Source organism: Anticarsia gemmatalis, chromosome 2 (genome assembly GCF_050436995.1).
Source record: "Anticarsia gemmatalis isolate Benzon Research Colony breed Stoneville strain chromosome 2, ilAntGemm2 primary, whole genome shotgun sequence".
In the NCBI taxonomy this organism is placed as follows: Eukaryota; Metazoa; Arthropoda; class Insecta; order Lepidoptera; family Erebidae; genus Anticarsia; species Anticarsia gemmatalis.
Window position 1 is genome coordinate 344,841 of NC_134746.1, and position 288,358 is coordinate 633,198.

Consider the following 288,358-nt stretch of genomic DNA (forward strand, 5'->3'; position numbering starts at 1 on the left):
TAGTCGAGTCGTATAAGCTAGCACCCCTCACGCAAGTGGTTGATGGTTCAAAGCCGAGGCAATACGCCAATGACTGAATGAATTTTCGGAGTTATGTGTGTATTAGAAATAATTATCACTAGCTCTAAATGAACTACGAAAACATGGTGATGAAACTCGCGTGCCAAAAATTAGAAAAAAAAATGTTTGTCCAATAAAATTAATCATCTTCTGCTAAAAATCATAGCAATTTGTTCAGTCATTCTCGTAGAAAATGATTGCTTTAACTCAATGAGCATTAACAATCATTAATTTTCAACATGAGCTAGCAAGGCCTAAGCGGAGTCAACGACCTTCGCACATGAAAGAGTTTCCATTGACCCTAACAAATAAAGTCTGTTTTGACTGCAAGTTGAAATAAATAATCTTTTAATACATATGAGTGGCAGTTCAATTAGTTACATATGTAGTACAGTTGATAATATACTGTAGAGTATACGACTACAGAACGCGGGGTCTCATGTTCGATTCCCGGGTCGACAAAGCGCTATTGGACTTTTTGCAGCTCGGAGTTTGGTATCATGCCCGGCTTGTGGCAATAGTCTTGCCTCTTATAACATGGTACTAAAATTGTAAATAACGAAACGTGGGTGTATTTGATACATCTTCGGTGAAAGCCGGCGTAATTTTGAAAAGTAAAATATTTCTTAAACCATTGTTATACAATTGTCGAGCAATGATCTGCTCCCTGAATGTGAAATGATAGGTATTATAAATATAAAAACTTATACTTCATAAAAATAATCATTTTTTTATTTGTACTTATGTATTGAGTGATAGTTCAATTATTAGAATATGTGGTACAGTTGATAATTATCCAGGCTGAAGATAAAGAGTTGTATCTTCATTATGTACGAACACAGTATGTGACGCAGAGATGCAAATTGTGTACCGCGGTCAAGGTTTCTATGACGACACTTGAGTTTTCTTACGAGAACAAGCTTGTATCATTCGGAAAAGGAGGCTATATGCTACCAGCATTGTTGATGACCAAATGTAGGAGTATTTTAGACACTTATGCATTTGCATAATATAAAATAAATGAATAAACACCGTATTTTTTTTTTATATTTTCTTTTGTCATGTGAGGGGATTTCAGGGGATATTTAATAGGTATTTTAGTTAATGAGAAAAAAAACGATCGGATTTTTTTTCACTTTTCCGCAGTTTTGCACGTTCATTGCGACAATTACTTGACAATACTATAATTTATTGTGGCTTGCGGAATTTTTATGCAATCATAACTGTCAACATCTTAATTTATTGCAATTCAGTTGAAATTTACTTTTACCTGATCGCGTCCGCAAAAGACTACTATTGTGATAGTAAGTTATCTAGAATATAAAGTTACCTTTCCGTGGCTATCCGTCTGTTCGCTATAAACTCAAAATTAACTGTACCTACAGTGATATATTTTAATGCGGTTTTCCCCAAAAGATATCACAATTTCCGAGAAAGGTATTCGGGGATAAATTGTAAAGGTTTTGCCTTATATACGTTTTTATACTTGGTGAAGACGGGGCTAGTTAAGCAGAAATGACAGAGAGTTTCGTGCCGCCATGTTTGTATCGCGAATGTTCTAAGCTTGCCATCTGTACAACATTTTCCCCCGGGGTCAAGGTTTACAAGACAATATTATTGTGTACTGAGATGTACTGACAAATAACTGCGATGAATAAATCTTATTATTTCTGGTAAGTCTCTTTTGATTGCTGTCTCTTTGGTAGGGAATGGAATTGATTCGTTTTCATTTGTGTATTTACAGTAGTTATAGTTCGTTTGTTTCTATGTAAGTGTTGATGTAGTACAATTGTATGGGTTGGTCTGTTATGTAGTGAAACTATGTATTATTTTTATCAGATTCATGGCTTCATCTGTATACCAATTACCGTTGTGAATAGTTTCTTTCTTCTGTATTTGATACAAAAGAGCATAAGGGTCGTGGTTTCTGGCAGGGCCGGAGTGCTGAATGCGCCTGCACTTTGTAACGTGATAGCTAGGTTTTTTGGTGTAAGACTTTTTGGAACTATTGAGTACTGCTTAGATATAAAAACTTACACTTTTGTTTTAGTAACTTGTCACTAGTAAGCCTTACCGAAGATTTGCAGAATTAAATAATTAGTTCACACATAACTGAAAACAAAAGCAAGTTAAATCTCTTGCCATAGATATAATCTAACATATCACACTGCAGCCAATAACACGTTTTCAATTTCACCAAAACACTTCTACATTATAGCCTCAGTCAAAACGTAATATGTTGAAACAATTCCACGAACTCCAAACATGTACAGAATCAATCTACACGGAACATTTCGTGTGTGACTTCAAACATGAAGAAAACGTGAGCGACACGTTACTGGAAACATTACCGGTACTTTTCTCCAATACATTCAGTGTTTGTATGATTACGGCAGATATTCCTAAAGGTGTTGTAAAGAAAATTGATGAATCTCCCCATTCAAACGAGTTCCTGGGGTTTTTAACGTAATAATTCTACAAACATACCTACATATTATGATGAATTTTATAATCTGCCCTTAGATGTCACGTTTCACCATTAACAGTCACATATAATAGAAGTTTTACCATTAACCGGGCACTTAACCAAACTCCGTACAACTATGGAAGAATAAATAAAAATATAAATTACTAAGAAATTTAATTAAACTTTAGTTTTTAAATCTGCAATATCTTAACAAATTGGCTTTGCTGTTTTGACGAAAAATAGACATGCATAATTTCTTTTACTGATAAAGTATCTACCTATATAATATGTTTTTAATATAATAACACAGCTATATTAAATAAAATCACTACAGCTGTTTGGACATGAAAGTAGGACAAATAAACACACATACTACATGGACACGAAAATATTTTTACACGTGTCACTAGAACTACAATAAGTTTCTCATCAAGCACTTATATAGGGTTAATAGCCCCTAAAACAGCCATAACATGGCGTTACATTCGCTATTAATTGTGTGTTACGAGGCCGTTAATGTCTACGTTTTATTAGTTTTAATTAGAAAGTACTTACAGAGAACAGTACCGACAAAGAGGTGAACTTTAAGGGCTAATTGTAATTACTTATTGTCTGTCAAAGTACAAAGCATTTTAAATAATGAAGGTCATTTTGCTAATTGTTTTGGCTTTGCCAAGGCAACTATTTAAAATAATAAAATCGGTTGTAATTTTCTAGCAGCGATTTAATTCCGCCTGCAGCTATGAATTTCAAAAAATCCTCTCTAAGTGCTCCTCTACACTTCCTAAGGAATCTTCATACTAAATTTCAACTTTCTACGCTCGGTAGTTTCGGCTGTGCGTTCAATCAGTCAGTCACTCAGTTACGGAAGAGTTTTATAAATTATATTAATTGCAGATCTAAAAAAAACAATTATCAACTGTCCACCATAATTTATTTAAAAACTGTATGTTGACGTTTTAGTAATCTTTAAATCTTCACAAGCTGCCACGTGTAACCTAAAATTAGCGAGTGATTATTATATTTTTGTTAGATATAATTTTGTAACTAATAACACCGGTTTAAAATAGTCTATAAATAAATTGACGTTATAAATTAAATTTACCCGCCATAACTTACACATGAAGTCATCACGAACATAATTTTAATTATTATACGTAGAGATACATACATAATTATATGTTATGTTAACTTATAAACACATTACGCATGGGTCAGACATTTTTGACAAAAAAACATTATTTTTTTACAACCACGGGTTAGTAACATCTTAGAAAAAATAAGTTAATCTCAATAAAAAATATTACTAATGAAAATAATGATGGGAATATCTTGCTCATTTGTACGTAATTTTGATAATTAATCACTGTTAGGAAAGTTCGAGAACTTGATTTATAAATGAATACAAATTAATGTGGTCATTTTTATAGTGTGTAATTAAAGGTAGATCGTAAATTTACAAAAATATCTTGTACGAGTAAATAACTTAGTCAGAGTTTAACATAGGTACTTGGGGTTGATTTAATCTTGGTTCCTTTTAGTTACTTCAAGTGGCTTCTAATACAAACATTCTGTCAATACTATACAATACTATTCTATATTTACAAACACACTTAAAATCACGCCTTTCTCCCATAGAGGAAGGCAGAGACAAGAGAACGCCACTTGGTACGATCCATACAAACTTCCTTTGCTTCAGTCACATCCATACAGGAGTTATTATACTTATATCATTTTATATTTACGTTAAAGAAAAAATTAAACCTTAAACCTTACAAGAAGAAAAGAGATTTTTTTAAAAGTTAAAAACTTATTGTTATTATACAAATAAAACAAATAACACCAAATAAGAAATCTGCAGAAAGCAGCTCTACCCTGTCTTAAAACCTCACTCCATAAAAACACAAATGAACAAACCAACCAGAAATAACTTAAAGGAAGCTCTCACGTCGTCTCCTCACACATGTCACAAGACAGACAGTTTACATAACTGTATCATTATAGCCACGCGGAACTGCCGCCAAGCCGTGCCCTATCGCTGCACCACTCACTGATTTATATAACACTATCATGCCAACGTGTGGTGAGTTTAGAAGGTCAAGGAGAAAAATGTGATAAAGAACAAAAACTATAGTAAATCTCTAAAATAAACATATAAAGAATGATGATCAATGTGAATGAAGCAAGGGAAGTTTGTAAGGATCATACCAAGCGGCGTTCTTTGGTCTCTGCTTACCCCTATGGAGAAAATGGCGTGGTAATGGCGTATGTTAAAGAATGATTGTTCTGTAATTGCAACTGTACTTCAACGTATATTAAAAAAATATGTTAGTGTAATCGGTTCGGCCGTTCTTGAGTTTAGAAACAGATTAGGCGATTCATTTATATATATGTACGTACGATGAGAGCTGACTTCTTAAAAACAGCAGCAAGCAGCAATATACTTTACCAAGTAAGCTGATATGGAGAGTATAGGTTACCACTGCACTTCAAAGTGTTTAAAAAGCAGGAGGTATTAGATTGAAGAGGCATCCCAAAATATCCGAATTCAGTTGATTATCTACTCAACTAAATGGAATCGGTTCGATTTAAAACATTACGAAGAAAATGGTTCGGTTTTTATCATATTGATCTCTTGATGTTTTTTGGAATATCTTGATTAAAAATCGCAACGGTTACCGAAAAGTGTTCAAGTCGAACGAGAAAAGATATATGAAGTGTTTCTACCTAACTTTATGTCTAAAATATGAGCTACTTTTTATAGACAATATTTTCAGAACTAGTAGCGCTCTTCGCATCGTTGTGATACTTGCTTGAAATACGCTTGTATTAAATATGAATTTAATCTTCATACAACACAAATAAAATCAGCGAATTAAAAAAATATAATATAGACAATGAAATTATCGCACTTCATAAAATCACGCCTTGTTCGATAGGCAGAGACCAAAGAACGCCTCTTGGTACGATCCTTACAAACTTTCCTTGCTTCACTTTCATTCATACATCTTGTCACACAGGACTACCGGTTACAGCTACTAAGCATACCAAAAAGCAGCTGTGATAAGTGTGATACAAATTCGTCTTAGGTGCTGTTTCTAGTACCGTGTGTTACACGACCTCAAAATGTCACTCATGTATACACAGGTCACGTAGAATGTCTTAACAAAGCACTTTGAAGAAAACAATCTCGCCCTTGACGACAGTCAACTTGAACATTACATACTAAGGTAATCGACGGCACTTAAAAGCATCTCAGAGGCCTAGCACATCTTCAAACGGGAGAACTTAGGCAGAGAGTAGACCTTAGTTAGGGCTTACGTTAGACTTTTATCATTTATTGAAGTAAGGGTTTATTAGTGCTGATAAAACTATAGCCACTTTCTGATTGACACACATATATAAAAAAAAATATCCTTTTTCCTACAAGAGTAGAGACCAAAGAACGCCACTTGGTACTATCTTTATAAACTTCCTTTGCTTCATTCACAGCCATATGTTTTGTTATGACGTACACAATATAAACATAATTAATAATAACAACTTAACTTAAAGTCTTAATAACTTCAACTTCAACTTTAAAAAGAGGATAGACAGAATCACATTCTAGTCTCATCCAACAAAGGTAAGCCCTGAATTGTTCAGACACACATTTTTAAACGTGTATATATTTCAAACAAAATGTCTGAAATAGAAATACTGTTTGATACAAGAACAGACAGATTTACTATGTGAGACAAGAGAAGCTGCACTCAGCCTTAAACAAAATTACTTTAAAATGACTCCACACATACTCTTTAGTGAATACTTAGTACACTGGCAGTCTATAAAAAATGTACATCGTGTATGTCATTATTGACAAAAAGTCGCCATTTTTCTACTGGATGATATTTTTTTGTGTATTTTTTGTTGTCGAGTGTGTGAATGTTGGAGATGTTGCAAATAGATGATCCGATAATATGTTGATGTGTTTGCCGTGTTTCCTTCACCGGAGACGTGTTTTGGGATGACAGTGTCACGTTGCCGATGTTGAAGGTAAAACTGTATTTTAGGATTTTTTATTTTAGCTTTTATCAATCTATTGCGGGTCGTAAACCCCTTCACAGTGTCACTCGCAAGCTTCTCAATTTAATTGAATAAAAAAAATGAGTTCAGCAGTCTGTAGAAGTATTGTTGTGAGGCATTTGGATTCTACCTCTACTAAAAACAATAAAATCGTTAGTTTTTCGATGGTTCGATCAATAAATATAAAATATACCGTTCATCTTGTAGGGGTGTTAACGGTTAAAGATGATATTTGCTCTGAGACTGCATAGAAGGCAAAGTGAAATTGTTTAGGGATAAAGCTAGTGTACAATTCATTTAATAGAAATGTATGAAATTATGTAATTAAGAATTAAACGAAAAAACTGAATAAGTTTCCTAGGCTCCAAATATTTCGTTAAATAAATTTAAATCAGTTAACAACAGGGTGAAGCCTTGATCAAAACTGTCTACTCAACTCACAATAAACAAGAAATAAAAGTACCACAGAAAGGCAAACCAGTTGATCGTGAACAAACAGATGTTACATAACACGAATTACGTGACGTCACACAAAATAATCATTTGTTGTTCTACTGAGACCTGTTTTGAAATTCTTTTTTGATACTAGATGAATGTTTTACGGTCCCGTATAGCAAGTGTCTGTAACTGGGTGTCAAAGAAGGAGATGAAGTTTGTAAAGATCGTATCAAGTGCGTACCAAACAAGTGGTGTCTCTGCTTACCCCTATGAGAAGAAAAGCGTGATTTTATGTATGTGTGAATGATTTTGTAAATATTCCATTCATTTTTAGTTACAAAGAGTGTTTGCAATTTGTTTAGGAGAGCATTTAAATGGTCTGAAATAAATGCGTACAAGCCAATAATGACAAAAACTTCATAAAAATTGTAAGTGAATCTGGATTATGTATGTAGAGTTGTAATAAAAAGTAAATGAGTATGGGACCTCTATAAGAATTATGCTGCATAGTTCCATAAAACATCAATTCTTAATAAGTCTTAGGATACAATAAGTAATATTCTCTATTTATTTATTTATTTGGGACATAAAACAGTTACAAGTTCAAACTTAACACTATAGTAATAATCATACCAATTATGTAAACGTGTAACCCACACCAATGTCCACGGGTAATACATGTGATGTTGTCATCAAAATGATGGAAACAGAAATACTCTATGGACTCTTACCAAAAAATAACGAAAATTTTTAGGGAAAAACAACTGACAAAAATTATCATAATTATATTAAAGGAGGGCCATTATAAAGATAATCTACAAGACTTTCTTATAATATTAGCTGGTAGAGGCAGTAATATTGTCTCATTAATCCTCAGTTTTTATATCCCACAGCTGGGTTCTGAGGAAATTAAGAAAGTGTAATAAATACCATCCCACATTGTTTAAGACTTCAAGAGATTAGAATAGCTCTATCTTTGTTAAGACCTAAGTATAAAGACAATATTCTTTTTAAGAAAAAACAGTTTTTTAAAACTGTCACAATGTAGTGCAATAAATAATGGTGCTTGACGTGAATTTACTCGTGAGTTTTGAATTCGATTTCCACTCAAAAAGACTCTGCTCCTAGGTTCGCTGATAGTTGTTTCAGATATTTTTATGTCCAAGACTTAACTATTCGTTAATTTCTCAACACCTCTAATGTGAATGGGTCCTATATGTGATTGATATGTTAGGGTTTACAGCTTATTAGATACCTGTCGCGGTCATGGGCAGAATAAACATACAAAATAACATTAAATAAACCACAATTTATTTAAAAGAAAGTCTACAAAGTTTACATCTATATTTAGCTAAATAAATAAAAAAGCGCAACGATTGCCAAACGACATGTTTTGAAATAGAGTCATTGTAAACAAGAGTGCATTGACTGCACCGTCTGACGGCGAAATTTGATCAGCAAGTACTTAACAATAGAACCTCGTAATGGTTTAATTAATTGTCAACAGCGCCGCACCTGTTTCACTAATTAATACCACGACTTCAATAAACGCTTGTTGTGATGTCACTGCTATTGTTCTTGCAAAGAACTTATTTCTACTCGAAGTAGGTGATAGTGAAGTAAGCGATGATCGTTATTGATGGGTGACCGCTAAGAGGACATTACTTAAGAAATGGTTTTGTGTGTAGCTTCAATAACTTCGACTCTACATTTATAATTTACTAGCTGACCCGCGCAACTTCGCTTGCGTCACATAAGAAAATCATAATTTTCCCCGTTTTTGTAACATTTTTCACTGGTACTCTGCTCCTATTAGTCGTAGCGTGATGATATATACCCTATAACCTTCCTCGATAAATGGGCTATCTAACACTGAAATAATTTTTCAAATCGGACCAGTAGTTCCCGAGATTAGCGCGTTCAAACAAACAAACAAACAAACAAACTCTTCAGCTTTATAATATTATAGTATATAGTATTATATAGTATATATATATATAGTATAATAGTATATAGTATATAGTATAGATTTCAGTTTTCAGCATATTCAGGGTTTAAAAGATAAATGTACAGTGATAAACCGAATGCACTACAATTGTACATTTCTGTTTTAAAAGCGAATTGTACACAATCACTACATATACGCTATTTATAGGGACGCTGCCCGTACCGTGCCGCAATACTAATATCGTGATATCTCCTAAACTATATGTCTAAATAACACACTGTAAACTGCAAAAATAATCTATATTAAATGCTCGTGATGATGAACTTACTTATTTTGATAAGGATATATGTATTATTGGTTATATCACCAGTTAAACATCACCCAACGAATTAAATGTTTTTTTAATACAGAAAAGTAGTTTTTGTGACTTAAATAAAAAAGCTGGATATATGTCATCGCGGACTTTTTTGTAGAACTAATAAAGACCAATGTTTTTGCTATACATTGTTCTTACTTGTATCCAACGGTATAAGCGGCGCACGCACAAATGCAATCTTCAATTAGATTTTTTTTCTGCCTTCTTGGACATAAATCGCTATAACTCAGCTAATATAGTTTCAATGTATTTCAATTATATATAAAAACCTGTCGGAGAAAATACTCTTTCTATTAGTGAAAACCGCATCAAAATCCGTTGCGTAGTTTTAAAGTTTTATGCATACGAAGGGACTACAGACAAAATGGGCGACTTTGTTTTATACTATGTAGTGATAATTTAATTTAAAAGACTTTATAATTTGTACGACTTATTTGTATTCACAAAGAGTAAGATGACGCGATAATTCCTCTCATATTCTTATTTATATTGTTCCAGGAGGTGCGGACAGCGATGCGTTAGCGCAACAAGTAGTCGGATCATTAAAATCAAAGTTGGGATCGAGTGGCCGGTGCCTGCGCCCGCGCCGCGCCCGCTCGCCGCGCGCCGCCATTCCACCGCGTCGAGCCAGCGCACGCGCACGCGCCGCGACACCCGCTGCCGTTACGTACTCTCGATAAATACCACTAGTGACTGATCAGTGTTACTAACATCATCGTATACTTACAACTAAATTATCTAAATTCAGTGAAATCATTCGTACTATAACTGATACGCGATTTAGTAACGTTTTCTCTTATAAACGGACAAGTGCATTGAGTAAGTGGAGAAGGCTACATTCCAAACCGGTGTCGTTCTTTAATGGACGAGGTGTGTACTACTCTGTGTGTGTTTTAGTAGTTATCGAGGGAGGTGACTGGTTCGGTTTCGGTGTACGCAGCTTTTCCCGTTCAGACAGTGATATACGTTCAGATAACTGGAACTGGCCAACTTTGGTGTTGAACTTCAGTCATAATGTAATAGTGCCCACAAAAAGTGAGACGTATTCAAAAGAAAAATGGCTCGCGGAACGCTGAGTGAAAACGAGCGTCATTGCTTAGAGGCGGGCGCAAAAAATCAATCAGAACGTCTCCAAGAGTCCGAAAAAACGCTCAGCGATTGTAAATCCAACGGACTGAGAGTTCGCTTCCTGGACGAGGAAGGCAAAACGGAAAGGATGGTCAGCGCCGACGAGGTCGACTGCGCCGTCACGCGGGTCAAAAAAATACACATTCTTAAGAACAGAAGCTCGAGCGAGACCAGCTTAATGCTCAGGAACCCTTCTCTGATGAAGAGGCGCTGCAGCTCCGAGCGGTTCAGTGACGGACTCTCAGAACATCTCATCAACAACAACAACCTGAATGAGAACCTCAACGGCTGGATAAAGACGAGCGAGTTCGACAAATCTGATAAGACTGATGACGCAGATCAAACCAAAGAAGTAAACGGCCAGAGCTTTAAGAAAAACTGTAACGTATACAGTGTGAACCAGGCGAAGACGTTGACTCCGGAGAAGAAGAAGTCTTTGCCGCTCACGATGCCGCGTCTGATCGCACACAAGATACAGGAGAACGGTCAGACCAAGTCGATCCTGCCTGGTGAAGTGTGCCTGGCGGATGGTGCATCTGGCAAAGACTTCACGGCTCGTGCGATTGGTCGGCTGTCCAGGGGTCTAGGGAAACTGCTACGTCGCACCAACAGCGTGCGCATCAGTGATCCTGACCCGGTGTACAAAGTGGCGTATCTCGGAAATGTACTCACCGGCTGGGCTAGAGGTAAGTTTTATGTATTTTATTACACGATCTACAACTGTCCGTAACGTAACGATGATGTAAATATGAAAGCTGCGAAACTTACATAAAAAGTGAATTTTGATGTTACCGCTCATAAATTTGAGAAGTGAGACGGTTACCCTAGGTTCGGGCAACCGTCGAATCTCGTCACGCTCTGTCTGTCGCAAGACGGTACAACGCCCTGTTAAATAATATTATCACTTACGATATCTTCTGAAAGTAGTTTTTGTTGCTCAACAAATTGATTTTATCGGGAGAATTTAGGTCGGCGATAGGAAATTTCGTAAAACGTAGAAAAAGTAGCGGCCCTAAGCGGCAGGTCCCTGCGAAACACCGGACCGTTGCTACATTCCAATAAGCGGATTGATTATGTATCGAGTTGTTTCAACACTAGTGCACGTACAAATTACAATAGCGTACCTGTGTTTAGCAACGTAATTATGCTCCTTGTAAAAAGATTAGTCGAGGAGGAAGTTATCGAGCTAACGATCAATTTAATCTCAGAATCATTTATTAATTCATCATTAGCTGTTATGTACTGATTTATTACTTTTAATACAATAGAGATGTTTAGAGTGACTGCTTTTACAGAATCAGAAGATTGTAGTGTTTAAAATGTTTGTAGTGTGTCAATAGAATCGTCGGTAAGCGCTGTTGCGTAAGTGGTCCAAGGCAAATCATCCGAGCAAAACGATCGGATCTCCAAATTAGTAGATTATATCCAAAAAACGAACATTAAACATTCATTAACGCACAGTTTCGAGTCATTTAAAACATCGGAGCATCGATAACATGCACGATGTTGTACAATTGATGCTACTTATTGATTGTATGAACGTTTGTATGAAAACGAATTATAATAGGTATATTATTTGCCCATAAGCTATCAATAGGCCCAAATATAATCATCCTAAATATAATTATCCTGTTGTTTTTGTATTTATTTACATTATAACAATATTCGCTTATAATATATTAGTATTCATTATTTTAAACATACCCATTAAATTGTAAGTCGAACAAAAACAAGGATATTATTATTGGTAACTAAGTAGGCAAAATAACGATATTTGATGTTTTCAAAAATAAATCAAGTAAACCCAACGCCAAAGTAACTGCTTGAGAAACAGTAGACGTTTGTGTTTGAATAACAATGTAAAATTATGCGGCCACTGAAAGGAATGTTAAAGAAGATGTAAATGTATCAATTTAAATAAATACATTGACAAAGCGAAAGGAATGTCGATGGTAAATAGTGAAACTTTCGTTTAAGATGCATCTGTCATGCGCCGGTGTGTTCAGTAATCGCTGGAGGTTCAAAACGAATAGAGCGAAACCTCTTATCATTTTATGATTGCCTGGTACTTTTTACACGTCGAAAGGTTTTAGAGAGAAAAAGTAGTAGCAAAAAAGCCAAATATGCAAATTTTATGCCTTATTTCATTAAAATCTGTTCAGTAAGTAATTTTTGCTTGAATGATTAACAAACTATATCCAAAGAGAGTTTTGTAATATCCGAAAAATATTCGTAAGATATTTTTTTTCTTACTCTCCTAAAGTTATAGATCTCAAAGTTGTTCAAACTTCTCGAAGGCCTTTAACTTGACCTAGCAACAGAATTGTTGATTTAATTGGTAAAAACGAAGACCGGCTTTTTATGTGTTCTCCGAAAACCGAGACGTTTAACTCAAATACTTATAATCATCTATCCATCTGCCTATCTACAGATAGTTTCGGCTTACCAGAGTTTGCTTTACAGTACTAACTCAGTTCGCATGTAATATGAGTGATAAAAAAAATATTTTGAAGAAACAAGTAGCCTTTAGTCTTTTATTTATTTCCACGCTCAATTTTATCAAAATATATGCAGTGGTTTAGTTTTAAAAGTGTAAGAGACAGGTAGACTCTCGCATTATAATATTTGTTTGGATGTTGTTGAGTGCATCTAGTTATCAATTTGATGAAACATCGCACTTTATTTGATGATTGATAAAATAATAAGTTCTTGAAAAAAGTGGGTGAAGATCACGTCTTATGTAAATGATTTGCCAGTGTTTTTTGTGTTTGACAGTTTATAATGTTTTGCGCATGTTTTTGCGCCAAGTTCCAAGTTTATGACGAAATAATTGTGATTGATTACGCTTTTTATGCGACAGTTTTGTTCTACAAAGTTGCTATTACATTTCTTATTAGCGTTATGTATTTTTCTTTTTGTTATTTTGATTTCTGCTTTCAGATTATTATTTTTAAATAATTTATTGTTTATAATAGATTAGGCCCAGGTTGCTTTTTGTTGAAAAAGTACATATAATCTTCTCATCTTATATCAGCTGTATCATTTATTATTCTGTTGAATTTTATCGAAATCGGTTCAGTCGTTATGGCGAACAAACATAATAATAATATAAAGACGCGTCCAAAATAAATCGTGCTAGATTAAAATTCTACTATCTCAATAATATATCCCCAGTTTAAAATTAGTTATTCCCTAAACTAGGTATAGTATTCAAAATGTTGTTCAAATTAACGTAAATTCTGCATACATTCGTATAGTTTTTTACAGCGAATGATACCATCAGTTAGACCTTCGAATTAGTGTTTCGCCGTGATGTCGTAATTTCCTCTATACACAACTAGTTTCGTGTATCCTGTTTTTTTGCGTAACGACTTTTCATTTGTGTTGTTTAGGCTCATTTTTGCTTGGCATTACCTACTTCAGATTTTGAGATACCAACGGCTTTTTGGAGTCTTTCTTATTGGATTCAAGTTAGACTTTTATATTCATTCATTGCTTTATTCTATGCGAACTTTTTGTTAGGCTATATTATCCTGGTGCTGTACAAATACTTCCTCATATTTTTCAAGCTGTTTCTTTTGTCTTGTTTTACACGTTCAATTCCTACCGTAAAGTATAGATTTTTTATCAAAGGTTGTAAAATTACAATTAATTTTGAATCAAATTAATGCAGTGATTATTGTTTATTACCCATCAAGGTTTCAATTAAGTTTCCAATATTTTAGTTCATAAATCATATTTGTTCCAACCGCTCATTAGGAACAATAAAGTACATGAACAATTAATTAGTTTGATAATTACACGCAATACTCATTGCCGATAGAACACGTATAGATAGTATTTTAATTTATATAAGTTAGTATTTTAATTTATTTACTTGTGACAAAGTTTGGTCTAACTTGTTACCTTTTTCTTTTGACTTGTTAAAATCCTAGGTAACAACGAAGATTGACTTTTAATCGACCGAAACGTTTAACATAAATACTATAGAGTCATCCATCTTTAGAATGACCGCAGCATAACTGATCGTTACTAGTTAAGCGAAATTAGCAACGATCTACACTTATGTATACTATAAATGCGAAAGTATGTTTGTGTGTTACGCTTTGAACCGATTTCGATGTATTTTGTAACGGCGATAGCTCAAGATACAACATAGGCTTATTTTCTGACATCCGCGTGAAGAAAGACGCAAGTACAACTAGTATACAATGAAAGAAAGTAAGGAAAGCTGTAGAATTAGTTGAAGTGTTGGTACATAGTGTGCGTACGAGATTGTGATCAGAATCGATGTCAGGCTGGACTTCCGCCGCGAGTGAAAGTCACAGCATCTGCACTGCGCATCCTAATGTACTCACTTGATACTTTTACTTCATCTGCGTACAGGAACTTAACTTTGTTCTACCTAGTTAGTTATGTAGAATATATTTTATATGGTCATAATTTTTTATTATATTTTTTTTTTGGGAGAAAAAAAAAACATCTTTGTCTATTACTGATAAATCGTTATGTAACTTGTTAACTAGTGTGCTTAAATGTCATAGGATTAAATAAATTGATTACAAATTGTTGTACTACTATATTATCCAGTAATATTTTCATTAGTTTTCTTAAAGTCCCATATACCATTTAATAAGATGTGATTTCAAGACTGAAACATAAAAAAAGTAATTTTCACTAGTCGCTAATACAGAGAGCAACAGCGCAGTTCAATAAATAATTCCATGAAACCGATACTTCGTTAATAAACAAACACAATAACATTAGCGGCGATAAAGTGACGTTTTCTCAAGATTACCTCAACTGCGTAGAATGTTAAGTTCACGGCTTTATAATTATATTGTTAGTTGTTATACGAGTTTCATGTGACTTAGGCTAGAGATACACTAGAGGAGTAGGGGACAATTTAATGTCCTGCAACACGTATGGGCTGCCACGTTGGGTAAAATGACGCGACGTTGCCGGACTTTAAGCGTCAATTCGGACATAATTCACGAAGCCATATCAAGTTACATTGCACGGTTTCATTATGTATGGATGTACCGCCAACGTGTTGTCCGAAAACTTAGTTGAAGAGAAAATTCAATTAATAATTTTGTTAAGTTTCAAAATGAAGTGCCTGTATCAACTATATCATAATCAAATGCAGGGTCTCTGATGCTAGAAATTATAAATTTTGTACACATGCACCAGCCTCCTTACAGCATACAAGATTCTCTGCTAAGTTCTCAGACTTAGGCGTCGTGGGATGTCTGTCTCTAGTGTACCCCTATCCTTAATGTGTTAATTGGACAAACTTGATTTTATACATATTTTTTTATAAACTTGTCATCAACGTCATGACAAAGTTATTGATTTGACGTGAATTATTGAACTGTTAATTTTTATATTAACATATTTTTTTGTTTGTTAACTAGAATTTTCCATGTTATTCGCAATAACCTGTCTGACTGAGGATTGTCTCTTAATGAGTAAAGTATGGATTTTTCTATAATAATACAATTACTTTACGCGATAGATATTCCTTGCTGAATATTGATTTATTATTTCCAAAAGGTCACAACTCACAGTACGCCATACATGTGTTTCGAACTTACATATTGAAATATATATTTTACACTTTTTATAAAGCACTCCAAAATAGTATGAAATGAGAGTTTGTATGACACTTCTACGTTCAGACAAACACGATTCACATTTGAAACTTTTCTATGAATCAAAATATTTACTACGCCGCAAAACTGATTGTGTAACAAAACAATCTACTTTCAAAGTAATTCGGCATAATGGAAGGCATTACAGAATGTATTGGACATAATTTCAAGTTTTCTAATTCAATAGGTTATAAGTGTTGATGGAAATGGTCGAAAGCCTTGCTCCTTTCACCAATTACTGTGTTTGAACAGGTCTTGGCGGTCATTGGTTGTAGCAACAACGCTATATTACTATGCAAGTGGGAAAGGGCTTTTAGTAGGAAATGAAGTAGAATAGGCATTTCTAGAAGGTGTATCGAAGTTTAGTTTAGAGTAATAAAATACTAATATTGCAATTTATGATCTAATTATTATTAGATCTATATCTATTATATTAATGTGTTAAGTCGCGTTGTATTTGGAAATTACCGGTTCCAATTGGAAAATTATTTTACTATAATCCAATTATATTATTCCTGAGGAGTCGGCTCAATCATTTATATTTTTACAATATTAATGTCAATTATATATTTTTTTATTTTACGTAATTACAAAATCAGTTGGAAAAAAAATATTGCTACTACTTCTAATTATGTTTTTTTCTTTAGTTCGAAACCATTCCATACAGCAATAATGGTATCATAATTGACTCATTACTATTTTATTGCTAAGATTTTCTTTATACTTACACCACATTTCATAACATTGTTTAAGTGCAAGTTTTCCTTTGAGAATTGTTTGAGGAACACTCATATGTGCAGGTCTTTTCACGATATTTTCCTTCACTGCCATACTAAGTGACGATTATTTTGATAACTTTGAAAGGTTAAAGTGTGTGTCCTGGACTCGAACCGGGTACCTTACTGCTTCTTTCCATTTGTTTGTGGTATAGTGTGTATGGAAGAGAAAACCCAGAAACTACAGCACGAGAGGTCTAAGATTCGATTCCTTCATAGAATAAAATATTTACGTAATCTACAAGTCGCAGTCTGGTAATTATATATCATGTACTATTGTATGTTTGCAAGCATGCAAAAAGATTCCCTCTAAGTGCGAAGAGCTTTTAACTGAAGCCACATAAGTCGCGTTCTTTTGTTAAAAATAGCTTATGTTGTTCCTTAGAATATACTCTATCACTATGCTAATTTTTTACCGAAATCATTTCCGTCATTTCGTCGTAAAAACCGAAACATACAAACAAACATTTTATATTAGTAGGAATAATGTTTGTTTACAATACGTCACATATTATTATTATACTTTGAAAGCGTTGAACTTGTTCAATGTTAGTCAAGGTCGTTATTTGCTGGTAGAGATGCAAAAACAAGCGTCCGTAAATTACTGACTATTGTGTTTCCACTGTGATTAGTTAAAATATCATTTTATTATGAGCTTTGTACTCACAATTTCGCGCAATTAGATATCCTAGGTTGATATAATATATTATTATTTATTTAGTACGTTTTAATTTGTAGTATTTGTTGTAGTACGTTGTATCTTGGGACTACAGAGTCCCGGACATTTGGAAGGCGAGAAGGCACCACATGGAGATCTCTTAACCCCAGTTTCTGAGGTACATTTAGCGGTAGTTTAGCTATTGAGATTTAAACTCATATAAAAAAAACGCTATTGAATAGATAAACTACCGCTAAATGTACCTCAGTAACCGGGGGTTAGACGGCTTTAATATTTCAATAATACACAATACACATATGTGGTGATTGTTGGTCACTCCAATGTGTTTACTCCTATTAGAAATATTTTTTATAGTAATGAATGGGTAGAAATCTGTCAAAAATATTGCTGAATTAAAGTTAGTTCCTAGAACTTAATAAAGATTTTGTTGTTTTTCAAAATCCTGTTTTTGAGTTCTCATCATTGTATTGTTACTCAATTTTGGTACTCTTTTTTACAGAATGAAGTAGCTTTAGTTAACTTATTGATTTTATATTTGAGTTTTATAATTAAATTACAAGTTACTTAATCTTAACTTATAATTCAACTCCAACTGCTCAATCGGAATGTTTATTTATGTTCATTCGTGTTATCTTATCAATGACTTTAACCTACAAAACGACACGGCTCGGCTCGTTAATTGCTTTGAGCATAAAAATGTATGCGTCATATAACTTGGATATTAGTTTCGTAGCAGTATTTGTAGGGAAGAAATACATAGAGGTGTCGGTTAATTTATTACGAGGAATTTTGACAGCTGTTTCATACTTTATCTATCGGATAGGTTATCTGTCATTTATTTACGAGTATAACTTGTGAAGCTGGCCCCTAATATTCTGAAGTTCTTGATTTCATAAAAGATTTATATTTTGTATGTATTTCTCATGTATTAATATAATGAACTTAACATGTTGCTGTCCCAGTACTGGGCACGAGTTTACTCACGGATTTAGAGAGGAGCTGGGTCCTAAGTCCACTACGCGGGCTATAAGTAAAAGTTGAGGCCTTAGCATTCCTTCAAGAACTGCTTTAAAGTACTCTCATACATGCAAGGTTTCGTCACAATGCATGCACGTTAAAAGTATGTATGAGGGTAAAATATAACATGCATATGTTATTCCTCAGTTAAAATATCATAAGATCTATCTCAGGATACAGTCTACGTGTTTATCAATTTTCTCTTAAGTAATTCACTCGATATTGCTCGATTGAGTAACAAAACTCCATCTATCGAAACATTGTTACAAGCTTGCACATTTTGTTCGTAGAATGTGTTCAGATGTTAGAAATGTGCAAATAATTTCAACAGTTATTTAAGAAACTTGTGATTTATGATAATACGATAGTATCTTTGGCATGTAAAAGTTTGGCAATTCGTTTCAAGGTTGAAAATTAAGGATTTATCTTAGATTTGATTTAATTTAATGATTAATAGCATTGACTGGTTCAAATTTAAGTGGTAGTGTAAGCGACAGCTGATCACGAGGTCTCGAGTTTTGTTCTCGAATCAGGCATTGTTATATCAATCAAGTCTTTCCAATTTTGGCTGAAGTACATAATAGCCTTTAGTTAAGAAAAGGGTTCCGAATGAGATATTTTAAGATTTGTATATTAGATGGTACAGATATTTTTGTTAATAAGCAGTATCAATAAAAAAGATACAAGTTTTAAAAGTGCCTTCAAAATATAATCAACTGAATCTGTTTTTTAAAATGTCAACTCAATAGTTAGTATGCTTATTTACCATACATTAAGCACCATTATAAATAAAAAATATCGAATCGAGAACCTTCTCCTTTTGAGGTCGGTTAAAAACCCGGCCGTGTATTTTGAATACAATTTGAACCCTTAACATCAGCGGTAATGTGTGTGACGTCATTGTAAAGTTAATTGATTGAATGAAACAGGCTTTTACTTCCATCCACATTGTAATGTAATGTGACATCTTGACGTGTGCTCTAATGTTAACGAATCTGATTATACACAGCTTCCTGTTGTATTAGCGTTGTATGAGTATATCTTTATTTAATTGTATTACTCTTATTTTGTTTAAAAAGGTAAAATTAGATCAATCAAATAAGATTTAGGTCATGTTTTTGTCAATTTGGTGGCAAAGTTACTACAATTGATAAGAAACTCATTTCTACTCGTCTCTTAACTAATTTTCCTCATTCAAATAAACGGATTAGCTATTTGGACGCAAAAGAATTACAAACAAACACATTAAATTTACTAAGAATTTCTAAATAAGACATACCAATTAAACCATAGTTCATTACTTAATTGATTAGGCCACCGCTTGAACCACAAAGGTATCTTATCTATACTTATAATTGCACTTGATACAACCATGGGTTACAAACACCTGATACTGTCACAGGACCCCATACAGACAGCGGAAGCCCATTCTCTTTCACACACACTATTGCCATCTCGCTCGCACATTTTTTTTCGTATCGCATTCCAAGCATCATTGTTTGGACGGTCGCTCCCGCAGACACGCTCGGCGGCGTCTACTAAGCTAACCACATTAGATTTACTATCAACATCTACCTTAATACTTAATAAATAAAGTTCATTTTCATTTGTTTTTCTTTTGAAAATGTTTGTTCAAATGTTTGACCAACATTATTGTATTTGCGGTTTATGTAGTCCTTATTAGATTGTAATAAGGTGTGTTTTGCTTTGTTTTGACATTAAGTTGTTGGTCCCAAGTCTGGTGGTTTGTTAACGCTATTCTTCATTATGAATGTGTTGGTGTAATAGTAAATCGTATGAAACACACAGTTCCTTTGCTTTGATGTTTATGCGTGCTCACAGTGATTACCATTTATCTTGCTTTACGGAGTAATTTTTATAAGAAAGTGTAACTTTAGGGGCTGGTTTTGTAATCAAATTTTTATAACATCTCGTCGAATACGCAAATTTGCTTAATGAATCATAAATGATTATTAGTAATTTATTTTTGCTAGTTTTTCTCATTAGCTTTACCATCCGAAATGGTGATAAATTATCTCATATAGTAACTTTGACGAGCTAAGTGTCAGTATTTAAATATTAGTTGTCTTCATCAATTCACTCTCAGTAATTTTACCTTAGTTTGAATTTTATTTTCTATAGTAATGTGCTATATGTGCCATTGTACATTATCTATACATTCCATTATAGACAGTGTCGATGTGTTTATTTCTGCTTCACAAAGCCATTGGCTACATCTTCCGCAATCTTTGTCCATATCCACTTAAGGCTTTAGTTATTTATAGGCACAAGGTATTGTCTTCATGCCTACAATACTGACTATAGTCTTATAGTTGGTATCTTTTACACAACCACTAACAAGACTTGAGGATACTTTCACTGATTATTGAGAAGTGTCGTATAACGTATCCGAAAGATAAAAGGGTAGATAAGAGAAACAGCTGTCAAAATTCCAATTAATAAATTAACTGATAGTACTTTAGAAAAAGTTAAACTGAGGCTCCTCCAATTTGTTAATCATAAAATCCTTAAATCAGAATAAGGTTGATGATGTAGAGATGACCTAGGTCACTTCAAAGACAGCATAGACACCTAGAAATATCTATAGTAACGCTTACAAATATCGTTGAAACAAAGTACAATCAGCAATGAAATAGTAATCAGACGAGCTTATATTTTTTGCGGGAATAAACTTTAACCATTGCGTCACGTAGGTACAGATAATTTAGAGGATTAAAGATCATACTTCAAGACCTTTGATCGAACATGACTCAAATCTACAATTACAATTAAAACTAACACTTATTAAGTATATTTTTCCCCAAAAATTAACTTCGGTTTTCCCATAATTATTCCTTGATTGCATTATCTACTTTTTTGATATATACTTAAAACCGCAATAACAATACATTTTCGAACAATCTCATCATTATTTGGTATGTAAATTACGCGTCAAAGTGCCGTCGTTAAGAATTTTTTCGCCCGAATAATTAAAAGCAATTATGAAAGCAAATTTATAATTTGATTGGATGTAATTTGGTTTGATCAGACGGTGAAAAAGTGACAATGTAATAACGCGAGGTGGAATTAACTTCGCGTGTAGGTAGAGATAAGAACGATTTAACAAAACCACAGTTAACTAAAACACCAATTTCATAAAGAAGGCGACACTAGCACGTTTATTGAACACATTTCTTATTTTTTCAAATAAAATTGCTAGCAGTTCTTAGACCTAGGAATTAAAGCTGGGACTTGTGATCAGTTACAGTACATGATGATTCAGTTACAGTATACCAAACTAATGGATCCCTGCATGTTTGATTTTTTGGCAAAAATTGAAAAATAAATGCGTTGGTTGCAATCATGGATGAACTTGCGACCTCGGTGAGTGCTAATCTTACTTAATCTTATAGTCATGAAACTTGATTTTGGGATTAATGCACTTGTGTCCCAAAAGGGACCTCAAGTTAAAAAATAGGTCAAAAGTATAATGAAAACGACATAACTGTCGGCGTTTGCAGTGGTGCTAAAAAAGGGCCTTGAGCTGCCCTTCCGACGACCCGTGTCGAGCCTTCACTCGCCCTTAAGAGCCCGCCCTTGAGTTTCTTTTAGCTTGGGTTAGTTTCTTCGAAAATGATAAAGTAAAAGCACTTTTTGTGGTTTCCTAGAAGGTTTTTACTTGCACCGATAAAATATTTACCTATTTTTTTCTCTGGATAATAATATTATCAACTCTTCTAGCGAACTCGCAATACTCTGCTTGAATGACATATGAAAACAAATGCACAATGGACGATCCCGGGTTTTCTTCAATTACTGTTAAAATTGGTTTAGTCGTGAAAGCGTAACAGACAGACTTTTGTATTTTCAATATAAGTATAGATATAAACTATTTGATGTGTGAACTTGAAAGTACACTAGTTTACATAAGGATTCCTTTCTAAGAAAATTCCTTCACGCCTTGAATCTAAAGCAGGATAAGCAGGTTGTGTATATACCTTATGTAAATAATATTATTTGGTATTCAACGTCACTATTTCTATTGGCGTTATGCAGGTCATTGACCCTGGTACATGGGTCGTATATATTTGTTGTGGATAATATGTGGATAGTGGATGTACAGTGTAATTGGATGCGTGATTGATGTGAATGCTTTTATTAGATTGACGTGTTTGGTTCAGGTGGATAATGTGGATGGATAAGGATTTTTCGGCATTTCTTTTCGTATTTGTGTATTAAATAAAAACATTATTATTACCATATAAAAGAAACAGGGATTTGAAATTATTCTTCGTTTTGCATTATGAAGAAAAATAAATCGCTAGCTAGAAGTAGCTAAACATTTAATCGCAGATAGGTTTTGAATTTCCATGATCGAGTTAAACTGAAGAGTTACTAAAACTACCACTAGTTTAGGAAAACCGCTTTAATAATTTATTTACTAAGGTACCCAGGCTTGAAGTTTGACAATCAGTCTTTTCAATCGTCAATGTATTTAGTCTGCAATTACTTGTAAATCGCAACAAATGAAAAACACGTAAATTACCATTAATAGAGGAAAACAAAGCTATTTATAAAAAAAGTTTATCGCTATTACTGATCTTTGCTGACATTTCGTTGAACCAAATTATAACAAACCGCGATTGATAACGGTGACGTAACAGATAAGGCATTTTGACAGACAATTTAGCTCTCGAAGTCACAACAAAGTTTAGGACATGTTTATATCTGATGGGAAATGCGCCGCGTATTATCGGTCGCATAACGTTAGACTATAGAAATATGTAGATAATGTTAATACGTTTAGCTTTATACGTGAACGGACCTTTTGCGAGTTTAACGAAGTCATTAGTGGGCTAGTACCGCTCGCGGTGGAAGCCGGGCTTTAATCTACCCCCGGCGCATCTTCCGTCAGATGTGAACCGACCCTTAGCAAATTATCTGCGTTTTTAACAGTCGTATTTACATAATAATCAAAGCAATTACTTGTATTCATCATACTTAACTGAGGATAAAAAGTGCTTAGATATTTTTGCTTGGTCATTAGTGGTTTTGGTAAAAAATATCAGGTTTATAGTTGCAAAGGTGGTTATATGACCTCTTATGTTTGTTTACGGATACATTCAGAATTACTGATGGCTTACATACAAACATAAATGCATTCATAAAATGACGCATACTTCCCATGAGTGTAGGTAGACTAAGGAGTATCTAATGTGACTGAAAACTCTGAAATCTACTTTTGCTTTATTCATACCTATATCGTGTCACCGCCAGTTATAAGTACTACCTAACCTTACTGATGTTTAAAAGCACATAACTAAAGAGTATATGGTATATTTGCTATATAAAGATATTCAAATACATGCAATTACTACCTATGTGATAAATGTATGAAAGTGCTATTATTTTATTAGAGAAAAAACTTTAGCGGTCAAATATTTCCGATAATTTTCTAACAACACCGTGACTAATTTCAATAGTAAGAGATGTCAATTAAACAATTTTTTGTTGTATTTTCGGCTCCATGGAGTTCCGTCGCCTTGGCCAAAATGTTCGCTTAATACCTTAGTTTTTATAATAATAAACCTTGAATTACACGTTGAAATATGCGAAATATTGGTGCTGACCTACTTTTTGAGAAACATACACATTTTGTTAAAGTAAATAATGTACTTATTTACATTGACACGGTTTTCCTCAACACTTTATGTAGTGTTTTTGCGAATTTTGACACTAATGCCTAAAACAAAAAGGAAAATAAATAAACAGAAATGTTGCACAATTGTCTCTAGATGGGTTTCATTCTTTATTTATGGAAAGAACTCTTATAATAAAGACATTTTGAGTCAAGTAATATTACTTAAATTCTAAGCGAATTACGATGAAGCCTGGAACATAATCAATTTATGATCTACTTTAATGGTAGGGTAGGTTTAACATATAAATGAAGCACTTTCGATAAATGCACAAGAATGTTTCATGCAAACATGCGTCATTGTAAGAAAACCAAACTAATATACTGATACAAATGCAAGCAAAACAATCTTAGTAGTAGTAATATTTAACTTACTAACACGTTTACTAAGCTTTCGTTTGGGAACGGTAAGTTCATAATCGTTGCCCAAATATAGAATTTTTGGGGTTTTTTTGTTAGCGTATATTGTCATACTACTGTGCAAAGGTATGCTCCATTTCTTTCCAAGTAATCAAAACATTTAAAGTAGAGTTCCAATCTAGTCTTAATCTAGTTAAAGCCTCGGTTTGACCATTTGGAAATAACACAGGAAGACTTTTACCTTACAGTCACTTTATCCTACGGATAGATTATCAGACAATTTTACCATGGGCCGTGAAACGAGCCCTAAAGCTCCTAGTATGACAAAATATTTTTTACCAATCAATCTCAGGTCCACATTTCATTAAAAATTTTTTACTGCCAATAACTGCTACAATTAAATGTCCCATATGTTGCTAGACTTTATCCAAAAGAACTATTTAGACAACTGTCAGTCTTAATTAAGAATAAATATAGAACTCTCGTTTTTATATCATTTAGTTAACATGCATATAAGTCATTATTATTTCAGTCGTTTACCTTGAACACTTTACTGTATCTCTACTTTTTGTGTCAAATAGTCAGCTGTTGCGCATTTATTTGTATTCGTTAATACCTAACTGAGTGGCTTAACTGCATTTTTTACAACTATTTCTTGTACTAACTGAATTAAAGTTCAAAAACCTAGGTGCTTGTATTTTTGAAGCCACGTAGTTATTCTATTCACATCTTATTTGAAGGCTGTTATTTCATTTCTAAAGTGATAACAAATACTTGAGATTTTTCTCGTTATTTTTATAATATATTCTAGAACCACATACTATAAGAAAGTGATGTTCTCTGATCTTTGCCTACCTCTATGGGAAGAAGTTGTGATTCTATGTATGTATGTATTTTATAAGGATACTGACTAGCTAACATTTTCATACACTAATTGCAGTCTCTCAGCCTCTGAGGCAACCAATCCAGCCGACTAAAACATAAAACTAAGCTCTTCAAAACCAAAATTAGTTCTAAACAAAATTATGAACGAGATTCACACTATTTATCATAAAATGCGTGACCCAAAAACGTACTCCATGCGCACCCTCGCCCTTCTTGGAGGAACTCAGAGCCGTGACCGTTCTGCATCAGAGGTTACAAGTGACAAGTACTTTCTATACACAGGTGTGTATCTAAATGATTAAAGAACTTCTAACTTTTGAATCTACCTGGACAGTATTTATGGAGGTTTCGAGTGTCAATGACCTGACCTTTTGAATTTCTCCGATTGAATATTTTAAAACGTGTTTTATGGTAGTGGGCCTCCTTTGAAGAAAGATGTCCTTTAGATTAAAGACTTGCTACCAATGAATACCAACTTATGTTTCTGTTTGCGTGCATGTGTAACCACTTGATAAAACAATTATATATCGAAATCCATTCATATCCAATTTTGATATTTAACTCTATGCAAGGAGGAGTCTGTGATGAGATATTCTCGATATAATAAGACCACCAATCCAAATTTTTTGATGACATGTCTTGGTTGTAAGGATCTAGGAATATAGTGTGCAAGTTGTTTAAGTTTCCTAAACCACTACTACTTCTTTCTCTCTGTCTACATTTAAATACCCTGGACTTTCCCTTTTATCCTCCTAGCACTCTCCCTTTAACTCCCGCAAGCTAATACCACTACATCGTCCACTGTAGTCTCCAATCTTGGCCAAAATATTTGTCTTTACAAAATCATTAACATCTTTCGTATGCTCAGTTTGTCTTTTCAAAATCATCATGAACATGTTTCGTATGCTCACCACGTGCAGTGTCGGCGGCAGGAGTGCAGCGTTGCCTCAGCCGACCTTCACGCTACACTTTCTATCCGAGAGCAGCCACGCGTGACATACACATAAGTGACTAGTGTTTTATAAGATTGTACGTTTAATATGTAATTTATGCATTCAATTCTAAGAGATGATTGTTTGGTTTATTTATCATGTTTTACAATTGTATATAATACATGTTCTATATTATAAATGCGAAAGTTTGTTAGGATGGATATATGTATGTATGAATGTTGCTCTTGTTTAAAAGAATTGCTGAACGGATTTGAATAAAATTAGATTAACACTCGGGACAGTCTTTACCACAGGGAATCGTTTCATGCTGACCAAGTCGCGGGCAGAAGTTAGTAGAAAGTAAGAGAATGGTTATGATTTATTTACAGATATGAAAAATTCAATAGTCGTAGGCTTATAGTAAACTTTCTTATCTGACCGTCCTGTAGTTTGAACGTCTCACTGCCGGGCAAAGTCCTTCCCTTTTTTTTCACATGACGCAATCGGCAGCGGGGATTTTAACCAGTTTCAGGTAGGATTCTTTTTTCCTTAACGTGATTGAGAATCCCAATGCAGATGCGAAGGCGTTTTTCCTCCCTTTTCAAACCACACTACCGGCCCGTGCTACCAGTCATTCTGAAATGCACGTCACCTGGACATTTCCACTCGGGTTTTGTGCGTCTGCGCTGACCATCCTTTTGCACCCAGTGACTGTAGCTACACTATGAAGATACTTCAGACTATATTGCATTCGGTTGAGGGAAATATCGACGATGAAGTACCAATACCTGTTAACTACAAAATCACCATTTTACGGGAGGAGAAAAAAACGCGTCGCGTAGTTAGGAGATTTTGGCATCAAAAATTTCGTTAAGTAATTTAGAAGCTTTTTACACTTGAATTTAGAATGTAATGTCAGCAGGTCTTGCTAAATGAATGCATACATTGACTTAGCAGCTATTTCTATTAGCATTTTCTCTCAAAACTATCAACATATTTAGTTAGGTGTCTTGACGAGTACACGCAAAATGCAATTATATGTCCAACGCATTAAAAATCAAAAAAACGACAAAATGTCAGTTAGGAGGTATTGGCACTTCATCGTCGATATGATGTTTGCAATACTTTATGAAAACTGGAAGTACTAAGACCTGTAAAAGTCGTATATTTTCTTTATTATTTTCCGAAAGATCTCACGTGTGGGTGTGTTAGAATAACGTGAGTGCAAAACGTATGTAAATGTGATATTACAGCTCGTTTACATCTAAATAGCTGGCATTAGAGGTCTTTATGTAAATAAATAATGCGGTCAAAGTCACCGAGGATCACGGAATGTAGAGAATGCCACTCTTATAATAACAAACTAGTTGCATCTCTTTCCAATTCTTCTCATAAGAAAGAGACGGATAGCATTTGGAATACGAAATTTGAAAATCAATTTGCATTGGCTTTTGCTTCTCTTTTTAACAAACGATAAGAATAGGTTAGAGACTTTAAAATACAGGTTTCTTTGGGAGTTATACCTTTTTTAAGCCAATAATAATACTGAAAAATGGTCCTTTGCCCAGCAGGACAGCGGGACAGTACAGGCTAGCAAATAAAAATACTGATAAAGACAATATGACTTCAAATGTCATTATTGGTTACTATACTTTGCTTTAGCTTGGTGTTAAGTCATTCAGGCCCTTGAATGGCCTATAAAGTATTGCCACTTGATAATCAAATATGAAATCTAATTTAAAAAGAAACTCACTTTTAATATAACATTAATGTTTACTTTCATGTTGCTTAAAAAAATTACTTTTACGTATTTTTTACATACATATCTACATACATAAAATCACGCCTTCTTTCCAAAACCTTAGACCAGAGATGACCACAGTACGTATTTAATTATAACTTTAAATATTATAAGTTACTTCTCACAATAAAATTTGTTTTCCCTAATATAAAAGACATTAATATTTACAGTCGTAAATCTTGAGACAATGGAGAACATACCGACCTCACAGAAACAATGTTTCAGGAAAACATTGTTTCGTTTCACCTAAATACATTGTTTTAAGCTTATAAATCGATTATTTCCTTATTATCTCGTGAACGAAACACGTTAAAAACATTTATAACCAAACACGTTTTCGCGATTTTGCACACACATGTTGCGTAGTTTATCGCACACACACATTTGCACACACTTGGCATAAACACATGTGCTTAGATTATAACGATTCAAGTTTTAATGTGTAAAAAGGATAGCACTATAGGGCTTGTATAGCATCGTCCCTTTCTAACGACTGAACTTTAATCGAAAAATCTCTGTATTTTGACTTAACGTGCGATAATAAACTGGTTGTCAACTAATTACTGCAATTTGCTTATGTTTGTTAGTTTTACAATTTGTATAGAAAAGTCTTTTTATTTTCGATTGTTTTTAAATTAACGTTGTATTGATAATTTTATTAGATAGTGTATAAATTTTACATCCACATGATAAAAATTATGTCATCAATGGTAAATTTATTGCCCTCTTTTGTTTAGTAAGGTTTTGGTCCTTCTCATCTACATAATAATATTTTATTCATACATGCAAAAACAAAAAAAAAAATGCTTAATCATTTCAGATAAAAATTAACGGCGTCATATCTTTCATTTCGGAGAATATCAATAACTGCTGGATTATGACAAAAAACAAATCTCACACAAAAAAAATATAATATTCAGCATCATTTGGATATCAAATTGGGCACATATTTAACAACTATTACATGAAGCAGACCCACATCAAACTGACACACACAAAAGTACACAAGAACACACACACATCTGCGCGCATGCCCATTCTCTACACAAAAAAGTTCAAATTACGCACGAGCACTTATTTCATAAAACAAAACTCAACTAAAGAAAGTAGTTGTAAAAAAAAACAAACTTTGAAAGTGAAATTCTATTACGGCCAGTTATTAGTTGTAACGTAACAAAAATACTATGGCCAAATTGAACCAACCGCTGCGCTTGCAAAACTCAGTAAACAAGGACGTAATGTTGGTATAACGGCGAGTTCCAATATCTTACTTTCAGAAAGATAGATAGGTTAAGTGGGTTAAGTAATGTTGAATATTTTATGGATTATGACATTGTGAAGTTGAAAGACATATTTATACAGATCACATGAGATTATTATTGGTAACATAATCTTTCTTAAGGATCATCTGTTATTGCTGCCTAGATAGGCTAAATAGCTGTCTCATGATATTGTACTGGAACTGTCGTAAGCTTAGTTTAAAAATAAGTTGATTGAAATTCGGATCAGAGACTTGAACATCAAATTATTATTATTTTATTGCCTCTTACAGATTTAAAAATCAATGAATCAAACATCAATATCGATTGAGCTGCTTGATCATGAAAACATAACATAGTTTTTTTGTAAACACATTTGCATGGAATTATGTATGCGTGTATGCGAATATGCAAGCATGCTGACATGCGAGAGTAATGAGCATGCAAGTAGGTTAACTGCGAAGTACCGATAACCAATATTAACTGCGTTGAGTTACATACATATTTATGTACATCTTCAAATTTATTCCCTTGCATTCATAGCTATATCTCCTAAATTACTGAACCGATTTTAATAAAGTATATACTAAATGAAAGCTGAGAGTATAAGATTTTTAACAAAGTAAGTTTCATCTAGTTATGTTAAGCAGTTTCTAAGATACAATCATGCCAACAATCAGACATGCAGCTGAAGTTTGAAGTTAACCACCACGTTAACAAATATATGAGAGGAGTTTTTGCAAAACAGACTCGACGTGTGTATTTTATAACTAATAAGTTATTCTATGTATGTGTAAATATTTGAAAACCTGTTTTTGTACAATTCTTAGAATGTTAGGGAAACTGGATATTATTGCGTTTAACACGGTTTGTGTTTTAAATTAAGTTTACCTGTTCTATTTGTTAATCAGTTTAGTTTTAAGTTCAAACGGTCCATGTATTTGCTTGTATTTTACCTTAATCTTGTTAGTTTAAATAAGTATTAAAATGATAACTTGGTTAATTCTAGAATACTACAATTCTTTGAATAAAAATGGCGATAGGTCATAGTTTGTAATGGTTTTAATCAATTTAGCAACCTATGGTACAGATATCAGTAATAATGCTAGGATTATAATAAAATCATGAAAATGGAGCTTATAAATGTACATTAATTTAAAATCAATTTTTATGTACGATGCTGGATATTTTCCATTTTTTCAACTGTAACGGAATTGTTTTAAATCACAATATAAGTCTTAAGTTTCTTAAACAAGTTAAACCTGATAACTTAATAAATCAAATCAAGTAAAACTTGATTATAATCAAATATCTACTCGTTTCTACCTAAATATTTAAATTTTATCGCGAAATCTAATTAATTTGATACGATAATGCCCTCGGCCTTGAGTAAAGGTCTCAGGTTCAAATCTTATCCCGTTGACCTATAACCAAGTTGTATAATAACTTTATCTTGTTATGAGTCGTGACGTACTTGCGACTAGTCGATCGCGACTTAAAAGCGACCATCAAACGCTTAAATAGTCGCTGGTTGTTTGGGTGACTGACTGACTAATTTTAAGTCACTCGCTGAAGGACTTTTTTAATATAATGGTTCTAAGTTACGATTGTTTTTAATTTTCATATTTAACGAACCGATGCAATAAAGTTCAATAACCTTTAAGTAAAATAAAACAACTAATCGGAATACATTAGGAATACAAATTAAGTTCTTAATTGATTAAAAAAAATGCATTAATAAAGTTACCTACAAAATAAATTATAAGAATCGGACACAAAGGTATTGAAAATAAACAATCATTTATACATTAATCTTGATTATAATCACCAAAGCCTTATATTATTCCATACTAATTGTACAAAAATAAAAAGAAAAACAATTTTTTATTTAAAAAAAATAACGTCACACGACCACAGTTGGCAGAGTCACGTGCAGCTATAAAAAAAAGTAAAAATAAAAAAGAAACATTTTGACAGATGTCAAGTGCATTTTTATTGTCGTGTTGTATGTTTGTGTATGTATTGTGTTATGAGTATTGTGACCCAATACAAGGACATTTAATTATAACTAGTTAGGTGCTTCGGATTCGCATGCGAGCGCATGTGATCGTTTGATCAATTTATTTTTTTGTGGTTAGGATTGATTCATACTAGCGTTTGAAACTTTCGCTTTTTGATCAACATGGTAACAAATGGGAAAAATATAATAATGAAGACAACATTAAAAACTTTGTACTTTAGAAGATATCTCATTTTCGTTATTTTATGGACATAAAGCTGTCCCTAATATTTATACAAGCTAATACGTGCGGCTTCGCTTGCGTACAAAATTTATTCCCATTCTTATCTTCTTAGGGGTTTATTTTCAAAAAAGTAAAGCTAGTGATCTTGATCTATAACTGTTATAAATTTCAACAAAGTCGGTTTAGCGGTTTCGGAATACGTCACAGTTAGAGAAACTACAATATTATAAAGGATACGTAGTTTAAACAATATACACTAAAAATAGTAGCAATTTTCATCGACCACTATCACCAAACTTCAATTCTTATCACTCGTCACCCGTATTAATGTACAAATGAACCACATCGCTAATTTCGTTTCATGTTTACATTAAACTCGCATAGCTAGTCTGTCTGAGCACTTACGATACAAATACATTGAGTTATACCCACGCGTCTGTAGTGTGATACAAACATGGTGATACAGTGATTTGTAAACGATGTTCTCATGTATCAATTGCAAATCAATCATTTTATTATATCAATCTGTGAACGGAGATGTATTAAGTACAGCTACTGATTTTAATGGAGCACAAGCCTATTGATTTTCATACTTATTTGTCTGTCTGTCTGTCTGTTTGTTGTACACTTCTTCAGCTAAAACTAAATCAATTTTGCATTGAGATAGCTGAAAGTTTGGGAGGATTATAGGCTATATTTTTATGTTATCTAAATAGCTTGAGTGCAGCTCAGCTAATTACTTACATATTAATATTTCAACGTAGTTTTGGAAAAATGAGCAATAAGCATTCTACGTGGACAGGGAATCAAACTTGTGACCTAGTGGCTGACGGGCACATACATAACACTTGGGTACCATCTTTTACATTAAATCAACTTAATGTACCGGATAATATCTTTTTGGTCGTTTTAGGAAGGTGTTTCTTACGAAAAGGGTCATATTCATATGAATAGGGTGTCATGGCTGAGCAATCGCGCGGTTTAACGGTACACAGCTGTTGCTGACGACGCAACGGATTCATATACAACTGATCTTATGGAAATAAGTATTCTACATATTTCGAAACTCTTCATTTTATTGATTAAAGAAAGAATACGGAGTCAGTCTTTTTTTATCTGAAATTAAATAGCTTTTACAGCTCCACTTGCATATGGTTTCGCTCTCACGGCTTTCAAGTCAAACTAAATATCATTTATGTGTTTGAGCCGTGCTAGCGTTAGCGTTAGCGTTATAATATTAGTACAATTTTATTATTTGTACTAACTAACAGTCACGTGATTGCGAGAAGGTATATTATTAGGTCGAACTTAATTATATTATATTTGTTAAACGTTCTTTTTACTAATGAGGAAGGCAAACCCCGTGACACCTCCAGTGTATTAGTACTCAAGTAATTACTTAAAATATTTATTGCCCTACACTCGTTATTAGATCATTGACACGTAATTAAAAATAAAATTTAATAAGGTTGTTAAAATCATAATTATTATACATTTTTATTACACACAAATTACAATTTTATTTGTTTACTGCTAGTTTATTTTTGACAATAAACACAACATTATTTACTTACTCATTCGACAACAAAATAACAAAAAAGTCTCTTAAGTATGAAGTGCATGAGTGACATTTACAAAAGGTTTTACTAGGCTATTCACACTTGGCAGGTAGTCAAGGCTCGACCACTGCCTCCCAGCGATTTATTTTTACATTTTAACAAGCCATTTTTTATATAAAAGTATAAATATAAACATCCGTTGTGTTATTCTTAAAATAAAGTAAATTGACCATTTTTAGGCTATTGACACTGCGTCGATGTTTTTTTTGTTTTACCCATAATATGCTCAGGAAAATATATGAAATCATTATGTTAAAATGCTGTACCACTAAATAAGGTGCAATAAAGTGACAAACTTTAAATAATAAATTTTACTTATCCGACTAATATTAAAAATGCGAAAGTTTGTAAGTAAGTTTGTATGTATGTATGGATGTTTGTTACTCTTTCACGCAAATACCACTGATTGATTACGATGAAATTTGGTACATAGGTAGCTGAAGACCCAGAATAACACATTTTATTTTTTATCCCGGAGTTCCCGAGTGAACGTGATTTACACGGGAAGAGTTTCCACGCGGACAAAGTCACGGGTGGCCTCTAGTTTTTAATAATAGGATAAATATAAAAAACTAACACAGTTATTCATTATTCATCAATTAAGTACCAAAAAGTCATCATCTGTCAAAACACTAAATGACATTGCAGCATGCCCAGTAGCAACATAGCATTAGACGTCTACCGAGCGTGAAACGTTCTTACATTTCAACAATGCAGTATTGGCTCAGTGATCGTTGACAAATAACGAGACTGTTGCGACAACTCATGTGAAACTTGCCGAGTATGCAAGTTTCTTTTTTAAATTAGATGGTTTTTCTTTTTGATTGTCTGGACGGTGTTATTAGTGAATTAAATGAGATACCTCTAAAATTGTCTTTTTTGTGTATTCTCCGTGGTGGTTTTTGATGGCCGCCTGACCACTACCGCAAAGTCGTGTGGTTGTGAATTTGACACCCACTCGGAACAATTTTTTGCACTATTCACAATTTTTTCTGGACTGGATGTACGTTATATTAAGTTCGTTGTTTGTTTATTTGTAAAGTCTCTTGTGGCAGATAAATACAAAATAAAATGTTTTGTTCCTTGATATCTTCGCTCTCTTAAGGAGATTTTTTGGATTTTGGCTGTACTTCCAGATGCAGACCAAAAATTTCGATGGGGAGAAAATTTGATTTTTTTCATGCATAATTAATTCACATTGTTTTTTTGCATCAAAATAGAGGTCCTGTAGTAGTTGTAATCAATAATAATTATCATTAAATGGAAATAAGTCTTGCTACAAACATGCAATATAAATACCGAGAATATCTGTACAGTATTTAATTTCCTTAAGTGTACAGGTTTTACGTAATTCCTATTAGTATCATAACGAATCCATTTATCACAGTAGAAACTAATATCAAACTACAAAGTCTGGTAAGTGAGTTCTGATAAAAAAATCATTATGAATAGTTTTTGCATGAAAATTTTTATTGAGCAATTTCGGGAGATAAAGAATATTGCCGAGTTAAATTTTTTCGATTTTTTTTATCGTACTTTTGTAATCAAGATTTCTACAAACATACAAACAACGAACACAAATTACAACCAGACCCAAATACATGCACGACTTCATACATCACGCGAATAAATAATCTAAACAGTTTACTAAAAGTTACAAAAGTATTACTACTTTTACAAGTAAAGTTTACATGTACTAAAAACATTAAAAAATCCAGGCTAAACAAACTAACAGTTTAGTCAACAGCTTCTCACTGCATAATCATAAACTTGCACCTCATAGTCCCGCGTAGTGCAACCATTGACAACGAATGTTCACACGCAACACAATATGGACGGGGAAAAAATGTACCACTGAGAAATACAAATGCTGTTCTATTATACTTGTGTATTTGTTTCTTGGGATACTAGTTTATGTGTGTGTTTGTCTGTATAATTGGAAAATATATTTTCAATACACAGTATACTTTTCTGTGTATTTACCTTTTGTTAAGAATTTTTATTTTTTTATTTTAGAATTTTGTTTGTTTTTGTTGATACTTCAACTGGTTTATTTAACGGAGGCTGTATTTTTTTAAATACACCGAATACATTCAAACATAAAATCACGTCTTTTTCCCGTAGGGGTAGGCAAAGACTAAAATACACCACTTGGTACGATCTTTACAAACTTCTCTTGCCTCATTGACATCCATAACCGAATCAACTTTCATTAAAATAATTTCATTATTATACAATTTTATGAATATCCAAAACTGACGTAGGCAAAGTCACGGCCATAAGCACGTTCCGTTGTCTTTCTGTTGTCTGTCTGTCAATCAGTATTTATATACACACTAGTTGTTCATAGTCCACAGCGTTGTGCAATATAATTGAGCTTATGATTGTCCTACGGCAACCGGGAAAACGTTGTGCAAGATGCATCGAAGAATGAAGGAAAACTTGGCTGTAATTACTACCATGCGTTATTTGTACTACTGAGCTATGAGGAAGTTGCCCTTTGTTTATATCTGTAACGATCTGTTAAAGTAACTGTTGTTTTTTATAATTATATGGTATTGCGTTTGTATGTGATGTATAGAAATATATCTAAGAAAAAAACTTGTAACTTTTATGTCAATACACAGTATAAGTTACTTGCTTTACGAAGTGAAAATTTTTACAGAATGTACTTACTGTCAGCATTTTATTTTAACTATACAAATTATACATCCGAAAGGACTAAACTTCTTACCTCTCTTTTAATAGGAAAATCCGTTAATAGGAAACCCATGCCCAGGAGTGACACGGTCAGAGGTAAAAAGGACTGTAGAAATAATTAAATTTGAAATGTTTTTAATTTGTAGAATAGCGGAACGCGGAAGACAATGCATTTATTATACTATCGTTTATTAATGCTATAACATGATCACACTCTATAAGATATCTAGGACGTAAATCAACCCCTCACAGGAGGCATATTATCAACTAGAACATACTAAAATTGTCGCAACGCTCTTTTCACTAAAAAATACTACAACTAACTCTACTGCTTTCGCTTAATTCACATAATATCACCCAATTCAAAACACACCCACCGGTACTTTAACACGAATTCATTGTATAATTTCCTCCGTTTAGTAACAAAAATGTTATGAAACGTACATTTTCAACGTACTTGCAATATAAAATTGATGTAATTATAGATCGATAACGCCCGACATGTAATAACGATTTGTAACAGTTTACATAATAATGTGTAACATTAACATAATTATTTATCTGTTTTAAAACAATGTTGCAACACACATTAATAGTGGTAGTGCTTGTATTATATACGAGTATTAGTAAATAGACTAACACTTCAAACAACTGTGCTTATAAAAAATGGTCAGTTTTCAAAAGGGTTGGTCTTTATAAAGTTAGTTCCATCATTGTTTAGTTTCTGAGTTCTCATTCCACTATGTTCAAACAAGATAATTCTTTGAATATGGCTTTAATATTTGTTGAGAGATACATTTGTGTATTCTAACACAGTACTTTTATTGATTTCGATAGACTTGTTTCCGAGTGCATTTTATGTACCTACGTGAATTCTTTGTTCTTACATCCCTCAGCATAACTATTTAGCAATTATGCCTATTTTTTTAATAAATAAATAAGATAATATATTAATGAAGTCTAAAAATACAAAATATGTAAATATGCATAATTTTCTTTACAAATATGGGATTTCCCGAAACAGTGAAGTATATACCTATTGTTTTTGTTGAACGAAACAGGGAAAATACAGCATCAGATACCTAAGATGAGTACTTAAATGCTTTGAGGATAGCGTTTTTGTATGATTATAGAACGGTTATACCCGGGGAAATCCATACGAGTTATTTTAGGTTGGAAATAGCATTATTATTAAGTACTAATCATTTACGTAATATTTGTTTATTTATTGTATATTATTATAAGTTCCCAACCGAACTGTCTCTCGCCCAGCAGTAGGACATTGATAGTTTTAATTTGTTCATTTGGGAAATGTAATATTTTTTTTATATTAAATAATAATAATAAACGGCACAATGTATCGGTGTGTACGTATAACAGAAGCTATTAACATTTTACGGGTCGATAAATTGTGTAACAGGGTTTTTTACCGCGGTAGCCTAGTTTTTTTTCTAGTTAATAGGAAAACATATATAAATAATAATTTTTCATAATGCCTACTTACCATATCATTATATTTTAGTAAGTGCGAGAGTTACTTCGTTTAGTAAAGATTAACTGTACTCAGATCCATAGTGATAAAGGTTTATAGTTGGTAGAGGTTGATATTAAGAAAGTTTCATACAATATTGCCTGTAGACTGTAGTTATGCAATATATTTGAATTTAGGCGTCTTCGTACTCGTAACTAAGCGCCCATAACCAGTTGCGCTCACCGCTCGTTAAACGATCTGTGGGTTAAGTAAACCTTAGCGCGGTCATTCCAGAGATGGGTGACCGCATTGTGGTATTTGATCTGAGCGTATTTAACTTAAATACCAATATGCACTGCAGTATCAAATTGCGCGAACTTTACTCTCCTTGTGCAAATAAGAGAGTTATCTGAGCAAACTATGAACTGCATGTAGCACACCGTCCTAAGTAGTACAATGTACTGATAATTCGTACTAGCTGTTTGTAAAAGATTATGTATTCAGGTAATAAAGAGATTAAAATGCACTATGTTAATACGCTTTATTGAAATTGTAGTATTTGAAAACTAGAGCCGTATTTTGAAATTCAGTTATTGTATAATACGTATTATAGGTATATACATATAGTTAGTGGTTAATAATATTCGTTGTTTTCTGTTATTTTCTAATAATTGTTTTAATTTTTGTTTCAGGTATGTACTGAATTATCAATTTCATCGCCTTTGGTATCTACATTGAAGCACCCTTGGTATGTTTGTCATTCAATGCTTAATCTCATTCTTTGAAAGTTTTTGCTGAGATAATCTATTTCCGTAACCGCTAAATGCATAAACTAATCGAATTTAAATTATTTCGGAAGCTAGCTTGTTATGGTCGACATCCATCCAGAAACTATTATAATTAATCATAGAGACTTCAATCATCTCCCACATATTTTTTTAAATCTGAGTTTCAACATTTATACCATCACGCTTGTTGTACACCGATATTATAGGTAGATGGGTATGATTTGTTTGTTTGTGAAAACATCCGTGTGACATCAGTAGTACTTTAAACGGAAATTATGTTTAAAAAGGAAACCTATTGCTGCGTACCGAATTTAACCAGCCTCCAATCTGCTATTGAGATGGTTCTAATAAAAAAATACTGCCCGATCCGGGAATCTAAACCCGGATCAACACAATCAACAGTCGCATACACTACCGTTCGGTCAGTCTTGATAAGTTTTCACCAAGTTCCGTTATATAATTAGCTATAATCTGTGAGAAGCGGTAAACTGAGATTGTGAAGCCTTCAGTTAATCGATTACACGGTGTGGCTTGCAGTTTCATTAACTGATAACAATGAGGAATGCGACCGAGTGCGTATCACTAGTACTTGGTGTTTTAACTGTTTCATTGTGATTGGGTATAATGCTGTGGGCTTATTTTTAGGTAGTAAGTTATAACGTGGCCTTTGCTCAGTAGTGGGACGGGATAAGTAAATAAACAAAAATAGTGGAAGTAATTATTTTGGTATGAAGAAACCGGCTTTTTGGAGACCGTTTTGAACCGCGGAATGATGTTAATAGGGTCGATTTTCGAAGGACATTCAGTTTGGTCAAAAAAGGCAGTTAGAAAAAAAATACATTTTAGGTTTTAAGAGTAATAAAAAACATACAAACTTACATAAACTCACGCCTTTTTTACAGCAGGGGTAGGCAAAAACCAAAAAAAAGGGCCAAAATATAATAATATTTTTCATTTTGTTTACAAACATAAAGTATTTACTGCTTAAGTCTTCAATGAGAGGAAGTACATAAAGATATTACATACCTACGTATATAAGTTCCGTGTTCCTCAGCACTTTTTATACGAGTCCTTCATAAATACCTACAGTTTTTTTCCTCTTTTATATAATCTTATAGTAATGACTAAATAATATAATAACACAGCAGGTAATGTTTACCTGTTCACAGATAATTGAAAACAGATTTTATGTCTTTAATCCGTTTTGAATTATATTTCATAAATATCACTTTATTTTGTACTGAGAATTAAGTGCGGAAGTGCAATGGCCAAGATTTAACATATTTTTTAAGTAATAAACACTTTTACGGCCATACATTTTTGTGAGAATTTTGTAAACATACAAATAATGTAATTATATTAGAATAGTTTTGAAAATGTTTTTTTGAATTATATGGAATACCGATAATTCGACTCGAAAGATGCAGTTATTTATCTGAAATGTTATGGCAAAGTGCCCAATATTCTAGTACACTACGCGTGCAGTCATGTGTTCAAAATAATGTTTAACGTATGAAATATTGTACTAGAATATAGTTTTGCGTAGAAATTATCGAAAATATGGTATCACTTGGCAGATTTTTAACATTTTTGCATCAAATATTACAGATAATCTAAAAGAATTATGAATATTTTTGTTGTTTTGAAAGATAATATAACAATAGTTTTACAGTTCTTTCACCTGTCGTTATGTATGAAGAATAGTACAACGGTGCCAAATGTCTGAATTATGTCTGTCCGTCGGTAATTTAAATACAAAAGGATCTCACGATTTTGAAGCTATTTTGAAACGATTATACCGTCTCTTGGAAGCGTCTAAAAATAATATTGCTGATAGATTTTTTGAATGCTTTAATTTTTCGGTTAAATTGGTTTGAGCTTAAATTGTTGATTTAATGGTGGTGTTTGGTTATATTTTTTTTCTATATTGTTTCGCAAAATTAAAGAAAACTTGGCGTGTTTTACATTTTTAAGACTTGTCAATTTCTATACAGTATAATTTTAAATACAAAATATACATTAAATAAATATTTTCTAACCGAAATACTCAATGCATACCAACTCGTAAAGTATGCTCTTGAAAATTTCCTCTATTATTTCGCCAAAAAAATTATAAATAATTAGAGATTACAATGTGATTTACAATGTCATCTGTTTGTTTATGTTTACATGTTATAATCTATTAAGATAAGCTATCTATATAAATATTGCATCACCTGTTGAACACAAAACGTGATGATTTCAAACTTTGATAAAAAAAAAGTAATAAAATTCATTGCTTTGTGTGTTTGTTTACTATGTGGAACAAAAGTAATTATTAACGTTGCCTATGTTTTTTAATTTTTTCAAAAGATAGCTATTTTTCTTAATTTTTTTGCTTAGTAAAGTCCTACTCCTAAGTTCTACCAAAACGATCATAGAAGAAGCGAGTATTATTATTTCACATAATGTCAGAAACCCTCAAAAGGAACACACCTATTTTATATTAAAATAAAATAAACTAAACGGGATTTTGATCCAAGCAGTTTACCTTGATAATGATCAAAAATTAACCTGAACACATTCAAAAACATACCTTAATTAATTCTAATAAGATACAATTTTGCGCGAAGGAATTTTCGCCTAGGTTTCGACCGGCAAAACAGGTTGTACGACGATTTGTTCAAACAAGTTTGTTTGAACCTGTTTTATTTAGAAATTAAGTGTTTAAGTCACTGATTTGAAAATGATAGACATTTTTTACTTGGTTTTTGAAGATTTTTCGCAAAAACACGTAATGTCTTTATAGCTTATTTTTGTGTAATCATTCGAATATTCAAGTACACTTGAAGTAGTTATATTTTTTATTATGATGTTTTTATTGTGAAGGAAAATGTGGTGAGGAAACGTGTCTGAGTGCTGTTCAAACAGTTGTTGACAGAATCAACATGCACTTGTAATTTTTTCTTATGTCAGTGAGGTAATGATGCTGCAACTATTTATCGTACAATGGTGGTTCGGAAAATTGTAATCACCGATTTATATTATCATACAAATCGGCAAAAATAAGGTTTATGTTTTTTATAAAAGCTTAATAGTATATGAATGTAATTCAAAACTGTCTTCGGTTATTAAGTAAATGTTTTTCGGTTTTTATTAAATAAATACTAACGTTTTGTTATAACTTTAAGTTAGTTACAAGAGTACAATGTTATCGTATTGTAAGAATTATTTTATAAACTGTCAGCGATTCATGTTGACGTATTGCAAGAACTATATACATATACTCAGAAATTGGTTGACAGTGCAAATCAGTATTTCCATGAAAATTTATCAACCAAATGATTTTACGCGAAAAATGCAGTAAATAACGATACGATCAAATTTACAATGCCCACACAGGTCAGTAAACAATACAAAGTTAAGCAACTATGATACATACAACCTATAGATGGGTAGCCGCTACATGAGCATCAGCTAAAAATCTTATCTCAGCAACTGATTATGTAACGCAGACAGTTTCAGTTCACATAATTATATATTTTTAAAGATATTGAAGTAAAAGTCCTGCATTAGAAGATCCTGTCTTACTTTTGACCTCAAACTCGAGAAAACTTGATCATCTAGACTCTACACGGGTTAATCCACTATCACCATTCAGCTCATGGTTCCTTGGTTACAGGCCAGTAAAGAATGTACGAGTGCCTTAACAGTGTGTTGTTTACTTTGTACCGTGTAACACGTGAGGTGAGGACGATTAACTGATGAACTCTTAAGGTGATGTTTGAAGTCATGCACACGGAATAATCTCACTCTGTTTGTGATAATCAATTTGTAAGCTGAATAACAGCTGTTTAAATGTGTTCATGAAAATTACATTCTACATATTTTTGTGGCGAGTAATCAGTTAAACTTAAATATTTTAACACAAATTTCCTAATGAAGGGAAACAGTCGCAATGTCCAATTTTCGTCGCGGATAAAAACGCAGCTAAAAATAAGTCCATATATTGTTTTTATAGTTTTAGTAGTTCTTTACTTTATATCCTAATTAATAATGCAGACTTAACTTTGCGCAAATAAAAAAAATGGGAGCCGAACCGCGAGTCAAAGAAAGCAAACAAATTCACATTCACATTTCGTGATTAAATTTAAAAATAACTTCACCTTGCACTGACTCACTGATAACGTTATTGCCCTATATTCATGTTTACAAACAAACATACAAATGCTCACGGCCGGTAGGATTGTGTTGTGACAATATTTAATGATGATACTCGGAAATACTAGGTATTGTGGACCTTGGAGCTTGTGGTATTTGTGATACTATCTTAGCACGTAGTGCGGTTTGCGCTTGAATGTCTAGTGTTGTGAAGCTGATCAATTTCCTGATGGAGTACGAACCGTTTATCTTTGCGTGCCTGAATTACTCCGGTCAATTTAGACATTTGACCCACGACAAATTCAGGGGAAGCTGAAAATTCTTAAAATTGTTTAAATTATAATTATAAACATTGTCTTAAAAGTCCCAACCGATCCCATGTAAGGAAAAAATTTTAGCGGGGTAATAAGGTCCAAAAATGAGTTTTTCGCGATTTTCTTGAAAACGGTAAGTTTTATCGCAAAATTACCCCAGACATAATTTGTAGATCAGGGAATTTCCTATAAAAAAGGTATCAATAATTTTTTCCCTAAAAGCCACCGCTTCTGAGATATAACGATGCAAAAAATTGCGAGCGTCATAATACACTCATACACTACTTCAACTTGCTTTAGCAATTATAATATTAAAAGAAGTTGAAATCGATGACATCATGGATGCTGATTTAATAATTAATATCGAAAATATAGTAGATAAAATTTTTTCATACAATGATATTGAAAATGATGAAATATCTGGAGCTTTACTTAATAAACTGAATCAAAAACTTAAGGCGAAAAATACATACTCCGGCACAATTAGGGAACGCAAAATAAATGTGTCCCTTACTTATATAAGTTTACAAAGCTCAAATAGAGTGAAAAATATGCATAAAAAGCCAGCAATTTTAAAATTAGCAGTTTTTGTTGTGTTCCCCTTATTGTGCCGGTACATGTAGATATCGCGTATTGTCTTGTTACTAGATTCACAAACAAAAAGTTAAGCGGTGTTTAATAGGAAGCAGATATTCTATAGTGAATATATAATTATTTATATTTATGCTCTTCTTCAAATATAAGTGAAACGATATTTTCTTCACAATTTCTAACTTTTATTATTTACTATTTCTGCATTTTAAAATGCACAAACAACGTTTGTTAGTACAAAGTTAACAAGCCGTGTTCGTTGCGAGCAGCTATTTCAATTTCAGCTGGTGACGTCACGAGCCTTTGAGCTCCAGTTTTAATCAACTCTCAATACGACTGCTGCTCAATAGGAAATGTGCATGAAAATAATTATGTTCCACGTTTCAATATTCTAGGAATATAAAGTAATGAAAATATAAACAGTTTCTATTTTATTTGACTAGAAGAATATTTTTAACTTATATTATTTACAATGTTATTCAAAGTATGCTAAAACTTCTGTATTTAAAATAGATAAGAAAAAACAACTCATATTAACTTACATAAAATCACGCCTTCCCATAAAGGCTGAGAACACTTGCTACGATTCTTACAAACTTCTTTCACTTCATTCACATCCATACATCGTGTACATATACAATCATACTGTTAATAAAAAATATGTTTATTATATTTACTTATTATATTTATATTAAATAAAATACAGATTTCGTATTTGATTGCGTTGTATTTGAACATTCACTAAATTGCTCGGATCCAAGTTCGATTAAATTTGCTCGATAGAAACCAATTAGTCGCTTGGGTTTAAGCTAATAGAGACAGTGTTGATTCGTTTGATTTCTCTTTTGTGAACTTTGACCTGTCCGCTAATAAAGATCTATCAAATTTAAAGAATATAATGTTACTACTCTAATCAACCTAACATGTTTGACATTAAATCTATAAAATAATGCTTTAAAGTTCCTTTATTGAAACACCCAAAGTATAGTTTAGGTGTAATTTTTGAATTAACTATATGTCCACCTACAACGACCTACATATTTCTTGAGGGTATGCAACAAAATCCCCAACCCGCACTTTGACAACGTGATCGACTCAAGGCCCAATCTCTTCCATCATTTTGGAGCAGACCTTTGCCCAGCAGTGGGATAGTAACGGATTAAAAAAAATGAATTCCTTTACGTCAATTTCCTTGTCATGCCAGTAGCCCATACTATCGTAACTCGATCTGATCGTGACGCAATCACTTTTATTGCAGTACTTAGTTACACGTGAGTGCGATAGTGACAGAGTTCACGCGAGCATGTGTGACTAATAACATTTTGAATTCGAAAACAAATGGTTGTGGTTTTGCACACGGGTTTCAAGAAATGACTCTAACGTTTCGTTTATAGAGTAATCTGTATTGTGGGCACAACTATGGCATGCTTTATTAAAACAACATATTATTATATCACAATCAGAGCGTTATTTGTTAAACAATTCAAATTGTTATAGTAACACTTACAATTGATTCTTTTACAATAAAAGAATCAAAGTGTTGCATTAATTTGAAGAGACAACTTACGAGCAAAGAAAAAATAAAACGTGATATTTTGACAGTTTGAGTACTATTTTCCACGTTTTTTCACACAATAAATGTAACACTATTTAACTGGAAGTTAATTGTCTTAAAGAAAAATAGCTGGCATGTCTGGAACAGCCGTAAAAGATGATGAAAATTAAAATAATTGTAGTTTTTCATCTCACATATGATTTATCAGACTGTTATTAAGTGAATGCATCATGCGATCAAAGTGCGTGTATCGCCGAGTATAATGGACATTAGACGCATGTTTCTGTCTCATAACACACATGAGTGCAGGGCGCACGCTCATGTCGCACGTGATGAGCTGCTTTACATAACTAGGCGTTAGATATGGTGGCTTATGGTGCTCTTACAATGGTGCTCTTGAATATATGTCGTTATGTAGAAACTGTAGGTAACGTCCGCAGTTTCCGTCGCGAAATAAAATGACCAATAATCTATCAATATTGTACTCTAAAAAAAGAACCGAGGGTACAATGTTTGGTTGGAGTAATTATTTGGTATTAAAAAAAAACTAATAATATATCCTCGCTCAGCTCTACATACGCCGATATTATGAGCTTGAAAAAAATTATTCTTGTCGGTCCAACAGTCGTCGTCGACCAATATTTTATATTTAGAGAAACTGCAAAGCCTTAGACCGGTGTACGGCTTACAGCTATACACAATTTATTAAACATTTCTTAAACAAAATATTCAGAAACCTTATTCTTCTAAACACCAGTGTGGGGCTACCTTTGGAAACAGCACGCTAGGTTGCGGGGTACCCATTATGTTGACAAGCAGATATAATTAGTTATCGTGTGGTAATGGGTGCGTACGTGAGCATGTTAATATAGTCTTTTGAATTTAGGTGTTATTGAAAACTACAGTGAATGAATACGGTCGTGACGTCATACAAATCAGTGACATTCGCGTTGTTACGAGGAGTCAGGACCTTCGAGTAGGTTAGCAATCAATTAGCCTTTCTTCCAACTATGTTGGAGTCGGCTTCTAGTTCCACTGAATACAGTTGAATATGAGTATTATACATGGAGCGACTGCCTATCAGACTTCTACAAGCCGCTTATCTAGGTTAAAACGCGATACCCTTCGGTAAGTATGTTATCATCAATCCTAGAAAAGTCTTACTATAAAAACCACCATCACTCTGACTAGGTGCCTAAGTTCATAAAATTTCCTTACGATTCTTGTTTTTAAGGGAACTAAAGAATCAGACTGGCAGCATTAAAGGTTGCTTACCTCCCTAAACGACTGCAAAGAACATCTTCATTCCCAGTTCACTCTAAGGTTCATACACTAATAGAATTTTATTTTGCAACAATAAACGTGAACCTTCTTAACCCCATATAACCGTAAACGTAACCTTCCATTTAGTCTCGTATCTTGTATGGCAGTAATATCTGTTTTATGTACTATCAGCTTTTATATGCTCCTATGTTCCTATGACGTTGAACTGGGGTCACTTTGATAATCCGAGCGCGTGGCGGTTCAATGCTCGGGTGATGCACTTCGTATGAGACTGATAGGAACTATCAACTGTTATAAATAAGATTTACTATCGATAGATAGTTTTGGTTAAGATTATTTAACGAAATATTTAGTAACAGTACAAAAGAGTATAAATAAATAAATAAACAGCAAAAATTGCAAAAATCATTTCGCATTTTTAGCCGACACTGTTAACCATCTCGGTAATCCCCTCATAGGGTAAAAGATAAAATATGTTATTTATATATTATGGGGAAAACAGTATGTGGCTAATGAGATAGGTTTTACTAAACTATCAGTAAAACCTATAGAAATTAGAACATCATATCTATGGTAAACCCAGTAACAATTATTATGCCTAATGTAGGAATCAAACAAAGAACTTTGTCATCCTCAGTCACATAAATAATAGAATTACATAAGCTCAGTCTTTTATTAATCAAAAATACTGTAACAAAAATCTCGAACAAAACAACCAAAAATTTAATTTATCAAAATATCAACAAATAAAATCATATCGGTCCGTCTGTCAAGCGTGATTGTGTTAGACCTAAGAGTATGATGGAATTAATTTGACGGCTTATCCCTTTGACCCAATTCCAGCGATATCGGCCGGGGGCTTAGATTAGTCCACATTGTGGTGGTCTAATGGTTGGACAAACAGACCGCCTTTCACGAATTCGGGTTTAGAAATGTTTGATGTTGAATTTCATGTATTTGTATTGATGTATTTGCTTTGACTGTCCAAGGATTACACTATGTATCTATGTAGGAGAATTTAGTGGATTTTATTTGATTTTGTCGGTGGGGGCTGGTAGCTCTACAATATTGCCTGGTGAAATCAGGGTCTTACTCCACATATAGGGCTCTTGGTGAAATATGAGTTTATAGTTACATTTCTAAATCTCTACGAGACCATTCGTCTTTATTAAAAAAGGAAATCTTGGAAGGACAAACAATAAACTGAATCTAATATTTAACCGACCGGTATTTGTAAGATACCTGGTCTATTTAAGTATGTAGACTAACAGTATGTCCTCGCATATGGCCAGTATTCCGCACCTGATTTTTTTCATAGTCACTCACGATATTGTTCGTGTTTGTTAGGGCGCACCCTTCCGTATTTGCATTTGAATTCGTACTAAATCTACACTTATCTAGCTTCCGTTAAAAGATACGCTAACGTTGTAAATATAGTGTATTTTTAGCTTTCGACCTATCTGTATATTAAGGACTCAATGGAATACGATAAGAATTGTACACAATGTCAAAATATGACACCATTAACTACACATTTCCTACGTAGTTTATTGATTTGTTTATTATATTAAGTTATTAATGGCAATGTTTTGCAAAAAGGTCAGGTGTGTAGTACGCGTACACGGCGGTCTGTATGGCAAGATATATGGATGTGAATGAGGCAGGAGAAGTTTTTTAAGATCGTACCAAGTAGCATTCTTTAATCTCTACCCATCCCTAAAATGGCGTGATTTGATGTATGTATGTTATTTCCTAATCAAGGCAACGAATCCAAAATTTGTAAATTATTTTTTCAATTTTATTTTCATTCATGAGACAATTAAGTTAAACCCAATAAATTACTATTCGCTCTGTAAAATGTCGTAAAAATAAAAACAAATCGTAAAGGGTCTGCCACGCTGCCGGCATCGAAACGAGGGACTCTACAGGTAATGTGTATTAGTATTCATCTCTCGTCACCTCATTACAGGGCCGGCCGCGGAAGATAGGCGCCTGGCGCGACGTCGTTTAAATACCTATAGGGACTAACTTTAAAGATATTCGTAGGTAGATATTTTAGACGACTATTTGGTATTCATTTTATTCGTATATGTAACAGTTTCTTAGGATTTCTAATGACCGTGAAGTAATTATTTGCTATTTTGGTATTTATTTTAGAATACTAATACACATTACCATATCATTTCATGCCCCTTCTGTTATATATTTTTAAGGTTTACACTGATTGTGGTCGTAACACTATGTAGTACTGTATGTAACTTGTATTTAAACATGATATTACGAATACCATTTAGGCCTACTGCAAAATTGTTAGTTTAACTTACTTTTGCTGTGTGTCTAAAACATAATATTATATTTGTAAAATTTTACTAAATTTACACCAACGCTCGGACTTCAAAGGCAATTATTATCAAAATCTAAGCAGGTATTTTTATGTACAGTTATTTATTTGAGAAAAAGTTCTATTGTTAGACATGTCAACGTGTTTCTTTCACAATATTTTTGTATAAAACAATAGAAATAGTTACAAAGGTCGTTGTGATAATGATCAAAATCCCACATATTTGTGATATGCACTATTCGTTAGTAAATTATTATCGATCGTGACTCGTGATATCGATGTATCTAATTCATTTGCGATTATTTAATGAGCAATCTTATGAATAATTTTATGTATTTACAGATTATTTGTAGTACATTTGTACTAGTTTTAGGTGTAGTTCTTATGTCCTAGATTTTTGTGGAAATTTTATGATTGAACTAAATGTCGTTATTTACGACGTTAGTTTAACGTTATATTAATAATTTGATCTTTTTATAGATAAGCTAATAATATGTTGCGATTATTACATTAATCTCATTTAAAAATTTAGGCGTTAGGCATCTCATACAAAAAGCTACACATTTTATAACTAAAATTTTTACAAATTATTATATTACCACTAACAAACAAAAACCATCACTGGACTTGTCCCTCTATTTTTTTTAAGGTGTAAATATTATACTCATATACAAATCCATGAAATAAGAAGTTTATTTTTCGTTCTTGCCATAAAAAGCAAAACGTCTTTATCCAACTTACTGATGACATATTCTGCCCATAAAAACTAACTCCGTTACACCATCTTTTTAGGCAAGTACATAAATTCTTTTCGGAAACATAAATTATGATTACTTATATTTTTTGTATGAAATTAATGATTAGGCGAACAAAGTTCTTGATGATCGGTTTGGTAATGTCAAAATAATTGTGTGGAAGGAAAAAATATCTAATTTTGTACTTGGTAATGGTTAAGACAAATTGACAAAACGTATGACTATTGTTTCAATTGTACACGATCATTTGGTAGATTGATGGGACATAAGACCTTATAGAACTTATGATAAATATTTTGACCATTCACATTGTGACACTGAAGTCCGTAGGATGAGACTGGTCTGAGCTTGAAAGCACGGTTTTTAGAACCTATTACGGTATGTTAAACATTAATACTCATCTATAAATACTCACTTCAGATTTCCTTCCTTTGTATGGTTGGTGTTCAACCTTATGTTAAAGTTGTTAAAGCTGCCTAATGTATAGGACTAATAATAAAATTGCTTCAGAAACCGTAGGTCTATCTATACAGAGAGAACAAATAGTGCCTGTAAACTAAAACGTAAATTATAAGTTTAGCCCTTGATATAGGCATTATTGCACTTCGTGGAATGATTTTAATTGCCTTTCGAAGACTAAAATGCACAGCTTGAATACAGAATCAATAACGTCATAATGTAGCTTACTATGTTTAAGTGCCTTGCTAATTGAAATATTAATGCACACTAATACATTGTACACGTTAAATATGAGCGTAAAACAGATTAGTATTTTTCTTTTATTCTCCTACGCAGTATTGCACAATATATTGACCCTATAAGGTTTCTGCAAAACGTTTGAATTTCGATGTATGGTGACATTTTACATGCATAAATAACACTTTACATTCATTCATAAATTCAAGCCATCTTTCCATAAGGGTTGGCAGAGACCAGAGATGTCACTTGGTATGGTCCTGACAAACTTTCCTTGCCTCATTCACATACATACATCGTGTTATACATCTCACATTAACTAAAATTGTTTAAAATGCTATTGCAGGTATAGTGATACCTTAATGAGATGTGCGTCTTCTGGAAGCATTTTCTTCAGATCCTTGACCGCCAAACTAAATATAAACTTGACGAGATAGTATCTTTAACATGTACAGAATTATTTTTTTACGACGCTCATTACATTTTATTTTTATCTCCCATTGTTCGTATCTCACGTTTAAAAGGAACAAATTTCTGATAATAAAGACGACATTTTGTAAAAAATACGAATACCCCATTGTTTTATGGTAAATGTGAGATCTTCATAATTATGGTGGCTATATACTTATACCTACTTGTCTATTATTACTTTAATCCGTAGTTATGTGATTGCAAGTCATGTAAAAAGTTTGATTTATTACCTAATTTCTTGGTTTCCTGTTTGCAGATATTTTTTGTAAACTGGTTTGTAATATAATGGTGGTGGTGACGCCCCATTGAATAATACGTTACTTATAGACTCTAGGCTTATACTTAGATATTTTATAATTTATATTCGATAGACTGGGATGTAAAAAATGGTCTGGACAGGATTTTACAACGGTATAAGTGAGGCTTATGATTAGTTGGACTGTCTGTTGCTGACCCACGGCTTAACTACTGAACCGAATTTAATAGTATTTAGCATGTAAATAGTTGAAAGCCCGGAGTCGAATTTATTTAGCACAAATAAAGACATAGGGTTCTTTTCAAAATGGTATACTAAGGGGCTAAGCATAGGATAAAACTTTGACCGCGAGCAAATCCGGTAAATATAAGTAAGGGGCAAATCACTTGCTAGTACATTTATCACGTCTGTAATACACGTAATGTTTTATTAATACCATCAATTTCCACTCACCATAGCAACAGATTGACGGCTATGGTGGAAAATCTCCATGAAACCAAAGTTCAATATTATTTTAAAATAAAAAAGTAAGATTTATGTGACTGTTACGATATGTGCGTAGATTATCCTCTCATAATTTATTACTACAGCCAACCGACATGAGACTGTCCATTTGTGAAGAATATTCTCGAATTTACTAATGGTTCTATGGTTTTTATTTATATATGCTATGATAAAAAGATGGCAATAATTAATTTGGGATATCATATTCCTTAGCTATGGTAAAGGAAAATCACTATTAACAATGCCTAATGATACATTTAATAGTTGAAAACAATCTATTGGTAAGGACCGCGTAAAAATCCGTTTCTTATAATTTGTGCTTATCGCGAACAGTAAGACAAACAGACGCGGCTAGGCTCTATTTAATAATATGCTGTATTAAAAAATATTTGAGAATCTCAGCCTTTTTTCGTAAATTGGTTAATAACCCAGTAAAAATTCGGTTCATTGTCAAAAAATATTAACTAACGCGTAACAACAATGACGGAACAGTGACTTAATTTGTTTATCATTATGAAATAAAATTAATATAAAACACTGAATCATAGTGACATATCGTTATAAACTAACCGGTTTTAAGACTTAAATCTTTAGTACACAAGCACTAAAACTACTCATCACTTTGTCTAGAAAGGATTATGTTAGGTTTATCTTAAAACCATGTTTGATCATAGCTTTGTTCTCTGACGGTGCATGAATTATGAATCATATAACACATTGTTCTAATACAAATTATGTTGAAGTGGAAAATTATAGCACCTATTGCATTATTTTTTAGAGCTACGTAGTTCAAAAGAAACTCTTCATCTTTCGCCTTGTTTATGTGTATTAAAATAATATGTCTATGTTCAAACTCTTTATATTAAAAGTTAGGTTATGTTATGGTACAATCCTTGCATATTATTTTGGCTGCAATGAATGTTTTAATATAAATAAAAAGTTTTTAATATTAATATGCATATTATTTAATGTAATAAGAATGACATCACAAGTTTTTATTGATCAAGATTTTGTTGACGTAAGACATCGTCATTGGAGCGTATGTTTTAAATTAAATTGTGACGTCATATCATTGTTTAGTAATTTTATAAGATGTTCGTTTCCTTATTGCCACTTGTGATATGAAGGTCTTGGGTCAATGGTGACGAAAAACGACTATGTCATTGACCACATTACAGATATACGAATGACGTAGGTTTGAAGCAATCCTTTGACGATGAAGAGTAACCCTTATTATTGCCCAAGACTCCCCGTCTCCATTCCCGACACCTTCTAAAAATTATATTGTTTTTAGTTATTGCTTATGATTGGGATTCAAACCCGGTGTTAAATTTATTTTTTATTAGGATTAAATTATTAACCAATCTACGATACAGGCCTTCCTATGTCTTCGTCATTGAAAGTTTGTTATCGTATCATGAAAAGGTAAATAGTATAAGGATTCGGAAATAATATATCGATTCCATTATATGATTTGTAATTTCCTGTGAGATAAAATACTTTCGTAATATCTTGTTTGTTATTATCTAAATTCCAATTTTTTATTGTTATTTACTACACGCTATTATATTATATTACAATGTTATAGCCACGGGTACTATGTTCTGTTTGTACTAAGCTTTCGTGCTTGAAAGGCACGTCAGGCTGTATATCATTTCGAATTGTATATAAGTTCAAACTACTTGGAGGCCTCCTACAACTTGAAACTGTAAACACATAAATATCCACGAAATTCAGACCAAATAAGTTCAAAGGAGTTACCACACATCTAGATTACAATTTTTGTAGCAAAATAGACTTAAATTGCCTTTAATATCATAATTTCTTCCACGTGTAAGAAACTCAATTTTTGCACGGAATTTGAAGCAAAAAAAACACTGTGTTCTTTTGTCCAGATGTGATGAGAAATTTTCCCAGTGTGCACTTTTTTGTGTTAAACTGAAACATTGGTTATTCTGATTGTATTTTAATTTTCGGTTTGTTTCTTGTGCTATAATAATGTGTTATTATATATAAATGTATGCTGGAACTAAAAAGACAAAAACTATTTTGAGTGTTTCTGTGCTTTGCTCTAAAACATGGTACTTTTTAACTTGAGACATAAGTGAAGTAATAACCAGTCTATTTTTTTCACTATTATAATATTATGTCACATGTTATTTAAAAGCAAGTCTTGTATACTGCAAATTTGAAGGCAAAATAAAATCTACATATGAGATATAGGTAGATTCTGAGAGAAGATGTTTATTAGAATAGAAAAAAGTGGAATTTATCACAAATTCACCTTTTCCTTCTAAATTATATTATTCACTTCTGAAAACCAATAAAACTAGACTTACTATTAATCTCTTTACAGATTACGATAAGTGTCTATCACTTCTATTGAATGTTTGTTTATCAAATTAAACAGAAATCGCAATACGAATTCGTGAATTATTATTCATCAGTTATCAGCAAAGATTGGTCATAATCAGACAGATAATAATATAATCTATGTGGGTTTTCACAACCTTGTGGATGTAGATCAATTATTCTTGTTATAGCAGCACACTTACAGCAAAATCTGATTACTTGTCATTAATAAATATTAAGCCTCTTTACGTTTACTAGAAGAGATAGCTTCTGAAATATCTATAGTTACATACTAATATTGAATATGCAAATGTCTGTAGGCTGTTTTGGCTAAATCACTAAAGTCATTTTGATTTAAAAAACATGTAGGTAGTTGAAAACCCGAGATCTAACATAAAGTAGACTTAACAAATACTTGAAGTGGCTGAAATAGGGGAGAATAGTTTGTAAGCAAGCGAAGCCGAGCAGGTCTAGTTCTCTGTGTAGTGTAGAGGTAAAATGCATCGTTTCTTTTAAAAAGACATTCTTTATAAGCATTTAAAAGAAGAAAAAAAATATTACTCACATAATTATTGTATCATTCATTAATCTCCCGGTAAACATAAATTATTCGTCGAAACTTTTTCACAGAAACTTTCCATGACAGTTCCACAGTCAACTTCATCCGGGGAATTTTACCTAAAGGTCACACATATAAGGAAGACTGAAGGAGTATTATCTCAAAATAAATGATGCCCTTTCGAATGTGTTCGTCTCACGGCTATCGAGTGCTCAGTGAAAGTAGATGCACTTGTAAACTGTTGACTGGCTGCATTCCAGGCGCTTTTAGTGAAAGGTTTAGTTGGCACTTAGTCAAATATGCGAAAAAAGTATTATTTGAAGGAATATGGAACCTTAAAAATGACCGCTTTTGTCACCTTGCCTAAAACGTGCGAAGAAGTAATGTTTTGAAGAATACAGAACTTCAAAAATGATTGTGTTTTTGAAGCAAAAAGGGCCACTCTTTGCTTCAAAAATTGGTGGTGAAATTGAAGGCTGTATGAAGCTTTACTTTATGCAGTCTGTATTGATGTATTAAAAGGCTTAAAGGTGGGATTTAAAAGGAACTAATCTAGGCAAGTTTTTTCACTTATAGGCGGCTTTTTGTTCCATAATTAAAGCGAGTAAAACTATACAGATTAGTGATACTTTGATCAGCTTTGAAGTTTAAAGAACTTTTCACATCCAGCGGTTGTCCTCAAGTAAAAAGAGTGGGCAAAAAGGATTAAATTAGTAAAGCCTCAGCAGTTTAAGTAAGCAACTTAAATAATTCTATCAATAATATAGTAAAGTTAACGAATATACCAGTATTAAAATGATAAACGCATACCAGAATAGTGCTACATAATTGCTAAGATTCTCGTTAGCAACCCACGTAGGCAATAATAAAACATTCTCACTATTTATTACATAATAATCATTAAAGCATAAATTGTGATAAAGATGATTGAATTATTGAATAGTTGACTTTTGATATATCATTAAGTTTTTACCACTCAAGCACTAATAATAATATGATTTCATATAAGAATATTTATTTTATTTCTAACATTACGTCTGTCATAACCGAAGGTGTTGGCAAAAGTTCATGAAATATACCTAATACCCACGTTTCGCGTTTAACTAGATAGTCCCCCATAATAGCAGCTGAGGCATTTCCATATACCAGGTTCATATTCATTACCAAACTTTGTGCTATGATTGAGAATTAAAAATGCCTAATATCACCTTGCCCGACCTGGGAATCCAATCCGGTACCTCGCGATCAGCATTCGTATAAACGTTTACTCAGACTTGCTGAACCATAGTTTTTACAGCTCTAATAATCATGATTTCAAACGAGAAATTATATGCTTTTTGTGAACAAATTCCGTTAGAACAAAAACTACGCGATTAATTTGATTGTTCGTTTTAATTTATACTAATTGAGGTTTCAACTTTAATTAACATTTAGGTAATAATTTTGGCTTTTTTGTATAATATAATAAGTTATTGTTTGATATATCACTCTCACGGGTACTTATATGAGCTGTGAGCAAGAAAAGTAACTCGTCATACACAATACACATATGTATAAAATCACCCCTTTTTTCCCATGGAGGTAGACAGAGATCAGAAGAACACCATCAGCTACGATTCGTCAAAACTTTTCTTGCCTCGAATATGTCATACTGCCGGTTACGATTACTACGTAACCTGACCTTTTTTAAACATATTATCGTTTTGATCAACCATCATAATATCATCAGTCAAACATCAAAACAATTCTAGCTCACAATTTCTTATTGGAACAAATAGATTCACAGATCTTTGTAGTCGCTAGAAGCTTAATCTTTTAGTGTTCTACCTTAGGTATATTGTACTGCCAAGAAATCTTCCTTATTTTTTCTTTTACTCTAAGAAATTACTCTACCACTAAGAAATTAAACTGCTGCGGGAACTTTAACAAACATACATACAAAGTACAACCTAACCAGGCAGCTATACAAGGAGCATACTTTTTTCGGAATCGAACCCACGACACCAAGCATAGTTACATAAACATACAGACCAATTTAACTACTACGTTATAGTATCCTTCTCACATCATACCAATCAAACCCAAGACCGCGAGTTTTGAAAACATTTGCTAACAAACATAATGTTATTTATACACGCCATTGTAAATGTTGTTTAGTGTACGATTAATCAAGATAAAACAATAATTATCTAAAAGATATCAGATAGATAATGTTTTGCTCCCACGAGGCTCACGAACAAACAATTGTTATGTGCGTTTATTTTGTATAACGCTGATAAAGTGATACATAATAAACTGCTAAGTAAACGGTCTGTTAGTATATAATAATGTCAGTGATAATGTCTTCTGTTTTACTACACTTTACTTTACAAAGAATTTTACGTCGTCTGTCGGTCACCGACTCCAAAACTACTAATCAGATTTTCAGTCGAGTTCACTTGCATAAATTGCTACTTAGTTGAAAAAATCTAGTTTGAAATTTAAAAGTTGTTCCGGGATTAAAGGTTAAAAGTTGATACAAATTTGGAGTGCCTTAGTCATGATTAAAAATCGATAAAAATACCCTCTACCGTAATAAAAAATATTACCGCAGAACATACTTTAAACTTCTTCTGGCTACTACTACTACTAGAAAAAAAACTTTAGACGCACGTAAAATCACGCAACAAAATCTAGTGTTCAATAAAACACACTCGCATTAACCATATTAAAAGTGTCTGTGAAAGAATAATGCATCACAGCACGTCACTACACCTCGCTGATTTAATACCACTAATGGACTTAATACCACTGATGGGATATACTACAACAACTTAGTAGACAGCCTTAGCAGCTGAAATTTTTCAAGATTATAATTTAGGGACTTCGGTGATGTCTTACAAAAAGGTCTGTTGCGTAGTACTCGGAACCGGCGGTCCTGTATGACACTATGTATGGATGTAAATGAGGCAAGGGGAATTTCTAAGGTTTGCACTAAGTGGCGTTCTTTGGTTTCTGCCTACTGTTATGGGAAAAAGATGCGATATTATGTATATTCAAAAGTGGTATCTGCCTATGAGAGCAAGACGTGATTTTATGAACATATGTTTTAATAATTAAGAATTTTGTGCAGTTTAAATAAAAAAGAAGCTGTATTAGACGGGCCACCGTCAACTGCATAAGCCTGTAGATCTCTGATGTTGATATAGAGCCAGCCAGGAACCTTGCATATAATGCTGTCTACTAAATTGTCAAACTATAGTAAGTTCCATATCCAGTTCTGTCTCAAGAGTTCAACTATTGAGGAGTAACCTTCGGCTATTTGTAGTTGATTAAGTCTCTAGGGGTTGGTCAAGGTGAAGGGTTAATTTTAAAGCTTCATTCTTGGAATACTCAATGTCATTGGTGTTGCTATTTTGCTTCTAATTTTGGGATACAGTCACGATAGCAACGTTATTTGAAAGTAGCTGATTCTTTCATTCTTTTATGAAACTTTGTGGTTTTTTTTATAAATTGGCCTTGTATATTAAGTTAACGGGCAATTTTCCAACAAAATACATAAATGTCTATTTTATATTTTGTTTTACAGCAGACCATTTAATGATTATGACGGTTCGCTTCTACAGGTTGTTGTTTTTTATTTTGACTCAGAACAAATGTCCCAGTGGTAAAATTAATGATTCCCACTCAAAAATTCCGATGCTCTATAGAAATAGTTATTTTGTTCCTATTATCCTGTCAACATGTACTTTGTATTGTTTAAAAACTAAACTTTTCAGCGTCAAAGCAATTCTTTACAAACACATCACAAGTTATTATTCCCGACCACAATAATAATTATTATCAATACAGACCGTCGTCACGCTTATCTCTTCTGTCACAATAATAGCTACTCCAACACAAACTACAGCACTATGACGTCACAACACACTAAACACCCGTCACCCGTCTGTCGCTGTGACAGCTTGTGACGTACGTAGGTGTTCAAAGTTTAAAGTTAGTGTGAAATAGCAATATGTTTTGCCTTTTGAGTCATTGTGTACGGGGAAAGACCTGTTCAGGAACATTTTCATTATATATTTGTGTGAATAATAAGCTTGTAAAATGTCCTGTCTATTTACTAAAGACTACACAATGCAGATTTTGAATAACACACTAAATACTTTACTTAGCGGTGGTCTTAACGCCATGGATTCGAATTCAAAACTAGAGTATTTTTTCGTAAATTGTAGTAAGATGTTTGCTTTCGCTGTTAAATCAATTAATTTTGCAATCTGTGCTGCGGTTATACTATACATAGTGTTATTTAACCTGTATGTATGTATTGTGCATGCTATGAGGGCAGTCAAAAGTCAGTCGTCCCATTTGTAGTCAATTAAGATAACAGTTGTTAAACTATGTCAAGGCTTAGCAGGTGGCTAAACTCAGACATCAGATTTTAGTGGCCAACCTAGTGTATAAGTTATCCATACTAAAGAAAGATCAAAACAAATTTAAAGTTGCACTGTATTTAAAATTAATTTCTCAGCAAGCCGAGTTCATCATCCACAAAACTTTACATTCACATAGTGGTAGTATAAGTAGGTGAGTATGGGAGTTGAGACCGTTACGCTTAGCGGGAGGCGACGCCCTTTGTGCGCATGCGACGATAGCCATGCCCATGATTTAAATATGAGAATACTCTTTATGTGGTTTTTATATGCTGGTCAGTGGAATTTAATGCTTTACGGTTTCTGTAGTACAAACCTTTGCTTTCGGGCAAAGTCATCTTTAAAAAACCCTTCTTAAGTTTTGAATACGAATAAGTAATGAATGTTGCTGTAGTGATGAATTTTAATTGAAGTAAGTAAGTATCTAAGTGTTGGAAGGCAAACGATTCTCATAAGTTTGTAAAATAATAGTGAAGACTCATAAACACTCATATTCAAAATTCTTCTAATAAACTGTCTACGCTGTGAGCCACAGCTACTCACAATGTTATCTAGTTACATAATGTTAATAGTTAAAGCTATTTGTGCGTGTTAATGACCACACATCATCCACGCACTCTCATTACCGAGTGACGACGTAACTCACGTAACTCGCGGTAACAACAACACCTTCTATTTGAAACATTACGACGTATTTTTGTGGGTAGAAAGTTATCAAAATGAGTTCGTGAATTGCGAGAATATAAACGACAAAATTTTGGTTGTTTTTTTAGCTCATGACTGTTTTAATGGCAAGGGTCTTATTCCGAACGAGGCAGAGAGACACTGGGACCACACTGGCCATGTGTGGGTTGTGTTAGATTATTATTTATTTTTCTTATTAAATCTATTTCTGTGACCCATTGCTGAGCAAAATCCTCTCCCTTGAATTTCCAGTCCCCTCGCTCGATGGCTGATAAATTGTTGTCTGATTAATATTGTGACATTAGATGAAAGGTTAAAGATTTTGGCAAAAGAACTATTTATATCAAAATCGGTTAATTGCTAGGTGTTAGAGCTGGACGAACTTTTTAAAATATAATATTAGTTGGAAAGTAAGGATAGTATGAATAGCCTGTTTTCAACGTTAATAAACTACCCGATAAATGTTCGGACTGTAGCGGGCAAAAGCAGTATTAAAATACACAGTTAATGTCTGAGAAATTCTCACGAACTCACCGTATCTGCGTTCAAGTAACAAAATGTTAGTAGATTGGAATCTTATCTAACTAAGTAGGCTTCCAAACAAACGAGGTAAACATCGCCAAGTGCCAAGCTTTCTATAGTTTCCCATGACATTGCATGCCAAAACGTTCATCATGGTATTAAATGCGCGAGTAGTAAGGACGTATGTATGTTTGTTACTCAGTTACGGCAAAATTGCGGAATCGATTTATGATGAAATTTAGTAAAGAGATAAATTAAGACGAAATAGTCTACGAATTTGTTTTTCCAAAAATCGACTCTTAAATTACATAAGCAAGGGTTGAAAATATATGTATACGCTGGCGCAGACGAACTGAAACGAATAACTGAATCAATTTTGATTAAATTTTGCACGGAGATAATTTAATACGTAGGCTACTAACTAAGCCACTTACTTTTTCACAAAAATCAACCTTTTAGTGGCCAGTAAAACTTTGTAATCGTACGGAGCCGCGCGTGTCCACTTGTATTTTTATAATCAATGCAACACACGAACACTTTGTCTTGATATCTGCCAAGAATTGCCTGCGTTTGATATGGGGAGCGTCCGTCTAACGCACGTGGCGTTCCGACGTCATTGCACTGACAATATCCATAATGGAGTATTCTTTTAGTTTTATTTTCAGATTTAAAAGGTTATAACGGGGTCTTTTGTTCTTGTCACGTGTATTATAAGATAAACTAGCTATTGCGTGCGACATTTCTTGAATAGGCAATTTTATTGGCCATTTCATTGAATGGGATGAAGTTTGATTATAATTGTCATAAGATTAAATTTTTTTGGAATACGGAACGCGCGGGTCCGTTGAATCATAATTTATTTTATTGATTAAGATTTCGTTTAACATTTACAGTCTGCTTCTTATTCTGGTTTAATTTTATCAGTCGATATTAATATTAAACTAAAGAAAAATATGTTTTTTAAGATTAATATTAGTAATAGTACTTAACAAGTTTCACATGAAAATTTTAAATATATTTTTTGCGTAAAAATAATTCGTTTTAAGAAGTGAAAGTTCAAAATTGCACATTTTTTTGGAGAATCGAGGAATCAGCTATATTTTCTAACGTCTATTTTTGGAACTAACAGACCAGTTATTATATTAATTTTAATTGAATTTTATTTATTTCCGATTGCATATCAACAGTGGTCCGAATTGATTGCTATTTTGATATGTAAATAAATGCATTAAGTGGAACTAGTATAACTCGTTTTACAGTTTTGAATTTTAAAAGATCAAAATACTGGTTCTATGATAATAATTTTGTATTGCATGTTATTACTATTTATTAGGTTAGTTTTTTTTGGAAAAGTTTGTATCTGATGTGCTGACCTTTGGAATTTGTTTTTCTTTGACTAATACTTTCGATAGTACTGCAGGTACTAAAATAGTATAAAAGATGATTTAATAATATTTAAGACGTTTAAAAAAAAACATGTAACGGCTCTTTACCTTCATTTTTCATGTATTTATTAGTAAAAGAATGAAACAAATCAACTATGTCATGATAAAATTATTTCATAACGATGTCATAGTTCTCAACAGCGCGAGCGGTTCATTCGAAACCATTTGAATAAGCAAACTTCTCTTTGAACATACACCATAAACTAAGTAACAAAATACTAATACTACTGATATTCTCAAAAAGCTCCATAGAAACAGAACTTAATACCCTATTTAAAACTTCTTATATACAAACATACTGAAGGTCGGTATACTGTGATACTTTCCAATCACTCACCTACTCCCTCGTTGTTTATTTCTTTTGTAAACAAGGCTTGGCTTTTATTATCCGCTATATAACGTTTTAACACTAAACCTCATTAGTCAATCGACGTACCTACTGAATTGTGGTAATGAGGGAGTGACGTCACACACACACACGCGTGGTCTTACTAATATTTAATTGTAAAGGCAATGTATTTTTCTGTAAGCACAAAAACCCGTACAAAACACATTGTTTGCCAGTTTTCTCTGGTCTATGGCTCTTCAAGCTACTTGGTCTTCAAAGGAAGATAAAACCAAGAAGCTTCAAAGGAAACTAAAAACTTCAAAGGAAAGCAGTGGTTTGACCCGTCTTTGATAGTTTAGGTTTTACTAGTAGTTTTTACTAGTAGTCAGAAGTTTGAAAGCCTTAAAACCAGGAGAGGTCCGATACGCAGTCACTTCATGTAAAATACTGGTATTCAGCTATGTGCCGAGACTGATGATGAATTAGTTGCTTCAGTTGGCCGAAATGGAAGTCCTACTTATTAAGACGTTATGGCTCTGAATTATGTATTAAAACTTGTTAAAGTACATGAGCTATGTTCAATCATAATAGACGATGATTAAAAACAAACACATCCACATACTTACCTAAGAGTTTGAGGTACCTTTCAGTAAATAATAAGATTATAATGAGCATCAACAAAAACGTATTCAAGTGTTTACGAAATTATTAAAAGGGAATTTTTTGTTCTCCGATTCAATGATTTTGTTTTGACGAAATATTATGTGGAGTATGAAAATACCTACTTAATAAGTGTTTTACGTAATGTTTAAATAATACTTAACATTTTTTCAAGTGATTTAAAAGTTGTCTTACTTTTGTCTTTTAGTTTATTATCTAAAACTAGCACATTCTCGCATCTCCGCTTGAGTTGTACAAAAAATGTGATGCAACCTTTTCTCCCTGAGAGGTATTTATTATATTTCTTGAAGGTATGCAAAGTCCCCAACCCGCACTTAGCCAGTGTAAGGCCTAATTCTAATTCCTCCCTCATTACGGGAAAAGACTCTTGCCCAGCAGTGGGACAGCAATAGGTTAAATTTTATTTCATTAATTTCTAACCTACTTGACTATTAACTAACCTACCTTGTTATATCTGTTGATAATGTTTCACCTTCTATCCTTCCGGCAATTGTGTGGAATTTGACAGGCCATTCAGAAACAGTACATAATGTACATAGGTACATACAGTGTCAATAAAAGCCGATATCACACGGCTCTTCCTTTTTCCTCCATCACTTTATACCGTGAAGGTGAACGGGTCGTGTTGATTGACTTGTCAGTCTATTGATTTATGAGTACTTGCATTTTATTGGGCGACTAAAAGACTGGTAGTTTTTGACAGCAGATATACTGAAGTACATATGTTGTGTATATAAAAAGTTACTGCTTATGTCTTTTGTAGGAGATATTTATAAGCTGCTGTTTCTCCATTTTTCGTATTCACTTCTAAGTTAGGAATAGGAAAAATCACACAGACAAACAAAACTTTTGCTTTCATGTAACTTTGATGCATTGATTGATTGTATGAATATGAAATTATTTCATTCATATATTGACGGCGGAAAGGTTTTTTGTAAATCGGAACATCTGATTACGCAATTTTTTTTCTTTGATCACTCAATCTCATTGCTCTGCAAGTCCGTGACGATAGCCCGAATTTTTTTCCCTTTTTTCATAAAAGATTTACGTATTCCGGTAAAGGCTATTTACAATTATAACTCAGCTTTATCTCTGTCTAATTCTTTAGAGTTGAGATTAGAGTGACATAAGCTTATTACTAAATAACCTTAGACGCACAAAAAACTGCTAACGTGTTTTTTGATAAATGATAGACCAAAACTATTTTATTTTTCTATAATATACGTTATGGTGTGTCGTTGACTTGACCTTAGGCTTCAGAGTCACATTGTTGGGTAATATTTCTTTGAGCTAGGGGTCAATGCACTTGATCGTCTTTCTAGATTGTTCTGTGATTAAAGCTGCGTGTTTTTCTAGTTATTTCTACGGATTCAACTTTTATTTAATTTTCAAAGGTATTGAATTAAGTCTTAAGTAATATTTTGACTTTACTTTGTGATTTGTAGGACAGTTTTGAAGTAAATTCTAGCTGGGGTCATTAGACACTTATTAAACTATAAATATTTTTTAATTTTTATTCGGATGAAAGGCCGAAATCACTTCTTCATAATTCAAAAAATTATGAACCACTAACTTTTTTTAAATTTTCTTTATTTATTTAGATTAATTTATTTATTGTTAAAGAGTGATATCGATTTCGTTACGAGATCATAACCATAAATTACGAAAACAAGATATTTAACTTTCCTTTCCTTCATTAACACTGCTCGTAGTTCAGTTTACTCGTAGTTTATTCGCACAAGCATTAGTTATTCATAAGAAAACATTGTTATTTTCCATCCTAATCAGTTTGTTTGGTCACCGTGTGGTCAAAAATAGCCGCAACCAGCTTTACAGTGAACTGGTCTCGTAATTGTCGAACCGGATTGTAATTCATATGTACTTTTGTCGGCTTACTCTTCGTTCTGTCATAAACACTTTCAATGGGATTATTTACCTGCTGAGATTTTAAAACATAACTCAATTTTGAGACCCTCAAAAGGCCTTTTTTTACTTTAATATACATCAAAATACAGAAACGGTAAGAGATTTAAGCGTTACTTTAATTCGTGATATGTCTGTCCGTTTAAAGTGTAATTAATGAGTGGTTCGTGTGACAACGGTTAAGTGAGCTCCTCTTCTCTTATATTGTGTATAGTGTTCGATTCCTGTATACAATATCATAAATATTTTCAGTGACTAGATGTTTGTAATCGAAAGCTGTCGTTAAGACATGGCTAATCCATTAAAATATGAAATTGTTGCATATAATGGATATAGCTTCGAACCCACTACCCCTCAAGTAGAGGTAAACACGACAGCAGCACCGGTAACAACATTTCATTATAAAGTTGCAACAGTTTCAATCTTCACATCCCAATAATATCTATGATATAACGAGCATCAATCGGCGATATCCTGTTGGCTCCCTACTCCCTAACCACCGGCCTACTTGCGACTAACAGTAACCTAACGCCGGTATGCAGTGCTTTGAATCTATTGCTCGGACCGTTACATTGATGTACTGTGGTATGGGATTAATTATATCATGGTACAACTGCGTTAGGGTGTGCTTGGATAAGAGGTTTAAGCCGGCCTTACATTCACGACCTTCATAAGTTGAAAAATCGGTTTTGAAGTTCTTGCCAGCTCTTTTCCAAAAGAAAATCTAAAGCTTTGGTAGTTTCTAACTTTGTTTTGAAAATCTCTAACGTTAATATTTAACATAAATTAAAAGAAGTTTGTCGGGATGAATAGACTACCTAAAGGTGCTTTTTGCCCTTGCCCACCCCGACGGAGTGATTGTAAATAAATGATTAGATTTTGAAGAAGTCAACTTGTATTTGTAATATGCAATATAATAATAAATATTACATTTGAAGTATGAAGAAACGCGACTTTATTATTACGTTTAAGTCAAGTCAACATCAGATTATGTAACTAATGGTGGATCACACATGTGGCGCAAGATGCGAAGACATAACTTTGTTAATTACTTTGCACTAACTAATCCGATCAGTATGTAAGACGGATGATTGAATATCTACTTGTCTAAGATGACTGACCTTATGTGTATGGTCGTATACCTATACCTAGAGTATACATACATTAGGACCATTACAAACGTGCGAACTACGTGATGTCATTTTATCAGTCGCTTTCGCTTGCACTTACACACTGTCACATTCTTTTTGATTATGACGTAGTTCGTACGTTTAAAATAGCCCGTATATACATAGATATGAAAAAACTTAAAATACAAGAATGCACTTATTTTCTAAGAACAAAGTTTAATTACTAAGTTCTAAATATAACTGTTTGTTTACACAAAACAATTCATTACTCACTCTAAAAAGATTCTCATAACATGACGTAATGTATTTTCTTCGAGCGCAACCTTGCCCCGGTCAAGAGAGGTACAGATCTAGAACTGAATGTAGAGCTATGTGTAGACTTGTAGAGTTTGCTGTAGAGAGCTAGATATATAGATAGATCTAGTTTTAACTCTACATCATACAATATTCATAGGCTCGGTTTCACAACTTCTATATTGAATATCTATTATTTCTATTTTGACAGTTAATTTTTATAAATTCAATTAGCAGATAGGCAATCTAACACCTATTCATAAACAATGAAACTGGCTCTTAGTTTTTTTAATATCTACATTGCATAATGTAAAGCTTTACCTAAACATGTAGAGCTTATGTATATTGATGTAAAGCTGAATGTAGAGACGTATCTATATACATCGCTCTGTATCTACATTCATCTGTACAGATGTAGAGCTAAATCGCGGCCAAAGTAAGCGCATCTGGCGGCTGCAGATTGCAACCACTTGTTATTGTAGAGACACCATGAGTTTATAACTATTGAAGACATCTCATATTTGCGTGAACTACTGTGAAAGTTATAGCCATGATAAATGTTATTTTTATGTTTAAAATATTCATAATTCGACATGGAAATTGGTGCAATAGTCAATATCGACACGCAAACATATATGTTGTTGAATGTCGTAGGACCCATTCCCAAACGAAAATTCTAGATTTGCTAGTAATGATTCGCCTTTTATAATCACTTCACTGCAGTCACAGAAATCCTGCACTCAGAATTAAGGCCGGTTTAACTTAAAAAATGAAACGAAAATTGCTTACAATGTTATGTGACGAAATCAATCATCACATTTCACACATGACAAATACTTGACACAGTTCTTTGCTTTGTTGATATCATTGAGTTAAATTCGGATGCAATGCACTATTTACATAAAGAATGCGGAATTTAAACCACCTTGTTGCCGGTTCGCCTTGATATTTTACATCTAGGTTTTGTTTATTGCAATAGGTTTATGTTTGGCAAAAAGTGTCTAATTGGTCTAAAATTTAAGGAAGTCATATTAAGTACTATACTCGCGCCGTTACAAATGCTAACTTTGTTATAATGTAACTAATCATAGTAATTTGACAAAAAGTAAGTGGGAGTAAAAAGAGTCCTATAAAATAACATGACGTAGTTCGCACGTTTGTAATGGTACAAACAGCTTTCAAGTCCATACTAGATATTATTATTATTAATGTTTAAGTATATCTGTTTCCCTTTACGGCTCAACTGCTGAACCTATCTTGATATAATTTAAAGACTATTATCAGCTCTAAAGACTTTGATAGAGGCTGTAATTTATAAAACGTTATCTGACTTTTGTTTAAAATGTTTATCGAAAGGTTTTTTTTACTAATAATTTCTACTGTTTTGTTACAGGTATGTATCCTGAAATTTTCTCTACAAATGATGGTGCGCCAACGACCCATATTCTATAGTAAACACCACTGGGATATTCTTTATCGGCTTTGAACTTCAACAAATACTATACATTTTGTATGAAATGTTAAGGTAAAATATACATACTCTTTTACTAAAGTAGGTTAAGTAAGTAAAGACACGCACACTGCATTTTTTTATAACTGTTCATGTGTATTTATTAAATCTTGAATACCTTATGTGTTGGGATCGACTGCTAATCTATGCAAATTGATTTTATACATACATATTTAGAACATAGGATAGTAATGAAAATTGCTGTTTTGCCTGTAAATTATGCTCTTGACAGTATTGCTGTAACAATGTAGTGTGACAGCTCGTTTTACTATAAACTACATAGAATACTTTTCATCAAATATATTTTTCAAACATTGGAAACTAAAGACAAACTTCAACATTATATTGATAAATGTACATCATTTTATAATTTTACTTGACTAAGCGTTCATTATGACAGTTTTTGCTAAATCTACGTCCACAATTATTAATCCATAGATGAGCCGGTTCTTTCCCGACTCAAACACTAGAATGTTCCATTAATATTATAATCTTAAATGACATCATGCGTTATTATGAAAGCTTTTTACGTAAGTCTTGATGAACAAATAATTACTTAACCTCTAAATATAAGAGTTTGTTGACTGGCCAGAGTAAACACTTAAGAAATTTACGCGAACTTTAAATTTTTCTTGGGATTTTGATCTTTCTGATAAATCGTATTAGTTAGTTTCATTAGTTTGGATGACATATTACTACACATCGCCTTTTCTAACTTTGTATATAACTTTGTCAAAATAGCAGAACGTATTTGAATAAAATTTGACAGGATGATAAATCATCTAAAAGAAATCCTAGTTTTAAGGCTTGAAACAAGGAAAACACAAAACACATATCACTGCTGTTATAAATAGTAATATTCTGTCAAGCAAAAGTATATACCAAAAATATAATCTTAGTAATTTCCATGAACCCGTTTCCACTTAAAAAACTATTTGGGCTCATAATTTACTAAATTATGCAACTTAATACCTAATATTAGGCTTGCTAGCTAAAGTGCCTCTACAAAAAAATCTTAAAATCTTGTTACTTATATAACATCTTAAAAATGCCGAGCCTATATCAAATTCCAATGTTTTAGGCTTTTAAATAATGCTAATTAATTAATATATTAGTTTAATAGACCTATCTAGAAATATTTTATTAGAACCGGTATAATGGTTCGTAGTCAACAGCCTTTGGAAATATTTTCTTTTTGGCCTTGAGGCTTTAGAAAACAAATTAAAGTGGAATTTTATGTTGTTTTCGATTATGAGCAATAAAATTAGTACAATTTTATTCAGCTTAGCTTAGATTTTGAACTTCGGTAATAAAGCTTTACCTTAAGTAATCACACACGATAATCCCTTACGCCCTAGAAAAAAAAAGTAGCTTGGAGTTGGGATAAAGGTGTCCCTTATTAGTCAATTTACACTTAGCAGAGCTTGTGCTTTAGCAAATAAACTATTTATATACACCCATATATGTGATGTATGCATATATGGGTGTATATAAATAGTTTATTACTCCTCTACTCACCGGTATACACCAAAACGTAGGCACAGGTGTATGAAAAACACCCGCGTTTCGTCTTTACAGTGTTAGTCCAATATCACGGCGGAGAAACAAGCCTATTGCCATTTTATACTTTCAAATAGTTATAATTCCACACACACACCACCCACTCTTATAATCATCATCATCAATCCTAAAACTGATAGATAATGTAAGTTAACCGAAAACGAATCTTCACAGTTCACTCTTTTAACCCAGTTTGTTGCTCAGCCTATTAAGCTTGGAACTATTCCAAACTGCTTAGAACCTTTTTCAAGCCAAAAAAGCTGGTATTTAAGCCGTACTTAGTAGGCTTAAAACCTCTAAAACTTGTTATTCTTGTTGTTTACTAAATATTTTGCCTTAATATGAATATTAGAGCACTTATTGCGCGCCAATTTTAGAGTAAGGGTCAAGAAGTTACCATTACATGGAAAAGGGTTATTGGAAAATTTACTAAACAAACAACTATTTTGAATTAATAAAATCTGATTATAAAAGAGCTGATCATGAATGTAAGTAAAATTTTCATATTTTAGGCGGCTAACTAACTTGTAACTCATTTATTGTTATTAAGAACTTTAGCGAAAGGACTTTTATTCAGGTCGAAATTCAAGCATTCCGGCCGAGACAATTATTTTTACGATTATTTGAAAATTATTCTTTTTTGTGTTTATCTGACAATCTGCATTAGAAAACTATACTATAAGGCTATATACTTCAAAAAACGGCCAACAGAGTATCATGCCAAGAATTCAACACCATTTTCCTTAACGCGAAATCTCAAGCTTAATAAAAAAACATATTAATGAGTCTTTTAACGTTACAAACTGAACTATCTGGTTATCACAGTAGATAATTAAACAACGATCGGTAGATAAGCCGTGACGTCAACAAACTCGTTCCTACGAGCTCTCAAACAAGTTCACATGTAAATTGTCGAATTATTCCATAAAATGGAATTTAACAGTAAACATACAAGTATCACTCTATTTTAAAATAAAATTTGTAGATAATAGGATTAAAAACGAGTCTTGATTGAAAATTTGAAATTTCATTACTATTTTTTTTGTGGCGCAGTTGGGTAAAAAGACTTGTGCTTTGTTTGTATGTTGGTCATGCATAGCAGATACGTGAAAGAACTGCGGAAACAAAAATCTTTTCCCTCAGTCAAATTCGTTCGGTAGATTTTGCATGAAAGAGTACTTAACAAACTTTCATACATCTATCGTATCAAAGTTTCGCGTTCATACACACATAGTATTAGGTTATTTCCATACGTAATAATAATGACAGAAAACGTGAGAAGAATTAAAATAATATCACCATAACAATGGCTTAAATGTGAACATTTAAGTTATAAATATAAATGTCTCGCATTCTAGAACAACGTGGTTTTAAAAAATGTGATAATTATATTAAAGTCACGTGTTTTCATACATTGAATTGTATATTATACACTAGTAAAGCGACTTTAGTGGCTTAAAATAAAGGATTTACAGAAAAAAAATTGTTAAGCCTAATTATAATTTCTTGTCTATATATAAATATTAATGAAGATGATGATTTTTTTACTCGAATACGTTATTTTCAGTAGCTGTTGGTGAGATTAGAAAAAATCTTTTGTAAACTATCTAATAGTGTGAAGTTATCGTTTCTCGTATAAAGAAAACGTTGCTGAATCCTACATATAGAAAAACCATCCATTTGATAAAATCGTATGAAAATCAGTTCAGTAGTTCTGGAGTTTACACTCACAAAGACAGACGCATTCGATGTACTTTGTTTTATAACAATAAAGTGATGTAGGATTTCCGTAAGAGGCGTGTTCGCTACACCTACGTAGGTACACTCTCATTACAAATTTAAACTGTACCAAGTTCCGCATCAACAAAAAACGCGTACATATTTTAAAACATTTTGAATATATTTCCGTAAATCGGAATCACGAGACGTAGACATTACTCATTCTAATACATATTCATAAAATAAAGGCATTTTTGGAACAAAGTATTTATTGTTCAAAGTAGAATGCTCCAAAGGAAATACAATAATACATACTATTCTAAACAATCTCAGCGATTTACTTAAATAGCCAGCAAAACTATATGTTTTGACGTAAATAAGCATACATTAAATGAGACATTTTTTCACATACACGCAATTTGCTACGCTATTTGTTATGTTACAGTCTCTTCACAATGTCACTTGCACAACTAGTTGCGTCATGTGACCACACTAGCGGGACCACAGTGTGGTCATCGAGCAAAAACACAAACTTTTTGCTATAAATCTTATGCTCCATACTTACATATATACAGTTTTACTCGATCGGTGGATAGATTTATTTAAGTTGATGGCTATATCAAGTAAAAATCTTAACGAGGTTGTCATCAAATTTTAAAATGTGTGGTCCACATTTTTTGTCATGTTAGAGTAAAACTATCGCGAAATACAGTATGCGTATGAGTGTGCGAGTACAAGACATTACATTAATTTTACGCAAAAAGTAATTTGTTTGAAAAAAGTGAATTCATTTACTTATATTAATCCGGGGTCGATTGAAGTTCAAAAGGTTTTTTTGTGGTCGATAAGTGTATATTGTATGGTCGATTAAAGTGAACGATTGAAGCACTGTTTTGAACAGCGACTGTCCGTGACTCGTGGCAAGGTCGTAGGTAGATTTGGCAGTGACAAACAATAAAGCCATTAAGCAGTTCACAGGTTAATTGTGATACGCAGATTTTTTTCTATAAGAGATGCGTAGATACATACATTATACCGGTATTATTTACGACTTGAGTAGGTCAGAAATATGTCACGAGAATTCTATTACGTTTAATTAATGGAGATATTTTTTTTTAATACAAGATGAGTTATAATAGGTAACATTATTAGTTATTGAGAACACTTCTCAAAGATTAAAAAGCATGTATGATTATGTGGAAACCTAAATGGTTAAAACTTTATTCATAAATACTTCCGCAAAATAGCGAAGGTCATATAACAGACAGTCTACAGGAAACTTAAACATATGTAGCCAAATCTGATTAACCTAAAACACGACTATAAGTCTTAAATATTACGATTAATATATTTAACAGTAAAGTTCATCACCTCTAAATATGTAATAAATTGCTTATGAGATGATATTTTGACAGTTGTTTTCATACACCTATTTTCTCACTCTAGTTAATTGTTATTCTAGTTATGTGTCCTTTTTAAGCTATGTAGTTTTTAAAGGTTACCTAACACTTAGTTATAAAACGTGAAACGGCTCTTACTAAGTAAATACATAAAAAATAATATAACAAACTAATTCTTTAACAAAACATGAACACAGTCCCTTTCTCTTCATAATTCCAAAGTCATATCCCATTAGTAAATTCTCATTAAATTCCCTTAGCTTTCCCATCAATCTTGTGTAATAGTGTGGTGGCACACGTCTCGTGGTGGTCACCGGTGGTCGGGCGGAAGAGGCGGCGCCGTCCAACGCGTGACTTCCGCAGCCTTTCAACTGACAGTAATTGTACTTGTCAACATGCACCGAGATAGCAAATATTGATGGACGTCGAGATATTTTGAGATCGGAACTAAGTAGTGACTGAATATTGACAGGGTACATTATTTTAAGTAACGATTATATCTACACCACGTGATATTGCATTTTTATGGTGGAAATAATTGTGTTTTTTAACACCATTTTTTTTCTCAAAAAAAAACACTAAAATGATACTGTTTTGGCAGCAATTTTCATCGTTGTAGTATTATAGAAGACAAAAATAACATCATAAATTAATAAAAAATAATTTCATGGAATCAAAAAATGTCTTTGATTATTATTATAAAGTTGAATTGATCAATATTTATAAATGAAAATAAAATGTGCATATTTAGATAAACTTTTTTTTTTTTTTTTTTTTTTTTTTTTTTTTTTTTTTTTTTTTTTTTTTTTTTTTTTTTTTTTTTAAAAAGGACAACTCCCGCACTAAGAATTGCTCTTGTGTCGCGGGGACTTTTACAAACATACAAACAACGGACACAAAGCACAACCAGACCCGGAGCAATTATTTGTGGATCGCACAAATAATTGCTCCGTGTGGGAATCGAACCCACGACCTCCCGTTGCAGTGGTATCGGCGTGGCGACCTAAACCACTGCGCCACGGAGGCAGTCTTCGAAACTTCGAATTAATATAAATAAAACTGACCTAAATAGCGCAAAGAATCTAGTTCACATTTTTTTCACTCGGGGATTTTGTGGTCATTGCGGACTTTTCCTTTTATTGCACGGTAAACCGCAAAATGTAGTTTTTTTTTAATTACTTACCTAACTAGATACTACAAGAATGCATAGTAGTTAATTTAATGGTATTTTTATACAAATAAATAATCATAGTAAATAATTATTGACCTAACATAACTGTCATAATTGACCACAATACGTGTGGTCATTTGATCAGCTCGTAGAGACGTGATACATTATAAATGATTCACGCATGCAAAGTTATTGAAAATTGTTATTATTATTCGACGAATAATAATTATTTTATGGCGAGTAAAATAATAGACGACCATTATTGCGTTTTGCATATTCATATCAACGTAGAGGCCATTATATTTAGATCCTATAAAATCTATTACCATTCAGATATCATCGACCACGATTCCGGTTCCGTTAATTAAATAAAAGATAATTCCGTAAGGTATTTTACGTAACTTATTCTAAGTTATAATTTAGTACTTATCGCTACAGAAAATATCGTGCCTAAACCTGTTTCTTCAAAATTAATATAAAAAAAATATTTAACATTCTACTCGATAAAAAATATAATTATTACGATGGCTTTATCACTTTGTATGGTCACTGGGCGAATTGAAGTTGAACCCGTGATTTGTCGGCTACTATAGACTGCGGTTATATCTACTGACTGTTATGTGGTTAAAAACTATAATTAATTAGTCATCACTACAGAATAAAAAATAATTAAATCACTAATACATAAAAAACACCTACACAAAACTGTGGTCGGCAACCACACTTTTTATGTGGTCATCATTTCCCATTGTCAATATACTTCCAATCCGGAAACGTATATCAATAAAAATCAGCACACGCTTTAAACTACTCTAAAGTATTAAAAATAAGAGTCAATTTTCAATGATGACTTGTAAGGAAGATAAGTTGTTACGTCACGAAAAAATATGGTTTCCTGAATACGTAACGTATCTTCGTAAATACTCTTAAATGTCATATTTTTAAAGCCTCTTTACTGTAATTGGTTTTCGAGAAGTACCGACGTATGTTTTATTGTATTGTGCAATATTGTAATGCATTAACAGACATGTGTTAAGTGAGTCCGACTGTAAAATAACTGCTAATGGGATTTCAGTTTGCAATTTTCGTTTCGGTAAAATTATTCGCGAATATTTTGGTTGGTTGTAAAATTTGAGATATCGATCATTCTGCTTTGATGCCGATCTGATGATAAATAAGCAAATTATAGATTAACGTAAGTAATATTAATTTAATTAACTAACCCATTAGTGGATTCTCGAAATTTCCGACATTAAAATTGTCAGTTTCGAGAAAATTCTGGTTACAGCTAGCTTGCGTGACGCTGCTGGACAATCTTAAATATCCACATTTTTCCGATGTTTTTCCATCATAGCTCATACAGTGTTCTCCCAATCATGCTGGAGTTGGCTTTTAGTCCCACCGGATGCAACTGAATACCAGTATTTTCCATGGAGCGACTGTCTATCGGACCTCCACAACCTAGTTTCATAACAAATTAAAATAGCCACTAATTAAAAATTTATTTAACTTCCAAGAAAGCAACAGCTCTACTTCTATTAATACCCAATAGTCAGTAATCATGACTTATAAAACACAAACGCGACGTTCCACGAACTAAGCCGATGGAAGGTTTCATAGAAAACAATTTATATAATTTCACGTATTACGTAATACGGTCAAACTGTCGTTTAGTTCCTTCTTAAGGTATAAAGCCTTATTGAGTTGTGTAAGAGGCTTTGTGTTATGAGGTTTTTGTGTGATGTTGAATGTCACCGTGAATCGGATATTTGTATGTAATCAGCCTACTTTTATTGTGAAAGTAATTACTTGTCCTCTTGGTAATATAATTCTGTGATGTGTCTTATATTTGGATCTATATGTCGTCTTTGATCAGGATTTGTATTCTAAAGTTTATAAAACGACTTTAAGATTATACGATTTAGGAGTGTTTTCGTTTGAGTGTTGTTATTAAAATGATTCACTAAACTTAATTCTAGTACTTCCTGCAGTAGCTTGACTTGCAAAAACTAGGTAGTCTAATAACGCCTACGTATTGATTATATTCTATAGTCACCTGACTGTTCAGTTCGAGGTTACTCTCATGACCTATGTTTTTTAGATCATCGATCAGGTGCATTTATTGAACCGTAAACAAAACAACGAAAAGAAAATCGCGACGAATAAAGAACCTCAAGCTTTTTTAAGACAATTAACAATATAAAACATATAATACAACTATAATATCACGATTTTTTTCCGTGGTACTTAAAAGCATCAGTCAATGTCGATCTAATTTGCAACAGTAAAATTATTTGACACCACTACTACCGTACTTCCGACTTTAAAAATGCGTGTTAAAAACCTACTCACGAATAAAATTTGACATTTTATTTTAAACTTAACCGAATAACCCTTTAGTAGACATCTTAACCGAATGACTCAACATTATAAAAATAAACGTCGAAGCCTCTCCGTGACCTATTGCGACACTTGACGGCCGCAATACACTTATATAACACAAATAATTGTTCAAAGCCGTCCAACACGGCTTACGACGGCTTCCACATAATTTGACTGATTGATATTGAGGAAAATGTGTAGAGAAATTATAATTTATTTATATTTCCTTTGAGGACTTCATATTTTTACATATTTTCAGATTTTTATTAGTTTGAAGTAGCAAAGTGCTTATTAGAAGTCGTTACATTGATATTAATTTTCTTTAAAGCACTTTTGCAGATATCACTTAGATTGCTTTAGTAGTAGTAACTGATTTTTAACATCTTGAGAGATTTGTTGTTACATAAGACATTAGATAGAAATGTAGAATAACAGACCCATTTATCTATAAATATTTGATAAACATAAATTAAAGCAAAAATGTGCTCAAAAACCCCCAAATTTTGTTACTCCAGATCTATATTTGTGAACTAAACCCAATACCACAGTAACATAATATCAATGAAAAGGGTCATACAAACATAACAGCGCGAGATGTCGCAACGGCGGTGGATCGCGTAAAACTCGTCGCTCGTAGAAAGTGGCGCGGTCGCAACGAGGCCACGTGGTGTGCGCATTCACTCACCGGCTTGATTAAATTATTATTGATTTTATTTGGATTTTTATTTAAGATTGTAGTTTGTTATGTAAGTGAGTTTAATCCTAACAATAAACAGCTGCGGCTTTCATGATTTTATACGATTTTATCTAGACAAAGTGGAGATAGTCGTTAGTGACGCTCTAATCTATTTTTTCTATCATTACTCAATGGGTACAAAAATAAATATGATGAATGTGAATTTTGTAGATTTGTTTAGGTTCTGTTTTATACTCTCCCAATGCTTAATGGCAAAGCATGATAAAATTTATGTAAAGTGTGAATATGCAGAGATATTTTTTTCATAGGACATTCTACTATACAAATAATAAATTACAAAAAATTATTTCAATGCTAATGCAAATTGGCATAACGAACGATTTTTTTAATTTTTGTCAACTATATTTTCTACAAACGTATATTTTTAAATTTTATAACAGGAACTAACTTAGAAAAATATCTGTTATGATCATATACCTCTAATCAAACAATAGCTTCCACACATAACAGTTTAAACAATCACATTACCTCGTGTTATCGATCAATCACGCCGTACTGTACGCATTACTAATTAGTTACATATTAGCAACGTAATCAGTGTAATCACTTACATACTGTTACTGTTACATTCGTTTATAGGCTTTAATTATATTCATATGGCGTTTATGTTTTTATAGACAGAGCAAAAAATAGTATAAAAAGTACTCTAAGATTTAGAATGAATATTGTAACGCGTAGGACTTTAAAAAATTAGAATGATGGACCCAAAATATCTGAAGACATTAAAATACCTAAAGAACTTATGTATTTCTAACATGACTTATGTTTGACAGGAAACTGCCCATTTGTTACGCTTTTGAAGTATGAATCTTTGAATCGATTTTCATACATTTTGCGTAGAATTAGCTATAGACGCGGGGTCCAACGAAGCCTATTTTTTCAATCAAAGCTTCAGCAATTGAAGTCAGCCATTTTAAAATAATTGTGTTATTTATTACTAAAGAAAAACAAATACTTATAAACGTTAACTATGATTATTAAAATTATCATTGTTAAAAGTTCTTTAATGGATAATACCTCACAATGTTTCTAATTTTATTTCTACGTGCTGTTTTGGTCATAAACCTTTCTTTAAAACCAAGAGTCGCAATACTGTCTTGCTGTATACAGGTTTGAAGAGTTCACATACTTAGCAGAAACCAGAAATTTTAATATATTTATACACCTTTCAAAACATGATTTGACTTTTTTTTACAACCAGTTTAGTTGTGTTTATTGATTCGGTTTTTGTATGGCCCCTCACGCGTTGCCAAGTTGAGTCGGGTTGGTATCGTATGGACTTATTATACACAATATTACTTTGATTTATCCCAGTTCTACTTAAATATTTTTGCGTAAAATGTTAGATGTACATACATACACACATAACAACATAATATCAAGCCTTTTCCTCATATGGGTAGACAGAGAACGCCAAGTAGTACGAACCCTAAAAACTTCCCTTACCTCATTCACATCCATATAAATATCTTGTCATAAATAACCGCCGGTTATGAGTGTTAGATGTATTTGTTAGAGAATGTTGTGTTGTAAAATAACATAAACATTTTTCTGCTCTATAGGTACATTGTGGTTGTTTATCCTTAAAAGTTAGGTAGAGACCTTTTTTATTCATATGGACACATTTTGCGAATTATTGCTGGTCCTGAGTGCATATGAGAACTTTATTTAATTCTAAGTTATGATATTTTATACCACTGAAATTATATTTTATAATGTTTTTGGGATAAACGATGTTTTAATACAAATCATTTAAAACATGTAGAGGAAAATAACATATATTCAGAATAATTTATATGTTATTCAAATTTATATAGCATTATTATAATTAAAACGGATTTAAACTATTCCATAGTTTAAATAATATAATGATGTCATATTATATTTATATAAAACAAACATTATTTGTACTAAAACCCTTAGTAACAAAACGTCATAAGTGCCTTTGTAAAGTTAACCATTTATGCTGTTTTTCCTCTGAGTGTTCGCCTGATCTCATAAGACTTATTTGGGCATGTATTACGTCTATCAAGTGTCATTTTAATATTCATTCCCTTCTGATGTGATGGAAATAAATATTATTATGTTTGTTTAGCCTTGAATTTACTCAAGGGATTAACAAACAAAACTGTGAGTAACAAATGTTTTGGATTGGAAATAACTTTGCTGCTGCCTATGATTTAGAGTAAATTTAAGGAAAAAAATGTTTAACAAGATAACGGGGTTGGCTTTGAAAAATAGGATATGATTAATGTTAGGATGATAGTTCATTGACTCCGATATATTTTAATTTAGACAATTATCGTTCTTCCGTATGAGTGATCAATCTAGAGTCAAAGTTCTGAGGATTTTGATAACACTAAGTGATAATTTCCTAAAGTAAACCATATAGACCTTATTATATTTAGTTTTTAGGGACTGCAATTTTCTCAACTTGCACTTGGCCTTGGATTGAAGGCCTAGCCCCACCCTTTTTTGGGAAGAGACCCTTGCCTAGCAGCAAAACAGTAGCCTGCATTTTCCTGTCCCACTGCTGGTATTTGCTGTCTCGTTCTTTCTAACTACCATATAAAAATAGTGTCTCATTCCATTCCGATGTATATCTTAAGACGCGTATTATCATAAAGCCTACGTGTATATCTACACGTCGTCTTTAACGAAACGTTCAAGATAATCGACTTCATACCTTTTACCGTTACCGAGAATAATTAGTGCAAAAAATATACAACGATTAATACAGCAAAGTTATAAATGAATAATATTCAAATTATTTTTTTTATGTACAGATATGATTGCTTGATTTAACTTGATGTGTTGACTATAGTTTTTTGGTTAATTATTTATTGAATTAGGTACCTATAGCTTCATGTCATATCACACTTTGTATTCATGGGGTGAGGCGCTAAATAACGCCATTTATTCCTTTCCAAACATCTTCAGGTCTGCGATTTTTACTAGATTTTCCCGGCGACATCGTCCGTGTGAAAAGATATTCCGATGTTAAAAGTATCCTATAATAATATGTTAATTAAAGATATTTGTGTTAATGTAAGTAAGAGAACCAATGGTGAAAACCTATTCAGCAGCATAAATGGATGACAGATACCGAAACAATTTTTCGCATTTATAAAATTAGTAGGGCCTTACACCGGGCCGATAATAAGCAAGAAAATACAGGAATATAAAATACTCATTACACATAAAACAGGTGTACCAATTAACCTATATACTATGTCAAATGAACAATACACAATCAATTAAAACAAGCCCTTAACACTAATAAACAATGACCAACAGGACAAATTGTAAATATTTATTTATACTCACTTCCTTCTACCGAACACTGTGCTACTATGCAACTGTGCGTTTCCTCGTGTCAATAATATTAGTAATACTAATTAATTTATACTTCCTCTTGTTTTATTAGCTTTATGACTGTTATTTGAACTTGTGAAAATTTATTGATTTGTTGTTACATACTTATATAGAACCACGCCTTGTTCCCAAATGGGTAGGCAGAGACCAGAGAACGCTACTTGGTACGATTATTGCAAACTTCCCTAGCTTCATTCACATCCATACATTGTGTCATCTTGTTGGTTTTTTGGTTTGTTGTTTTGTTGGTCACAGTAAGTGGAACCAGTTTCGGTGACGGGATTCTAAAAATGTACCGCGCAAGTTACATTTTTGCATAGTGAAAGGTTTTTTCTTGCAATTATTGTATTTGGTTTTAAATAAGAGTGATCCTATCAGAAACATGAATGTCGAAGGCTTAGCCAAAGCAGGTGGATACCTTTATCAACAAAAGAGCTGACTTAAACTAAGTGCCAAATCCACTAGTCGTCTAAAAATTTTGGGTCGACATGCTACCGTGGGTTTAGGTAAATTAGGTAGTAAGTAATAAAATAAAAAGGTGTAATGTTTGCATTATAAATTAATTTGCAAGGTAGTAAAAATATGTTGTTTTATTCTAATTTATGACTACAATAAAAAACTTGACAAAACATCACAAACTACGACTATTTGCAACTCATATTTTTTTACAAAATACGATTAATAAACAAAATTCTTGTGATGCCAATAACCTTACGCGTCGAAGCCTCGCAACTGCGCAGTAAGGACCGCGAACATTATGTCACATGTAAACGCGCATGTGCGCGTGCGCGTATATTTGCGCGTTTGTATGTATTCTGCGCGCTTTACTGGGCCACGACCTCTCTTAAGTTATGTTCTCGCACACGATATTATTGAAAATTGACGATGTTTTTAAAATTGTTGTTCAATGTTGACCTACATGCGTTTTTGTGAAACAGAAAATTGTGTTCTGATGTTCATGGACTTTTTATTTTTTATTAAATAGCTTTGTGGGCAGAAACCAGAGAACACCACTCGGAAAAATCCTTACAAACCTTCTTTGGTTCATTCACATCCATACATCTTGTCACACAGGACTCCCGGTTACGAGTACGTCGAGTACTACCCAATATTAATTCTTCACATTACGACGTTTCCAATATTAGTTAATAAAAAAAAGAATAGTTAGTAGTAGTGTCTGTTGAACTATTGTTTTTCCACAATAATATGATACAAAAAGGTTATGTGATGTTTGTTATGTTTTCAATTTATGTTTCCATTTTCCTATAGATACATATAATTCCATCAGACATTAATTCCACCGTTGTTCTGAGAACACAAATTACGTAACTTTATACTAATTAATCGCAAACAATATTCAATTATACCGACCTAACAACAAGACACCTCGGTATCAAGTAACAAACATACATACATACTAGCTTCTACCCGCGACTTCGACCGCATGGAAAGCTTTCCTGGCAAAAAGGATATACATCCTACGTGTTAGTTCAGGTTATACTTAAACTATATCTGTGCTAAATGTCATAAAAAAATCTAAGTAATTAGTAGGTTTTGCACAAAAAAGTAGAAGGCATTCACATATCCATGCCATTATAGCAAACTTTCGTCCCCTAAACTACATACATAGAGCTTATCTATTAAAGCTTCAAAGTTTGTTTTACAAAAAAGCATATATTTTACTTTGCGTTTCAATTATAACCATGTAAAATTTAACCAAAATGAATCCAGTAGTTCTTGCGTGCTACAGTAAAAAACATACATACAACCACATCTTCGCATTAATAATATTAGTAGCATATTAACATGCTCATCACACACGGTACACAAGTCCGTCACGACGTTTTAATGAATCGTAATGAGTGTCGTGTCGGATAAACCGTGACGGCACGATTATAATCACGTTGGACACTAGCCACTATGTGGGACACTTGATTCCTTGAATGAACTGTATAGTTTTGAATAAAGATTGTTCTGGTTAAAAGGGTTTTTACTAATGTATAGATGTAGGTAAAGGTTTAGGGGTAAAGGTTAAAACTTTGGACTTTGTTATGGAGTAGTGATGTGTTGAAATATTTACAACAAATTTTGCTGTTGTTACTGTCGAAAAGGAAAATTATTTACAAGAAACATGTATCATTAATGTAATGAAAAACAAATATGTTTTTCAGGTCATATGTATTAGAAATCCAATTGTCATACTTCTGATGATTACTGTCTTTCAGGTCTGTTAAAAGATTACTGAGTATCTTACCTCAGTCTTTCGGTGCAGTAAATACCACATGCTACCACTGAAACCACATTAGCGTTATTCTTATTCAACAACGAATATCGTATTTATAACATCTAAGCACCTAAACTAAACGATTAAAGTCTAGTAATTGCACATTGCTACCTATCAACCGAAAAACAAAACAAAATATACTTAATAATATTTTTTATTATAATTAATATTATGTACTTATGTATCATCTTAAAAAATAGCAATGATTTACTTCTCACTAAATTGACGTAACGAGATACATCATTCGGGATTACTGCACATAGTATTATTACTCAGTTTTCGGAAACAAACAATGACTGGATTTGTTTAAACAAAACAATCTGGGTAAACAAACAATGTTGTTCTAACTGTAGAGACTAAGTTACACGTGGTTGTAATTAAATCTGTATTAGTATTCGTCATGGAAATAATAAATAACATTTTAGCTAGCTAGTAGCTGCAGAATTTTATAATAAGCGTCAAAATAATAATACTTTGAAAGTGTATGAAAATTTTGAAATGTATTACCAGTCTTTGGTCAGTCATTTTGTTGTTGGTTCACAGGCTTCTACATCCATATGTATAACAGTTTACATAGAAGAGGGAGAAGCTAATGTCCAAGTTATAACTCTGGCTTCAATTATATGGGGCAGATAAATTAACTCATCACACAAAGATTTGTCCCGGGTGGGATTCGAATTCGAACACCACACGCGAAGCTACGGTTATTGTGGCGAGGTGACCACTTTTACCACTGCGCCAAACGTGCAGTTAAATTCATAGTGCTTACTCTATATTACCAGCTTACGATGTGGCGTGACACCGCAGCCTTGTATTCCACTCCTAATCTTCTCTTAACGGATAAAGCATCTCTACCGCATTACATTACTCTAATTCTCACTCCAGGTCAACACTTGCGTGTAAACCTTAATAAACCGTCTAGGTCTGGCTAATCCACTTGTGTTTGAACAATGTCTCGTGTACTTTGACCTTGCGCTTCATGTCCTCTTATTAACCTTTTAATTCGTTTACTGCCAATTAAACGTAATCAGTATGATTCATGCAGAGGAACATTCCGCGCGAATTGTGATGAGTGACACTGTGTAGAATATTACAAGTTATAGTCAAGTGTAGGATATAATGTTATGAAAATATAGAATGAAAAAAAAACATAAAAAATAGTCTTTAGAAAAATACTATCAATACCAAACAAGCTTTTACTACAAACTGTTTACATAATTCTCTATTTCAAAAGTATTTTGTTAGTAATTATGATCACTTGCAATAATGATAAAGAATACAAACTAAAAAAAGCAGTGTAAACCTGGGGATTTTATAAACATGTCTAAAAGGGAATCAAAGTCACATCGCAATTAGCCAGTCTGTACGATAGGCTAAATAAAGGCTAAACCCTTTTCTAGATTCGAAATAAGTAAGCATAGCTTAAGCAATTTAATCTTTGATTCCGGTATTAGGTTCGAAGCATTTATATTTATTCTTTTGTATTTATATATCATATTGAAAATGGTGATAAGTTGCAAATATGTAATAAAAGTTCAAAATAAATCCTAATATCACTCATCATTTTACAAAACAAAACCTTCAAACAATTTCCCCTCATTACTTAAATTTCTGTCACTGTTTAAAGCCTGTACTGAATAAAACAATGGTATACAATTATATAACGACAATGTGTGGCCTACTAGTGATAATAACACTAAATACTTGTTTGTATGTTTGTATGTAGGTTACTGTAGCAGTTGGTCAGTGTTAGACTCATTACATGTGGTACAAGGAATTGGTAATAGAATTATTTACTTAATTATTTCAAAAAGGTTAGTCAATAAATCTTCTTGCCTTGGTTTTTTTTTACCCTATCTGCGTGTAAATAAGCATTAGAAATATAGTTTAAGTTTTTGACTTCATTCGCGCGTAATAGTTGTTAAAAATAGACTATTTTTATCTTGATCCAGCGGTATAACTAGAATATTAATAGAAAATTAGCAATAAGACATAATTACGCAGAGATAGACAATATCGCTTTTGCCATAGCTTGTCCCACAGTAACACCCTTACAGGTGAGTTTAAACACTACCAAAAGTACTATAATCTATAAACTAAGTACCTAAGTCTACAAAACACGCAAGTAATTTCAAAGAGTATGAATCTGTGTTTTCATTGCTTAGTTTAAACAGAACTGTAAGTTAATGCGATAAAGCACGCACTCCAAAGGTTTGCTTTACCGTGAATAAACACTCAAACGTAACGAATAACAAGTATATTATTTATTTAATACTAGTATTACGATTCCTTTAAAATTTTAACATAAATAGGCAGTGTTTTTACTAAAATAGGTAATATTTTCCATGTATCTCCTTTAATTCTATAATCTCCTTGATAATCATGTAAGTACCTAACAAGGTAATCATTTTGGTCCAAATCGGCTTAGTCGTTAAGGCGTAAAATGGAATAACATACACATTTTATTTGCTGATGATACGTCGCTTATATTTAAAGTAGATCGTAAGAAAACTGATTTTGACGATGTAAATGGTGCTCTTACACAGGTTCTCGATTGGTTTACAGCCAACAATTTATTGTTAAATTCTAAGAAAACGAAATGCATTAGGTTTACCATGCCCAACGCTAGGAATCTAGGTACGAATGTAGTTCTAAATGGTGAGGTGTTAGACATGGTCAACTCCGCAACCTTCCTAGGTGTAGACTTAGATAATAAGCTTCAATGGGGCACCCAAATAACAAAGCTCGCGGGCAGGCTCAGCTCCGCAGCCTATGCGATAAGAAAAGTAAGACAGTTTGCGGGTGTAGATGCGGCAAGACTGGTTTACTTTGGTTATTTTCACAGCGTTTTGTCCTACGGTATTCTACTTTGGGGCCGAGCTGCTGATATAGACACAATTTTCGTTATTCAAAAAAGAGCAATTCGTGCTATTTACGGCTTAGGAGCGCGGGACTCTCTGCGGGAGGTATTTGGGAAAATAGGTATACTGACGGTGGCATCACAGTATATTTTTGCGAATTTGATGTTCGTCAAACAAAACATAAATTCGTTTACTAAGAATAGTGACATTCATAACATTAATACCAGAAATAAGCACAAATTAGTAGGTCCCTGCAATAGATTGCAAAAAGTACACAACTCATTTGCAGGTCTTGGTGTTCGGTTGTATAACAAACTTCCCAGCAGTGTTATGGATTTACCCCAACAAAAATTCAAATTAGTTGTTAAAGATCATCTTATTAAAAGGGGTTATTATAAGATCGACGATTATATAATGGACAAGAAATCATGGGATTAGTTGCGCGTTCTACACAAATCAAGATTAAATATCTATATATGTATATATTCATCTTTGCATTGTATAAATATTAATCAGTAGTATTTTAACTCTGTAACAGAGAGGTATCACACGAGCCTCAGTGGCACTCGTTTTCTTTTCTTGATAGATATGGTGGGCTCCCACATGCCAAGGTTCGTCATGCTCACTAAAATGTCATTGCTTGCGGCGGCGTCGTGTGCCGGGTCACCCCCTTCCCTCTAATATGTGCGAAGGGGGTGATGGCTGGTCCATGCGTCATACTCGTGAACGGGTGCTGCTTGGGGTGACTGGTCGTCCTGGTTGTGGTGAATTTGCCAAATATTTTTTATATTTTTTTTTTTTTTAAGTAAATAAGTATTAATCGATATAATTCCTTGTGCCATAGTATGCTCTTGAGATGCCTCTTATGACTGCAATACCATCATGATCTAGGTAGATGCTCCCATCATGCTTCCAATACACTTGTTATGTTATTAGCACCTTTATATTGATTTAATTTATTTATATTATACCTATGTGTGTTCGGTAGTGTTGGTAGCAGCTGCTTATATCATCAAAAATTTATACCTAATAGAAAGATTGTTAAAATTAATTGGCGATTAAAAAGAGTGGCCTGGAGTTTCTTGCCAGCTCTTCTCATTGGCCCTACCTTCCGAACTGGCGGTAAATTCACTCTCTGTATCATTGACGATCATAAGTGTCAACATTTGACCTATATGAATAAATGATTTGATTTTGATTTTGATTTCATTTTGGCATTTACAACAACAAACGGGGATTTATTAATCCTTGCTAGTTATTATAAATATTTCAAGAAACCAAAGTTCATTGACACTTAGATATACGAATAATATAAAATAAACTATAAAATATTGTATTTAATTACAAATTTCATAGAACATGCGGATTGCACGGTGCATTTTATAGGAAGTTTATCAGTACAGTACTGAGTCAGTGCCGCGGCTATGTGAGTCAACACACTTAATTGTAACTGCTTATACTATGTTGCGGGTAATTAGTGGGAATTAGACGTTTGGTGAAGTTCCTAGGGTTAATTGTAGTGTGTGTGTTTCAGGTTAAAATTGAAGTATGTTTTGATGCATTGTCATAGCATCACGCAAAATGATAGCGGCAGTTTTAAGATAATGTTAAACAGTGCTATTTGTCTGTGTAGAAATGATTTTTTCATTTATTTATTTTCTATCTACGTCATCTACGTCATTTATTTACAATTCAGTACTAAAATAGTGCGCAGTTGATTATTGATTGCAATTCATGCTAGTGGTGTTATTTGTTCAATATCAAATAGATCGAAAATGTTTATGAAAATTTTGGCTGTATTTTGAGGCTATTATTATGTATGTGATATACTTGTAAAGTCACTTATAAAAGAGAATAGAAACAAATAACATTATATCATACTGTATAATTTCCCTCCAACTCGCATACATATTTATCATACAATTACAATTTAATAAGCTAAGTACTACGGCTCTCAATTAGTTTCAATGCACCATTCACCCAATTAGGCACTCCATTAAATAGCCACAAAATTAGTCTAACACACACATCAGTCCATAAAACTGATTAGAACTAACTAATGAATCTATTATTTGTCACTCAGTGAACAAACATTGATGTCATGTTCAAAAATATAATGTTAATAAATAACATACAAATAGTAATACAGTGTAGAGACTGTCTGTCGGTCTGTTGTACTTCTACGGGTTAATAAAACTTACAAAAATAAATGTATTTAATGCAAACGTGTGTCCACTTGTAACGCTTTCGTAGCTAAACTAAATATTTAAATAGGTTTGAAGATCTGGGTTAATTTTGTTAATTTTTTCAGTGTCCTACTGCTGGGCAAGTACCATAGACTTCTAGACCTCTTAATCGCTTGGGTTCAATCAGATTTAGGCAACATTTTTCATAAAATAACTTCAAGCGGCTAATTAAATAACTTACATACTTACTTTACTTAGTTACCTGACGAAGCAGCGTGTGCCAACTAGTGTAATATAAATAACCATAATTTATTATATTTACCCACTTCTATAGGGTTTTATAGAATAAAATAATAATAAATGTATTGCTCAATAACTTTGTCATTGAATGTGGCTCGACACTTGAGTCAATTCTAATATTTATTGACATTTTGTAGTCGGTAGGCATAGTTTAAAATATACTTATTAACAATTCAAACTACACTACAACTACTATTTTTAAAACCAACGAATGATTGAGGAAAACAATTCCTTGAAATCTTTATAGTAATACATTGGTTAAGGTTTTTTCAATGCAACTTTCTGCATTTTAAACACATTGATCAAATCAAATTTTAGTAAAACGTGCCAAAAATCCCAGTCATTTAATCAAAATTCCTATTTTCCACAGCACATGCGCATGCGCATTGAGCCGGCACGAAACGTTATCGCGTGCTCAGCGCCTTGTAACGTTTGCATTTGAAATTACGACGCGGCATAAACCGGGACGCGCTGTGCTAACAAGATATGTATAACTATGTCTAATTGTTTCATAAAACCAACCTATGTACTTTGAGTAATTAATTCTGTATTCAGTATGGAAAGGGATAAGGATTATTATCCGTTGTTTTTAGGTGGAAAAACTGTAGTTTTTTGTTGAGAATCTCTTTCCTATGACTTTTTTGTGAAGGCAATTTTTTATAAAAAAAATGTCTGAAATAGTATTCTGTTATGATGCCAATCGAGTTCAAATCTCATCAGAAGTATGGGAATGTAAGATTGATCTCATTAAAATGTAGCACACGCATAGTAGATAAATCGAACAGAGTTAAGAAATCCTAAGCATAAGTTAGCCTTTCGTTTCAAGAGTGACCATCATCTTTGTAGTTAAAATTTTATCAAACCCGAAAATTAATAAAAAATATTTTAAAAATCCATCTGGAGATATCTTAAAACAAACATCAAAAAACAATCATTCGAACAACACCTCCTTTTTGTAGTCGGTAAAAAGTAGGTGAAGATTGATAACTCTTCTTTTTACGTAACAACTGCTAATAAAATAACAATTAAATGTAACATTATAAAAGTTATGAAATGATCTTCTTCCGAATAAAGAAAAAGCGGGTCAAGTGTCAAAGCCTTTGTTTTGTATAAAAACCTACACACGCATGTATATATGGTGAAAAACATCAATTATACATTCTTTTCGGACTAGAAAAGCCTTAATTTGTAACTAATTTATTCAAAACGAGTGTAGAAATGCCTTATATAGGTATTATATGGTGCCTTTAAAATGTCTATGAGAGTTGCATAATGTTTTCTTTTTTGATAATTCTAAAGTAAGGCTTAACACATATAGTATGGTTCGGCATATTCTATTCGGCAGTGTTAATCAAACAATAAAACCGACTCGAAGCAATTACTGCACATGTTCTGATTGTGCCGATTGGGTAGTTCCTTGGGGTCTGTAACGTAACTATTCTGTTTAATCATTCAGGTGCGGCGATGTCGAGCGGCATTTTTTCCGAGTATTCATCTACACGAATACGGTTTTACTGCCTGGCTAAGCCGATTAATGCCGAACCGAATACGTGTAGCAAGCCTTACTGTTTTTTTGTATTTCAAGGTCTCAAAAATATCGCTTTTGGTTTCAACCTTGCACTCAAATATAAAGATATAATGGACAAAGATACAAATAAATAAATTTTAGCTACAAAAGAGCAGTGCGATTTTGCAATGATCAAACAATGAGAGAAAAAAGTTTTAGCACAAATCTTTGAAATAATTTATTTTTGATTTTATACGGAGGGTAAACAAACTGAATAAGTGAAGTGACATTGTACTAAAATACTAAATAGAAACTAGTAGAGCAAGTCAATTATGTGACCATAATTGTGTAGAAAATTGGTAACAATTACCCATTCTCGCTTAAGGCGTTCGAATAAGTGTTTGGTCTAAGCTTGGTATTCAATACTGAATAGTTTTGCTCGTAAATAAATAAAAAATATGTTTTACTCTATTAACCAAAGTCTCAGTAATCCAAAATATTATTATGTAATACGTAATGTATAGCAATTATCGCGTACTGAAGTGATGTACATGGCTTGACGTTTCGGCACAGTAGCACGTTTTTCTACTGTCAGCTACTATCGACTATGAACCTTTTGCCATTTAAAATAACTCTCAATACCAAATACCTTCTGGCGATAGGAACTGATTAAATTTTCATACGAAATGGTCGACGGTGGATAAGTTGTAGTTTTAATGATTATGTCTGTTTTCTGTCTCTGCGATTACAGGAACCTCATTGCAATTTGTCAAGCATATTCCCCTCTACAATGAGTTTCACATCAAGAATCAAAGTACAAAGGAACACTAATGAATAATAAACGTAGTTAATTATATTCTCTTTGGTAACGCAACGCCAGTTGTTTGAGCACTAATTATGAGTTCGCAGGAAGTCTTCATATTTATTATTTCTTAGGTTTGTGCCTTATTTTGGCCTGCTTTGCAGTGTTGATAACTGTTGCTTAGTCAATTAGTTTCAAATGTTTTGTTTACTTTTGTAAAATAACTTTACTTTTTTATGTTAACGCTCTGGTATAAAGGTATTTGCACAAATTATGAAAACAACATTTACTGTACTCTTAACATTTGTTCTGCTCAGGCACACTATTTATAGCAATGGTAGCGATGAGACAATCGCTTTTACATCTGCACCTTTTATGTCATTACTTCCTTTAAAATAAACTAAGAATCAAACTCTTAACACAACGATCGGCACATCCTTCCCACTACTGAGCAATAAATTTTTCTTTGTTGACACATACAACGTGACTATAGTTTAAAATTATTTTTCTATTTTCCTTTAAACTTGAATTTCTTATAACACCTTCTTAATACAATATTCAATAACCTCTAGTTATAACAACAAAAGCAGTTAACCAGTTTATTGAACCGTAGGAATTGAACCCGCTACCGTCGGTAACGATCTAATTAAGTAATAAGCGTTAGACGTTGTATTCCTCCATTTCCTTCTAAGCGGTGATTACACGTAATTGTTTCGCCTAGAATTGTATAATTATACTAGGTGCTGTTTGCAACTCCTTGTGTGGAGATAATTTTAGGAATAAATAGTATTTTATGTGTTAATACAGGTCATAATATCTTTCTACCTCCACATAGGTACATACTCGTATTAGTAAAACGAATTTCGTAAGGATTTTTATTAGTGTTTCCTTCAAAAAGTACCGAATGGATTTTATTGCGCACGTAGATTGATTAATAATCTGCAATAACTCTTAAACACGCTGAATATTTGTTTGTTAAAATTTTTTCCCCAAAACCTATAAATTGTTGTGTTAAATTTCATTAAAATCCGCTCAGTATTTCTAATACTTATCTTCCAATAGACAGTTACCCATATTTGAACGGCCTATATTATAGCAAATGTATTGAAATTGATTATCTTATAAGTTATTTTTATACTTTATTATTTCTAAGATTATTATCTGTAAATCGTATACCTACTCATTTTATTTTCTTTCTTGTTCACAGGTAAGGACCAGTTGATTGGCAGTCGTGTTAAGTAATTTAACGTAGTTTTTATTTAAATATTTATCTTGCTAAGGTCGTATTGATATCTAGTTATTGAAGAGTTCAATGAACTTGTAGCTTAATAGGTTAATAAGTACGACAAAGGCTTTTAAACTATTACTGTAATAAATATCTGCCTTGCTGCATAATTATTTCTGCGATAGTTTAATTTTACCTTGAATTTTAGCTTGACGTTTTGGCATAAGAAGCTTGAAAATAGTATCAGGTAATACTACGAGGGTTGATCCAAAAGTAATGGTAACGAAGGTGATACACGATTATTACAGTAAAAAAAATGATTTCATTTTTTACATAGTCTCATAATAAGTAAATAAAATGAATCGATCTCTTTTCTAATCCCAATATTCCCATAGAAATACCCTATCTTTCAAAACTCTACCAAAATGCCCCAAAATCACTAGTCACTTCGCTATCGTCACCAAATTTCTTGCCTGTAAAGTGTTTTTTAAGAAATTGCAATTGATAAGAGTAGCTAAGAGATGGATCTAGCAAATAAAATGGGTGACCAAGCAATCCGAAAGCGGTTTCTTGAATGGCAGGCACCGCAACTGCGACCTTGTGAGCCCGAGCTGGTCTTGGTAAAACAGCACTCCAGCGCACACTTTCCCGTGTTATTTTTTCATGATAACTTCCCGTAATCTTCCTGTTTGGTATTTGTAATAAAAGCCTATTATAATGGCTCTCTTTTTCAATTATTTTACTGAAGTGATTCTTTCAGTGTTTTGAAAAAAACACGCGGGAATCAAACGTCGACCTTGACACCTTGAATTTCTCCTTTGTTGGTGAGAAGGCTTTTTTCCAAGTCATGGATGGTTGTTTGGTTTTGGGACCAAAATGGTGAGTTTTCGACTAGTCCAACGTCAAATAACGTGACAAAAAAGTCCTTGATCCGTTTGGAACTTTCCAAGATTCACCCTCAAAATGTCGACACGTTTTCGCTTTCGTTCGCCTTTTGACATTTTCGGTACCTAACGCGCGGAAACGATTTTCATGAGGAACTTGTTAGAGAAGACCCTTAAAATGCTACCTTATGAGAAGCCTATGGATCTAAGCTACATGTTTAATGGCCATTGTTTCATCTGCTAATACAATATCTCTAACATTTTTGACGTTATCTTCAGTAAGGGCGGTGGAGGGCGTTTTTCGCGATGTTCATCTTCAATTGAAGTTCTTCCAATCTAGAACTCCTTTCTCCGACGTGTAACTATAAGAAATAGAAAAAAAAAGTCCCCTGATGACAACAACAAGTCGCAATGTACTCCTTTAGTAGATTTTTTTTTCAGTCGAGGGCATTGACTGACTGCTCTAATGTCGTTTTTTTACATTTTAATGTTTTCTCTGCGACAGCTCCTATTCAAGTGAGTGTATTTACCAAATTACTGGGACTATTGATATGATTTTTTTACCACGAGGTAATGGATCTATAAGGAAGCCAAAAAAATGGTTTTTGTATATTTGCGACGACTAGAAGTAGCCGATTATCATTACTTTTGGATCGACCCTAGTATTATTCATTTAATCGCTCTCAGTACAATAATTAATAGTAATTTTAAACCTATAATCAACACAGCCAAAATAAGTGTCTGACCGGAAATCGAACACCGTTACTTAAACTTCGATATTGATGAACACCGAAATGCATCACTCAATTAAGTATAATAAGTAAATAAAGCAAAAGTAAATAATCATTAAGACAAGAAGAGGCTCCGTATCTTAAAATTCCAGTTTGTGAATCATTATTTGTGTGCGAAACCCTTTTTTTTAAGAGGTTGATGTTATATGAGAGCTTTATTTCTGAGAAAGGTTTAGCAGTAATTTCAAAACACAATAAGTAAGTAGATATTTTAAACGAAAAATTATATGTCCAAGAGAATTCTAAGTTCTTAGACTTCTTAGTTATTTCGCCATTCCATCAGATAAAACACCCATAAAAACATTTTTAGATTAAAGTCTAAGTTTTCCGGTCAAGACCTTTGAACAAGGCCCTATTTTAAAGGACCGGAGAATTTCAGAGCTATGCAGTTCAGAAAATGCTGATATGATGAAGTGATGACTATTGATATGAAGAAATAATATTCTTTAAAAAGAATATCGTATCCAGATAATACTCAAAAAACAAGCCAACTTCGTATACCTACAAGATTCAGAGTGTTTATTAATCCTGTATATTTACTAAACACTAAACACAGTAGGTAGTATTTATAACATAGAAACACGACACTCGACATGAAACAATCAAGTCATTTAGTAACAGATACACTCCATAAACACAGTTTACACAGATGGTAAACACTTGATGTTTATACAATGTTCTAAAAACAACGAGAATTTCGCGAATTTTACTACTTTGATTCTGTTACTTTTTGTTTTAGTGATTTGCTTTTGAAGTTGAGATAGTGTATTTCATCACGTACCTATGGTGTTCTTGCAACTTTTAACGAACGATTGTACACAAACACATATTTTAATAATAGAGTCTTACCTCTCTTATTCTAGAAGGAGATCCATTCAGAGCAATGGAACAGTATTGGATTACTTTAATTTTTATTCTTCAAATCTTAGTTTCGAGTACTTAGTACGGTCGTGGTAGTGAGAGTAACTATGAATGCTTGCCAAAAAGCTTGCCATTCAATTACAAGAAGCTATAAGAATCATAAATTATAATATTATAATCAACCTTATCTTTCCCTTTGTTGAGATACATACGTGATATATCTTTATCTATTCAATAGTATAACAGAATAAGGAAAACAAAATATTTAAAGGAAGAGTCCTAGAAAAACAAAGTCTTAATCGATAGCCAAAATACGATTACAGAACAATAAAACAAAACATATGACAAGTGCATGCGAATATCAAGGCGAAACCAGTATTGGTATGTATGAATGGACGGTAGACTAACAATAACACTATCACCAACACAAACAAAAATATACCTTAATTATACTAAGTTAGTCTTAATCCCTTTGATACTATTCTATAAATATATGACTAGATTATAAGTTAGGAATACTAAAGAAATTAAACTTTAAGTGGTGGTGTTAAGGTGGTTTTTTGTGTGTGTGGCTGTTATTCTAAGTTGCCAGTTATTACGTGGTCATTGTACCCTTATAAAGCACGCGATCTGCGAGCTTGTGGTGTTAAGGTGTCTATACACTGGTGATGCAAGACGATGCATGGAACTTGCAAGGATTGTGACTTATAATAATATGCAAGAGTACTTTTCCAAAGCTTACTGCAGAGCCGTAGAAAAAGTGCAAATGTGTTTGTGTGGGTGTTATCTCTAAAGAATTCAAATCATTAATCGTTTTTAAAAATAGGTTTAGGCTACAAACATACCCGAACAACGAAGGCATCATATGTAAATCAGAGAACTATCAGAATTCATTTCGTGTATAAAATCGAATCCGTGAACCCTCGGCTCAATGATAATGATCACATACCCATATGATCATATGAAACACTGTGCAATGTCTTTACTTAGTTCATAAAAAAGCAACATCTTTTGTTGCTCAAGTAGTCATTTACAGTAAACTAAAGTCACTTTTATCTCAATTCTTGCATAGCTTCTCGTCTTGCTCAACAGTGTAACACCAACCTTACCCAGCCGCCTGCACGCGATCTTCTCAGGAATTAGGCGGGTTGTTATTGGTTAAATAAATCATGCGAATGGCATAGTTAGCAAGGCCTTTGTCTCGAGCCTATGTCTGTTACATTTTAAAATTTCAATATGTAGGCGTAAATGTTAGTGTTTTACATAATTATTATGGGTTTCTTTAGTTAAAGACTTGAGAATAGTTTTGTATTCTAGAATGTGGTTTGGTAAAGGAATTAGCCAGACAGACATGTTCAAACAGGTCTCGGGAAATTAATGTGATAAAGATTTAAATTGTCGGTTTTATACCAACAGGATATGAACTATACTTATTCGTAATGCGTGTCTAATTCATCCTGTAGAGGGTTTCACCACTGTATTATTAATTAAATCATTTTAAAATAGAACTTAAATTATTATTTTAATTATTGCGATGCTACCTTTTTAATACAAATCAATAGGAAATCACAATTACGTGTACTATTTAGTAACTATCTACTATTTATGTCAACACAAACCGATTTCTAACGAGCCATATAAAATACTACAGAAATCAGCTCGATTACGCGGTCACCCATCTTTAGGCAGACATCGTTTAAAGTTGCTCACTTTTATATTCTTATCGACGAGATTCATTTTTTGTATTTTCGGTTACTTTCATAACTTTACATAATAATTGTTCATAAATTGTCATTATAGTATAACAAGGTTATCTCCATATACGTTAGCCTTCAGGCTCGGTTGCAAATTGAAGGGAATTATCCCATTTACCGTGACCTTTCCCGACCTTCATCCCTCACGCAAATTGACTCAAATCCTTCCCTGCATACGTTAACAAATATAAATAAATTCTAATCTCGGTACTAATGTCGTAACACTTTTTGTGGCGAGATTTTTTTGTACAGTACTTTGTTTTTTTTGTTTGTATTATCACATTGTTTCATATGCCTTATAGAACTCTATTTTGTTTAAGTAGTGCTTTACATACCTCAAAAAAATATCATTTATTAATTAGAGTCTAATTCCAATACTTAAGATTATGACACTGTTTCGTTCAATGTGCCGCCAGTTTGGAAGTTATACCCAGATATTTAAAATCAGCCAATAAGTAGTTGCCTTGTTGCTTTTTATAACCTCTTATTGTCCCACTGCTGGGCAGGGGTCTCCTCCCAAACGAGGAAGGGGTGTCATATGAGAATAATAACATTGTTGGTGTAGGGATTAATAACTAAAAATGACAAGGCAACCATACCACAGCTTATTGCTAATAGCGTTTTTGAGGAAGTTCGTATTCAATAGAGTATTTTTAAGAATGCATCAATGCTGCAGCTTTTCTAAGAGTAACTTAATACTTAACAAGAGAAAATATTTATGCAAATGAAACCCTAGTCGCAAAGTTTAAGTTCTAAGCACTTGTTGACTATAAAATCTTACTGCAAACGCTTAGTACCTGTATCTTTTACAGAAAACTGTCTAAACGAGTAACCGAACCCGCTACCAGATAGTATCAGCTGAACATTAAATATTATGAACACAAAATGTCATTGACATCACTCGGCTCACGATACGTCGAGTGGGCGTGGGAGAGCAGTTTTGTAACGCGGTTCACTAATCTGAGATTAGCCGCCGGCGTCTCCTTGTACGATGGTAAAACAAGTATAATACATTATACTGATGTAATACTGGTTTTTGGCAATACAGGGTGTTAAATACCTGTTGTGTAAATCATAAACCTATACTTCTATACTTACTGTCTTACTAATAAACTTTATGCGAGCTTTAATATATTATTTGACCGTGTTTTGTCGTACACAGACAGAAGTTTTAGCGTGATATGAAGGCATGTGAGTGTGTCAAAGATAGGGCGAAGTGGAGGAAGAGTATAAGGAAGGCTGACCCCACTACCTTATGGGACAAATAGCCAGGAAGAGAGAAAGAGTGTTTTGTCATACACAGTTTCCAAATAATTGTAAGCGACAAAACTCTGTACAAAATCAGAGCTTGCACGACGTTTGTTAGTAAGACATTCAGTAACTAATATCATAAATACGAAATTCTGTCTATCTTTCCTTACAACTGATTTTGACGTTGGCATAGATATAGTTAAAAACCCTGGAGCGGACGTATTTAAAAAAAAAAAATCTCTAAATGGCTGGAATAGTAACTTATATTTTAAACGCGAATAGAGCCGCGGTGTCACACTTGTACTCCACATGTGGAAACTGTTTTTCAAGTGTTTCCTCGAAATAATTATTTGTTCAATATTCATTTGAAAGGCTTATTGTATTTGAAACATTGCTGCGGCATCCTATTTAGTACGTTCGCCGAATTTCGTTCATTATTGACCATGATACTGATACCAATATGTATGGTAATAACATAAATTCGTAGAACTTGTGTAATTAGCTTTTGCTTAGCGAATGTGGATATGCATCAAAATAGGAGGTTTGCCATAAGAGTAGGCAGAGATCAAAGAACGCCACTAGGTACGATCCTTACAAATTTCCCCTGCCTCATTCACATCCGGCCGGCCAGCCGGTAACTAGTACTACGCACCTTACCTTTTTGCAAGACATTGCCGGTGTGATCTGCGTAAGTATGTCTTTCTAGGGCGTCCCTTACCGGTGTTTCTGCTAATGTATTAAAATATGATAGTTTAATCCTTCTTTAGCATTAAATGTAACGTTAATGCTTATTCGGATTTCCCGCGACTTATTCCGCTTAATTTTTTTTTTGTGTTAAGAAGATACGCTAAATTCCAGCATAATACATTCAGTAGTTTATGAAAGAGTAACAAACAATTACAAAATCAGTAGTACGTAAAAACTGCTACTACAACAATAGAAACAATTGTTTTCTTAACAAAATCAAATCTAACTCGAAACCCGTACCTATTGTTTGATTAAAAACAATTATCTCAGATTAGTTCAATCACCGCCACTGATTGTTCTATCAAGAGTAATCCACGTGACGTAGTTGTGACGTCACTGTACACGTAACAGTGTTAAAGTCGGATACCGTGGTTATCGGCCACTTGACAATAGAAAATAGGTGATTATCTTCTAGAACAGGGATTGTCAAAGTAAACTTGCCTTCAATTAGTGTGTATACATTCAATCAATGTTAATAATATTATTAAAAGGAAAAGTAATGGATTCATGACTCAGCCCAATCGTGACTGCACCCGCGGGTCCAGATGTCCACAATTTATAAAATGTATCAGGACTCTTATTTCATAATTGCTTAGTTTATTTATATTTATATAATTTAGCAAAGCGCATAATTTGTAAGTGTTTAGCGGGAAAATTATGACCTTTTGACTATGTTTGTGTTTCTAAAACACAGGTCAAAAAAGTTTGAGAACATCTGTCCTTATCGAGTATTAATGACAACGGTCCAATGTCTAATGCTTTGATTGATGATAGAAGTTTTAACTCTAAGAATTAGTTGTTTAGAGGAAAACGTTATATTTAAATACATGTAGAGTTTGAACGCGTGACTCCGCTTTTATAAACTACGTAGTTAAGCTCTATGGTAAATCACTTGATCTTACCTGTGTTCTAAATATCATCGAAATCCGTTCCGCTTGTGCTTGATTGAGCAACTGACTTTATCATTATAGTATGAATAGAATTTATTATTACACAAAGAAAGTGTTATACTAATATTACCTTGTACTTGAACCTATCCATTAATCTTAAATTTCCTATTACCATTCTTGTTTCGTGTGGAAATCGAACCTACGACCGTCCGACGCAATGGTAGCGGCGTGGTAACCTGAACCGCCACTGGGGCAGTATTTCTTAAACAATATTAAGTGTATGACGATTGTAAAATCACTCTTTTGCCTGTAATAAATAACTTCATAAGTCACATTCCTTTAGAATTTTCCACACGGATATGACACTTATTAAGTAACAATGATCTCGCGAGATGAATGCCGGGATTACAGCCGCCGCGGGGCTAAACATCTTATGAGATCAAATTAAATCTTCATGATGTAACGGCTTATATGATGGCTTGAGCACAGTGTTAGCGGCTTAGTGAAGATTAAGGCATTGATCATTTTTTGCGTAATATTATGAAATTTTGACGTATGGGTAATGTGTATGGTAGAAACTGAAAACTTTAAAGAGTTAAATCGAGGATTTTAATAGTTTTATAGTTAGATACTGTTTCAGCCAAAATAATATGTTTTTAGTAATGAGGGCTTTCTTTAACCTGCTTTTAATTTTGCATATTTTTAAATTATTGCAAAAGTTTTTCGTCAAAAGAAACACATTTTTTTTTTTTTTTTTTAATAACCCATATCTGTCCCACTGCAGGGCAAGGGTCTCCTCCCGAACGAGAGGGAGGGGTTAGGCCTTGAGTCCACCACGCTGGCCAAGTGCGGGTTGGGGACTTTGCATGCCCTCAATAAATGTATTAAACAAATTTTAGGCATGCAAGGTTTCCTCACGATGTTTTCCTTCACCGTTAGAGCAAGTGATAATTATTTCTAATACACACATAACTTCGAAAAGTCATTGGTGTGTTGCCTCGGATTCGAACCTGCGACCACTTGCGTGGGAGGTGCCAATTTAAACCACTCGGCTATCACTGCGATATACATTTTTTACGGACGGAAAAATAAAGTTGTTCGTCACAAAAAATATTAATTAATAACGTAATTACCAAACTAACATTTAATTAAAATTCTGCTCCACAAAAAACCTAGACAGCTAGTCATAACAGCGATAGCATAAACCTGCACGCGGGCTACCTATGAGCGGTATCGATTCAAATAGGTGACACAATAACTGGGTTACTGTGTCGAGTCTGTAACACAGTTACTGTTTGTGATGGCTGCGGCCACCGTGTTGTCGTAGGCAAAGGTTCAAGTAGGAAGTGGAGTTTAGCTATTGTTTAAGATGGTTTAGATTATGTTATTATACAACTACGTTGATGTAGGTAGTGAGTAAATAAAAGCCATGTTTTCGGAAAATGTGGACGGGGCATGGTTTATCGTTTCGGGGAAAACTGTGTACACGCAAAACTTGAAAAAAAACTGGTTTTGCTTACAAGAGTTGGGAGAAATGTGTGTTTATACGAATGCGGGATAAATCTGGTAGTATTTGTAGTAAATATTTAGTCACTCACTTTCCAAACAACAGTAATTTACTGGATTCATTTGTAGTAAATAATAAGGCACTTTAAATCTCGGTCAAGTGCAATGACTCAATTGTGTTTTTCCAATGATACGAAAACAAATACTAAGCGTATTGATGTTAATATAACCTAACCTTTGAAACCTCTCCTTTTAGGAGAATTGAACGTTAATCTCCAGGCAAAGCAAACTTCTCTTATTTCAACACAGACTTTGAAACATAAACAAGGTAACTAATAAAGCACTTACAAACGTACTACACTGACAGAATTACTACTTGTAGTTTTTAAAATAGACGTTGTATACGAGCAGAGTAATGTATTTTACACAAATAACACCTTTTTGAGCTAACAGGTGTTCTCTAATGGATTGTGAGAAACTTTCCAGTGTTTACTACACGCGAATCTTTTGAGAGTTTAAATAAATTGTACGAAGCACTAGATAACCAATTAAAATAACAATATACTTCAAAAGTTTCGATAAGTAGGGTAGAGAAACACTTCCGAAATACGGTTTTCGATTAAGTTTTATGAAATTAACAGAGAAAAAAATACCTGTTAATACAATTTTATTAAAATCTTATTGAATTCTCACACGATGCCTTTATTTCAAATATTTATTTGGATTTGATCTTAATCTACTTACCCGCAGAAGATTAAAAAAAACATACTTTCATGATTTATCCACCCACCTTCCTTTACAATTATATTACTGGCAATCATTGGAAATTATACAGGTAAGAATCAATTCCTGAAAATATTTTTCAATACTCCCTACAAAGCTAACTAGAGCACCTTATAAAAATATCAACAAATAAGTCTAAATGTTTCGCGGAAAATTTCCACAGAAAAATTCTGTTATAAATATCTCATCATACGTACATACATGTTGATTCATTGCGTATGTTCGGTAGAATTTTGCGAATGTTTTCACAGATGGGATTTATTTTGACTCGGGCTCAGTTATGAATGGTTATCATACTTGGATCACTGCCAGCGGTGGCCGGATTAGATTATTATCGCGTTTAGTATAGATGTGCAGTTTTATTGTTGTTTATTAAATGGGGATTTTAATATATTGGCAAATAGGCTTCCTTTATATGCGACTTATAAATACTGAAAACGTATTTTGTAAACCTCTGCCTACACTTTTATAGGTATAACTGTCGTGGTAGGGTATTAATTTTCAGATACATATAATCAGTATAGCTTTGGATTTATTCTACGCTAACATAAAATACGTTAAGATTAATTAATTTTAATCAAAAATCGCTTTTATTTTACAACCGCTGGCATTGAAATGGCAATTTTTAAGGGCACTTATACCTAACCAACTTTTGATCGGCACTTAAAAACTCATTGACAATTCAGAATTTTGCCCTTAAAACCCAAGAGATGTTATAAATATTAATATTTGTAATAATAGGCATCAAAGCGGAAAACTTAATAGAATTAGGTACCTACCCTCGTTTATTGTTTGTTAAATAAACGGTACAAAGAATAGAAAGATCTAAAGCTACTACAAAAACACTACCAATAAAAAACTTTCAATATATTTTCAAACATTTTCTTCGCAAAAAACACACGAATTTTCCGCAAATAAATCGTAAAGCCAAGCGACGCAGAAGGCTGTTAAAATGATTGCCTGCGAGCGTATTGCTTACAGCACAAACAGAAGTTACTCGTTCGTGTAAACACATTAGCGACGATTGACTGCCCTGCACTTCGCTCAATACAGATCTAATAGATTTAGTTGAAAAGTTCCGATTGTTTTATCTTTTCTAATGGGACATCTTCGGATTTTCTTGAGATTTATTAAGCTACGCTTTTCCTATTCGTTTACCTGGCATCACAAGAATTGTCTTAAATAGATGGCGAAGGCAATGATGAAGATCATTTGGCTATAAGTATAATTATTATTTAACTTTGTGTCTAAAAGCAACAAGTTTAAAGGCGAAAAATACAAAGGCAAGACATGTGGGGATGATGATGTTTGTGTGTATGATTTAGTAATGTTGTTTCATATACGTACAGAATGAACCGTGAGATTATTGAATAGCTTCTGATTTCCAATAATAATTACGTGAAAAATAGAGAATTTGAAGCTACTGACTTACTTTCGATACCTTGTTTTTCAAAGCAATTCTTTCACTAGTTGTTTTTCTTCTGCGCGCAAAGGCGCAAAGTCATTAGAAATGAATGAGATTAATTGTGAAGTTTGTTTACTAATGCAATTTTGAAAGCTGTATATCAGAATTAGTCTTCACAACAGCAAAAATACTTCCAGAGTTAATTGGAAAAAGGTTATATTACTTTCCTAATTTACGTGGCTACGATTAATCACTATTTTTATTATTACAGTAATCTCAAGTCTCTTCTTTTAAGACAGAACTACTAAACTTCACAATAAGAACAAAACAAATTACGTAAAATAAAACCAACACTGAATAAACAAAGATTGATTGTAAATCTTTAAAAACAATATTCTTTTATAACTCATCGTGATAAATGTCCGATTGTACTATTCCATCATTGTTTGAGACAGATTGTTACGGTATTCAATTACAATTAGCCTGAGAATAAGAGCATAATGCTTCTGTTATGGGATTATCTTTATTTACATTCTCTTGTAGAAGAGACGATTGTTTAATGAACTCGATATATGATGGATTGAATTTATAACATTACTTGTAGCAGATAATAGTTTGTGACGCTTGTGGGTAAAAATCCTCAATACACCCCTTATAATTTTTATTTAAATACAACTTTTGTATTAACAAGTAACGAAATTTAAGTACAATAAACTATCCATAAAAGAGATTAATATGGCTCAGTGGTTAATGTGCCACGTCCCTTCTACCCCGCCGGGAGGCCTAAGGTTCGTTTCCCACACGAAAATTTATTGTTGTATGATCCGCTAACAAAAATTTCGAGCTTGGTTGTACTGTACTTCGTGTTCGTGGTTTGTAATATCATATTGTGAATGTTTTATGCAATTTTAAAAGAATCAGTGACGATAATAAATTCGCCATTTTCCTGTAAAAAATCCCACAATACAATAGATGTTTAGTAAGCAAAATTATGTTAGAATTAAAAAGATAATTTTACTAATTTGATAACGTAATCTTATAATTCGTTACGCAGAGATTAAATTAGATAAATAATATTGCCCTATCATTACAACACGTGCTATGTGCGAATAGTTTTGATAAATAAACTAACATTTTGTATCATTAGAATTTGATCATCACTTCACAGTGGTAAAGGAAAGCTTAGAGAGGAAACCTGTCATGCTTAGAAGTTCTTTAAACAGTTTTTGTAGAAACACAAAGTCCCCAACCCAGCGTAATAGACGCAAGGGCTATTTTCTCTCTCATTACAGGAGAAGCCCTTGCTAAGCAGTAAATTTACTTCTGCACGAAATAATTCTTATGTTACACAAAGTTTCTTTAAGAATACAGTTTCACGTTAACTCATTACTAGTTGCCCATTTATTGTTCGATTTAAAAAACGTAATCTCTCTCTCTCTCTCTTCCTGGCTATTCGTCCCATATGGTTGTGGGGTCAGCCTTCCTTACACCTTTCCTCCACTTCGCCCTATCCTTGACATCGTCTTCCTCAACCTCACATGCCTTCATGTCTCGCCACAACACTTCTGTCCACGTGATCTTGGGTCTCCCTCTTTTAAAAAACGTAATAGAAAACGTAAAAATATGTTCATCATTATTCTAACGTTAAAAAGTATGTTTTTTGACTTAAACATTTTGAAGGTCAAAATTTTGACCGCTAGATGGCAATGAACCCGAGAAAAACATTGCATCTGTAAATCTGTACATATCTTAATTATAAATGGCGTGATGTTGTTTCTTTTGGACAGCTATCCAATTAATACATGCATACAAAATATGAGATTCCTTATACATTTTTGTTTTGTTAAAAAATAATGTGAGTAATGTTTTAGTATTTTCTCATTAGCGCATTTTTAAGACATTTTTGAATATTTTCTTTGAAACCTAGTTTTTAAGTGTTAATTATGTAAGTATGACATAATTGTTTACTATTATGTATTATTTATTTTTTAGGCTTTGTTTAGAAGATAGTAAAAACATCTTACCTAGTTATTTCTAGTGACTCTCTTAGTTTCGATGGTTACAGTCAAAATATGAATATTATTTGAATTGATTGTATACTATTCATATGATTTATTTGTCAGTTAATAAAGATTAACGTGACAGCATAACATACAAACAGATATGCTTTTGCATTTATAATACGTAAACAAATATTGGATGCTTCGTTCGTTCGGTCGACCTATAGTATTATCTAGATTTAATAAAATGGCCTAATATTGCTTTAGACAAAACATAATTACTTTATTTTTATAGATTTTTTCTTTCAAGGCCTTTATTTCTTCAAGGGCTCTACATAAAGGTATTAGTCATTATTCATATTCAGTTGAACGATTACAAAAGCTTTTTAGATAAAGTAATAGTCTAGATCTTGTGAATATGTAATAAGCACTAGAAAGTTGTGAAAGATCTGTCTGTGTTAGGTCTTATGGTAATCTAAGTACTTAAGTGTTCAATGTTATTATGTCTTGAAAATGTGTACTAACTTTGAAGTAGGTAAGTAGTTTTAACGTAGATACGTGATGTGTTGTAAATTTACTGAAATAAGGCCCTTTGGACCAACGTATTTTGCGCGATTTAATTTATTTTAAATAATTGAGTTTACTGACAATTACTAAAAGGTAGAAATTGGTATCATAGTAAAACGCAGAAAGATTGATACAAACCTGATGTCAATTCTTATTAAAATAACAGTTTAATGTACTTTACATAAGAAAGCGAAAACTAACTGCTATTTACTGACCATGCTAAAACTTTCAGAATTTTCTAAGCATTAACGATCAGAAAAATCCAATACATATTTGCTTAATGGGAAAAAGAATCCAAGACGTCGCGGTTGCGGTGTCACAGTGTAACTTAATTCCAAACTTCGCATCTATCTCAACACAACTAAATACACCTATTACTAAGAAACTAGATAGTTGCTGGATAGTTCTAAACAGAGACTTGTCAGCTAACTTCCTAAGCTAAGAGCCAAGTTGCTATAGTCCGACAACTTCTTAGAGAGCCTTCGCGTGTACGATTAATCTATATTACAATTAATAATTCTGTTTATTCCCTCAATATTTTAGCTGTTTCAGACAGGATACTGTTGACTGTATAAGCCTGCACTCATATTCAAAATTCTGGATTATGTTTACCTCCGCCAATCTTTAACCTTGCATACTAACTTTTTTTCAACATCTTCCGTGCGAAATCACAATAGAAATTTCGTACAGTGAGCGTGACGTGTAAAGGCCTAAGATTAATAGGGTGAAACAGTAACAAATTCGTTATGAACACACGCCACTTTCTAGAGAGCGGACTGTAATAAAACTATGCATAGATTGTCGTCGACGTTGTGTAATGTAGTGCGATTGTACAATGTTGCCGTATCCGATGTTACCTGTTGTTACCTATTGCTGTTATGTAAGTTTGGGTAATTTAATTTGTTCTGTCTACACGTTTCTATGGGGTAATTTGGTGATGATGTTTTGGGAAAATATGTGGTATTAATTTTCTTTTTGGCTCGTAAAATGATGACTTAGATTTATGACTTTGAAGTAGTTCTTGCAAACGAGATTTTTTAGAAGTGAATTACGTAGGGTACAGTTTAGAGAATCTGTTAAAAATATTAACTGCTATTAGCGCTAGTAAGTAAGTAAAGAGGTGCAACAAACTTCGTAATTCTATCTTAGATTACTCTACATAAAGTTAGACCAAAACATTTTCTCACGATCCCCTGATCTCTGAAACCTGTTTTATGGTTAGTTGCAATAATCTATTCTGTCGCTTACACCCTTCTGTAAGTAATAAACATGAACACTTAATAGTTTGTTATTCACAAACAAACTCTCGCTTTACTATTCTCTTAGTGCTGAAATCTTAAGTACTGTAGAGTGTAAATAAATTTTCAATTAGCCATTCTGAGTGTGACGTCATACTTGCGATTTAATTATTTAGTACTAAGATTTTGAGGATAGACTTGTAACAGAATCTGGGTGATGAACAGAGAAATAGTTAAGAATAATGACGCAGTGGTGGAGGTGGTTGCCACGCCACTACGGGAAGTCGTGGGCTCGATTCCCACATGGAACAATTATTTGTGCGATCCACAAATAGTTCTATTGCGTCTGGTTGTATTTTGTGTCCGTTGTTTGTATGTTTGTAAAAGTCTCTACGACACAAGTACAGTTTTTAGTGCGAGAGTTGTCTTTTTTTATTTAGACGCGATAATACAATACAAAATTATAAAATGAACATATTTAAACTACTTAGTAGATTCCTTAAAAATGGCGAGTTTGATTCCTTCATATAACAATATGGTTCACAAGCTTTCAACTACCATCATTTTGAAGTTATAGTTGCATTATTGAAAGCCTACGATGGCGCAATGACTCTTCATACAAAAATATGGGTACTGAGCACAAAAATGTACGGCGAAGAAGGATTAATAAATGCGTTCAATACCGAATTTTCCGCAAAACACTCCTTAACAAAAGTTTTGCAAAAATGCTTTTAAATACACTTGTAACAATAACAGTACCGGGAATGGGGTACAGGTCAATACCTACTAATATACAAAGTCAATACTAATGTTCCATTGTGTGGGCACGACCTCATAAATCCCCAACAACACAATCATAAACCCGCTCCGATGTACATTGCACTTTTAACACCGCAACACACAAAAGCGTGCGAAGTAAATCATCAATGGATATCGTACAATTAGTAATGTTGTGTTACTTTTTGTCAACAGTAGCGGTTTTTGGTTCTATTGTGGCGTCGAAATATGATATACGGTACTTGTGTCCCATCACTATTGTTTCGAGTGTTGTAATGTTAGGGTTGCCAGGGAGATTTTATAATATTTACGATTTTTATGCAAAATATATAAAATGGTATGTAAAAACATCGCCTTGGTAGCGGGTAAAATGGTACAGTACCATGTTTTCTTATTTAATTTCATTTTAATTTCAAGATAAACAAAATAATAATTTAAATTAGTTTTTCCTGTCATATGTATTCATTAAATTCTTTATATATTTTTTATCTCAGGCATGCACCAGAAATGACAGCTCTCAAGCAAAACCGTTATCAATTGCTCTACTTCCTGCAATTAAATTAGTTTTATTACATTCTTGCATAATAACAATGTTTGATATACTAAAATCCACATTAATATTACAAAAACTAAAATCCGTCCATCTGTCCGTCTACCTGTATCACTTTCATGACTATACTGTTGAACCGACTTCAATAAAAATAATTCTGGAGACTCTTAAAAACCCAGACTCCAAAAGGCTATGTTATTTTTCTAAATTCTATCATTGCGTGGCTAGAATATGGGATGAAAGGTAGGACCAAAGCCGCGTGAGTTTGCTAGTATACTAAATATGTTCGTAATAATTCATTTTTTTTATAATTTTCACGCTCTTAAAACAATCAACTTCCGAATTATATTAAAATATTTGCATTATTTTAACTTACTTGCTCATCAAGTTATATAACTTTGGACAATATTGTAATGCTCATACATTTCCGGAAAAGAATATGAATGAAATAGACGTGTCTTATAGAAACGGTGTCATTAATTAACATAATAGCTGCTTAATAGGTGTTAATTAATTATTATGTAATTTAACATATGGGTGGTCAAAACGGCCGTAGATTATTAATAATTTTCCATTAAAAACTCCATAATTAGAGCTGTAAGTAGATTAATCAAAGGAAATAAAGGGTTTGCACGACAAGGCAACAAGCAAGTAGAAATTTGGATAATGTCATACATTTCTCATAATCGCGGTTCGTGAAGTCACTTGTTCGCTGCCCAATCATTTTACTAAAAATTTAAATCTCTCATCAACTAGTCATAACCTTTACAAACATTTGCAAAACAATCTTCATTTTATAAAAATGCTTAAGTAATGTCGTCAAATACAACTGACGTCATCGTATTCACTAAATATAGACTACGAAATTAAAAGGTACAATTTAAAAAATATAAGAATTTTTTCTTGCGTCAACCCTAGCCATATGTCACAGTCGCGATGACGTCACTTCCCGTGCGATTTGTGTCCGACTACTGGTAAAGCTTTTTTTCTCAGTTTTGTTTCACAGAATAAGTTATTATTCGTTAATAACCATTCATTATTCACCGTTAACTAATTGTATAATGGATACATGTGTGTTATTATTGCAATATAAAAGAATTTTAATGTTGTTAATAAGACAATGGTGTAAAATAGTGACTTGAAGTAATAAATGACCTGGTTTAATAAATAAATTGTTTTAAAGACGTGAAAATATACAAATTACATCCAACCCAAGACAACAGGGATGGGGATTGTTTACGGATTGTCACGGGGTTAAATTAACTTGGGTTCGATTTCAGGGTTGGGGAAAGTAAGGTTATAGTTACTTGTAGAATATTCTCAATCTCGGGATTGGTAAAGTGTTCGGTATTCGGCAGCCAAATATGACATGGGACTAATCATATAAAAGAAGCCACGTGTGCATTTCCGTGCATCGTTTTCCAATATTATGTGGGTCAAAAAATATCCACTTAGCAAACTTTTTTTTACAGTTACGCATACTGTGATTCTAGAAACGTCTCACTAAACACAAATTCCTCCTTATAAGACTAGAAGTAGTATATAGCTAGTACATTTACGACACAACTTAAAGATCAAGTACGACTGGTAGAAAGCGCATTCCTCGCCTACTTACCAGCCCTTGAATCAGATCTCAGACCAATAATAATAGTATTAAACTAAACTTTGATATTAAGTTCAAAGTTAAGGCTTTACTAACTAGTTTACATAGTTCGATAATAGGATTCTGGTGAGTTTGGAACTTAGAGAATATGATTTTGTTAAAGGGAAGTCATGGGAAAAATCTTTTGCTGGATAGTAAGGGATCTTTTTTCGATCCAATCTTAGCTATGTTTAGTAACTTTAAACAAGTAATTTAAGCTGTATGTATGTATGTTTGGATGTAGATTTTTAAAAGTCAGATTTTTGGAATATCTTTTAGATATGAATTCTGTCTAGACATCCTGGCCTGATTACATAAGATAGTTGAAATATACTGTATGGTCCGAAATATAAATGCAAACTAATGCATTACTTAATTTTCTACCATAGAATACCTCTTACTCGCACTTGGCCAGCGTGATGAATTCAAGGCCTAACTCCTTCCTTTCTTGGGAAGAGATCCTTGCCCAATAGTGGGCTAGTTATGAGGAAAAAAAACCCAAACAAACCATCTTAGTGTCTATTTTGCTAAACATTAGATTTCCCTACAATCTAACAATTACACCTAACACTACTGACCTCGAACACAACTTCCTTTAAATTTCTAAGTGTCATCCTTCATAGTACGTGATATGATCCTATAATGTTAAGGAAAAAACTCCTACCACTAACTTGTACACTACGACAGAACACTTCCTTTTCTCAAAACGTGATGTGCATTGCGCGACTAGTTGTAAAAGATGCGACGCAAACGAGATCGCGACGCGCAATGAATGCTAAATAGTTGCGGAAGTTGTAGTTTGTCTAGTTTCCTTATTAGTGGGATGTGGAGTCTATATAGGTTATTGGAATACGCAGTATTTATTTCGAAATGTATTAATGTCATTCGAAGTATTCTAACAGTGATGTCTTATTTCTGATAAAAAACTACTATGCTTTTGCTAACTGCTGCCCATTTTTGACACCTGTATAATGTATACAATCTCTATGCCAAATTACATCGAAATCTGCTGAGCAATTTAGCCTTAGAATCGTAACTCATAGCATAGCTTATCCAAGGATGTACTATGCACTTGCCCACATGTTGATTGTTATGAGAAACATGGCGTGTGCAATTTTAACTATCTATATCTGTAGCTCAGGCTCACGCCTATTTCAGACACCAGTCCTCACACATATTCATTGTCTGTCACATAATATGTGGTTAAACTGTATTCTGTGTTCTGTAATTTGTGAGGAGAATAAATAAATAATTATTATTATTGTATGTCTGTTTATTATCTCGGGACTATAGAGTCCCGGACTTTTAGAAGGCGTGCGTGGGGCCGAAGCCAACACGTAGAGGCCCATTTAGGCCCTTCTCCCATTACGATACTTGTAGGGTACGATACTCGAGTATAATACTAGTTGGATACATGTTCGCTACCCGATGCTCGCATATTATGCAACTTAAAAGTTACTAAATTCATAATTTGTGCAAACTCGTTTTTTGTAGACTGACGTTATGTCGAGCGACTCCAGTGACGATGAAGCTCTTGCAGTTTTTTTGTTCTCAATTTCTCACAGTTTCTATAGCACCTAGGAGCTGTGAGGAACTGAGGAACTACCTATATTATCAAATGTTAGATTCTGTCAAACTTGAAACGTGGTGGAACTATATAGTTCCGCGAACATGTTTCCTGAACATAGTTCCAATTAGGAAATGAATGATTCCATGTTCAATCCGCTCCCGAACATTACGCGAGACGCGACGCACAAGCGACCAACACGGCGGGTATCGCGAGACTAGTCGCGAACGCGTAGAATACCAGTATCGTAATGTGAGAGTCTCCATACAAATGTATGTGAGATACTTCGTGGCGACTAGTCTCCGAGACTAGAGTCGCGCGGGCGTATCGTAATGGGAGAAGGGCTTAAGACAGCTTTAATATTCAAAAAAAATTGTATGGTTACACAATCCGGTGATTATCCCTGTTTACACTATAAAATGCACCCAAGGACAATCACCGGACTGTGTGGAACTATGGCAAAACTAATGGAAAAAACTACTTGGGCTATTGGGATGGGTTGCTTGTGGACTGGAGTGTAGGTGATCTGTAGGGACTATGGCGCCTGCCGATAACTATGTTAAAAACATGTAAAAGTGGCAGACGGAGAATTGCCAACTCACAAACTGGGCCCCCTAAACTAGTCGCTGAAAATGCAACAAGAGGGCAACAGGGACTGAGCGGCTGAAGGACGGAGAGGCCTCGCTGGACGTTAAACTCAGATCATTTGCTCCCTGAGGGTCCGGCATCACTGGCCCACTAGCCACTTACGCTCAGCATCCGTCCTCCGAACAGAGTGGGAGCTCTGCTCTTGCGACTCCACTCTGGACGGCCAATGAAGGCAAGCCAGAGGCGGGGGACCGCTTCCTCGTCAGTTTTCACTCCGACCAGCCAACTAAGGCAAGCCGGAGATGAGGAAGGGTGACTTCCCCCTGGAGCACTCAGGTACCGCGGGGTCGCTACTCCCCGTCACCTCGCCTCAAGGTGCCCTGCGGGCTTATTATTATTATTATTAACTAGACATAATTATTGTTTTCATGTTATTTCCATCATAAACCTTTTTTCCATTAATATACAATAGGTATATCAAATTACAAATTACTTTTCCATCAAGCCACGTGTTTTCAAAGTACCATTCCACGTGATAACCCATGACATTATAAGAAGCTATTAAGTTTAGTATACATATAGTAGTAGGGCAACATTTTTACTTATTTAAATAAATCCTGTTCATTTGCATGAAAAACTAGACTGACTAGTACGTATTCAAGACTTGTAGTATTTTAATAATGGTACCCAATTTGGCCATAACAGAAAGAGTAGAGATAGCCGAGTGGTTTAAATAGACATCTTCGCGTCAATGACTGAAGGATCAAACCCAAGGCAACCTACTAAGATCTTTTTGAAATTATATGTACAGTGAATTAGAAATTATAATTATCACTTGCTCTAAAGGAAAGGAAACGATTTTAATCTTCAAGCGACTACCGCCATACAAATCCATTAAGGATTTTAAACGAGTCACGTCGCTGACATTCCCCTGACAGGATTTGTATGGCAATAGTCTCATGATCGCTAACATTTCCGTAACCTGAGCCTAGAGAGATCTTTATGACAGTTGTTGAATGGAAGTAAAGTCTTCAACCTGCCTAAGAGTACTTTCAAATTGTTCTTGAAGCGAGACAAAGTCTTCAACCCGAATTTGACCAGTGTGGTAGACTCGGGCCTAAATGTTGGCTCATTCTGAAAGGCGACCCTTAATCAGTATCGGGACAGCAATGATTTACGAATTATTACGCAGCTTACAGACTATTGAAAATAAACCGTTTTAATAAGATTCACTTATTAATAATAATATAATTATTATCTTACGCTGCGCATAAACAAACAATTATTGCAATTAGTGCCAACGTGGACTTTATCGCTGTTATATTAATTAAAATAATGTATACTTGTATTTAATAGTAGAATAAATACGCTCAAGAGCATTATTATTGTACATATATTATTTATATTTAATTTATATTGCGTGAATACTGCGTTTTGATCATATTTTTTTAAGCCAGTTCTGTCCCACTGCAGAGCAAGGGTCTCCTCACAAACGAGGGAGAGAGGTTAGGCTTTAAGTCCACCACGCTGGCCAAGTGCGGGTTGGGGACTTTTCATGCCCTCAATAAATGTATTAAACAATTTAGGCATGCAAGGTTTCCTCACGATGTTTTCCTTCACCGTTAGAGCAAGTGATCGTTAGTTTTGATCATAATAATGCTAGCTAATTCGGAAAAATAACTTAACTTCACATACTAACGCACCAACAAGACAGGTTCAAGCAAAAACGTAGAATATAATCTGCTCTAATAAACCCCACAATCAAAATACTAGAAACCAAAAAAAGCGTAAAGTTAGTTCGTTGACCCCACTGTGCGCATGAGCTGGATGATAGTGAAAGTTGCGCTCGCGCATGACAGGTTCACTTACCTGTGGCCATCGATCTTAGATACAATATACTAAGTATACATTGATGATAAGATTCGACAAAATGTATGGATGCGAATGAGGCAAGGGAAGTTTGTATGGATCGTACCAAGTGGCGTTTCCAAGGCTATGTCTACCCTTATGGAGAAAGGACGTGATTTTGTGTATGTGTATGAGATTTTATTTTGTTGATAAAAAGATGATCACAGCAGACGAATTAAAAACATTCTGCGTTTTTTAAAGTCGGTTAGTTAAAAGTTTTTCTTCGTTTTGTCATTATAGCGTATGTAGCTACTGAACGCGTGGACACAAATTCGATTTCTAGATTAGGCAAATTGTTTTGTCCAGATGTATTATTTAATTTAAGAAATATTCTTTAACTTTTGATACAAACTGTGTGTACAATTAAATTGTAGTCGCTTGCTTGCGAGTAATTTAAGACACCCTTGCTTATATAAGTATTTCATAAAATACTACCAAATGCCAACCACTTATTATCAATCAGTATTACAAGTATATTCCGACCACGGAAGGAGCATAGAAAAGATTATTGGTAAAAAAACCTCGTAACCTTCACAACTCACATTTCTATGTTTGTTAGCAGACATTGTTGAGCCGCTGTCACCTACATTTGATCGGTACATATAATTAAGTTTTGAAAGCTCTTGATTGCTGAAGGAGAAAGTCCCTGTCATATAATCAACAGAAACATACACACATGTGTTTGTATGTAGTGTGTAAAGTAATTCGTTCTTGGAACAATTTGTTGCGGAATTAATTCAACGTAAACTGTCTTCAAAGTTGTATACCTTTTTTAACTAAATTGTTTAGTTGGCCAAGGGGTCAATATGAGTTAAGTAAAAATTTTTACTGTAGTGGCCGGTAAACTCATATAAAGCTGTTCCCCTACGTACAGATGTATACGGATTAAATGCATAAAAACTAAGCCACAGCTGAAAGCTCTATACAGGAATCGCAAAAATAAGTAACTGTAACTGCGAAAGAATTATACAAACACGATACATATTATTAACTTCATACCAGTCGTACAATCGTACGCAAGTAAAGCCCTTCACTTACTTATCAATAACGTACCTTCGAGATCCTTGTAGTCCGGTAGTGTGGTGTGGTGACTAGTGAGTGTTACTCAACGCGTGACGCAACGTGTCAATGACGTCCACGACTGTGTAACATGTGGATTGTGGAGTATTCGCTGTGTACAGGTGGAATAAGGATATAGGGAGTACTTTCAAGTACTTTCCTTTAGAGTTAAGTTGGTTTGTACGAATGTGTTTTGTCTATGACTGCTGTACTGAGCAGTAAAGTTGGTTTGTACGAATATGTTTTTTCTATGAAACTGCTAAACCTATGACTTGTTAAATAGACAGCTTTATCATCTCATAGATTCAAAACTGCTCTTTGGTGCTTCGAAGCTGGACAAGGTTAAAGACATTTGATGGGGAATTGAAGTCCATCCTTTTAAAATTTATTCGAAGAAGAGATTATTGGGTATTGTAGTGTTTACCAGAACTTTTGTGTAATTTATAAGATGGTGTTAATGACACCTTATCTAATTTGGAGGTATTTGACGAGAGGTTAAGAAACACGATATTTCAATAAAATATTTTATTATTATCGTTTAAAAAAGTCGCTGTTACCGAACCATTAAAAGATCTTAAAACAATATTTAACAGATTTCATACTCGTCTAAACATTACTTTTGTAATTCTGACCACTAGTATTTAGAAAGTGTGGTGTCCCATTTCCTTCAATCCCTTCAACTAACTAGACCACCCACTGAAGGAAGTTTGTTTTTGTTTGAAACCACAACGACGGTCGACAGCGTAAGTCATCTTTACCACAAGTTAAAAACTGCTTTCATTCGAAGCCGCTTTAGTATCTAAAGTACGAAGTATATATACGTTTTAGTCATAACGTACCTGGTAAAGTATAATTTTTCCAGGATATTTTTGGTAGTAGCCCGGAAAAGCTTGATGAGTTAATAGGTTAAAGTCACCTGGTTTTACGTGAGATTACAAAAGTTGAAATGTGAATGAAATCTTAGTGTAGGTAACTCGGTAGGAATGAGAATTATCTACAACATATTATACAAGTAGGGTCTTAACGGCTTAAGTCATATATTTTCTAAAGAATATACGTCATATACCCAATACGTATACCAAGATTTATAAATACTAGACAATTTGAGGCTTTTACGTAATGATCTAATGTCTGTTATTGTAATAAAAATGTAGTCGAGCCTACAATTTCATCAATCACTAGTTACCGTATCTAAATCTCGTAATACATGCGCAAACGCAACCCAGTAGGCAGTTTATAATCTGTGGCAATCTGACAACGAAACGCAAAGAATTGTCGCAACAACCGCCATTCCTGTCACTTATGTTCCAACGTTCCTTTTTCGAATTCAAACGTGTGGCTTATTCTGCAAAAGTTTCGTAACAAAACCTGATTAAAAACGGATGCCCTTTTTTGTAAAATTGTTGAGAATAAATACACTTTTTTTTTACGTTGTTTTGTAACTGGATATATTTTTTTCGTAATAAAGTATTGTGATGTCGTAATGGTGTTTATTACTTGAAAACATGCGATTGTATTTCAATATTACTCTGCTCGTGTTGAATGGTGTCAATGACCCTATAGCAATAATATCTATCATATTACGCGAAATGAAGCGATGTATTCATAATAGTGAACAATTTGCAGCATCATTATAAATTGCAATTGTATATTTTATTCATGTTTGGTTGCCACGTGTATTGGAAAAGTGGTCAATGCGTGCATTATACAAAATAATGGACTGCGTGTGTCGGATCCAATTTCGAGACACGTATAATTTTTGTTCACTCTGAATTTAATTTGAGATCATTATTTACTTAGTCTTATAGAGAAACACTTTTGTTTAAAACTTAATACCTCCAATCACATACATTATTTGAACTTTATGGAAATCGATCCTACAACCTCTTAATTAGTAAAGTAGAGATAACCTTAACCTCTGCGTCCAAAACCAAACTTTCAGTTTCGGTGTCAGTACTTTTGAATAAGTGGTAGTTAGTTTATCAGGAGGAGTTTAATAGATTTCACTTTAACTATGGGATAATATATCAAAAACTTATCTAAAACTTTGAAACTGGCTCTTACATTAATATTTCCAGTATTCAATCAATATATTCAAATCCTTTAATATACAACTATTAAAACGAATAATTTAGGTATATTAATAAATAACTTGTTCGCCATTGACGTAGATACAGTCGTTTATATATTATTAGGAGAGCAAAAAACGTGAAAAGTACATTATTTATGTAAATTTAATATCGGGCGCCAAATATTTACTGGTGTTATGATAGATCACTCAAACATTTGAGATTCGTTATACACACTTGGAACACACACACTTCGTCGAAGCTAACTTGGAGACAAAACGTACTTGATACTTTAAGGTGACTTTTTGCTAGAGATATGCAAAGGAAAAGTAGATTTTGTAAGAATAGTAAGTTTTTGGATACGATTATTTCAGTAGTAACTTACTACAGACGGATCTAGGATTAAAGTAGTTGTATGGTATAGCTATCAGTGGAACACACAAACATTAATTCTAGGTAAAAATCGAAGCCGACATTTTGCTACAGTTGAACCGACAATGCAACCATCTTAATCCCTAACATCATACTATAAAGAAACATTCAGTTTCAATAATGTATAAAAACAAGAGAAATCTGAACTGCAGTAATAAAAGGATGTTATTGTAAATCAATATGAAATTCACAAATAATCGTAGGATGTGACGGACACAGGTAAACTGTTGGAAATCGGCGCGTTGCAGTGTTGCCACACGCCGGATGTACAGTGTTGCTATATCACAATAACCTTCGCTTCATTGGATATTTGTTGCCGATTTTTCACGCGTATACAAAATACACACCTGCTTTTGTAAGGGGTTATGCATAGACCTGGTTTACTTTCAAACCTTTGGTACCGGTTATCAATTCAGTTCATAAAGAGGAAGCATGTTCTGCTCCAAACTGCTAAAAGGGCCCCCTTGCAACTAACTAGTTTCAATTTAACTGCGTGCCGTATTTTAATTTTGAAAATGGTAACAATTTTTCTAATTTTATTATTGACCTTTCGGGGGTTATGTCGGTCTACCATCCTACCATGATATGAAAGTGATGGAAAATATTGTGTATCTGTGTTGTACATATACAGGCAGTACCTAATAATCTAACTAACACGAAGTAGGACGTCAAAACTTTATTACGTTGGTTTTATCATAAAAGAAATAGGTCTTATAAAATAAAGATCATAGTTCATTTAATAATTACGTAAGTTAAAAGGGCTTCGTACTTTTTATTGAGTTTTTTTTATTAAAGACAAGTTTTCCTTCAAGCTTCAACAAGCTTTATAAAAAATTCTACCTCGTTAACGCAAAGTTCTGAATCTTCTTAAGGCACTTTTACACTTGCGTTTAAACAGGAATTAACTAAAAAAGTAACATATTTTTCAGCCACTATTGGGTAATGGTACATACATATATACAAACATAAAGTCACGCCTTCTTTCCAGCGGGTTAGGCGCTTGGTACGATCCTTACAAACTTTTGGCAATGGTACTCTTTCACATTGTTAATTAAACCCTGAGTCCACTACAGCCAAATAAAGCGAAATAAATATTAATTTAAATTTTGTTTTTCTCTTACTAATATTCTATTCATTTTGTTAGAATGGTTATAAAAGAACTAACAAATCAAAGGGCTAACTTCTTAAACTAACAATTTTGATCGGTAAAGAAAATTCGTATCGACCAGAGTATCCATCTTCTTAGTGTAAAAGTGCTCTAATCCAAATCACTTTTTTATTTTCCTCAAACATTTTTTGTCTCTCAAGGTCAGTAATTCAGTATCACATTCGCATAAAGGTCCTTGTACCCTAATTTTATGCGAATTAAGACCCATAATGTGTAGTGAGTGAGTTTGCAACAATTTTACGAGATTTTTATGGGTTCTTCACAGTTTTATGTGTTTATGTTTAGTTATAGGGGAGAGGCGCCGAAGCCTTCCAGTTATGCGTCTGAACTTTTTATTGGATGAATTATGGTGCTGAGTTAGGGTAATTTGCAGATCAGAATTCTAGGGTATATGAGATTATTAGTTCATTGGCATAGTTTGCTAGTTCTGTTGGACAATGACTGTTGGATAATTGAAGGTGTTGTAAATACCTCAAACAAATATTGACCCAACAACATCTTTATCTTTGATTAAATGTCTTTTAGAAAATCCATTTGAAAGTCTCAAATGCCTGAAATAATTAATATGTGGTTTCTATACCAAATACTAACGATACACATTTTATACTAATATATGATTTATTGGTTTTAGTAGTCGTTTTTTGGGTTACATTATTTCTGACAGATAGACGACAGAAGACTTTGTTTTAAACATTTAATAATTTGTTATTGTGAATTAAACCTATCTTATTTTTCAATAAATACTTAGTAGGAAAATACACATCTACTCTACTCTATTTACATTTTTACGGAACAGCATTTTCGCGGAACGATCAGCCAAAATAACCGTATATCTATTAACACTATATATTTATTTAAATAAATCTATTACATACTAACACATTTAGTATACCACTGAGAATCGTGATCGATAATCACTCGTTAACTGCACGATTTATCGACAAATATTGTACGTCTATGTTTCGAGTACTACGTTGTAGAATATTTGGTTTATTCTTTAATAGTGTTATGTGAAAATTGTTGAATATATTAGTGATATTAAGTCTCGTATTAAAACTAATAATGGTAAAGATTTTGTTGGGAAGCTACTTTTTACAAATATGTAGGAACTTATTATAGTTTAACAGTTTTTGATCAAGGTACAAATAATACGAATAGATAAAAGTCAGACTTTACACGATATTGTGTAATAATATTTTGTAAAATTTTGTTAGAGATAAGACAACAAAACGAATATGAAAACACAAATAAGCAAAGTAAACTCCCATCATAATATAATATTTTCTACTATAATTATATAGAAAATTATCTATTTTTGTCAAGAAAAGAATTATTGTATCGCAAAACATTGTTTATAATATACCTCTATAATAATTTCTCTATAATCGAAAGCTTACCGGAAAACTTTCAACTAAAATCTTCAAAAAAACCGAATCTCATGAGCTAACATTTTCACCCAGTTCCGCTTGCGTGCAACAACACTCTTTCCTATTTCTCAACGCGAAGATGAAATGATAAAACACCAGTTATTTCACAAGAAACTTAAGAACAATGGAGAAAATCCCATAGCCTAGCGTACTTTTTCTTGATACTTTACTTCGAAATCTAAGGGTGATTACAATTGAACTATTTTGTTGTAACAGAACACAGAACATTCGCTTGTATTTTTTCTCAAACTGTTTATAACTAAATACAGCTGTATCTTATAATGGCAAACTGGCCCGACTTTGGCCTAGATAAAATTTTATCCCCTTGATCCTATTCCCGTGGGAATTTCGAACCCGGTATACCGTAAAAATCTTGTCCTGACAATTACAAACACGATAAAAACTAAAAAATCTTGATCATGGTCACTACCTGAAAGGAGCAAATTAAATTTCTATAATCACAATTCCTTACAGCTTATAATTAAGGTTATGACTGTCCGAAATAAGGATAAACCTAATAAACAATTTACGTGGCTTGGTTAAGATTTTAGCGCCTTTTAACAAAACAAATATGGATCACAACATGTTTGTTGCGGCCAACAAGAATTAATTAGCATAATATATTAACCAATTTATAAACCATCTGCCTGTTTTTTCATTTGTAACTAAACGAATGTTTAACGCCACACGTTACACACTATTAGGACTGTGTCAAACACCAAACATTCGCTCGAACGTTACATTTACAAATGTTACAGCAGACACTTCGTACCCAACAGCAAACAATTACGTTTGTTAGTTCAATGAAATATGTCTTTGAGCTAATTACGATTGATCGCCTCATTGATTAACATTCATTACTTTTGAAGCGTCAGTTCTCAGGCCGGGAAATTAAAGTTTTTTGTTCGAATAAATTTACGCGGCTATGTAGGCGCCAGTCTTTTATTATGTGTATGTGTACTACAAAATGCTTGCGGCTGTCCAAAGAGATGGATTTAGTGCTAGAATTAAGAATTTGCATAAAAGAACAACTTTTTTATGGGACACGTAATTGGCTAGCAACATTTCGTAGCACGTGTGTTTGGCACGTGCTTTTAACAGGAATAATAGTACATATTTGAAAACTAGATTAAATCGCTATATGCATTCAATGTAACGGGTTTGACAAGATCAGGTTTTGGATGTAACTTTTGTCTTAAGTTTATATTGTTATGTTCAGCGATACCTAAATAATAGAGCAAAGAGAAATCTTTTGGTAAATAAAGTCACCAAAGAAATATATGGAATAAACTTGTGTTATATAATGTACTTAATTTAATGATTTTACATTTGTACACCACCAAGTGGTAGGACATAGAGACCAAATGTAATTGTTTGTACACCTATTGTATATAACCTATGTTCACAAAGAAATAAATTAAATTAAACTATTCCATACTTATTTAGAGTTCGCGTACAAATCAAAATATATAACAATTAATCCAAAAACGCAAACAGAGTATTGTTAACTCTGTTTAAAAATAAAAGTACAACAATATCAATTGTTGTCATTATTTAACCTACTACTAGACAAATGACTACTTCCGAATTGAGGGAGAGGTTCGGCCTTGAGTTCACCACGCTGGAGAACTCTGCAAGCCCTCAAGACATGCGTGACACAATATATAGGCATGCAAACTTAGCTTAATTGACATCTACAAATAACTAATAAACAAAAATGTATTTAAAAATAAACAGTTCATAAAGTGCCTTATTAGCTAAAACCCTAACAGGGCAAGAGTAAATAAACCTTCGCCCGCATAATGAAGTGTTTCAAACTGGTCCTCTGTCCTCCAAGTTTTAAGGGCCTTAGTTTTATACCGAGGGTACTTTCATTTTAATACTTTTATGTCATTTTATGTAATATTTTTGACAGTGTGAAAGTTTAGATTGATGTGGGTGTATTACTTCAGTATTTTTCTCACTAGGTATTTTATTGAGGTTTTAATGCTTTTTTGACATGTGAAATATTTCTCTATGTAAATCACTTCTGCCTACACCTTTCGGATATAACAGACGTGTTATTATGCGATACGTTAAAGTTGGTTTATTGCAACTATACAAAAACTACAACAAATTATCTGTCTATCCCTGTTAGAACGAAAGTCCAATGGTCGACAATCTTCCTAAAAGTTATAAAATACGCTCTATGATTCACTCGATATACTTTACCAATAAAGTCCTCACACAAAATTGAATTCTGACGTCACTTAACGCCTTATGTCACGGGCGCCATGTTTTAAATCTCATTCACTGCTACACCCGTTCACCTCGAAACATCAACCGTGCGTACTATCTACATAAACATTATATATGTTACTGTAAAAGCCCGAACTGTGGTAAATCCTAAGATTTTCCGGTAAAGCCTAAGATTTACCAACTCTCAATGGTAAAAGTCCGAACGTTCTTTTATTTCGAACTTTTACCACCATTTAATTGGCAAATCTTAGGATTTACATAATGACACGGTAAAAGTTGATAAAGTCATATTGTAATGTGTTTGAGCCGTAATATAATGATATTGCTAGGGATAAAATTATATGCCGTAATATAGTTATAATGAAAGTTTGAAGATGTCGCCGGAGCCCCGCTTCGCGGGGCTCCTCCTTCTGGGTGGTTTAAAAAAAAATAACCACGAAGGCTGAGGTGGGAGCTTCGCTTCGCTCGCTCCCACCTCAACCTTCTAACCTAACCTACCCATGTCGGTTTGCCGAAAACTCCTTCTTTATAACTATTAAATTATTTTATATTAGCTACATTTACCTGCTCTTGAGGTATATCCTAAGATTTACCAAGTGAACAGGGGTAAAAGTCCGAAATAAAAGAATTGTTCGGACTTTTACCATTGAGAGTTGGTAAATCTCAGGTTATGCCGGAAAATCTTAGGATTTACCATAGTCCGGGCTTTTACAGTAACATATACACCACAATGCGATAGTGGGCGACACTCGATTACATCTTATCTCCGAATGCTAATCAAGAAGGGACCACAATTTCCTTCCTTTAATACTTCAAACATATTATTTCTCATGCATCATAATAGTTTCCTTCTAGATGATACAGAAACTGGATAATCAAGTTTGCATAAGTGCTGTAATTTTTAGCCTCGCGAGACTGGTCATTACAACCAGTTATATTACCATACTACCTACGTACAATGTGTTTAATTTCCACAAAATGCCATGCTATTAGACATATACTAATGTTTTGTTTCTGGTTTGTTGCAGGTGAAAGCTGCGTCGAGAAGCCACTGGCCACGCTCTGGCGCAACTACCAGCAGTCGACGAAACCCGACGTGGTGATGAAGCTGTCCGTCACCAACTCCGGCCTCAAAGGGTTCACCAAAGAGCATGGCCTCACCGAGTACTGGTCACATCGCATCACGTACTGCGCCAGCCCCCCACATTACCCCAAGCTCTTCTGCTGGGTCTACCGCCACGAGGGCAAGAAGCTCAAACATGAACTCCGCTGCCACGCAGTCCTTTGCACCAAAGAATCAATATCAAAGAAGATTACAGAGGAACTCCAGGTCAAGCTGAAGCAGGCGCTAGTTGAATTCAAAAAGGACAGAATCTCTAAACAGAACGCGAGGCTCAGCCTTGCGAACAGCGTATACGAAAACCCCAGTATGCCTCGCAGGAAAATCATGCTCAGTGTTGGAGCTATGAACTACAGACCACCGCTTGAGCGGTCGAAATCCGCTCCAAAATTGGGGGCTATTGAAGAGCTTTGTTCAGAAGAAGACGAAGAGGAAGCAGAAATGAACGCCAAACAAAATGGCGAATCATGGTCACGAACGTCCATGGAAGATTTCTACGGATCACAGACACTCGACAGACGACGACCAGAGATGAAATCTCCGAGGAAGTCCTCGTGTCCCGAAGGAGTTATCAATCGGACACTTTCAGACGGTGCCGGTACGGTGACTGTATCCGATGAGTTCTTAGATCTGCTTGTGAAGGAGAGTCAGAAGAACGCACGTACCGAGGAGACTAGTCAAAGTGATGCTGAAAAGGAAACGAGATTGCTAGAAGCGATTGCCGAATCGAACGAACTGAGTGACGCAGTGGCGGCTGAGAGCGAATGTAAGGCTCTAATACAAAGTAACTACCTCGTCACGGATAGCGACGATGGATCTGTTTCTTCGGGCTGCGAGACCGCCAGTACGGTGACCGATACCGAGCCATCATCTCTGCCCTCGTTCCCTCAGGAAGACAACAAAGAGCACGCGGACTCGACTGTCTCTTACATGGATCAAACCTTTGACCACAATGAAATCAGAGGCAGCAATAGGAGCTTCAACTCCATGAACATCGTAAGCAGTTCTGACGCCAATGGCTCTGAGGAAGTGAACCATGTACCTATTGGAGAGAAGAATACCTTCAGGCGGAGGTCCACCTATCCTCCCCTGAGGGCAGATAATAATATTCTGACGACCTTTGAAGGAAAATTTGAATCTCTGATTGACAACTTGACGGATGTGGACAGCCTGAACTCGAGCACAGAGACCGAAGTGTTTAAGAACACAGGAGACAATGACAGCGCGTGCAGTGACGAGTCCGGCTACTCCGAACTACTCGATGGAAAGGAGAGCATCATCGGTAACACGATAATGGTTTAAGTTTCAAACTTTGGCTGCTCCCTAACCGAGTGTTTGTTTTCAAAGAAAATGTTGTCCCAAGGACAAACGACGCTCCCCTGATCTCTGAGGGAGCGGCGGCCATGTTGGATCTGTCTTTTCATTTGATAATAGATTAGAAATTAAATGGTCTGGCAACAACAATGCACGTAGTTAAGGTTTATGTGAATCCTTTATTAGATTAAAAATTATATGTGTAGTGACAACGGTGCTTTTTGGGTTACGACCTTGCTAAGCATCAGCTGCGTGAAAACAGTTTCATGTCACGATCGTTGATCGCGATAGTCCGTCGTGAGAACTCGAAACGCACCATTTTGATTTTGTAAATAACAGGGTACAACTGTACTTTATCCAGTTAATGTATTACTATTTTTAAATGTTTGTATATATTGTATTTTAAGTTCACGTGTTAGATGAAATTTATTGGAGATTTTTATTTGTAAAGGATTTTATAGTAGTTTATATGGATGAACAAACATCTTGTTTTGTTTTTGTCTATATTTATTGTTTAAATTAAGTATAATGTGGAGATACGGGGGCGGGAGATGTAGTGGGCGATGGAATTTGTAACAGATATGAGTTAATAGTGGCGTGGGGTAGTAGGGCAGCGGGCTGATATCTGCACATTGTGTTAGCTTCACTGGCTTGTTTACATCGGGCCCGAGCGTTGCCCCCTTTGAGAGCCGCTTATCTGTGTCTCCAATTAGTTTCTGATGGAATCCGCGACTTGTAGCAGCACAATGACCTCCATCTAAGATCTAATTCATTGCAACTAACATTCATCTGTTGCATAGAAATGTAAAATTGTAAATGATTGCACTAGTAAACCTAAATTCTGGCAGCATATTAATATAATTTATTTTTAGTTAACTATAGAAATCATTGTACAACTGCGCTTAGAAACAGCACTCAAATTTTAACTAACTACAATTCAATCACAAAATTATAAGACACCTAATATACCTACTACAAAAATTCACAGTCCCAGACTGCTTGGCGAAGTCTTCTCGAAATGGGAAAGAACGAAAAAGAGAACTATTTAAAAATTAAATCAAAAGCGTTACTTAACATTTGAGTGATATTTCTAAGTGTAGTATTTATCAGTGTCTGCTACAAGCGAGATAACATTGGTGTGTGAGGTTCGTTAGTACTTACATTCCTACTACCCATGTAACATTCTCGGGTCATTCATCTACATGTCTACATTCATTGTATGTAGTGGAGGATATTTTTTCGAAGAGAAATAAATGATTTAAAATTTTATGTATCTGTTTTTTTATTGGTACCTTTTGACATTATGAAAATAAAAGACTAAAGTAAATGCTTTGAAAAATGGAGATATAAGAAAAGGGTTCGATTCCCCGACTATTTAATTCTAAATTGACATAATTAACTATCATAAAAAACATGTTTCCTGTTTGACCGACTGCCTCAATAGTCTAAAGAGTGCAGATCACAAACTTGGGTTCGACTCCCCATTCAAAGATTACTATGGACCAAATAGATGAACTCCGATATAATGATCTACGCAATGTAACGTAAGTATATGAGTTTCCTATTAAACCTGCACAATTGTTTCACACCTTTTACTAAATGACTAGTATATATTATTAAATTTTATTTAGGGTGCTCACTCAATTCACACACACACCTACGCATTTGGTATAATTTACTTAAAGGAACCAGTAATCAAATCAAAAGATGACCAGTAGCAGGCACAACCCTACCGAACACCACACAAGGTAAAAATAAATAAAGCAAATATTGGACAATTCACACACGGTTATTTGATTCCAAACTAAGCAGAGCATTTACTATGGTAAGCAAATAACTGACACACAATATAATAAAACACTTCTAAATACATATTTCTAATTCTACTACGTTGGAAAATTACCGACTATTATTAAAACAACGTAATAAATTATCTAATTAATAATTAATTAGATAACTTTGGTTCTTATGTTGGGAATTATCTCATACCTACTTCGTAAGGTCAATGACCGATTAACAGTATAGTAAGATTTATTGCTTCAAGGACTGCCTAGTTAATAAGGCTTTATAATTTAGAAGTTCCGTATTCGGTTTCCGGGTGGGTTATACGATGGTTTTTGCCTAATCCACGGCTTTTAAGATCCTGGGTTCAATTCCCTAAGATACGTATAAAGGGTCAGAGCCCATTCGTCCCCTAAGATTCGCACCCTGTGCCCACTCGTCCCCTGAAACTTTTGAGGGGCCCATTCGTCCCCTGAAGGATATTTATTTTTATTCATTCTTCTAATATAAGTACATGTATATGTGTATACTGCAGCTTGGTAGTCCTGGTACAGTCGCGCAGAAAAGGCTATAATAAAAAATATAGTATTTCGGTAGATATCATGTTTATTTCAAATAAGATTAACACATATCTAACACGACTCTAACAAAATGCAACTGTTTTACAAAAATCAGTCTTGATTGACCATCATATAAATCAACATTAAATTTATACATATTAAATATGCAGAAAAAAATAGAACACATATCAACAGTAAATAATTACTTCTTATTTTTTTGTATATTTACCAACTACATACATGCTAAATCATGACGGATTATCATTCATCATAGCTCTTTTTTCAATGATCTGTTATGATTTATTAAATTAATTCCGTTAATAAACTGTTCACAAGTGTATTATGTTAACCGTTTCTTATGTAAAATATAGCTAATTTTATCTCAGGGGACCAATAGGCACCTGAATAGGTGCCGAATCTTTAACTTATATTGTATGTATATTATAGGGGACGAATGGGTACCTTAAAAATAATATTTTTTATTAAAATATTAATTGGTCCCCTACCAGGAGACCAATGGGCACCTATGTAGGGGCCGAATCTACAACTTTTATACTGGGGGACGAATTTTAGGGGACGAATGGGCTCTGACCCCGTATAAATGTATCGTTATACTGATTAATAATAACATTATTAATCTGTTGTATGTCATATAAGTAATTCACTACACGTATCAATGAATGCGGGGTTCGAATCCAAAAGCATTTAATAGTCTACAGTCTCTCTACCAAATAAATAAATCAAAAAAAGCCTTTTGCTTTTTCATAAAAACGCTGGTTTACAAAGTTGTACCAAAATAATTTATAATTAGTAATTGTTATTTAATAGTGTAGTCATAGTTTTACAAAAAGAAAAGATACGATGCAGTTTCCTGCAGATAAGTTATGACGACCTCCGTGGAGCAGTGGTTAAGGAGGTCGCTTCGTCTTTACCATTGGGTCGGGAGATTGTGGGTTCGATTCCCACACACACCATTTGTGCTATCCACAAATAGATACTTCATGTCTGGTTGTACTTTTGGTCCGCTGTTTGTATATATGTAAAAGTCCCCGCGACACAAGCGCAACTCTTAGCGCTGGAGATGTGTTTTTAAAAGAATGAAAGTTAGCTATAAACATTACTAATACTAGCCAGTATCATCCCGCTGTTGGGCAAAGGTGTCGGCTTCATCAAGAAAAACTCGAAATCAAGAAAAACTTCAACTTGTGAGTCTTGCAGCCATAATCCAACATTACACAAGCCATAGAATGATAATAAAACATTCCAAATCATCAATTAATCAAGAAACATTAAGTGAAAAACGTAAGTATAGTATATGTTAGAAAAACAGATAAAATACTGTATGATTAATGATCCACGTGTTTTATGACGATGTGATGGTCAAATTAATTGTCTTCACTATCTAATGATGCAATTATATATTTTTGTTGAAGTTTTCCTGTTAGGAACAGAGATTAATAAAAGATCTTTAAACACAAAATGAACAGACTATCACTTAAAAGTTTAATTACTATTTCTATTTGTTTTTTCTTTACTATATGATAGAAGGTAGGAATTATTATGTCAGTCTCGTGTCATAGCGATTAACCAAACTCCAAGTAACTAAACAAGAGTCGAACTTGAAACATCGTTATTGGCGGTCGCATACACGTCTACTTGAACACGTTGCACCTAAGAGACAATCACTTTTACCATATTTGGTCAATACAACAACTGCCTAGCACTTTACATGTCAAATTTTAATTAGAAAACCCAATAACTCTTAGATAGATCCAGTAGTCAAACCCATGACGTCCTAATTGACAATCACATACACCACCGTACTATAGAAGACAATTAATTAAACATAAACTCTCTAATCACAGCATCTACGCACTTAAAATCTCTACGCATTTACAATATACCACTTAATATAAACGTGAATCGTGAAAATCATACGTATTTATTACCGATCACGTTTTATCAAATAAGGTAAAGCTATTTCCAAATTGATTATGCCAATAAAATATATTTGCGCAAAAAATATTATGATTGTGATGTAAATTAATTCATGACGGAGACGTCGTGCTTTAAACTAATTATGTGAAAAATAACAATTTATCTGCAATTTATATTATTTAAGTATACTTTAGTCGTCGACTCGGACTAATAAAAATTGAAGGTAGTTTCGTTTCTGTTATATTTACTTAGTAGAAAAAATATACCTAGCTTTCTTTTGCAGGTATGATCCTACCTATTAGCCATTAAGATCATGTATGCATATAAATGAAACAAGGGTTGTAAGGATGGTAATAAGTGTCATTCATTGGTCTCTGTCTACCCTTGGAGGAAAAAGGAACGATTTTATGTATATAAATATGTATACCAGCTTAGCCTTTTTTCCAAACTATTTGGGAGTCGGCTTCCAGTCTCACTGGATGCAGCTGGATACCAATGTTTTACATGAAGCGACTGCAATATTATGTACAGTTGCTTTTGAAGCAAGTTTATAAGGATCGTACCAATTGATGTTCTTTGATCCCAATGTACCAATTGGTGATATTATGTATGTATGTGTGTATATCTGCATAATATTATTAATTTATCTACAAAAGGCTTATATAATTTTTATAATTATTGGAAATCGCTACCCGAGCAAGTAGAGTTATAGTCGTGGGTTCGAACCCGAGCAACACACTATTGACTTCTAAGTTATGTATGTATAAGTAAGAAATAATGATCAATTTTTCTAACGGCGAAAGAATAAACATCGCGATGAAAACTTGGTATGTCTTAGAGTTCCTTAAAACTGTGCATGAAATGCACCGCACACTGATTTGGTGGTCTCTCTCATTATATGAGGAGACACATACCCAGCAATGGGACAATAATGGGTTAAATTGACCCAAAATCCCGAGACCCTTAAATCCCTTTAATCGAAACTTGATCCCTCTAACAACAGACAGACCTTCTTGATAGAATTATTTTTTTAAAGCAGACTGTACCAATGAGTAGCAAGCTTGTAAACAAATACCATTTTCTATTCCCTAAAAACATTAACATTGTTCTAATATAATTGAAAGTACGTATAAAATATAGGGCACTTACTTGAATGTAGGGCACAATGTTCATTGTACAGAATAACCGAATTGGCTAAAGGTCACGCATGTAGGGAACTGATCAAATTAGTATATAGTATATACCTTATATTACGTTATGTCGTATTTTGAAAATGGATACTGTTACTTGATTGACACAATTTCTTAGTATTTAGGTTAACATGATTGTCTTCAGACTGCATTGCCACAATTTTTTTGTTTGACTTATGTTTGCAGTTCGAAAACTAGGCTAGACTAAAAAGTTATACATTTTTTTTTTGACAAAAATATAAATTCGTACTAAATAGAAAAAAAAGTTGAATTTAGCCATAAGTCAATAATTCGGTTAAATTTTTATAAAGATCCTCCACACACACATCCAGTGATGTTTGTTTGCCTGTTTCCACTTCTAGACTGAATAACTTGTCTCGTTTACAAAGGTACTTTTGACAGTTAGCAAACTAAAATTTGTTCAAACAGTTAAAAGCTATTGCCACTCAAATAAACAAAAACCTACTTCACTTTTCCAAAAATCAATTCACTCGCTCCCCAATTTTCAAAGCGAGTTATCACCTAATCAGATCAGTACCATATCACCACGCTAGTACGGCGCACCGGTGACAGCAGACCTGCGTGTCACTTGATTCGGGTCATGAATATGGGACGCTCGATACTCACAAAATTAACCTGTTTTACAAACCAATTATAGGGTTTTATGATACTGGGGTTCGTTTATTTTCACGACTTTGGTTTCATAACTTTAGAAATGCTTGTGAGATTCTTCCTATTTCAGAGGTTATTTTCGGTAAATAAATTCTTATAATAGAGAATGTAATACTACAGGATCTACCAGTGCTAAACAACATAGCTGGTAGTTTTTCTATTATCTGTAATATAGTAATTTAGCTAATTATAGAAGAAAATATTTGGATCTATGACTGTAAAGAGTAGTAGAGAGCTTTAAGCGGACGCAAGGTGAATGTAACATTCAGAAGCCCTTGCTTCTTAAGTTTCAAGCTGCCTTCATGCATACTTGCAACTGAAGTTAAGTATATTTTAATCATCTTCACATTTCAATTTATAACAAGTTAAAAGTGCATGGACCTTTGCAGTTTCACTTTCAGAGCCGGGAGTCGAACCCGCAACATCCGCTTCCGTCCGCGGTTAATGGTTATAATGAACGGATAATAACCACGGAACGTCTTTTAATTTTATACGGCGACTATTATAAATATAAATGGATATTATAAACTTTATGATGGTTAGTGGCTTTCCTATAAAACGAATGCATTAAACTTGTTTCATGGGTTATAAATAATCGAAAGAAAGAGTAACGTTATGATACTAGATCTGTATTGGTATCCCATCTTGGCATATTAAAGATAAGATTTATTCTGTCAATATCTCCCAGAATGAGTGATCGTTGGCGTCCACCATGCTGCGCTCGTATGGTGCAGATTGAAAACTTAACATGAAGGGTGTTAAGCCCTTTAAGAACTATTTACTAACTCACGATATTTTACCTTCTCTGCAGAATCAAGAGACAACTATCGTTTCAAATCCATACAATCTGAGAAAACTCCGCAATTTATTTAGTACAGTTAAAAATATGAGATATTTCAAACATAAAATCCTGCGCTGAGGAAAATATTCCTTCCGTAAGAAACCAAATTGACATTTTATCTCAAAAGTAGTCCTTCAAAAACACGGAATACCTTCAAACAGCCTTAAACGTCTATCAACGCTCATTAAAAACGACATCTGTAAAATACCACCAGAGAAATTACTTTTAAAGACATTGATATATTGAACGCTAAAGAATAAGGTAAAAAGTTAAGATTATAGCCAGGAAGTAATTACTTATAGGAAGACTCGGTGCATTGACTTGGATTCACTTGAATGTTGAAAGACGGGTTATTTTAAGGTGCAGAGTTAATTTTTATGTTATTGAAGGCCGTGACCTGTAGTTTTGGGTTAAGAGGAAGGGTCACTACACTATGTATAAAGGTACTATATTGATAAGGTTTATGGGTCATCAATGATGATATTCAGTGGTTCATGGTGTGATCTATGTGAAAATTATATCTACTTAGTTGCAAAAATAAACGTTTAAATTTATATTTCTTCTATAGTAATTATTATTATTTTGACTGAAATATTTTTCGAATTAGTGCGCAACAGAACAAAGCACCAATTTGTTTCCATTTAACTATAATAAATGTATTAAATCTATCAAATCTAAATGTATTTTTATGAACTCAAAACCACTCGAAAGTTGAAAGAAAACTTTATCACGCAAGCAAAATTTCGAAACGAAAATTATCCAAAAAAGCGAATGCTACAGCCAGTTATTTTTATACCTATCTATATAAAAACTACCAGTATTTATTCAGTGTACAGTTACCCCACATACCCGCTCATGGTCTGTTTGTTCTCGCCTGAAAAATTGTAACCGATTCACTTTATAATCACACGAGTATATAACTTTAATAACACTGTAAATATAATCTGATGTAACATTTACTTTGTTACAGCAATAAGTAAGATCTTGTAAGTAATAAAAGGTTTATTAAACAATTTTTATTTTTCCAAATTTTTGGTCCTGTAAGTCTGACACCTTAGTAAAGAGCCTTAGCGTGCACGATTTTTCTAGATTATTATTAGTAATTATGTGTACTTCCAAATCGAAGTGCCTATATCAAATAGGGCACCGTTAGCTGCCGGATCCTGCAGGTCACTGATGTTCTAAATTCTTAATGTTATATACTCCCGCTAGCCGCAGATTTGCATACTAAGACTTTCTACTAAGTTGTTGTACTATAGTGTATTAAATTTCCAGATCAGGCAATAGGCGTTTGCCGGTAGATAACATATTGTTAGAAAAATGATAGTCATCGATCCGATTTTAAACAAATCTTTAACAATCCAGGAATCGAAACCAGAACCTCAGTCAACAGATCGATAAGAAAGTTAGCACATACATACAAAAACCATAAAAAAGTTGACTGACCTCGCCTCACTCAACCTCCAAAAGGCAAGCTTCAGAAGATTATTTCTTATTTCGGACACATTTAATTGCTCCCTATATAGGCATATAGCCTTCGATTTTTTGTAAAACATTGTACAGTTGTATGGATGATGTATGTATGTGTCAAAAGCAAAAATATGTATGTATATACGTTACGGTAAAAGCTTGATATATGGTTAATATTAAAAATTTAAGATTTATCAACGCTTTCTAGAAAAGTCCAAAATGTCCAATACCTACATATGAATTATGATTACATTGTTTGCTTTCAATAGGAATTCACTCGGTATTCCTTAGTTTCGACCTTATTTATATTTTAGTTTATATATTATGTCATGTATTAAAGCTCATGTTAATGCAATGATATAAATAAATTCAACCTATTACTGCGGGGCAAAGGTCTTACCCCCGGTTTGAGGTACATTTAGCGATAGTTTATCTATTCAATAGCGTTAAAACTTATATAAAAAAACGCTATTGAATAGATATACTACCGCTAAATGTACTCAGAAATCGGGCAATAGATAGGAAGTCTCCCACGCTATCCAAGTGCGAGTTTGGAGTCTTTGCGACTATTCAAGAACTGTTTGATATGACTCTCGGGGGTACATCGTAGTATAACCATCTTTCCTGTACCTTTAGGAGAAGTGATAAATATATTTAATACACACATAACTGCGAAGGCATTGGTGTGTTACCTAGAGATTGAACCTTAACCATTCACGAGGGAGACGAATGCTAATATTACCACTCATATCCGAGCACATAAAACGTATAAATGTTTGAAAATGTAACATTGTATATATATTTTTGTTCGTGACTGTATCATATTTATATGTACGTCATAGTAAATGTTTTTTTGTAGTTATTTAAATAAATAATTAGTTGTCAGTTATGATTTGATGAGTTTATTATAATTGAGAAGCAAATCAATTATTTATTCCTTTGGTTCAAAGTACTGTTCATACATTTTTTATTACCTGGGTCTAAATGATATGTAATATGTTACAAGTATCCGTTGTAACTGTTGTTCATTCTATGTCCGTGAGAGTTATTCTTTAAATCTCTATCATAAATCTGAAAATGTATGTTTCATGCTTTCTCAGGTAAACCATTGAACCGATTTCATGAAACATTGGGACTCGGGGTCAAGTTTTTTTTCCTTTTAACATTTTTACCTAAGTTACATGTCAACGGGTCATCTATTACAAATTGTTTTCATTATCAAACTAATTCAGGTAATTTCTACAATATTATCATAGTAAAGTACCTATAATAACGAAAACAAAATAATATCAATTAAAAAAACAAATCAAACAAATGTATAATTTGTAAAACTTTCTAATACCATTTGAATGATTAAGGAGTCCAATGTTGTGGTTCTAGTTGCCACGGCGACGCCCTGGTTCGATTCCTGGCCAAGGAAACGTGGCGGCATTGACCGCTGGCCTATACGGAACTGTACGGAAGCTATTATAAACTGTGATGACCATAGTTTGTCTAATGGCGACATTTATAGGACTTTTTGTTTGATGTTATTGTTAGTATCACTTATTATTTACGTTTTTTGTAATATTGATAAAGAAATGAATATGTAACTTAATTAATTAGATATCAGAGTGGTATTAGTTTGTGGACTTAAGGCCTAAAACTTCCCTCATTGCGCGGGAAGACCCTTGTCTAGTAGTGGGACATTACTGTAGAGAATCGCGCAACAGGCAATTAATCAAAATGTTTTCTAATTGTAAATTATCTTTAACTCCAATTCAAATTCTTTATTTATGATTTTAAAAGTTCTCAACCGTTTCGAGCAACAAAACATGTGTGCTTAGCCTAGGCACAAATCTGAAACAAAATTATGTTGACTAGTGTAAAAGATAATCTTTATTATGTTAGATCAAAGATCTAATCGTACAAACTAATTACAGTTTTTCATTATAACAAAAAAAATTCGCACGTAACGGTTTTAAACATTGTTTTTTGCCAAAATAATGTGAAGATAAACAAAAGAGTAAAATTTAGGATTTGCGGAACTACGGTCAGTTATTTACTATAGAAAAGTATTGCGAATTAGTAATGAAATGGTAGTACCTATTTCGAATATAATTGTTCGCATTATAATCATATGCTCGACACTAACGTCACTATACCGAGTACATTTGCTTTTGAGATACGCATTAGAAAACCGGTAGAAATCCGGCAGAGAATTGCTCATATCGAGTATCGACAATTTGACATTTAACGTGAGAAATTAATGAAAAATGTCACAGCTTTTTAAATTAATGTAAGGTGTTAGTTAGTGTTAAGTATGATAGCATTGATAGCGAAAAAATAATAGACATCTAAGGGAAGAACCCAATTAAAAATTTGATAAAAGAATTAAAACCTTTGTAAAACCGACAATTAATTAAGCAATCAAGAAACACGAAATGTTTTTTGTATCATGTAGTGACATCTAGTCAAATGTAGCAAAAACTACTGTAATTAAAAACACCTATTGATTTCTACAAATGTACCTAGATGGCGTCTAAATCTAATTGTGTTAACTTTAATTAATAATATGTTATACTTTTCACGAAACGGTCATCGTATTCGATAACTTGGTCACTTTGCAATAACACACAAATATAATATTATAAAGTAATAATAACTACTATACACTAAGTTTTAATACAATACGACTGAATATTTTATATGCACTGCCATCTATGGACCAAACAAGACATACTACAATTTTATCACTACGCGTAATAGTACAAATCATTGTAACTAGATGTCGCTGTTTAACGATCAGGCGTAATGGTAGTTCAAAAATATCTCAGTAGATGGCACTAGTAACATGAACCCCTAAAATTGTATAGTTGCTCACTTAGATGAGTATAATAATATGTTTTTTGTATGAAATCTCCTCTTTTTTCTATGAAATTAATAGTTATTTTTCCGCAATTACCAAAAAATTCTCCTGCTTATAAAGTATATTATTAAATAGTTTGTGTATGCGGTAGTATGTCTACAGTAACATGTTTACTGTAAAATATATAAATTAAAAATGGGTTTTATGAAAACAAATAAGCAGAATTGAGATAGGTGATTGAAATTTAATTAACTCTATCTTCCCAAAATATACCTAACTACAGAATCATCCATCACTAAACTGAGTAAACTACAATACAACTTAACCATCCCTTCAACATACTTTTACAACACCGCTATCCATTATCCAACAACATAATTTACAGCCAAACAAAACGAAAATAAAAGTGACATTTATTTCTTCACTTCAGAAAAAATACAAACAAAAAGGTACTACCGAAATACAAAAAGTATACATTTTTACATTGAAACAAGTGAATATACCAAAAAAAAATATTCGGGAGTTGAATAAAAAAAATCTAAAAGGTATTCGGAAGCTTTTGCCAGTAAATATTTTGGTTAATACATTGTTATTTTGACTTTGAAAGTCAGTAGGAGGCTTCATTTAATTTGTAAGGTACCTTTGGTGTAAAGGTGTTTTGAAATGTCAATATAATTGAAATTAGTCTCGCTTTTTGTAGTGACAAGCTTTGTTATTTTGCGTAACTTTGTAGGTGTTCATGTTCTTACTTAATTTTATATTTTTAAGTTTTTTTTAGGAGCTGAGACTGTAAAACGGGCTATACTATACTATATATTTGCTTCCTATGGGAATGGTTAAGGATTAAATAAACTGAATGCTTTTCAAAACTTCGAGCTGAAACCTTGATGAAAGATCTCTTAGGCATTTATTTTTTAATTATTATTTGAAGGAATTTTAAGTCACCAACCTGCACTTGTTTAGGGTAGTAGACTTAAAAACTTAATCTACCTTTAATTTGGGAAACAACACTAAACTAATTAGATTGATTATTGCTTATTTCTTTTTATAGTTTTCGTTTTCTGTTGAACAATGAAGAAATATGTAAGTTTAATGTATGATACTTGAGGCTTGGTAAAAATAATGTTTATGTCTGTCGTCATCAAGAGCCCATAAATTTATGGTTTGTTGTAACAGTACATTATGACACGATGGATATATCGTATTACGTGTGTTTTTGTAATCATACTTATTTTATGCAAACTATGTTTATATGGTACTTAACCATGTGTGATGAAAGTTTTTTATTTCAAGCCATATCATTCTATGTATATGTAGATATCAAACAGAAAAAGACAATGAAATTAAAGTAAAGGTATTTCCCGTCTATAGGTACATACATATGGAAAAAGAAACAATGAAAAATTCGAAGTTCAATAAACAAAAAGTTTAATATGTTATATTATTGTCAATACATTTTATTCGTAGCTAACAACCTCCTACGCAGGAACCTCCCAAAGTCACAATTTTCCACGTTCATAAAACAGAAGCGTTTCAAATAAATCAACAATTAGTTCCAACGGAAACAATAACTTACCTTCTATTTCAAATGTGCTACCGTTTAAGCCCAAGCCCACAGGTGGTCTTATCACCGTGACACTCGCAAGGTGTGTCAGACACCGCCCGTAGTGTCAGACATTGTGTCAAGTCTAATATTGTGCAATGAGACAATGAGACAAAGAGCTGTTGGGGGTGAACATTGTATGACATAAAGGCTTTGTTTAAAAGGTAGGGTGGTTCAATAATGGAGGGTTTTTTGAGTGATTCGTTTTAGGAGTTAGTACGTTGTTGTTTAAAGGTGTTTTTTTGATAGTCTTGTTCTAGGTTTGAATCAGTTTGATACTTAGGTAGGCAATTTACATATGGGCATTGAATTTCTAACATCAAATGCTACACAAAAATTAACATAAATAATTATCTATCGCGGGTATAAATATTTTGTTATAATCTGCATATATTTGTCAGAATCTTGTAAAAGGTTTGCAGATCGTACAACACAAAATTTTCTATTTTTACTGTAGTTTTACTTCCTATTTAGTAGGTATTGCACTCAGATATTGCACCGTACTTTACATAAGCCCAGCATTATTATTGGCAAAAAGTGGACATAAAATATATCAAAGCTTCAAAAATTAAATACCTATGCCGCCAATATTCTAAGCTGATAGACATAGTAGATTGAAAAAGTTTAAGCTAAGCCAACTCTTCTGTTCAAACGAGTAACTAACGTGGTTATAAAGTAGGTACAGCACGGAGGATATTAGAGTATAACATTATAATGTAACTGAGTAACGCGCTACTCCGTCGACTGTGACCAATTAACTACGCGCCGTATTTCGGCACTTCGCACCTGTACTGCCTTCGTTTGAACAGTATGATTTTGAATGAAATATTTTATTAAAACTTTAATACGTACTACGGTTAAAATTTATAAAGATTAAGCACTTTACCATCAAATCTTACTTGTATAATAGGCTTTATTAGCAATAGCAATACCGACCAGGAATTGAGGACGTAATTGAACAAAATCTGAGTTTTTTGGTAATTTTCGAATAATTTTTCGTATCATTGTATTTTCAAAGATCTAATCAGAAAATTAAGACTATTAGATAAAATTTCGATAATTTTCTTCACAATTTTAAAAGTACATAACTACCTAAATACCTCAGTGAGAGACAACAACCAAGAGCAACCTGGGCACCATCATGACGTCCTGGTTAACAACTAATTAATGAGTAACTTTATCAATTTGAAATCAACATACTTAATAACTTTATAAAAAGGAAATATACCTACAGTACTTAAATGTCAATAATCTTACAATTTATTTAAATGAAACTATTCAGTAAATCATCAAGCAAGACACACAAAACAACGAGCTGGCCCAGATGTCGTTGGTTATTCGCAAGTAGGCAACCAGTGTCCGCTCCACTTACATTTTGGGTTAGCTAGCCTCGCCGCCTGGCGACGCCTCACTTCTGCCTCTACCCGTATTATAATTTACTAGTTGACCTACGCGTCTGCGCTCCTCAGATAGAAACTTACTTTGAAAAAACATTGCCTTTTTTTGACTATTTCTATACTAAATGTCAAAAAAAAACAGTTCAGCTTTTGAAAACAGATAGACTTAGGAGAAGAGACAATTTAATTATTTTAGAAGAAAAGAAGCTAGTCATAAGAAAAATCTATATTTTTTCTTATGACTAGCATTCGGCCTGACATGGCTTAACAACTACATATTACCCCAGAGGACAACAATTGACCGACTTTGAAAATGTCCTACGAAACAGAGAGACACTCACTTCAAATACCACTACGGTCACCCATCTGTGGAATGTCCTCAGCAAAAGCCGCTTAACCCACTGTTCTTTGATGACTGAGCCGCCGTGATCTGCTTGGAGATACAATGTAGGGTAAGTAAATAGAAATTTTGTACAATGTATAAAAGCTGTTGATTTTTGTCGTGAGAAAGAAATGTTATTGTAAATATTTAGTTGGAGACATGTTTGGTGGTAAGGGTTAAGTTTGTTTAACCCTATTGAGATAATGCCGAACGGCAAAATAATATTGAATAAAAACTAATGAAATTTATTTTTTTGTCGAGAAATGTATGCTTTTCTTGCTTCAGGAGTCTCTTAACTTACTAATGACCTCTAAACTTATAGAACAATTAGATTAAAAACGTTATTTATAAACGAAGCTAGATTGTCCTTGAAACATTTAAATACTTTTTCAGAATATCCCAATGATCATTAAAGACACTTTATCACAAAATATAAGCTACTATTTCTCCAGCAGTATCTAAAACCAGCCGGAAACTGGCTAACGTTTGTCTCTTGCATTCAAAACACTCTGTTCCTAACTTTGGGTATTTCACAAAGTAAAATACTTTGCATACTTAATTACCTATCCCAACAAGTAAGTAGGTACCCCGATGTTTATAACCAGTGTAATAGACACTCCAGGTCAAAACCCCTTATCGCAAAACTTCAAAGTATTTAACCGTAATTCAACAAAACGGTCATAATAACCGAAATATGAATATTTAACGGCGATCCGTAATAAATATGCCGACTTTACAACTTTAACGGCAATTAACTAAAGCCTGTTTCTAACTGTAAAACATACAAACATACAAAAAAAGATAAATAATACCGTCGACACGTGGTCTCAATCTTTTAAAAGTAATTAAAAGTTTTAAAAGACTTTCGTATAAAAGAAATGTCGATAATATCTTTCTTTTATGTGACAAAAGACTTTCTTTGTTTGGCACATGTGTTGCCCAATGTTGGGTCAAATAATTGCTAAAGTGATAATGTTCTTATGTTTCAAATAATGGTGTTTTAGAATGTGATGATTTGTTTTTTAAAACAATTGGTTTTTAGGCATTGTTTTAGATAAAACAAATCTTCAAAACTGTGTTTTCGGGAGACACGTGTTCTTCGTTACGGCTTAAAAACTATTTGGACACATTTTTTATACGTTGTAACACATTGTGGTGATACAAATTGACAACCCAAAAGGGTTGTTTTAAGAGACTTGAAGACATCAGATTGAATGGTGTTAAACGTAATACGATACAAGAACGACAAACGACAAGGTTTTTTTAGGTAATATATATCGCTCGCAAGTCCCTCCTGACCAATGTAATACCTTACAACTAATTAACAGTGCCTTAAAATCTGCTTAATTGGTGTACATTTTATTAATAATAATAGAAGTAATATGGTATGCATTTTTAAATAAATCATTCAGCATGCACCATGAGATATCGTTAAAAAACAAAAGACTGTCTCTGTGGGTGGTTCGCCCAATATATTGCAATAGGCTTACCACCTCATGAAACTCATACTGTAAACGGCAAAACGCTGGTGTATTCCATACGCCTACATTTTCGTCCAAAACAGGACAGACATTAAAAAAGGCTGTAACTAAACTTTAAACCCCAGTATCTATCCCAAGACGTTATAATTCGCTATTTTTATTTTATTTTATTTATTTTAAGATATATTTTTCTATAAAATTATGTCTGTATGTGTGTTTTTGTCTTAAATTCTCAGTGCACAGTTTACCGCATGACCACACGTGCGTGTGGCTGTCACAGTGTGTACGTGCCGCGAGCGCCGTCGACCGCGACTGCACTGTGTCTGTGAAGAACGAGATGTGTTTGTTTTAAAATGATCAACTGATCGAGTTGTTGTTCTGAAGTTATTGTGTTTAATTTGATTAGTAAGTTACAGAATTTATAGTCTACACCTTAATGTACAATGTATGAAAATTATGTCACGAAATTATTATCTTTTGATTGCTGATTTGCTATACATATAATAGGATGTAGAAATTGTTAAAAAGTTATGACACCTAATTTCCTATCAGAACCTATCAACGATTCTCTACGTCTGTAACTCAGTTGGTTGCTAAAGCTACTATAATATTGTAGTTTTTGCTATAGACTAATGCAATTCTTCCTTTAAATTTTATGAACTCTTCGCTGCTGTCATGCAAGACAAAAAACAATTGATTCTTACACCGATCATAGCTGCAGAAAACTACTACTTTTCTATTATCAAATGGGTTGATAACGCTATCTTACGTTCTTAAACCGGCCCTTAATAACGTTCGCATCAATACCAAAGTACCACGAAACGACAAAGAACTTAACCTTAACCTACGCACTCATTTACCTGCGAAGAGTCGAATCAAAATCGGCGCAGTAGTTCCGCAGTTAACAATGGAACAAACACTTGCCGCTCCAATACTTACCGATGTCCTGTTACAAGTAAACCTATTGTTTTCTATAAAACGTAACATCTTTACTTCGAAAACACAAATATACATAGAAAACATGCGAATGTAGACTCTATTAACTTACGTACAGAGTAGAAATTTATTTGTTTGGGAGATACAAATTATGATTTACTAGGAGACCTTCAAGTGTAATTTGGTAAAATAAATGTATTTAGCGTTGATTCTTGACCTCAAAAACGAGACTTTATTTTGACTCTTCATCTACCTTCATGCTAAATTTCATCTAAATTAAGTTAGCGGTGTCGCCTTATCATCTTAGCAAACAGACAGACAAACTTCACAGATATAATAATTGGAAGTATGGAAGCCTTTTTCTAAAAGTTCAACCATGATCCCACACGAATAAGGTCTACTTTTCAATGATAAGTAGGTGTAATTTTGACAACTTTACGTCATTCGAAATTGAACTGTAACTGTATTACAATAAGGTTGCAAATGCTTTGATAAATACTACAATATTTAGTTACAGCCCAATAGTACTGTTACACATTGATCGGTATATTATATTGCGTGTTATAAACAAGCTACCTTTCTGCTGATACCGCTGTTTAGAAGTCTTTGTGATAACTTGTAAAAATTATTGCAGTGTTTGTTTTGAAATGCGGTAGAGATGAAAGGGTCTTTCTGTCTTTGTTTCTTTCTAAATGGTGGAAAAGCCGCGGTACACCTCTATTTGTGTAAAGTCTTTATGATGTTTACAAATATTTTGGCCTAACAATTTTACAACAGGGATAACCAAAAATCGTTACTAAACTATCCGAAATTTATATTATTTAGAAGTATACGGTTTTGCTGAATTAGTTCCTTGCCCTTGTGATACAAAGATTATCTTAACATGCCTTTATAATAAATATAATAATATGCATGATGCAAGGGGTTTCCTAATGACTTTTGTTTAATTTGCTAGAGTCGATTTTGTTAACCGATTCCGTACTTTATTCAGAAGGATTATTATAATACATTGTATCCAAAATTACTATAATAGTCTTTTAACACTTTAAACCATTATTGATACAGAAGCCTTAGTTAAGCTAAAACGTGTGATACAGATTTAAAACCAAAACATCACAAATTTGAAGCAACACTTCAATTAAAATGACGTCTCTACTTACGGCTATTAGTCAAACAATAATAATAGAGTCAATCTCAACAAAGAACAGACACATTAGTATAAGAATTAATAAAAAAATCTTCATCACATGTATATTATGTACTGTAACAAAAAATCCAGGTCAATTACATTAACGAACATGTCGCTACTAGTTCATAGGAAGTAGAGTTATTCGCACAGATATCATCTATACTAATAGTTTTGAGAGTTTGTTTGTTTGTTTGTTTGAACTCGCTAATCTCAGGAACTACTGGCCCGATTTGAAAAATTATTTCAGTGTTAGATAGCCCATTTATTGAGGAAGGCTATAGGCTATATTTCATCACGCTACGACTAATAGGAGCGGAGTAGCAATGAAAAATGTTACAAAAACTGGGAAAATTTAGACCCATTCTCTTTTATGTGACGCAAGCGAAGTTGCGCGGGTCAGCTAGTAAAACAGAGACAGTTACAATGATTCATTATATTACTATGGCTCATCTAGTCGTTGTGTTTCTATGTACTTTTGGGCGAGCTAATGATTCTGAGAATTTGGAATGAGGAAAATAAGGAGATTATTTTTTCAGGATATGGCAGTTATGGGGTAGTTTATGCAATGGTAAAATCTGTCTTAGGTTCGATTTTGACAAGATTATTTTGTGGAAATTGTTTGCTTGTTTGGCATTGATAGCTATTAAATTATTTAAATATTCGAGAACTTATATTAACTAAATCATAATTAAATACTACACAGTAAAATATACAGTAAAAATCACTTTGTTTTTCTCCTGAAGCAAATATCGTACTGATATTCTTTTTAAATATTATTTTATAAATATGTATGTGGTATTTATTTTACGAGTTACTTACAGTCACGAAAGCGTGGCTATTTAATCTTGTGAAAAATGCACCGAGCGCGTTGATGTCTTCTCTAAGTAATTGTCGCATTCAAAGAGTTCCTATCTTAAATCAAGTAAAATATAAGTTTAGTCATACGAATATGATTTATTACGTAAGAATGAAATATAAATATTTTAGGTAATCTAAAAATCTCAAGGTAGTTTTATTAAAATTGTTTATTTGTGTGATGCAATCTACAAAACTGTTGGACACAAAAAAGATGATGTTGGTTTACCTACAGAAATTAATATGAAAATCAAACAATAAAATATAAAAAGCAACGGTAGAGCATAAAATCGTATAATCTAACATTCCATAGAAAAACCGTAACACCTTCACCCAAAGCATACAAACAAACAAAAAAACGACACCAAACAAAAAACCGTCTCAGACAATCGATAAACTTTAAAAGAAAAACCGATGAGTTCCGATATTTTTTTGTCGTAAAAATTCGGTTATTCGCAAAAAGTTCGGTGCGCTAGATATCGCACACCGTTACGGGAAGTAGGTTGAATTCTTAAAAGGTGGGGGGAAGTAGGTCAGACCCCCCACCCTTTGTCAAGTCATCATCTTAATAATTAACCTATTTTTAAAAAAGGCTATTATGATAGGTAGAGTTTAATAACTCACCTACTTTTTGAAATGTATGATTTTCAATCATGTTAAAGTAAACAAGTTTTATAAATGCTCAATCAAACAATAAAACAAAGAAATACAGCCTCCTTTACCAGGCTATACATTGTTCGTAAATAGGTTTTTTTCATAATCTATTTGAGTATCAAAATAACAGAATTGACTTATCTACTACTTAAGATTGACTATTGAAATCCACCCGAGATTATAACATAACCTTTTTTCCAGACTACCATTACCTTTCAGGCGAATGTTTAACAGTATTTTAGCTAACTCAAGCATCATACTATTCAACTAAAACTCAAATACAGTAGTAGCAATAACCAAACCAAACGAAATATCAAATTTGAAACCTAACTTAGAAGTTAGTTTAAGTTAGCTTTTAATTCTTTAGTCTAAAGGATAATAAAATACCTAATACATAGTTCAGATTAGGTCATTTCTTAAGTGGCAAGTAGGTCAATCCCCCCTAAAGTTAGGGGCCCCTTATGACGACAGGTTGTGCAATCGTGATAAGTGACACGTTTCGGTTAACGGTATCAATTAGATGAGCATGAGATGTGGTGACGGGCTAGAATTCTTGGATTATTATTTGTTTGAGTTTACTGTTTTATTACTGGTTTGTTGTATAAGTGAATAAGTATTATTATTAAGTTATCTATACTTCTGTATTAATATTTTAAAGAGAACTGGTTTGTATGCAATATTATATGTCTGTAACGAATAAGCTCGAAAAGTACTAGACCAATGAAAATGATTTCATTAATTAAATGCTACATTATCATTGATTAATATAAGCTATTTTAATTACGTGAAAATAATAAGCACTGTTAGTTTATTATGGTACAGATTAGTAACGATTTTAAGACAGGATATTGTCCAACTTGCTTCAGGTACTACAGAATAAAATAGCACTAGAAATAATTTTAAGGAAGAAATATATGTATGTACAATGTACATGTATATCGTAGCTTTTATATTGTTCTACAATCTTCAACGATGGGGTTTAGGTACTATTTAGTCAGTCGCAATAAAGACATCTTGACCTAAATAACTTGAAGATTTTACACGCCCAAAACCCAAAACCATCAGTGAATCACGTCAAAATATTTAGAATAACTGAGAATCAAACCCAAGACTCATACTTTGAACAACAGTAGAGACGCTTCAACCAGTACCTTTCATAAATACATACAAAAATAATGTCAAATAATAATAAAATGTCCAACTGTAAGCTGTAATAGCGACTCGATATAAATAAATAGTGCAAGCGAGAGCAAGTGTGTCAGTGTGCCAGACGCGCCATTAGTGCCGAATTCAACAAGACTCGCTTGTAAGGAGAGAGTATGGTGACGAGCGGAGCGGGGAGCGGGCTAACGGTGCTTGGGAAACGTGAATCGGTAAGGGATAAAAGTGTGAGATTTCGTTATTCTGGTATCAAATGTTTTTTAAAAACATGAAGTATATTTTTTTTGGTGTTATATTTGGGTTGAAATGTAATGTCTTGTACACAAGAATAGATGTTTTGGCCCCTATTTGTTTGGTTCATATTAAACATAATAATCGTATTATGCAATAATTGGTTTATTACAACAAATTTAGTCTCTGTAATTAGTGTTAAGAAACTCTTAATTGTGAGAAGTAACTAATTGCATCATAAGTAATTAACTATTACTAATCATTTGACAGGGTTTAATTATTTTACTCATTATTTAACGACTACGACGAAATACAGAAGTGTCTCTCAACGATTCATGTTGTTATTCTATAGGTAAAACAGTTTGCAAACTTAACACAGATTTTAAACCAAAAAATAATAATATTTAATACCATTCTATAACCTCACAACTATAGGAAAGAACATATTTTTAGAACGCAAATCATCATCATTATCATATGGGAATTGAACTTCTTAACTAGTTAAATATTCTAAATCAGAAATCGCTCATAGTATTACTATGCTCTCACCTTAAGCCATTCACAAGCTTGCAAATCGTCGACTAAGTAATGAGTGTCTACAATGTCTGATGTACGACGTACGAGACGAAGCCGCGGTAATTACTTATACGAGTAGAACCAGTAATCTGTGTCGCTCGATAGAAGAGGAGTCATTGTGAATATTTGAATTGATTTTCATATGTCATTGTGGATATTTGATTCCTTGGGATCCGCTGTACTGATATATTTGGGTAAGATTTAAACTCAACCCTCAACCGCATGGGCCCATATATGGTATCGCACTTAGCACTTCTGATGTCGTATTTCTAAACAAAGTATAACGATTAAACCAATTTCTTACAATACCGTTTATAGGCCCACATGCGGTACAGGGTTAACTATAGATTGTGACTCGTCAGTGATCAGTCAGTTGAAGCTAAGTCTAGGTCTAAGCATAACACCGAATATGAGTAGATGAATGTTCGGGAAAAATGCAGTCCGACATCACAGCGCCTGAAAGTTTCAACCGAAACGTAGCGATCGGACCCGAAGGAACTCAAACGGCACAAGCCGAACGAGTGCTGAGATGCTTCGAGTCGGTTTAGTGGTTTGAAAAAAATGTCCGAAGCAAACGTACCGAACCGAAGCCGGTAAATTAAATACAGGTACTTGAAATACAATAATATATGTTTCTCACTCCTAAAGCAATACACTCTGCAAAAAGCCTCACAAAAAAGCCTATACCCAATAACTGTAAGTTCCACTGATTCATTTCTCATGAAGGATCTAATTCACTAATAGTGTTGCCATTGTACTCTACTCTGTAACAAAGGATCGCTATCGATCTATTGTGGGCTGTAATTAATTAACTGAATGGTAATTGGGTACTCGTTATTGGCATGGTGGGTAATTAATTGGTGTTATAAATTGAAGGAAAGGTGGGCTGAAAATTTTGTGTAAAAAATATATCTGTGATAATTTTGATAGGGATAGTGAAATAGTTAAGTACAGACAGTGACTAAAAAAAATTGTTAGAAAACTTATAAACAGTCGATATGTATACAATTAAGTAGCTTATTAATCGTTATAGTGCATATAATATATATTACTATGTTGGAGATCTTTAAAAAATGCAGGTATGCTATCTTTCTTACTGCTATTCGGTCTGTCCAGCTAAATGAGAAATAAAAAATACGACTTAAGGGTTTACAATAAATGTAAAAGTTGAACGTTAAGTTTAGTCTCTATAGTAGTACCTTCCAAGAATATAATTAGCTTCTATAATGTTCTCATTAATAAGGAAAACACTCATAAAAAACCAGTGTTCTAGTTATAATAGTATAACAATACGCTTAGTTATAATAGCGCGGTGTATGAACATCTATGGCGCCCGCCGCGCCGTCACGGAGAAGCCTTCCAATTCGTACACTTACTGTTTTATGCTTCTTCATTTTGTTAGCTTATATTGACAACTATCATACCTATTGATAAACTTGAATACCAAATGACCCACTAATATTATAAATGCGAATATTTATAGGTATGGTTGGAGTTACTCTTTCAAGAAAATGCTACAAGACCGATTACAATGAAAGTTAGTACAGTGATAGCTAATAACCTAATTTTAAACTCATGGTATACTTTTTACCCCGGAATATATTACCCTGCCCGCGACTTCGCCCGCGAAAATATATATTCCACGTGGAAAAAGTCGCGGGCGGAAGCTAGTTAAACTATAATAATTCAGTCATTTTAAAAATACCTAGGTACCGATACATGTACGTCAGAAAGACAAATGTTCAACCGAAATGGGGATAGAAACTTTGTCCACCCCGAGAATTAAACCTAAAATCACGGCATCTGCATTAACATTTATGTACAATCAACTCATCAAAATATTGTCTAAGTATTCACAAAAGCAATAAATTAATCAACCCAGCAACAATATTTAAGTAAACCATTATTTGTTTTGCTACATTTTTATTCACAAACTGGATATTTCCCAAACGGATCATGTCAGCATACTTCAAATACCGGACTGGTATAAACCTCGGACGCTAGGTATATATTATATATGTATACGAGACTGGCTGAAATCATAGGAGATAGTAATTAGGAACAAAATTAACATAACACGATATATTTGAGTGTTATGTTAATTTTGAATGTCAACGCTTTTCCTGTTAAGGATAAAATAATAGTTTTATTAATTTAAGTCAATTTTAAAATCATGAGATGAGTCTTTTGTATTCCATTATTTCGGGTGCATAAAGGGTTGAATAACGCGTCCATGGTTCGATTCTCGTGTAGTTTTAACAGAGAAAATTGTCTATCACACGCATTTTTTTTATTCAGTAGCAATATGACGTTTTCTTTTCACATATTGTTCCAAAACTACACAGGAGATTGTCAGCATTTAGTTTTCTTATTTATACTGTATTTTAGTTTTTCTTTTACAAACTTATAATATTATTATTTTTAAAGCCATTAATAAAAATCCTTGAAATTATATTCAATTAGATTATTTTCGTTGATATAATAACACGTTTCATTCTAAGTACATGAAACATGTTATCGAAGTACAACACAAGTTGCAGTGTGATTATTACACCTCCTAATAACCAAATCAAAAAGCACCTGAGAATCAAACTCCCTTCACCCAGTAGGCGGCCTACAAAGATCTTTTATCCGTTAATGAAAACTGCTGGTACTTGACAGTGCACAAACAATGGCGGCGACGTTTTCCAATCAAAACATATTATTGAACGAATGAACCAGGTCAATGAGTAACTGTAGTTCTATCTTACTTTTAGAGGTAGATAGTAGACTGATGAGGTAGGCAAAATTTTTGGTGTGTCGAAGAAAAATGGTGAAAAAAAATATTGTGAAAGAACTTTTGACTGAGAGAGTGTTTGGATTGAATGCTCCTAAACGCCTCAAAGTGCACTTTTGTTATCAAAATTCGCTATGAGAAATTCAGGAGTGTTTTTGATACCGTATATTAAATCAGTCTATGTTTTTCAAGTCTTTTAGCGGTTTAGTATTATATGTAAATGCGCGATAGTCTGAAATCTTTTGTGATATGGGATACCTATAGTCCGACCTAAGATCACGTGTTAGTATTTTCTTGTAACTGATATCTCGTGAATGAAATAAGAAAAAATACTACTTTTTCAGCAACATTTCCCCATTTTAACATTTTTTTAACTCACTGTTACTGAATACATACAATCATGTTGTTCACACAAATATTTAGAACAGGCTGCAATTAAAACTAGGCAAAACATCAAAATTACTTAAAGTCGCGTCACTGTATTCCAATCAAAGTCACTAAACGGTACACTATATTGGTAAATAATTTATAACTAACCCAGTGTTCCAAAACTATAAACCACAAAATAATCGTCTATTCATTTCTCATTACCGAAATAAAAGAACATCATCTTAACTCTTATTAAATTAAAATCACAACGGTATATCACTGAATACTTCAATTAATAACTCATTCTGGTTAGTCATTATGTTCGGGTGTCTTCGGCCGCCTTCGGGTGTCTCCGTCAAAAGTCGTGAACGATCACCGGCTTCTCTTGGGCGCCCATATTTCGCTCGGCTATCACTAACTTTGGCACCCATATTTCTTTGCAAAGATATAAGAAATCAAATTAAGTGTCTCATATGTTAAATTAAGAGCAATTAAAACGGTATATACCCGTATATTAATTAATTTATACAGCAGCGATATAATCGGGTGTCATCGGGCGCTTTCGGGCAACTCCGGCTAATCTGTCGACATTCGGCTACCATAGGTTTTCTTTGGGCTGGTTTACGTGCCTCTATGTATATGTATATCTTATATATAAAATTTCCATGTCACAATGTTAGTTACCGTACTCCTAAACGGCGTGGCCGATTCTCATGAAATTTCGTGAGCATATTGATTAGAATTGGCCAAAATCATTTTTTTTTCCGTTAGTGACGTTATCTTTTTTATTAATATGGCAAAACAACGTTTGACTGGTCAGTTTATGTATGAAAAATAATCAAATTCTAACTCTTTAAACTAATAATTCTAGCAACGGTAAATAACACATTTATAAATAAATTATACAGTATCATAACAATCGGGTGTCATCGGGCATCATCGTGTAACTTCGTTCGTCATTATTCACGATGTTCGGCTATCATCGTCTATCTCCGGGCCACCATCTTTCTTCTCCTGTCACCATTAAGAGGCAAATACAGTAAAAGTGACGTTAATATATTTTTTTATCTAGAACGCCATTTATTTGATGTCGGCTATATGGTTTGATAAATTGTGAATGGACAAATTGACTTGCTAAAGGTGTTTAGTTAAACAAAGTGTGATGTGGAATATATGATTATTGTTGTCAATAAGTATTTTTTATTTTGTAATATTTGACTTGTATTCTTGAATTTTGAGAGCTACGACAAGTAATACACATTCATTTCTTAATATAGGTACTTGTGTTATTACGAATTAGAGATGCACAATTTAAACCTATGCAATTAAAGGGTAGTATTCTTTTCTACAAAGAAGTTTATTCGTTTTTATTATTTATATATATTACAGTTCTTTTTCTTATTACAGTTCTTTCCTCCTCCTACATCTTAATACAAATCTTCTTTTGTTTACGTCAAAACGTCTATTCAATGCCACATATTATTATGTCCACGTCTTCCTGTATTTTTTTATCTAGATCAACAATTACGAGTTACTTTACTTGAGAGATGCTGCAAACCTGAGAGTTCTTGTATCATTTTATAAAGAAATTCCCGTTTTTGTAACATTTTTTACTGGTACTCTGCTCCTATTGGTCGTAGCGTGATGATATATAGCCTATAGCCTTCCTCGATAAATGGACTATCTAACACTGAAAGATTTTTTCAAATCGGACCAGTAGTTCCTGAGATTAGCGCGTTCAAACAAACAAACAATCAAACAAACAAACAAACTCTTCAGCTTTATAATATTAGTATAGATGTAAAGTCTTGAACCCGCACACATTGACTGTGGTGGTTAAGCAAAGCAAGCGCCTTTCCTTCTAGAAGTTTTATGCCTAGCAGTGGGACATTTATGATTTTAATATCTTCATAATTACTCAAGTTAATAGTTTTCTTTCTAAATCTTTGCTACTAATTACAAAGTCCCCCCCCCCCCCCCTGTCTTATTTACATACATTTCTCTTATTTTAATCTTATCTTGATTTAATATAACTATTATAACTAACGTACGTGGTATTTCAATCGACATCGACACCACATACGACCTGAAAGCATAGCTTCGGCCTTTACGCTCGAGGTCACGGGTTCAACTCCCTAAAGAGACATATTTGTGTGTCCTACAAACACATATGTGTAACCGGAGTTTCGGAGCGAGTACCGTTCGATACGGAACCGGGATTTTAAGATAAATAAATAATAAGCCTTCGTGTTAAAAGCCTTACTGAATAACTGTAAGGTGTTGACGTTTGATTCCCGAAGGGACCAGGTTGTGAGTAGTTTTCTTTTCTGGTATTGCTTTGAGGTTAAATACTATGTTAATAAATTCGATTGTATTTTCATTTATATTATATAGTAGCAAAAAGCATGTTTCCAAAGGAGTTTGTTAATTTAAATAGGTAACTTCCGACTCTTAGAAAATAGATATCAGTTATTCTGATATTTCAGAATATGTATGTTAGAAGCGCATTCATTGGCATAGAAAAACTATTGTTTATAATATTTTTAGTATGAACTCAAGAACAGTGCCAAGTACACAACACAGTTCTTAAAGAGACCATTAAGGTCTTTGAAACTACTCAATAAAATAGAGTCATTCCACTTATAAGATGAATCATCCCTAACAAGCCATAGAACTGACCTTAACATTATCGCCTATAACAGAAGGAAGACCTTGCAGCAGGGCCCATAAAGAAAACCATCAGTGTCCCACTTACCAACAACCCACAAACTAAACAGTACAGACATACAAGCAAAAATAACACTTATTTATATGCTAATAAGAGTTAAGTGAGGTGAAAGTAAAGTTTGTAGGTCTGTAGGCCTGTCAGTGTTTGTATGTGTGCGTGAAAGTTGTGTCGGTATGATTGTGTGCGTGTACGCAATGGAGATAGCAGCCGGCAGGTGTGGTCAACTTTTGGAGAAATGCGCCGCTAGGATATTGATTTTATGTTACTGAGAAATAACTTTTTTGAGGCGCGTTTTAGGAGCTTGGCGTTCTTTGTAGGTAGAGAAATGAAATTATTTGTAAGTAAGTCATATTTAAAATCCCATCGATATGATTTTTATTTTTGGTAATACAGTACATATGAATGCTTTTAGTATGCAAATTTTAATTAAAAGAGTTCTTACGAACGAACAAAATAATTTGACCCCATTCATTATCAAAGGTTTATTTATGCAAAAATACCCAGCTATCAAACATTAGCTAGTTATGTAATTAAATAAAGCACAATTCTAAGTAAGTAATTAAAGTCGTATAGTTTCCTCGTTGGTGGTAAAAACAATATAAATTATAACCGCGGCGTTGCGTGCATCCGATGCAATATCCTTTCAGACCTAGTTTTATGAACAAATCATTATAAACATTTTGTTACCAAGGCAAATATGTACACGAGCATATAAGGATTCACTTATTTAAATCCATTAAATTCAAATATATTTTATGTAGTGAAGAAGTATGATAATTTTGTATCTAAAGAAATTTTTGATAACTTGCTGCAGAAAACAAGATGTATTTATACAAATCTAAAAAGGAAATAAACTTAAATATATCACCTAAATAATGCGAAAAATAAAGTTATTTTTAAATTACACTTAATGAATGAATGACACCAACAGGATCCGAAACATAATTCAAATTAAATGAAACACGAAAACTGTAAAACTGACGTCACATGAATGATTCACAGTACTTGTGTTGTAGTGAGCTACGCTCGTAGCGGGCCGCGGTTCGCCCGCCCTGATGCGCGAGCGGTGGTAGAAAATTTTTGGTGGGAAGTGAGTGGGGTGCGCGCGCGCCGTCAGTCTCTCAACAACACGTGCGCTTGGCGCTCGTACCGCCGCCTGTGAGTGAAGTGCAGTGACTACCAACATACCAGTGACGATATCCAAAGGAGAACAAAAACATAACCATTACAGTGTACGTTGCTAAAAAAAGAAAAAAATTCAAAACGTCACCTCCAAGCCAACATTGGCGTATTGGAGCAAACGTTGTGTTTGGGAAATGTTTGTAATTGGCATTTTGTTAGTGACGTGACAGTGCAGATTTGTGGATCACACAGTGGATATACATCGGACGCCAGTTTTATTTTATTTTATATTTTACATTAATTAATAATTATTGCAACAAACATTATAATCTTTCCAATTTCTTACCCTCCCTGTAAATATTTGAGAGATTATAAGTATTGCATTTTTTTTTTTCATTTATATTTAATTATGCCAATCACATCTTTTCCTATTTTTTTCTTTTTTTCCACCTTATTTTACTAACTACCGCGCTATTACTAATCGCATGTTGTCTTAGTTTTCCTTTAGACGTTTAGGAGAGTTAGGAATATTTGTGTATATGTAGAAAACCGTGATCGGAAAATGTGTATTTTCCGGTGCTTGGTTATCGGAACGAGTTCGGTTTTCGGCTGATAGCCCGAAGGTCGCCAGACTGGTTCTTTTTACAGTTTTAACGGCGCGGGCGCAAGCGACTCGCTAACAGCGACACAAATTATTTACACCACTCCTTTGTTTTCATTGTTTTTGACGATTCATTACATTCTATACCGTTATATATGGCCAAATTTATTAGTAAAATATTTAATTCATAGCTATGAATAGCCGATAGACTATTCGAGATTTATAGTTTGCTACGCTAAAATTCTGTAAGAAAAAAAATAGGTCACCCAAAATTAATGTTCTACTTATTTATCAAATCTATGTGACTTGTTACAACTAATGCGTAAGAAAATAGTCAGTAAAATTAAATGCTATGCTCAATTCATAATTAGTTAAATATTATTCAAATTGAGGTCATTACACTTTTCGCGGAGGGATTGCATTATAATACTAAAGTTTATTTAAATTAGTACAAATCTATTTAAAACCTTAATTGTAGTTCTAATTAATACTAAATCGTTAGTCGATTAATTTTCAGGTAAATATATTTACTACCAAATAAAATATAAAATTATCTTTACCAGGGACAATAGATTAATATAGCACAATTATTATAAAATATAGCTCACATACACTCAGGTACAATCTGTACTTAACTTAAACACATTAAGGTATTCGAAATCATAATGAAAAAATAGGGTAAGCAAATTCGACAGATATACATCTTAGGGTAACAAATCTCAACGTTAGTGTATACACATTCAATTTACTAGGGTAATATATTTTAACTTTAGGGTAAATAATTAACAGCTAAGCCCTCTAGCTTGCACCCAATAGCGTCTGTAGTAAATTCTTCTCTTGTTCTAGTCCTATCTATATCCCCCACTGTCTGACCCCGGATAGATTGAACATTGAGAGACCGATAGATAACATTGAACGAATCATACAGTGGACATGAGTAAAATAAGGATTTGACAACGCTGGACTGTTTCGCCCCGGTATATACATGTAAGTAGAAATTATGTATGTTTGAGGTAAATGCTCCTGAAACTATTACTTTATGTGTATAAAATTAAACATTATACTTCTAAGATCCATTACTACTCATATTTGTTCCTAAAATAAGAAAGAATTAAGCTTTGATATACACCTTGGGAATTAAAGTTATTATGTGGAAATAGAAAGACGTTGTTTAGTCTTATTAAAAAAAAAAGACACAACTTTAATCAAATTTGTCAACATACAACTATCTATATTTACCTAAGGTTTAAGTTAGGTTTGTTCTTAAACTATGTATATACTGTCGGCATTTTACATTACAAACCTATTCAGTAATTAACAATGTTGTTATTAATGTAAATAAATGTTAAAAAATATTTATTTTTTAAATAGTTTTCAGCAGCATTTGCCTTACAACTATTATAATAGTTTATGAGTTATTAATACAAAATAATGTACACACCGGACTATGTTTATGTACATATCATTATATGTAAAGTTAAGAATAACGTTATATTTTAACCATCAAAATATAGCAACATTTTTGACGCATCGATTACAGAGAGGCTCAAATTACGACTTAACAATAATTTAATTAGTTCGTGTATTAAACACCAAGTAATAAATTGCTTATGCGAAAAGTATATCATAAAGGAGGAATATAAAAATTCATGGAACATATGGCCTACTTATATTTATTCGACAAAGAGAACCGTAACTATCAGTATTAAGATAGATCAGAAGGTCTAGAAGAATTAGGAATTGACTACAACGAATAACTTGTACCGAAATGTCATACAAAATTAAAGCATAATAATATACAGTACATAGCATTACTTGTTTTATGTTATGAAGTAAATATCTATTTTATACTATAAAGTTTGCTCTCAAATATAGCGGCAATAAAAAATCCTAGTATATTCACAACTTAAACCAAACTTTAAGATAACAAAATTCCTTAATCGACACTTAGCCAGCATGGACTCAAAGCCTAACCCTTATCTCACATCAAGAGTTTAACACTTGCCCAGCAATAGGACAGTAATGAGTTAAAATTAACTTTTATGTGTATTGTCGGTTCTGTCTGCGTATAGTCTGTATGTCCTACATATCTCTTTAGAATTCTAGCCGATATTAAGACTCACTCATACATTCATTCATACAGAATATCTTGGTCGAATTTATAAAATTGTTTACCGTCACTTACACTTTTTAAAATCCATTTATGGATTTAGCAGACTTTTGTGTCTCTATTCGTTTCAATTTTTGAAGTAAGATTGCAAAGATATTTTGACAGACTGACTTAATTTTATAAACATGATTAGGATAGATGTATGTTTACTACATTTTAAGGCAAAACTTACTGAATGGGTTTTAGTACAATTTGGTAGACAGATGATTAAAAACCCAGGTAATCAAATATAATCCTTTTGAACTCGATGAATTCTTCTACACGGACGAAGCCACAGGAAAACTCATCACTTGACTCTATATTTTAATTTCATATCAACTCCAACGTAAGAATATCAACTTAGAATATTTCGCGACACAACATAACCAAGTACCAGGCTCTCATATATCCGAGGAGATAAACCGAGCCTAAACATTAACACATGACGTCATATTGTCGAACATTTCGTAAAAAACCTGACCTACATAGTGCGTCTGTTCCGTGCCGCCTACGAGCGCGCTTGCGCACTGACTCACTCAACGCCAAGGTTTAGCACATCACCGCGAGGATATGACACCCTGGTACATTTTTGTAATAGAGAGGACATCACAATCGATTTGTTTAATCGATTTTGAACTATCTTTGTTATATTTTGTTTTTTTCTATGGGTGTAGGATAAAGACTATGGAACGACACTTTCTCAAAAGAATTTTTTAGCGAGCACGTTTTTATGCCCACACATTGCTTATATATATTTTTTTAAATAGCAGTTATTTTTTTCCATCAAAAATTTTTCTGATGAGTCAAAATCTTTTGGGTTACCAACCAACATATTTTTCTAATCCTAGCCACGTCTTTTTATAAGCAGGCACAGTTTATTGTAATTTGTCGCATCTCAATTTAAAGCAAAGCCAACTTCATGCGAATATTCCAAGTTTTTCTCTAGGTTTTCTTAGACGAATATTTCATTGCAAAAAAACTAATGATTTATAATCATCTACCAACAATAAATACTTTAATACTTCTAATTAATAATTTATATAAATCACATGTAGACATTCTACTAATAATCGGCATCGTACTGACAATCATCAATCTGGCATTCTTAAAATATCTTTAAACAAAACACTATCATGCTAATCTCCAATCAATCACACATACAAAAAACACCGTCTAATCAAAAACGCCGCACACACATAAAATCATAGTAACATCTAACAGTGACACATATACGTGCGGGGGGAGCGGGGGGCGAGGGGCGTGGGGGGCGAGGGGCGAGGTAAACTTTCACTTGCGCGCCGGAGATGCGCGCGCAGATCGGCAATGACCATGCTGGCTAATGTCAAGTGCAGCACTTTTGGAAAGTTTTCAACGAGCCGCAAGAATTTTCCGAGACTTGACGTACTAAAAGTTGATGGTTATGTCTACCAGATGTAAATAACTGTAAAAAAGTATAGCTGAACTTGTAACCATGGCAATTTGGAGATAAACATATTTTTGTCATGGGGGATAGGTGTAGATTTTGGAGACCGAGATATTACGGTCTTCTTAAACAGCAGATTAACGGAATTCTCTAATCAAATCATTTATTTGCAAAAAAATGGTATAATATTTGTTAAAGAGGTTAAAGTTATTTATATCTCAAACATCTATAAATTAATCTTATGATAATATATTTATTACTAAACTTACAAACTAACATTACCAAACATTACTTCGTTACCATGTACGCAAACTGGCGACCTCCTCATCATCAATCACAAACTCATTAAAAGGACCACCATTTTAAAAAAAGACTTAAAAGCTTGACCATCATCACTAAAAACAACTTCGTCGTTAAAAAAATTCGTCTTGCTTCGTCCCTGTAATCCAGGAACCAAAAAAAGGCATCTAAAAACCAAAATAACGTATGTTTGTATTAGCAGCGGTCATTACACCGTATGCGTATTGTCAATGTTCCAAGGCCATCATTCGACACTAACTATTCATCAACAACAAAAGCACATGACTCATGACTAGACCCAGATTTTACTTTTAGTAGGCTTTACCGTCTGGCTTATATGTAAACAAATAATAAAACGAAAATCCCGGATTTTGGAGGATTTATACGAATTTTCGTGATATTTCCACTATTTTCTGCGATAAAGACCAACGAATGATATTCTGGGGTAGTGAAAATGCAGTTAATAGTATCTTTATGAAGTCTTTGAGATATTTCTTATAAGAAAAAATAGATTTAGGATTCACAGATGATATAACTTTCTATTCCAGAAATATTTTTCGGAATTAGTTTAATAGTTCCTGTGATTTTTCGAAGAAAAAATGATTTGTATTTTTTCGTGATTAGCTAAACATTGAATGTATAGAAAAATTCAGAAAATATAAAAGGTCATCCTGAATCCGTTATAGACTTTATTAAATGGTATTATTACCTATTCTCTGGTAAATATTTCTCAAAAAACACGTAAGCATATTTCAAACAAATTTTCCGAAGAACAATTAACACGATGATGCTCCTAGAACTATTACAAAACAGCCTTCACGATGCTGACTGGACTTCCCTAAGGTTGCTCATACGAAACTAACATTACATGAAGGTAAACTTTATAGGGGATTATCTCAGAAACTAATGCACGGAATTTGATAATTCTTTAACATATAGGAAGCTAAATTATTCCTGCATAATATTGAATACTTATCATCACCAAATATTGTCCGGATAACAAAGCAAAAACATCATTAAGATAAGTCGCGGCTAGAAGTTGTTTACTGTAGTTACAACATAAGGACACTGTGAATCATATAGTGTGGAAAGAATTCAAAGAATATTGTCTGGGTAATCGATTGCATGCAGTTGACAGTCATAGGATTGTTAGCTAATTTGTATGCTTTATTTGTCACATATAGCCCTCTTTCATTTTGTAAAAAGGCCCTGCCGTTGATAATAAGTTATTTCTTCATTGGCTCATGATAATTAAAATTAACACCATATGGTTGTTTGGGTATGAACTAAACGAATTTAGCAATTTCTATATAATGTAAAACAATTTCGTCAGTTTCAAAGTTCATAAATAAGTGTCAGATAACCTATCTATTAGATAGAGTGACAGCAAATGTGTGAAATGAGTGGTAAAACTGAGATTTCCACTTCAAATCGAGCAAATGTATTTTTCAATAATAAAAGATTACGGAGTACATGTATAGTATTAGATGCCTAAATGTACAGGATAATTATATACCGAAGTCGGAAAAACGTTATCGAATGTAAAAATGCGTGTAAAATTACAAGTCAAACTAACGTTAGTATAAACTTACTATTGAAAGACAATACTGTCTAATTATTGTCACGCATTTTTTACTATTTCGTGTTTCAGCAACATTCATTAACGTCCACATGTCAGAGATCGTTTACTAATTAATTACTAAAAGCCTTTCAGTCTGATATATGATTTATATGGAGTTGATTTACTAATTGTTTTACGGTTATCTGTCGTCATAAAGAAAAAATATATATGTTATTAGTTAGATAGAAATACATACATAAAATTATCTTTTTTCCATAGGTGTATGGCGAATGAATCTAAGCCAAACGGTTTTTCAATGATCTATAGAAAGTCTATACCCAAGTTTTTTTGTAGCGACTGCACGTATATAAAATTGAATAACAAAGTATGTAAAAGGCATATTGAAATAAAAAAAACATCTCTATCCATTTCAGACTAGTCAGTTAGAATAATTTCATTAAAACAGGTAGTTTATGTAGTCTTAAATCATTCAAGTAGAGTCAAAGCTATTTCAAACAAAAAACCTTTATGCTATCTGCTAAAGTCATCTAAATACCAAAACATCATCTATCGCACATATAACAACGCACAACATACTCTAGGTAGAGTGGTAGAGTCGCAGTGTGCACGCGACGCGCGCCGCATCGGTAACGACGCGCGGACATTGGCCAGCGGTGAAAGCGCACGATCAGCTGATCCTGCACATCTATTGTTAGGGATTAGGTAGAGTTTGATGAGATTGTATCGCAAAAAATATTTCTATTCAACTATAGAAGGATTCAAAATGTAGGTGTAGAAAAAAATATGTAGAGTCGACTATTTTCTTTAAGATCGGATATAGTGTAGAATAAATCAACTTCGATTTGCAACTTTCGTACTAATGCAAATTTTGTAATCGAATTTATTTATCTACAAAAAAATATCAAACTCTACAAAAGTCAACCTTGCAAATTACCATCAAGTGATCGCAGCTCCTACATGCCGCTGTAGAGCGTACCTGTCATCGAGAGAAAGCCGCTCATCTGGCACGGACCGGTCTGCGCACCCGCGCGGTAGAGTCTAGAACAGAACGTGTTCCTATGACCTACATAGAGCTATCCAGCTTAGGAATTGAGACTTGGACCTTAGTTTTATAGTGCGTAGAATGCGCGTCGAAAAAGATAGAGTCGTAATTAGGACGTATATTTTTTTAATTAAGCGTTAAGGTAAATAATTTTGTCGTGTAGAGATAAAACTAAAATGTAGAGTAGATAAATAGGTCGTTCTTATTGTTAAAAACGATGTGTAAAGTAAAAACTAACTATAGAAATAATGTGTAGCATCATCATTGTCTTATGTAGAGTTCACAATGCGCTATCACTTTGTGTTTGTGCTAATTCCCATACGAGAAAGACGCAGCTTTTCTAATTATGATATTAAAAGTAATGAATATTTATGATCATAAGTCTCTACCGAAGGGCCGATAACTTTCTTATCATAATATCACGAAACGTATCTCGTTGATGTCTAATATACGTGCATAATAAATGTCACTGCGAACACTGCGACGAATTAAATTCTCTGATTTACTGTTCAAGAAAGTATTTTCAAAAACAATTTTTATTAAATAAAACTTTTATATTTTGTGTTTATTGTTTAAAAAAGACAATTTAAGAGACTTCGGTGAAACGGATGCGAACAAAACCGCAGAAACAACTAGTATTTATATACAAAATACAAAAATAATCATCATACAATAAAATAAGCACCTACAAAAATAAAAATTTGGTATTTCAAAAGAACACATGTTAACAATAAGGTTCTATACAACACACATGTCGTTGGAGGCTTTCTCATGATGCTTTCACTCTATGTAGAGTCTGACAGATGTCCCACGAACCCTTCAATCAGTCAATATTTGAATCGGCAGGTAGAGTTAAGAAAAGGGTGAAAAAAAAGAACATGTGCGTTCTGTGGGAATATTTTGAAGATGTACTTGATATTTATCGCGTATATTGTGCTCTCTTTGTTATTAAATGTAGAGATCGTTTAAGTTTATAGAGAGTTTTGATTGTTTTAGTAATATTTTATATAGTGACACGTAATATATTCTCATCGGAAATTAAGTAGGGTCCGTCATTAATTTTGTGTTGCAAAGTCAAAGTCAAATATTCTTTATTTCATAAACTTTAACAAGTATTTGAAATCGTCAAAATATTTTTTATCTACCACCGTTTCGGAAAAGCTGTTGCTCGTGAGAAGAAACGGCAAGAAACTCACGGCTTGCTCTTTTGCGATAATAAATATGCAATTTATTAAATCTAAAGACTGAATCAGTATATTAAAATTACATTATACTCGTAATTATGTAATAATATTTTGTCAGATCATTTAATAATTATATTACGTTCAAAATATAATTATAACTTATTAATGAAATGCGTAACAACAGGTTCCAACCTATATTTTACCCCACAATTCGATAGATTAAAAAACCACCCCTAAAAAATCTAATATTTAAGGAAGACAACCTTAACTAACACCCCATAAAAGCCTCACTACAAACACCCTTAACCCATTATGTTATAAAAAAGCATCTTAAAAAATCCCCATAGTTTTGAACCCCATGATTATACCCTTAACAATTTGATAGCAAACAACCCTTTAGACCCTAAATCCGGAACCGGATATCGCTTCAATAAGCGGCGGATATGACGTCATGTAATTTGACGCCGCACATCCTTCACTGGGTTAATGGGCGTTTGGAGGTTGTATGGGATTTTTTGCTAATAATAGGCCTTCTAACATTTAATATGGTTAAGTAAATTGGGTTTGTGTAAACCGTATTGAAATAGGTTCTGTTCCTTTTATAGAGTGATGGGGCTTTTGAAGTAGAATCTTATTCTTGGTGTAGATTGACTATGTAAATAATTAATTTAAACTTCTTTATTTTAACAATGATTATTTACGATGCCGGCCTTAAATAAATTGACGTTTAGTGCAGTTGAAAAACAGACAATTGACATCTTTGGCATTTCCTGAAACTATAGTAATAACAAACGCAAGAAATTATTATTTTAAAAATCACAGTAGCTTTATGCGAAGAATGTACATCTTCTATCAAACTTTTAAATGAATCATTAAAATCTTATTGCTTCTAGACTCTGTCTCTACATAATTAGCTCAAGTAACCGAAAATACAGGTTTAATATAAGTAATAATAACTGCATATTATTGTTTAAAGCCGCATAACGCGCGATGCTCTACAAATTTTGAGCGGTATTCGCTCTTTGATTGAGTGGTTCAACATTTTAGTGTGTAATTAATCTCTATGTAGGCTAACTCTATCATTATCTTATAAAACGGTAGCAGTAAATTAATGAGAGGATGTTCGTCATTTGTATGTTTTTTTTGAATGCCAATAATTTTGCTCATACTTTAATTAATTATTTTGATGTTTATTATTTTAACCTGATTTTTTTGGTTCTCGTTGCTTATTAAGCCCACTGATTAGTAACTGATGCTACTTTTTAGTAGTGGTAATAAATAGTGCTGATATTCGCCGGTAAATGATGAATAAGCTGTCTTATACGAGGCTGGTCTTTCGTAATGATATTTGAATTGAAAACCTTAAGTTTTTTTCAACTAATAGCGAGTTAATTGCCAAGCGCCTATGAGCAGTTAAACTACAATGACCACTAAAAATGTAACAAAAGTAAAGACAGTATATAAAATAAACAAACTAAATAATAGTCATTTGATCTCAAAGTTCAAGAGTATAATCTATTGACTCTATCATCCCAAAATAACCAGCTGTTAACTCTTATTTTTCTAAAGATCCGTATCAGAAACTCTACAGTTATTATTTTATCTTAAAACGAACATGATTCCAATTGGAACCTCCGAATCTTCCCGAAGAGGTAGAGCCTGTGTGTGATAGAGACAGAGGTATGTGCGTAAAGGAGATAGAGCAAAGGCAACGTCCTGATTTGTCAATAAACTTGACCCACATTTCATTGAGAGCGAGTCTGGAAGGCTGTAGCATAAAGACGCGCTTATACTGAGTTCTTTAGAAGGCTAAGTCAGTATATTTTTCAGGGGAACGGAAGGCAAAAAGTCATAAGCAAATATAAATCACATTCTGAAATCCTTGCGAATAAAAATGCAAGTTTCCTATTAACTGTACTGGCACTACTGACCCACCTGGTTGCAATATTTTCTCCCTAAACTTTATGACTTTAACTTTAGCCTTTAAAGTCTAAATAAATAACTTCAAAATAGCCAATTTTCCCCTCATTATTACACGTCGTGTGAGGCTCTACCACATACAGCAACAAATTAATTACACCATCTACAAAATAAATGACTACACAACAATTTTCAAAAATAAATATACAACATGTAATTTAATGTTAGTCTGTCGGTGTGCACTCATCTCTACCAGAGGTCCTTGTCCCTTATAACGGTGCGTAGTTTCGGACGACGGCACCCGGCCGGCCCCTCGGTAGAGTCGGTAGAGCCTGTGGTCACTAGCCTCGTGTGCACAGATGAGTTTTTAGGGAAGAATAACGGTACTTTTTGAGTGGTAGAGATCCTTTGTTTGAATGTTATGTGGTTTTTTATGTAGAGTTCTTGAAGGTGATAATTATGTGGAAACAATTTGACAGTTGAATGTTTCTTATTAGATGTGTTCTTATTAGAAGACGTTCAATATTCAAGTCTTCTCAAATCGTCTCTTATGGCCTAAATAAATATGGAAAAACTAAACAACTCGTACAGTATTTGTTGTCATTCTAATAAAATACGCACAAATATTCTATAGTTCATCCAACTCTATCGAAATCAACGCGTAAAATCAAAAACCTAGACACGACTCTACATCGCTTAGCTTTATTCCTACATTCAAATCCCCGCGCGATTCCTGCATTATGTTAATAGAGCCACGTGGCGCGGGCGTCGAACGGCCTTGTTCGCGCTCGAGCGTGCGCGCAGTTAGCTCTACCGGCGCTACGTCACTCGGCCCGTACGCTAACTGTACCACACGTGCTAGTGATAACGTATTGTTTTTACTCGCTCGGTGGAACTCTACATAGGACTCTACATTGTTAGTGGGTGGATATTAATGCCGTTTTATTTTTTGCTATATGTACTCTATCTGTGACGTCATTTTATTGTCAAGTGACTCTACACTACTTGAAATTCCAAGCATTTCATTATAGATTACTGTTTTTCCTATTAAAAAAAAACTTTAGCATTCTGACGTTTTATTAGAATGATAACGTACTTCTATATTTAGATGTAGAGTCGAGTTCATTGATCTATAATTTATTCATATTTTTGTCCTTAAGATTATCATAATATAGAGCTGATCATGTTAATAAATATTTTTACAGTTACGGCTTCAACGAACTCTACATTTATAGAAAACATTACAAAACTATACTATAAAAAATGTATAGTATTATGACGCAAAAATGTACCTACATGAAATTTTTATTTATTTCATTCGTTTTCTGATAGTTATTTAGTTAAGTCTATCTTGATGGTTGCTTGTCTGATGCTCCTTCCCTGCTAAACCACTGAACCAACTTAAATAAATTCTACTTGGAAATAATTGAACACTTGTCAACAATCAAATATTACCTTTTTTAAAACACCTTTTAATGACTGAAATCGAGGATATTCTTATGTGCCTAAATACGTGATGAGAATTTGTCAGCTAGTGTTCTATAAATAACTCTATCAAAATCATATTGAAGTTTTGAAGCAAGTATTAAGAGCGGTCACGTCGCCTGTACTTGACTTTGCATCGAGGTTTCGAGGCCACGGCGGGGTGGGGCAGTGCCGCGTGGGGGGGAAGGCTTTCGTCTCAAAAAGTGAAACGTGTCTAACAGTAAACGAGACGCTAATTGTCGACGTTCTGTTGCATTTGGCTTTAAGAAGAATTCGTTTTAATTGTTGTGTCGGTCTCTGAAGACTTTAACATAGTTGGAAGAAAGGCTGTACTGATAATGATGATGATAGGTCACTAAAGGTATACGTTAGGCAAAAAACAACGTAAGCTCGCGTAAAACAAATTCCTTGATTTGGGGTGAGAAGAAACTGCTATAGTATTTTTCGGCGTTAATAAGGCCATCAAAGGCTTTTGAATGACTTGGCTGTGAAAAATCTTGACTTCTTATTTACAAAGCTCTTTAAAATTGCTTTGTTAAGTCGAATTAGTGCAAGTGGATACAAATCATTAGTCCATCCATTACTTATTTAAGTAAGTAATGTGTAGAACATTGCTGAACTCAACGAGCAAGGGATAAGCAGTTGTATTTGCATTAAATAAATTATTATTTTAATCCAATCATATCAATCTTCGTTGACCCTCTTTAATAAAGCCAAAATCATACCACACAAACTCAAAGTATGTAGAACACAAGTTCTCAAATATTTATCCAAAGCGTTTATCACTTTGCAAACCATAGATCATGTTTCTATTCATATCCATTGCGTGCCAAATTCTAATATATTAATAAACCACATCGTCAAGTTTATTCCATCATCTATCATATTGTAAAATTAATTTACTTTCTTCCTATATCATCCTACGCATATTTAAATCATAAAAGAAATTCATCTCACCAACAATGGCCACCATTAAAAGTTACTTGCAAAATAATTGTAATGTCAATTCGTCAAATTACAGTTTTGCGTTTGACGTGATAAATTGATCGGGTTAGGAGGTATTCACACTTGAGTAAAGAATGTAGCGTTTGAATTTCTAACACACGCAGACCGCGCAAATTTCGCTAGATTTTGTTACTTCACCTATACTCTAGTCTTCTTTATATTCCATATCGACCTTTACTAACTTTAGTAATGGTAATATTCTCTCTATACAGAGCATCTTTCTCCTATGCTGTACGCTTTGCTCAAGTTTTCACTAATTCAATTCTAAAGAAAACCTACTACGCCATGGGACCGTTTTTATAAATATACCTCTGAATAAAGCATATTTTAAAATGCTCTTTCCTCTTTCATGAATCAACTTAAGACTATATATAGTATATATACTACTTTAAATTGATCTACATTGGGTAAAATACCAGCTATCTCAATGTTTTACAAGCCTAAGTTATACAAAAAAATATCGACCATCCGCCGAATTTCCTAACAAGTATGAATGCCACTTTATCCCACAGATTGGTTATAATATTCTAGCATTGTTATTGTGGCCCCGTCATCAAATAGTTATCGTAACGATCTTTTCATCGCACCAGACTTATAAATGATCTCAGATTAACGAGGTGTAAAGTACATTTGTCTTTGGCATACTTTGCTTTTGTTTTGGCTGTTTATTTTGCTAGTCGAGTACCGGTTGGTTAGAAAAGTATTAAGGAAGATTTTTGGAGATACTTTAAAAGTTCTTGGGGAACGTTAACGCATTTAATAATAACTTTAAAGTACATGCTTCAAAGTATATACATACATATATGTATTGAAGATTCAGGTCAATCTACAATCGCTATTGTATGGAAACCATGGATTCAACAAACACGACGAATATTTGCAGGTTTTACCGATGGCTGTTTTGAGCTTAATTTAATTTACCCCGTTTCATTATTTACGTCATAATTTAAATAGATATTTATATAACACAATTACTGTAAAATTATAGCTATCGAGCTTTCTTTAGATAATTGTAGGTTTACGACACCAAAACTTACCCATCCATTTTAAGTCTATATAAAACCACAAATTGATTCCACATCCTCAAAACTCCGGGTCAAAAGTCACAATAATTTACCAGCTATTAATACAGGCTCATTAAGAAAGCGACAGTAAAACCCCCAAGACAACATACAGCTACGAAATAGGTGACTCATTGAAACAAACTTTCTTCAAGGAAAATAACTTGATAACTGGAAAGAAAGTGTTATTTTTCCTCGAAGGAAGATATATTTTTATACGGAAATTGCATCATTTTGGTGCAAATATTAGTTATAAGATAAACATAAGGTATAGTGTGAATAGATTTTCATATATCCCAATAGTTTTGGCGTAAAAGAGATACAAAGTAGAAAGAAATGGTGATTATTATAAATGCGAATGCTTGTGAAAATGGATGTATGTTTGTTAATATTTTACACATAACTACAGAATGGATTTTGATGAAATTCTCCAGTTGGTTTATAAAGTAGATTAACGCAGGATACTTTTTAACTGAAGGTATCTCGATACAATGCCAATATTTTATACACGAAATGACGAAATGCTGACTGAATTCGGAGATAAATTTATGTTAGACTCCAAGTTTAAAACTATTCCATGCTCCGCTTTCATCAAAGTTTGTTTAACAATTATGCCGAAAAAGTAACAAGCAGACATATTTTCCAATTAAAATTTTGGTACAGATATTAGGCCTGAGAAAAAACAGTTATAATAAAGTCATATAGCAACAAAGTAACATCAATATTTCGTCAAGTGCGTCACAGAATCCGGTTTAAGATCCGTAACATGAGAGTTTATATTTAGCACAAAAAATTAGGTCAACCATCGGAAATACCTGAGAGGCTTCTTTGGTATTTGAACATTAATATTGCAACATATGGCCAGGGTTTTTAAGCGCTTTGTTTAAGAAAGTGGAAGTTTATTTTTAAACTAAGGTATTTATTTAAAGAATTGAGTATAATAATGCAGTAACTGTATAAACGGGATCTAAGCTTGGAGACATTAAACCTATGCATTATACTAAACCTATGCAGTGATAGGTAGTTTGAAAGTTGAAACTTACAAATTAACTTTTCTGAGTTTACGCTATGTTAAATATAAGGTGGTTTCTTTTAACATTTAGTGTTTAAACCCTTAAAAGAATTAGATTTTGTACATAATCATTCTTATATCTTCCTTGGACTAGTAAAAGTAAATGAAAATTATATCCATTTTTATACTTTTGTGATCATTTTATTACATAAAACTTAAAAGCATATTCAAATCTTTTAAATAGATTCATAATACTACTACGTGAAAGAAAATAACCATACAATATTTAGTAGAAAAGGCCTGCACCAAAATTTCATCCGAGAATGTCCTTTATCGTTCGGTCGGTGCGTTCCAAAAACTTTATTGGGGTCGGCCACAGTCCCGTTAAGTTCGGGACTAAACCTGTTACATACTGCTTATTACCACCGAAATAATACCCGTTCTTATATTTGTACGAAAATATTAAAATTCTTGTTCAACTTGAGCTTCTGTGCCCGATAATTTTTGGGTTTGGATGATTGACATCTTGTTATAACGTGAAGAAGTTATTAGTAAAATATTTTGGAGTGTTTTTTTGTGATTCTATTGTTTTGTTAATAGCAATATGAATATGAGAATAAGAGAGTAAATCGAAATTTGGATTTAAATCGAAGATGTTAGTTTAAGCGTTTTTCTATTTAACAACAATAGCTCTGATAATATTATAGACTGAAAAAAATAGCACATGATTATTCACCATTTTCTAGTTATTTTTACAATCTCTAATACAATAATTCAAAAGCTATTTCTTGACGAACAAATATTCTTAATATCTAACCTTTATCAACAAATACACTACAAAAAATTCCAAAAAAGTACCTCAAAATCCTCCCTTTTCCAAATAATTTAGTAGCCCATCAAAAACCAAGTATTAGCTTGTCTAAATACACTGTGCTACATACAAGCGGTGTGCCCGAGCGCCGCCTACAACCGCGGCCTCTCATAAACCTACATACACCGCACATTTTTGTGGCCAAAATACAGTTTTGTTTTTTTAATTCGGTTGCCGCTTCTTGTTGTCTAAGGCTTAAACAGTTGGTTTTTACTGCGGTTTCACTTGGCTTCTTGTTTTAAAGGCTTGTCGATAATGTGTATTTTTATGACCCGCCTGTTATACTGAAAGATGTATGAAATAAAATCCCGGATTTTGTAATTTAAAGAGTATTTTTCTATATACACATATGCTTTGATACTTTGTCTAACTTTAACTTTATCTAACTCCAAATTAGTTAAAAATATTGAAAGGGTCAAAACTTATAGAACTTTTTTCGGCTCAAAAAATAGCCAGGCCTCGTGAAATTCAAATGTGTATTGTAGAGAGAGAAGTATATAATAGAAGTATTATATATGTATGTATGTAGTACTTATAAGTACCACAATTGAGGGACATTTCAGTACTAGGTAGTTTGTTTTTTACTAGTGGTTTTTACTGCGGTTTTGCTTTTTTCTTTTTATTTTTTGCGGTATGTATATTTAGGTCTGATTGCAGGTAGTTGCGTATATTCAGCGCTATTTTTAGACAGTTATATAAGTAGTTTAAGTAGATGAAAGTGTGACAAGAGCTTTCACATATTATTATGATTAGTTTTTTTGTTTTAGGCCTACTTTAAGAAATCTGTAGAATGACATTTGATAACATTACACCTACATTGACGCTAGAATTAATATATTTTTAAGCTAGTAGTGCCAATTTAATTTATTCAGAGTCTATAGGCAACGTAGGTCTATGTATTTTGCTTATAAAAAAATAATTCCCCTAAACAAATTCATATTAAAACAAAACACAAACTTACTACATACATTGTTGTTTGTGTGTTTATTCTCATACGATTAGACAGAGACCAACGACCGAAATACAAACTTAATCTACATAAAATTAGACTAATACTTTTAATCAAAACTGCCGCAAAATCAGCCTAAACAAATACCCATTAAACTACAATCTTCCAATCACAATATTAATTCACAAATCACACTATTTCTAAGCATCCAATCACAACCGTACACTACGCATGTCATGGTTCAACATGACATGCGAAAACAGATCATTACGCACCATTATCAGTCGTATATTATAATCACATGTTTGGACTTCTCTAACGGATGATCATGACATTCATGACCTGATCGTAACATGTGGCAGTATTTAGGTTACTGTGCTGAAGGTTTAAAGGTTATATGTGGTGAATACTGTCCCATTACTGAGTAAAAACAATGTTATCAGTTATACCCTGTAGGACAGTCGGTATTGGGCAGGTTCATTTAAATTTGCCAAATGAGCAAGAGATTGTTAATAGTGGCGGAGTCATTGTTAGCTTAATACGCAAGTCTACTATGTGTGTCCATCTATCGCAAATGATCTATACTATATTCAGTTACTCATTATATTCATATCGATGCTATTTGTCATAATCTGGTAGGTTGACACGATCGGCGAGAACTCAGACGCAGGACCAACGGCTTTCGTGCTCTACGAGGCACGGAGGTCGGTAACCCCAAACTTCAGTTTAATATTTGCCCGTCGTTATTAATTTTATTAGTTTAACAAATTCTTTATTTATTAATACGAGTCTTACATCAGTCACAGGTGCATATCCATTATTTTTTACAGTTATTTTACCCCCTATAACTTAAACAATAACTGAACAGTTATCGCAACTGTATATCACACTTCGCTAATATAAAACACACGAATTTGGACAAAACTGTCTGTCCATCACGCGGATATAATTAATACTACCAGTTAAATAAATAAATGTTTCACGGGAATGGTCCAAGTTATAAGCGGTTGATATAGCGATTACCCATTGGCTGATATACATTGAATTCTTATATTTGTTTGCATCTAAAATTACGTATAAATGTGACAGAAAATTAATATTTTCTAAGTAATTTTTACATGTTAAATATACGTTGGATATTTTTGTAATTAATTTTGTAACTTAATCAACTACACTAATAGATTTAATTTTGATTTGATTTCTTAGTTCGTTAAAAACTTACTTACTTATCATCAACTTTTCCCCTTAAATCACACTATTAACCACAAAATCGAGCCGCTCCTCAAACCGCTACCTCTTATAACTCAGCCCATTCAACACTAACAGTAACCCGCGTGTTGGTCCGCGAACACCCAATTACATGAGATTTAAGCTGCGCCCGCTCCGTTACTATCAAATTATTATTCGCCGAGTGTATATACGTATATAAAAAAAAACGTTCTGTCGGTATTTTAATGAATGAAACGAATAACGTTGTATGTTTGTACGAAATTTTTGATAGGAATATTTTACTTTTGTTGTGTACTGTAATAGTTTTTTTTGCTTACAGTAAATTATTTTTTAGGCATACAAAATAATGTACTCTATATTTTTTTATGAAATGAAGCAATATTTATTTGTTTGTTCATCTAAAACTGGTTACTAAAATCTACAAATACTTTTATTTACGAGAAAGCCAAATTAATCCAAATTAACATCCGAATTTAAGATCACGGGAAATCGAAGCGAACAGAAGTTAACGACAAAAAATAAACCTCTAAAAGAAAAATAAAAATCTGATCTACTATCCTTTTCTATCATCTTTGAAGCTGCAGTGTGTGAAAGAGACAGAGCTATATAACACGTTAAAGTATCACTTACTTATTAAAATGCAAAGAGGCTACGCCAATTATTTTATTTAATAACCTCACACCTCTGTGGGAACGAAGAAATAATTATTTTAATTGTTTTGTACCTGTTATGGCAAAATGATCCAATTATGACCACATGTTCTGAATTTTGCCTTTATCCATGGATTGGTCAACTTAGTGTTCAAATTCTCAACCCGTTTGAAAACCAACTGTTTGCCTTAATAACTACTGTTTTGCTATTAACAACACATTTTATAAACAAAGACAAAAACATAGACAAACAATTCTAGAAAACGATCTAGATAAAATTGTATTTTGGCTTCTATTTTTAGAATAATAAGCAATCAATCTCAAATCAAATAATTCGATCAATACAATTAATAAGTCCTTTGAAATAATTTTTCCTCTCTACTTAGCGACAAAGGCAGAATAATGTTATACAAACATTCATAAACATTTCACAGTTGAAACATCAAAGTAAATGAAATCTTAACAGATTTTTTTCACGTCAACTAGTCTGTATGCAAACCGATTCCTATCCCAACATGTTTCTATGCAAAACAGTGGAGGTTAAAACGGTGCGTTACGTCGTGACGTCAGTAACGGGACAGGGAGTCCGGCGCGTCACACTCCGGTGCGCGACGAAGGCCTGACCGACGATACGTCACTCGCTCGCAGACGCTACCTAGATGTACAGCTCTACTACATTTTAATTAGAAAATTTTACATCATTTTTATTGAATTTGATGATATTTTTTTTGATTTTAGTGCTGAGATCTGGTATTCACCTGACGAATAAAATATTCATTTGATTATTGACAATACAAAAAAAAATCAAGAACTTAATGATCAGTTACCTGAGGAATAAAACCACACAAAATTTTAAACGAAAATACATTAAGATTAAGAAATTATAGATTTTTTGAAATAAATGAGATTTCGAATTTCATCCACACCCAAGCGAATTTTCATGAAAATCAATTTAGCCGTTAAAGCTCAATAATCGTATTTATAATATAAGTATGGATTATCTTCACAAAATCGGATTGCCAATAAAACTGAACCCTCGAAACCGTACATAAAATTCCGACACCTGCACATTCTCACTCACAACAAGTTAAAGAATCTAGTACTAATTAAACAAAACTGGTATTATTTAGGGAACCGTTAATTTATGTCTCATTCACTAAGCCTCATTATCAAATGTGTGTCGTCAGATTAAGATAAACATTTAAAACGATACCGAAGTATAATCCGATTATGTTGCTACTGTATTTTTATAATTATTAATACTGTTATATGCGTTTACTAAGTTTATAGAAGCTTACCTACAGTTTTTTCTTTTATTATTTTTTTATAGTGGTCAACTTACAGTCGAAGTTGTTTAGACGCCCAAAACTTAAGGATAGTGTAGCGACTGTTAAATAAATTGTTCTTAATCGACTAATAACTGAGACACTTTTAACACGCTCTCTGAATCATAGGCACTGTGTCATCCATGTGTGCTACAGGTTGCTTAACCCCACCAGTCGTTAGCTAGTGAACACATCTAGCTATAATCGGTAAATAATAATGTTTTACCAGAATTAAATTGGGGCTTCGTGATCACAACATACTACACTTAATACTACCACTTTTAATATTTAGCAAAGCAATGTAAAGTATAATCTTGTAAACCAAACCACAGTTAGCAATAAGCAATACAATCGAAAAGTGTTACCAAAAAGCGATCGATCAATATGTATGTCGAGAGAATCTCGTTATCTCTACATTTGCGGACAAAAACTCGGAACGACTCTATCTTGGCGTTCCCAATAAAGTTGTCAGTGGCGGCCATTAGCGCGGGAGATTAATTGCGCGGTGGACGTGCCCGGGTGACTCGCTTGTAGGGCACAAGGCAAACTGGGAAATGGAAAAGCTATATTGAAAAATTATGTATGTAGTTTGTGTATTTACATTGCTGCGTAAAATTGACTGCGAAAGAATAGATTTGAAGACATATTTTAGTTACCATTTCGAATTTTCATAAAAAATATTTTGGGTGTAAAATTGCCTAACTAACTTAATTCTGGATTCCTATCAAAATGTTTCCAAACAAAATCTATTGTTTTTTACCAGGACTTTCCAAAGCGACTGGCCCAAAAACTATCATGTCTATAAAATGAACTTATAGTGTATAACTTCCATTCTTGCATAATTAAAACAAACAAACGTTTAACATAAATTATTTTAAAGGACTTACAATTGAAAGAAAAACACCACTTTTGATATATGTAAACATGAAGTTTTTAAAATTCAGTACGTATCTCTGATACTGTCTTCATAGATGTTCATAGTGCTCGTAACATGAGATCTATCATTACCGTCCATGTTCGATGCGCACTAAAGATAAACCAGACCGCCGTCTATCCAGGTCAGATTATTAATCTGTGAATTAACTTATAGTAGCATATAGAAACCCAACTTATAGTTAACTATTAGTTTAGTAAGAATTGGAGATGTTTATGAAACTTTCATAATCATTCAACAAAAGGTTGTTAAGTTATCTGTAAGATAAGCAACCTTTAACGCGGTCACTTCATAGGTAGTTGCTAAAGATATTTTAACCAACTTCGAAAAAATTAGGAGGATCTCATTTAGTTTGTATTTTTTTTAATTGTTTGGACCAATTTTGATTGTTGTTTTTTGTTTGATAGTTGTAGCTGCTGCTCCCCATATACCTAGTCCCTCTTATATTTGCTTAAAATCTGACGATATTGTTAGTAATGTTATCAAAACTGTGTGACTCTGACTACATCAATATATCATTATAGTTTTGTAGTACTTACCAGTTTGTTACCATATACAGAAAATTAATAGGCTTTGACCGTATAAAAAATAGTTTTAAAGTCAGGATTTCCTTGTAAAAATTATAACTGAACACCAACGTGGTTTGTTCACGTTCAAAGTCGGTTCTTGATATTGTCTAGTAAACAGCTGCTAAGCCTACATGACCTCCGGGCCTGAATAACATTTATAAATAACCATAAGATTAATAACTAATTAGGTAACTCGACACAACATAATTTAAAGTATTCACCTTTTAAAAAACAATGAATAAATAAAATGTTTAACAAATTGACCGCCTTTGAAGTCTGGGAGTATACAACTATTGCTCACGATGTCTCAGGTTCCATTCCTGGGTTTATTAGTATTTTTTTATTAGTTTTAGATGTTTGACACGAATTTTTAAGACGTGCACAGTAAATGCCAATAGACTCACCCCTTTATAAATAGGACTTATTATAAATGGCAAAACGTGGGTCTTTTCATACACCTCTGCTTAAACCATCATGTATAACAGGCGCGATATTATGTTTATAAGCTAGGTAAAATAGCCTTAACTAATGTGCCGACAAAACGTTTTTTATCACTCCATACAAAAGCCTAAGGCTTCAAGCTCATTAATTAAAAACTCATAATAAATAGTTAATTGATTCCAACACAACAATGGCGTCATTTTTCATACAGTATTCGCATTATATACATATATTATATATTATATACATCCAATTATATTCGAAGCCTACACTTCATTTGCTCGTTCGTTTTACACACCATCAATCATTTATTAGTACTGTTATTTAAGAAAATGGAACTGTGTTATAAAGGCCTATCGTGATTTGAAGACTGATTGCAATATCATATCTGTAGGTAGGGATAAGGATAGCTTTGTAACTAGAGATCAACTGTCATTTAGAACAAACGAATCAAAATATTTAGGAAAGTAGCCTATGTGATTTTTCTGAAACGAGTTTATAAAACCAAGCATCTCTTTTTAATAGCTCTTTCTGTATCTTACTGCTGTATATTAATTATATTATAACAATATGTGTACTAGTAGATGTTTTAGTTCCACCCTCTTTGCTACTTTTATACTTTTAATTCGGGTCTTTAGGGACTTCAAAGATTGGCATATCGTATTAAACATTTTACAAGGCAAAGGTAAAGTACCTCTAAACTAATCGTAATTTTATCGCCTATAGCTAAAACGTACTTTTTATATTAATGCGAAAAAAATACAGTTACAAAGATACTAATCTATCAAAATCGACTGAGCCTTTTTATTGCAAAGTAATTACCGAACACGTGTAAAAAAGTATTCCATCTAAAACTAAATTCCATACATTAATGATAGAGTCTATAAAAAAATCGCATAAATATTACAAACGTCCAATAAACCAGCTCTACCGACTCTATCATTAGTCAACTATAAACACAGCCTATAGTAGAGTTTCACGGACTCTACAATGTCACGGTTGCGATCGAGCCGCGCCTCGCTCTACGCGAAAGAAAGTTGATGACGCACACAAGCGCACCGCGTGTGTAGAGTCGATGTAAGTAGAGTCGTTTGTTTGTGATCGGTGGTAGTTAATCTAGAGACCTGTAGTAGAGTGGGTTACTGATTGGAGCCGTATTAGTTTAGCCGTATTTACTACTTTAAAAGGAAATACAAATCTTCATAATTACGAGTACTCATTAAAAATTAAACTTTTTCACTAGCCCTTCGTTTGACTAGTAGTAAATAATCCTCGTGCTTAAATCGTTATTGTGCACGCTAACTTCAATATATCGCTCATTAATCATCTATAAAACCAAGTAATAATAATACTCCGAAAAAGCTGTAAAAGAACCCACACGAGCAATTTCAAAGAATAGAATCTTTGTAGAGTCTAAATAATAAAAAACAGTCGCACACTTTCACTACCCAAATGGCTTAGTCATAACTTATTTTTCAAATCATTAATACAACGACTCTACATCTGTGCGAGTAATTACTACTCTATCACTCACACATACACGGTTAACTAGACACTAACACACAGCGACGCTACGTAGAGTCTGTGTAAAGTCGCACGCACACATAGAGTCGTTCAGTAGGTCACTGTACCGCGCGTTGATGTCTTTTCTATGGACATTAGAGCGATGGGTGCGAGAATTGATTTTAATATAAATTTAGCTCATTTTATTATGTGAATCTTCGTGATTTATTATCAAAAGAGAAAATTATGTGTTTTCTCTTATTATGGATTCTATTCAATTACTCTGCAGGTGGAAATCATGGAGCTGCAGGCTAAGTAGGAGCATTTTTTAAAGAAAATTTAGTTTTTCACTCGTAAATTATTTTATTCTCCACGTTTAATTATGAAACAAGGTTAGTTTGTGGTTAAACGAAATGGTAATAAATCAATTTTATTTCTAATTTATGATCAGACAGGAAACTGCTACTGAACAACGTAATGATTCATAGAGGTAGAGCGAAAGAGGTAAATAAACCATTTTGAGTACGAATTTACTTGCTTTTAAACATCTACAGCCTCCTATATCTGTCTTACTGACGGGTAGCGATTTCGAATCCCATCCATTATTCTCAACCCTTTTTCTCTCTTTATTATATAATCTTTAAAGAAAGCTATTGTTGACTCTACAATTTTTAAATATTTGTGTACAAAAGAAAACGGCCTAAACTATAGAAAACCGTATTAGCGGCGTCTCGCGAAATGTAAAAGTTGACGACTCATTTTTGTAAACAAACTACATCTACGCGATTCTAAACTCTATTGCTATAAAAATAAGACTTGCAGACAATTTTTTGTTTACCAAGTAAAAGTTTTGTTATATTTTTTATATGTTGAAAAATGTATGAAAAAATAATAGTTTCTACCCAACATGGATATAACGTAATTGCAAAATAAATATGAAATCCTATGTCTCCCTTTATTTTATGGCGAGTGTCTTGGTTCCTTATTTGTGTACTGTGGACTACGAGGCTTTAGATTCGGTACCCGGGCGAAAACAAGTTATTGTGAAGACATTTTAAGTAGCAACCGCACTAGTCAAATGGTAGAAGACTCACCCTATATTATACAGCCTCTCATTATTATATACAACTAAATTAATTGCATAATTTAAGTAAAGGAACATAAAAATTGTAGGGAATGTCTACTAAATAGGTATTCTGACTCGAACTTTATTCGAACCTTATCCCTCAATACCACCTGCAACTATACACCACACAACAATACTATAGAAAACCGATTGGAAAATAATTACAGTAATTCAGTTCATTGACCCCGTGACGTAGAACCTTAAATAGGAGAGACACAAAAAATCATAATAGCTCCGATGGATCAGTTCTATTGTAGTTTTTTGCTCGTTTGAATAATTGGACTCTATGTAGAGATAGAGTTGTAAACCACAGTTTGTATTTTTTTCATGATTTTGTTCTTTAAATGGTTAAAGTCAATATGATAGTGGTACTAATTCTACTAGAGCTATGGCATAGCAGAGGGACCTCAAGAATCTATTGGGCGTAGGGGTAACGTGTTCGATTTTCACAAGTAAAAATACAAGTGTGTGGTCCACAATTAATAAGTATATTTTGTTTGTATATTTTATTGTCTGGGAGTCCACGCGTTGCAAGAAAAAAAATATAAGTAATCTAAATTCATAATAAACATGCGTTTTACAACAACCTCCATGAATCCAGCTGTACTGCTTTTACGTACTGTTTTTAAAAGTGGTATAGAACTCTAAAAATCTCATTTTTTTAGCTATCCATTAAATTATCTCAATCTTCCGTATAAAAAAGCACGAACATCAATTTTTCGTCCACAATTAACCCCGTTACACACTATCCAAACAAAACGTTCTGCGTATTGTAATTCGATCTAGCATTAGCATTAACATAGGAATGTACCTCAGTGAGTTACAGGCAGTGCCGCGTGTGTAAACAATGGCTAACTGTACCGACACCTTGACTCGGACAACCGAACGCACTGAGTGTAAAAATTCTCGTGGATCTATGTACAGGACGTGTCAAATTTAATTTTGTTTATTTATTTAATCTTAAATGCGTATTATTGGCGTACATACAACAAACTAAATACTAGTAACTAGAGTCTTGGTTATGTTTTCAATTATTTTGAAGTAACGCATATGGTCTAAACAAAAACAATTAAAACTTTAATAAGCCTGTACCTCTATTGTTAACACACATGGCAATATTTTATCTATTTACTTGTAGTTTACACTCTTAGCATCTATCAAATGAAGTTTAAAAATCTTTTAAAGGGTATCAATTTACTAACAAATAGACAGTTACAGAAAATAAACGGTCAAATCTCTATCAACGACTTAGAGAGGAAAATTCCAATCCAATCATATTTCCAAACTTGAAGTTCAAAACCAACTTACGAAACTAAATTCAATAGCGTTGTAAAACGCAACAAATCGTATCGTATCGGGTTGAGCAATTTTCGCGAATTGCTCTAGATGTGCTAACTGGACAAGTATTTAAATTATCTCGGTAACAATGCGGTGGACCGCTAATAATATCACTATAAAAAATATTGGAAAAAATATTTGTTTAAAATAACTGCTGGGGTTGAATTGGTTTTGTCGTGCCAAATAACAATGCAAATTATATTTAAAAAACTACAAAACTTTACCATAAGATAAATCGGAGATAAGAATTAATAAAACAAGATGGTGTGTGTGTGTGTGTCACAACTTGCACAAAGCATGTGTGAAAACAGGAGATAAGAATTAATAAAACAAGATGGTGTGTGTGTGTGTGTCACAACTTGCACAAAGCATGTATGAAAGCAGAATTTTGTGATGCATACATACTATACATACAATTTTGTATACAAAAACCATGTAAGCAAATACATTCATAATATGTAGAAGAAAGTCCCGTACACATAAGTTTGACCAACTCTTAAAATATATAATTTCATTCTTTTATACCAAAGAAACGGTAAACAAACATCTCCCTTTAAACAACAGCCTGTAGGTTGCGCGGGAGTGTCGCTACGTCACAACAAGTCTGGCGACGTACGCATGCGTCACTCACACACACTGACACACACATGTGTGTGTGCAATGCCAGTTATTAAACTTTTTATATTCAGATGAAGCACAAAAAACTGCTATTGATTCTTAGAATTGAAATTGGGTTTTTTTTAAAGGCTATAAAATATAAGTATAAGAAGAAATATTTCGAAGGAAAATATAACTCAAGCTGTGAATACTATACTGACGTTACGTCAGTTTCATGGCTTACAGCTGTGCTTATGATAACTTACTCGATAGTTAAACTAACAGAATATGTATGAGAACCAGTGTCAAAATTCTACCAAATAAGTTAACTGGTGCTTATAAACTGGTTTATTATAATAACTTTATAAGACCTTCCAGAATATAATTATCTTACCCTAAATAACGCCGAGTGCGGTATTTTGACATTTCAGATAATATATTAAATGCGAGTGGTAATGTTCTCAACTATTAAAAAGACCGATAGCTACAGGTAAAAGTTAATCGAAAATTAAATGGTAACCTTTTCAGCTTTACCCTTATTTAAATCTAAATAAATACATATTTATTAAAACAGCACATATATTTAGCATTAATGCATTCCAAAAAATACTTAGGCTTAGTTGCCACTTCTGAATATATATGATAGCTTATCAGGTTCAATTATGACAGTTATATTCATACATTTACTATTACTTTATTAAACAAATAGATTACCTGGCACTTATTTATATAATAATATCTCTTCGTTGTACAAAATGCATCATGAAAAGAAAACATCAAAACCACTGAAAACTAAACGCTATAATCATGTTAAATAGTATCAAAACTAACAAACAAACCAGCCCTTACAATCTTAAAAAAGTATTAAAAACACCCTCATCTCACGAAACATGGATACGATCCCGTAATTCCCACAAAAAAGCCTCCAATATCGTGTCTAAGGCCCCCGAGGTCATTGTCCTTCGCCGGGATAGCCCTGTACAGTTAGGGTCTTTGGACCCACGGCCTTGACAGTCCTCCCGCGCATGTCAATAGGACAGGTGGGGAATAGGTTAACTTATATTTCGTAGGGTTAACTCGCTTTGGGGTATATTTTAAAATAATTTGGTTGAGACAGGTGTGAATAACTGTTAAGTATTGTAGTGGTAGTACTGATAAAAATTGTCCGTAATGTTTTAGCGTGGTTTTTGTTTGAATGCGTTAAACTATGAAACTACTAGTCAGTTTTGAGATTTAGTTAGTATGATAGGCTTATTTTTTCAAAAGACTCTAGGTTATGTTTTAGGACTCGATACATTAACCCTGCCTCGTTCTCGCCTGTAAGTAGCGACTGTGGCGTATTTTATATCGCTTTTGGTAATGGATCAGAAAGGATCAGAATAAATTCGTTTAAATTTTTTTAGCCCCTGTTTATCCTATACTGTTCCACACATGGATCTCATTCCAGAATGAGAAGAGATAAAACTATAGTCATGCTTGCTCACTAAGTGTGTAAGGGACTACAAATCCAATTGTTTTATAACATAACAATAACAAGCAATAACAAATAAAAGGCGTTATTCTTATACTTATTCATATGCTAATTGGTTACTTTTGTTTCAAATGTAGTTTGTAGTAGTTTTGTTTCAAATATAGTGTTTATTTCTAATACAATTGTTGATAACTCATTTGCATTATATTATTTTGAACAAACAATAGGAATTATTTTTCCTTTGATCTTTCTATCTCTATGCGCCGGGAGATAGACCCCGGGAGGATAGGGTATACCATTTTATTTAATAATAAATGCCAGGTAGTCTTATAAAATCTCAGCCTTACTTACTAAACCTTTAGTTATGCTAATATTGTATCTACCTAAATTAGATACAATATACTAAACTTAACTGTATATGGTCACAAATATTTAACTTTTTAATTTAAAACTATATCATCTACTGATTTATTTTCCCAATACTTTGTTTCACGCGGTAATCGAATCCATATACGTATTATACTAGGTTTTTTTTTTTGTATTTTTATCTTTTACATGCAAACTTCACCTGCCATTCACAACCTCACGTAAATGTATTGACTTTCTATTTGAACGCAACATTGTGATATTATTTACTATAAGATATTGCGCTGCCAATCAGTTAAACGTAACTTTATAACTAAAATAAACCTTTTGTAACCATTGCCCAATGTTCCGTGGTTGATTGACGAAATACCTTTATTGTCATTTGGTTCGTTTTTTACACGTTTTACGATAAATTGCTGTAATGTAGACAATGAAATGAATGTCTTAATTTCTTGCTTTTTTTTCGAAGGTTTTTGGATAGTTATAACTATAGGTACTTGTTATAATAATATGTTGCGTTTATCTGATCACGAGTTTCTGAAAAATCTACAGCTGATGTGTTGTTGCTATGACAACTGTTCGCGTTTAGGAATACTCTCGATATGGATAGGACCTAGTATCGTAATTTACTTTAAAAACCCAAATAGGATAACTATAGTATCTATTAGCCCCTATAAACAGGCAAATGGCGAAACCCGAAAGAATCGCTATAATGTTTATTGAGATAAAGTACTGAAAATTTTATGACAATAGTCACAGTCCTTCAACGGTCACTGCACTTATTTCGTAACCTAACTTAACCTTTCAGCAGCCATCTTAAAAAAATGCGTCTCAGTAAATCAAAAAAGCCAAGAAATATACCAAATAAAATAACGTAATACTCTCTTCTCCATACTTGACAACCGTAAGAATAAAAAGTATATCCCAACAATTTCAAAGACCCATAAAACATACCCATATCATTTAATGACTTATCAAACGGCCAGGGGCCAAACCACTGGCTACTCCGCCCAAAGGCTGGCCACCCAAAATCCGACCGGAGCCGATCATGCCCGAGTGCCGCCGAAACCTGTCCTCTCGAGCCCTAACGGGACCGCCTTGACAAACAACCAATTAGGATGTAGGGATCAAAAGTGCCGAATGTTTTACGGTTAGACAAATTTTACATTTTTTTTCTAGAATTTGCATTGGTGTAGTAATAAAATGAATGGAATTTTGTACAGTTAATGGCTTTTTTGTTTGAGGTGATTGTTTTTTAATATTTAGGTAGTAAAAGCTATTACGGTTATAGTATGTTGTATATTTTTTTGTATTTAGGAGCTCTATAGATAACTGAGAAGCGGTATTATTTAATGTTATTACTTGCTACAGAGTCTACAGACCTATCTTATTTACTGTTAACTTAGGATGCATAACCCAAGTGTCATAGCTATAGTTGGTGGTGTAAGTAGTAGTCGCAGGTTCGAATCTAATCTAAACAAGTACATTTAAGGCCCAGAATTTCGAGTATTTGTGTACTTTATAATTTAAACACCATGTTGTTTTTTAAATATTACGTGACTACAACACAACATAACTATTTTTGGTAGTCATCTGTACTTATTTCATATTTCCTCCTGGTTTCTATTGGTCCTTGTAAAGGGTCATACCTTGTGCAAGTGCTAAGTACTTGAGGGTAAATGAGGCATAAACTGAATGATTAGTTGCAACACGCTGTATCTAGTGGAGCGAATATTAACTAAGTTCAACGCGTATTGGGGTTAGAAGTACATAGTGACTGTTATTATTGTGTTTACTACTTCTGGATAACTATCTGATAACCTATCTTATAGATAGTGACAGCAAATATGTGATAAATCTGTCAAATCTGTTTCGTTTGTTAGCCGAAATTTATAGAAAAGTGTTGAATCCGTTAGTGTTTTGTTTTGTTAGACAATTGGTGTGCTAGGAATCCTAGCACTAGGACAGTAGAGAGTTAAAGACAGTACAACAATATTTTGTTGTTGTTTGGAAATCAGTTTGTCAAAGATATATTTTTGTTTATTGGAAATCAAATCCATGTCAATGAATATTAATGAGGATTATCACTAGCTTACCGGACTTTATAGTCTTCACATAATTAAACATGTTTTTTATTAGTTAATTTATTATTTTGTTAATTAAGACACAAATATATTAAATAAAAATTATAAAAATAAAAGTAAAACTTAAGCTACAACGCTGCAGCATTAAAAACCATCTTAAATATTAATATACCCCGTTAAATACGACACTTAATATAATTTTTCACGCGCTCATTGTCAGTAACTTTCTCAAGACAATATTTCGCTTGTCAATAACTCATCAACAAAGTCTAGCCTTGAGGTAGGTTTAAAAACTGGATTCTCGAGCAATCATCAAACGGACATAGCTCTATTGTCATGAATCAGCACCGTGAAAATCGAAAACCAGATAACCAAACAACGAAATAACGACTTTAAAACCGACGGTCAAGGTTGCATTTTGAATACGATATCGCTGTCGCTTACGACCTGTGGGTAATAAAGAGCTGTTTACGCCACTGACACACTTCCGTGTGTGTACCGTTAGCCGGCCCTGTTTTGCGATCACCCGTTTCTTTCACTCTCGTTGGAAACGTATATTTCGTCTCGCTCGGCGCGCGACAAATTTTCGATACGGGCGCCGCGTGTAGGTTGGCCTAAAAATTAATTTCGTGATACGATTTTTTTAAGAATCCGCTTTGTGGTAGAGGGGGGTTTTGTCGGTCAGTGTGCCATGTGCTTTATGTTAAGTTGCCATGTCTAACTCTTAGGATTAGTCTGGGTTCGATTACTGTTTTATGAGATTATTAACGGGTTTACAATACTTCGGCATTTGCCGTTTTAATTGGAGTTTATTGTAGTATAGAATTGTAGTTTTCGGGTTTCATTTCTTCCTTTCCAAATTACATGGATTTGCACTACATATAAAGTCAATAGGTATTTTTTATTCTGTGTAAATGGGTGTGTTTTATGGTCATATAATAGATACTGTACTTTAAAATATGATGAAGTTAATGGTTGTCCATGTAAGGTTTGATAGAGTAATAATATGAATGTTCTATGTAAAGTTAAGTGACGTGTAATAGGGGCTTATTGCTATCTTTTGTACAGTTATAATGTTTAACCTACTGAATATATACTTCATACATAAAATGTATTAAACTAACCAGGATGTGAACTCAAAACCATTAGACATATAGGCATTTGTTATGTATATGCCTAACATCACGCCTGTTATACCAAAATTTGAAGGCAGAGGTGTAAGAAATATACCCACTTTTATAATGTCTAGTACCACGTAGTAGGGTCGCCCCTACATACCAAATACATACATGGACACCAAACTCCGAATAATATTAAGTATATTATAATAAAAAAGCACTTTGCCCTACCTGGGAACCCGAGATCTTATGATTAGCAAACACTCAAAATAAGTAAAAAAACTACAAAAAAACCACACTCTAACTCTTGACCCGGCAATCGAACTTGACACACTACCTACATAATACCATAAAAGCCTTCCTTTAACGAGTATATTCAAACATCACGCAATAACATAGCTCAAATGCTACGGTGCTGTCCGCAGGGGTCGGGGTTCAAACTCGTTACGAGATTTGTTGCTTATTTGCATTTAACTCAACTGTTGGGTTACTTCTCAATTACTTCGATAAATAAGTCTTAGTAACTACTCGTTTAAAACTCCTGAATCTTCATATTTACTGGTACAGTGCAAATAGGAGTTCTATTTGTTAGTACCATATTGGGTTCGATTGTAGCTCGACGCAAGCAGTTGTCTTATTATGTCTATTAATAATTAATATCAACGACGAAATATTTTTACTATTTAGAAATGGAACCCAGAACCCCCGTGCTCAATAGTAGCTGCTTTGTCACTATGTTAACGCTATTAAAATCGTCACAATCTTTAATCCAAGCCTGACCGAATTATGGATTTCCACACGCCAATTTTCCTATATTTCTCTCTATAAAAACCTACTTAAAGAAAAATAATTGAAAACGCATTATTTCCAACCAACTTCAATCACAAACTTCCCAATTAACAGAAGCCAAAAGCGCATACTTTCATCAGCAATATTTGTAGTATACTTTCACTAAGTCGGGTCATCGGAGCGGATAATATTTGAAACTGTGACAGTTTACAATTGGGCCGCGGAGATGATAATCCGACGACAAAACGAACCGCGACTAATGATAGCCGCAAGTGGTGATACTAGCGCGAAACAAGTCAATGTAGACCGATGTATAGAGGCCTTAAATATAGGATGATTCGTATTTAAGGCTTTTTAATTATGTGTGTTTAAATAGGGCAATAAAAACAAACTCCCAATATAAAATGAAGAGGAAAAAAGCAATTATACTTAAGTCGAACCAATATTACATTATTTTAGGAAGGACTTTGGTAGTAAATAAATAATCCTATTAAACCCATGGGTCGAGCTTTAGCGTTCTGACGAACGTGTCTACGTAGTGGAAGTAACAAAAATAGTACTGGTAGCCTACTCAAAACAAAAATAGTATTAGAAGTATGTAAGAAGTGATTTTTAGGCATATTTCTGTCACGACATTTGGCTCTGCAAAATATTATAGAACAATGATTAAAGTAAAAATATCAAAACAATTATGCGAAAAGATCATAATACTATTAGCGAGCAAAGCTATCGACTATCATATAATACTATTTTTACCTCTATAATTGCGAACACAAATTAACTACACCTATTCTAAAACAGTACCAGCACAATCGATCTATAATTAATTATTTGTTTGTAGGTTAATTGTAGAATTGATACCGACAGTAAGCAGTAACTTAACTCGGTTTACAACGGATCCTTAGTTCCTTTGAAAAACATCCTACTCGTTAATATTGGAGGTTATTGGGATAATTATAATTGGTTCATTGAATACATTGTGTGGCCTAATTACGAGACAAGGTAATATGATTAGGAGTCGGTGTTTCATGTATTATGTATGTATAAGCGTGTCTTTTTTAGGCTTGGATGCAAGTAGTTATTGAAAGTATGTAGGTGGTTTGTGGACTAGTAAGGTCCTTTTAAATTGATAGCTATAATAATAAAATAGATTAGAAGCTACTCTGTGGAGTATTATAATAATTGCTACGCCTAGATCATACAAACATTCAGCACACCTACGGTATCATTATGGTAGTATAGGAGCAAAATAACATACTCGCAATTAATCAAATTGAATCGCGCTGTTGTTTGAGAAACATCAACAAGCTTAAAATTAATCATTCAAGTTGTTTAAAATACACGCAGGACATTTATTATTTCGTAGATTTTTATCCTCTACGAAATTTCCGCGTAGCAGCGTAGAAGTCTGCGTAGAAGGTCCTTAATTGCTCGACTTATATTTAGATTTACACTAAAAGATTTTTAGTCGCTTTTTCCGAAACTTTAAACACATACAATAATTAAGAATGTTTTATTATTTTTAATGTAGATTTCCTCCTATTAATCTTTGATAACAAGGCTTTATTTATGCTGAAAAGTGAGTACTAATAGTAACTTCCACTAGCTATCCTTTGTATGAAAAATTGTTTCAGAACAATGTGATATAATTGACGCCAAACCACCTATAGGTAGTAAGAGGCTTTGACTTGCTCTGACTAAAATCAAAGCATATTCTTCATTATTTTGAAAGTAACTTTTTTTCAACACACTAACGAAATCTCTACTACAGCCATACAAATTATGAATCGACAATCCATAAAAATGTCATTGTATTAAACGTACAAAGTTTATTCGATAAAGTCACGTTCGCTTTGCAATAGTCTTGGTAATACATTTTTTTTTCTTGCGTCAATCGACACGGACCGCCGAGCGCAATGCCTTTGATAACTTGGTCCGATTTTTGCGAAAACTCTTGCCAAGGCCAAGCTCTTGGCAGCGAGACAAATCTATATTTTAATAGTATTTTTTCTCTCGTTATTGCAATCAATTGCGTGCAGGCGTTGACCAACAAATGCGTGTTGTCATGGGTTCGATTTTTTGTGTATCCTAATGTTATGAAAAGTGTTGCTTAGTTTTTTAGTTAGGAAAGGTGTTTAGTAAGTTTTTCTTTGTAGGCTTTACTGAAATGTTGTGTAAGGTCTTACACTTGTTTATCACGGCGACATAGGCAGCGATGTATAAAAACTCTGTGCATTATCTATTTAAAAATTGTTAACGAAAAACCTGAGCATGTCAGTAAAGTTCTGATAGTATTGTATTGTAGGCCTGCCATGTAGAAATCGCAGTTACTTTATTTTTTACTTGTTAATTGAACCTTTAAATGCTTACATACAATTGTTTTTAAAACAACAACGAAATTAAAGTAATGGACTCTAGTTTTTTATTAAATAAATATTTTCTGACAAGCAAAAAATAATTCATTTATATAATCTGATTTTATAAAAACAAAATATTAAAATACGGGAATCAACTCTAGGAATTGTTCGTTCATAAGTTAAATCTATATAAGAACCCGAATATAACAACAAAAACAAAAAAACAAAACAAGCATCCGACGTATCTCTAAAACCGTAAACTACCAAATAACGTTCAACTTTAAAAAAACCGTAACTAAGAACGAGGTTACATTACTCATTGTACTTAAAGGAAACTCCCATCAAAAGTGGCCAGTGGTGTAAAAAACGTAGAATTCCGGTGCACAAACAAACTGAAACGTCCACGATGCAGCACTGTTACCTAGTGATGCGTAAACGCTTGCGATTACTTGCCAGGGGCGCTTCACATTTTCTTAATTAGGATTTTTTAATTATAAATCCAATTTTGTATGGTTGATTTTGGAAATACAGTGTTGTGTTGTCCGTTTAGGTCGATTTTAATGTATTAAGTGATTCAATAAAAACATATTTATTTTGCTGATAAACTAAATGAGGTTTAGAAATCAAAACCATATTGTTTCATGATAAAAAAAGGCAAATCTGTGCCTTAATTACGAATTTATGTTTGTAAAACCGCAGGTCCGATAGGGCTGATTTTTGACAGAGTGTAGAAGCAAATAATTTTAGATTCGCTATAAATAGGCACAGTTTATTTTTATTTTCGACACATCTATCGCATCTGTATTATTCACAGGTTGAGCACTACTGGTTGAGAGCGTCTTGCATGTGTGCGTGTGTGTATGAGTGTTGCGTGTGTTGTGATAGGTTAGGAGCATGTGATGGATTTTTGAAATTATTTCTAATTGTCCGGTAGTATGCAAATTTTCAAGTTCGTCTAATAAGAGGTTTTAGAGGAAACGTATATTAGTCCTGAATCCGAAGTCATACTAATGATTGATAAAAATGGTTTATCATTTGTGTGTTTCAACCGGTATCATTTTAATAAACATAGTTCATATACAATATTATTTAAAGGTAATTACTAAGCATGAAGACTAAGCAGCAAACCCAATCCCTTCCTAATCTAGATTTAAGACTTACAAAGATTTTGCTACTTAACATCATACTCATGTGCTTGTTTGTATTGTTACAGATAGCGCAGCAGGGTGGCGGCGTCCAAGTATGGCGGTGGCGGGCTCACCCTGGGCTCGGGAGTCGCGGTGAGGCGCGGCATGAAGTGCGCGGGGGTCGCGGGCGGCGCCGCGCCCACCGACGAGCTGCTGCTCGGCGGCTGCTGGCTCGACCCCAAGCTCGACGCCTCCTCCCCTCCTCCCACTTGTCACGAGCTCCTCGACTCGCTCCTAGCTCCAGCACCCCTCGCTGAACTCAAACCTCTACCACCCTTCACCGGCTACACCGGACATCTCTCCATCAACGGCATCTCCGGCCATCATTACCATGCAATCGCTCAACGTCTTCCCGAGGAGAACAACAACTACCCCACTCAGAGTGGCTACGGCGCCGACCATGACGTCGTATCATCCTCGACGTGTGCCGCTGATGCTGAACCTCCAGATCTTGAAGATGTCAAACCCTTCTTAGAAGCACCCGACACCAAACCATTCGCAGAGACATCGGGACCTGACGCCGCTGACTCATGCGCGGCGTCATGCTCACCTCCCGCCAAAATGTTCGAGGACGGTCACAAACAACACATGTATGACTTAAGCTCGATAGAAGACATCGCAGCTATCATTGGCTCTGCAATAGCTGACACAACGGTGCCGTCGCAACCTGAAGACCCTGAGCGGAATGACTCCAGAGATAGTTGGATGGACATTGACGCGTGGATCACCGGTGCGTGCAGTCAACCCGGAGACAAAATTGTTCCGCAAGATCTCGCTGAATTTGGTCTTCCAAGCTCCCCACCTTCGGCACAAAATAATCCGTCCAGTCTCGATTTCCCCTGCAAGGGACAAGAGTTTACGAAAAGTCAAGAATTTCTTCACAAAAATCTTGGTCAAGCGGGATCAACGCTGCAGTCGTTGTTGACGCACGGATACATGCCACTTCTCCAAAATCGCCTGCAGAATGGACCACCAGTGAAGCAGGAGGCGCCAAGCTCGACGAGTTATGGGATGGACGTGATATCGACGTCCTCGCCTCCTGGTAACGCCGTGTCCACGACTGATGGCGTCGGTGGTCTGCTCAACGGGCGATACGCGCCACACTACGCTCTTGGTCTAAAGCCCGATGGTCTGTGCAGTCCAGACAGGCTCCTGTACTCCCACGCTCATACCACAACAGCAACACCAGTGAGCAAGCCGAGCAAGCGGAGTAGAGCAAAGGCGAAACAGGCGAACAACGGTGGTAACATCCACGGGACGTCTTTAGCATTCCCGTCGGCTACTGCGGCTGAGTTGAGCGGTCTGCTCGGGAAGGAGAAGCCGGTGCACCGGTGCGGGATATGCAATAGAGGTTTCCTGAACAAATCCAACATTAAGGTCCACTTGAGGACACATACGGGCGAGAAGCCGTTCAGATGCGACGTGTGCGCGAAGGCGTTCCGGCAGAAGGCGCACCTCATCAAACACCAACAGATTCACAAGCGGATCGGAAGGGACTAGCAGAGGTGTAGGTTCTAGCTCAAAAAGCATTTCAGTAGTATGTAAATGAGTGTGTGTGACGTCAGTGTCAGTGAGCGTGTGTCGTGCGCGCTGAATCTCAGTATAGGCTATTGTAAATTAATTTCGTTAGGATCGGAGGCATCGTAGCGTCGATAGAACATTAAGCACAAAGTCACTCGGCGAGTGGCGAGTTGTGACGTCACGATGCTTCCCCATTAGTCTTCTAACGTAGTTATGTGCGATCAAGATTAATACTAATTTAACCCATTAGCATAACATTCCTAAGGACAAGTGCAATGTTAACTAGTTTTAAGTGATTTATATTCTCTGTATTATATTAATTAGTTTGTAATTTCTAGATGTTTTCTGTCCCGCTCTTTTCCGTTGTTTTCGATGAGATATCCGTCTTGTTAGTATAGTTTTATCTCCTTATTTCGGTTATGTGTTGACGTTGTGTTGGCGCGGAGAAACGCGTGCGACGAACAAAACATGAACGAAATATTTTATGTAGAAATTTTTATTTAATTATATGTGAATGGTTACTCCGATTACCTATTGTTAGTCAGAATTTTTAATTAGTTTTTCATTTTAAATGTATAAATAGGTACTTAGTTGTAGAGATGAGAAATGACAAAGCAAACGAGGCTAACACGTTACTGCCAGCTACTTATAAACTTTGTGTAAAATACTCTTAAAATGTTCAAGGGATAAGATTTTATATAATTTGGTTGACATCGTTTATAAGTAAGGATATTTTTATATTACTTTCATTTATAACTAAAGTTATTTATTGTTACTCGATACTAACTTTCTACTTGAATCAACAAGTATTAATAACATAACATACCTCAACGAAACACAACAGTCACAAAATGTAAATAAATAAAAATCTTTGCGACTTATAAATCTCTATATTTTTTAAACTATTTTTCTAAAATAACTTGCAAAGATTTTTACTTTTATTCCTACTTGATCGTTTTTGATCTTTCTAACATGACAATCACATCACCTAGAGAAAATAATTTTAAGCACATTTTTATTAAATACACCTCATTTACCACCATCACAACCATCATATCATCATTATCTCCCATCACATCACAATAATCATATCACTATCACCTCACAAAAGCACATCACCTTATCATATCGTCACTTCAATACCTATCCTTCATAATACGGTAAATTATATTCAATTAGAATCATAAAGTCCGGACATCACTGCATTTTTCATACTCATTTAATTTCTATAATGCAGTAATCATATCATTATCACATCAACACATACATCAAAATCATCACCAATTTTGCCATCACTATTTTGCTAATTTATAACAAGATTTCCGACATTTAAGGACTTTATTTATTCTTTTACATTGCAAAATTAATTTAAGCGACATCATAATTTAAAAAATTACCATCTTCCAATTATATATATTTTCAAATTCAATTTCATAAATATTTCCATTTTCACAATCTCATTTGCCAAATCATCCGCCATTGAAATGACTGAATCAATCTAAATAATATAATTAATGTTATTGGTCCGATCTGCAGCCAATCAGCGCGCAAGTAATACACTTACAATACGTGCACATACGCACGCGATCGGAACTCTACGCATCCGGGAAGCGGATGGTGAAAAAAATAAAATTCGTACTAATAATACCGATCCGTTGTTGCGCAACATCGTTTGTTGGCAGTTAGTAATTGGTGTTACGGCATATGTTAAAAGGTTATTCGCCTTGAGATGCGTGATTCGGTTCTTCACAATTACTACTTAATATCTAATAATTATGAAACGATTTGATTGCTTTTTGGCGTTTTATTTGAAGCTATTTGGTAATTAAAGCTGTTTATGATCACTATATTTCAGTCTACATTTCGTAATCTAATTTTTCCTAATCATCATTATCACACTAACATTTCACCATCATTTTTACATTACCCTTATCATCATCACATCACAAGATTTCATCATCACTTCACGAAACTTCAGTAACATCACTCTTTCATAAATCAATCACATACCAAAACATTACATTTAACTTTTAATCACGCAAATTTCATTATCACTTAAAAAAACTTTACAAATGTTTACTCATACTTCATTAAATCAAATTGATCGTATATCAAAACGTTGCATTTTCACCAACCAAAAAATCACAATTTATTTTTTAGAAATGCATTTACTTATTATATTTTTCTTTATTTAAAGCTATCACATATCAACTTTTAGAATAGATACATCACTATCACTATCACTAGTGCTTATTTCACCAACAACCCTTTAAACAGACACATAGTAGTATCACCCCTAAATATTTCAAATATACATCAAAAAAAGATAAAACGTGACCCCTAATTTAACAATTATTGCAATAACAATCACCTAACTGGCCCCTACACATAGGGGCTTCTTTAAACTTGTATGTCGTTGGTGAAATAGAGCATAACTATCATTAGCATCACTATTTCAAGACTGTGTTTAACATAAAGCTTCGTTTACACTATACATTCCACTATCATATCACATTAGCTAAACGAACAAACGGGGTGACTTGCGGAAAATGGAGGTGATTTGAAAATTTATAATTTTATCCAAAATTTTGGTAACAATTTTTTTTTTATTTTTAACCATGGATTTTTACCCATAAATATGTTCAGAACAAAGTACTGGATGCAACCTTATGATGCAAAAGTGATATAAATTGCACTGTTTAGAAAAGGACACCACTATACATGTATAGCGTTGTCTCCTTCTGACGGTAGTCACTTAAATACACTACAATGCAATTGATCACATTTTTTATTCGTACTTTTTTCTTCAGTCACCCCGTTCTCTCATATTTCACGTAGGGATATTAACTTGAGGACATTCCATTAGGTGCCTACTGTAGTAGGGTTTGACTGTTCGGCGTTTGTACGCTCGTCTGTACGGACTAGCGGTTGCCAATGAGCATTACACGCGGCTAGAAAACGCGCGGGCGAAACGCTAACAAAGATTTTAGCAATTTTGCTATGGTGCTTAAATGGTAAAGTTTTCAGTACATTTTCAAATTAACGTGCTGTATCGATGTGTAAATGATTTTTTTATTTGTCTAGCTACAATTTTTTTTTATTGTGTTTGTAAAGTGCTGCTTTATAAAACGGCTACTTAGTTTTCAAAAAGAAATTATTCTCTCACGCGTTTTAATGCGAAATCATGTTAACACAACCAAATTGAATACCTAACAGTCTAGACTTTTTAATAAAAATGATGACTCATTAAATGAAATATCATTTTACGTGGAGAAGAAAGCAAATAATAAAACGTATTTGTACCATTTTATTATTAACTTTCACTAATAAAGGTTATTGACGATATAATAATATTATTATATTCAGTGGTTTAGAAAATTGTAATGAATATTATAAATGTTTATTCAGCTTTCAATATTTACTGACATTTACGACTTAAATATTGGTCTTTTATATTTTCGTGGTATTGACCTAATGACCTTCAAAAGACTGCTCAACTCTCGTATCACCGTTTCGCCCGCCGCGTTTCAGACGCCCGTGTACATAGAACTTAAATAAAAGTACCTTTTTGTTAGCATATAAATCGTTAGCCTTAAGTATTTATTTTTGAATATATTTTTTGTAATTATTAATTAAATGTAAAGCATTAAAGTTGACGAAAACACAATTATGCGTAATTATAAGCGGCGAATGTTAATTTTCAAGAGGTTTTTTTTCCAATAGTGTTATAAGTAAATTGTAAATTAATGTAAAATAAATGAAGATTTTTTTTGTTAACGATCATTTTTGTTTGTTTTACAAAACCTTTAACACTTTACAGCCAACTGGTAAGTATATCTACATCAGCAATGCGAATTGAAATAATTCATGACAAAGATCAAGTAATTTTCTAAAAATACAACCTTCCAAGTAGGTCACATTAGACATCTATAGAGCAAACAAAGGTGTGAACACACGAAGTGAAAGACAACATAAAGATCAGTTCACACAACGCACGTAATGTTCCCGTGCGTCTCGGAAGAAAGTCGGATGTGAAAATTGTCATAATGCACACACAAACGACAAATTGCCTTTTTGCGTCGACAAGTGCTCTTGCGCAGGGCACACAAGAGAAAACACACACACACTCACAAAAACCCGTGCGAATATAACGCACACACGCGCACAATGTCAACGTGCACCTCACACACACGTAAAGTACGGTTGACAAATTATTTCGAAATTGTTTTAATTAGTTTTTTTGCAATGTAATGATTTTGTTAGTGTCGGTTCTGTAACTAATCGATGCTTTATATAATGGATTGCAATTCAATCGCTCGTTAATTGTGTGACAAAATTGCAATGTCAAAATTTGAAAATGGTTTTTGTAACACGTTTTACACCTTTTTAACAACACATTATTGGCTTTGGGAAATGATTAATTAAAATTATCTATATAAGTATAACATTAGTAAATTTCAGTTCTGAGTATACTCTCCTGTAGTATTTACCCTATTGTCTCAAGAGGACTATCATGTTTTAGTACAACGACTAAACAATAAGTAACTTTTGTTAACTTAAGTTAACATTTGCAATACTAGTCATTCAACAAAATTAGCACTTACTTATATAACCCAAATTACCTAACAGTACTGTAACCTAGGCTAGGTACCAAAATTGAATGTTTTTTAGTTAGTCCGTGACCAACCTTCAAGAAAGTGTCATGCTGTGTTTGAACCTAATTTCACAGTTATAATAAAACAATTGCTAAATACATTGCAAGAAAAATGTATAAAACGTGATTATTTGACTTTACAAACACGTACAATTATAACTATAGAAGATTGGAGTATTTGAAAGTGATCAATGAAAAAAAAGTAACTGTTAAAAATATATTGTTAATGTGATTTAGAACAAAATCCAAATAAATTGATACATATGAAAGTAAATATCCAAAACAATAAACCTAGTTAGAAGTAACATTTGAATTTTTTTAAAAACGTATTAAAAAAACAATAACAAAATCAATAAAAGAATAAGACTTTGTGTTTAAAATTAAAAATGAAAACGTCAAATATGTTCAGGATTTGATTATTTTAAATTTTATTCTATAATAGCAGTGACATACTTGGATAATAATAATAAATCAATTTACACATTTGTATCAAAATCAATTCAAATACATTATCACTTTAACCCCATCAAGTAACATAAAATAAATAATAAATAAACATTAATTAATAGTCCACATACTTAAACACTATTCGAAATAACAAAAACAATAAAAAATCTCCAAAAAATAAAAAATAATAAAATAAATGTTAGTTTCAAGGTCGGTGTGTTGCAGACAGTACGTCGGAGAGATTCTTTCACCAACCCACTTACATAGCGCGGCTTGATTTCACCGCCGCCCGCAAACTGCTACTACGTGACAACTAGTAGTGGGGACTTAAGACTTAATTCTTATAAATTCTTATAATATTCGTATAAATGATGATAAAAAATAATTAAAAGCATTTTTTTGTTGGTTGTACTATTTAATTGGTAACTACCGTCATTTATCGACCGAGCTTCAATTATAACAAACAGTTTATTTGTATAAATAATATTTTGTCAATTATTATTTCTTCAGCAGCATTGCAATTTGATCGATTAGCTAAATCTAATTTCCACATACGTATAAAACTTACAGGACGTTTATTTTCGTCCACATAATTTTCAATGACTTGCTTTAAGTGTCAACCTTTAACCTAAATGAATAATTAATTGTTCGATTTTGATTTCACTAAAGTCACAGCAGCAGTCTTACGATGACTGCAACTTAATGAACTACTTCTAAAAGAAACAGAAAAAATACTTGAAATTGCTAAAACACAGAATCCAAAAACATGTCAAGGTTTTACTATACACTCAAGTATCCTTCCATCAAAACTGCATCAAGTTCATATCGTCAGTGGTAGCAACATATACAAATGCGCTGCATGCATTGTTTACAACACGCGACGAGAATTCTGCCTCACGACGCCACGAGACAGGAGTGATGACCTTATACTGAATATACGAGGATCTTGTAGTAGACCATAGTACTAGAATACTAGAAGACCAACAGACCAATAGACCATTAGACAAATGGTTGCGTCTGCTGGACAACAAAGACCACTAAGACAGCAATGGTTTAAAAAAAACGTATTTTACACACGTATATGACATACCGGTTGTACCCCAAGGTGTAGGCAGAGGTGTATACTAACAATATTAGTCCGAAGTAATAGGGGTCTACCATTTACCGGACACGTTACCAAACTGCAAGCAACTGTACTAATGAGAAATATTGTAATATAAATTAGAAAAGACCAATAGCACTTCGCCCGACCGGGAAATTTCGGGAATGGGATCCGAGACTTCATGATCAGCAGTCGAATACACTACTAAACCTATTACTAACCCACGGTTTAGCAAGGGTAATAAAGGAGCGGGCTTTATGACCTCACTCCTGTTACAATGCTTGGCTACGGTCTCCTCGTGGAGGAGAGGACACGATGGATACGGATTCTAATAGAAGGGCTTCGTAATAAGGGTAAGGCGACTAGTTTCAAAGTGACATAGACAGAATATTGAAAGACGAAAGAATAAATAACGAAATTAATAACAGACAAGAAGTAGTTCCGTATAATCATTAAAGTCAGTATCCTCTGGTATAGATCTCTCGGTAGTTTAAAATCTAGAGGAATACTGCAGAATTTAGTTTTTCTGAATCATAACGTAATGATTGTGAATTTCATAAAGATTGCACCATACTCGCCAACGATTAATAATTTAATTCGTGAAATAAAAAGTCAATTATATATAAAATATATACGATATAAAATTGAAAAGAAATCAATTCACAGTCAAAACCGTAGTATAACGCGTTGAAGTCTTTAATACGACAGAATCACGCGTACAAGAAATCTTAAAAGCGTCGATGAAGTAATCATATTATTCTAATCTTCTATCATTTCAAATGCCAATGCCAATTCCGACCATAAAATGCTACTTCTAAACTCCTAAATCTGTTAATAAAACAAATATTTCATCAACCCTTTTTCCTTAATGAAAGTCATCCTTCCTGCTATCGGAAAAGCGGAAACTACCTTGAACACTTATTATGATATTTAACCAAGCGAGAATCAAACTCACACTGCCCACCAAAACAACGTTCTAAACCTACAATCATACCAAAAGCCTCCTGAGACATCAATAAACGTATATACTAAGTAAATATAAGTCAAATGTCAGCGTAACATTTGCGAGATGAAGTGAAACGCGAATACGCGCCGCGCCCTTCATACTTGAACTTGTGTCTTGACACTGAACCACGCAAGTCACGAGCGGGTAGCGATTTAGAATGTAAATATTATAATATTAGTAACTTGAGTTTTGTGTTTTATTGCAGAGTGTTTTGATGTTATTGGTTGCTTTACAAATATAATGAATACCTTAAACGCTTAATATATTTTGTGAATTTGATTGTAGATTTTTTGTAAAGATAAGGTTTGAGTGTCAGGAAACATATGAAAGTATTTTTTTTCTGATAGCTAAGGTACCTAACTAACGTATATAGCGCAAGATAGACAATGTGTGCTATTTTGCGTTTATAAGTAAAATAGAATAAATTAAAGCATCTACATAGGAGACCTAGATTATTGGGTTCAAAGTCTGACTCAAACAAATTTCGTTAGGTAAAACATATTTGAAAAAAAAAATCATATTGCTCAGGTCATGAATTCATATTGCTAACTCAGAATGCGAGATTTAATCGTAGAATTAATCAAATATTTATGTATGCGTATGTATGAATAGCGTAGCAGTTCAAGCTGTATACAGCTTGAACTGCTACGCTGTTGGTAAGTAATTATTATGCAAAATCAAAGACGAAGAAACAAAAAACATCGCTCTGCTTGTAACTTGCACCACGTGACCTTTACTGGGGTCGAGATTTTGGCTCGCAATGATTAATATCAGCGATGTGAACGACCGAACACGTGCAGAACACACAGTGCACATGTTTCATTAATATTGCACGATTTCTGAGGTATGTAGGTACAGTCAACAGTCGGTGAACTAAATTAATGTAGGTCGACAATCTACTGAGTTCATTTTTAGTTGTTGGATACTTATCCTATTTATATTATAAGTACGAAGGTTTGGATGAATCAGGTTAAAACTAATTTACGGATTTGAATGAAAATTGGCACACAGATAGAGTAACCTGAATTAAGGCGTAGGATACTTTTTGCTCCGGGAAATTTTCTTACGCAAATGCAATTGTAAGTCTAATGTCCTTAGGAACTCTTCGGCATGCAAAACATTCTCACCATGTTTTCCTTCGTCATTAAATTAAAGAATAATCACACATCACTTCGAACAGTCTATTGGTATGATATATTGAAGTCTCGATTATATTACTAGAAAGGTAAGTTTTTGAAATCTAGACTACTTGCATAAAAGGTTTTATTGGCTCTTCTGAACAATTAGTAACTGTTTAGATAACTTTATGAATCAATTCGGTATTCTGCATTTGTTTTTGCACTGCAACCAAGACATACGGTTTTGGTTTCAGTCTTAAAAAGTACAGTTGTAACTTTATTCTTATAAAAGTCCTCTTATATTTGTGTACAGTGACGCAGCATCACTTCAAGTAATGATTTCATCTGTTCTTGTAACTGTTCACTAAACGTTGCATCGTGACTAACGAATACGTTTACGATGCACACGTCTCACTTAGTACCAAAATGTAGTGAGATTTTGATACTTTTGTGCTGATACTGTTTACTGTTACAAGTTTGATGTTGATGTAGCTCTTTTTTAAATGTTACTATTTATAGAGACTTTTTCCTAACAAATGAAGCCTCATTATACCTTAATCTTAATTAAAACAATAGTATTTACAAGTAGTTCTCTAGAACAGTTCTTGAAGGCAATAGGCCAGCGTGGTGGACTCAAGGCCTTCCTTCATTCCGGGAAGAGACCCTTGCCCAGTAGTGGGACGTTGATGTTAATTATAAAATAGGACTTTAATAAGCATGATTTTGTCTTAACATTGTATCTTTACTAGTTTTATACCTAGAAATTACATAGATTTAAGAATGAGTGTCAAGCTGCTGAACACAGGCGACCGAAATAAGTGAGGAATTTGGTTATTGGTCTATCACGTAAATCAAGTGCGTGTTGGAACACTTTAGTAAACTCTAAAAGACTCTTATGGTTTCTAATTGTTCTGGCTTTTCAAAAGAAAACAATATTTCTCCTCTAAGCCATCACAGATCGTCTAAACTTTAAGATACACATGAACTGGGTTCATCGAACAGGATATGACACTATGAACTTATATTTATATAAAATCAAAATGCATACTTCCTTCATCAACAGATTACATATAATAATAAAAACACACAACCTAACAAAAAATATCTCAATCAAGCAATTCCTTAATTTAAAAGCGCGATTCTACTCCTAATTTGACACTACGTGATTAAAAACTAGTTAAATTAACACTCAAACGTGTAATATTTACATTTGAGATTGGCTCTAGAACTCAATTTTTAAGTGCTGAACTCGACCCAGATATTTGTTTTATTAAGCTTATAATATAGCTTATAGCTTATTTATATTGCTGTTTTTCGTTGCTATCCAAAATTGAGGTGTCTTTCCGTCTGGTTTGAAAACGGTGTTAGTTTAGATGAATATTATGATTATTTAATTTAGAACGGCAATATTTTACCATATGTTATTGTAGATGCATAATAATTTATTGAATTCAATACGAATTGAATAGATTTTATGTGTAGATATATTACTTTTTTGTGTAAGTTACATTGATATTAAACAAAATAAATTGAATTATTTCCACATACAAAAGGCCTTTGGTCGAGAAAGAACGTAATTTGATTCATTCAAATGATACATACATATAAACCGATTAGAATCGTACATGCCAATCATCCATCGAGACGGAGAATTATTTTTTCTTAAAAACTACAAAATTATAAACAGCAGCAACAAAAAGTAAATTAACATATATATTAACTTTACAAACTACCTAAAAAAAAACATGTAATTTACAAATAATTATAATGATGAAGAGAATTTATAGCGATTTACCTCAATCACATGAAATTTGCGCGACCCCAAAACATCGACATGCTCTGAAAAATATCGACCCACATCGACCCGAAATGTACTACATTCTTTAAGTTTTAAATATATAATTAAAAGGTTTTACCGTTTTTTAAGAGTTATTAGTAAACATGACAATATTTAGGGTCAAAATTTAACCTCATTTATTAATTACATATTTGGTTTTGCCGTGACACTATCTATCGTCAGAACACTCCCTATTTTCTCTACTCTAACCTATTTACGTACAGAATATACATTGTGACAATTTTCAATAAGAGTTTGCCGAAATTAGGTAGAGGCCGAAGACTACTACCACTTTCTTCTTATCTTACTAGATACATACAAATACCAGAAACACAACAACCGTTATTGACAACAATTTTGAACAAAACATATAAATTTACCAAAATTCATCACTCTAGACATACAAACCCACTCATCCAGAAACCAGCGAAATTCCCGTAACTATGCGCATGCGCATGCACTCTAACCTTGACCATGCGACCTTAAACGCTTCCGCTTGGAAGCTGCGCGGGCACGGCGGGTCGGGGCGGGGGGGCGGTGCGCCGGCGGGCCGCGGGGGGGTGTCAAGCGCGATGTGAAAGTGTGCCGCTGACACGGTTACCGCCGCGCCGTATCCGCCACGCGCTGAACTATGAGAAGTCCTTTTGCGTAGGATCATCTTTTACCAGATAGTCAATTGATGGTCAAGGTTTTGCCAGATATATGATATATCTTTGGTTCGTCAAGTTAAGGTCAAAGTCGTTCAAATCCGAAAACCAGTTGGTGTTAGTGTCAAAGTTGTTCAAACCAACCGAGAGAGTTTGATAACGTTGACACAGTTTATTTGCTATCTTATTGGACAACACCGACTTTAAGCATAAAAGACACTTAACTTAGAACAAAGCATTGCCGGTGATAAAAGTAGCTTACCAAACTGAACATTAACTATCTTCTATGTGGAAGAACAATAAAAGAAATAAAAATCTTGTAGAACTTTAAACATGACATTATTTACTAAAAACCATGGTATGAAGACGCGACTTTAAAGACATAATTTTCTTTTATCTGTCATAAAATCACAAAATACTAAATATATTCCTCAAATATATATAAAAATATAGTTATTTCGTCTTGTTACCCTCACGTAGTCCCACGTGTGTCGCGTCAGATACGAGGGCGAGAAGTAAAAGTCAGGCCGTAGAATAACAGTACTCGACGTTCACTCTCTACGACACACTTACGACCAAATGTTAATGTTTCAACGGCAAATCACAGCTGAATTATTTACTAGCCGGTAAACGTTTGTTTGAAGTGATTCCTGGATTTTGTTTCATTGATTTTAGAGAGAGATTCTCATTCAGTGTTTTCTTTAACGTATATGTTTAAAGTACAGTTTTAACTTGGCTATGAAAAGGAAGCGTCAAGCGATACAGCATGGATAATGGATACAATTCGATTGTGTATGATTTTTTAATTAAAAGAACTTAGCTATATAATTATTTTGCGTAGGAATTGGAAATATATCTTTGTATTGTACTAAACACATTTATTCAAAAATGATCCCATTTTTACACATGTCGCGCTTAGAATTGTTTACCTTAAAGATGTCCTGTAGCAATAACTTCTGCTTATTATTAATTCTCATAAAAACAGCCATAGGTAATAATAAAACAGAAACAATTAAACATTTTTATCTCTATAACACAAAATAGCCCTCTACCCACTGGAGTAAGCTAAATAAAAAAAAGATAAAAAGCTTATTTCTAGAAAAAAGAAGACCATAACACAGCTAAGACTAAAGAACACCACATACACTCTGGACTGGACTCTAAATCCTTTCGCATTCTCCTAATTCATACACATCAAAAACATATCTTAAATATAAATTGTCATAAATACAATACACAATACTCCATTTTTCCTTACATATTCCGAATACAAACTTAAATATGCCGTTTACAAATCAATCAGCGAACAGTAAACTAATGCGTGAGTTAAACTTGACCTCGTTTCGTTCATTTGTTTATCTTGAACTAGGTTATAGCGTATGAGTGTGATTGTAAAGAAAGGACTGCCATTTGTCTTGTACTTATACAATAGTGACAGTGATAGTGAATACTACTGGAAGTTGCGAGGTCCTGCGTTCCAATATGATGGCAATTCTTTTACTAAACTAGAAATGTGCCCGATTTTACCCGAGTTACACCACCTCTCAGAAATGTAACATCTCCTTTGTTATACAAATAAAACCGTCGCCGTATTGTGGAGATTCACTCTATCTATTATTAAAAACCGCATGAAAATGAGTTTAGTACATTTTGAGTTTATCGCGGATAGTCGACTGTGATAAAAGTTGGATTTTGAACTTGTATTATTAAAACAAATCCTGAAGAGATGCAAATTACCCAACCCTTACTTGACTAGTTTGGTATACTCAAAACGCAACCCCTTTCTCATTCCGTATTCTTGCTTAGCAGTGGGACCATAATGGGCTAAAATAACCATCGATGATTTGACCATTTTTCTTTGGTATTCTTTAAGTAATCCTAGTTGAAAGTAGAAATACTGAACTGATAACTATCTTCCCCGCAGCGTCTTACTGCTACTTCCAGACACAATGCGAAATGGTGCCTACAATTCGTAAGACCTAAATATTTTGGCACTCTAACACCCATGACTAGGTATGTAGTTGTCAAATATATGTAGGTCTACATGGCATTGTTGACGCATGGTCAGAATTTATATTATAGGCCTTTGTTGTTAGTGGGTGGACAAAAATGCGCGCGTGATTTATTCAACTGACTTACTTTTTGGTATTTTGGTGAGGATTTTCCTTGATCACTTTGATTTGTGAAGATAATATGATGCGCTAAACCTGTGGTAAGTTGGAATGATGATTATTATGAAATTTGTTAGAAGGATGACTGATATATAAGAGAAAAAGAAGTAATATGAAGAAGAAGAAAGATGCTTAATCCTGCAACCGTTGGAGGTAACTCATAAATAAGTTTGATGGAAAACACTAATTGGTATTTAACCATTGGCCCTCTCTGAGACACGGCTATACTACCTTCATATAAATGCAATTCAAGAAATTAAGACGTTAGAAATAGCAAGAGTAACTGATAGCATAACAAATAAAAAGAAAGAGTTACGTTTGCCCTTACATTTAACACACAGTTAAAATAACGTAACCTTTGCATTTATAATTAAATGACGTCAAAATAGAGAAGATTCTCTATTCTTTAGCAAGGTTTTAAAGTAGAAGTACCACCATAGTGAGCTTAGATGTAGAGTTAAGCTACTTTACATCCCAAAAACGCCTACAAATTTCCTCTAATACTAGCTATTCAATCAATTCCCAAACCTGTCCTCACCAAACAATATCCATACATTATCACAAACAATGGACATACACTACCGTTACATTTGACAAGTCTGATCGGCCCATAATTATCACCTACGTAACGATATACGGGACAAACAACGGGCCTTCCTTCGCAAACTCTGTATCGGATTTCGTAAATGGTATTTGCCAAAATTATGTTGATTTTTTGTCGTTTAAAATGAGGTTAGGTACCGATGCTGTTGTTTCGGTTTTGTCTTATTCATAAAAACAATATAAAGTGAATTGACTACATCATTGGGTCAACTATAAAGCCTTACACTCTTACTCGTAGCTTGCAGACAAAGTTGAAGATAGACCAAAAGTACAATAATAATAGCATCTCATCGGAATCGGAGCTAGTACTTATCGATTCTTCGTTTAAGAACACTTCTCTACATTGCAATTTGCGAAATAATAGTAGATTTAGAAGAAGTATAACTTTGCCATAAGGATCAGTATTTACCTTAAGTCCCTAATCTAAATCTAAGTTTATAAAAACAATCTTACCGAATTATAAAAGGTTTAAAATATAACCTTTCAGGTGGCAACACAAAAAATACAGCAGTAACACATACCTGCAACAAAATCAAAAATGACATAAATAAAACCATACTTCAAGCATGTCTTACACATAGCTAGTTCCTCCGTGTTTCGGAAGGCAAGTTAAATTGTGGGTCTGATATTTTCAAAGAATTTGGACAGTTGTTAACAGTAGTCGATGACGACGCAGACGAAAAAGGGCTAGCCACTTATATCGACAAAGATCCGATCTCCCGATTAGGGCACGTTTATAATCAATTTATAAATAAGTGTTAAATTGCACCGAGGTAATAGATTCCGCCACGTTACCGTGTACAGGTTATACCGCGGTTATTATCCTGTATTAAGAACAAAATTGTATGTTATTGCTTTGACATGAAAGCCTGAATAAACGTTTTTATTGATACTTAAAGTTGAGAGCACTTTAAAGTATTAACATTAAAATAAATCTACTTTTGTACCTGTTCATTGACAAAGTTAATCATAATGTAGTTCATACTGCTATTATGAATACGAAAACCTGTCTGTCTGTTACACATTTACGGCTAAACCACTGAGCCAATTTTCATGAAATATTATAACCTTGGGTACAGTTAAAGGCCCGAAATTAAATACATTCCTTTTTAAGATTAAAATCCAATTCAGATTTTTTTATTTTAATTTTAATCAAGTTATCCATTACACGTGTAATTTGGAGTCAAGCCTACTCAAAAGGAACAGAATAATTAAATTAAATCACTAGCAAGAATTCCCTGCCTGTCCTAAAGAACCACAGCGAAGTTAAAGTAGACCACCGCAGCAAAATCTCTCCGCAACATCCAATAATTACACAAAAAGAGGTAATTACATAGAGCTGACAAAACGCCAGCTCCCGTCACCTACATACAGAAGCTCAGGGCTGTTATTAACTTGTAATGTCACACACACACACAATCATCCACACACACTTCTTACAGATTATAAACACCTTACGCACACCGTGACGTGTTTTATTAAATTCGAAGGGGTATTCCTTTCCAATTCCTTTTTAAATATTCTTAATTTCATAAACTTTTGACAAGTATGTAAAATCGTCATAATATTTTAATCTACCATACTACCAAAAAATACAGCAAACTTTTGCTCTATAATTATATGCAAATTAAACTTACTACAACACAAGCAGAGCGAATTGCATGGCAAAAGCTCATAAAAAATACTACTATTACGATACACCACATTTTTTTAAGATCAACTGGCAACTATTCAGCATCAAACAAAAAACAATCAAGTAACTAGATGTGAAATCTCGGAGTAACCGGTGTACATACATACAAATAAATATACCGTCTGAATTGAGAACTAATGATGACCAATCAAAACCTGACACTGGTCTTCCATTAGCTCAGACAATCCTCAATCCTCTCCTATCTATACGAACACACTACTATAAAATATACACACACAGTGTCTATCAATCACGCACACACACAAACGCCACGTGCGCAGGAGTCTAGATTTTATTCACGATAGACTGCCTAGGAATCTTAATAGCTAGGAACAGCTGTGTCATTTGTATGTACGGTGCAAGGTTCGATTCCTTTGTCGGTGAACTATGTGAGCTAGTGTTTTGAATTGCTTAGAGTATATCCGGTTTGGAAATGTTGGAGGCTAATTTAGGCGCTGCAATTTTTATTTTACATTCTAGTTACATTTAAACTTTATGATGATGAGATTTTGTTATTATGTCACGAAGAACTACAGAATGAATACCTATTGATTGAAGGTTCACAGATAGTTTATAACATAGAATACTTTTTACTTTGGAAAACCTTGCCAAAGATGTTGCCTACTCGACATGGCCAGTAATTAATAAGCTATCACAAAGGCCTTTCGGGCGGCTTAAACAACTTCGACACTATATTGACCATTTACGTTTTCTACACACGCTATATTCTCTCACGTTAATAGGCCGATGGGATGTATAATATATAAATAATATGATAAAGATAATATACGAAGAAATGATTGTGTAGAGGGCAGACAAAGCACCAGTGGCAAGACGCACCAACTTGGGCACGCGGGGATCCGCGACTACAACTTCCTTACTCCAGACAAACACAAAAGAAAAACTCAAAAATAGCCCACTCCAGGATCCGAAACCTGAAACCGCGGATAGACGGACTTTTATTAAATAAAGCAAATATAGGTAAACTACCAATGTCAATATCCTTGCTCAAAAATATTTGCACAAGCCTTCAAACATTTTTGAAGTAAAAGTTGTTGGAACACGCGAACTATGTTGCCCTCATATTATTACCATACGATTTGAATACATCGAACAGTGCGTATTGTAAAATCAATAATACAAGAGCTCTTTGTCAGTTTATTAGCGAATACAGGTATGTGGGACAGGCGGTAACTATAAACACTTGATCATGTTCCTTGTGTACGAAACACTACGTTTTTTTGAGATTGGGTAATTTATGGGGTTAGTCCCGTAGTACCCCGATCCCCAAGAACCCCGTCCCGGAGTACCCCGATTTATTTTTATCTTGACAAACTATTAAAAGTCAGTTTAGCGTTAAAGTACCGTCAGCAAATGATATGTTAAATACATTTTAGTTAGATAATACTTAACTTTAAGGATTAGGAAAAGATTATAAAGTCGTGCTTGGTTAAGGTAGATATTATAATGACAGAATACAATTTAGATTCGGCGGGACGGGGCCTTGGCGATCAGGGTACTCAGGGACTAACCCAATTATGTCTAGATTCTACCTGTGATTTCTTTCGCAAGGAAACATTTCCTAGAGTAAAAAGTTTTGTTGGAATTAGTCTCGAGTGATAAACGATCTGTAAGCGCAGCCCATACCTAGACTGTTTTAGTTTATAGTTAGTGAGTCCATTCATTAGAATCCATTCTAAAGTTACTGCGTGATACATACGTATATCCTCACAAACTCACTGAATACTGAAATGTGAAATGGTAACAAAAGATTGAAATAAAAGTCTCAACCTCTCCTATGGGGTGGAAAACATATGAGAATAAATCTAGCAGTCAGACTAGTGTATCAAACTAACATATTCATCAATTTCCCGAAAGATATCTTTTAAAGAAAATTATTTTCCTGCCAGTAATCAAGACCATCGTAGGTTTTACTCTATTCCCACGGTTCCTTGACACAAGAGCAATTAACTACACATCTTTAACATACCACGCAGTTGTCCTTTATTTCTTTAGCGTGTAGTAGCACTACAACTTTTCTAGTTCAAGCAGTGGTATACAAGTGTAGATCATCGGTCATCGAGGTGTCGGGTTTTATTCTAGAGTTGGAAAGACTGTGAGCTACTATTAGGGCATTCCAATACAATGAGGTTTTGGGTTACATGACCAATTTTTCACAAGATTCTAAATTGTACCAAAGTTGATATGTATTATACTTTACGGGCCTCTGTCTACACCTTCTGGTAAAACAGGCGCGAAGTTTTTTTTCTATTCTTTTAAAAAGACAACTCCTGCAACAAGAATTGCTCTTGTGTCGCGGGTCTTTTAAAAACATACAAACAACGGAAACAAAGTTTAACCAAACCCGTAACATTTATTTGTGGTTCGCACAAATGATTGTTCTATGTGGGAATCGAACCCAAATCGAAACCTCCCGAAGCAATGGTAGCGGCATGGCGGCATGGCGACCTAAACCATTGTGCCACGGAGGCAGTTAAGCATAACTTTCATCCTGACATTAGCAGGGACCACGTAGAGGTCGTAAATCTTCACGACAGCTACCGGTGGGTATCAGCAGTCTTGAATAGGCGTAGGACATAAAACTATGTAGGTTATTAGGTCCGAGCGACTGTTGTTTTGGCAATAGAATTATAATGCCTTCTGTTCAGCTTGCGGAGACCGAATTCCAGTGACCAAAATACTTTCGTGGACAGTCTTTTTGAAGTGTGGTTGTAATTTATTTTCCAAAAAAGACTGCAATAAGAACTAATCTGACTTTTACCAATATCCTACTAATATTATGAATGCGAAAGTTTGCAAGGGTATATATATGTATGTTTGTTACTGTTTCACGAAACTACTGAGAGGATTTTAATGTAATTTGACACACGGATAGTTTATAATAACCTAGATTAACAAATTGGATACGTGTTACCACTGGATTCTTTTTCACGTGGACGAAGTCGCTTGCGGATATTAGTAAGTATCTTGTTCTTATCGTATGGTTATCGGTCAACGCCGCCCGATGGCCTTTGACGAGACTTAACGACTATTAACTTAATTAACAACAACCGGGACCGATTTTTAACGTGCCCTCCGAAGCACGGAGACACTTAGTTCGAATAACAATATGCGGCCACCCATCTTTGGAATGACCGAACCAAGGATTGCTTAACCAACCGATCGTTTACCGACCGGTGAGCGCAACTGGCTATGAGTGCAAAGAAGTATGATCATTAAAGCGTAGATTTAAATTTAAAATTATTCATTAATGTTACATACCTCGTTTTGCAAGGCTTTAAATACTTATTTAAATGCAACAAATACTAAATCTACTTCGACGGATTTACGTACAAAAATCTAGGACGGTTTACTAAGTTACTTTATTTTTTATTTACCTACCCTCATTTGCCTTTTTGCGAGTATGTACTAGAATTCGATTCAGCAGGTCGTTTCTTAATAACTAAAATAAAATAAATATATATGATTTACTACCCGCTTTTGCATATCGAACTTACCTTTGCAGCCTTGTAATCCCAACCGACGCTGGTGTTTAAGCTTCTTCAAGTAGTTGACACCGCCGGCGAATAACATCCACTCTCATACAATTTCTATTCACTATCACAAATACACCAAAACACCACCAAACTAAAGTCTCGATTTCAAATATTTTCCGTTGCTATGGTTACGGAGGAACGCAAGGCTCAACTCAACGTAAAATTATCCGATAATTGTAAAAACACAACCTACTTTAAACTAACGATCTCACGAGCGCAAAAGTCAGTGAAAGAAAAGTGAAAAATCTATTTTTGACAACTACACCAGTATTGCTGTCAAATTTTTTTTTAAGGAATATTTTATTCCGCCAAAGTTACAATGCAAAATTTATAGAAAATCAAGATATTTATGGACTTGATTTTTATTAATAATATAATTTATAATTAATACAAATATTATTGTAGTGTAGTGTATGAATTATTAATTTAATGTATTTTTTGTCAACGAGCCGAAACTTGAAATGATTTTAGGTGATACTCCTTCGATGAAGTAAACCCGGGTCATATTACTCTACTTACTAAAACTGAAGAAACGCAAGAAACCTGAATTTGAAGTCATAGCTAAAATACATTTTTTTTTCCGAATTATCAGTCTTGCCGTTCTTCCAACTATGTTAGAGTCGGCTTCCTGTCTTGCCGAAAGTAGCTAGATACCAGTATTTTGCATGGAGCGACTGCCTATCAGACCTCCACGAACCAGTAACCTGGGTTATAACAGAATACTCTTCGGTAAGACTGTTGTCAGACTTTCAAGCTTCTGACTACTGGCTACAACTGTCAATGATCTTTGAAAGTGGCAGACGGCATACACAATTGAACGTGCTTTCCGAAACGCCGAAGAACGTTTAATGCGGTCACCCATCCAGAGGACAACCTAAGCTTAACCTCAGAGATCGATCCGCGTTGCAGTTCTTTCTTAGCCACGAGATTTTTAGTTACAAACAAGTTTTAATTGAAAACTAATTAAGAGTATAACCAAATCAAATCATTCAGGTCAAAGACTGTCACCAATAAATGTCAAATCTACAGTTAACTTAGGCCGCCCATAGCCAGTTGCGCTCACCGGTCGGCAAAAAATCTCTAGGTTAAACAAACCTTGGCGCGGTCACTCCATAGATGGGTGACCGCATAGTGGTATTAAAACTGGGCGTCTCCGTGCCTCGGAGGGCACGAAAAAAGGCGGTCCCGGCTGTTGTCAATTAAGATAATAGTCGTAAAGCCACGTCAGAGGTCTTCGGGCGGCTTGAACAACTTGGATACTAGGTCTAGGACTAACCATACGATGAGAAGAGAAGAAGTTAACATCCATCCAGCACCCAATGACAATATCTATTCAAGTATTTGACAGCGAGAATGTGACAGTAATGACAGTAGTGACAGTGTCATTTCAAGGACGTTACGGACATCACGCATTGTCATCTCATTAACACATGTATAGACATAAGTAGGCCGAAACACAATATTTGACACACATTCTTTTATACTTGAGAACACTTGAGAAAAAATAAGTAAATAATGAAGCCTTTCATTGCTTTTCACTGCCGGGTAAGAGTCTCCTGTAGAATAAGTGAGTGGTCGGAAAAGCTGCGGAAAATTGAGGAAAATCAATGCAAATCAACCCTAGCGACGAGTAAAGTGTGACGACTCAGCTATTGTACATTAAAATATCAAAGGAAATAACTAATAAGAGCTTGCCAAATTTACAAACAGCCAAATTTACTTGCCACTTACAAAAATCATGCTGACTTCCATTCCAGACGTGATGAAGGATTCCATCTGTGAATAATACCGATATTAGACATTCGAGAGAGTCGAAAGAGATTCGTGTCCTTCGATGACGGATTTTATCTATGAAGACTGGGACTTATCGAAGTCAAGTAAATAGGATCAATTTTTTGGTGTTGAATACAGAGCATAGCTTAAAACCAAATTGATGACCCTCTAGTCAACTTTACAGGCCTCAAACTTCTCTTGTATTGTATTTTTGCACTAGAAGATGAAATCCTTCCATCAAGTCATCAGTAACCCTTCATCAATCAATACATAAGACGATGTTTAGCCGAAGTTCTTAGGTATGTGTGTGTGCTCCGGTGCTCGGCTGCGACGTCGGCAGTGGGTCAACAAACAAGGTCACGCCATTTCTCTCGGTGCGCCCGCGCAGCCCGCGTCGCTCGCCGCTCGCCGCTCTGGTGGGGCAAGGGCTATGCGTAGGCGACGCTTACGATTATGTACTGGATTGATTTTATTTGGAGAAATGGTTTGATCAGACCAAGCTTGGGAATTTGCGAATGATTAGAGTGACTTTGTTTGTTACTAGCTCTATGAGAATTAGAGGAAATATCGTTGACAATTATTATAAACGTCAGTAGTTGATTATTTTTGAATATCACACAAAGAAAACACGATTCTTGTGAAAAATATAGCGATAACACAAAATATAATATAATAAATAAAGTATACACTAAACAGACAATTTTGATACCATCATAATATATCTATAGCATGATTTTTATGTTCCTTTTCTTTAAAATTATACCTGTGGCTGATAGAACAGCTGAAAACTACGTCAAAACAATAGCTCGAAACCGATTTTAACTTCTCTAGAAAATAACTCCTTATCTTTTTACACCAACGTTGGAACCACGGAATAACTAACAAAAGAGGAAAGTGCATTCATTGAAGATGGCTGTCGGCAAACTTAGCCGATGGCATTTAACGCACACTGAAATATTAAAAGGAATAAACGACTATAACCGAACTCGACACGGATCTTAACTTCTATACACAATATGTTTTGATTTTTTCTTTACAGTCTGCTCCACCCCCATACATCTAACATACAAACATACAAACAAAAAATCACAAAGAACTATAATATTGGGGTCAATAGTTTAATTAGTCGCACCCACAGAGCACTACATTTACATTTACTAGAACATTAATATGTATGTGATGTTATTAGCATCGGCTTTGCTTATGTTGGGCAATTTCATCTGTAGTTATATTGTTGCCGTCTAAAAATAGAACAGATTGACACGCTCATATCAGATTATATTTCTTTATTGCTTAGTAAACGATCATCATTCATCATTATACTATAAGTACCTATACATATAAGTATATATAAGTAACTCTAGAAGTAGCCAATACGATCATCTGATAGTAATGTATTGTAATGTATAACACGATGCTTAGAATGACTTAGGTACTTCTAATATTTTCGTAGCATTTCGAATAAAATGCAGAATTCATTGAAGACTTTATCCATATGCAAACGACAGCTTTTTTATTATTATTATTGAGGAGGAATAAGTAGACTACTGAGCAAGGGACTCCTCCACGGTCGGAGGTGGGGTTAGGCCTAGAGTCCATTAATTTAAAGACCATTAAAAATTTACTTTAGTTACAATCATAGCACACGCCATTACTTCTAAACGGCAGAGACGATTACGGTATGAACTTAAACTTTGCATTAAACATGCAACCCATGAAAACGTATATGAATAGAAGAAGAAAACACCTCGCGTTTTGCAACCTGCTAAACAAAACGATAATTTTCATAAACACAAGCAAAAAAAACTCAATCAAAAACCAGATTGCATATCTTCAATATGAAGTATATAAATCAAACAATGGATGTACAAATAGCAGACCGTGATTGTTACACGCACAGTAATTTTGACACCTGCGTTATGACGGATCTTTATCATAATGTCTTCAACTTTAGTAGAAGAACGTCGTAAGGCGTTTAATAGCGCTTCATTCGATGTAAAATTCAGCTATATATGAAACCATGTGTATTTTATAACTGGTATTTGAAGATGTATGTAATAAAACATCACAAACGCTGTAAGAAGAAGAAATCATTAGGAAAAAGGGAAGAATAAGATCTAAATAAATTTAGGAACTCGCAAATAACAACAGCATTAGCAAAGATTGGTACTTATGTAAGTTTTAATAGATCCTGGAAACCTCTCTTGTATGTGAAATCGAAAAATAGATCCTTTATTCGGACAATGTAGTCTGAAAATAAATACAGTTAAAATGAACAATGCCCAACACCTACAGAAACTTCAAGCAGGATATCAGCCAAGAAAGAAGATTTAAACACTGAAATCACAAATCGGAAAAGGCAAGGAATAATGTCACACAAGTATAAAAATTATATTAGTATTGGTTAGGAGTAGGTTAAAATTATCTTTTCAAATGACCAAATACTTTTTACTGGGAGCACATCACTCAGTGACATAAAGACATAACTAGCGTCGTCATCTCTTCGACTTACGTCTTTTTTCAATTCAGAATGTATAATCAAGTGTTCCAGTGTTTTCTTCCCACGCTGTAGCCTAAATGGGGCTGGCTTCAGGCTATAGGCTAGAACAGTAGCCGATGACTAATTGTTACCGTTACTTAGTTATGTAGAGAACATTGTTCGGCTATTCCGATTGTTATGATATGACATGCAGATTTCATGCGTATTGTGTTACTGATTTATTGTAGAGTTTTTGGTAATATATTATGTACGTCAGGCTGGCCCGGCCCCATGGAATTTAATAATGAGATTGTTATCAATCCAATGTACCCGGGTATACTAATATATGTAACACCTTCATTTTCAATGTAACTCTTTTTAAAAGAAATTACGTGGACTTCTTAGTGGCCGGGCCAGCCTGACGTTTTCAGCCCGGCCACCTTGTTTCCCACTAATCTACAAAAAATACTGGCAATATTGTGCTACAGATGAAATGTACCCTATAATTTATGCATATGTAACACAAAATCGAATCCTAAAATGCAATAGCATACGAAATATTAGCGGTGGCAGGTGGCCGGGCTGAAATTATTTCGTTAATATAAAACAGTAAAACTGCAACACCTACCAAAAACTAATACCAGTACATAATGAGATATAGAGATATAGAATACATGTAACGCTTTCATTTTAAATTATAATACATATTTAGAAAGAATAATCACTTGAAATTATATTTCAGCCCGGCCACCTAAAAGCGGTAATATTCCCTAAAATCTTATGCCAATTTGTACAGTAAAACCTGATACAGCTATGAAATGAAAGTTACATTCGTTTCGTTTTAGTCGTATACCTTTAAGCCTTCTGTTTGACTAGATTATCAAAATCTGAGAAACTTGCCGAAGAGTGACTATCATTTATGAACTAATTTCAGGACATTTGGTTTGTTGAGTGAAACAAAATTGGTAATTGTCATATTTTTTTAATAATCATTTTTGAAATTAATTAGACAACATTTGTACTTATATTAATTAGGTACTATAACAATTGTTAATTATAAATAATGTAAAAAAAGGTTACACATTGATAATAACACAGTTATCAAAAAATTATAGTAATATCAATATTACCTTAACATCGAACATTCATTCATTCAGAATATTAGAAGATAACTTTTGGTTAAATACTTATTATACCTTGGTAAAAAATCACAGATTTTCATGATGATTTTTACATCAACTTTGAATTTAAAGTTTTGAAAACTTTCAATTAAAATTATGCTAATATAATTATTACAACAATTCTTAAATAAAGAGAGAACCATAGTTCTTTCAGTGGCAGCTAATGGAAATATAGCTATGTAGTATATATAATTTAACATAATATTAAAATCACAGCTAAAAATCACAATGTTAACTTGTATAATTAAACGTATGCTAATATTATTATATTAGCATACGTTTAATCATTGCTTGACTAATTCAAATTTAAATATATTGCTTATTAGAATCGTTAAAAACGTACTAATCACTTGATTATGTTATTTAATCAAGCTAAAATGTACGTCAAGGAATGTAAAAATGTAATAATAACCAAAAATTATCTTCTAATATTCTGAATGAATGAATGTTCGATGTTAAGGTTTTTTTTTTTTTTTTTTAAAGACAACTCCCGCACTAAGAATTGCTCTTGTGTCGCGGGGACTTTTACAAACATACAAACAACGGACACAAAGCACAACCAGACCCGAAACAATTATTTGTGGATCGCACAAATAATTGCTCCGTGTGGGAATCGAACCCACGACCTCCCGATGCAGTGGTATCGGCGTGGTGACCTAAACCACTGCGCCACGGAGGCTGTCAAAGATATTGATATTACTATAATTTTTTGATAACTGTGTTATTATCAATGTGTAACCTTTTTTTACATTATTTATAATTAACAATTGTTATAGTACCTAATTAATATAAGTACAAATGTTGTCTAATTAATTTCAAAAATGATTATTAAAAAAATATGACAATTACCAATTTTGTTTCACTCAACAAACCAAATGTCCTGAAATTAGTTCATAAATGATAGTCACTCTTCGGCAAGTTTCTCAGATTTTGATAATCTAGTCAAACAGAAGGCTTAAAGGTATACGACTAAAACGAAACGAATGTAACTTTCATTTCATAGCTGTATCAGGTTTTACTGTACAAATTGGCATAAGATTTTAGGGAATATTACCGCTTTTAGGTGGCCGGGCTGAAATATAATTTCAAGTGATTATTCTTTCTAAATATGTATTATAATTTAAAATGAAAGCGTTACATGTATTCTATATCTCTATATCTCATTATGTACTGGTATTAGTTTTTGGTAGGTGTTGCAGTTTTACTGTTTTATATTAACGAAATAATTTCAGCCCGGCCACCTGCCACCGCTAATATTTCGTATGCTATTGCATTTTAGGATTCGATTTTGTGTTACATATGCATAAATTATAGGGTACATTTCATCTGTAGCACAATATTGCCAGTATTTTTTGTAGATTAGTGGGAAACAAGGTGGCCGGGCTGAAAACGTCAGGCTGGCCCGGCCACTAAGAAGTGCACGTAATTTCTTTTAAAAAGAGTTACATTGAAAATGAAGGTGTTACATATATTAGTATACCCGGGTACATTGGATTGATAACAATCTCATTATTAAATTCCATGGGGCCGGGCCAGCCTGACGTACATAATATATTTGGCATTTGATAGCTTATTTTAAGTCATCTTAAGTATTGGTTTTTTATCCGGCAAACTACATATCTATACTTATATAATATTATAAAGCTGAAGAGTTTGTTTGTTTGTTTGTTTGTTTGAACGCGCTAATCTCAGGAACTACTGGTCCGATTTGAAAAATTCTTTCAGTGTTAGATAGCCCATTTATCGAGGAAGGCTATAGGCTATATAAAATCACGCTACGGTCATTAGGAGCGGAGTAGCAACGAAAAATGTTACAAAAACGGGGAAAATTTTGACCCATTCTCTTAGGTGGCGCAAGCGAAGTTGCGCGGGTCAGCTAGTAGACTAATAAAAAATCTATTATTTAGTTAAGCAAACTTTGGCGTGGCTTCTATGCGCGCTTACGTGTTGCCTGCCCGTTAAGTGAAGTTCGGATTTAGAAAAGGGCGAAAATATCAGCGAACCGATGATTAATATATTTAACTTCAGGTTCTCCAGTGCGTTAAACATTGTCATCAAAATGAGACGCAGAAAATGCATTGCATTGAACGAGTCAATATCATAAAAAGCTACATTTGACTTGCTTTTTAAGTACTTGAATCCCACAGTATTCAAGTTTCAACAGAGTTAGTTAAAACTAAATCATGGAAAAATGAGGTCGTAAGGTACCTCCATCTACATGTCTAAACAACTCTAAACATTCAACGAAGGTGTCCAAATTCCCATAACAACTTCAAGGTTCTAAACAATAACTTTTACAAAGCATACTTCAAACAAAAGACACGATCATAATTACGACAAAACAGCCGCACTTTCTTCACTCTCAAATTAAAATAAATAGTCTAACCTACTGAATGCTTACGTTAAAGTGTGCCAATTTTAACAGACGCTGGCCATAATACAGATGTGCATAATCTCGGCATTCCTCCCCCCTCCCAGACCTCCCCCTCTTGCCCCTTTCACCTGCCCTCGGCTCTTCGCAGCCTACTTCCGCGACACACATTCCCAAATCAACCGGATTGGGACCTAGATATTTTGGACACTACGGCAAACGTATATTCAATTTTATTCCACAGTTTTAAGATGCAAATTTCAATGGCTGTAACGTTTTAAAGGAAAGTATGACTTGTTATTTTGATTTTAAGGTCGATTAAAGCGTTGAAGACGAATGATCAATGAATTCAAAACGGTACGCGGCGTTTCGGCGCGTGAGTTCAAATTCGTATGATTTTTAAAGGCTTCTTTTGTTCGTTGACATGGGAACTTCAGCCTTATGAACATGAGATTAAAGTAGGTTTTAAAGTGTGTATTTTTCTAGGTTTTGTATATACTTGTCTCGCATATTGGAGTAGTAGTACCGTGCGACTTTTTTTCGACTATAATAATGTTTATCTTGCGTTAGTTTGTTCTTAAGTTTGACACACTTTAAAATACTTTTACTATCTTTTACTATTTCCAAATTGATTGTTAATAATTACAACTGAAATGAGTGAATTGTAGTATAGATTTTTACAGCTTTAACAGTGCGAAGTACTTGTAAACGGCGGTCCTGTATGACAAGATGTATGGATGTGAATGAGGTAAGGGAAGTTTGTTAGGATCGTACCAAGAGTTATTCTTTAGTCTCTCTCTGCCTACCCCTATGGAGAAAAGACTTGATTTTATGTATGTAATAACAGTTTTTTTCATTGGTTTACTTATTCATTCTCACGGCATTTAAAAACATTTGTATTTAATACACGGTGTGAGAGTTTTTATTAAGAACTCATGTTTTTGTTAATGTCATTTGAAATGATAATTGACTATCTCTTGTCTACCGAAAGTAGAACGATTTAAAAGAACCAACTTGTAATTCACGTTATTCACGATCCTTCTTAGAATATTTGTTTCCCTTAGAAGTTTTTTGTCATACATAACTTTGCAAATACAGGTACAAATAATGGACACAAACTGAACTAGCTTAACGTGTATAAGAATCTGAAAATTTTACGAATATTTAAAAAAAATGTATCGAACTCTTATTCCAAGTGCCAAATAATATTTACACTTTCACTATGTACTACACTATTACTGGAAGCAAGTTTTAAAAGTGGCGTCCTGAAAGCTTTAAGTCTAACTCCAACTCAATCGGGAATCAAATCCTATCCTCCTTATTTTCACCCAGAACACTATAAGTACACAACAGTTACAAAATTCCCGCCAAACATACATTAAATTCAACTTTACATGTACATAATATTATGTATGTATGTATGTCTATGTATCTATTCTCCCAAACGTCTGTACCGACTTAGATAAATGAGGTGTCATTAGTGTCGGAATGTTTTGGTACATAACCGGCAGATGAGGCCTACAAATACAGCCTCCAGCTAACTGGCACATAAGTCTTAAGGCTTTTGTATTTCAAGGTCGAATTATTGTTGGATTATAACTTAGATATATAATATTTATAATTTAATAAATACTTGATTAATGAAAGACAGTTTCAGTTTTCTTTCCGACGCAGTGGTTGTTGAGATGGTCACACACTGCAAATGCGTTGGGTCAAAGTTCGATTCCCACACAGAGCTCATTTATTTTTTTGTGATCCATTATCTGGCAGTACTCAAGTTTTCAACGACAAGAACAATATTGAAAACTTCCTTTAATGGCCAGAGGAATCATTTGACAGTTCTTAAGATCATTCTTGAAAGAATTTTGAAAACAGCCCTAGCCCAATGTGGACTTAACCACTCTTTCATTCCTGTAGGATAAGGTAAAACAATGTTTCTTCTGTACTTAGCGGTTCAAAGTTCCACTAAACTGACATACAAACATACATAAAATCACGTCCTTTTCTCATAGGGGTAGATAGAGACTAACAAATACATACATAGTAGTTACGTACAATTGCCATAAACTTGACTCACCCCAGCGGCTACTTTAAGGACTTTAAATCTAAGCAAGATCAACGGGCACTCAATATTAAGTCCAGCACTCAGCGTGGGCGTCTCGTAACTTAGGGGATAAACAATAAGTGACAAGCAAAGACTGGTTTCATAGTTATAGATTTAGGCTAGCTGATATTTGCGTGCGCTCTCTGATTGTAAATGTTTAATGCTGACGTGGCTTTTAGGGGCAAAAAGGCTAGTTTACTATAGGAATGTATTTTTGACGTGACCTAGTGTTTAAACCTAAATCCTCTCATACATACTGCACAATATAGTCCAAACGTGACTTTTAGGGTCAAAAAGGCAATTTTACAATAGGAAAAATTTTTTTACTCAACCCAGTATTTGAACCAAAAACCTCCCATAGATGCGGCACTGCATAGTATTATTAAAGTCCAACAACTTAGTAGAGAACTGTTGAAACTATAAATTTATAGGATCAGGTATCTTTTCGCAACCAATGTTATTAACAGGGTTATCACGTACCTACATAATATACTTATATGTTGAACATGTTCAGTGGCGTAGCTACGATATGGCTAGGCGGTGCACCGGGGCCTTAATTCATGGGGCTCGGACCTTGATCACCAAAGCATTTTTTTTATTGTACCTTGTAGTTAAGGTGTAGACGGCCCTTTTTTGTCAGGGAAGGCTAGATAGGATAGACCCATCCTGCTCTGCCACTGCGCAAGTTCATGTGGTCAATAAGCTCACTAAATGCCTAACGAGTGCCCAACCGTCTCTGCAAAGACGTGCGCCATGCGCGGCTTACCTAACCACGGGTACTATAGTACTTATTATTCTGTGCCACGGGTCCTTCCTTGGATGATGCCGCTTGGCAGGATAGCATCATACTCCAGAGAGTCTACCATCACCTATCCTGGGAACCTCACCTCTCCTGTAGTCGACGGAGGTCTCGTTTCAGTCAAACAGAGGCTCCCGTAAGGTGTAGGGGTGACCTAGTTTATTTTTCGCACTAGGGTAATACTTACTAGCTACTCCACCAAACATGTTTGATTGTTTAAACCAGCATAGGTATGTACTAGTGTAGTGTGTAGTGTGTAGGCTCGCGTGAGCGGGGTCACGGTGCTAACTAGCTCAGTGGGACTGTATACAACACATTTTTGTACCAATGGTTTAATCCACTTGTCCATTTTAATTTGATATACTTGTGGGATTTTAGAAAGACTGTTTTTAAACTAGTGTTGCATGTACGTATGTGACTGTGAATGTGTAGGTGGGTTTGACTCCTGATGGTGACACTTTCGATAGGTTCATGTTTTTAATCAATGAACTATTTTAGTGACAGGAATTTGGGTCAGGAAATTTGCCAGGTTAGTAATTAGCACAGCGGTCAAACAGGTGCTAGGCTTCGACAATTAGGTGCAAATTGTCAAATGGATTTGATTTTTAAAAGTAATAAGTCTCTCTGGATAGTGTTAGTCCTTATTACCAGAGGACCTGTACCTTCGTCTAGAATGCTAGCCATAAACGCACGCTAAGATTTTAATTTTTTTTTGTAGTGTATCTGTTACTGTAAAAGCCCGAACGGTGGTAAATCCTAAGATTTTCCGGTATAACCTAAGATTTACCAACTCGCAATGGTAAAAGTCCGAACAATTCTTTTATTTCGAACTTTTACCTATATTCACTTGATGATATCGAGATGTCGCCGGAGCCCCGCTTCGCGGGGCTCCTCCTTCTGGGTGGTTAAAAAAAAATAACCACGAAGGCTAAGGTGGGAGCTTCGCTTCGCTCGCTCCCACCTTAGCCTTCTAACCTAACCTACCCATGTCGCTATGCCCAAAACTCCTGCTTTATAACTATGTCACAGTATATAATTATACCGTGAAATAGTTATAAACATAGTTATGAAGGAGGATTTTTTTATATATCGTAACATAGTTTTTAAACTCTGGCTTCTTCGGACTTTTACCATTGAGAGTTGGTAAATCTTAGGTTTTACCGGAAAATCTTAGGATTTGCCACAGTTCGGGCTTTTACAGTAACATATCCGACTGCGACGTACGAGGCCACGAGTTCAGTCGCGGGTTCGATCCCGGGTCGGACACAGTGCTATTGACCAGTTCTCAAAAGTAGTACGGGTTTGTTGATGAGCCCAGGATATAGCAAAAGGCTCGCTAATTATTACATGAGACTAAAATTGTTAATGGTGAAACGCAGGTGTTCTTTTTACACCTCTGCCCACACCGGGTATAAAAAGCATGTTATGTATGTGTGTAAAAAAATAAAATATTTTCTTTGATTATTTATTTGATCCCCAAAAGACACCATCACCAAATTGTTAGTATATTAGTATTACAATGCATTGTAACACTTATAATAAGAAAATAATAATATAATCATCTTACAAAATAAATCAACGATATAAAATTCTAGATTATCTAGCGATGAAAACTAACATAGCTAATCTATGGTCAAACTTAATTGACAAGTCAAAAAATATTTTGTTTTTTTAATTTTTTTTGCATTTTTGTTGGTGTTGCCATTTGATAAAAATAAACATATTTAGTAATAAGTGATGTTTTTCTTTAAAAAAAATTGTAATTATAAGATTATTGTAAACTGATTGTTATGAAGTATCCCAATATTGAGCGAAGGCCTTCTCCCGGATTTAGTAAGGGTCTAATTTGAGACCTCGAATCCAACACAGTTTGGGTTACATACTTATAGAGGTAAAATATAAAATTTTAATGTACGACTATCACACATTTAAGATTTTATCAATTGGCTATTTCTTGTCTTATTTTATTATTAAGGTTTAAGTTGAAATCAAATAGCATCTCCAGAATTTAATACAGTTCTTGAAACATAAAAAATATCTGATTTTTTCCAACATGCGGACATAATGTTGGCAATTTAGTATGAATTTTATTTTCGAAAAATACAAGATTTAAATAAGCTGCATAATTAATTCAAAATTATGTACAACTAATTTAGGTATAGTTAAAATACCTACCTCATATTTTAATGTCGGTTAATTATATTATTTAAACCGGTTTTTGGAATTTATTATCAAACTAACGGCATCTATTAGCGAGAATGTGCAAATTTGAATAAAAGAATTTAAATCAAAAACTTTAGAACGAAAACGAAAACTTAATAACGGTTTTTAAATCAGTTTAGTGTCACAAATTCATAATAAACATTTTATTTGTCAATGCTCCATCATTGATTTATCAAAATGTATTGATTTTATTTTCTAAAAGTTCATGTTGTTTAAAATATCCGCATGTACTGTAATTTTGTTGATTGACAAATATGTCTACATTATAAAATGCAAATATATCAAAATTATTTGATGGAAATACAATTAGTATATTTGTTGTCATAGTTTCTACAATTATTTAAAAACAATTTATGCAAATTAGCGAAGTTTTACAGCTTCATTATTGATTATGACAATGCAATATACAAAATTATTGAAAAAGTATCTGGCAATATTATTCTTTACAGTTTGTCACTGTTAAAATTTGTACAAAATTTATGATTTTTAACTTCCATCGAAACTTATTTTAAACTTATTCGCTAGATTTAACAACACGATAACACGATTTCAAGTAGTCAACATATTATAAACTATCTTTCAGTCAATATTCATAATACTTAAATCGATATAACAGAAAAATATTACCCGCATAAATTGAGAACAACGCCATCTATACGAACACTAATCAACTAAGTGGACTCAGACATTTTAATAACAGTTCAAAATAAACTTTAATTTACTTCCTATTATTAAAATGATCAGGGTTTATAAAAATAATTATAACATTAGTTTTTGTTCAAGTGCAGCCCATAATGGGTCTAATGGAGAAGTGATGGTATAGGAATTGTATACGTTGTTGTCTGAAACAACAGATGGCGTGGTGTCTCCGAACATGACGTAGTTGTCGGCGAGCGCGGCGGGTGGCGCCAGTGTGTTGTTGCGGCGACGACCTGATGCCATGCGGACACTGCGCATCATCGCCGCTGACTTCATGCGTTCTGAAAATAATAAATGTAATTTTTTTTTGCTTAATTGCTATTGAGCTAGTCTATAGCATAAATCGTCAATCACTTGTTTTCAGTATTGTCCACTTGTAGTTTGATAAAGAGTTATTTTAAGGTTTTGCACTATCTATAAATATAATTATTTATTTTGTTAGGTCACCTAATATGACAATGCGTACCTAGTCTAAATGCGTACGTAGGCAAATAGCTGGAGTAAATAATGCCCATCAGAGTGCCTACTTTGTGTGGAGAGAAGACGAAGCGCAGAGGCAACTCTCTATAAGTATAGACTCTAGAGGATTCTGCATCCATGCCATACATGCCCTCGTAGTTTTCTATGGTTTAGGTAGGTACTCACCATCAGCAGTAGACAGCGGGCAGTACTTGATGGTGTGCGCGGTATCTCCGCTCGCTCCACAGCGCGCACACACGAAGGCCCTGAGCACGGGGCACGACACGCGGCCCGCGCCGTCCTTCAGCGCGTGCGAGCGGTAGTAGCACTCGCGCTCACCGTTGTTCTTGCAGAACCGACACTCCTGCTGACACATAGGAAAAAAAGTACTTATATAATATTTGGAAAGGTCTAAAATTTATAAGATGAAAAGGGATGAGAAGAGTTAAGGATAAATTTAAAGACCGAGTGAGATCACACAGGTATTAGTGAGCTGTAGAACTGTATATGAAGATAAAGTACAAAGTGGTAGACAGCTTTCTGTTAATTTGAAGACAGCGAAAATATTGAAGATATTAATAAAAAGAAATCACTCTATTTCTGTAATCGAATTCATGCTATTTATTGACCCGCTGAACCTATTGACACATAAGTTTGAGGTAGCATAATGAAAAAAAAAACTTTATTAAGAATACAACTGCTAAGAAAAAGCAAGGTTGTATACTTTCGTCTTTTGTTAGGTACTTACAGTGGACAGTCTCTTCTGCCGCTTATGTCCTTCCCTCCCTTGCTCCAACTCCTGCAGCAGTGAGAACAGAACGTTGTTCGGCAGCGTGTTCAACACTCGCAGCTGGTCTTCTGTCAGGCTGGGAGTAGACGGGCTTATTGGCGCCACTGGGGTGAGTTCTGAGTTAAAACGAAAAATTATGTCGTAAATTAAGGAAACTGAGCGCATTTTGACAAGTTTACCTGTATGTATGTTCGGAAATATACAAGGACTAAATTATGTAGTAGCTGGCCCATAGATATGATAGTACTAACAATAGGGATGTTAACATGTTTTTTCAGTCCGTTTGTTGAAATATAAACGTACTTTTTCTTTTTGGACATAATGAAAAAATTAATGCTTATGCTAATAATATACATTGATTTGAAAAGCCGCATGACTTCACGGTATCATAAATTATGTACGACTAGAGGCCGCCCGCGACTTCATCCGCGTGGAAACCCTTCCCGTGTAAATCCTGATCCTTCGGGAACTCCGGGGTAAAAAGCCTATGTGTTATTCTGGGTCTTCAGCTACCTATATACCAAATTTCATCCTATTCTGTTGAGTAGTATATGCGTGAAAGAGTAACAAACATCCATACATACATACTCACAAACTTTCGCAACTATAATATTAGTAGGATCTGTCTACCAAATTTCATCAAAGTTTTTCAATAGTTCTTGTGTGAAGGTAGTTTGAAAGAAACAATCATAAGGAATGACATGTCTGACAGTTGTTTAAGTAGCAGACAGACAGACAGAGTTACTTTCGCATTTATAATATTATAGTATATAGCATGGATATCCAACCGTGTCGGTTTTCATTGTAGAAACAAACCTATTATGAAAAAAGTAAAACGTTGACAATTGAACAACTAAAACTTGCTTAGGTATTGCTATTTCGTTCAAAACCTCATAATTCTGTGTTGGTCTTTACGATATTATTTCACCTACCTTCAATGGGAGTAGAAGTGGAGACGAACTCCCTTGGCGTGAACTCCACGCTTGAGGTGACCCAATCAGACGCAGGTTTGGGGAGGCGCTGCGCGGGAGTGCGTTCTGGCTCCGGCCATGATTTCTGACGGAGGTATGCGCTGGATGGACCCAGACCGGTCAGGTTCGCTAAATTAAAAGAAAGAAATGCTTAAACTAACTACCTAACTACTCCTGAAATGCACTTACTGTGTATAGCAAATATTTATATGGTAATTTGTAATTTAAAATTTCACATCAAAAGACTACTAGAAATATACTGCAAGTGTATTGAAGTGTATTAATGTTGAATTATAATGATAGCTCAGGTGATCTTGAGCTAACGTTGAGGCTTTGATACTTACCCGAATATAGACTAAAGAGAGAATTTATAACAAACTGAGATCCGTAGGCGCTGCTGACAGCTCAAAAGTTAAAAGTAAAACAATACTTACAGTTCGGGTTTCCCCAGATCCTCTCATCCTCTGAGTAGGGAGAATCGGAGCCGTTCATCTGGAACTCCTTCATGATATCTTCGAGTGTGCACCTTCCCATCACAACTGCACATACGAAAAAGGACATACTTATAATTGCCGAAAATAGTGTAGCATAGGTTTAACAGGCCAATTTGCTAACTATACTTGTGTCGCGAAGACGGAAGCAACTACTTATTTGATGATCAAATACAATGATTATTATAATTTAACCATTATCTACTGTCCCACTGCTGTGCATGGGTCGCCTCCCAAGCTTGTAGAACTCTCAAATATATTTTTCAGTTTGTGAATTGCTGTTTGCGAGGCAACGACAGCGACCATTTTATGCCACGCGCCATGGTAGCATTTATTATTTAACCGTAAGTTTGTATAAATAGGTTAGTACTTACTTAACTATAGTGATAATACTTACGATCTTGAAAACTGGTGGTAGTGGCTACCTTTTCGTTTGATTTGTCTATGCGCCGAGGATTGTTCCGAGTGGACCAGGCGTCCTGAGCCGGCCCTGACGATGACTGTAAAGTGACAACAATATAAATACCCAGCTGTAATCATGATACTACGTATCCCTACGGAGGAAAACTGTAGGGTAGTTAATGTCGCTCCTTTCCATAACGGTCCCTCGAACTACAAACGTGGTCTAATGTCATACATAGTTCTCTCTCTCTCTCTCTCTCTCATTTACTTTACTGACGCCACGTTAAACCCAAACCGACTTGGTCAAAGGATATAATACTTGTAAAGAGCTTATGTAATTTAGGATTTTTTAAATTAGAATTGCAAAATGAATAGCCATTTGCTTAACTTCAAAAGTTCGAAAGTTTGTTTGGAATTATAATCGGCTACATAAAAGGCCTATACATAAAACATCTCTTATGTGTAACTAACACTATTAATTGTTATAATAACAATCGTAAACAAAGCAAATGTGAGGTCTTTATACTTGAGATCGCTGACGCTGCGATCAGTGTCTGTCTGACCCGTATGATGTCACTGCTCAGTTGACAATGTGATGAAATGACTATTTTGAAAGCCCACTTGTAATACTATACAGGTTCAAAGGTTGATAAACTATTATACAGTTATCATAATATTTATTAGTTAGGAATATTTAGAAGTTTAATCTATAGAAAAATGCTCAAAAGTAGCCCCGAGTTTGGTCATGTAAACGTGCATTTCATACACTTTCGGATATAACAGTCTTGTTATTGTGTATGTAATATCTATAGGTATACCTATGTATGCTTAACCTATAGGTCGTGAACACATGAACTTAGTTATTAATAAAATATTAGGCCTATTTTTTAATTATTTAAAGGATGGTTCTGGCTCAAAGCTGTTTTAGGAGTTTTTAAACAATGACTACCAATTCCATCATATCCAAGGAATCAAATCTGGATTCGGTCTATACAATAATTTGTCTAGAACAAAGCTCGACTTGTCAAGTGACATTCCAATCGCCGCTACTATGAACTTTATTTAAATCTACCCGCACTTAAATATTAACTGTGCAGTCCTATACAAACCTAATCATAATTTAATCGAACAAGGAGAAAACGAAGTAATGTCAGGCATAGAAGTTGAACATTATAGGAAAGGAGTTTTGAACGCAAATCATTCTATCAGATTAAAAGTTTCAGCCACCCTACGTAATGAATAATAACCGTTTTGTTATAGATTTCGTCTATAATATTTTTTCAATATTTCCCTACGATATCGTTTTCAAAATACAGAGTTAATAAATGTAATTTAATGATAACATTCCAAAATAAATAGCTGAACATAGTTTACCAACCATCTAATATCAATCGCAAAACAATATCCGAATTTACATTCATCTACCCTCAACTTCGTTTAATTTGTATTAAAAATATTCCATTACACATTTCACAACCAAATTAAATCAATTAATACACAATCCTACTCAAATTTATTACCAAGTTGTATTTCGAATCCCGAAATACGTAAACAAAACACGTCCCGACACGTTTCTTTCTAAATAAAAAGGATACGAACATAACTTTCTATGATTTGAGACAAATAATTAATTATTTTAATTAAAATTACTCACAGAATTTGTAGAACTCCCACTGCCATAATCACTGTAATAATTTAGGCCACTCATTATTCCAAATTGTTTTTTCTCGTAATTTTGAATTTAGAAGGACGTGTCGATCACTTGACAACTACTACGGGAATGCTTTGTTCTCATTGGTTTGCGTTCAATGCGTTCGACTCGGCTTCGGTCGGCAAAATTTATGAAATGCGATATCGTAAACAAAAGTTAAGAAGTGTTTGGTTATGTTTAGTAATAAATTGCTTAGATAATAGCATTTTGAATTGCCTGCATTACTGTACTGAAACTGTAAAAAGATGTTGGGAAAATAGAAATAATCATATTTCTTTTTTTTTAATTTTTAACACGTTACAATTATTAACTTTTATTCCCAAGTAAATTATGACCGAATTTTATTCTACTCAAATGTTTTATTTTATTTTTATTATATTATGACAAAATTAACTAACTTTACAATTAAATAATAACATAGCGTCATTAACAGATTAAATTAAATTGTTTAACGACATCTATCGGGTAGCCACCGAAACGTTTAGTTGTCACTTCTAAGGTTTCATAATTCTACAATAGATGTCACTGTCTTACGGGTACAACTTCGAAACCCAACCATTTTTTAAGTTCTATTGCAAATTCATGTGTCATAATATAGTCGTCTATAGTAGTCTATTAACCTAAATCATACATACTTAGACGAAGGTAACATAGAAGGGGAAGGGTTTATTAAAGATAAATTAAAAATAACAAAATAGTTTAACACAGCGTTTATTCATTATTACAGCCTCGATTCTAGAGTACAATAACGTAGGATCTCCATTGAATACTGATTATGTGTGAGGTAAACCACAGTTAACACCTACATAAATATTATTGTCCAACTGATTGGGAAATAGGAGTCGCTACAAGGAATATTACAGTATTCTAGGATAAAAAGGACATGATATGTAGAGTTAGCTCAGAGATTCAAACATGTCCAATACAAACTCCATATTCCGGCGTTCATTTCTAAAATGCATGTGAAAATTGTACTCATGACGATCACTATCCGTTCAACAGACACGATAATTTAATTTAACCACTGGGGTATATCATGAATACAATTTTGTTAGGAAAAAGTGTTCTAAATTAATGAAAACTGATACTACCAATTATTTCAGAAATCACAGGTGACATTTTATAAAAGTGCCATCTGTGTTTTGTGACAAGAACTAATTGGTAGTATCAGTGTTCAAATGTTTGGCCGATAGATGGCGGGATTAGTTGGCGTCGATGAAGTATTCCTGGGCAGCCTTGGTGTCGGGCTTGATGGTCTTGGAGCCGGGTTGCCAGTTAGCAGGGCACACTTCTCCGTGCTTGTCTGTGAACTGGAAGGCCTGGACGAGACGGAGGGTCTCCTCGACAGATCTGCAACAGAAATTGAAAGTTATTGCATGTGGATCGAATAATTTTTATAATGGGAATGGTTCAATTGATATCTTATATTATTTTTGTTTAAACAATTCGTTTGAGTATAATATAAAAATCATGTCAGTTGAGAAAGATAGCTTGTTTAGCAATCTTATTACTGTTAAGATTACGTGTAAATCATTGGGTATTAACGTTTCCTATACAAGCATGATTTTTGTATGTCAGTCACATCCAATCAGAGCAGCTGATTTCTCTATATCACTCAATTTGTACCCAGCAGAAGTGCTGATAACGTCATAAGGACTATGAAACAAACTATATTTCCTATAGTTCCCAATTCAATTACCCACACTGTATATAGCTATGCACACAATAAAACCGAAGGCCGTTCGTTTATCGCGAGACCCAGACGTAGAACCACGTCATAGTGATAATTTGTTATTTATTATCAAAAATACAACGAAGATAGTACAATAGTGAATTAAGATGATTATTGCTTATTGAAATTATAGGGATTTATGTAGGCTAATCTTTTTATCACATTCGCTGTTTAATGGTGCGTGTGCATTCGGTACGAAGTTCATTACTGATCGTTTTACTGATCGTTATTAAGAGATTATTGTGTAAAGAGACTGTATTTAACTGGAATCTCAAATAAAAAAATCTCTTTTGCACTAAAATGTTTAAGCTTAACACTGATTAACGCAAGACACTAGATTTTCTCGCACTTATTAACTTTTAACTTCCATAATATAACCATTTTCCCAAAACTTTAATATGTTTCTAAACTCATCTAGCAGTAGAGATATTTTGCCCATAAAATGTGGTACATACCGTCCAACAGGCAAGTCATTAACGGTGATCTGCCTCAGGTTCTGCTTGTCATCGATGATGAAGAGTCCACGGAAGGGGATGCCGGTCTCCTCGTTGAGCACGCCGTAGTCGCGGGCGATGCTGTGGGACTTGTCGCTGATGATGGGGATGTTCATCGGGCCGAGACCACCTGGGGAAGGAGAAAATATTGTAGTTTTCGTGGTTTCGTTATGTTGCATGTATGTATGTATACCGCTCCGCGACACGAGAGCAATTCTCAGTGCGGAAGTTCTCTTATTTAAGAAAAATATTTTTTGTTTTGCTAAACTTTTAAGATAAATTAAAAGGATAAGAAATAAGAAGTTTGGTAGGAACTAGGGCACTTAATTTATTTTAACAACTCAATGATCTGAATGCATTTGAGCCTGTTAGTAATTTTCCATACTGATTATAATTATTTGTCATGAGAAGCACCATGTGCTATGACTGTGCATTATATGAACATAATATACATAACGTAATCGATATTTTTATTTATTATTGAAAATATTACTTATTTTTTAGGATTTCTGTGTAAATGTATAATAAAAATAAAACATTCTTAAAAATTTATAATGAATGTAATATATTTTACATAGGTTAAAAATAAATAGTCCTATCTGGCATACATTTCTACAATTGAATAGAATATCATCATGAGTCACATACATACAGTAACATGCTTGCATGGCTTATGTTGACGAAATTGTTAAATTTTATCAGATAACATAGTCACGGCACACACGGCACTCTACGTGATCATGAAACATAATGTTTGTAATCTAGGGGGCAATGTACAACATTCAATATTGATCATACGACCTTTTATGGTGCATTATTGATTTAATATCAATAACTACTTTTTATTGTGTGCCAGTTAACTTTGGGCGTTTTGGTTGCAAGGGGAGTTTCGAGTTTACTTACGGGTAATAAATGTATTTTAAACGTAGGTACCTACCTACATTATCTTTTGGTAAATTTCTAGTTAGGTAAGAAACTGCAGATTTAGGGTTTATTTTTAAGGGGAACTTGGTCCTAGGCCTACGCTTTCGACGCAGGTACTGTAACGAAGACCCTTCCGAGGGTCTGGTTACACTACTGATGATATGGAATATGGAAAAGGAATTGAGAAAAATGAAGGCAGAATAGGAATAAATTGTGTCTGCTTAGCGGTAAAGTAAGGGGAATAGAATAGAAGCCAGTTGAACGTACCCTGTTTGCGCGGTGTGTTGATCCAGGCGAGATGTGTGAAGTGCGAGTCGGTGGAGGCGGCGATGACCTCGCAGCCGATCTTGCGGAAGTCGTCCGCGCGCTCCGAGAACGCGATGATCTCGGTCGGGCACACGAACGTGCTGCGAACAAACAACAGACACTGTTAGTTAAAGAAAGTGTAGGTATTTTGGAGGTAACTTTACGTTTTGACTAGATAGCCTGAAAAACTGTAAATTGGTAGTACCTACATAAAGATAGATCTTTTTAGTATTTTTAGGTGGTCGTAGAAATAAAATACAGGGCAGTAGGAGGTATAACATGATTTGCCTTACAGCTGAGTCCAGGTCTATCTAGTAGACTACATAGCTTAACTACAATAACTTAGTTGATTATTACTAAGATGATACTTAAGGTCGTCTGTTTAAGTATTTTGTATTACCTAATTCTAATACAAATTCAACCAGTCAAAGACTGTTATAAGATTTGGAATTCAAAAGCATACATGGAAGTAGTTACTTTAACATTGCTTTGAATGAAAATAAATTAAAATTGAATAAAATTTCAACTGTTATTGGTTCAAGTAATAAAATCTTTATATCTCATGAACTTTCAATATAATTTAATTTAAATCTCACTATCTATCTTTTACGCATGTGAGTATATCAAGGGGTCAACGATTCCAGAAATTAAATTAAAAAGTCTACCGCACTGATAAGGATTTTATTTTCAATTTGTTGGTAGTAAAGTATTATCAATGTGGTTTGTTGAAGTATAGATAACAAGCTCTGATAAGGATTCTTTTGAATGTCTGTTGTAAATCAACTGCGCACGGTCATAATTTTTGACTGATTTTGCACGTATTTTAATTAACGAAACAATCGCTTTTTAATATGAAAAATTATTAAATCGTGCGCAAATATCTCTTATTTCACAAAGTATACTAGTTTACTATGTGCGAATCGAACCCACTACCCCTGACGAAGGTTTTTGCAAAATTATGCTGGTTTTAGCACAATATTGTAAAAATTGGGTGACTTAAATGTTTGTGGAGGATATCAGCTAAGGTATGAATGGCATTTGACAGGGAGAATGGAATCAAGATCCAACCCTCTCTTATTCAGGGAAAAGGCCAGGGACTAACAGTAGGACAGGTTGTTTTTAAATACAGTATTACAAGTACACTAGGTGGTCACAGATCAATCTAGCAACTTTATTGATGAATCTTAATAAGTCGCCGCTTCGACTGTAGTTCTAATTATGTAAATGTCAGTTATATGTCATGTATTATTTATAAAGGAATTGAATATGTTATCGATCCTCTCAATAAATATGGCACGTGTATGTTATATAATTATAAACTGTACGATATAATACTTGTTTTTACTATAAAATCTAGAACTTTTATTAAAACATAATTTGAATGCCAAACAAAAAATCATAAACCGGGTGACGAATTTTGTTTTGGATAGGTCAAGGGCCAGATTTCAAATTACCTCTCAAAATTCAATTAACAAAATCTGGGATTTAATTTCTTGGCTGATTGAAGGCCAGTTTCACAGCTTTTGAATGATACGGATGAAAGAGAGACTATTGAGAAATTCAAACCGGGTCTAATGAAAAAAAAATGAAATCAATTGCATTCTAATGTATTGTTAAAAGCATAAGACTACATAATACCCCAATATTCATGAAACCATAGAAAAACAGTCTCTTCAAATTTAATATTTTATAATAGGTAGGTATCTAGTTATAAAACTGCATTGCAAATTGCAAGCGACGAGGTGCAACGAACAATTTTGCGGTCAGTGAGTATGAATGACAAGCAAATTACGAAACAATTGACGACTAATCCTAGCTTTTCATTACGTGGATACAATCAGGTAATTAAATTGATGATTAACTTTTATAAATCCCGCAGTCATTATGATAAGCAAGGAAATTCAACATTGATTTGTAGAAACGTAGATCATGGAGCAAAAGTATGTAATAACACGAATGTTATTCTTTTATGTAAAAACGACTGATGGATTAATTAAATATGGTACACTGATAGCTATTAACACAGGATATTTTTTCTTCGGTAAATCTTTCTTTGCAGACGTAAAAGCAAATATATTATAAAAAGTAGTATGAGCTAGTATCTGCAATAATCTGCATGCTTTAAAACACAATTCATTTTTTTTGGAATATCATTAATCTAAGAATTTTAAAATGGATTAATTTTTGCAATCCTTAGCGCGATGTTAAAAGCAAACCAATATCTTTATTATGTATTATTGAATTATGCCATAACGGGCAGTCACTATAACGATTGCATAAATACTTATCGGCTCAAAATAAGGATGACGAACGATTTATTTATTTCTGTCACAACTGAACTAATAACACTTTGTTTTACCTTCCAATGGCCTTGTAACAATTTACTAAACAAGTTAATGTACCTATTTTGAATATAATTCACGACTATGATACTAAGTTTCTCACGTTATTCTCTGACCTATTGAGAGTAACGTAGGCAGATGACTATGCTGGGATCCGAAAGCAGTATTCTGCTACCTGTCAAATCAGCTACTCTTTATGAAACGTCAAAAACGTTTTTTAGAATAGAAATGTTGCCGTAACATGTAGGACGTAGGTATAGCATTTCTAGCAGGATCAAATAAGGGTTGTGACATGTGTTGTTTTTGGCTTCAATAATTTAAAAGATAAATGTTACAAAGCATTAATCTACATAAGTATTTAATTTTAAGTAAAATACCGTGTACACCCTAAGTACAGTAAATAGACAAGTAGGTACCTCCATGTAGTTAAGAACTCATATCGATCAAGACTATTCAGACAAATGAATCAGTCAGCGTAGGTTGCATACAATTGTCGGTCAACGACCTGCGTCTCAAGTCGAGTATTTCAACAAGGTTTAGACCACAAAGCAGATAGGCATCTTCTCTATGATTTAGACCTAGATTTTATCATACATTTAGTTCGGAAAAAATAAATGTAGGTAGGTATAGGGCTGAAGTAAAGACTAGTGCAGGATCGTAAAACATGACTTACTGAGGGAAAGGCGTAGACTTAACAGTGGTTAGAAATCAGCTGAATAGACTTTGAAAAATGGAATGAGCTTGTACATATGCATTTATGCTGTATTATCCTAACGATTGAGAGGATTGAATGAAAATCTTATGCATGCGTGAATAAACACTACTTATAGAATAAAAAAAAAAGTTAACAACTCGAAACTTTTTCGAAACCAAGGTTTGAAGTTCAATTAATTGCATACAATTGATTACGACACTAATTAATTCATCAATTTAATAGGAATCCGTCCGTATCAAATTACTAGGAATCTCATTAGAATTGTTTTAGCATTGTAAAATAGAAACCGGTTTAAGATCCGTTTTATAATACCGCTTATTTTATGAGCAATTTTGTTCGCAGATAATTAAATAAATTAATTTATTTCGTATTTTTAGAAGTAAGTACCAACTCTTCTGTGTTTCCTATCATTGACTAAGGCGAAATGTTTGGACATCTGACATCTTATGATAAACAACAAAATAGATAATTTATGATATTTCTTAAGTATGAATGAATACTAAGCAGGTTTAACTGCTTTGTGTGTCAACAGTGATAATGATCTAACAAACTAGGGAACTTAGGCAACAAGGCAACATGAATGAGTGAATGACTCATTGTAAACAGTACTAGGACTAAATGCAGGATCGTGAGTCCATTAGGTTTCAAGTCGTTTCAGTAGTATAAAAATACCTAAGCAGAAGTTCCTATAAACTAAACCTTCGACCCTGCCTGCCTTGCCTGTTATTATTTACCGAAATATATGTAATATATAGTCATTGTATTTTAAATCACTCACGGAAAATCGAGACACTAAATAAATTTAAAAAAGCAATTCACAGCCTCATTGTCACTGGTCCTTCTCATACAAATACGAAAATAGTAGACATTTGTTCTTCACAATCTGAATAAAACACTAGCTTTACAATGTATTATAATACACACATCAACACCGTCTAGGGATATTTTGTATAAAGTTCTTAAACTCAAAAAATACTGGCCAGTTTAAAAATTTTTTGATGAAAGACTATTTTTTGAACCTTTTTGGATGATTCTAAATTTGAATTTATAAAAAATAATTAAAAATAAAATAATTACGAGGCATAATGGTTGCGAAGTCCGCAAGTTTTGTTTAACTACTGTAGTATCGGGATATTTTTTTGTGCCAGATTTAAGTTTTATAACAAGTTATCGATTAATTTCGAGTTAAATCAATTGTGTGCATCATGCAGCGGCGCTATATAACGAGAGAAGCAATGCTAAGGGCAGTGGGCATGCTCTACGCTGTGGCTGCTCAACGGAGTATTGCTGACGAGATTGGAACAAGACAAAACGTGATATCTAGGTTATAGTCATCCTACCGTGCTACTAGTGAAGTGGTTGAAAGATATCCAGGGGGAAAGCGAATAACCACTTATCGACAAGACCGATTTTTGCAAGTTGCCGTGAGAAGAGAACCAAATGTTACGGCCATGCAGTTGGTTCGGAGGCTCCAGTCAGAGCACCAGTTGCTTGTGAGTGACCAAACTGCGAGGAAAATGCCGCATGAAGATAACTTTCACGCTCGCAAACCGCTTCGTACTCCAGCACTCTGCTGAGGAAATCGCGGACGAAGACTAGAGTGGGTTCCCTGTACTTTTGCTCTGGGATGATAACCCGTAGTCTGTATTACTGTTTACCGATGAGTCCCGGTTCAGTTTTCATTTCGATTCACGTAGAGTAGGTGTTTGGCGAGTCTCTGGTCGTGATAGCCGTCTGCAATATCCTCAGGAAGTCCATTCATAGCACGGCGGGACAATGATGGTTTGGGCGAAAATTATTCTCGGTGGACGAACAGACCGCGTTTGGGTCAGAAACACCATTACGGCTAAAAAATACCGTAATGAGGTGCTAATGCCGATAATCTACCCCCTTAAACTTCAAATGGGCCAAGAATTCACCCTCATTCACGATAACACCCGTCCACACACAGCAAGAGCGGTGACGAGATGGTTGCAGGAACACGACAAATCGGTCTTAAGCTGGCTCGCTCAATCACCTGATCTAAACCCCATAGAGCACGCGTGGAGTATGCCCCAAAGAAGAGCTTTGAGGAATTTCCCTGCGAACATTGCAACGGAAGAGCCACTTTTTTGCATCTTAGCCGGACCTGGGACAATATACCGCAGTAAGACTTGGATAACTCTATCCAAATTATGAAAAATCGCTGCAGAACTGCTATAAATGTCATAGATAGCTTTATAGACTACTGATTTTTCGGAAAACTGCTAAAAACAATAACTTTTTCTTATTTTTTACATTTTCTGAAGAAAAACATTCATTGTTAGTTTTACCAATATTTTAGTTTTTTCTTTATTTAAGTATAAAATTGCTAACGCAAAATAATTACAGATTTTTTTTATTCTGAAGTATAGTCAGATAAATGGGCTTTATAGAAATATATACATGTTGCATGTTATCTTTAATAAATTTTGAGATAATTGAGTAAATACAAAATATCCCTAGACAGTGTTGATGTGTGTATAATTTAATAATATTTGCAAAGGCCAAAAACTACTATGCCATATTCTAGCATGTGTACTCAAATAGTTCTAAATATAGATAGGTAACTATTTAATACAATTTGCACGTCAATGTAACACAGTTAACAGAATGAGATGACATATTTTGAAATAGTATTTCGTCAGCCTGGAATCTATTAGCAGTTGTGCATGAGTAATATAGACGATGACTTGCATTATTTACAAAGATACATACATAATATCACGCATTTCCCCATTGAAGAGACCAAAGAACGTCACTTGGTACGATCCCTACAAACTTTCCTTGCCTCATTCTCATTCCTTCATCTCGTCATACAGGATCGCCGGTTACAAATACTACGAAGCTGACCTTATATGATGAAAAACGTTTAGTTTTTATCGCGGAAGTATTTTATAAGTTTTTTATTGAAGACATTAATTATAGAAGAATGCAGGATATTGAACGAGCTTGGAGATTTCCAAATAGCACGCACGTCATGTTATTTAATTTTGTGCTCGAGGGAAACTTGAAGAGTCTTAGAGCAATGGAAAGGTTTCTCTACTGCTAAAACGTGTAAATTGGCTTTGATTTTCCCGTAGTAATGGGAAATTAGAAATATGCTTTAGAGACTGCTTACTAAACTCTCCAATTCTTCTTTTAAGTAACTCTCGACAAGACTCTTCTCCTGGATGGGATAAGTCCTTTAAGTCTACCATTTCGACCAAGTTCAAGTTAGTGTCTGAATTGTACTGAGTATATAATTTAGGAAAAACTTCTTTAGTTCTTTAGAAACTTATGACAGCAACTACCTTCCAGGCCATTCCACATAATTTCCCTACAATACATCAAAATTATTCTAGAAAGTTCAACTCACAAGTCAAGTGGGTAGAAGAACAGCACCACATATTTGCCTTTGAAGTCGCTGAGGGAGATGTCCTTGAACTCGCCGTTCACGACCGCGGTGGTCTTGAACTGAGGAGCGGGCTTAGTCAACTGCAGAGGCATCTTGTTGAAACTGCAAATGAGAATACACTTTATAAGTAGGGTAATAGAGTTGAATTTTGTTTGAAGGTTTTTGTGACTTATCATGTGATTCTGTGAGTTTGTGTGACCTAATAACATTTTGTTTGATGGATAATGTTGATTGAATAGTTAAAGCCGGTTTCACGGATTACGGATAAGTGACGGATAGCCTAACCAATAGATAAGTTGATAAAGCAGCTGTCAAAATTCCACTTGACAAGCTTATTGGCAATGATTTAGAAATGGAGAAAATGGCTGGGCTTAACATTACATAGCCGTTTCAGGAGCAACTGTCCTCAAAAGTGTGTACATATTTTCTAGGCCAATTGTCTGAACCATTGTACTCTGTAATAGGTTCAAAAAAACGTTTTACAAATGTCTCAAACAAGGCTAAACCTTATCCTATTATCGTTTAGAAATAAAAGAAAATAGATAACTGTGTATTCAAGTTTGTTTCTAAGGGAATTGGCTAGTCCAATTATAAAATTAACTATGTTGCACGTATGGTATTAAAATGCATTTATCTGTCAACAGCCACAACCCACAATTATTGTAATTGCTTCAAAGAAATGCAGTTACATCGCCATAATATGAGCGTTTAAAACATTTATGACATCTGCAAGGCTATATTTAATCAATCAATTAGGATTACGTAATTGGAAGATAAAGTATCATAATCTAGAATTATTTAGTTAAAGTTAGGTATCTATTTAGGTAATCTATAATGATACCTACTGATAGCAATGCAATCAATTATTTCTTGCTACACGAATCATTCTCGTGCTGTAGAACATACACATTATAAACATGATATATGTAAAATTCTAGATTTTATTGTAAAACAGCTAAATACACAGATAATTTCACGTAATTGTTCCATTTTTTATTCTCATCTTCAGAGGTTAATTTTGGGCTTGAATGTAAAAAGAAATGTAACGAATAGACCTATTTTGAAAATACTTTGTTCGAAAGATGTTCTATGGAAACCTTTTAATATTTTTTATGGTTAGTCATATTTAGAAGATCACAAGAAACCTTTCAAAGCGGGACATGTCGCGGAAAAACAGTAGTACCTATATTGTGTCTGTTTCTGAACCATGAGTAGGTATTGTATAAAAAATGTATGTAAGTATTTTAATTCAAGAATGTGTGAAGTATAAAAAAATACATAAATCTATTTATTTGACTCATCCTGAAGAAAACAATGGCCAAACGTCCGTGCATAATGTGCTATTGTTTTCAAAGATTAGCAAAATATACAACGGTATGAATTACATTTATGGGAATTTTGTTACATACAATAGAATTGCGAGGAAAGATATTATTTTTTCTTTCGCTTATGAAAATAACTTTCTTTAATAAAATAAATAATACTGTAAGCAGGTCAGTAAGACCAGTAATTAAGTTGGTATCGCTTTTTTAGCATCATATTTGTATTAATTTCCCAGAACATAAATACTTTGGTTTAGTTAATAAAAATTGCTTCACATCTAGGTGTTCTTTTCAATGATTTTTATGTATAAAAATCCGAGACAAAAACTCAAGAGACTGAAATAAATAGTTTAAAAGATACTTTCAAGCTTAGTAGGCTAGGCTAGATAAACTACAGTTTCTATCAACCCAAATAATATCATACAACTACATAGAATATCTTCTTTCTTACTATATAAAACTACCAAGTAACTACAGTTCAATATAACTAACTAATAAATCTTGAGAGGTTAACCTAGAGAAAGTGGTTCAACAGCATAACTGACAAGTACCGTTATATTTTAACGCTTCAGTTACTTTGGTATTATGATAGTCGACACGATAAATTAGAAAGAAAGGAAAAAGTTTAGAAAGATATTAATAAAAGAATACAGAGAAATTAAATTGCAATTAACTATGACACTATTGCCAATATTGTCTGATAAACACCAATTCTGCTAATCTAATAAAAAACGAAAGAAGTAAATTATGGAAGTAACCAATGCTTTTTAATATTTTAAAAAACTGCAAAGAGCTATAAAAACATACCTACACACAATCATAGAAATAAGTATACCTACCACGAAAACCACACAAATTTATTGAATGTGGCATAGCGATAAGTTATTGGTACTAAATATTTTATAACGACAAATATTTCAATAAAAATATGCCAAGCTATACTGCTTACTTATAATGGTATTCGAAACACTTCCAACAATGAATGCCATTGATATTCAAGATTCCACTACAGTATATATGAGTTACAGGATATTTATGAAATGTAGGCAAAAGAATTTCAATTACACAGCGGGCAATGAAAGTTGTGAAAACAGCTGAGTCACCAATCACCAAAAACAGAACATAAATGAAAGGTTTAATGAAGAACTTTAGTTACTTAATTTTGTACACGAATTCGTATCTTAATTTTCATTTAATTACTAGATCCTTTACAAAAATTATTTCGGGATTTCTCATTCTTTGAAACTTCGAAATTTCCCGTTCGAGATCTACAGATTCTCTCCCAGGTCTTTTTACAGAATTTCAAGAACCTTAATAAAATTTCTAGAAAATTCACTACGCATACGTAGGCATCTGATGGAAACTTAACCCGAAATAAATAATATAAAAAAAATTTTAAATCGAGTACCAACGAAACAAAAAACCACTAACTAAAAAAAGCTTTCAAAAACACAAAGCCTAATTTTACACAGAAACAAACCGTTGTATTTCAGGTATCACATTAGGAATAAAATATATCACCATTGTCAACTCACTTTCTACACGTCTGTTCAGTTCAAATGCTCAAGAACAACTGACCTGCAGTTTTGAATGACTAGGAATTATGCTCGGAAAGATTATGACATAAGTGGCACTCGGTCATGTCAATGTATTTTTGATAAGACAGTATGATCTGATAACTCAATTATGATCTAAGATAAGAATGAGGGGATTTCTGTGGATTTTGGTGTTTTTTGGGCTAGGCTGGGCTTATAGGAGTAGCTACTCGTGATCACGGTAAAAAGCAAACAGACACTTTCTTGGTATAAGTAGATAATCTGGATATTGGTAGACAGGAGAGTTAAGATATTGTGTTGAAAATTAAATTGGATGTCTTTCTGATTTCACTGTTAGCATTGCACCTAGACGACCCTAATAATATTTTACGATCGGAAAAGAAATGAGCTGTCGTAGAAGTATGACTTTTTTTAATGGTTAGTTTTCAATGTGCATTGTATAATTACTTATCAAATTCAATAGAATCCAAATCAAGTCGATACGCGCGTCGATGACGTCGTTTGGGCACTGCGAGCACTACATCCAAATCTTCCGCCTCATAATCCATGGTTTTACTAAACTGGAGGACTTTCCAGGTGTTTCGTGACGTCACTACTTAGTTTTTTCTGAGGATTCGATTTGTAGTTGCCGAGAGTGGTGTGCGCCCAGTCTAAGATAAAGTAAGTGACTAATGTAGAGCTGGCTGAATAGAAAAGTTTTCCATACAGCCAGTTCTAGGGTTTTTTTTGAGGACATATTATTAAAGAAGAAAAAAATAGACTTGGTAAAGGACGGGTACTAGATGAATGATTTTTAGGGGGCCTAAGTAAATGTACTTACAATATGAATGTCTTAAAAGATCATAGATTTGTCATACTAAAGGTAACTTGGTGATGTTATTCACACAAAAATAATTTAACATGATGAAATACAGTTGCTGCCAGCCGTAAAACTTACATAATCTACCGAATTAATTAGAATATTTTTCTTTAATTTAAATTTCAAATGATTGAGCGACTAGAATTTAAAACTATACAACAGAATAATGTATTATGGAAACGAAACTCTTATTATTTAGAAGAAAATGTTTTGGTCGAGAATTTTCTATACAAATAGAAGTTTATCAAGAATATCCAATGTTAAAGGTTAGTTAGATAAGTGTTAATGAAAATTTATTGTTTATGTTATTACTAACAATGAGCTTGTAACAGATTATTCAATATAGAAATGCCTGAAATTACATTCATCATACTCTAGGTACCTACAATATCCCTATGTCTAATGCTGGAAGTCGTCCAAATAAAACTGGTTTTCTTGCATTACAAAATCTATTGGGTTTTTATGGATTTAGGTAGGTACCTACTCATAAAGCCTAGCAGATGTGCGACGTGTCATTGTGCAATCCAAAAAAAATAACGAGATTCTATATTTAGAATCTAATTGTCTATAGCTATTCCAATTAATATGCAAGCCGTAAAGTTCAGAATAATTTTAGTTGGTACAAAGGTCAATTGCGCAACAAACGAGTTAGTTTCAACAATGAAACTGGCATCTAAAATGGCATTTACTTTACTAGTTTTCTATTACAGAGGTAATGTTTAACTTTTCAATTGAAAACTGGTTGAAATGCCGGTAGGTTTTGGACTTTCATGGATACTTGGTTATAGTGAACGCTGTGATTCTACAAGACCTAGTAAATCAATTTTGTTTTTCTATAATAATTGATTTGCTCTTCTGCAAGAACTTCATAAAATTACCTTTTTTCTAATAATTATACCGGTTTACAATCAAATAACTAAGTTATGAAATAGCGGTAATAATGACAGCATAGCGCGCATCTCCGTATGTTAAGATTCAAGGTCGTCCATCGTCCGTTTTAGGTGAATTTTACCGGTTTGAGAGCCGTCTAGTGAATGAATTTAGTTTTACAATTATATCATCGAAAAACACCACCTAGCAACTATTTAGATACTTATGGCTCTAGGATATTATTAGACAGATTTACATCTGAACCAAAAATGCTGGTAGGTTTCCAAAGTAGCTGATCCACCCAAGGTCAATAGGTGCCTATTTTAGGATAAATACAAGTGTAGACTACTCTTTCTACAGTAAAAAAAAATACCTCCTCTCTAAAGCCTACTCTACTATCCAACACCCCAGTACTGGGCCAAGCAGTCTACCAAATAAAATGGTAAGACCAACCTATCACCAACAAGATAGTCCCCAATCGGCAACCCAGTCGGTATCAGGTGGACAGTCTCAGTTAAATTCGCAGTAGCCTTCCATATTCCAACTAACGTCTTTCCATCTCCATTGAATATGTAATCGGTGAGGATCCCACAAGTGAGCATGTTGGTCAAAATGGTTTCTAAGTTCGTGAGCCTGGGAAACGTGGAATTGATTTATTATGTGGGTAATGAGGGAAAGTAGACAAGTGCAGTAATTACTGTGGAAATACACGTATGTTGGTGGTATGAAGCGACTTGACGGTTAACGTTTTAACCTAGGTTTGTATGTTACTTATGTGGAGAAAGTTAAGATTGAATTGTGGGAAATCCAGACAGGCAAGTAATATAATATGTAAGTAATGTTCTTCAAAAAATGCCTTCAAGCAAACGAATGATAGACAAAGTAAAGAATTTAGTACTTTTTTAATTCTTTGCCAGTTCATAGAGATTTCATTGACTAAATAAGACTAGCAACGCGATTTCCAAGTACGACAACATGTAGGTATATGTGTATGTAGCTAAATATTTTTCAGCGCTTGCAGCGGGCGGGACTTTTTTAAACTGCCTTCTCCCCCGGGCAAAATTGATAGTCATAAACAACTTGTAGATATAGATTTCGAAAAAAAAACGAGAAAAAAGTACATAGTCATGTAATCTTTGATAAATTGCAATAGACGTGTGGTTTATCATGTTTTAGTAAACGTACTTTTGTCGTAAAACAAACGTAATCTTAATGCCTTAGTACATTCTAGATGTTACAGATAAACCTAAGCTGTTTATTACTTTATGTATCGAGATAAGACAACAGAAACAGAGTTATAAATACTATATTATAAGTGTAGGACTTCAAACGTATTTGTTATGTCACCGGTTTTATAAAAAACTAGTATTTTAAAACAGTATGTAAGTAAATTAGTAGTTTTATAGTTCAAAAGGTGAGACTATATTAGAACAAACTAGTTTTCCTTTATAAAAACACGCAATATTTTCCAAAAACAGAAACTTTACAGTTTGTCTTATATATTAGAATAGAATAATAGAAAATAAGAAGAATGATAATTTTCCAAATAAATCTAAAATAATTAATTTAATACAATTTGCTGGGCAAAGGTCTTCGTTCCGAAATGAGGGACCTTTGGACTCCACCGATATTGGTCACATTTAAAAGGAAAAAACAAGCAATGGATAGAAGAAAAGTAATGAAAAGTGGACGAATTAGAATTGAATAAAAAAAACATGACATGCATTCTTGGTCAAGTCAATCTATGCACATGGTTCTATTATACAATACATAAATACTGCTTTGTCATTCTATGTAGGTATCTATCACTAAATGATTGAGTGACACCTCGTCATAAGTTGTGATATAAGTATCAATCAAACTAATCATTTGATTAATAATTTCGAGATTTGTGGATATTAAAATTGGTCTAAACAAATCGTAGCTATGATAAGGGTTAATTATACATCAATTGAACATATAAAGATTATGATAGTTGCTAATAGGTCTGATATGATAAGAATAGAAGGACTTCCGAAGATAAAATTATTGTTTGAACTATTAGAATTTTCAGAAGAAAACTTAGATTTTATAAGAATTACTCGCTGACAAACGCGGCAACACCCCGTATATACAAAAATTTCAACTTATTTCAGCATCAAAGGAATCGATATTTAAAAAAAAGAATAAGTACGAGAAACTAATAAACGCGTTAAGTTATTTAGCCGTAAAGAAATAAAGATTCTCGTATCTACATAATAATATCAGTATTAAGTATAAAAAGATATAGGCTCATACGTAAGAAGCAACTTACACAGTACACGGATGCAGACTGCTGAAAGCAAAGAAAAAACTTCCGACGACAATAAATAATAAAAAAACACAGTTATTATGCGAGGAAAATAACGTTAATAAATTATGTATAGTGACGTCACGGCGTCATGAGTCAAAACAGCTGGCTTGAAAATCGATAGTCATTGAATGATGAAATTAGAGGTAATGGATGTGAAACAACACCAATGGCTAGACTTTAGTAATACCTAGTTCATTTAAGTTTGAATCTTCGAGAAATCATTTAAAATGGTGTATTAAGATGTGAAAAACTGGTTAGATTATTTAAATCTAGAGATAAAAACTATATTTAATTACCTAAGTCATATTTTTATAATTTAGTTACATAGGATCATACTAAAATAATTAACTGCTTCTTTATCATTAGAGAACAATGCTTAATTTAGTTTGAAATACTGTCTAATAAATATCACTACAACACAGTATCCATATAAGTACCCAGTTTCAGAACTGAGCGTAGATATATTTTTAGACCTACAATCCAAACTACAGTTTAGCTAAGATATTTGTAATAACTGTCTAGAAATTTATCCAGTTACTTACTGATAACGCTATATAGAAACTAAATACATTTAATACTTGAATCTACAATAAGATCTTGATAACTCACTGCAATAAAGGCTTGTCTCACAGGTTAAGGATAAGTGTCATATAGACTATCAAATGGATAGCAAACATAGTCACAATTCCATTTGATAGAACAACAAATACTAATAAAGTGATGAATCCAGTCCTCATCACAGACTAGCCTTTTTTCAAAAATGTTGGAGTCAGCTTCCAGTCTCACCAGATGCAGCTGAATACCAGTATTTTACAAGCAGCAACTACCTATCAACCTGCACAACCCAGTTACTTGAGTTATACCAGCAACACGGTTGGCAGTGTTTAATAGTCTGTATAATATCAAAAATACTTATTCTACCTACTATCACTAATACTACAGTAATATCTATCTACTATGGAACAGGAAAGCACCTCATAGAGAATGGTCTCATCATAGGCAACAGATGCTCAGGCTTGCTGAGCTCCAAGCTCGTGATATCATCGCCTCGGCAATAACACTTGTGTTCCATCGTCATCTCTGCAGCTGACACTTGGCAATTTGGGTATTAACTGGATGGGAATAAGGATCAATGAGGTAGGGAAGAAATTGTGAGTAAGTAGAGATAAAATAAAGTACTATAGGGATAAGTTTTGGATGTTGGAATATTGTTGTTGTTTTGATGTTAATCTACTGACTGTTGCCTTACAAGACTATGCATCAAAGATCATTATGGTGTGTAGGACAAGTGATAGTAATCATATTTGCTGCAGCTAACTGATCGAAGTTATATAAAAGAATATTATTTGTATTTTATTTTGTCCCATAAGAAACAATCTAAGCTTTCAGACTGGCTTACCTTCAAGATATCCATAATTCAAATATAGATAGGTATAATTGATCTAGACATGCAATAAATTCCCCTAGACTTTATTCTGATAAGAAACATATTTTTTATTATTAATGTTTCTAGTTGGTATATAGGTAAATCATGCTTCATTTTCATGCAAGCACAAAGCAGCTTTCTTAGACTATGGCCCCCACCAAAATATAATTATCAATATCATTAGATTGTGATAAAAAAAAAATACACGAAACTGATAAAGTGAGGTAATTGGTATTTTTAGATAACACTAACAGAATACTACTAGTTTAACTGCATGTTCCCGAAGTTAATGAATAAAATACATAAACTATTGGTTGAACCTACCAAATTTAAAGTTGTAATAGGTATAAATTACTTGTTTTTTTTTTATATAAGCAGCATGCCTATTACACCTCATAGCCCCTTATTCCACGAAACAACACTTAAAAAAATGCAGTTTCCATAAACCAACATCGCGGTTTAATTTTTGTTTTGTGGAATTATCTCAAGGCCTACCTCTCTCGTAATATTTTTTTCGATAAATTTCCCTTAACAGCATCCTGGGATTCTGACCGATTTCTTTTCCTAACAATCCTCGAGTCGTGCATGACCTTAGATTTGAAAAAATCAAACTATAGAATACCATAAACTCAATAAAGTCCGCGGCAACGGTCACCGTACATTCTACGTAATTAGCAATTTGAATACATCTACCTCCGTGATTTATTGTTGTACAAATAAATAATAACGCCTCGTGGCGTCACTAATATTGTGCGAGCATGCCAAGACCACAAAATCTACGTATAACGTTTTTTAGCTTCTAGACGGATCTTTCCATTCAACGAGACAATGAGATAATCGGTTGCAGTTGTCAATCAGATTCAACCAAAATATTAACCACTAGAAAGAATCCTCACTGATAAACATTAGTAAGATGTAATAAGGAAATGAATAATTCAAACTTACTTGAAATAAATGTGGCGATAAAGTCGAGCGAACAACACAGCCGTACAGTCAACGGCGAGTGAGAAAATAAATGACAGCCGGTCGACGAAAACGACGAGGCGAAGTCGAACACCGGCCGGCAGCGGCAGCTATTGAGTTGCCATGAACAAAAACTATTATAGGAGCAAAATATTACCAAATACGGGGTAACTTTAGACATAAAATATACTGAAATTATATTTTCGCTTTATGGATAAAAGCACGGATAAAAGTGATAATACCTAGTGTAATATCCCAAAATAGAACTTTAAGTATGCAGGTATAAAAGCTTATGAAAATGCATATTATTATACATAAACACCATAATATTTTCTTCCTTTTTTGTTATAATAGGTACCTACCTAGATACTTTTTAGTTTTATCTTTTCTAACATGGTTTAATGTCTTTAATAAAATTACAGTAGGTAATTGAGTTTGATAATAATACATATATAATAATAGCATAGAATTTTACTATGTATGTAACTTTGAAGTAAGGCAAATGTTCATAGTGATAGAGGTATTGTGTAAAACTAGATCTCGGTCTATGATTACTTTAGTAAATAATGGGAATATGGCTGCTAAAAGTAAATTACATTTCTTTTATATAAAAATTAAGCATTAAGCAGTGATAGCCGAGTGGTTTAAGATGGCACCTCCCACGCAAATGGTCGCAGGTTCGAATCCGAGGCAACACACCAATGATTTTTCGAAGTTATGTGTGTATTAGAAATAATTATCACTTGCTCTAACGGTGAAGGAAAACATCGTGAGGAAACCTTGCATGCCTAAAAATTTGTTTAATACATTTATTGAGGGCATGCAAAGTCCCCAACCCGCACTTGGCCAGCGTGGTGGACTCAAGGCCTAACCCCTCCCCCTCGTTTGGGAGGAGACCCTTGCCCTGCAGTGGGACAGATATGGGTTATTAAAAAAAAAAAAAAAAAAAAATTAAAAAGGGAAGGCAGTTCGAAATCAATCATTATCCCTTCACCACTTATAAAACATGAAGTATCGCTTTATATAACAGGTGAAATTTACATTTACAGTTTTTTTAATAATTTTACTGCATTTTTTGGATATCTAGGCCGCCATTTATCGATAAGTCGTGAAACCGGGACTAAATAATATTGAAATCGTTTTTTTATTAGGTAGATACTGCCACCTGTCCTTTTTATTTGTTATCTCCCGGTTCAAATATGCAAAGCAAACATCGCGCCGTTAATGTTACAAGCAGTACAAGAACTGTCCCCTAGATGTCGTAAACTTCAACTCACTGACAGAACTTTTTATAAAAGATCCGAATAGAAATGTGGGTAGGTACATCACTACGTTTGAAATGTTTGAATAAAGACTTTATATCTATCACATCAAAAGATAAAATCATCGCGTGCTGTAATATTTTATTATTACCTTTAATTTACCAATAATTATAATGAAAACCGAATAAATGTAACGTAATATATTTTGTTCATAAAAATGTTAAACACACATTTTCTGAAACCTACGGTAATATAAAAAGAGAGAATAGATTCGTTCACAATAGCGACACAATAAAGGCAATGTACCTACCTACATAGCAAACCATTGTTCGTACTAATTTTGGAGAAAATGAAAAGTATAAAAGTATAGTGGGTGCCCTACGGAGGCTATAAATCTGCACCTAATGTGACCACTTGACCGCTAACTGATTTGGAGCAGAACGGTTTATTACCGTCCCTTATATTATTTGAAGTTCATTGTTCCCTGTGAAAAAATTGCGAAATGTAGGTACCTACCTAAGTAAGAAGTAACTAAATGTGGTAATCTTGTAGGCACTTATTCAAATGGAGATGCTATTTCGAGTTATTGGATTAATATGAAAATAATGGTTTAATAGAAGCATGACTAAGTATTGATGCCATAAAACTATAACAATAAAGATTATCCCACATTCACAACCTTAGAAGCTACAAATAAACGTACAATCAACTTAAATCTAAGACGAACTAAAGATATTCAACTAAACTTCTACAAATACTATTGAGCAATGTGTCGTATTCTGCATTATTGCTATGCCGTTACCGCAAGGCGCGGACCAAGTATTTGTCGGGAATAGAATATTATCTGAGCAAGCGGTTACCTGTTGTGAATTGGAAGCAGTCTGCTACAAACCAATTAGACAATATTGGTTTACTGTAGTGCTAAATTTCAAATTCAAATTCAAATTCAAATTATTTATTTATCAATTTAGTATACATACAATCAAATGTTTGCGGCGGTTTTAAATAATATTAGTATCTTCTGTGAACAGCAACTGTTTGCTTGTAAGTTGTAAATTACATTTGAATAAATGGGAAACTACTCAACTACTATGCGAGATGTAAAGTAGTTTGAAGGTGACTAAAGTAAAGGTAGCAGTTGTATGTTATGATTTCTTCATTAGGTATTGTTTACTAAAAAATATTTTGTCTAGTAAGAATCTACCCGCATTCGGAGTATCCAATCTAGGATTTCGTATAGAGTAGTTGCTCTACCTTTAATTGCACTATGAACTAAGATTAATCAGATCTGTAGGCAGTAGGATACATATTATTTTCTCTAAAGACTTGTAATATTATTTGATCGAGCGTGTCCTTTCGAAGACAACGATCTTAATCATTCATCCTCCCGTGCGTTCATACTACGTTTATGAAAAAAATACTTTTTCTTTGAATCTGAGCCAAAACTTGTAAGTTCTTATTACAAAAGGCAATAAGGTTTTACAATTTACGATGGTGTATAAAGGTGGGTTTCCTTGGCAAGAGCGATTCCTTGTTTCTTGCTGGCAACACCGTGGGGCCGTGACAAGTGTGTTTGTTTCGGATGTTGGTATTTATGGTTGTTAGTTCCATTGTTCCTGATATACGTGGCTTGTACGAAATATAGGGGTCATATGATTTAGTATTATTGTATTGCAACTTTGTTTTGCTTTTAAGTTTCGTGAAAGTGAGGCATTATTTTTGGTTGAACTATGGTGTTCTTTAATACCTGATTTGCTCAAATCGATAGTAATTAACACGCGATTGATCAGTACTTCTGATATCTTGTCAAGATAAGTAGTATTGAAGTAATAATAAAAACAAGTATGTTGAACTTTTATGTGCCAATGCTCAGAGCATTGTAATAGACATCTCAAAATAATAACGCCTGTAATAAAAAAATAGCAACACGTCGCTTACCAAAATAATACCCGAGTTAAAGTTACGCAGGCACCCGAATTTGTACAAAGATAAACAGTGCTAGGGTTAGGTTTATATTATTTTAGGCAGAATATTTAGCATTCCATACGCGAACTAAGTGTACCGTACATAACTTAGTAAGCTGTAACACTTGTATTTCGTTGGGAATGTCCGAAAATGTCAGAGGTGTCTCGTAAACCCACATTTTGCGGATGACATACACAGTCTTGTACAATACACGGTTCGTACTTTATGTTTATAGATTTCGTACTACGGTATAGGTGGTCGAGGATTTAAAGCTTGGTACACCACAAACTAAACTGAACAGGAAAACGAAATATGATCGGACTGCGTAGTCGATTTAAAATAAAAAAATAGATAATTTGAGTTAAGAGTTGCAGTTAACGAATACTGAAGGATCGCAATGAGCGTTAAAAGAAAACGGTAGGCAAGTTGACTGACGTAGTTAGTAAAGAATTCTCATATCTACGTAAGGATTAGTAAATCTTGTCTATTAAAATGAAACTATAAGCTGCCACAAAATTCAAAGTCAGAAAAAACGTTAAGACGACTTTTTGTGGGCGAATCTAGCAAAGGCCAAAGCTACTGTTCGACCCATATTCCATAGCATTTGGATAAGTTTTTAAGTTAAAGCTTATTATGTATTAATAAAATACGAGCATTACGTGTTTGATATATTTATTGACAGAGAATGCCAAATCGTTATATGATTAATATATGGCATCTACCATAGAGTAGAAGGAGTTTAGGTGGAGTTTAGGTTCACCACATTTCTCCCCTCCTAACCTCTTAGCTGTTCTGCTGAATATAAGATGCAGCCAACACCTGGTTGAGGTATTACGTGTTTGATATATTTATTGACAGAGAATGCCAAATCGTTATATGATTAATATATGGCATCTACCATAGAGTAGAAGGAGTTTAGGTGGAGTTTAGGTTCACCACATTTCTCCCCTCCTAACCTCTTAGCTGTTCTGCTGAATATAAGATGCAGCCAACACCTGGTTGAGGTGTCGGCGCCAGACATCGCCGTTGTCGGTGCGGATCTCATAATGAAGTCGGCCTAGACGTCTTGTGATAGTACCAAACTGCCAATGGTGCTTAGCACTCGTGTAGTCACGGGCCTGTACTCGTTCGCCGACTTCCAACTGTCTGACCTTGATCTCTTGATGTTTTGATGTAGTTTTTTTATGGGTGTTTCTAAACATGCAGTGTAATGCTGTTCGAACTTCTCTTCCAAACATTAACTGATAAGGTGTCTGACCATTCAAGTTTGGTGTCCGTCTGAGGCGAGTTTTTACCATGACAAGTTTCTCTTGAAGATTACCCCTTTCTCCCTCTAAGCTTCGTAAGATTCTCTTGACTGTTTGTACGTATCGTTCAGCTTGTCCATTGGTTGCAGGGTGGTATGGAGCAGAGGTTTTGTGCGAAATCATACAGTCTTTTAGAAATTTTTCGAACTCTCCCGATACGAATTGTCGGCCATTGTCTGAGACAAGGAGTAGAGGTGTTCCATAGGTGCAAAATAGTTCTTTCAATTTTTGGATGCACCAAGAGCTTGTCGTTGATTTAGTAGGTATAATCTCTGTCCATTTCGAAAATGCGTCTACAACTATTAAAAGATAGTATCCGTAAACAGGTCCGGCAAAATCAATATGAAGCCTTTGCCAGGGGCCCTTTGGGTGTTCCCAGTGGTGTAGTGGTGCTTTCTCTGGTTCATTTTGTTGTAATCTACATGTTCTACAGGACTTAACTTTTGTTTCGATATCATTGTCAATTCCTTTCCAGTATACAAAACTGCGGGCCAGTAGCTTCATTTTCACAATGCCCGGGTGACCGAGGTGTAGTTCGTCCAGCACTCGTTCGCGTAATGTTTTTGGGATTAAGACTCGCGTTCCTCTTAGTATACATCCATCTTGTAAAGTAAATTCATTATCATTGTAACCGAGCGTTTTAAGTGATCGGCCAGTTTGTAATGCGAGTACTAATGGTGTATAATCGGAATCAATACTTGTCTCTTTCGCTATGATATTTGGGTTGACATCAATGGTATGTATTTGTTGAAGTTGAAAGCTGTAATTCTGGTCCATTTTGTTTGCCTTTGTGTTTTCTACTGGGAACCTGGATAGGTAATCTGCATTTGAGTTGTTAGGCGAAGTTCTGTATTCAATGTTGTAGTCAAATCCAGATAAGAAATGAGCGTAGTGGAATAATCGCATTGTACTCATTGCTGGTAACGTTTGATGTGGGTGGAAAATTATTGTCAGTGGTTTATGGTCTGTCACTAGGATAAATTTTCTACCGTAACAATAATAAAAGAACTTCTTCAATCCCCAGTATATGGCAGTAGCTTCTTTGTCAATTTGGCTGTACTTCTTCTCGCTATCCGATAGTGTTCTGGAAGCGAATGCTATCGGTCTTTCTGTTCCATCTGGGAGTCTATGTGATAGTACTGCTCCGATTCCCAGTGGAGATGCGTCTGTTGCAAGAACCAAGGGCCTCTTGGGATCAAAATGTATAAGTACTCTTTCGCTTAGAATTTCTTTTTTAATGTGTATAAAGCTCTGTTCGCATTCTGTAGACCATCGAAAACTAGATTCTTTCTTGAGTAAGTTGTTCAGTGGATTCGTGATCGATGATAGGTTGGGTATAAATTTGTTGTAAAAATTTGCCATTCCAAGAAATGTCCTCAATTCTGCGGTGTTGACTGGGCGTTCTGTTTTAATTATTGCGTTAATCTTTTCTCTGTTTTTGTGTAGACCTTCTTTGTCGATAGTGTGTCCCAAATAGTCGATGCTTGTTTTGAAAAAGTGGCACTTATTTTTGTTTACTCGTAGGTTACTTTCTTTTAGTTTGTCTAACACGAGCTTAAGTCTCTGTAGTAATTGTTCTTTGTTGATGCCTTGAATGATGATGTCATCAAAGAAACATTTTACACCTTCGAGATCTTGAAGGAGTTTATCCATAAATTTCTGCCAAAGGCTCGGCGCGACCTTAACGCCGAACATTAGGCGGTTCACCTTAAAAGTGCCTCGATGCGTACTTAGTGTTTGTAGCATTGCGCTTTCTTCATCCATTGTCATGTTGAGATATGCCTGGGTGATGTCGAGTGTACAGAATAGTTTACCTCCGTTCATCTCTGCAAATATATCTTCTATCATAGGTATTGGATATTGTTCATCTTGTATGACTTTATTTAGTGTAACTTTATAATCAGCGCACAATCGGATACTCCCATTCGGTTTGACAACTGGTACCACTGGAGTACCCCAATCAGAGTGGTCGACTTTCGTGATGACACCCTGTTTGCATAGTCGCTCGATCTCTTCATCCACTTTGGTTTTTAAAGCGTACGGTATTCTACGTGGTTTGATAAAAATTGGTCTTGTGTTTTCTTGTAGATTTAGGTGTCCTCTGTAATTGGGTATTTCGCCTAAGTCGGATCGAAATACTGATGTCTTGTAAAGTTCCAAAAGCTGGTCTAATTCTAGATTTTCTGATTGCTGTAAAGTTTTTATATCTGCTAAATTTAGAGTTTCGAGTTCTTTCATCCAACTCCGGCCAAAAACGGGGTCAACGTTGTTGTTGATGAGGTATAATTTACCGTGGAATTCTTTTCCTTGGCATCTGCATTGAACGTATGCAACACCTGCAGGTTCGATTACTTCGCCGGTATATGTTTTGAGTTTTATATTAGTTTTAAAGATTCTTTTGCCGATTTTCAATTTTCTGTAGTCTCGTAATGACATAGAAGTAAGTGTGGCTCCAGTGTCAAATTCCATTTTCATCTTAGCATGTTCAATGTGTACCGTTATCATGTATTTTTCGGATGTTTCACCAGATATAACATTAATATCATTCCATTCATCATCATCGCTTATCGCTGAGTCGTTTAATTGATTTATATCCGGTGTAGTCTTACTGGGCTTCGCATCTGAGCGCCGTTGTAGACACACACTAGCTAAGTGTCCGACCTTCTTGCATTTATAGCATGTTATGTTTATAGCGCTACATTTCTTGGTTTCGTGATTTAAACCACAGCGGAAACATTTCCCTTTTAAATCTCTTGGTGTGATTCCTCTAAAAGGAGATTTTTTTGAATTATTGTAGGAATCAGTGGAAATTTTATTGATATTGTCACTACTTGGTTGTTCATTCGGAAGCATTGATGTATTTTCTGCTTTACTCATTTCAATAGATGTTGCAATCTGTGTCAGGTGTTTAAATGTACATACTGTTCGGTCTTGTAAAATTTTTGTACGTGCGTCGCTATCTTTCAATCCTCTTATGAGTTGAAGAGATAAAAAGCTTTCTGAAATGTTTTTCTGGCAGTGTTGACATTTAAATTCGCAGTTGGTAGTGAGCTTTTTTAAATCTGCGGCGTATTGCGCTACTGTTTCATCCGATTTTTGAGTTCTCGATATAAATTTATGTTGTAGAACCCATTTGCTAGGTTTTGGGTCTAAGTAGTCGTCAAGTGTTTCAGTAATTTCGTTAAATGTCTTATTCAATGGTTCGTCTGGTGCTATTAAATCACATAATTTTTCATGGAGTTCTGGTGATAATGTAGACAGAAGAATATTTGTCTTCATGTGGGGCTCAGTAATTTCATTAAGTCTAAAGTACACTTCCAGACGTTTTTTAAAGTTATTGAACGTTTCTGATTCATGTAAAGGATTAAATTGTATTTTTGGTATAATCTTATGGTATTGGGATATTCTATGTTGGTCTTCCTGTCGCTGACCTTGAATAATGTTTTTTTTTGTTAAAAGTTTTGATACTAAAATAGTGTGAAGTTCTTCGAATTCGTAGCTGTAATTTTGTTCGTGTAAATACGCTGTTTCATCGTTATCATCTATGGTTTTGTTTTCTATCTTCTCTTGTAACTCTCGCAGTGCTGTTATGGTGTCCTTCAAGGCTGCGGAGCGAGCGGTGATGTCCTCGTCAGACATCGTCGCCCTCTGCTCGATGTAGGTATCGAGTCTGGTGAGCATCCCACGTAGGGTGCTCCGTTTTTTACGTAGCTTTTCCATTTAGGTTCAGTTTTTTTCCTCGTCGCCAATATTATGTATTAATAAAATACGAGCATTACGTGTTTGATATATTTATTGACAGAGAATGCCAAATCGTTATATGATTAATATATGGCATCTACCATAGAGTAGAAGGAGTTTAGGTGGAGTTTAGGTTCACCACAAAGCTCATATGGGAGGAACAAAACTTACACAGCAAATTAAGTCACCTATCTGAAATAGAAATAAAAGTCTTGGTTAATTTAATAGGAGTATTAAATTAACCAAGACTGTGATACAGGTATTTATTCTAATACTGTAATATACAGTTAGTAAGTGCAGGTGAACAAGACAGTTGGATTGGACATAATTGCACGGCGATGTTAACAACGTTGAGCGTCTCTAGGGACTGAATAGCATTGAGCAACCATTTGTAAGTCTTGCTTGTTATAGTTTAAAGAGAAGCTTTTATTATGATACAACACTTTATTGTTAAGGAATTAAACGTGCATTTCATACGAATGAAACCTTAGATTGTTTGAGGTTTTGACGCAGGATACACTGATGTAACCTAACGGTAATTCCCAAAGTGCTATCAAAGATTGCAGATAGGTTGCTACCTTAGATTTTTAGGTCAAAATGATCTGTCTTTAACCGATTTCGGAAGGACATGATATCCGTGCATGGTTTATAAAAATAGTATTAAATAATCAACATGCAAACAAAAGTTTAAAATATGAAGCTAGTTGGCTAGCTATTCCTAGAACATTTAAATTAAAACTCAAAACTTTTCAACGGTTACTATAATAACATAATTAAAATTACAGTTGTATGAAACTGAATGTAAATCGTACTGAATGCCTGCATAAAACCACTGCGAGCGGCCAGTAAGCAGTTACGTTTCAAACAATAAAGCCGGCTATGAACGCGCGACTTCCTGCGCGCGGCGTGCGATTACTATGTTTCCTGAACGTACAATGGACCGTGGTTCGGCTACTATTTGTTTTCGACGCAGTTTACTTTTGTAAAAAATGTCATCACCCGCTTCCCATGTAGTTCCCCTACAAAAGTTCTATCCCGATTACACCCACTAACCCGCATACCTAGGTGTGGATTTTTGAAAAACATAGTAGCCTATGTTTGCAATAATCTAGCTTAGCTCAGGTATATCTACTGTAAGACTATCTCCACTCAAATTTCATGTATACTGGTCTAGTGGTTTCGCCGCGAAAGTCTGACACAGGCAGAAGGTCGATCGTATTCGTACTGTGGTTGTGCTAGTTAGACGTAATAAGAGTCCAGGAATTTCTTTTCATCTCGAATGAACTCGTTCATCAGTATCAAAAGACTCGTTAAAACGATATTAAATCGAGTGGTACAATAGTAGTGGTGATAGAGGTTTGTTAGTCTTGAGTTGAACGCGGTTAGGGCACGTTAAGGCGAGGGGGACTGACACTTTCGCTTAGAACTTACATCTGACACTATACTTTTATATCCTCACTATATTTTATTAAAACGTAACGACAGTAAATGGAAATGCCGGGACCTACCCTCCCTGCGTTTCCATTTGCTTTACTACTTTAAAGACTACACAAATTATAATAATATCAGTGATGTCGTGCAAGAAGGTCAGGTGCATAGTACCTACTCGAAACTGGCGGTCTTGTATGGCAAGATGTATGGATGTGAAAGAAGCAAGGTTTGTGGGAATTGTAGCAAGTGGCGTTCTTTGGTCTTTACTGGTTGACGGATAAATTCAAATCACATCCGATTTTGATACAATTTACGTAATAAAATAAACAAATAATATCACCGATGACGCCTTTTTCATATACGGGTAGGTAGTAACCAAAGTGTAATACTTAGGTACTACGGTCCTTGCCCACTTCCCTTGCTTCATTCACATCCATACATCTTGTCAAACATGACCACTGCGCATTACGAGTACTACACACCTGACCATAATGCATTTTTTTTTCAAAAATATATGCCAGCTGTACTTCTTGAGGAAAACCTTCAATGTAATACTCTAAGCATTATAATATGAACCCAAAACACAGGTGAACCGGACAACGAAACACAATAAATCTTTCAAGAGCCGCATCTTATCAATAAAACATAGCGCTAACCGATGTACAGGCGTAGGTATCGATACCGTACATATCGATATAACTATGTATCTGGGGGCACGGAAGTGCCCCCGCAAGTCGAGCAAAAAAAAAGCGGCACGGCCGTAACATCCTTTTCTCGAAGCAATTCGGGCTATTTTTGACACCCCTATACTTTCGTTGTGGATAAAACAAGAAGCCTGGATTTTCAGCAACTAATCAGTCATTGTATAAACACGGTATATTTAAAATTTCAGTCAATTTGAACCAGTAGTTTAAGAATGACAACTTGTTAAAGTTTTGAATTTTGTCACTCACTGATTCACTGACTCACTGACTCACTGACTCACCGATCATCAAAAGTCTAAGGTACTTCTAGCAGACTTAGAAGCTTGAAATTTAGAATACAAATAGGGTTTAGTGTCTTAATCATGGGAAAAATTAAATGTTTTCTAATTTCGGTCTAGTTTTCTAAATACACCAACTGCAACAATAACTTTGTAATCCTATATAAATGTATAAGATTACAAGGTTACATTTGCAGTTAATGAATTATTATTACTGTAGAAAATAAAATAAATAGGTGTAAATAGGTACCTACTATATGAGGCATAACAGGAAGGGGTATAGGGTGGGTAAGGGTGATTAGCCCATGAAACTGAATAACATTCCCATAGGAAAATATGTTGAATTATGAAAAAAAAAACGTCTTTCCATACAAATTGGACTTATGTTCGCTCTACAAAAAGAAGTGAGATGCCATCAAAAACATTCTGTAAAAACCTCAAGTCTCGCCGTAAAAAGTTGTGAGATCTATATAATACCAAGTCGATTAATCTATTTAGTCTCTACTTAAAGGACCTTCTGTCTTAAGTTATTACGTATGTTATTATCATGCCAATTTAAAAAAAATACCTTTAAAACAAATAGATCGACTTGGTCATCGCAAGAAAACACAAATTCGCCATTAACATTTCAGGAGCATTAACTTCTCGTCGTGCTGTGTAGTGTGATACATTCTAATAATCAAATCATGCGATGGCCAGGTCGGTCTATTTGTTTTAGAGGTATTTTTTTTTTAAATTGGCATGATAATAACATACGTAATAACTTAAGACAGAAGGTCCTTTAAGTAGAGACTAAATAGATTAATCGACTTGGTATTATATAGATCTCACAACTTTTTACGGCGAGACTTGAGGTTTTTACAGAATGTTTTTGATGGCATCGATATATCGGCCGGCTAACTCTCGGTTGATAACTTTAATGTATTATTTATTATTGTATTTAGTGGTAGAGTTCTTTAGTATTTAAGTGGTAGATAAAGGAAATCGTGAAATGAATGTTGCATTTGGTCATCATTGTCAGTGATGTATGTGTATAGGTATTTTAATCGCTTTGGCTTCTATAGCTGAATGTTATTTGAATGCCTGAAAAGTAACATATTGTTAATCAGTCTTGTATGAAACCTTGCAAGCCTTTTTTCACCCTTCCCACTGCTGGGTAAGGTTCTCCTTCCGAACGGGGGAGGGGTTAGATTCTTTGCCTAGAACGCTGGCCAAGTACGGGTTCTTTGCATGCCTTTAAAACAGTAACTAGATGAAATGTAAAATTCATATTTGACTTTCACCGGTTTCATTACAATGAAGAGGCCCTGCCAAGAGTGAGTAGCGTTATAGACTCTGAACCTCAGAATCAAATTAAACTGCCTTTTTATCAGCCCTTAAGGGTCCGAACGTAGGGATTTATTTTTGTTTGGTTAACTAGTAAAAAATATGTGTTACACATTATTATTATCAATATTAATTGTTTCTGTATGCTGTCCGTTTCATAAAAGTGGTTTGTACAGGCCACAGTTCACGGTATTTGACAAATGGAACGGATGTTCGTGCTCCGTTTGATTTCTCTTCGAACCGACTGGCGACTATGATGGATAGTGCACTACTAACTACCGATGACCGTTTGAACTATGCATAAACTTTAGAAATTAACTTCAAATGTCTTCAATTAATAAACATTTACATTATCTTATATTTAACGGGGGTCTATGCTAACATGCATTTTACCTTTGATTGCTTGACGCGACAACACCCATTGTCGTCAGCAAGTGATCGACTTTTCGAGTTTGTTAACTCTTTGCATGATCATTTTAAATCTAAAAGAAGTTTATGCACTTAACTTTAGTGATCATGATTTGCTCTGCTTGTCAATAAGTCTGTTTCGTCAACTGCACCTTTTGATTAAATGTCTTTAAATACTCTCTTTTTTGTGGCTGTGTGTTATTGACATGCAAATAAATTGGACTAAATCCACACATAACATAGAACTGTAAAAAATGTAAACACAAAATCTTACCTTCAACATAGGCAACATTGTCTAGTATATAGTGATAGAGGGATGCTACCCGCAGTACGGTCAGTGACCCCGGTAATGGAACACGACAGAGTTTGATAGTTCCGTTCATATAATTTATATGTTGTTCGCCCACCTTCGACTAGTTTGGAAACTATCTAGATTAGATAGTAGTAGACACGGTAAGTTGCTGAGTTTTGTGCCTATTTGTACGTGGTTAAGACGTGCTGATTTTGGCTTAGATTGTTTTAAAATACTTTATTTAAAATAAGAACGACAAAAGAGCCTTTGAAACTAGCACTTCATAACGGTTACAATCGCATTAATTGTTGGTGGAAACCGTTTCAATTTACGTGAAGGAAGTTATTACGTAAATCTGATTTTAATTTTTATCTTTTACTTGTCTCAGGATTCAAGCCTAGCTTCTATATATAAGTCCAACGATACACTGCGTAGCAATCAATTGAACACGTTCCTCGTGTTATTGAAGTCACATAACAAAGTCGAAATAACGTCACGTTCAGGGTAACACGGAATCTTCGGCACCGAACGTTCAGCGGCTGAAAATTCAGCGGTACACCGTATATGGTAAACCGCCACCAAAATAGTAGATTTAGCAAAGTCAACCATACATCACAGCCATCAGAAATTACTCACTCACAATCTTGCCCCACATATTTCCTCAGGCAATAACAATGAATTACGTCTGAAATCAAAGGAGTTGCCCCTCTGCGTCCGACAGTGTCATCGAAATGAATTTATGTGCACGTAACGTTCGGATGCGTTATATTGCAGTGAATTTGTCAAGCCTGACTAATGTTTGAAATTATGGACTCTACGGGATGTTTTGGGATGCTATTCATCGTGAGCTTTGAAATTACTCTGTTTGGGGTTTTTGGGAGTGATTATTTCAGGGATTGTAATGTGCGCGTTTTGTATAAAGATACATGTATAGAATCACGAAACAGGCTAGGCGTGGTTACTAAACTTATTTATCGCAACTGTAGAATTTGCCCTTGCTTTGTTATATGAATAGTTCAGCGACTTTAATTGCTTGTTAGAGTTGGTAAAAGATACTTTGTAATAGAACTCTGAAAAAAATACAATGTATTTTTTTTTAGACCTGGCTCTTGACCAAAAACGTTTCGGTCATTCCAGAGGTTACTGCCTATACCTCTATAGACACTCACACAATTTCCTAGTGTTATTATTATAAAATTTACTTAATATCATACACATACACACAACAGGTACAAATATTCCTCATATATTTTGGCTGTGTACAAAGCATAAACATTTTGCTCATATCATTTATAAAATTAAGGGAAAAAGGCAAATTATATTTACCTGATTATCTCATTACTTCTTCTTATCGTATGGTTAGTGGTCAACCTAGTGTCAAAGTTGTTCAAGCCGCCCGAAGGCCTTTGACATGGCTTAACGACTGTTATCGTAGTAGATAACAACCGGGACCGACTTTTAACGTGCCCTCCGAAGCACGGAGACGCCCAGTTCAAATACCACTATGCGGTCACCCATCTATGGAATGACCGCGCCAAGGGTTGCTTAACCCACAGATCGTTTACCGACCGGTGAGCGCAACTGGCTATGGGCGCCTCAAATCTCATTACTGACCGGAGCAATATTTTATCCGTAGCCATAATGTAAAGGTAAACGTTTTGTAAACGGTAATAACATAAACACGCGAATTAATTAAGCGTTTTAAACCGACAGACTACTTTAGAGAAAGCGTTTTAAATGCTTTTATTCCAGCCTGTGTTTTTTTTTAAGACACTTACCACTCACTAAGAATTGCTCGTGTTTTGCGGGAACTTTTACAAACAAACAAACAACGGACACAAAGTACAACTAGAAGCGATACAACTATTTGTATATCGCACAAACAAATTCTATATGTATATCAAATTAATTCTATGCTAGTCTTACAAAAAAGGGTAAGTTCTAAGCTTCATGCCAGTTTGCTGGATCACCCTGGTTGCCAAGTGCTTACTAAATAATATATTATAATAATACAAGAAAAGAAAGCTTGATCCGGGAACTGAACCCGATAGCTTAAGATGATTAATTACCAACCATTTAAACAAATAAACCGATCTAACAAGAGTATATAATATTTATTAGGCATTGAATTTACAAGCGATGGCATAAACCTTTCATGGAAACAATATTGTATAGCACAGCGAAGCAAGTCTGTAAGCCTATTCAAAATTCAGTCCACGCGGAGACGATTGAAGTAGCACAAATTGACAGACCAGATGCAAATGTCCACAGAACTTGTCCGGCTGTCTTCAAGTTAGTTGTAATGTCGTTATGAATTGTATTGAAATTGTGGAGGGAGTCAATGAACTGAGGGAGAGATTTTTAAGTTTATATCTGGGGGCACGGAAGTGCCCCCGCAAGTCGAGCAAAAAAAAAGCGGCACGGCCGTAACATCCTTTTCTCGAAGCAATTCGGGCTATTTTTGACACCCCTATAATTTCGTAGTGGATAAAACAAGAAGCCTGGATTTTCAGCAACTAATCAGTCATTGTATAAACACGGTATATTTAAAATTTCAGTTAATTTGAACCAGTAGTTTAAGAATGACAACTTGTTAAAATTTTGAATTTTGTCACTCACTGATTCACTGACTCACTGACTCACCGATCATCAAAAGTCTAAGGTACTTCTAGCAGACTTAGAAGCTTAAAATTTAGAATACAAATAGGGTTTAGTGTCTTAATCATGGGAAAAATTCAATATTTTCTAATTTCGGTCAAGTTTTCTAAATACACTAACTGCAACAATAACTTTGTAATCCCATATAAATGTATAAGATTACAAGGTTACATTTGCAGTTAATGAATTAAATTATTATTTCTGTAGAAAATAAAATAAATAGGTGTAAATATGTATCTACTATATGAGACATAACGGGAGGGGGTATAGGGTGGGTAAGGGTGTTTAGCCCATGAAACTGAACAACATTCCCATAGGAAAATATGTTGAATTATGAAAAAAATACGGCTTTCCATACAAATTGGACTTATGTTTGCTCTATTCGCTCTACAAAAAGAAGTGAGATGCCATCAAAAACATTCTATAAAAACCTCAAGTCTCGCCGTAAAAAGTTGTGAGATCTATATAATACCAAGTCGATTAATCTATTTAGTCTCTACTTAAAGGACCTTCTGTCTTAAGTTATTACGTATGTTATTATCATGCCAATTAAAAAAAAATACCTTTAAAACAAATATATCGACTTGGTCATCGCAAGAAAACACAAATTCGCCATTAACATTTCAGGAGCATTAACTTCTCGTCGTGCTGTGTAGTGTGATACATACTAATAATCAAATCATGCGATGGCCAGGTCGGTCTATTTGTTTTAGAGGTATTTTTTTTTAAATTGGCATGATAATAACATACGTAATAACTTAAGACAGAAGGTCCTTTAAGTAGAGACTAAATAGATTAATCGACTTGGTATTATATAGATCTCACAACTTTTTACGGCGAGACTTGAGGTTTTTATAGAATGTTTTTGATGGCATACTTATTTTACTAGAAGTGCTTTTAAATTTGTAATATTTAAATAATATAAAAGGCTGACTGGTGACTGTACTGTCTGACTGTCGGCTTGTTACCACAAGCAGTGTGACCTGCGCCGAAATATCAAGCAATCAGAAGTAAAATGCATGCTCGCATTAATTTCCGTATAATATTCCTAAAAAATACATGCAACATGAAAGTTTAAAAAATAATCATTATTATTATGGCTACTGAAATAACGAATGCCTTTTGGCCACTTAAAACATACCGGAATAGAAGTTTATATTTTCAAACGGGAGTAGAAATCTTTCTTTTGAATCACACAAGATCTACATGAAAATTCTCCGTATTTCAGAACGCCTGGCGGTAGATACATACAAATCTGTACAGTTTAACTTGACATGTATTTCATGGTAGGGGGCGTACGTGTCGCCGCTAAATTGGACTTATCGCGGCCATCCCGCGACACTTCATTTGCAACCTCTCCCTAACTTAAATATGTTTTAGATATGTGGAAAGTAGAAAAATAGATGGTTTTTAATACATTTTAAAATTATTTAAAGATGTCTGGCAAACATACGATCTTTAGGTATCAATATGCCGACGAAATTCATCAATAAATTTTATCCATCATAAAATGAAAAGAAAAGTTGATTTAATTTGGACAAATCAGTACCACCAGGTAGTGTATTTGCAAGTTGTCATAGCCGAATAATTATTATTTGACCTGGATAATAGGTAGATAGTTATATTAGCTTTATTGGTAGTTAATATAATATAAACTACCAATGAAGTACTTAAACATAATTAGTTTGTAATTATTTTCTAAAATTCGTAAACTTTTAATTTAGGTAATTCAATTGCATATTCTGTATCTAATCTATATCTAATAATATCTAACATCAACGTTACGAAATATTTTAAGTTTACTATAATACAGGCATTTAGGTTTCATTTGAAAGTGTTATTGTACCTTACGAGGGTACCTGTCACTTCAGACAGTTACATTACAAACTGACCTATTAGCATTCTCTTTAAAACCAAGTAATAGGTCTCAACAGAAAGTACTGGAAGCTATCAACAACTTGCCAGACCTATCTGCTATCAAGTAGGGCTAGGAGCTAAAACAATTTCGCGAAGAATCCCGACCGAGATCCATCCTCGGCTAACTTGGGAATTTCGCTAACTTTCTTCATATGCCTTTCACAGCCGCTTCGCAGTTTTCCATGTGGGATAAGACACTAACTGTAAGAAAGTAAGACATTTTTATTAAAAAAAAATGTTATAGGTTTAAAGGGGACGCTCCAGTAAACACATGCTAATTCAATTAATCAACTGTACTCACCACTGTTCTATTGCCGGTAGTACCTTCTAATTTTTATTCAGTAAGATGATGGCTAATATGGAAAAAAGTTGGTAAGAAGACGCTGGTCTCTAGTACTCCTTAGGCCAATTTTCGGAGTCGAAATAACCAGAATAAGAAAAAAATGCCTTATTTTTGTTTTAAATTAGTTTTCCATGTACCACCGACTATCAGACTAAGGTGGACTTTATTCTAAGTAACATTGGTATCAGGCTGAAGTGACGTATTTTAGCGGGTGTTTAAAGTAGTATAATTTTAAGACAAAGAAAACCCCAGCTAACCATCAACTGCGTTCTTTTTCAATCAAGTTGAATAATAAGAATCGCTTTCTGCTTTTTATTTGTACCGCAACAAAGTATTATATTGTACTTTTGTGCACAATACGCGTGCTTTAATAATTTGCGCTTACTTACATGTTGGCAGACAGGCTGTCATTATGACAGTAGTGTTATAAGTGGTGATGTTGGCTCACCGTGTTATTCCAATATACTGTTAGTTTGATGTTGGTACTATTGGGGAAACTATACGTATGTGTGTCTGTGTGTAGTTTGAACTGAGATTGTTTTGGTTTAATTTCGTTAAAAGTGGTATTCTCTCTTGTCAAAATTTGTAGGAATTAATATACGGATTAGTTTGGTTTAGAATATTATTTTTAAAATGGAAACATCGGGAGCGTACGCCCTAGAAAGATATAGTATACGCAGATCATATCAGCGAAGGCATGCAAAAGGCGTGATATTATGCACATATCGCTCCTTGAATACAAAAGGGCCACAAATCGAAAACTATAAATTTTACAGGAGAGCCAAAACAAATTTTTGAAACTGTTTTTTTATAACATTTCATATATTTATTTATTAAATATAAGATGTTAATATATCATTAGATGCGTATTTTTTAGCTCTATCTATCTACAAAATAAACTTTGTAATAGCTGTTACCTATTAAGAGAAAAAAGCATATAAGTCCCTTTTGCATTCAAAATTTGAACCAATATTATGAGAAATATGTCAAAAATTAAACACAGTTTTACAAATAAAAATGGTTAATTGTACTTTTTTGGTAAAGAAACCGTATCAAAAAGTTTAATAATAATTACTAAGTAAAACCATAACTGAATAGACCAGGAAAACATTGTATTAAACAATCTAAATTAAAAAATCTTAACTTTTTATTAAGTAAGTAAAATTATTGAGATAAACTTTGTGCGTAACTTTCATTATTTAGTAAAATTAAACATCAATCATCATCATCAATCAATGGGTAACGTGACGAGTAGACTGAGTGCAGCAGGAGTATTAAAGAAATAAGAAAATAGAAAAGGTTTTTGTGTTTTATAAGCCTTTATATTTAGCATTCGTGGATTATTCCAAAGCTTTTGACAGCATTACTCATTCCGCCATAGAATCATCACTCCATCCAAGTCCTACTTAAAGATACTATGTAGAATCGAACCTTCATACATCAAACTCATCAAAGCAATAGACAACAATATCATTCCAAATCCAAAGAAGCGTGAAACAGGGAGACCCGCTTTCTCCCAAATTATTTACCAGCACCCTCAGAGAAATTTTCAGGAGCCTGGCGGTGTTATGGCAATCAAAAGCATAGTTGTAAGTGGTAAACAGTTAACAAACCATTGTTTTGTAGATGACATAGTCCTCTTTTCTTTTTCGGCATCGGAACTCGAATCGATGCTCAAAGATCTGAGCACGGCAAGCCTTCAAGATTGGACTAAGTAAAAACCGTACAAAAACCCAGGTTATGACCAATAACACAAAACGTAGGGTCGAGGTAGACGGGCACGTCATAGACTATGTCGACGAGTACACTTGCTAGGGCCAGATAACCTCTTTTAACAACCGACGGGACAAAGAGTTGGACAAACGTGTCACAAGTGCCTGAAAGAGATCCTGGTCCAGGAAAGAGCTAATGAAGGGTAACTTTCCACTGTCACTGAAGTGAAAGCTCGTCGACATGTTTATACCCGTCCTTACCTACGCTGCCCAAACATGGTCCCTTACGGAAAACCAGAAACAGCCAGAGAGCGATGGAGCATAGAATATTATGCGTCAAAAGAACAGATCACGTCCGAAATTCTATACTGCGCTCCCAAACTCGCATAGCCGATGTAGGGGAGAAGACCGCCTAGCTGAAATGGAACTGAGCTGGCCACATTATCCACATGCATTCGGAAAGGTGGACCCGCATATCTACCAACTGCCTGCCAGAGGATGGTCATAGCAGACGCGGGAGACCTAAATGGAGATGGCGGGTTGACCTAGACGCATTTGAAAAGGACTGGTCGGATCTTGCCCCTGAAAGAGGAATTTGAAAGGAAAGGGTGCCTCTTGCCTTTGCCTGCATCAAAATGTATTATTTTATTTTTAAAATTGTAACGAAAACTAAAATTATTATCATACCAAACGGTCATATTTCTGGCCTTCCCATTTTAGCACGCTGATTATTTATTCCACAATAATTTAATGCAAAAGGGACGTATTTCAAAATATGCTACTGTTATATTACAAAATATAATAACAAATACTAGTGTTTGAATGCAAAACGGTCGTTTTCAGAAATATGGCACTTTTGTATTACAAAATGTGATAACAAATACTATAGTTAGAATGCAAAAAGGACGTTTACCAAAATATGGCAGTTTTGTATTGTAAAATATAATCATTAACTTGAAATTTTGCACCCAACACAGACATATTTTGGATTGTGGCACTTTTTCACGCAACTGACGAGCATTTGCGTTGAATCTCCGGGCGCAACTCGCAAAGTGGCTGTTTTGCATCAGTGCAAAACAGCCACTTTGCGAGTTGCGCCCGGAGATTACCTGTCAAAGTGAGCTAATGCAAAAAGGGCAGTAAGTCAGTGCAGCCATAATATAAGCAAAAATGATGGGGTTTTTTTTTTTACTATAAAATATAGGCGGTTCAGGTGTCATTTTTGCAATAAAACGATTTTCATTTTTTTTTGAGTTGTGGCCCTTTTGCATTGAAGGAGCGATATGTATGTATCATGTATATGTTACTGTAAAAGACCGAACTGTGGTAAATCCTATAGTATTGACTTTTACAGTCACCATTCCAAAATTTTATGAAAATCAGTTCAATAGTTCCCCTTACACACACACACTCTATCGCGCATGAAACAACAATCGCGCGTGAAAAGAAAGAAAGACAACGCGCCGCGCTCATCTTACAAGCCCGCAAAGAAAATCGCGAGCGAAGACCGCGCTGCTTTCCCGCGCGTAATTCTCGCTCCTGAGAACGTGCGATAGAGTGTGTGTGTAAAGGAGGCTAATGGTTTAGCAGATGAGTCGTGACAGACAAATGAACAGTTTTCTTACTACTTTCTTTTACAACCCTTCTTCAAATCACGGTTGGTTGTAGTGATAAGAGCAAAGTTTATGAGCTAATCATATAGAACATTGCTTTTCTCGATATTTACAGTAAAATTTAATGAAATTATGATCTAAGATATGTTGTGATAGCAATATCATGCATGGCTGCTTTTTAAGGGACTTATATGAAGAAATGAGATGAAACCTATTCATTTTGCTTAAAAACTATTGTATCTAATATATAAAATATGAAACTGTATTGGTTCGTTCTTCTTTGATGTAAAAACGGCTGAATTGATAAGACGGGTAGTAGGTTATACATATTATATATATTATATTCTTGGGAAAAAGTACATAATTTCCATAAAAAGTTTAACTATTCTAAAATCATTATTAGGTGTTTCAGACCTCGTGGTAAGGGCGGTTAGGCCTCTGAAAAAGGAAGGCTTTTCCTCGCTTTGTGGTCGACCTTGTGCCAAAGTAGTTTAATCCTGAAACCTAGACAGCCTGAACTAAACAGTCTGTTTCCAGGTGTTACAAAGAAATAGACATGATAACGGAAAAGTTGTGTATAGCTGTGTCCTTGTAACTGTAGTTACAGACCTTAGTGCCACCACAGCTGAGTCTTATGAAAATTGTTTCCTTAGTCTGCGTCGAAAGAAAATCTTTAAACTTTGTAAAGACTAATCATTCTTATCTACATATTATTATGTTGCCTGCTGGCCCGACGTTGAACAGTTGATAAAACATTCTTAGGCTTTTATGTATGCTGAAACGATACCTAAGTCCTTACCCTTACCCTAGACAGACTGCCAGCAACACTAAATTAAACATAACATTTTCCAGTATTCTAAATTTATACAATGGTAATACAATAGATTATTTTCTTTAAAACCGAAGTCCTAGGCACAATACAAGAATATCAAAAGCCTTAACAAAACACCTGTAGAACGAAAACTTTACAAGAACAAATTGGAAACCAATCAATCAAACCAACAAAAGGCTTTCAACGCAACGCTTAATTCTAACTTTGTAACCGTAAAAATTATTGATGAATCTGCCCAAAAAAATCAAAAATACGTTCATTGGCTGACGTACATTTATTAAAGGGAACACGGCCGCCATTTTGTGACAAAGCGTTACATTTTGGCGGGAGCCGCCATGATGGATTGTGCGCTTGACAGGTAGAGGTACGTTCGTTACTCGCAATTTGTTGGTGCGTTGATTGAGCGAGCGTTTGTTTGAACATTGTTGTCTTGGCCACGAAAAAACGTGGATGTTTTGAAAAAGTAAAATTGTTTTTGTAGCCTGTCTAACTCTAGGTGTTGCAAGCGTGATGTGCTGTCATGTTCAGCGTAGGTACATATTGTTATTTGACACGAACTATAACGCCAGACATGCTGTTAGTTTTCAAAAGAACGATAGATTTTAGCATTTTATTTTCTTGTTATTATAAATGTCATTATAGGTATATAATGAAGTACTTAGACAGACTGTTACAAATATTTCCGCGACGTATTATTCAACTTTCATGTTAAGCCTACGCTAGCAGCTGACCGATTGTCGATCAATGCTAGAATGGATAGCAAGTTCAAGTCGATCCATAGTTTTTACTACATGACTAGTCAATACTGAACCGATCAATAGCCAGAAGTCATTTGTGAAAAAGCCTAGGGCACATGCTAGAATAGGATTTAACTTTAAAAATAAAAATATAACTTTTATATTGTTGATTTTTGTACAAATAAATCAAAGTAGAATTACTAACAAACGCTCTACACTCTCAGTATCCGTACCGACTCACTGAATCGTATCTTATAATTGTGTTATCTACCTCAAAGCCTGTAATCAACAGGTAAGACAAAACAGCGCAGAGGTTTAATATTCGCCTTGTGCTTCAGTTCACAAGCGTTCCTGGACCGACGCTTGACCGAGCTAAGTGATTACTACGAATAATCGAGGTTGATTTTGTTGATTTATGTTCAGTGAGTTATTATCTTTATAAGAATGACTAGCGTGGCTTTGTCTGGGTATAGATAAAGTACGTTAATCCCATTCCCGTGGGAATTTGGATTTATCCCGTACAAACCTTGCACTGACATTTACAAACACATAAAAAAGAATTACCTAACTTGTTGAAGTTGTTCTAAAGTCATGTACGAACATTTCAATGATTAATTAATTCAGCTTAAAGTACATAATAATATTATGTTTTACAGCAAAAGCATAGGTAGGATCTGAAACAGCCTAATTTTTACTTTTATCAACAATGTGGATCATGATCAGCATTCAGCAAGTGCAACATTTGCCGGCAATATAGTGTTGTGTGTCGAAGTACAGACAAATAAAAAAAAAACAATTTTAAACTCTGTCGACTTGTACATACAGATTATACACGCTGAGTCAAAAAAAGCGAAAGGGCACGCAATTTTCTTGTTATTTTTTAAAACGTTTTATGTGCGACAAACTTGTGTATACCTAAATAGGTTTAGGTTAGGGTTGAAAATAGTAAATAAAGAAGTTTTACATTTAAAAAATCCTTTTACATTAATTTTGAAAAATTACTTTAAATAATATTTGAAAATTGATTTTTAAATAATAAAAATTTAAAAATTATACCATTAAAACATATATATAACATTAAAATATATAAAATATAATATATATAACATTAAAAATATATTCAAAAATTAATTCCTAATTTTTTACGGGACAAAAATTGAACATTGTCGAGGAAAACACGTGTTCTTCTTATCAAATTTGAATTTGGAAAGGAAAAAAAAAGGAAGGAACGTTTCGGTTATTTTGACTCGAAGTGTATTATAATGCATCGGCCATCGGGTTTTAAAATTTGAGGTTAGGATACCTTATTCACGTTATTTGTTTACTACGTCGGGCAAACAAATAAGGTATTTATAACCTTTAATATTCAATGACGTTTTAAGATCTGTTCCATTATAATATTAAAATTTAAAATTGCAAAAACTAAGTGAGGGTAGTTGTAAAAATTCGCGCTGCAAGGAGATGACGCTTAGCAGGTACATCAGATTCCCCGTGAACACGACCGATATAACTCGGTCGAAACGTCGCGTAAAAGGTGTCGTTATCTTTTAAAATGTTCAAAGTGCATAAGACGAGTTGTGTATCTTAGTGCTGTGATTTGAATAAAGTGTGTGTACATGCAGATAGTTGGAGATCCGGCATTAAACTTAGGAAGAAAACGAGTACACGGTAAGTTTTTTTTACAATTTATTTAAGTATAATATATGTACGAGTAAACAAATGTGTGTGTTATTTATACACACAGTGACATTCACTATTACAGACGCTTCTAATTCTGTATATGTAACAATATACTTAAATGTACCTATAACATACAATCCCAATACATATAATACAATCACAATACAGCTACATTATGTGTTAAAATCTTATAAATTAAATGGTAATAGTGACTTTCAATCGGCTGATTTAACTAAATCGGTAGGTTAATCGTTCGTCAATCAAAAAGGATCAATAGCATTGAGCAATGTTTGATTGATATTAGCATAGCAACTCCCTCAAACACCTAATATATTTACCCAACAAAAATCTGTATTTCAAATAACCCAAAATTTTCCACAAATATTATTCTAAGCTACACGTACGAGGAAATTTAATATAAGCAACAGAACACCAATTAGACGTGTATATGTTACTGTAAAAGCCCGAACGGTGGTAAATCCTAAGATTTTCCGGTATAACCTAAGATTTACCAACTCGCAATGGTAAAAGTCCGAACAATTATTTTATTTCGAACTTTTACGTATATTCACTTGATGATATCGAGATGTCGCCGGAGCCCCGCTTCGCGGGGCTCCTCCTTCTGGGTGGTTAAAAAAAAATAACCACGAAGGCTAAGGTGGGAGCTTCGCTTCGCTCGCTCCCACCTTAGCCTTCTAACCTAACCTACCCATGTCGCTATGCCCAAAACTCCTTCTTCATAACTATGTCACAGTATATAATTATACCGTGAAATAGTTATAAACATAGTTATGAAGGAGGATTTTTTTATATATCGTAACATAGTTTTTAAACTCTGGCTTGTTCGGACTTTTACCATTGAGAGTTGGTAAATCTTAGGTTATACCGGAAAATCTTAGGATTTACCACAGTTCGGGCTTTTACAGTAACATATACACATGAAACTAGTGAGCTAAGTAAATATATGAAATATATTGAATTAATCGCGAGGTATTAGGAGTCGTTAATTTTGTACCGTCGAAGGTAACTCGAGTATGGCTCTAGAATTATAAGTGGGTTTAAAATTAGGCTGTGTTGTTTTGGCTAAAGGCTGCCTTAGTGAAATGTAGGTACAGTCTTTAGTTAATATTTTCTTCCAAGCGCTTTTCATTGATAACTTTTAAACTCTCGCGTTGCATGTTTAATGTATAATAGAATACGGGAATTAACGCGGACACGCATTTTACCTTAAAATGCCTAACGTTTCGGCGCAGGTTGCACTCGCCGTGGTCGCAGGCTGACTGTCAGAGTCAGCCTTTCATTGACTCCTGATTGCTCTCTCTTTTTACTGGTGATAAATTCACTAAGGGTTTATGTACACAATTCTAAGGCAAGCGTGTCTTCAATGGCAGTAATTGCTTAAAGACTAAAATCGCTGAGTATCAAAGGGACTAACTGTTACTGATATAGCATTTTGTAGCCTCTCATGTCTCTCATTTTGTTATTTTTTCACTTTAAGTTTGTATGTTTCCCTACACATTTCCCCATGTAATGCTTGAACTCCCATTGCTGAATTGTTGCTACTTGTGTATCCTCACAGGCTTTAACATACATGCAATAGCCATTCAACTTTGTGTGTCTGAAACAATTTAAAAACAGCAACAAGCCACTGCATTGTAAAAATAAAAACAACTGGATACAAGGCGACATAAAAACAAGAGAAGTAGAAAAGGAGTGCGGGTAACGGAACGGAAAGACGTCATCGTTGTTACGTCTTTGCCTTCTCTCAAAAAACATTTACATATCAGCCTAAAGACACAATTCCATACATTATATTCTACTAAACCGTCATAAAACACACTCAATTGAATCTCAAATAATACAGGCATTCTTAACAGCACATAAAGCATCTGTACCATTGATGTTGAGTACGTAGATATTAGGTAAAAGTGTTACAAGGAAAGTCCATTTGCTTTGAACGTTCAGGTGACAATGTAAGAGTACGTTGTTGTTTGTCATTGAAGAGTTGAAATGATGGTGTTTGAGCGTTTGTATAATTATGAGTGGTTTATGTTTAGAAATGTGGTTCTGCTCGAAACTTTTGAAGGTTTTTCTCGTGAGCTACTAAGTGGAGGAGTGAAGGTTTTTTATTCCGTACAATAAATACAAAAGCTGTCTGCGACTTGAAGCCCTGAACCGTTGCTGATGACAACGACGAATTGACGCGGTTGTGTACTATAATTTGATAATAGAACGTTTTGTCCAACCAGGTTACTTTATAACCATATTTTGTCTAACAATACAAAAGTATCGAATCTTGGACATATTACATTAGAAAAGAATAAGCATTTATTATTATGCAAATAACTGGGCCATAAGAAAAGTATTCCTATAACCTCCATCTACTTCAAAATGATTTGAAAACCATTCAGAAAACATTTCCACTAGCGATTGCTCCCCTAGTTTGATCGAATTCTTCACTTACGTTCCATCTCCTCTACTTACTGGTGAAATCTTGTTGTAGATAAATTTCCGCTATGAGATATGCAAAAAGAAAATTGTTAACCTTTCTGTCAGGCAGGATATAAGTAGGAGAAACTATAACTTCGTGACCTTTAGTTTATGATCTCAGATTATGAGATCAATAGACATAATTAATGAAAAATAAACTATCGTTTTTAAGTGCGTTTTTCAGAAAAATATGTTTTTCATGGACTCCAAAAATTTGTAGATTTTCAACTTTAAAAGGCGATCAAAATACTACTTGTTTTTTTTAAAAATCCGCGTCGATTTCAGAAAATTAAGAAACCTATGTTGAACATCTCCATGCCGATTACAAGTATCGATTAAGTAGTATTGTATTGTAGTATTGTAAGACGAGCATTAGTTTCCAATTCGATATCCAAGTAGATATTGTATAGAAAAATAAGTGTTCTTAATGTAAGTTAATGATATTTTGAGATTTATAATTCTCAAATTATCTTTGTAGGATTAATACATATTTCCAAACACAATTATGAAACTTATAATTCCTCATTCGCTTTTGTATTATATTTTTTCTTCCAATGAAATGTTGAATTTTAAACCAAGTCCTGAAAAGACAAGGGTAAAAATATAAGCCAAACAAAAATGTAAAAAGCCAAATTTCAAGCTTTAGATAACGAGTCTCTGTGTGAACACCTAATGAACGAAAAAAATAGTCTTTTCCACTTAACATGCAAAACATTCTGTGATACCAAACAGCAATTTTATAAAATTGAATTTTACTGAAACGTAATCCGTGTGACGCAACAGGTTACAATTTATTATCTAAACGAAGTACCAAGCAGAATTAATTTAATTATATACCTAAATAAGTCCTGAAAAAGCGCTGAAGCGTGTCTATTTTACTTCAACTGAGGTTTGTTTCTACGTATTCTAACAGTCGAGAATTGGTAGAAAGTCAGTTAGTTCCTTGAATTTCTGATTAAATGTTAATTAGGACTACTTACTGTAAGGACTGCTATGGTTAAGTGACTTCCTCCGTGGCGCGGTCGGTAGTGTATGCGACTTCCGCGCAAGGGGTCTTTTCTGAGATTTTCTGTTTCGTATTTCCCAGAGATTACCCGGAGTTAGTAAGTTGGGGTCGTAGATCTCCGTGCCTCGGAGAGCAGGTAAAGCCGTCGGTCCTGCGCCTGACCTTTCACTGTTGGTGTCGGTCTAGCTGTCCCACCGGGCTATGAGAGTGTACCTCTGTATTATGCTCACACTTAGGCACTATAAATAAAGCTTTGCACAATTGGTTAGTTTCAATGAAACTGGCCGCCGTGGCCGAATATCAGCCAGGAGGACAACAGTCAATAGTGATAGGAAATCGCCTCACAGTGATCCCTATTTTTTTTCTACCAAGACAGCTTACATAGCTGAACCTCGGAAAATAGAACACGAAAATGTTTCACTATAAAGTTGGTATCCTTTAAAGCTACATTATAAATGTAGTGTAATAGAAACCTCGAGATAAAACAAACTTGTTCCCATTTTGTATGCACTATAGCTATCACGACGGCAATCCTAAGTTCGCTTACTAACTCGATCTAACTTAGGTCATCTCGAAGCACCTGTAAGTTATAACTCACACTTGTTGGCCAACATGTTGGGCTATTTCGCACTTTGTAGTTTGAAGTTCTACGTTTCATAGTAGGTGGAATATGATTGAAAGTTAAACATTTTATGCTGTTAGGACAGTTTTGTGATAATATGTTACTTACAATTTTGCATTTGAGGTTTCTTACTTTTGGGCTTTTTACTTTTCGTAGCATGATAGCTTAGCTAATGTATTTATTTTGAAGTTGTTTAAGACAACGATGGTCTGCAATTATTAAAGTCTTATTGACTGATGTCTTGATTGATAGTTCCTTTCGTGGTCTCCGAAACACTTAGCTACTCAGATAAAACCATTAGAGTTGAGATCATGTGATAAATGTTTAGTAAATAAAACATGTTAGGACAGTCGTTTCGGATTTTGAACTATATAATAAGGAAAAGTGTTATTTAGGTGTAGTTGACTCAGGAGCATAAATTGTAATTTGAAAACTAAACGTAGTAAGCGACAACAAATCGCGAAATCTTACTTCGTTTTTATTTTAGTCGTAAGGCAATGAGACTTCCCAATTTACGTCAGAAGAATAATCTAGTATAATAATACCGCGAGGTAATACATTCTGTTTAGAGCTCGCGTCTCCACCATAGAATTGGAAGGCGGCTTCAGTTCTCTCGTAAAACATAGTAATGAAACTGACGTACTGATTTCATTGAAATAGCTTAAGTTTTGAAAGGAGTTGTTACTTGAAGTTATAGTGCGATATGATAGATGTTGACGAAATAAAGAGTAGGAACTCTGGTGAAGAACAAGAAGATAGTTAATATCATTTTTCCATTCCATTTTCATTGAATGAGTCTTTAATGTGAACGTCTAGCTCATTAACATTAGTGTTGCTTTTCGCAAAAAAAGTTGTATAAAAAAACGTTAAGAGTTTATTAAGTAGTTGATTGGGATTACGCGCTATCTCCCGAGTTCCTTTCATAATATTAGTGTAGATTATTAATTAGCATAAATTGATGGTTCTCAAAGTAAATGTCCTCAAATAAACCGTCACAATAAAAGATAACAGACAAAAATTATGCAGATGCATTTTGTTATAAAAACAGGCGTCAAATATAAAAAAGCAACAGCACATTTCACAGGAATCTTGGAAATAAGTCAGGCTTCAATTCCGTCGTAAAACAGCGTGATTTCATGAGTCGAGACTGACAGACGAATGAAATTCATTGGAGCTACTTCCAAGTTTTTCTAATAAAGCGAGAGAACGTAGTTTTTGTTCAGTTGTGGTGAACTTTTGAAGAATACTTCCCGTTTTTATTGTGGACTTGAGGAACAATTTATTTGTTTCAGTAATGGTCTGTTTGAGGTCGTCTGTGAGGATTTTTGAGTATGTTTTTAACTAGAATGAATTGCGTATAAGTTCTTTGGTTTAATTATGTTCTTAGTTTGATAATAAGTTTACTAATTCAATGGAAACTTTTCTAATGAATCTGTGAACAAGTGAATTTTTTTAGAACAAATACGAGACCAGACATATTATTATGCTTAGGACCAATACAAATGTTATTAGTCTTATATTAAGTCATAGTGCGTGTTTAGAGTGTGGATAAGTGACAGATAACCAATCAGATAGTTATTGTGATAATCAATAATATGAAAAAACCTGTGAATGTTCTACTTGAATATTATAAACATACCCGTATATAACTAGCGCGATACATAAAAATACAAGAAAAGCTTCTATTATCCACGGAAATATGTAAGTATATAATCCTCTAAATTCTTTTATCAGATAATTTCTTTTGAATGTTTTCTGTGTCCAAGACATTATCGTTGGAGTGCCGCCCACTGCCCGCGGCCATACTCTCGCGTCTCGAATGTTGAACCCACTGTGCAGTAAGTGCCTCGAACCTATAATATTAGAATTAACGCCATAAGAGTATGAGATCTCTCTGTTTATTCGTTTTGTGATTTTTGTTCTTTGCTTTAAAATGCATTCAGAATCTTATTTTGGACTCAAAACCTAAACCATCCCTCGTTCGGGAGTATAATTTTTATGACTTTATTGATAGTGTGGTTAGTAGTCAACTAGGGTTTGAGTTGCTTAAAGCACCCAAAGTATCCGTCAAAATTAACACGATAATCGTTTAGTGGAAAGGTGATCGAGGTTCAGAGCCCGTGAACAAATTACATTTGTAACCTTAAAATTCTCATCGCGTTAAAGACATACCGCGATACTTAAAAACTTTATCTTAGTTTAACTTTCATACTTCAATGCCACAGATCTGTTATATTAACAATAACAATCATCAACAAACACTAAATCTCAAACGGTACCGCGAGCTAAGTTTATCCCGCAACCCTTCAGCTGCCAACCCAAGGTTACCAACACGACGGTGTCACAGTGATTAATATTAATGTCGTGACGTCACTTCTATCTGACGTACGTTATACAAATTACTGGTAGTACGTGTGTGTGTTTGTTTGTTGTGTTGTGTGCGTGTGCGTGTGTGAGGATTATGTATGATTTAATGAATGAATGTCCTTATAATTATTGCGTAAGGCTCGTTATATAATATTTAGTTCGGCAGTACTTATCGAACGGCGTGTGCCGAATAGTTCCTTCGGGAGAGCTCAGTAGTGAAACCTCGTAGTGATGCAAAACAAAAGCAGTATGAAAATCTGTTTAGCATTTCAAGCAGGCGTCGTAGGAAGTATTTTTTCAGTAAATTTTAAATGCCAAATTTTCGATAATTAATAACACCGAATGTAGATAATCGCGCTACAGCTCCGTAGTCTAGCGTCAAAAATCAAGCAAAGATGTAACAAAAAGACACACAATTATTTTTTCAATCAAATGATTTCGGAAGTGTATGGCTTGTATCAATAGCAACAGGTAATGAAGTTGTATAATTGAACGACATTGTGCATCGAGGACTACAACAATGAACGTACGAGGCAATTTTATAAGAGTGAAGCGTTCGGTGAATCGCCACAATGTAGGGAAATTTTAAGTTTTTAAATGATCGCGGTTTGTACATGTAATACTTAATTGCTAAACGGATCTTAAACGAAATGAGATTTTAAATGTTACAATACCAAACTTCCTTTGCTTAATTCACATCCATACATCTGGTCATACAGGACTGCCTGGTACAATACTACGCACATAACCTTCTTTCAAGACCCGCCGGTGATGAAATTATCTGTGTATGTCTTTCTAGCGCCCTATTATTATTGGACTAGATATTTACTTAGTTAGTTAGTTATGTTGTATCACAAAACAGAAAATTTGTAGCCTCAACGGCTTTTAACTCTTTCATCGCTTTCGAAAGCACTAACAAAACGTAAAAAGTAAATCACAAACTATGTATCAACATACAATACTTAACGAAATCAATAATAAAAACTGGTTTAATTAAAACAGTACAATTGGGACGTGTATAAAATGATTGTGTTCTTTGTTCGGAAGATATCGGTTCAGTTATTGCATTGTGCACGACACAATCAAAATTATACGTCACCGATACTAGCGGGCTTTTGTTCTCAATTGCCGGCTGAAGGAGTTATTGTGGCTGTTTTAAATTGCTATATGTGCCTATTAATTTTCCAGACAAATAAAGATAAATTTATTTGCAATTAATTACCAATAACACGATTTCTCTACAATTAAAACCATCGAGTATCGAGAGTTTGACATTTAGAATGTACAGCTAAAATAGTTTATACGACGCCCGTTAGAGGCGCTGAACGGTACCACAATTCTCTACTACTATCGACTACCGACAACCGGCTAGCTATCGTTTATGTATATAATTTTTTTTAAACTTAATAGTAAGGTACACTTCACTTTATACAGTAAATACTTTATTACTATACATCTTACATAACTGTTTAATGATCTTGGTAAAAATCAGAGCAAAAGGCTGACAATACCATATTTTACCGACGTATTACCACAAACGTCGAATCTCGTCCCATATGGCAGTAAATGAAGTTATGTGTTTTATCCACTACTGCCGGTGCTAGTCAGAATTACGTTTTATTAGATCAACGCGCCGTCGCCTGGGGGTTATCACACAATTAACTACAACCTGATTTCAGCTGAATATTATGACTCTGTGTATGTATGTATATAACTCCACGCTTAGCAAGCTCGAAAGTGTAAGCAGAGATGTACGAATTACGCCCGCGTGTTACCTTTGTGAGGATCCTACCAAGTTCTCTGGTTAAAAAGGTGATACTTTGTATGTTTTGCTTTATGAAATTCTTGCCTCATTCAACAGTTAACAGTTATTTTTTGGCGACGTTGAAATTGTAATTTATGATTCTTTTTTACTGAAATGAATTTAATAAAATCTTGAAAAAACAGTAGCACAATTAGATGACAATCATTTTTAAAGTGCTACAGGAACTTGGTGCTCATTTGACGCATCATTTTAGCCATTTGCGCCATACATTTTATTTGGCATAGGGCGCCATACATTTTTTTTTCTCTATACGAATATCTTAATGCTATAGCTTGCAAGCCGGATTTATTCATCCAGTTTGTTTTAAAATATCCTTGAAATGGACCTTACAAATAGTATTTTCTAATCCAATCTCGCAACATTATGAACGTAATACACACACAGTAGACACAGTTAACTCGTAAACCAGTATTGAAGGGCTAAAAGCTCTATAAAATACAATGTGCGAGTCGTAACGCAGCTTTGTCAACTTTTAACTCTGCTTAGTTTGTAGTCAGGTTTAAATGTAACGGTTTATTGTAAAGGTTATATTACTTTGATTAAGGTGGTCCTATAGTATGGCAAATGTTGTACCATAAAGAGAAGTTGTAGGGCAGAGGTACCTGTACCTACATAGATTGTAAATAAATACAACCATGCTCTGATGTTTTGCTAGTTTGTTGCTGTATACTAGGAAGGGCTAGGAAAAACATAAAAAAACGAATATTTGCAAGCACTAATTCACCGCTTTTCACCAAATACCAATTTGATTTAAAATAATATGTATTGAACATATTGCTTAATCCAAAAAGACCAAGTCTCCGATTCCGACAGACCTAGTAATAGCAGTCGTCATTTGGATCGAATCCTTTCATTGAAAAATGTGCAAAACAGTGTTCTGGTCATTTTTTATCCTTTCACTGCATTATTATTACTACAAATTTTTATCAACTTCCTAAGTAATATTCTAATAATAAGCTAAACAATGGGTCTCATAAAATACAGTTATAATATAGTTAATTAAAACCCATTATTACGTATAGGAGTGTCGTTTTACTCGTATACGACGCCATTAGATTCAATCTGGTACCATAAACGTTATGAGGTTGCTATGACCATGTTATCCTATGTTAGCGACGCGTGCGATGCGATGCGACGTACAAACATCAAGGGAATGAAGAATCTTGGGTGTGGTGACTGCATTGTTTTGTCTCTAATCTTATTTGTTAGGAAGGTAGGTAGGTAGTAACTATGTTAGGGGCTATGTGACTATTAGGTAATATCTAGTTGGTTGCTAGGTAAATATCAGACAGGTTTTTAGTTAGCTATTTGTTACGTGATCACGAGATTTTCTCATTAAAAATAATCCATTTTCTTCCTCGGAACAAAATCCATAAATCTGCAAATAATAATATCATTTCAGCCGTTTTGAAGGCTAAATGAAAGTAATACTAACTTATTAAATAAGTGAATATAGGTAAAAGTTCGAAATAAAAGAATTGTTCGGACTTTTACCATTGAGAGTTGGTAAATCTTAGGTTTTACCGGAAAATCTTAGGATTTACCATAGTTCGGGCTTTTACAGTAACATATCTAGAATAAAAAATATAAATAGATAACAAAAAAAATCAAGTCTAGATTTAAATTTTTACACGATGTTAATGCATGCATTTTTTTCCCTTGTAACCCTACAATGTGTACAAAACTGTAAGTAACATACTATCTTCAGTACCCTTACAATTTTAACAATACATCACCGGAGTGATTAGTCGATTGCCTTACGTACTAGGTAGCAGGGGAGGGGTTGGAGGTCACTGGGTGCGACCATTAATTTCCATTTATTCCCACTGACAGAGGTCCGTTGTGTGTGGACCCTGGCGAGAGAATGATGGTGGAGTTAGGTGTGTAGTACATGTGTTAAGTATGTCAATGACCTTAGGTAGGCGTTGAAAGTAGTGAAATTAGATATTTTGAACTTGACAGAATTAAAATATTGTTAATTGATACTTTATAAATCACTATTATACATCGAGATGCTGCTATCTAACATTATTTTTCTTTGGTTGGTTGTTCGATAAGTATTATGCATCGCGAATGTTTGGAGTTCAAATTGTTGAATAATATAATCGTAATTATGTATTTCGAAGATTAAACGACAACGCGCATTTGTCAATTTTAAATTTGTAATCTTTTCTACCTGTTATGAGACTCGGGGATTCTTTTTTAGACCACCTTACAAAAACATTTATCTAAGCCAGAAAAGCGAAGTTCACCATTTTACTAAAGCTAAGTCAAAATTCTAATAAAAACTATACCTACATAAATAATAAAAAAATCCTGCATTATTTAAAGAAGAAATACATTTCTCCAATACATTTTTAATAGTGCAAGTGATTGCAAAAAGCATTTAACTCGCAATAGTTGGATTTGCGCGCTCGCCGTGTGATTAAGATGCGCGCAGGCGGAAAATAAGGCTCCACGCGCTGCACTTTTAGACGCGACGGGAACGAACGCCTAATGATATCCTGCTTCTGATAGCTAGATGGGAATTGCTTAAGTGACGTGCAATTAGAATGTAAGGTGCCTTCCGTGAATAAATCTGAAAGGAAACTTCATTCATGTGAGACTATGTCGTAGACTGGTAGATTACTACTTGAAAAATATAGTAGGTACCCGTTATTAAATGTTTTTGTCTGAATATAATAAGAGACGAATAAGTAAAAGAGCAGTGATAGCCGAGTGGTATAAGTTGACACCTCCCACGCCAGTGGTCGCAGGTTCGAATCCGAGGCAACACACCAAAGACTTTTCGAAGTTATGTGTATATTAGAAATAATTATCACATGCTCCAACGGTGAAGGAAAACATCGTGAGGAAACCTTGCATGCCTAAAATTTGTTTAATACATTTATTGAGGGCATGCAAAGTCCCCAACCCGCACTTGGCCAGCGTGGCGGACTTAAGGCCTAACCCCTCCCTCATTACGGGAGGAGACCCTTGCCCAGCAGTGGGACAGTAATGGGTTAAATTTAATTTTAATTTTAAGTAAAATGGAGAAGTGGGTGACAGTACGTAGCTACTAGGTTGTCTTTCCGTTCCTTATAGAGCTCTCGTTGCAACTATTTAATTGACAAATGCATAGTTTGATAATTCTAGGTAAATATCTTAGACAGCTGACCTACGCGGCTTCGCAGTTCAGCAAAGCTTTAGTCCTCCTTCAGCCGCTTAGGAGTGTTCAAGTATCTCGATTTCAACAAAATCACTTAAACCGATTAATGTTTAACCTTTCAAACATTTCTCTATTTTACTAAGTCCATAATCTTGTAAAACCATCGTAATAATAAAATGCAGTTACATTTCACAACGGTCAATGGTCGTGCAATCTGAAATCAAGTGTAATCACCACAAACCACTCGGATCACAAAAGAGTAGTGATTTCTTCGAATTCAAGCACTGCAGTGTCATTATATAGAATTTAAACCTCTTGATTGTGCCTTACAACTTGTAGGAAATTTGTTGCCGACTAGTTGGATGATAAGTTGGTACAATTTATACACGACTTTTGTAAGCTATGTTTAGAATTGGCAATAAATTAGTAAAATAGTAAATTCATTCCCTAAAAATCCAGGTGACATTAATCGTACCAGTAGAATAAGTTTTAGAATGAGTTAAACCTTGATTACACAATATAAGAAAAATGTACTCATCAATTTCCACACAGTGAACATATTATAAGAAAAAAGCACAATCACTTTAAAGTTAAACCCTTAATTTTCTTTTACATTTTTGAGCCACATCTACTACCCTGTCTATCGTCCCGATAAATTGCATGCCCCACCATAGTGGTTTAAAACCTCCATGGTGGTCAGGAATAGAGGCGAACAATAAACAGCGGGGCGACTTCCGGCGGCCGATTACCGTTTCCGGTCGAGCGTCGACCTCACCGGATGTAGGTATGAAATACTTTTTACGTTGTTCTATAATTCAGTTCGAAGGGAGATGGAGGTTACATACTGCTGTTGGAAACGTAAGGGATTGTGTTGATGTGTCTAGAAATAGTAAAATTAATAAGTAATCAGATTTGACTGAATCTGTGGCGCGGTCAGTAGTATATGTATATGACAGCTAATCATGACGTATCGGGTTCAATTCCCGGGTCTGGCAAGGTATTAATGGTATTTTTTATTTATGTTAGATTACTCTCAATGGTATCCCGAAGTTTGGTAACGTGCCCGATAAATGGCAATAGGTTCGCTCCCTATCACACAGGACTAATATTGTTAGTAGCGAAACGTATTTCATATACCTCTGCATAGACATTCAGGTATAACAGGCGTGATATTATGCAATGGTCATCTTTGCAAATGCCAAAACGATTCTACAAATCTGCATCTTTTTACATAAACCTTGATTAATACTATCTCCCTTTTATATTAATACCTTTGGTCAGGAAAAAGTATACATAGTTAATTGTTTCTTTACGCTTATTTTATAATTATTTATTTTGATATCACAAAATTGCAAGAAATTCAAACATGACAGACATTCGTTGATTGACTTGACCAGTGAATGCAATTCACGTAGAGCCTCCAACTACATTTGCAGTTCAGTGATCATTCTATATTTGCAAATGTCATTGCAGCTCCAAAATCGTTTCCACCCGTTATTTTTACAACGCACTATCTCGATATTTTATGCGTATATTGTGGATATCAATTTCACATAAATCACGCTTTACAAATATAGTATTTGCTCTGGGGAATTCGTGTTTGTTTACTGTTATGCAACTTTCATTAATAAATATGGAAGTGATTGGAAGCATTTTTTAACCTATTTCATGTCTCATTGCTGGGCAAAAATCTTCTCTCGAATTAAGGGAGGGGCACAAGACGCCTTACGTAAAGCGTAAAGCGTAATATATATCTGTTAAAGTATTTTTTAACTCTAAAAAATATTGACTTAAGACTCAATCTACAGAACATTTTGGTACTGTTACCCATTTTACGGTAGGTTAAGGTTTGCATAGGATTCGAGGCATCTGCATACGCCACTTGGTAGTTGATCTTTACAAACTTTCCTTGCTTCATTCACATCCATACATCTTTATCTCTACTATCATAAAAGACCACCGTTTTATAATTTACCAGTTAAAAACCTAGATTAATATACAATTTTCCACCACGCGCCCGAAATAGCAGCCGAAAGTAGTTGTAAATAAATAAACGCAAGTAACTTCTACACCACGTCGTACTAACTAACGAATGCAAGATCGGGGACTAAGATTAGCGTCGCTAATTACAGTTTACTGTTCTTTTGATAAGTTTAAACTTAATTACCTGCTACATGCGCCCTCAAATATTCTACTATTGATACTTAATGAGTTAGGAAAGAGGTTCACTTTGTTTGCTAATAAATTATTGAAATTAATTTATTTTATGCGCCTGTTTATGACTTGCCACGTAGCGATAAAGATTGCACTTTTAGGGACTTTAAAATTTTTGATAGTGCTCTATGCAGCCCTTGGGACATATTCGGCTATGTGCTGATGAAAATGTTCAAGGCTTATCTAATTAGTCGTTTGGATAGAAGCGTACGCGACGTGCAAATAGATAAATAATTTGATTGCTTGGTACATCTGAAGTTAAAGTTTCTGTATTCAGATAAAAATATTTTTTAAGGCTCTAATAATTATGGTCTAGAAAGTAATCTTAGGATTTTAGCACAAATTTTTAATACCGCTAAAATCTATCTTAGTTATGGTTATAGATATCTCATATTATTATGTAGTATTTTAATCTATCGAATATTAAAACACACACATTGTATATAATTACGTCTTTTTCCTATAGGGGTAGACAGAGACCAAAGAACGCCACATGGTACGATTCTTACAAACTTACCTTGCTTCAACATCACAGCATCTCGTCATAAAAGCTAAATTAAATAAAGATAGCTAATAAAAAAACTCTACTTATATCTAATTAAAATTTATTGATAAAAAATTGCCAATTAAAAGAGTTATATAATCCTACTCAGTCGTTAGCGAACCAAAAGGGAATTATAAAGGTTCTCGAACAATCGATGTGGAAATGTGTTTACCGCGTAATCTTGATAAGACGCCCTTTTTTAATATGGCCAATAAAAGGGGGTAATTAACTGGGGGTTAAAGGCTTTCTTTGTGTATAAATTGTCGGCAGGTGATGGGTTCTTGTGTGTTTTGGGGAAGCATTTGTTTTGACAGAATTTATGGTACAGGTAAATGAAAGGAAGACTTCGGAGGTAGGTTTAGAGTATACATATACCTACATTAATATAGACTAGTGGTCGCCCAGTAGTCAAAATGCTGCGTCGTCGCAGCGGTGTGTTGTGGCTTGGTCCCTATGTAGACTCTCTAGTCATGCAAATATTATAAACGCATTAGTCTGTCTGTATGTTTGCTTGTCACCTCTTTACGGCTAAACCGCTGAATAATTCTGTGAAATTTTGTAAGGAGACAATTGAGACTTAGGATTAAACCTAGGTTACCTATTTACAAAAATCAAAATATAAAGTCAATTTATGGTTGAAAGGTCGTAGGTTCGAAATTCACCATTATTAATGTTATCGCGAGTTCGTCAACATACAAAAGAAATTTGGTCCCATATTTTATTTAAATGTCAATTTCCGAATTCAATTTATTTCAAAACGTTTACCAACTTGAAACAGCAAACAAGAACCGTATTCAAAATTGACTAAACGTCGAACAGCGAAAAATGATATTTACATTTCATTGGACATTGTATCGAGTTCAATAGAACGTAACCCAATAAAAACAAGCTTAAGTATACTTGAACATTTCTATAGACGATACAATGAAGTCAATTGTAAGGCAGCTTGTCCATACCGACTTTTACAGCGAAAAAGCTGTCATAAAGTCGCGGCAACTTTTTTAGCCATTCAGTTGCGATGCAGATGCGAAAAAATCAGGATATAGTTGCAATTCAAAGCTGGCTGTACTTACGTGTACGATAATAGCAATAAGGCTACTTTCAAGGCGAAAATTGGATATAAGGGGCGTAAGCAAGTAATGTGGGTGATGAAGACGTTGCAACAACGAAATCCTTCCATTCCGTCACTAGCAGTCCTTGGTTACCTCTCTAATACTTATTTCTCGCCTTCTGGCCAGCAACTCGTTAGTATTTTCAGACACACAAAGTAAACTGGCGCATGCTATAGGTACCTATGAAATGATTGTCTCGCAACTGAATAGCTTTTACCTCACGTTACAAATGCGACAAACGCTACAACCGATACAAACGACAGAATCGCTCCAAAAAGCCGTTATAGCCGATCTCCCTTAGGCAAAACAAATTGAGACGCGGACAATTGTCGCGAGGCAAGCTCAGGTGGAAGGAAAAATTCAATTCCGATACAACAGCAAGGCTAAATAGAAAACTCATAAACCGCTTACGTTGTATAGAAATTTTATTACACCCTTATTTTGTTACGGCGCGGCACAAGTTATAATAAGAATGGAATTGTTAATTTTACTATTGTTCTTTGGTAATTATTTTGTGTTTTATGAAATAATACATTTTCTAATAACGACGACGTTTTGTTCTATCCATATTCACAAATGAAATTGCATGATCAAATCATTGTAATTAATAGGTTAACTTTTTTAAAGATTAGTCTTTTAGACGCTACGTGGACAACAATGACAAGTCCTTCAAGCTATAGAGTATTATAAGGTTTAAAATATTTAAAATTGGTTCAAGTCTTAACTAAACCCATAATCTTTCAATAGACTATGAACTATTTCCAGCCATAGAAATTAATTACTATCTGCCAGTCCACCAAATGTTTGTACTTTAGTCGAAAAAGGGCATAATTGCACAGTTATGGTATAATTTATGTTATCGGTTTGATTTCCGCTTTTCTCTCGTCCATTCGACCACTACAACCCAATCGTCGGAGTCTGATAGAAGTCTACTATTTTTGTTTAAAATATCATTTCGCTTCCCTCCGGTGTCCACCAAAAGCCTTATTTAAACATTTAATATTCGTCAAATCGTTTACTTTTATTGAGACACTTTTACATTGATGTTTTGTAAAGATTGTTACATATTTAGGCTGGTAGTTAAGGCCTTGTTCTGAAGAGGCCGAATTTGTATCGAATTCTTCACAAACTTGAACGTTTGTAGACGCAGTATGTAGGCAGCATTGCTAACGTGCGCAAGAGTACGTAGAAATGATCCCCTTTAATTGGCAAAGACAAATAATGATTTAGCGTTCATAATCAAACAACGAAAGACTGTTGCTCGTTTTTTGTGAAATTGAACATGCGATCGTTTTTTATGTGATAGGTACTGCATTATGTATCATTCTTATAGGTACATTTAAAATTAGATAGTTTAGCAAAACGGCAAAGCCGATGTGAATGAAAGGTGGCAATTTTGTGCGCTCAATCGCGAGCGGAACCTAGTAATATAATTTGCCGAAATTAATACAAGTGTGAAATAGCCTTTACTCGTTTCCCTCGAGTAATAATTTATTATGAAATTTTATTTTATAATTTGGAATTTATTACGGCCTGATGACCGCCCTTCGCAGAATCAATTAGATATTCTTTTTGTTACGTCGACGCGACATTTATTTAAGAAATAATATTTTTATCTTTTTGCCGTTAAAGTTTAATATTCTTTTAATAAAATTTGAGTGGGAAAAGCTCGTAAATTAGGATCAAACTTGAGTTCTTTGAAGGGTTTTATAGAATTATTTATAGAAATATTTTGGATCGTTTATTGATAGAGTTTTAAACGACAAGTAACATTTTACCGTTGGTTTGGTTATAATAGACAGTATCCTAAGTTACGTAGGTGTCGTTTGTAATAAAAGTTGGGGTAACCCCCGGTTTCTGAGTACCGCTAAATGTACCTCAGAAACCGGGGGTCAGTCATTTGATTCCCGTGATGTCCAGAGCGCTCAGGTTTGTATACCATTCACCATAGGGACAAAATTCCTCTCATTATTTGAACGTAATATAATAAAATTGTAATGTAAACTGTTCACTTACATTTGACTCAATTTTATTCCACAACAAAGGAAGCATTTAGCCAGGAAATAGAGTATCATTGTTACAAAGTTGCCTACTTGTGGCGTACTAACAAAATAACTCGCAACCGCCAAAAAAGAGCTCAAAGGCACTCACAAACATCAACGTAATCGTACACATTAGTACACATTAACTGGACGTATAAAAACGACCGCACACACTCCACTGTAGATGAAAATCACCAGAAAATGCTGTAAAAGCCACGATAAAGTTGCCTTTTTTACGTGCGTGACTACAAACTTGATAGTCCATTAAATTTGCATTGGACAGCTTTATACATTTTTGTGGCTCGCACTGTAAAAAATACGCGTAAGTGCAATAAAATGATGCAAGTTAAATTGGTACAATTTTTAAGCGGAAAATTGTGGAATCACATATGCAAATATTGTGGTCGGTGTTGTTAAAAAGAAAACTAAATTGCTTGTTATATTGTACGCTTGAAACTGTGGCTCTGAGGATTTTCTTTTTTATTACTAGCTTTGGTGATATCATTTTGCTGGTTTATTTTGTAGTGTACTAACAGTAACATATTATTTTATTGTTTAGTTGCTACAAATCATGATCTAGAGTTTTATTTTAACATGTTGGGAGTAGGTCCACGTCAAGTTCTCAATGTCAGTGGAATGTGATAGACCCAATGAGATCTCTTATCTGAAAGATTTGTTAATAGATGTGCTACTATTGGCTTGTAAAAAAGCCACATTTTATGAAGTTTTTGATCCATTGGAACCACTCCAAATTGACCCACTGAACCCACAGTAGATGTCTAGAATATAGGTGGTTCAGTTATAAATGATTATGAAAATATAGGAAATAATTTCATTGATTGCGGATTGATCGATCCAAGCAACCCGCACTTGGCTGGCGTGGTGGACTCAAGGCCTAACCCCTCCCTCATTACGGGAGGAGACCCTTCCCAGCAGTGGGACATTAATGGGTTAATACAGTGGATCCACGAGTCCAGCAGCGAGCGGGTCAATTTGACTCCCTTCATTAAGTTATCATTTTGATACTGACCATTTTATCTGATAGGTCAAATTCCACGAAGCATCCACATAGGTTTTCACAGAATAACAATATACGTATTCATTTAAGTAAAAT

The 288,358-nt window shown here is 34.0% G+C and overlaps 4 protein-coding genes across 14 annotated transcripts; 2 read left to right on the top strand and 2 right to left on the bottom strand.

Annotated features, from left to right (window-relative positions):
* The first annotated feature begins 6,440 nt into the window (after positions 1-6,440).
* On the top strand, positions 6,441-124,442 carry LOC142978949 (uncharacterized). Its single transcript, XM_076123609.1, has 3 exons — positions 6,441-6,562; positions 9,853-11,168; positions 121,768-124,442. The coding sequence occupies exons 2-3, from the start codon at positions 10,412-10,414 to the stop codon at positions 123,159-123,161; spliced, it is 2,151 nt and encodes a 716-aa protein (XP_075979724.1). The 5' UTR covers positions 6,441-6,562; positions 9,853-10,411; the 3' UTR covers positions 123,162-124,442.
* Positions 124,443-151,913: 27,471 nt separating this feature from the next.
* LOC142978959 (ichor-like) lies at positions 151,914-192,905 on the top strand. 8 transcript variants are annotated; one of them, XM_076123620.1, is made up of 4 exons: positions 151,923-152,044; positions 152,432-153,052; positions 153,382-153,522; positions 187,630-192,905. In XM_076123620.1, the coding sequence occupies exon 4, from the start codon at positions 187,709-187,711 to the stop codon at positions 189,101-189,103; it is 1,395 nt and encodes a 464-aa protein (XP_075979735.1). In that variant the 5' UTR covers positions 151,923-152,044; positions 152,432-153,052; positions 153,382-153,522; positions 187,630-187,708; the 3' UTR covers positions 189,104-192,905. The 8 variants fall into 8 exon arrangements, with proteins under 8 accessions (XP_075979796.1, XP_075979735.1, XP_075979751.1 ...); XM_076123636.1 differs by having other exon boundaries at positions 152,432-152,557; XM_076123644.1 differs by having other exon boundaries at positions 151,942-152,044; positions 152,432-152,454.
* Positions 192,906-220,115: 27,210 nt separating this feature from the next.
* On the bottom strand, positions 220,116-226,516 carry LOC142978997 (uncharacterized). Of its 2 annotated transcripts, none has more exons than XM_076123705.1 (7): positions 226,356-226,516; positions 224,697-224,799; positions 224,243-224,347; positions 223,770-223,937; positions 222,796-222,953; positions 222,234-222,411; positions 220,116-221,869 (listed from the first exon to the last, which is right to left on the bottom strand). In XM_076123705.1, exons 1-7 carry the CDS (start codon positions 226,407-226,409, stop codon positions 221,649-221,651), a joined length of 987 nt encoding a protein of 328 aa, XP_075979820.1. In that variant the 5' UTR covers positions 226,410-226,516; the 3' UTR covers positions 220,116-221,648. The 2 variants fall into 2 exon arrangements, with proteins under 2 accessions (XP_075979820.1, XP_075979809.1); XM_076123694.1 differs by having other exon boundaries at positions 222,234-222,414.
* A 591-nt stretch (positions 226,517-227,107) lies between these two features.
* On the bottom strand, positions 227,108-245,795 carry Prx2 (Peroxiredoxin 2). Of its 3 annotated transcripts, none has more exons than XM_076123728.1 (5): positions 245,651-245,795; positions 236,302-236,442; positions 229,830-229,969; positions 228,600-228,768; positions 227,108-227,762 (listed from the first exon to the last, which is right to left on the bottom strand). In XM_076123728.1, exons 2-5 carry the CDS (start codon positions 236,430-236,432, stop codon positions 227,615-227,617), a joined length of 588 nt encoding a protein of 195 aa, XP_075979843.1. In that variant the 5' UTR covers positions 236,433-236,442; positions 245,651-245,795; the 3' UTR covers positions 227,108-227,614. The 3 variants fall into 3 exon arrangements, with proteins under 3 accessions (XP_075979843.1, XP_075979852.1, XP_075979836.1); XM_076123737.1 differs by lacking the exon at positions 245,651-245,795 and adding an exon at positions 239,198-239,314; XM_076123721.1 differs by lacking the exon at positions 245,651-245,795 and adding an exon at positions 239,143-239,166.
* Between the last annotated feature and the right edge of the window lie 42,563 nt (positions 245,796-288,358).

What these genes read in the sequence shown, in the direction of transcription:
- LOC142978949 (XM_076123609.1), top strand. Translation starts at nt 10,412, where the DNA reads ATGGCTCGCGGAACGCTGAGTGAAAACGAGCGTCATTGCTTAGAGGCG. An exon ending in ACTCACCGGCTGGGCTAGAG is followed by an intron (nt 11,169 to 121,767) that starts GTAAGTTTTATG and finishes GGTTTGTTGCAG; the next exon opens with GTGAAAGCTGCGTCGAGAAG.
- LOC142978959 (XM_076123681.1), top strand. Translation starts at nt 187,709, where the DNA reads ATGAAGTGCGCGGGGGTCGCGGGCGGCGCCGCGCCCACCGACGAGCTG.
- LOC142978997 (XM_076123694.1), bottom strand. Translation starts at nt 226,409, where the DNA reads ATGAGTGGCCTAAATTATTACAGTGATTATGGCAGTGGGAGTTCTACA. An exon ending in GTGGGAGTTCTACAAATTCT is followed by an intron (nt 224,800 to 226,355) that starts GTGAGTAATTTT and finishes GTCACTTTACAG; the next exon opens with TCATCGTCAGGGCCGGCTCA. An exon ending in CACTTCTACTCCCATTGAAG is followed by an intron (nt 222,954 to 223,769) that starts GTAGGTGAAATA and finishes GTTTTAACTCAG; the next exon opens with AACTCACCCCAGTGGCGCCA.
- Prx2 (XM_076123728.1), bottom strand. Translation starts at nt 236,432, where the DNA reads ATGCCTCTGCAGTTGACTAAGCCCGCTCCTCAGTTCAAGACCACCGCG. An exon ending in CAACACACCGCGCAAACAGG is followed by an intron (nt 228,769 to 229,829) that starts GTACGTTCAACT and finishes CTCCTTCCCCAG; the next exon opens with GTGGTCTCGGCCCGATGAAC. An exon ending in AATGACTTGCCTGTTGGACG is followed by an intron (nt 227,763 to 228,599) that starts GTATGTACCACA and finishes TTTCTGTTGCAG; the next exon opens with ATCTGTCGAGGAGACCCTCC.